Source organism: Cnephaeus nilssonii (assembly GCF_951640355.1).
Source record: "Cnephaeus nilssonii genome assembly, chromosome: 6".
Taxonomy (NCBI): domain Eukaryota; kingdom Metazoa; phylum Chordata; class Mammalia; order Chiroptera; family Vespertilionidae; genus Cnephaeus; species Cnephaeus nilssonii.
In genome coordinates this window covers 91068543-91356900 of record NC_137077.1, presented here as the reverse complement: position 1 = coordinate 91356900, position 288358 = coordinate 91068543, and the positions used below count along the sequence as shown (strand labels likewise).

At 41.0% G+C, this 288358-nt stretch overlaps 3 protein-coding genes across 12 annotated transcripts in view; 1 reads left to right on the top strand and 2 right to left on the bottom strand.

Annotated features, from left to right (window-relative positions):
• Positions 1-40083, bottom strand: part of ERC1 (ELKS/RAB6-interacting/CAST family member 1) — a 519277-nt gene extending 479194 nt beyond the window's left edge. For 5 of the 6 annotated variants that reach the window (XM_079775049.1, XM_079775046.1, XM_079775048.1 and 2 more), the window contains exons 1-2: positions 39952-40083; positions 6147-6971 (exon numbers count right to left, since the gene is read on the bottom strand). In XM_079775049.1, coding sequence (XP_079631175.1) covers positions 6147-6815 — 669 coding nt within the window. In that variant the 5' untranslated portion in view covers positions 6816-6971; positions 39952-40083. Of the gene's footprint in view, positions 1-6146; positions 6972-39792; positions 39921-39951 lie in introns of those variants that run through there. The other variant, XM_079775047.1, reaches the window with a different exon arrangement.
• Positions 40084-89993: 49910 nt separating this feature from the next.
• Positions 89994-140626, top strand: RAD52 (RAD52 homolog, DNA repair protein). 2 transcript variants are annotated; one of them, XM_079773954.1, is made up of 13 exons: positions 95221-95278; positions 97644-97736; positions 103695-103799; positions 104903-105004; positions 105573-105666; positions 105837-105904; positions 107853-107971; positions 110824-110899; positions 134162-134358; positions 134527-134672; positions 135737-135820; positions 138749-138955; positions 139289-140626. In XM_079773954.1, the coding sequence occupies exons 2-13, from the start codon at positions 97659-97661 to the stop codon at positions 139348-139350; spliced, it is 1338 nt and encodes a 445-aa protein (XP_079630080.1). In that variant the 5' UTR covers positions 95221-95278; positions 97644-97658; the 3' UTR covers positions 139351-140626. The 2 variants fall into 2 exon arrangements, with proteins under 2 accessions (XP_079630081.1, XP_079630080.1); XM_079773955.1 differs by lacking the exons at positions 95221-95278; positions 97644-97736 and adding an exon at positions 89994-90012.
• Positions 140627-140768: 142 nt separating this feature from the next.
• On the bottom strand, positions 140769-285267 carry WNK1 (WNK lysine deficient protein kinase 1). 4 transcript variants are annotated; one of them, XM_079773948.1, is made up of 31 exons: positions 283485-285267; positions 234950-235122; positions 210510-210730; positions 208908-209065; positions 191991-192079; positions 189800-190019; positions 188389-188722; positions 186533-186720; positions 186081-186113; positions 183643-183891; positions 180639-181874; positions 178548-178631; positions 174009-174158; positions 172405-172863; positions 171362-171640; positions 170575-170672; positions 170318-170480; positions 169812-169928; positions 169328-169501; positions 169091-169148; positions 168830-168952; positions 166654-168095; positions 165002-165085; positions 161406-161483; positions 160927-160987; positions 157358-157416; positions 154630-155288; positions 152909-153111; positions 151422-151616; positions 144392-144579; positions 140769-143708 (listed from the first exon to the last, which is right to left on the bottom strand). In XM_079773948.1, the coding sequence occupies exons 1-31, from the start codon at positions 284244-284246 to the stop codon at positions 143391-143393; spliced, it is 8655 nt and encodes a 2884-aa protein (XP_079630074.1). In that variant the 5' UTR covers positions 284247-285267; the 3' UTR covers positions 140769-143390. The 4 variants fall into 4 exon arrangements, with proteins under 4 accessions (XP_079630074.1, XP_079630075.1, XP_079630076.1 ...); XM_079773949.1 differs by lacking the exons at positions 172405-172863; positions 183643-183891; positions 186081-186113; XM_079773950.1 differs by lacking the exons at positions 180639-181874; positions 183643-183891; positions 186081-186113 and having other exon boundaries at positions 283485-285266.
• Between the last annotated feature and the right edge of the window lie 3091 nt (positions 285268-288358).

Genomic DNA, 288358 nt, shown 5'->3' with positions numbered 1-288358 from the left:
GGGGTAAGGGGGAGAGATCAACCAAAGGACTTGTATGCATGTATATAAGCCTAACCAATGGACACAGACACCAGGGGGGTGAGGGCATGAGTGGGGGGGTGGAGGGGCTATGTGGGGATAAGGACACATATGTAATACCTAAATCAAGAAAGAAAATAAAAGTAAAAATAAAATAAAATAAAAAAATAGAAGTGTCAACCAAATTCACGATTGACAATGACAGATCGAAACACATGCATGCGACTGGTGCCAGCGAGAGCTTTATATGTATCACGCATGTGCGAGTCAATTTTGCCTTTTATATATATAAACTTGCTTAATTAGATCTGCTTTCTGATTTAGCTAAACTTTTCCCAGCCCAGTGAAGCACCTCAACTTCTCTTTCAGGTAATTGTCAGCAACACAGCAGTAAATATCAACACGAAGCAGATTATTATTGCAGATCACGCAGGGAGAACAAAGGGTAAAATATTTAACTATAACAGTGTTTGACTATATTCTACGCAGTGAGAAAACCTGAAGTCATTTTCAAGATCCACCATTTCTTACTTCTTTTTAGTAGTGTCAAGTTTCTAAACTCTCTAAATCTCCATTGTTTTGCTAATGAAAAGAAAGTAAGATTCTACCAAGTCTCCTATCTACCTACTCTAGGACTTCTGTGAGGATCAAATGAGATAAGGCATGTGAAAACGCTTCACAGACATTTGGTTGAACTGTAAAATGTTTGCACCTGGCTATAAAGCAAGTTGTGTTCCTGGGCTAAAGAAACTCCAAGGAGGCTAGTCGCAGGGAAAGGAAGCTGGCAGTTGCTACAGGACGTCATTGCCTGGCGCCTACAGCGACCATTTCCAGGCTGGGCTGGACTGTGGGCCACATTTTGCGCCATGGGTCTCAGCAGCGTCAGCTGTGATTTGGTGGGCTGTCGTTCCGGGATGGTGGGGTGGCCTGTGTCCCACTTAGGGGAAGCCGAGTGTTGCTTTGTGGGCGCAATGTCCACAGTGCCATTTCTCTGTAAATGGCCAGTGTGCGTCACAGCAGCTCCTGCATTGAGCATCTGCCCCCTGGTGGTCAGTGTGCGTCACAGTGGCCGGTCGGACACTTAGCATATTAGCCTTTTTTATATTCAGATAGTACTGGAGGTACTAACAACAGTGATCAGACAAGAAGAAAACATAAAAGACATCCAAATTGGAAAGGAAGAAGTAAAATGTCATTATTCGCAGATGACATGATACTGTACACAGAAAACCCCAAGGACTCCACTAAAACACAACTAGATTTAATAAAGGATTTTGGTAATATAGCAGGATTCAAAATTAACATCCAGAAATCATTGGCATTCTTATACAACAATAATGAACTCTCAGAAATAGAAACAACAAAACAATCCCATTTACCATTGTAACAAAAAAACAAAATAGGAGTATACTTAAGCAAGGAAGTAAAAGACTTGTACTAAGAAAACTATAGGGTGTTGAAAAAAGAGACAGAGGAAGATATAAACAAGTGGGAGAATATACCATGTTCATGGATTGGTAGAATCAATATCATTAAAATGTCCATACTACCCAAGGCAATCTACAGATTCAATGTAATCCCTATTAAAATACCAATAGCATATTTCAGAGACCTAGAACAAACACTCCAAAAATTATATGGAACCAAAACAGACCCCAAAATAGCTGCAGAAATCTTGAGAAAGAACACAGTTGGAGGAATCACAATACTAGATTTCAAGTTATACTACAAAGCCACCATAATCAAAACAGCCTGGTACTGGCACAAGAAAAGGCATATAGATCAATGGAACAGTATAGAAACCCCAGAAATCAAACCAAGCCATTATGCTCAATTAATATCTGACAAAGGAGACAGGAGCATACAATGGAGTAAAGACAATCTCTATAATAAACGGTGTTGGGATAATTGGACTGCTACATGTAAAAAAATGAAATTAGACCACCAACTTACACCATACACAAGAATAAACTCAAAATGGATAAAAGATTTAAATGTAATTTGTGAAACCATAAAAATCCTTGAAGAAAACATAGGCAGCAAAATATGAGACATTTCATGGAGCAAAATTTTCACTGATACAATGCCTAATGCAAGAAAAAAAATAAACAAATGGGACTACATCAAAATAAAAAGCTTCTGCACACCCCTAGCTGGTTTGGCTCAGTGGTAGAGCATCAGCCTGTGGACTGAAGGGTCCCAGTTTCCATTCTAGTAAAAGGCACATGCCCAAGTTATGGGCTCGATCCCCAGTAGGGGGCATGCAGGAGGCAGCCTATAAATGATTCTCTCTCATCATTGATGTTTATCTCTCTCCCTCTCCTTTCCTCTCAGAAACCAATAAAAAGCTTCTGTACAGCAAAAGAAAACAGCATCAAAATGAAAAGGGAACCCACTGTATGGGAGAACATATTTGCCAATGATACATTTGATAAGGGGTTAATATTCAATATATATAAAATACTCAAACAAATCAACAAAAGGAAAACAATCCAATCAAAAAATGGGCAGAAGAGCTAAATAGACACTTACCCATAGCAGACATACAAATGGCCAAGAGACATATGGAAAAGTTTTCAACATCACTTATCATCAGAGAGATGCAATCCAGGACTGCTGGCTCCCAACCGCTCACCTGCCTGCTGGCCTGATTGCCCCTAACCACTTCTGTCTGCCAGCCTGATCACCCCCAACCACTCCCCTGCCAGCCTGATCGACGCCTAACTGCCCTCCACTGCAGGCCCGATTGCCCCCAACTGCCCTCCCCTGCCGGCCTGGTCGCCCCAACTGCCCTTCCCTGCTGGCCCGGTCACCCCTAACTGCCCTCCCTTGCCAGCCTGGTCGCCCCTAACTGCCCTCCCCTGACAATCTGGTTGCCCCCAACTGCCCTCCCCTGCTGGCCTGGTCCACCCCAACTGCCCTCCCCTGCAGGCCTTGTCCATCCCAAATGCCCTCCCCTGCAGGCCTGGGTCCCCCCCCCCCCAACTGTCCTCCCCTGCAGGCCTGGTCACCCCCAACTGCCCTCCTCTGCCAGCCCAGTCACCCCTAACTGCCCTCCACTGCAGGCCTGATCGCCCACAACTGCCCTCCCCTGCCGGCCATCTTGTGGTGGCCATCTTGTGTCCACATAGGGGCAGCCATCTTTGACCACATGGGGGCGAGTGACCACTTGTGAGTTAGAGTGATGGTCAATTTGCATATTACTTCTTTATTATATGGGATGATATAGATTAAGATAGCACTTAGCTCTTAAACTGCAAAACCCATAATTGTACCTTGTTATATTTATTTTCTAGAAGCACAATCATACTAAGTTGCCTTTCTTCCAACTTAAACTTGTTAAAGAACTAAAAAAAAATTACAGAAGCATCCTTAAGTTAAACTATCATGAATGTCCACAAAAAGAACTGCTCATTATTGCCAAGAGGACGTAACAACCAAAAAAATAAAAAATAATCAAGGCAAAGGACCAAACATGGGAAAAGCCAAGAAACAGAGGATAGAAAATACTAAATTAAATAATAATCAATGAGAAACCAAGATGGCGGCATAGGTAAGCACCTAAACTGCTGCCTCGCACAACAATTTCAAAACTACAACTAAAAGACAGGACAGACATCATCCAGAATCACAGGAAAACTGGCTGAGTGGAAATTCTACAACTAGAAGGAAAGAGAAAACCTCACGGAGAATCAGAGGAGCTGCAAAGGGCTGAGGTACGGAGACACACGTGCAGAGAGGAAGGGCGGCTAAGTGCCTGGCTGGCTTTCTCTGGCAGGAGGGAGAAGGAAGCTCCCACCTGCACTGAACGCCAGTTCCGACTGCACTGAACCCCAGTTCCGGGCGAGACCCTGTGGACCCAGGCTCATATGGGGGGAGTCTGGACTATCAGGTAGAGAGAAAGGCACACAAAGACTCGGGGGAGCCGCGGAGTGTAGGGGTCTGGAGGCACACAGAGAGGGCTGACTGCTGAGGTTGCTGCTGGCTTTCCCTAGCGGGAAGGAGTCAGAAGCTCCCGACTGCACTGAACCCCAGTTCCGGGCGAGCCCCTGGGGACCCAGGCTCTCACCGGGGGAATCTGGACTGTCAGGCAGAAACTCAGGAGAGCCGCGAAAGGCAGAGGTCTGGAGGCACACGCGCAAGTGCGCACAGAGAGGACTGACTGCTGAGTGCACGGCTGGCTTTCTCTAGCTGGAGAGAACCGGAAGCTCCCAACTGCGCTGAACTCCAGTTCCAGGCGAGAATCTGGGAATCCAGATTCATTGGGGGAGAAACTGGACTGTCTGGCAGCGGGCGAAACTCAAGGGTGGCTTTCCCTCAGAGGTACTTGCAGCGATTACCACGGGACACTGAGACCCAGGGGCCTCATAGGGCAGGGCTGACGAAAAGCCAAGACTGTCTGCTCAACCCTGAGACTCCACCCCATCCAAGCTAAGCACAGAGACTTTTGCAATTTTGCAAGTCTTGTCTCAAGGGTGTCTTCAGCACAGAAGTTCTCCCGGCGTAGACACAGCTGACCCTCACAGCCAACTGGCTTGGAGGTCAATTCCTCCCAGTGATACCAACAACCATCAAGACTTAACTACAACAAGGCTGTAAACACAGTCCACAAAGGGGTGCAACAAGAGTGTCCACCTCAGGTAACTGTGGAGGCCGACCCACTGGGCCCTATAGGACACCTAGCACACAAAGCTACCCTACCAACTCCGGGAAGCAACGAAAATGCAGAGACAAAGAAACAGATCACAAACAAAAGAAATGGAGGAAAACAAACGATAATAGAGTTCAAAACCACGGTTATAAGGTTTTTCAAGAATTTCCTAGAAAAGGCTGATAAATTTAGCGAGATCCTCGAGGATATGAAAAAGGACCAACTAGAAATTAAACATACACTAACTGAAATAAAAAATATTATACAGAGACCCAACAGCAGACTAGAGGAACACAAGAATCAAGTCAAAGATTTGAAATACAAAGAAGCAAAAAACACTCAACCGGAAAAGCAAAAAGAAAAAAGAATCCAAAAAGTTGAAGATAGTGTAAGAAGCCTCTGGGACAACTTCAAGCATACCAACATCAGAATTATTGGTGTGCCAGAAGAAGAGAGAGAGCAAGATACTGAAAACCTATTTGAAGAAATAATGGCAGAAAACTTCCCCCACGTGGTGAAAGAAATAGACTTACAAGTCCAGGAAGCACACAGAACCCCAAACAAAAGGAATCCAAAGAGGACCACACCAAGACACATCATAATTAAAATGCCAAGAGCAAAAGACAAAGAGAGAATCTTAAAAGCAGCAAGAGAAAAACAGTTACCGTATTTTCCGGCGTATAAGACGACTTTTTAACCCAGGAAAATCTTCTATATGCCCAGTCGTCTTATACGCCAGAAAATACGGTAATTACCTACAAGGGAGCACCCATACGATTGTCAGCTGATTTTTCAACACAAACTATGCAGGCCAGACGGAAGTGGCAAGAAATATTCCAAGTGATGAATAGCAAGAACCTACAACCAAGATTACTCTACCCAGCAAAGTTATCATTCAGAATTGAAGGTCAGATAAAGAGCTTCACGGAAAAGAAAAAGCTAAAGGAGTTCATCACCACCAAACCAGTATTATATGAAATGCTGAAAGGTATTCTTTAAGAAGAGGAAGAAGAAGAAAAAAGTAAAGATAAAAATTATGAACAACAAATACATATCTATCAACAAGTGAATCTAAAAATCAAGTGAATTAAAAATCTGAGGAACAGAATAAACTGGTGAATATAATAGAATTAGGGGCACAGAAAGGGAGTGGACTGATAATTCTGAGAGGGAAAGGGGTGTGGGGGGTGCGGGAAGAGACTGGACAAAAATCATACACCTATGGATGAGGACAGTGGGGGGGGGAGGTAAGGGCAGAGGGTGGGGTGGGAACCAGGTGGAGGGGAGCTATGGGGGGGAAAAGGAGAAACAATTGTAATAATCTGAACAATAAAAATTTATTAAATTAAAATAATAATAATAATAAGCAAGATAAATGTACCAAAAAGGGAAAAACCTAAGAAAAAAAAAAAATGGTTCATTTCATTTATATGCATGAATTCAGACAGTAAAAGCAAACATACGGAAAAAAACTAACCTGGTTTTCCTCCTGCACAACTCTATACTGTTCCTTCCAAACAGTGATTTTGGAAGCTTCATCTTTTCTGAGGGCTCGCTCTTTCTTCAGCTCTGGGCTCCAGAAGGTCTTGATGCTATTCATTGAAGAACTTAATTTGCTCTCCTTTACTTCCACATCCTTCCGCAAGAGATCATTTTCCCTTAATACTTCCTTCAGCTGTGTCTGCAGATCCATGATTGTGTTATCTCTTGCCTGACGAAGAGAGTGAGGAACAGTAGATGCCATACTCACAGGAGGGAGGTGATGCTCTCCAAATGCTATGGTGTCACTAGCAACCCCACCGCTAGCTATATTAGGGCTACTGCCCATAGCAGTCATCCTAACACCGTAAGGCAGACGTCCCCCAGAACGGCCAAGTGTCATAGTGCTTTTAGGTGTTTCTGAACCCACATTTTCATGATCACTTAGGTACATAGGGCCAGACGTGGCATAGGCGGCATTTAAGGACTGGATATTCTCCATTGAAAGGGTTTTCCCGCTGCCACCTCCAACACTGCTTCCAGAGCCCCCTCCTGTGCTATTGGTTCGACGATGGCCCAAGCGAGGGGAACGCGGAAGCCTAGGTGAACGCCCAGGGCTCTGGTTGCTCGGTTCCACCTTCCCAACTGAACGAGCACTTCCATACATGACTGCAAGATGAATTTATGTACCAGGAAAGGTATAAAGCAGAGAGCAAAATATGGAACTCCGTGAGGTTTCTCGATGGCCGTAAGTTTGCTTAAGGCAAATCAGAAATAACAGGTCCTCAGCTGTCCAGTCTTGAAGAAATATCTTACACCATATCTGTAATGAGAAGATCACACAGTCAATCCTCCAATAATAACCATTTCCCCTCTAAGAAACACTTCATTACCCCCACTTGAGGAAGCTCTCCCTTCTAGCCTCTGTTTACTCATGCATTCAAAATTTGTTTACAGCACAATTTATTTCATAGTAAACATCATTCTATAAATATTTCATTTCCCAAAAACTGAATATTGAAACCATACCAAGCAAATGAAAAAGTGCCAAGGAAAAGATGAAACTGTTTGAAGATATGATTTTCTAACTGAAAACCCAAGATTATAAAATGAAAAGTTATTAGGACTAATAATAAAACCCAAGTTTGTCAGATACAAGATCAATATATAAATAGCAATACTTTCTTGTACATTAGTAATAATAATCAGAGAAAGTGATTTTTTAAAAGTTCATTCACAATAGCAACCATAAAAACACTTTGATATAAATCTAACCAAAAAAAAGGCATGCTTTTTTTTTTTTAAATTACAAAACTTTACTGAAACAACACCTGAACAAAAGAAAAGATATCCATGCTCATGGATAAGAACACCAACACTGGAAATGTGGTCAGTTTTTGCCCAACTACTTCAAATTCCAATGAAAATCTCTACAAGATTCTTAACATAACTCTAAAGTTGACTGTAAAATAGAAATGTAGGGATACAAGAATAACCAAAACAACCTGAAATAAAAGAATAAAGAAGGAATATGTCCCCTAAATAGCAAGATAAATTACAGGTCCAGGATCCTTTATTTGCAATCCAAAAATCCAAAATATCTGAAAAGTGTTTTGTTTTTTTCTTTTTAACTCAGGAACAAAACCTGACCTGATCTAAGGTTACTTATTTTTTATATGCATCTCACTTAGTGTGATTATTCGTACACTTCATTGAGAAAATAATGTGGACTTACAGGATATTGCATAATGCCCATTGGGTACTAACATCATCCCGAGCACTGAAGAGTCTCAGGTTTGACTTCTAGTCAAGGGCACATACCTGGGTTACAGGCATCGGCTGGGGTGAGTGCAGGAGGCAACCGTCAGTATGTCTCTCTCATAATAATGTATCTCGCTGTCTGTGTGTGTGTGTGTCTCTCTCTCACCCCGCCCCCCTTCCACTCTTTCTAAAAATCAATGGAAAAAATACCCTCGGGTGAGGATTAACCAAAAACAACAAAAATTGAGACGTTTGTTTTTTTTAATCCAGTAAATTTTGAGGTTACTATTTGACTAATGTCAATGAGGTTACTCTTTGACTAATGTCATAGTATTATGAAAAACTATTTTCATAATACTATGACATTATTTGCCTTTTTCACTGTACATTCTCACAAATGTATAGAAGGATTTTCCAGAGGTACAGGACATGTGGTATTATCCCACTGATAGCTAATGGAATGTGTCCTTGTGTACTCTTATGTATTAAAATTTTGTTTTACTTTCTAATATGATAAACAAAAGCTATTTAGCATCCTCATTATTTTTTAAGTGTGTAAAGGGATGCTGGAACTAAAAAGTTTAAGAACTACTGCTCTAAAATTTAAATATGACATAATCACACATACCAACATACACTGAGTAGCCAATTATGATCTCTGAAAACAATAATCTGGCCACTCGTGTGTGTGTGTGTGTGTGTGTGTGTGTGTGTGTGTGTGTGTGTGTGTGTATTAGAGGCCCAGTGCATGAATTCGTGCGTGGGTGGGGTCCAGCCAGCCTGGCCAGGGGGAGGGGACATGGGCGGTTGGCCGGCCTACCTGTTGGTTGAAGTCCTGGTGGAGGGGACAATTTGCATATTAGCCTCTTATTATATAGGATATACACTGAGTGGCCAGATTATTATGCATTCAGAGATCATAATAATCTGGCCATTCAGTGTACATCCTTTGATGGCTTCCCAAAATAAGAATCTAAATTCCTCAGCTGTGCATATAGGATTACTCATGATTTGGGCTCTGCCTACCTCTGTCTAGGCAGGTTACTTCTGGACTACTCTTCTTTGCATATGACAGCAATAATCAAGTACCTAAATTTTAATGAAATACCATGCTCCCTCTTGCTTCCATGACCATCCTCATCCCCATCAACTGGCTACGTAAGTACTTACCACTCATTCTTCCAAATTAAGTTTAATAGTCACAATCCTGCATGACCCTTAAATCCCTCAGTCTAATTTTAGTGCTCCTCTTATGGAACCAGGGGCTTTTTAAATTGTAATGTACTTACTATGTATTAGTTAATTGCTTCATTAAAGGCAAAGGAATGTCTCATCTGCAAAACCTTGCACAACGCCCAATTCAAATCAAGCAAGCAATAAATGTTTGCTTAATCTACAAGTTAAATTAAATGCAGTAAAAATCACTAAGATAGTTCATTGTCCATTCAGAAGGTGGTAGTAATCTTGAAATTCATTTATGAAAACTGCAACTAAATGCAATGTAAGACAAATATAATGAAAGCCTTTTTTTAAAAAAAAAATGTTTTTATTGATTTTCAGAGAGAGAGGAAGAAAGAGGGATAGAAAGACAGAAACACTGATGATAGAGAAACAGCAACATCAATTGGCTATCCCCTGCATACCCACCACTGGGGAACAAGCCCACAACCCGGGCATGTGCCCTGACCAGGAATCGAACCAGTTACCTCTTGGTTCATGAGTCGATATTCAACCACTGAGCCACACTGGCCAGGCAATGGAAGCCTTTTTATAATTTCCTTAATTTTAATAAACTTTATTTTTAACTGTAACCAAGTTCCATAAATTGACAAACTCCTTCTCTATATGCATTGCTATGTGATTTTGACCTGAAAATCATTTAAAAACTTACTCAATGGTCAAGATTTCAATTTTTTTAAAAAAAATTAACTGGTCTTCTTACATGAATTAAAATGGGAAATTCTGTAGCTAAATCTTAATTCCAAGAAGACAGCATAAGCTCAACAAGAACAGACTAATGCCTCTCATCTTCTAAGAAAAGAAATTAAAAATTTATACAACAGAGTAATCATATGCAGAAAATATGCCTATGAGCACAAATGCTCTCAGTGCTGAAAAACCTCTATTAAACAATCTGTCGAGTTAATATTATAGCCACAGACCTATCAAGTACTTAAAGTGAATTTCCTTATCCTATATTTTGAGTCTTTAAAAATACTAAAAAATATAAGCACAACTTTTAAATCTCAAGTTTGTCCAGATTTATGTTTATAAAAATTTCCTAAATTCTAACTCTGACAAGAACATTCATTTGGTATTTGTGAACAACAAAGTTCTACCATCAACTCATATTTCCACATTCCCATTTAAAAAATTACAATCTTGGGGCTTTTCTATTTTCACCAAAGAAACACTCATAACTCAAAAACAGCCTGAAAGTCTCAAAATACTGGGTTTCCCTCTCATGAGAAGGCACAGGTGTTTCTCAGAAAAACAAGTCAAGAAAACTAATATTAATTCCATTTTGGTGATATATACTTATAAGCAAAAAAGTATTTTTCAGATATACAAGATAATCAACATTTAAAGGGATTAGGGTTTTTTTTTAAATATGTTCTTATTTATTTCAGAGAGGGGAAGGGAGGAGAGACAGAAACATCAATGAGAGAGAATCATTGATTGGCCGACTCCTGAACACCCGCTACTAGAATCGAGCCCGAAACCCAGGCATGTGCCCTGAACCAAGAATCCAACCGTGACCTCCTGGTTCATGGGTCGACACTCAACCACTGAGCCACACCTGCTAGGCTAAGTTTATTTCTAAAACAATAAAATGTGCCCTGGCCGGTGTGTCCAATGGTTAGAACACCACCCCCATGGACCAAAGACTTGCAGGTTCAATTCCCAGTCAAGGGCACGTACCTATGTTGCAGGTTAGATCCCTGGCCCTGGTACTGGTGCATGCAGGAGGCAACCAATCTGTGTGTCTTCTCACATAGATGTTTCTTTCTCTTTCTTGCTCTCCCTCTTTCTTGACCCCCTTCCCAGCTCCCTTCCACTCTCTCTAAACATCAATGGGAAAAATATCCTTGAGTGAGGATTAACCACATAAGTAAATAAATAAATAAAATCTTTTTTTAACTTCCCCAAATGAAGTGGAATGTCAAAAGTTAAAAATGCTATTCCAAATCATGAAGCAACAACAGCACTCAAAATACCTGGATATAATAGTTTTTATATTATCCTCCTTAAAATGTTGACCTTTGTATTAAGGCATATTAGTAACACTATGTTCAAGTATGAAACCTAAAATGTGACCTGAAATCTTTTACAGAGTAAGTGTAAAAATATGCAGTAACAAATATGCAATGTATAGACATACCTAAGTACATTGCATTCTAACAAGCGCCCCATGAAATAATTCTTTTTTTTATTGTTTAAAGTATTACATATAGTTTACATGTCTCCCTTTCCCCACATTGACCTCTCACTGGCCACCCCCACCCCCCAGCACAAGCCCTCACCCCCCTAGTTAGTGTCTGTGTCCATTGGTTATGCTTATATGCATGCATACAAGTCCTTTGGTTGATCTCTTACTCCACCCGCCCCCCCCCCCGCCCCCACCTCACCTTCCCACTAAAGTTTGGTAGTCTGTTCGATGCTTCTGTCTCTGTATCTATTTTTGTTCAAGTTAATGTTGTTCATTATCTTCCACGATGAGTGAGAATATGTGATATTTATTTTTCTCTGACTGGCTTATTTCGCTTAGCATAATATTCTCTAGTTCCATCCATGCTTGTTGCGAATGGTAAGAGTTCTTTCTTTTTTTACAGCAGCATAGTATTCCATTGTGTAGATGTACCACTGTTTTTTAATCAACTCATCTGCTGATGGGCACTTAGGCTGTTTCCAAATCTTAGCTATTATAAATTGTGCTGCTATGAACATAGGGGTGTGTATGTCCTTTCTGATTGGTGTTTCTGGTTTCTTGGGATAGATTCCTAGAAATATATTACTGGGTCAAATAGGAAATAATTCTTACTGTGCTCCTGAGACTTAGTCATGTAGTGACTACCAGAAAAGATCTGGGGAGATGCAACTCCACTATTTAAATGAATAGCTTTCAACAAGTGGATCTTTCAGAACTTTTGTATTTTCATCTATGAAACAGACATAATATCTTCTTCAAAGGATGGCAAAAGATCAAATCAGTAAGTATAAAATATCTGGTTCTTGATATGTTTAAATAAATGTCAGTCATTACATTTCTAAGAATTTATCTTACACATATTTTCACACAAGTGGAAAAAACTAAATAAGAATAAACTGCAGAATTCTTTGAAATAACAAGATTATGATAATAACCTATATAATTATGGGAATACTGTGCAGCTATTAAAAAGGATAAGGAAGTCTGTATGTACGGGTAAGAAAAATACAAAATATACAAGATACAGCCCTGATCAGGTTGCTCAATGATTAGAGTGTCTGCCGGCTGAGTAAAAGGTCACAGGTTTGATTCCTGGTCCAGGGCAAATACCTTGGTTGCAGGCTCAATCCCCGGCCCCGGAAGGCAACCAATTGATGTGTCTCTCTCACATCGATGTTTCTCTCCGCCTTCCCCGCCTCCACTCACTCTAAAAAAAAGAAAAAAGAAAAAAAAATCAATGGAAAAAAATATCCTCAGGTGAGGATTTAAAAATAAAAGATATAAAGATACATTTTTAAATTAATAAAAAGAGAAATACAAGAAGTCATGGGGAAAGGTGAATTTTTACAATTTTATTTTCTGTGCTGAGGTCTTATTTTGTTTGTTTGTTTTTTAATTTTATTTTATTGTTTAAAGTATTACAAATAGTAGTACATATGTCTCCTTTTTTTCCCCATTGACCATCCCCCGGCCTCCCTTACCCCCCGGCACATGCCCTCCCCCCAACACCCCTCCCCCCAGTGTCTTGTGTCCATTGGTTATGCTTATATGCTGAGGTTTTAATATGAATTACTTTATAACTTAAAAAGTAACTATAGACCCACACTTATTTGGACTACTCATTTTTAACAAAAGTACAAAGGCAAAACAGTAGAGAAAGTAAGGCAATTATGGTCCCCACAACAGGAGATCTGAACAGTACATTTTCATGGCCATCACAGTCCATCCCTTGCATTGCATAATTACTTCGCATGGGGATAGGAAGCAGCTTCTCTATGATTCTCACAGGCCTCTGTTCTTGATGGGAATCATAGAAGAGGAAGGTTACTACAACAAACTACAGCTGTTGTTCATCTGAAAAGCACAGAGTACTCATCTTTTCCCTCCTCTACCCTTCTAAATTGCACTCATCCTTAGTTTTCATCTCAGCAGATCTTAGTGGCTTATCCAATGGCAACCCAAACTTCCATTCCTAAGGGTTCTAAGCCCTTAAAAATTATATTCATCGCACATGTCCATTCATAATTAAGATGGTGCAAGAGAGTACTAAAAGGTACCCAACTGCATCACATAGATTCTACTACATGAATTATTCTCTGCACTAATATGTTCATAATGGTGAAAAATTACCATCTAAATGTCTAGCAATGAGCCCTAGCTGGTTTGGCTCGGTGGATAGAGCGTCAGCCTGCAGAATGAAGAGTCCCGGGTTTGATTCCAGTCAAGGGCACATGCTCAGGTTGTGGGCTCGATCCCCAGTGTGGGGTGTAGGAGGCAGCCAATCAATGACTCTCTTTCATCATTGATGTTTCTCTCTCTCTCTCTCTCTCTCTCTCTCTCTCTCTCTCTCTCTCTCTCTCTCCTCCCTTCTCTCTGAAATAAAAAAATATATATAAAAAATAAAATAAATGTCTAGCAATGAGGCACTGGCTATATAAGTTAAGGCACAACTATAAAATGAGTTATTATCTGCAATGGGCTCAAAAGTGTCCCCCCAAAATTCATGTCCACAGACTTATATGACCTTATTTGAAAATAGGGTCTTTGCAGATGTACCAAGTTAAGATGAGTTCTTATTAAATTACTAGAGGCCCGATGCAAGAAATTCGTGCAAGAATAGGCCTTCCTCTTTCCCTTCCTCCTTCCCCCAGCTGCTGGCATTGGCTTCTCTCTGGCACCCAGGACCCTGGCTTCCCTTGCAACCCTGGCTTCATCCTGTCTAATTAGCATATTATGCTTTTATTATTATAGATTATTATAGATGGTAGGTTCTAAAGTCAATAACTAGTATCTGTCTATGAGAAAAGAGATTCAGTTACAGACATACAGATAAGAAAGACCATGTAAAGATGGAGGCAAAGATTGGGGTGATGCAACTACAAGCCAAGGAACACCAAGGCAGGAACTACCAGAAGCCAGGAAGAGGCAATGAGGGATCCTCTCTAGAGCCTGTAGGAAACAAGGCCCTGCCTAAACTGATTTTGGATTTCTACCCTCTGGAACTGTGAGAGAATAAACTTCTGTTGTTTTACATTACCAAGTTTTTAGTAATTTGTTATAGCAGGCCTAGAAAATTACCATCTCATTATAGATTATGATGTAGCTCTATACTTAATTATAGAGAATGATGTTTGTAATCTATTGTCAAAGCAAAAAGAAAAAGAAAAAAGTTATAAACACAGATTCCACCTAAGGTTTTTTTTGTTTTCTTTTCTTTTTTTTTTTTTTTTGGGGGGGGGGGGGGAGAGGGAGGGTTGGTATGGCTGTGTATAAAATTGGGTAGTAAGGTTTCTGGTGATCTCACTTTCCCTTCAAATCATAAATATTTTTCTATGAGCATACACTATTTTTTTGTAATCAGGACAAAATAAAACTATTTTAGGGATTGGTAGTACAAAGATATATAACAGAATGGGTATACTGCCCTAAGATAAGGCTCTAGATCAATAGTTCCCAACCTGTTTTTGGCCATGCCCCACCTAAGCATCTCTAAAATCCTGATGCCTCCCCTGTGACATATAATTCTTATTATTCAAAAAGTTAACTCCTATTCACATGGAGGAAGCCTGAAAGGCCATTAACTTGGTCTAAACAAGCTTCCAAAGAACATGGCATCCATGAAAGAGAAAAATAAAAGAACTAAAGGACAGTTAAAGTACTGAGGAAGAAATCACTAAGAAATTGTTTAAAAATAATAATATTAATAATATGAATACTTGGTAACGAACAACTGAAGTTTATTCTCTCATAGTTCCAGAGGGTAGAAATCCAAAATCATTTTAGGCAGGGCCTTATTTCCTACAGGCTCTAGGACATGAAAAAATAGCAAATAAAGTTTCAAAACATATAATAGAGAACTGAAATGCATAAATATGTCACAATATATATTTATATACTGTATATGAGGACCCTAGAACAATAAGAAATGCAAAAAACTGCTCTTCCCTGCAGGCTTGGTCGCCCCCAACTTCCCTCCCCTGCAGGCTTGATCGCCCCCAACTGCCCTCCCCTGCTGGCCTGATTGCCCACAACTGCCCTCCCTTGCAGATCTGGTCACTCCCAACTGCCCTCCCCTGCTGGCCATCTTGTGGCAGCCATCTTGTGTCCACATGGGGTCAGTCATCTTTGACCACATGGGGGCAGCCATCTTGTGCTGGAGTGACGGTCAATTTGCATATTATTCTTTTATTAGATAGGATAGAGGTGTGGTGCACGGGTGGGGGCTGGCTGGTTTGCCCTGAAGGGTGTCCTGGATCAGGATGGGGGTTCCCTTGAGGCGTGGGGCGGCCTAGCCAAGGGGCCTGTGGTGGTTTGCAGGCCAGCCACACCCCCCAGCCACCCAAGCGGAGGCCCTGGTATATGGGATTTATCTTCTATAATTGAAACTTTGTATCCTTGAGCGGAGCCAAGCCTCCTGCTCACTCTGTGGCCGCAGCCATTTTTGTTGGGATTTATTTATCTTCTATAATTGAAACTTTGTAGCCTTAAGCGGAGGCCAAGGCAGGCCAGGGCTGTGGAAACTTGGCTTCCTACATCGCCGGGGGCAACTCAAGCCTCCTGCTATCTCCAGCTCCGTGGCTGCTGCCATTTTTGTTGAGATTTATTTATCTTCTATAATTGAAACTTTGTAGCCTTGAGTGGAGGCCGGGGCCCGCCAGAGTGTGCGGAAAGCTTGACTTCCTCCATTGCCGGGGAAACCCAAGCCTCCTGCTCTCTCCGTGGCCGCAGCCATCCTGGTTGGGTTAATTTGCATACTCACTCCTGATTGGCTGGTGGCGTGGCTTGTGGGTGTAGCAGAGGTACGGTCGATTTGCATATTACTCTTTTATTAGATAGTATATAGAACCAACCATACAATATGAGGCCTTTTATGTCTTGTTTCTCTCATTTAACATAATGTTCTCAAGTTTCATTCATTTTGGAGCATGTATCAGCAGTTCACTCCATTTTATGGCTGAATAATATTTTGTTGTACGGATAGTCTACATTTTGTTCACCTATTCATCAGCTGATGGACATTTGGATTGTTACTATTCTGAGTACTACTACTATGAACATTCGTGCACGAGTTTTTGAGTGGACATATGTTTACAATTCTCTTGGGTATACAAGGAAGAATGCAATTGTTTGGGCAATATAAAAACTGTTTAACTTTTTACGAAAATGTCAAACTGTTTTCCAAAATATCTGCAACATTTTATACTCTCATTAGCAATGTATTAGAATGTAAAATGTTTTAATTTCTCCACATCCTCATCAACAAGGGTTACTATCCATCTTTTATATTATAGTCATCCTAGTGTATGTGCCCCAACCAGAAACTGAACCCGCAGCCTCGGAGCATCAGCAGGCTACTGATCTGTAGTTTTCTATTTTTGTGTTATCTTTGCCAGATTTTGGAATCAGGATTATATTGGCTTCATAGAATGTGTTAGGAAGTATTGCCTCGCTTCAATTTTTGGAAGATTTTGAGGATACATTTTAAGTCTTTGAATATTTGGTAGAATTCACTGGTGAAGCCATTTGGTCCTGGACTTTTGTTTTTTGGGAGGTTTATGAAGGTTGTGTCAATATCCTCACTACTGATCAGTCTAATTAGATTTTCCAATTCTTCATAATTTAGACTAGGAAGATTACATAATTCTAGAAACTTATCTTCTTCGAGGTTATTGAATTTGGTGGCATATAGTCTTTCATAATATTCTAGTATATCTCTGTATCTGTGATGTCTGTGGTGACTTCTCTCATTTCTGATTTTGTTCATATGGGTCTTTCCCTAGTGAGTCTAGCCAAGGGTTTGTCAATTTTATTAATCTTTTCAAAGAGCCAGCTCTTTATTAATTTTTTGTAGACTTTTTGTTCTCTATTTAATTCAATTCTGTTCTAATTTTTATTATTTCCTTTCTTCTCCTGACTTTGGGTTGCTTTTGGGTTTCTTTCTCTAGTACTTTAATACGTGGTTAGGTTGTTAACTTGGGATTTCTCTTGTTTCTTGAGATAGGCCTATAATGATATAAACTTCCTTCTTATTACTGCTTTCGCTACATCCCAGAAGTTTTGATGTGTTGTATTGTCAATTCTCACTTGTCTCTATATCTTTTTTTTTATCATTCTACATATCTTTTTATCTGATCTTTTTATTTCTTCTTTGACACAGTCATTTTTTAGTAGTATGTTGTTTAATCGCCGCATATTTGTGGGTTTACTTCTTTTATGCAGTTGGTTTCTAATTTCAAGGCATTGTGGTCAGAAAATAGGCTAGGTATAATTTCAATCTTCTTGAATTTGTTGATGCTAGTTTTGTGACCCAACATATGGTCTATCCTTGAGAATGTTTCATGTGCACTGGAGAAGAATGTATAATCTGATGTCCTGGGATGAAAGATTCTGTATATGTCAATTACGTTCATTTAGTCTAATGTTTTATTTAAGGCCAATATTTCTTTATTGACTTTCTGTTTGGTTAAGCTGTCTAGAACTGTCAATAGAGTATTAAGGTCTCCAACTATGATTGTGCTTTGATCTGTTTCTCCCTTTAGTTCTGTGTATATTTCGGTGCTCTCTAGTTGGATGCATATATATTGAAAAGTGTTATGTTTTCTTGATGTAGTGTTCCCTTTACCATTATAAAGTGTCCAACAAACTCTTATCATTATCTTAAAATCTATTTTGTCAGATATAAGTATGGCTACACCTGCTTTTGATGTTACTTTCTTGGAGAACCATTTTCCACCCTTTTACTTTGATTCTACCTTTGTCTTTACAGCTTAGCTATGTCTCTTATAGGCAGCATATGGTTGGGTTTTGTTTTTTGATCCACTCTGCTACTCTCTCCCTCTTTATTGGTGAATTCAGACCATTTACATTAAGGTAATTATTAATGTATGAGGATTTCCTATAGCTATTTTATCTTTTGTTTTCTGGTAACACTATGCCTCCACTGGTTCTCTTCCTTTATGTTTCTGTCTATTGTTTTTGTTTGGTGGTATTCCATATCTCTGTTTCCTCCTTTTTTTTTTTTTATGTGTCCTGGCTTGGGGATTTTTTTTTAATTGTTTTTCTTTATTGATTAAGGTATTACGTATGTGTCCTTATCCCCCTATTCCCCCCCCCACTCCCCCACTCATGCCCTCACCCCCCTGGTGTCTGTGTCCATTGGTTAGGCTTATATGCATGCATACATGTCCTTTGGTTGATCTCTCCCCCTTACCCCCACCCTCCCCTACCTTCCCTCTGAGGTTTGACGGTCTGATCGATGCTTCTCTGTCTCTGGATCTGTTTTTGTTCATCAGTTTATATTGTTCATTATATTCCACAAATGAGTGAGATCATGATATATTTATTTTTTTCTGACTGGTTTATTTTGCTTAGCATAATGCTCTCTAGTTCCATCCGTGCTGTTGCAAATGATTAAAAAAAAATCCTTCTTTTTTACTGCAGCGTAGTACTCCATTGTGTAGATGTACCAGTCTTTTAACTCACTCATCTGCTGGTGGGCACTTAGGCTGTTTCCAAATCTTAGCTATGGTAAATTGTGCTGCTATGAACATTGGGGTGCATATATCCTTTCTGATTGGTATTTCTAGTTTCTTGGGATATATTCCTAGAAGTGGGATAACTGGGTCAAATGGGAGTTCCATTTTTTAGTTTTATGAGGAAAACTCCATACCGTTCTCCACAGTGGCTGCACCAGTCTGCATTCCCACCAACAGTGCACGAGGGTTCCTTTTTCTCCGCATCCTCGCCAGCACTTGTCGTTTATTGATTTGTTGATGATAGCCATTCTGACAGGTGTGAGATGGTACCGCACTGTTGTTTTGATTTGCATCTCTGGGATGATTAGTGACTTTGAGCATGTTTTCATGTCTCTTGGCCTTCCTTATGTCTTCTTGTGAAAAGTATTTATTTAGGTCCATTCTGGCTTGGGGATTTTTGTTTGTGGTCACCATTAGGCTTATAAAAATAAACTTGCATATATACTGTAGCTCTTTTTCTTTTGAGTGCATCTGATCTTCATTCTCCTTTGCTAGTTCAGACCTTTATCCTCTCCCCTTTTATGTTTTTGTTGTGACAAATTATCCCTATTCATGCTGTAAGTTTTTAGGTAATCTTATGTTCTTTGTTTCAGGTAGAATAACTATGTTGAGTATTTCCTACAGTGGAGGTTTTCTAATAATAAAATCCCTCAGCTTCTGTATGTCTGGGAACATCTTTATTTCTCCTTCATATTTAAAGGGTAATTTTGCTGGATATATTATTCATGGCTGGTGATTTCTCTCTTTTAGACATTTGAATATTTTGTTCCACTCTCTTCTGGCTTATAGAGTTACTGCTGAGAAGTCAGATGAAATTCTGATGGTTTTTCTTTGTAGGTCACTTCCTTCTTTTCCCTAAATGTTTTGAGAATTTTTTGTCATTAATATTTGACAGCTTTAATACCAAGTGTGCCTTGAAGAGGGCCTCTTTGGATTGAGATAACTAGGTGATGTTTGCTTCTTGGATCAAGGATCTAGTTCTTTCCATAGATTTGGGAAGTTTTCATCTACTATTTGTTTGAATAGACTCTCCAACTCATGCTCCCTCTCCTCCTCCTCCTCCAGAATGCCTGTAATTCTAATATTGCTTTTTCTGATGGAATCAGTAGTTCTGATAGAGTTCTTTCATTTTTCTTTATGCTCAGGTCTCTCTTTTCTTCCCTCTGTGTCATTTCTAGATTCCTATCTTCAATATCACTAATTCTTTCCTCCAGCTGGTTGGCTCTCTTTTCTATACTCAGTAGCTCACTCTTAATCTCCTTAATTGCATGCTTCATTTCCAGGATTTCTGATTGGTTCTTTAAATTTAAATATTTTTGGTAAAGTACTCATTTTGTTCATTAATTTGTTTTCTAAGCCCATTGAATTGCCTGTCTGTACTTTCTTGCATCTAGTTCAATATTTTCAGAACTGCAATCTTGAAATCTCTGTCATTTCTATCACGTTTCCATGTGTTTCAGCTTGCTTTCTGGAGATATTTCATTTTCTTTCTGGTCATCCTCATTACTGTGGTTATTCATGGTATTTGCTGTCCTACTTTGCCTATGCATTTACCTCTGAAGAGGTCTTTCTACTATTTCCCAGTAGATGGCACTGAATCACAAGGTGTTTTTTTACTCTGTGATCTCCCAGTCTTGTATCTCCGTGGCTACCCTAAAACAGTACAGCCGTGCTGCTTGGTGGTGGCATTTGTTTTGCCCTCACCATAATGGCAATTCCCCATTCTCCCAACCTGCAGCTCTCTGCTCCTGCCAGCCACCTGCTACCTCCATCTTTCTCCCCTCTCCCAGCTGGCCAAGCCATGCAGGCCATCTATGCTTCCCTCCCTTCTCATCTCCCCATTTATTCCTTGTTGATGCTAGTTTTGTGACCCAACATATGGTCTATCCTTGAGAATGTTTCGTGTGCACTGAAGATGTTTCAAGCGCAGGTCTCTCAGGCATGCGTCTGTGTTGAGCAGGGATTTCTTTGTTGAATTATCGTTGGTTAACATGTTGAAATTTCAGGGGTAATTTGGTTCATTAACTCTTTTTTCCCCAATTTTTGCTAGGTTACAGTTTATTTTTACTTTTCCTTGTGATTAACTTTATAATTTTAACTAATATGCATTAACTTGTTTGTTTTTCTTCATCAAATTTTAAACTTTTAAATCCCCACCTCAGTATAAGATGAGGAATCTAGGGTTCAAATACACCCAGCTAGCCCCGGCTGGCTGTCTCAGTTGGCTGGAGCATCATCCCATGCACCAAAAACGTTTTGGATACCATTGCTGGTCAGGGCACATACATAGGTTTCTGGTTCAATCACTAGTCAAGGTGTGTACAGGAGGCAACCAATCAATGTTTCTCTCTCTTTCTCTCTCCCTCCCTCCCTCCATTCTTCTCTATAAAAAAATTAAAAATCAATAAACATATCCTCAAGTAAGGATTTTTTTTTTACAAAATACACAATACACCCAGCTGCATCCCATTACTTTCATATTGTAGAGGTGTATAACATTTTTTATCTATAACTGTCTTCTTTTGTCTACAAACATTTCTATACTAGTAAACAGAAAGCCAATAAATAATTTACAATATGATGATAATGCAAGTATTATTCACAGCAGAACCAGGTAGTGATTGGACTATAGAGAATACACAATTCTGTTTGTTCCCTTCTTAGGATTTACTACAACTTATAATTACTTTCTTTACATGTTTTGTCTGTATTTCTTACTATACATAACCTCTATGAAAAAAATAGGATTGTTATACACAGAAACACACCCCTTGTTCATTAGTTATCATCCACAGTCCTTACTACTATACATAACATGTATTAAATAATTATGTTTATAAATAGATGGATACTTTGTGAAAGGAAGGGGAGGGGAGAAAAAAGAGAGAAGGTCAAGCCATCAAGGATATAAAGCCAACTGACTTTAGATATTAAATATCATTATATAACATCCATTCTCCAATATCCATCTGTGGTAGAGTTAGAAAAAGGAAGTAAATCTACATAACCTATAAGCTCTACCATTCCAGCAAATGTCAATTAAAGGTTAGAGTAAGAAAATAGTGTCCTATTTCTGTTATTTCATAATTTTTACAGTAAACATTTATTGCTTTTAATAATCCGTTTCTTACCTTTAAAAGCCTTCGCTATATTGGGGGGAGATATTGGGTTTTCCTCCCATAGTTCTTTAATAAAGTTCCTTCTGGAAAACTTCAATTTTAAGTCCAAACAGGAAAAGTACTTTTTCTATCCCTTAACAAGATGGCCATAAAGATGGCCATAAAAAAAGTAGTAATAAGATAGGTAATCCACTTCAAAGCCTCCAAAGGGAAGCAGGAAAATGTTGCTGAGACAAAAGAGAAAAGCATAGAAGGGGAAGAGGCACAGCTGTGGAGGTCAATTCTTTGGAGTTAGCATTTTTTTAAAAAATATTTTTTTATTGATTTAAGAGAGGAAGGGAGAGGGAGAGAAAGAAACATCAATGATGAGAAAGAATCATTGATTGGCTGCCTCCCTACACGCCCCCCACCGGGGATTGAGCCCACAACCCGGGCATGTGCCCTTGACCCGAATCAAACCTGGGACCCTTCAGGCTGATACACTGAGCCAAACCAGCCAGGGCCAGTTTAGCATTTTTAACATCTAAACCCTACTTTCCATATTTATTATCAAATAAATCTCCATGAGGTGTTAAAATAAAACAACAAAACTGAGTTCACACCTGGCCACTACTACATATTCATACTACAAGCTTGTCAGTTAGATCCGGAAAACCGTAAAAGGAAGAATACTAGCCCTAACCAGTTTGGCTCAGTGGATAGAGCGTCGGCCTGAGGACTCAAGGGTCCCAGGTTTGATTCCGGTCAAGGGCATGTACCTTGGTTGCAGGCACATCCCCAGTAAGAGGTGTGCAGGAGGCAGCTCATTGATGTTTCTCTCTCATGGATGTTTCTAACTCTCTCTCCCTCTCCCTTCCTCTCTATAAAAAATCAATAAAATATATTTTTAAAAAAAAGAATACTAGAAAATTCCAGACTCATTTTTCCATACAAGAAAAGCATTGGTCTCAATACCTATATACTAGTAAATACTGAGAGAAAACACCAGCCAGCCTGGCTTCACCACACAGGCACCCATATACTCAGAATCTTGGGAGTATATATGGGTGCCTACATATAAAAATACTTCCACATACAATGATTGCATGTTAAAAGGCTAACTCTTCCCACAAATAGCTATAACATGCAACTGCAAACAGCAGTCTCTCACTCCTTCCTCACAGATTACAAGGATAATAATAGCTGTCTACAACTCAAGTCTCCAAAGGAATACCAAATATTCATAAATCAAACAGAAGTAGAAAATCCTTTAATGGCAACATAGTAATCTACTTCAAATTAATTACAATTGGATAGGCTGACATAGATGTACTATGACATATTCATAAGGTTAACTAAAAACATAATACATCAGCCATTAGCGATTTAAAGCATTATATGTGAAATTCTGACCTAAATCTCAAAATTACTAGTCCTACATGCTGTGATGGGTTATACTAATACTAATTAGCACTTATTATCAAAAAATGAGTTGAATATTTTAAAACACTGTATTTCAACATTTTTAAAGATTCTGTTCATTTTAAAGGGTTATAAATGTCACTAGGAGCAAGAAATATGCTCCTACCTTAGGCACTCTACGAAAAGATTAACAATTGTAATTCCACTCAAGTACAGTTTGACAGAATCTATCAAATAAATTTTAAATGTGCAAACCCCTCTAACCTAGAAATCTCACTTTTAAAGTTATCCTCTATAAGACATATTTCACAAGTTCAAGAATATACATGCAACGATGTTCAATTATTGTATTAGTTGTACCAGATAAAAGAGAAAGAACTGCCACAGCATGGCTCAGTGGTTGAGCATCAATCTATGAACCAGGAGGTCACAGTTCAATTCCTGGTCAGGACAGAGCTACACAAGGAGTTTGGGTATATCCATGTAAAGAGTTATGGTTTTAAAAAATCCTTGGTAGACTTTATTTTGAGAAGCATGGTAACAAGTAGGAAAATAATAGATTCACGATCAATGAGAAAGAAATTATGATTTTTAATGGCTCTGCAAATTCTTTTTCTGAGCCTTTTTCTCAAGTCCCATCTTGCCTATTCTACCCGGCAATCTGCCATTCCTCAAATGTTTTGGAGGATACAAGAAATAATTATAATGCTTCCGCCCCTCACCTCCTGACCCCTATGCATTATACACCTAGTGTGTGGTGGGAAATCTTGCTGTCTTCACAATATTTCCCATATGCTCACTGAGGTCAAAAATAACATTATGCATTTTACATCTGTATTATTGCAAATTATGAAAATATTGATGCCTTTAGGACCAACAAATAGGTGTGATATTATGTGCCAAGTACATTTGGTGGTGGCAGGTGGAAGTGCTGTGTTGAGAATGATTTTGAGACCAGGTCCAAAAGGAAGAAATGCTCACCTTAAATTACAGTGGCTTTTCTCTTTTGTTTCTGTTTAAATCTTTTAAACATTTTTCTTTTGAAAAAAAAAAATCATATATCCATTTGGAAAATTTTGACAAGTTTTAAGAAGAAAATAAACACATTTCCTCCCATTCTTTTCCTATATGTATATTTGCAAAGTCAAGAGTATGTTAAATCTATATCCACTTTCATTTACTGTATTATAAACATTTTTTGTCAGACATTGGTTGTAAATATATTTTTGTAGGCGACATGTTAAATCATAAAGATTTCACTTAAGCATTTCTCAGTTGCATTATACTATTAAAGCTGGTATGTCCTAATTCATAATGTAGCTGTTTTTTTCTATATTTTGGATCATTTCAGTATACTGGTTTCCTGTTTATAGAATTATTGGATCAAAAATATAAATGTTTTTAAGACGTTTAACCATTTCAAACTTGCTGCTTCCCAAATGCTTTTATTATTTTAAGAAAGAAAATAAATACTTTGAATTCACATGATTTTATTATTTTAAGGAAGAAAATAAAACATTGTGTACCTACAAGTTTTCACTTACTATTTTAAAATTTAGGGAATGTTTCATACATTCAAAAAGAATTGTTTAATTATTACCTGTGTACTCACCACCTAGCTTAAATAAAATATTATAGAATCAAAAACTCCTTGTGTGGTTCTTCCTAATTATAGATGTCTTTATAATGAAGTGGATGTCTAATTTTCTCCAATAATACCGGTCTATATCCAAGATCTTTTTGGCCAGAATTCAGAATTTCTCAAATATAAGAAAGGCGATATAATGATGCATATACTATATACATATTATCTAACTTTCCAAGCAAGGTTGGCGCGGGGGGGGGGGGGGGGTGCCTCCCAACTCCTTCATCAAACATATTGGTATTTCTGCATTAGTTCAGGTGTGGTTTTGCCACCAAATTAGTTACAAAATTTGGGGGTTTTCAAATATATTTGGAATTCAAGTTTGTGGATATGGGCTTATGAACATGTGTGTTTGGTTCATTCAGTTTGATCAGTCTGGTAGGATTTTTTTAACTTTGTGTTAAACTGATCATAATGATGAGATGTGGATATAAAATGAAAATATAACTATAATACAAACAATTTTTAATATTTTAGGATTTTAAAAAATCAGGGTATCACTGAGGACAGGAGTCATTGGGAAAGGCTACACAACCTAGAACTAAGTGCCACAGACTGCTGATATAAGTCGAGAACATCCATGATTAAAAAGCTAGTATTTGCTTCTAAGTGTCTGCTTGACAAGACATTTGTCATGCTGCAAACTCACGCTGAATCCTTACAATTAACTTGATTAACTGAATGATAAGAATTACTAAAAACCGCCGAGACCGGTTTGGCTCAGTGGATAGAGCGTCAGCCTGCGGACTCAAGGGTCCCGGGTTTGATTCCGGTCCGGGGCATGTGCCTTGGTTGCGGGCATATCCCCAGTAGGGGGCGTGCAGGAGGCAGCTGATCGATGTTTCTCTCTCATCGATGTTTCTAACTCTGTTCCTCTCCCTTCCTCTCTGTGAAAAATTAATAAAATATTTTTTAAAAAAAAAGAATTACTAAAAACCATAATTAACTTGATTGTAACTGAGTTACTCACCTTCTCACCCTTCCATAAAAAAGAATGAAATGGCAATTGACAGGTGTTTTAAGTGTCGTTGCTGCTCCAAAAAGAGGTGCTCTTTTTGGTAGGTCTGCCATCAAAACAGTGCTGCTTTAGCTACATGGTTCTGTAATTTTTCTAGGAACAACAGATTAAGGTCATATAATCTGAATGCCTGGTGTTAGAAATCTGATATGCTACATGCTGAGGGTGGAAGCAGAGACATCTGTGCTTTCTTTCTTTAATCTGTAGAGGTCCTCCCTCTGCTCCCCCTCAACCTCCTGCTACTCACAAAGAGCTTATCAGCCTAGGACCTAGCCCAATAATCTATAGTAATAAAAACATAATATGCTAATTAGACCGGACGTCCTTCTGGATGAAGCCAGGGCTTTGAGGGAAGCCCAGGTCCTGGGTGCCGGCCGGAGGGAAGTTGGGTCCTGGGTGCCTGCTGGTGGCTGGAGGGAAGCCTGGATCACGGGTGCCAGAGGGAAGCCGGTGCCAGCAGCTGGGGGAAGGAAGGCCTACTCTTGCATGAATTTCGTGCACTGGGCCTCTGATCCTATCTAATAAAGATGAAATATGCAAATTGACCATCACTTTGCAACAAAGATGGCAGCGCCCACAGCCAATAAGGAGGGAATATGCAAATTGATGTGACAAAGATGGCGGCGGCCAAGCCAGGACGCTTGCATCGTCGCCATGGCGACGACGCAGGCATTCCGCCCCACCCTGGCTGCTCCAGGCCTCTGGGCAGCGCGCGAAGGCAGAAGGCGGCTCCGGGCCGGAGCGAAGGCAGAAGGTGGCGGCCAAAGTGAAGGCCCGGGTCCCGGGTGCCAGCAGCCAGCAGAAGGAAGGCTTATTCTTTCACGAATCTTCGTGCGTCAGGCCTCTAGTTACCATATAATAGTGGTAGATGGTTGAAGTCTTTATTTAAGCTCTTAGTTTACAGTGACTTTGTGTGTGTGTGTGTGTATGTGTATGTGTGTGAAAATAATAATGCTCACTGTTAAAACGATTTACAAAGAAAGAAAAGAAGTATACATGCAAGGGAAAATTTGGCTTCATCTGCTCTTTCAGAAATTATTATATCCAAATAATTTCTGTGTATATCCAAACATACATATGGAAAAAGAAGATGTGGTGCATATATAAAATGAAATATTACTCGGTCATAAAGAAAGAATAAAATCTTACTATTTGCAATAACATGGATGGACCTAGAGGGTATTATGGTAAGTGTAATAAGTCAGGCAGAGAAAAACAGATTTGATTTCACTTATATGTGGAATATAAAAAATAAAAACAAATGAACAAACAAACTCACAGGTACAGAGAACAAATTGATGGTTATCATGTGGGAGGGAGCTTGGGGGGCACTGGGTGAAAAGGGTGACGGTATTAAGAGTATTAAGAAGTACAAATTGGCCCGGCCAGTGTGGCTCACTGGTTCAGCATCCACCTATGAACCAGGAGGTTACAGTTCAGTTCCTGGTCGTGGCACATGCCTGGGGTGAGGGCTCGATCCCCAATAGGGGGCATCAATGATTCTCTCTCATTGATGTTTCTCTCTCTCTCTTCCTCTCACTTCCTCTCAGAAGTCAATAAAAATATATTTAAAGAAAAAGAAGAAATACAAATTGGCAGTTACAAAACAGTCAGGGGGATGCAAAGTACAGTATAGGGAATATAGTGAATAATATTTTAATAACTATGTATAGTGTCAGGCGGGGTATTAGACTTAACAGGGGACCACTTCCTAAGTTATATAACTATCCAACCACTATGCTGTACACCTGAAAACTAAAATAATATTGAATATCGACTATAATTTTTTTAAAAAGTTAAATTTAAAAACTGATACATAATTCAGTTACTGGAATACTTTTAATCACATCTGGAATTAAATGGGTATGTGAATCTACTTTTTCAACAGCAAATTTTATGAATCTAAATACAAATCAATTATTTCTGAGAAAAACCTAGCATCTGAATTAAGATATGCTGTAAAAGTGTACAATTGTTTTCAAAGACTTACTTTGAAAAAATAAAGTACCAAAAAACTTGTATGCATATATACATAACTCATGAACACAGACAATAGGGTGGCAAAGGCCTGGGGCAGCGGATGGGGGCGAGCTAGAAAGGGTAAAAGGGGGGAAAGAGGGACATATGTAATACTTTCAACAATAAAAATTTAATTTTAAAAAAAGAAAAATGAATGTAAAATTGCCCATTAGTAATTTTTTAAATATGTTTCAACCTGTTAAAATGATATTTTGGATGTTTTAGGTTAAATAAAATACATTATCCTATATAATAAAAAAGAAACATGTAAATTGACCGTACCCCCGCTACGCTCACCAACCAATCAGGAGTATGCAAATTAACCCGACAAAGATGGCAGGTTAATTTGCATACACAGGCGCTGGGCAGAGAGCAGAGCGGGAGAGCCGGTGGAGAGTGGAGCGGCTTAGGAAAGTTGGCTCACAAAGCTGCCAGATGGAGAGCAGAGAGGGAGAGCTGGCAGCTTGGAGGACTTGGCAGAGTGGGAGGCCATGGGAGGAAGACAGCAGGAAGGGAAAACCAAGAGTGTGGGGAGCACCAGGAATTCTGGAAATAGTAGTTCTGGTGGCAGCCCTGGGACCAGAAGCGGAAGCCCAGAATGCGGGGGAGCACCAGGAATGCTGGGAATTGTAGTTCTGGTGGCAGACGGATCTCCTACACCAGTGGTCGGCAAACTCATTAGTCAACAGAGCCAAATATCAACAATACAACGATTGAAATTTCTTTTGAGAGCCAAATTTTTTAAACTTAAACTTCTTCTAATGCCACTTCTTCAAAATAGACTCGCCCAGGCCGTGGTATTTTGTGGAAGAGCCACACTCAAGGAGCCAAAGAGCCACATGTGGCTTGCAAGCTGCAGTTTGCCGACCACGGTCCTAGACCAGTGGTCGGCAAACTCATTAGTCAACAGAGCCAAATATCAACAGTACAACAATTGAAATTTCTTTTGAGAGCTGAAAACCGACTTCTACACATGGGCCATGAAGTTTCAATCGCACTGTACGTGTGCGCCCACACATGGTATTTTGTGGAAGAGCCACCACACTCAAGGAGCCATAGAGCCACATGTGGTTCGCGAGCCGCAGTTTGCCGACCACTGTCCTAGACACTAGAGCAAAGTGAGCCTGGAGCAGGTTACTGTTGCAGTGGGGGATGAAGGGAAAGCAAAGGTGAGAGACATAAGTAAAGTCAGAGTGTCTAGGAAAAATTAAAGGGAAGATATCCTAAAACTTCCAGGAAATCTCCACCAATGAAGCAAAGAAAAAAATGCCTCTATTATTCTGTGAGCAACAAACCAAACTGGGTTGGGGTCTCAGACAATTCGCTCATATGATTGCAAAGACAGACAGAAACTCCCGGATTGGAGAGGGCTCCCCTGAAGGCTCCCAGATTGGAGAGGGTGCAGGTTGGGCTGAGGGACCCACCCCCCATACATGCATCTTCGTGTACCAGGCCCCTAGTAAAATTATAAAATCTAATAGTTTCTTTTTACTCTATAATGTGGTCATGAAATTTTTAATTACATATGTGGCTCATATTATGTTTCTATTGGACAATACTTTCTAGAGGTTCCTGTTGCCCCCACCATAGCCATTAATAGCTCAATGAATGGCATCACCATCCCTCTAGCTCAGTGCTGTCCAATAGAACCTTCTCTGATTATGGAAGTGTTCTACATCTGATGATGACTGGGTGGTGGTAGTGGTGATTTGTCTGACTCACAGAATCCCTTAGGCTATTGTGGAGCCAGAGTTCTTGGGAAACTGGAGAATACCATCTATTATTTTGACTATTCTCTGGGGGAAAGGTAGTAGGTACAAAAAACTGCAGACCAGGCTGGACGGTGTGGTTCAGTGGTTGAGTGTCAACCTATGAACCAGGACGGTATGGTTCAGTGGTTGAGTGTCAACCTATGATTTCCGGTCAGGGCACATGCCTGAGTTGCAGGCTCGATCCCCAGTGTGGGATGTGCAGGAGGCAGCTGATCAATGATTCTCTCTCATCATTGATGTTTCTCTCTCTCTCCCCCTTTCCCTTCCTCTCTGAAATCAATACAAATATATTCTTTAAAAAACTGCAGACCAGTGTTGTGCAACAGAATTTTCTGTGACAATGGAAATGTTGTATATCTGCATTGTCCAATACAGAGACCACTAGTTCCATCTGGCTATTGAGAACACGCAATATTGCTAATGCAACTGAGGAACGAGTTTTAAACCTTATTTCATTTAAATTAGTATAAATTTAAATAGCCATATATAGCTACAGAATACTATATTAAACAACATTGCTTCTAGCCTACCTTTTCCATATGAAAGTCTGGGAGTCAACTTAGTCTCCTCCATCTCCATCAACTGTCCTTTCCCCCATAGAAACACAAACACACACACATACATACACACACATATACACACACACACACACACACACACACACAGATACTGAATTACCCAGTCTTATGTTCTTTAAAGCTTTCAATTCTGTATGCTTCTCTATCTCTACTGTCACTACTTTCCTTTTCAGACTTTAAGGGGATAAGGCCACTGCCTCCTAGTTGATCCTTAGACTCAGAAGAGAGGTAAAAGCTAAAGACAGAAAAAAACGAATATTCAACATACAGATGAAAAATTAAATATAGGAGATGAATCACCCACAGAAAAATCAAACAATTAATGACTAGGTAGAAAAAGGTTCAACAATGGTGACTGACAAAGTGACCCAGAGACCCAGAGACCCAAGAAGAAAACCTGAAACATAATCTGAAGACCCCAAAAGAAGTGAGAGTTTTACAAAGGAAGGAGAAATCAACTGTGTCAAAAGCTGCTATAGTAGACTATCTTGAAAATGGTTCTGAATGATCTTTGCCTCCTAGTATTCATGCTCTTGTGGGATCCTCCTTCCCCGTCACCTTATGTGTAACTCCCTTCTAGTAACTCCCTTCTAACGAACAGAATACAGCAAAAGTGATAGAATGTCACTTCCTAGATTAGGTTACAAAAACACTCTGCTTATTATCTCCCCTCCCAACCTCCTCCATAGAGTTCTCAACCTGGGAGAAGCAAAGTGCCACGTAATCCTATGCAGAAATCCTATGCAGAAATCCAAATGGCAAAGAGACTGATTTCTCAAGCAAACAGACAACAAGGACCTCAAACCTGTCAAGAGCCACATGAGTGAGCTTAGAAGCAGACTCTCCCCAAGTCACCTTTGAGGTGACTACAGTCCCAGTCAATTTGATTGCAGCCTTAATCAGCCTGAATCAGACACACCACATCCCGATGATGCCTGACCCTCAGAACTATGAAATAATAAATGTTCGCTGTTTTTAAGTTAAGTTCGGGAGTAATTTGTTGCATAGCAATAGACAACTGTTAGTAACCACAGCAAAAGTTTTCAGTGAAACTGGAGACAGAAACAAGACAGAAATAGGTTGAGAAGAAAATTGCAGGTGAAGAAATGGAGATGTCTAGCAAATGTAGAAAATTCTTTCAAAATGATTTGGCAGTAATGTAGAAAACAACTTAGAGGAAGTATTAGAGAAAGTATGAAGTTGGAGAAGAGCTTTTTGTAAAGACAAGAGACTTTCTAAAGTTTAAGTGATAAGAAGCCAATAGGGTAGAAAAATACACTCTCAAGGAACTTCATTATCAAGAAACTCCTCTAAAAGTTCTCACTACCTCTCTGCCTTAACTGAAAACTGGCTTTCCCAGGACACCTTTCAATGCAGCCCTTTCCAGTGGAGGCTATCAAGTCTCTCATATTCCACACCAAGCATTGGAAAATTAGGCTGGTACCCATCTTTCTTCCAATGCCAACTCCAGACCATCATTCCTTAACCCTCATGTAAAATCCTTGTTACTCTGATTCTCATGCTATTCAGCAACAGTCTTCTACCTCTACCTCTACTATGAGCTAATAACCACCTGGACATCCTCCACACTCAGTGAAGATATGCTGGCAACTAGTTCACATTGCCACTATCTTCTATGCCATCTTTCCTGGGTCCTTTCAATACACATATGGATGAGTCATCTAACACCAGTTCCTCAAACCCATCATCCTCAGTAAGAAACGCTCTAATCTCTGGGTATAGCCATTTACAACCAGTTGTGAAGTCACTTAGTTGTATTATTATCTGTTCATTCATCGAATATTTAGTAAGTATCTATTATTTGCTCAGGAGAGAACACATGACAGATAATCCCTGTTCTCATGAAATCTAGGACATATTTTTTCATATTTTCCACAAAGACAGGTGAAAAGATCCAGCTAAAGTCTAGATACATTACAACTACATTTCCTTTATTTATCAGTCTAGGAACCAAGTCAATCCTAGGAAACTAGAATTACATGCTGAATCCTAGTGATCACTATTTCCCTTACCTTTTAAATAATCTATTCTAAAATATTGCTAGAGTTCAATATTAGATTCATTGATCTATAAATGTGTAATTGTGCTGCCCAACATAGTCACAAAGCCTGTTTAAATCAATTTCAATAAAATTAAAAATTCAGTTTCTCAGTCACACTAGCCATAGCTCAATAGACACATGTGACAAGTGGCTACTATATTGAATAGTGAAGATAAAGAACATTTCTATCATCACAGAAAGTTCTATTGGAGAGTGCTGGTCTAACGTTTTTGGCATTCACCTCCTTCGTCCCAGAAAAAAACTTAAAGTGATAGGTGTCATTTTCTAGTCTCCGGAAAACTCTCTGGGACTCTACAATACACTGAAAAATTCCATTCCATCAACACCATCACCATAATCACCATCAATACCACCCAATCGGCATCATAAGAGCAGTTAATTTTTATTGAGTACCTACTATGTTCCATGCACTTTATTAAAAGCTTTATGAGGCACCAAAGGGTCACAGGTTCGATTCCCAGCCAAGGGCTCATACAAGGTTGCCGATTCCATCCCTGCCCAGGTTGGGGCTCGTGTGTGGGCGGGGGGTCAGGAGGGGATGTAACAAATCAATGTGTCTCTCTCACATCAATGTCTATCTGTCTCTGTCTCTGTGTCTGTGTCTCTGTCTCTCTCCCTCTCTCTCTCTCTCTCCTTTCCTTCCTCCCTCCCCCCTCCATCCTTTTTACTCTCTTAAAAAAAACAAAAAATCAATGGAAAAATTATCCTCAGGTGAGAATTTAAAAAAGGAAAGCTTTATGAGTACCACCTGCTTTATTCTTCAGAACAATCATATTCTCATTTTATAACAGAAAATTCCCATTTTTATGGATGAGAAAATTAACTGAGAAATTTAACTGACAATAAAGTAACTCACTCAAAAATATACACAATAAAGTCTCTACAGATTGCTGTCACAGCTAGAAAATGACAGCAATCCATATAGAGTTTCAGCAGATTAATAATGTAATTATTGCCCTGGCCAGTGTAGCTCAATTCGTTGGGTGTCATCCCTTGCACTGAAAGATTGCCAGTTCGATTTCCAGTCAGGACAGGCTCTATCCCAGGTATGGGGTGTGCAGGAGGCAGCCGATCAAAGTCTTGCTCACATCGATGTTTCTTCCTCTCTCTCGAAAAATCTTTTAAAAAACTAATGTAATTATTTTGCCTTTTTAGACAACACACTTTTTAACAAAAAGGGATGATACCAACACCTCATACTAGCACTTGACATTTCAAAGTACTTTTTAGACCCCCTAATCTGCCCTATAGCTTTCTTGCCTTCAGGTTCTGCATATGCTGTTCCTTCTGCTTACATCCTTTTCATTTGGCAAAATTCTACTTATCCTTAGGTTTCATCTTAGATCTTCCCACAAACCAGTTTAGGGATCCATCCCATGAGCTGATATAGAAAACTCTGTATGTCACCAACTGAAGATCACAAACTCCAGTTAAGTTTTCCTCTTCTCCCACTAGTATGAAACTTCTTAAGAATAAGGAACCCTGACCCTTATTTATCATGGAATCCATCCGGCTTAGCCCTGGACTTGGAACACAAAGGGTACTTAATAAACAGATGATAAATAAAGGAATAATGAAAACAAGACACTTAGATAATCAAATCATTTCACAAGTATTCACTCAACCAAATAAAACATTATCTAATTAGACTTTTACACAAACCTATACTTCTTATTCAATCACAGAATGTTAAAAATGCACTAAATGGCTTCATTGCCAGGTGTTGGTAACAAAGTATTTCACAAACATGCTTCCCACATAATATACAAAACAATAAGTAAAAACCAAAGGTCAAGAGGTAACTGCTAAAGAACAGGGAGATAAACATGTTCTAAAATTGACTGTCATGATGGTTGCACAAACAAAATTGAATTGTACACTTTAAAGAGGTGAATTGTGTGATATGTAAATTATCTCTCAATAAAGCTATAAAGCAAAGTTATAAAACAAAAACTCTGCAGCTAGCCTTAAATCATGAAAACAAATATTAAGCCTACAAAAAAACTTGATAAAATACTTGTTATATTTATGCAATTTTAAAATAGTTAAATGCCATATTATTGTACAAAATTTCACTGGTTAGGAAAAACAATAAATTGGAAATAGAAATAATCTTCAGGAATAACTGGATGGGACAGGAAAGACTTACTTTTCCCTGTGTACTCATTTATACCTTCTGATTTGGAACATGTATTACCTATTTTTTTAAAAATAAGTACATATAAGATTAATAACAACAAAGTCTCTCCTTAGTGCAGTAAAAGTATATACTCCCAGGCTACCTATTTTATTCTGAGAATAAAGAATAAAATATAGCCGAAACCGGTTTGGCTCAGTGGATAGAGCGTCAGCCTTCGGACTCAAGGGTCCCAGGTTCGATTCCGGTCAAGGGCATGTACCTTGGTTGCGGGCACATCCCCAGTAGGGGGTGTGCAAGAGGCAGCTGATCGATGTTTCTCTCTCATCAATGTTTCTAACTCTCTATCCCTCTCTCTTCCTCTCTGTAAAAAATCAATAAAATATTTTTAAAAAAGAATAAAATATATATGATTTTTTTTAACCAATCCAGGAACATTTGTCTCATTTCACACTAAAAAGCATTTAGTCATTTCTGTAGTATAGACACTATAATCAAGCAGAATCTCTTATCCAACACCCTGACTCATCTTTAAACAATGAGTTATCATTCCCTCCTCCTTGAAAACTTCCTTTCCTTCATTTCTAGTACATCACACTCCTCTGGTTTTCTAACTCAATGCCTCTTATCAATTCCCTTTGCTGCATTCCTCATTTCCCCAAAGACATCTAGAAGATACTAGGTGTGCCGGTTAATAATGCAGATTTTTTTCAATAGATGGAGTTACACATATGTTGATATATATGCGATTTGATATGTACGCTATTTTGTTGTCTTGACAACAAGCTTCAAAACTTCATATGTGAAATTTGCTGAAGGCGTTAATATCATAGATATTTTTACGCTTAAAAGTGTCAAATTTCGTGCCCAAAAAAAGAGCATTTGCCGGAAGTTTTAATTCATTATTTTATTTTGAAGAAAAGTGCTGCTGAATACTTCAGGAAGCTTATGGTGAACATGCTCCATCTCAAGATACTTGTGAACGCTGGTTTAAACGTTTTAAAAGTGATGATTTTGGTGTGAAAGACAAAGACGTCCAGGTCAACTGAAAAAGTTTGAAGACCAACAATTACAAGCATTATTGGATGAAGATGCGTGTCAAACTCAAAAGCAACTTGCAGAAAGATTAAACATTGCTCAGCAATTTCCAATCATTTACAAGCAATGGGAAAGATTTTAAAGGAAGGAAATGGGTGCCACATCAACTGAACGAAAGACAAATGGAAAACCAAAAAGTCATCAGTAAAATGTTGCTTCAACGGCATGAAAGAAAGTCTTTTTTGCATCGAAATGTGACTGGCAATGAAAAGTGGATTTATTCTGAGAATCCCAAACGCACAAAATCATGGGTTGATCCAGGTCAACCATCAACATCGACTGCAAGGCCAAATCGCTTCGGAAAGAAGACAATGCTCTGCGTTTGGTGGGATCAGGAAGGTGTGGTGTATTATGCGCTTCTAAAACCAGGTGAAACCATTAATACTGATCACTACCGACAACAAATAATCAATTTGAACCGCGCTTTGATCATGAAACAACCAGAATATTCCAGAAGACACGGCAAAGTAATTTTGCTTCATGATGACGCACCATCACACACTTCAAAACCAGTTAAAGACACGTTAAAAGATCTTGCCTGGGAAGTATTAACCCACCCGCTGTATTCACCAGAACTTGCTCCTTCAGATTACCACTTGTTCTGATCGATGGCACACGCACTTTCTGAGCAGCACTGCAAAACGTATGAAGAAGTGGAAAATTGGGTCTCTGAATGGTTTGCCTCAAAACAAGAAAAGTTCCATTGGGACGGTATCCACAAATTACCTGAAAGATGGGGAAATGTGTATCTAGCAATGGACATTACTTTGAATAAAGCACTTTCGATGTTTCTCTTGAAATTATTGTGTTTTCTTTGATTACAAAATCCGCTATTATTAACCAATACACCTAGTAAGAGACATGAAGGCAGGGATTTTTGTCAGCTTATTCACTACCCAGAACCATACTCAATAATAACTGTTAAGTGAATAAATGAATAAAACAATGCCCCAAGACATACTAAAGGTGTATTGAAGATCCATAGAAATAAATTATTTCACATAGCCTATATTTTGTTTACTTTATTACATTATATTTCTCTGAAAATTGATAATTGATGTACTAATTATTGATTAACCAAAATATTTCATTATCTGGTCTTTCTCCACCAATGTTTTTGATACAGTATGTGTAAAATACACATTTAATAGGCCTTATGCTACTTCTAAAATCATAAATGTAGTGTAGAAAAAGAGCAGCTGTTGCTATGAGAACCTTCACTTTATTTTGTTTCCAGTATTAATGTTTAATTAACAGACTGACATACTTGTCTGACTTTAGTAATGGGAAAAAAATAACACTTCAGCAGATTCAACAAAGATATTGCAGTAATGCCCAGCAAGTGATATTTCTTGAAATATAAAATGCAGAGGTTTTACTAGTTTGAAAGAACATATGCATGCTTATGTTCACTTCAGTGTTATTTACAGTGTTTAGCCAAGATTTGGAAGCAGCCCAAAGGGCCCATCCGTAGATGAGTGGATTAAAAAGTTGTGCTACATCTACACAATGGAATACTACTTGGCCGTAAGAAAGAAGGAATTCTTCCCCTTTGCAACAGCATAGATGGACCTGGAGAGCATTATGCTAAGTGAAATAAGCCAGTCAGAGAAAGACAAGTACCATATGATTTCATTCATATGTGGAATCTAATGAACTAACCAACAAAATAAAAACAGTCATAGATAGAGAACAGACTGACAGCTGTCAGAGGAGAGAAGGGTTGTGGGGCTGGGAGAAAAAGGTGAAGGGATAAAAAAAAAAAAATCACAGAGACAACAGTATGTTGTCTTTGATTACCTGAAAGAAAGGGGGGTGCGGAGAGGTAGAAGAGGAATATTAGGGGATAAATGGTGATGGGAGGAGACTTCACTTGGGGTGGTGAACACACAATACAATATATAGATGATATATTATAGAATTGAGCACCTGAAACCTATGTAATTTTATTAACCAATGTCACCCCAATAAATTGCATGTTTTTAAATGTAGGGTTTTGGTTTTTTTCAGGTATAAGAAAATCTAACGAGACACAGATCACTTCTACCTTTACACTGTCCCCAAATCATATGGTTTCATTCCCACAAGGAGAAGAATCACATCTCACTGTCGGCCATGCAAATGACTGTTTAGCAATATATAGAGAGTTGCACCTGGAAGCTTCACATTTGTCCCCATGTGTATCCAATTAAATCAAAGTATAGTTTAAAACCCAAAACTAGTTATGTGAATTTTAACTTTTCCTTCTAATTAACTAATCCAAAATCAAAACTATTCATTCTACCAACTTACAATTTAATTTGTCTAAACACAGTTAATTAAGTATTTTATTTATAATTACAATTAGACCACACCCTTTCTCTCTTAATAGCTATTATATCCTCTGTTTCCTATAAGTCTCTTCAAGCAGAAGTATTTGCTAGAAGATAATAGTCTGCTCATTAAGTAAGCATGCTAAAAAAGGCAATGATCTGCAACTACTGACACTGACATCTATATATTTCTCTCTTGGGTTACATGAAAGCATTTCTCTGGCTATGTTCCCAAATAAATTGAGTAAGCCTTGGGAAAGTCACTGCTTAACTTCCATTTCATGACGGTTTCTCTTCCTCCATAAATGAATTATTGAGAGCCATGCCTACTTCCATCCATCATATAATACATGTCCATCAAAGGACCTGTTTCTGAGCAAGAAACAGCTTACCTGACAGATAGTTAATAGGTTCAGTGAATACTGTAACCTCACAGGGTGCAGGAATCCATAAAAGAAGATTTTGATTTAATGTGCTAAGTTGTGAAACAATGATGTGAAGAACATTGAATACTGTTTACTCTTAGAAATAGCTCCCTATGAACTGACACATGCCCCTAATATGTTATTAAAGGGCGTTTTTAAAGCACTTGATTCCAAGAACATTTCTCAGAAATTGAGAAGGTTTACCGAAAAAGAAAAATTATTCCGCTTTATTTTGAAAGTGTCTAATAAAGAAATCTGCAACTGAGAAGTAAAAATAATTGTGTTGAACACAAAATGTCTAATGTCAAGGTCTACTGTAAAACAAGCTGTAAAGGGTAGATGTGCTTAAAACATTTAAGTATTTTTCATATAATTAGCTCCGAGAGAACTGATCAAAGCGTTCATTTTATCCACCCAAAGCAGTCAACCACAACCACCTGCAACTATTTTTGTACCCAACAACGTGTCTTCCAAAGCAACCATCTGATTCTCAGGCCTTCTCTTAAGGGGCCGGGATAGAGCTTGTAAATGAGGTGGTAAAAAGAGATCTTTTCGGCAAAGGAAAAAGACTGGAAGGTAACATCTTTAAGGATCTTAAGTGTAATGAGACCTATTTCCCTAATATTGCTACCTGAATGAAATGATCTTAACCCAAGACCTCACTCTTCTTGAAGAGTGTAAAACTTCAAACCCATCCACGCTCACAATGTACCCATCCCGAGCCAACGCAGAGGAATTCTCTTCCCTCCCCGACCCTCGGACCCACTCTGCCAGGAGGGAAAAAAAGGGAAAATAACCAAAACCCTAAAGCAAGCATGTGAGACCTAGTGCCATGGCTCCTCCAGCTGCCTCAAAGGTAGCATCCACAGCTCATCTTCCTTTTGAAATACAACCGTTCACCTCCCCTCTTACAATTTCCCAGAAGGAAAAAAAAAAAGGGATCCTTATCTTCTTCAACATTTTACATCCATCACCCAAAACCACAGATCTACCCTGACCGCACCCCAACCTCCGCACGGCTCCCCAATTTCTCTACCTCGCCCGCAACATCGCGTCTCACAAACCTCCCAACCTCGGTCCTCCAAGCGCCCAGAGCTCCTGCCTCCCACCCCGCCGGCCCCGGGTTCCCGTACATCGGCCCCCGCTCCCGCCCAACCCTGGGCTGGGCTGGGTGGAGCCCGCCGGTGGGCTGAGGTGGGTTAAGGTGGGCTGAGATGGGTTGGGGGTGCGGTGGGGTGGGGTCCGCCCCTCCCCGGACTTCCCGATCCCCCAGGCGGGGACCAGAAGGGGAGGGGGGCACTGAAGCCTCACCTACAGCTCCGCCCCTCCCCGGGGGGCGCGCTGCCCTGCCCTAGCCAGGGCCCGGAGGAAGAAGCTGGGTAAGAAAAGGCAAAGCCTCGGGGCCAGCGACAACCGGGAAGCTCTAGGTCCCGCCCGACTTCCGAGCTGCCCCCACGGCAGCCGTCTCACCGGCTTAGGGTTGCCGCTGTTGCTGCTGCTGCTGCTGCTGCTGCCGCCGCCCCGGCGCCGCCACCGCCGCCGCCTCAGCCACAGCCACAGCCACAGCGCGGCCCCGGGCGCCCGCCGACGTCACCGCCCCGCCCAGCGCGAGCCACCTAGCCCCGCCCCCAGCTGGCCGCCGCGCGAGCTCCGCCCTCAGCGGAGCCACCTCGCTGCCCCGCGCCCTCCGGGGGCCGCCACTCTGCAACCTGCAGGCCTCCGTCGCCTTCCGGGGAAAGGCGGGTTAGGGGCCGGGGGCGAGGGGGACTCAGGCTCCCGCGGTGGCTCCGCGGGAAGCTGAGTCACGGGCGCGGGGCGTCCACACGCACACACGCCCACGCGCGGCCCCTGCGGCCACGGGGGCGCAGAGCCGGCGCCACCTCGTAGGTGGGAGCGAGGAAAGGCGGCGTGTGTCTCCTCCTGCTTCCCGTAGGAAGTGGACCGGCCGGGCCCCGGAGAGCGGGACGCAGCCTTCCCAACCTTGGAGCCGCCCCACCCCTGCGGTGGCAGGGCCCGTTACTCGGCCGCCGCCGAGCGGAGTAGCTCTCAGGACTGGCGGTGCGCTCACGGCCGCAAGGCACCCTTTGTCCGAGGAAAGCTTTCACTCCACCCGTAGTTCTTGCTAAATATGGCTCCCGAGGTGGTAATATGATCTGGGCCTGAGACCCAGCCCTGGGGGAAGAACGTAGGTGTCGCGGGAGAGCCAGGCCGGTGCAGGTCGTTTGGCTGTAGTGCTTGTGACGGAAGAGAAGAGCGCGGGCGGGAATTAATGTCCACGTGCTGTCCCTGCGGTGTGCCAGGTACCGTGCTACGTGGTCTTCCTGAGTCCGAACCGGAGCGAGGCGAGGCTCCCGGACGCTTGGGCCGTATTTCACGCAGCCCAGTGTTCCTGTGCGGCGTCGCAGTCGCGTTTCTTTTTTGGAGCCGTGCAAAGGGGGTGACGGCATCCACTAATGTAAAGATGTATCTCTACACCAAGAATGTAAGAGTGATGTGAATTATATTTATTCCCAGCCTTCTCGTATTTATTAACATATTTAAAATACCCTTGAAAGTTGAATTTTCATTTTACCCCTACTTACTCTCCCCTACCACCATTAACCAGTTTACACTGCCTCATAGTGCGACTAACATTTTCCCGTCTCTCCTCAGTATTCACATTCATTCATTCATCAAATCCTGCTGGTTCATTCTGCCCAGGCTCTCTCTAATTGTTCCCTCCCTCCCAGGATCATTATTGCAGCTTCTCATCCTGCGGTCTAGTCGCCCCCTTCAGTACATTCAACATATGGCTGCCAAATGTTAGACTGCCAAGTAAGCACCCTAAAATATTTCACTTCTTGAACATCTGTCTGTTTACCCAGGGAAAGCCATCCCTTAACTGTCTTTCAAGAGAAATGAGTTATTATATCTTTCTAGTTTCCATTCTGCCACTCTCTACTTGTGTTACCTTGAAAAATCACTTTACTTCTAGGCCCTACTTTTCTTAACTGTAAAATGGGGTGTGAGCTATATGTCTAAGATCCATCATATCCCTAAAATGTGTGGATCTGGAGAGTTAAGATGCTAAACACTAAGTTATACATACACAGGGATACTATCAAGATCACAGACTCAGAATTTTGTCTTTTTTTTTTGGGGGGGGGGTGTTGTTTTTCTGCCATTCCACTGGTTGTTTTTCTTTCCTACTCTGACCCCGATATCTTTTTAGGACTTATTAAAGCTGGCTAACTGAGCACATGCAGTCATTGCCTCTTCTTCCTGACCCCATTAAAATACTTGGAATTTAAAAATCATACAAACCCATACAAAATAGAAAATGGGAAGGGGCCCCATAATATTATTTTAGCTTGGCACACCAAAAGTAAGTTTAGTCTGACTAAACAAAATGGAAGAAACCATAATGTGTAATAGGTACATGTCAAGGTGCTGCAGCCAAGGAAGGGGCCTATCTGCCAGAAGTGGTTTAGAGAAACTGAAATTTGGAGACAAGACAGCAAGAGTGAGAAGCAGAGCTGAAAACAGGGAAACTAAATAAAGGCTTGTATATGGAACAGCACAATAGTTAAGCATTTATCCCAGGCTAAAAATCAAGAGTTCTCATAATCTCTGGGGAGGAACGTTTGAGCATTAATGACTAAGAGTAAAGCATTCTTCATTCTGGCACAATAGCTCATTTCCTACTCACTCAACCTAGAGTGAACTTGTGCAAGTTGACAAGACCCTGTTAAGTTCACAACATTCCTAATCAGCATTCCAACTACCTCATCTTAAATATGAACAGACAATCAAGGATTATTAGATATTTAAAGAAAGTCTCCAACTTGAGGGGAGAGAGGAAGATAAACAGAAAATGTAACCACAGAAGAAACAAAAACATCAGAGAAGTTTAATTAGTATGCTCATAGGCATGACATTTATGAAACAAGAATAGTATACTCAGATGAAGAAACAATCCAAGAATAGAAAGTAGGTCTTGAAATTAGAAATAAGAAATTAACAAAATTATAAATTTACCTTAACCATTAAAAGATAAAGAAATTTTTAAGAAAATAAAAGAAATATGCAATTGTAATTTAATATTAAATTTATTCATTATATAATATAATATATACAGTATATTTAATTTATTTAAAGAAAATAGAATACACATATTGCAAGAGAAAAATATAAGAATTTGCAACAAAACCCTTTATATTATACAGTACTCATGTCAACAACCAGCTATCACATCCATTCATGCCTAACTTATCCAATACAGACATTAAGAATTAAATATACTAAAATGTTCATTATCAGCTCCCTTACTCTGGATTGAGAAAACACAAATTTGCAGCATCCTATGACAATTGAGGGTTGAATGTAATATGCTATCCTGTGCCAATATTGTATTGCTGATAAAGTTCCTTATTTCACAGGAGCTCTATGTTTTTTTAGATAGGAATAAAAAAACACAAGTCTTAATTTCTCATGTGTATAAACTTAGGTGGTTTTAGGCAAAAATAAAATATCCCAAATCTATTTTCTAGTTTTTTTTGAACATGTATCTAAAAAAATATTTGGATATGTAATGAAATTGCATCATGATAAAAATAAAAAATTTGCTCTGACCGGTTTGGTCAGTGGATAGAGCATCGGCCTGCAAACTGAAGGGTCCCAGGTTCAATTCTGGTCAAGGGCACATGCCCTGGCTCAATCCCCAGTAGGGGGTGTGCAGGAGGCAGCCAATCAATGATTCTCTCTCATCATTGATATTTCTAGCTCTCTCTCCCTCTCCCTTCCTCTCTGAAACCAATAAAAATATATTTTAAAAATAAATAAGTAAATGTTTTAAAAAGAATATAAGAGAAATAGTCAAACCAGCAGGACTAATATTATAAGAGAAAAAGAATACAAAGTAAGTAAAGTACAGAAAATTACCCCAAATATAATGGAAGAAAATTTCCCAGAACTGAAAGCATCTACTAGTATAGGACACAAACAGAAAAAACAACCCTGTGAAATATTGTAACTAAAGATAAAGAGAAGATCCTAAATTTCCAAAAAGGAAAAAACGTGACCAAGATGGCTTTAGAATTCTTACCAGCAACACTAGTTATCTATACTAATAAAAGATTAATATGCTAATTAGGCCGGGAGACCTTCGGGACAAAGCCGGGGACTTGGCTGGCCTACAACCGCCCCCAAATGGCCCTCAGCCCCTCGCCCAGGCCAGCCACGACCCCCAGCGGGGCCCCCTACCCTGAAGGGGGTGTGGTCAGCCTGAAAATGACCCTCAGCCCCTCACCTAGGCTGGCCACACCCCCCAGTGGGGACCCCCACCCTGAAGGGGGTGTGGCCAGCCTGCAAACAGCTCTCAGCCCCTCACCCAGGCCAGCCCCCCCTCAAGGGGACCCCCACCCTGATCCAGGACCCCCTTCAGGGCAGACCAGCCGGCCCTCACCCGTGCACCAGGCCTCTATCTATACTAATAAAAGGATAATAATGCTAATTAGACCAGGAGACCTTCCAGACGTCCTTCCAGACAAAGCCATGGTGGCAGGGCCAAGGCAGAGGAGGTTAAGGGTGATCAGGCCAGGAGGGGAGGGCAGTTGGGGGTGAGCAGGCCGGCATGCAGAGTGGTTAGGGCCGATCAGGCAGGCAGGTGAGTGGTTAGGAGCCAGTGGTCCCGGATTGTGAGAGGTATGTCCGACTGCCGGTTTAGGCCCAATACCACAGGAATCGGGCCTAAACCAGCAGTCGGACATCTCCTGAGGGGTCCCAGATTGGAGAGGGTGCAGGCCAGGCTGAGGGACACCCCCTCCCCCGTGCATGAATTTCGTGCACTGGGCCACTAGTGAGAAGATAATTGACAGAGACCTTTAAGTTTCTGAAGGAGATATTTCTTGAATTTCAAATTCTTAGGGGAAAAATTTTTTTAACTCTATTTCTACTGAATTATCATTAAGTAAAAGAGCAGAATGAAAAAATTTTCAGATATGCCGGGACTCATGAAGCTACACTCCCACATATCCTTTTTTAAAAAAGAGTTACTTAAAGATGTACTCAAACAAACTGAAGTAGAAAATACAAAATATTCAGGAATCACTAAATCTAATTCAAGAAGTCCCAAGTCCTAGGCTAGATTGGAATGGAAGGATAGAAGTTCTGGGAGAGAAATCTGAAAAAAAGAGAATTTGACTGAATAGTTCATTACTGTGATAGAAAGCTTAGAAAATGCTGTTTTCTGGTATTCAACTTTTAGGTCCAACATATTAATAAATTATGTGAATGTTGACTCTGTATCCTAACTTCTAAACGGAAAGAAAAAGGGGAATGAAAAAATATCCCACTCCTCACTCTGGCAACCACCCTTCTATTTTCTGTCTCTATGATTTTGGGAAATGAAAAAGTTCTAGAGATGATGATGGTGATGATTGCAGATCAATGTGGATATACTTAATGCCATACAACTGTGCACTTAAAATAGTTGAAACAGTAAATTTTATGTTAGGTATATTTTACAAGTAAGACTTTTTTATCTTTTGTACTTCAAGGGCAATGTTTTGGACTGAACTGTGTTCCTTCAAAATTCCATGCCCTTTCCCAAAAGGACAGTGTTCAGAGAGCTTCTAAGTTGGTGAATACATGGACTGTGAGGAAAGTGGTATGCCTGGAGAGGTCATGGAAGCTCTGCACCCTTTTCCCATTCTTTTCCCTATGTGTCTCTTCCATCTGGCCTTCCTAGTTATATACTTTTGTAATAAACCAGTAATCTAGCAATTAAAATTTTTCTTTGTGTTCTGTAAGCCATAATAGCAAATTAATTGGCTCCCAGAAGGGGATCATGGAAACCTTTGATTTATAGTCAGTTGTTCAGAAGTACAACCTGGACTTATGATTGGCATCCTGAGTTGGAAGAGACCATTGGAGCCTCCAATTAGTAGCCAATTGGTCAGAAGCACCAGTAACAACTTGCCCTTGGAACTGGCATCTGAAAAGGGAGGGAGGTGCAATGTAGTGGGACTGAACCCTTAACCTGTGGGATCTGATGCTATCTCCAGATAGTGTCAGAATTGAGTTGAATTTAGGACACTCAACTGGTGTCTGAAGAATTTCTCCTTGGTGGTGTGGGTAAACCCACTCCTAGGTATATGGCCAAAAGAATTTAAAACATATGCCCACACAACAATACAAAAAAAAAAAAGTATATGTGAATGTGATATATGTGAACAGCATTTTCTAAGCTTTCTAAATAATGAAACTAAATAATGAATAAAAAAATAAAAAAAAACATAACTTTAAATGAATTGCTCTCTTGCAAGAAAATAAAGGAATTGTCCTCAAAGATTCTGACTTGTAAACAACAAATATTTATTTCTCACTGAGTTGGAAATTGACAGCTGGAAGAAGAGGCAGGCCACTGCTGTCGCTGTGCTCTAGATACAAGTCAAATTCAAGTCAGTTCTACATGTCTCACATTCAAGGATCCAGACTAAAGGAGCAACAGTCACCTGGGTTATATTTTCCTCATGGTGGAAAGCAAGCACACAAGAGGCTAAGGCACAAAAACTCATTTGAAGCCTCTGCTCAGTTGTGCCATAAACCCTATGTGCTCACATTGCATGAACCAAAGCAAGTCCCATGGCCAGATCCAACATAATGTTGTGGGAAAGTATAGTCTTCTTATTGAATAGAGGGAGGAAATAAACAAGGGAAGGAAAAAACATGTCCTTACCTTTAAGAAAACTTTCTAAAAATTATGCATACCTCTTTAGCTTATATCCCATGGTAAAAACTTTGTACATGATCATTCCTTGCACAAGGGCAGATTGAAAAAATAGCCTTTATTGTGAATGGTCATGTACCCAGTTAAAATTAATAAGTTCTATTACTGAAATAAGAATAAAATGCTATTGAGAAACAACTAGCAATCTCTGCCACAGCTTTTAAAAAATTACTAAAATTTAAAAACTTAATAGACACACTAGATACACCTGAAGAACAAATGAAGTGGAAGATACAGCTGAAGAAACTATCTGGAATGCAGCACAGAGGGACAGAAAGATTGAAAAAGAGCCCTAGCTGGTTTGGCTCAGTGGATAGAGCGGTGGTCTCTGGACTGAAGGGTCCGGGTTCAATTCCGATCAAGGGCACATGCCTGGGTTGCGGGCTCGATCCCCAGGAGGGGAAGTGCAGGAACCAGCCAATCAATGATTCTCTCATCATTGATGTTTCTATCTATCTCTTCCTCTCCCTTTCTTTCTGAAATCAATAAAAAATATATTTTTTAAAAAGAAAGAAAAAGAAATGGCCAACCTGTGTGGCTCAATGGTTGAGCATCAACATATGAACCAGGAGATCACAGTCCAATTCCCAGTCTGGGCACAAGCCTGGATTGTGGGCTCGATTCCCAGTGAGGGTGTGCAGGAGGCAGCTGATCAATGATTCTCTGTCATCATTGATGTTTCTATCTCTCTCTCCCTTTCCTTTCCTCTCTGAAATCAATAAAAATATATTGAAAAAATGAAAAGAAATGGCAGAGAGAAAAGGCAATTTCCTAATTTAAATCTATTTAGAGTCCCAGAAGGAGAATTGAGAGAGTGGAAGTAAACTTACATTCATATACCTAACTGATTCGTGCACCAGTGGGGTTCCTCGACCTGGGCTGTAAGTATCGAGCCGAAACCGGCTCTCCAAAATCGCCCAAGGGGTTCCGGATTGTGAGAGGGCAGTTCATGGGTGATGCACCCCAGAATCGGGCTCCTTCCTCTCTGGTTCCGGGTGCATCACCCAAGAACCGCAAAAGCCAAGTCACCACAGCTCGGCAGCTCCTGCGTTGAGCGTCTGCTCCCTGGTGGTCATTGTGTGCCATAGCTACCAGCCAGTCAGCCAGTTGCTTAGGCCCGTGGTCGGCAAACTGCGGCTCGTGAGCCACATGCGGCTCTTTGGCCCCTTGAGTGTGGCTCTTCCACAAAATACTACAGCCTGGACGAGTCTATTTTGAAGAAGTGGCATTAGAAGAAGTTTAAGTTTAAAATATTTGGCTCTCAAAAGAAATTTCAATCATTGTACTGTTGATATTTGGCTCTGTTGACTAATGAGTTTGCCGACCACTGGCTTAGGCTTTTATATACATAGGTGGGTGAGGACTTTATCCAAACAATAAAAGTTATAAGTCCACAGATCAGGTATCACTGAGTACTACGCAGGATCAGTAAAAAGAAATTCAACCTTGATACATTGTAGTGAAATTAAGAACATAATCAACAGATTTTTTTTGACAACACATCTTCAAATCAGTTATATATTAGTTTTCTAGGCCTACTGTAACGAAGTGCCACAAAGTGGGTGGCTTAAAAAACAGAAATTTATTGTCTCACAGTTCTGGAGGCTGGAGGTCCAATATCAAGGTGTCAGCAGGTCCATGCTCTCTCTGAATCGGTAGGGAAGAATTCTTCCTTGCCTCTTGCTCTGTGATTTGCTAGCAATCCTCATCATTTCTTGGCTTGCCAGTGGCAGCACTTTAATCTCTGGTTTCATTATCACATGGCATTCTCAAGTTGTGTGTCTTTGTCTCTTTTCCTCTTATAAGGATGCCAATCATATTGGATTAAGAGCCCACATTCTGCAATATGAACCTATCTTAACTAATTATGTCTGCAATCACCCTATTTCAAAATAAGGTCACATTCTTAGGTACTAGGGATTAAGGCTTTAACATCCCTTTTTGAGGGATACAATTCAACTCATAGAATCAGATAAATAAATGATCAGTTTACTTACAAAGCAACAGTAATTAGACTGATAGTAGACTTATTAACATAGGACAGAAGCCAGAAGACAGTAGAATAATATCTTCAAGTGCTGAGGAAAAGTAACTGTCATCTTAGAATTGTATACCCAGGAACACTATTTTATAAGATTAAGGACAAAATAAAGATATTCTCAAATTAACAAAAGCACAGGGTTTATTATCAATTGATCTTCATTAAAAGAAAATCTAAAGACATTTCAGAAGAAAAATTATTCTAGAAAAAAGGTCTGAAAGACAGGAAGTTAGTGATTAAAGAAATTAGTGAACTGAAGAAGAAATAATAAGATTGAACTTTCCTATAACAAGGACATTTTATATTAAAACCTCTTCCAGCCCGCCTCTTCCCTCCCTCCTCTTCTACTCCCTCTAAAAATCAGTGGGAAAAATATTTTTCGGTGAGGATTAACAACAAAAAAATAATTAAAATGTTAGTGTCCTAGCAAATGTTGTCAGTGTCCTGTCCATATTCCTTCAACTTCCCCACTTCAACGTGCTCTAGGGATGTCTTACTCCCAGGTTTTGCATTTATTTGCCTGATGACTTTTTTCTTAAATCTCTGCCTAAGGCAGGCCATTGGAAAATTGGCCCCTGCAGGAGCAGCCCTCAATCAAAGACTGATAAAAAATTCAGCAGATAAATATTCAGGGTTCCCTGCCCTCTGAGCGGGATAACTCTGAAATACATGTTTTACACTAATTTCCTGAATTGTCCCACAGTATAAAGCAGTTTCTTCACTGGCAACTGGCTTGATAACACACCCTTTTATTGTCTGCTTTCTTTCCCTGTCTCACTTCCCCACTACTCTACTAGTATTTCCTGGGATTACCTCCCAAATAAATGACTTGTACTTGAATCCTGTCTCAGAGCCTGCTTCTGGTAGAACCCATTTCCATGTCTACATGGAAATGTCAGATATGCAGTTAGATATGAATCTGGAATTCGGAGGAGAGGTTCAGACAATTGATGAATCATTGCCAAAGGTGGTATTTGTTCTGGATATCTATTTCAGCAAGAAACTTTACCTCAAAATTTAGTGGCTGAAAACAATTACAACTTCTACAACTTTTTTTTTTCCAGCTCACAATTTTGTGGGTTGGAAATTTGAGTCTTTTCCACATGGCATTACCTAAGGTCACTCACTCCATGGTATTCAGCTGCCAGATGAGCTAGAATCTGGCACATCATGTAAAGCTATGAGCCAAGATGAGAACACCAACGGTGTGAATGGGGATGAAGTTCAAGCACTGAAACCTCCAATGTTGAGAAATCAGTGAGCTGAGGAACAACCAGCAGCAGACATTGAGGACTATGTCATATGCTGTTGATAAATTATATGCTGTTGATAAATCATTAAGATGAGAATTAAAAATTGACATTGGATTTAGTAATATAAAAATCACTGGGGACCTTGATAAGAGCAGTTTATTTTGGTGGTTGAGTTGAAAGTTAATTGATTGGTTAGAAAGAATGGGTATATATAAGTTGTGAGTATCAGCAATTCTTTAAAGAATTTCTGTTATAAACAGAAGTGGGAAAATCTTCAGGCACTGGTGGGGAAAGTGAGGTCAATGTTATATTCCCATGAAACTTTCTCCTATATCCAAATTCCATTTGACATCATCTATTTCTGGTCACTTCTGGCTTGGGACTTGTGAGTGAAGGAGGCTGGTATAATAGTTTGGGATCCTCATTTATTACCTATTTTATTTGCAAAATGGGAAGATAACTAAACTTGCTTTAAGTATCTACTAAATCATTTTAAATCCAAAATTTCAGGGAGGACTATAAGAATGGTTTTTAGTTAATGTATAGCTGTATACAATATTTTCTAATTTGCCCCTTTGAAGTTTTTTTACACCTGATAAATGTTCATATTATGTAGATTAAATAGAATTAGCCACAGTATGGTTTATCGTTGTAGTTTTATGTCAAATTCTATGCCCACAAATATTGGAAAGCAGGCCAAATATTGAATTTGGCTCAGTGGATAGAGCGTTGCCTGAGGACTAAAGGGTCCCGGTTCGATTCCAGTCAAGGGCACATGCCGGGTTGCGGGCTCGATCCCCAGTAGGGGGTGTGCAGAAGGCAGCCGATCAATGATTCTCTCTCATCATTGATGTTTCTATCTCTCCCTCTCCCTTCCTCTCTGAAATCAATAAAAATATATTTTAAAAAATATTGGAAAGCAGTATAGGTCCTAGGTCCATATTATGGCTTAACCTCTCCATGCTTTAATTTCTTTGTCTAAAATGGAGATAATAATGGTAACCATCTCATAAAGTTACTGAAAGAATTAAATGAGAAAAATACATGTGAAGTGCTTAAATTAGTAAGCACTTACTATGTAGTAAGTACTTGAGAAGGTTACCTTCTACTATTTTTGAACAGTGAATCAGTTAGGAATGCTTTCAAGTGTAAGAGAATACCTAATTCATAGTGGTGTAAATAAGAAAGGTTTGTTTCTCTCGTGTGGGAGGCACCTTGGAGATAGGTGGTTGCTAAAATTGGTTCATTTTTACAATGCCAGGGCTTGGCCTCTTTTCAGTTCTGTTGGACTTTCCACGGTGGTTCAACACTACCAATCATCACATTGTCAAAGGCATTCAAAGGCAGAAAGCAGGGTCAAGGAAGGGCAGAGAGTGGGCGATCAGGCCAGCAGGTGAGGGCAGTTGGGAGGGACCAGGCCTGCAAGGGAGGGCAGTTAGGGGCAAACAGGCTGGCAAGGGAGTGGTAAGGGGGTGATCAGGCTGGCAGGCAGAAGTGGTTAGGGGCAATCAGGAAGGCAGGCAGGCGAGCAGTTGAGAGCCAGCAGTCCTGGCTTGTGAGAGGGATGACCGACTGCCTGTTTAGGCCCGATCCCAGAAGGATCGGGCCTAAACAGGCAGTCGGTCATCCCTCGAGGGGTCCCAAGTTGGAGAGGGTGCAGGCTGGGCTGAGGGACACACACCCCCGTGCACGAATTTCGTGCGCTGGGCCTCTAGTGTATAACATAAAATATATAATATTCTCCTCCTATGCCATTCTCTTATTAGAGAGGATGCCACTGCTCCGTGTCTTGTGTTTTGTTTTTCAAGATTGTCTCAATTTGAAAAAGCCCTCAGCCAAGAACTGGAGGTGCTGGTAGCTGGAGATCAGGATGTCCTAAGGGCACTATGTGGTACGGTGAAATGGTGTGGGCAAAGCACCTGCTACAGCTGCTATGAGGCATCTGAAACACTACATGTTCAGAAACAAACTTCTGAATTCTATCCCCAAGTCTGCTCTTCACACAGCTTCCCCATATCAGTAGATGGCAAATCCATCATTCCAGTTGCTCAGACCAAAAGTTACAGTCCTCCTAATTCCTCTCTTACACCTCATACTCCTTAGTTATTAAATCCTGTCAGCTCTACCTTCAGACTAAGTCGAGAATCAACCCCTCTCATCACCCCTGTCATTACATTAAAACAATTCCCCATCGTTTCCTGCCTGGATTATTTCAGTAGTTTCCTAACTGGTCTCTGTGCTATCTTCCCCATCCCGCCATCCTTTTAAAAAAACAGATTGCCCTGGCTGGCTTGGCTCAGTGGATAGAGCATCGGCCTGCGGACTGAAGGGTCCCGGGTTCGATTCCTGGTCAGGGACACATACCTGGATTGTGGGCTTGATCCCCAGTGTGGGGAGTACAGGAGGCAGCTGATCAATGATCCCCTCTCATCGATGTTTCTATCTCCCTCTCCCTTCCTCTTTGAAATCAATAAAAATATATTTTAAAAATAAATAAATAAATAAAAAACAGATCATACTATGTCACTTTCTTGCTCAAAACCCTACAACAGATTCCATTCTCATGCAGAGTAAAATCCAAATTCTTATAATGGCCTATAATTCCTACAAGATTTGATCCACTCTGGTACTTTGACCTCCGCTGCTACTCTCCTAGCTCATTCAGCCCAGGTAGCACTGAGTTCCTTGCTATTCCTCAACCATCCCAAGCATGCGCCCACCTCCAGATTGCTCCTTCTGATGGGCAGTCTTCTGTCGAACAGCTTCAAGTCTTATTTCTGCGCTTCCTTCAAGTTTCAGATGTCACCACCCCTGAAACCGTCCATGACCCCTATACATAACAGCCATCTCTCGGCGTACTCTCTGACCCCTTACTCTGTTTTAATTTTTCTCCATCTGATATGCTATATATGCATGTTTATATATGTGTATGTACTATACTTATTTAGTTGTTTACTTTTTATCTCCCCCACTGAAATGTAAATTATATGAGGGAAGGTACTCTGTTTTATTCCACTTTAACCCTAGTGCTTGGAAAATAGTAGGCATTTGGAAAAAGACTTACTGAATTAATAAATGACTGAACAAACAGTATTAGACATTTGTGTACAAAGTTTTGTGCATATTTCTTCCATATTTTATGATTCATTTGTACTAGTATATATTCCCAAAATGAAATTATTAAGTAAGAAGGTAAAGACAGCTTTTTGGCTTTTATTAAAAATTATCAAATGACTTTAAAAAATAATTAAATCAGTTATATAGAGGATGCCAGTTATATGATGCCCTTGCTAGGCATTATACTTTTAAACTTTTCTACAAATTTTATAGAAAGGACTAACAAAAAGGACTATTTTTCTATATTATTTGTAACCATCAATAGTACTTTAAATTAATATAATATAATCCTATCTAATAAAAGAGTAATATGCAAATTGACCATCACTCCAACACACAAGACGGCTGCCCCCATGTGGTCAAAGATGGCTGCCCCCATGTGGACACAAGATGGCCAGCAGGGGAGGGCAGTTGGGAGGGACCAGGCCTGCAAGGGAGGGCAGATGGGGGCGATCAAGCCTGCAGGGGAGGGCAGTTAGGGGTGACCAGGCCAGCAGAGGAGGGAAGTTGGGGGCGACCGGGCCTGCAGGGAAGGGCAGTTGGGGGAGACCCAGGCCTGCAGGGGAGAGCAGTTGGTGGGAAGCAGGCCTGCAGGGGAGGGCAGTTGTGGGCGATCAGGCCAGCAGGTGAGGGCAGTTGGGAGGGACCAGGCCTGCAAGGGAGGGCAGTTAGGGGCAAACAGGCTGGCAGGGGAATGGTAAGGGGGTGATCAGGCTGGCAGGCAGAAGTGGTTAGGGGCAATCAGGAAGGCAGGCAGGCGAGCAGTTGAGAGCCAGCAGTCCTGGCTTGTGAGAGGGATGACCAACTGCCCGTTTAGGCCTGATCCCAATAGGTTCGGGCCTAAACGGGCAGTCAGACATCCCTCGAGGGGTCCCAAGTTGGAGAGGGTGCAGGCTGGGCTGAGGGACACACACCCCCGTGCACGAATTTCGTGCACTGGGCCTCTAGTGTATAACATAAACTATAATGTAACATAAATAGTATGTTTAAAAAATTAAAATCTCACCCACAGGCTTTCTCGGGTTTATTCACCTCTGATCTATCCTTCACTGACTATAATTAAAGTTGAACTTATTAACCTACTAGAGGCCCGGTGCACGAAATTCGTGCACGGGGTGTGTGTGTCCCTCAGCCCAGTCTGCACCCTTTCCAATCTGGGACCCCTCGAGGGATGTCCAACTGCTCATTTAGGCCTGATCCTACCAGGCAGTCAGACATCCCTCTCACAATCCAGGACTGTTGGCTCCCAACTGTTCGCCTGCCTGCCTTCCTAATTGCCCTTAACCGCTTCAGCCTGCCAGATTGATCACCCCCTAACCACTCCCCTGCCAGCCTGAATGATGCCTAACTGCTCCCCTGCCAGCCTGATTGCTCCTAACTGCCCTTCCCTCAGGCCTGGTCCCCCACAACTGCCCTCCCCTGCAGGCTTGATCACCCCCAACTGCCCTCTCTTGCAGGCCTGGTCCCTCCCAACTGCCCTCTCCTGCTGGCCATCTTGTGGCGGCCATCTTGTGTTCACATGGGGGCAGCCATCTTTTGTGTTGGAGTGATGGTCAATTTGCATATTCTTTTATTAGATAGGAGGATTAGATAGGACAGAGGCCTGGTGCATGGGTGGGGGCTGGCTGGTTTGCCCTAAAGGTTGTCCCGGATCAGGATGGGGGTTCCCTTGGGGCATGGGGCTGCCTGGGTGAGGGGCCTGTGGTGGTTTGCAGGCCGGCCACGCCCCCCGGTGACCCAAGCGGAGGCCCTGGTATCTGGGATTTATTTATCTTCTATAATTGAAACTTTTTAGCCTTTAGCAGAGGCCAAGGCAGGCCAGGGCGGGTGGGAAGCTTGGCTTCCTCCATTGCCGGGGGCAACCCAAGTCTCTGGCTGGCTCCAGCTCCGTGGCAGCTGCCATCTTGGTTGGGTTAATTTGCATACTCGCTATGATTGGCTGGTGGGCATAGCAGAGTGATGGTCAATTTGCATGTTTCTCTTTTATTAGTGTAGATAGAGAGTAGTTACATGTAGCTATACTTTTTGTTTGTTTGTTTCAAAGTCTCAGCAAGGGATGTGCCTGGCTTTGGTTATTGGTGAGAAAAGTAGTTGATGTAACATTCAAATTATTTTTTCAGATACCACCTTGTCTTATGAGATACCATCTACTCCCAAATGTTATTTGAAATTTCCATTTGCAACCACTTCCTCCCAGTGCCCACTCCCAATTGCTTTTCTAAATCAACAGTTCACAGTTCCTATTTTGTTACTGTTCTTTCCAGTTGTCATTTAAACCTAAGAGCTAATTATCTTTGTCAACCACCATTCTAGGCCCAACTTTCAAACTACAAGACATTTAAGAAGTTTTTTTTGCTAAAATAAATGTTCTCTTGCTTTTATTTTAAATGATGGATAGCTTCCTGACTGTATTAGATTGTGTTGAATAAGAATCCAGTGACCACACTATTCAGCAAAATGAGATAAAAACAACAACAACAACAACAAAAGGAATGTGACTCTGGAAAGAAAGACTTAATTACTATTATATCACTGGAAGTGTAGGTGAGATATATGAAGAAGACAGTTCTCAGTTCTCACTAATGTGACATGTAAGTCAACAGAAAGGAAACAAAAGTTTCTAAATTAAGTTATCACCAATATATATAGATACATAGTTTTTTTTTTCATTGTAATCCTCCCAGATTTTGTTCTTCACACTTAATATTGTAAAACCATACTAAAATTTTTGTAATACTAACAATTGTAAGAAAAAGTATTCAAATGAGAATATACATAACAAGTAAAATATTTTTATATTTTATATAATACTAGAGGCCTGGTGCACAAAATTTGTGCACTGAGGGGGGGGGGGTCCTTCAGCCCTGCCTGCACCCTCTCCACTGAGCCACACTGGTTGGGCTGCTTTGCTATTTTTAGCCAGTGGTTTCTAGTTTAGGGTCTCCTAGGAGTCCAATATAGACACTAGTACTTACATTATCATATGTAAAAGGTAGAAGAAAAGAGAAGCACATCCCTTTATATTAAGGAGATTTCCAGAAGTTCCATACAACACTCCTACTTATATCTTACTAGAGGCCTGATGCACGAAATTTGTGCAAGGGGCTCGGCCCTTGCAGTCCCTCACAGCCCCGGCTGGCCCTCGCAGCCCTGGCCAGCCCTTGCAGCCCTGGCTTTGTCCAGAAGGTCTTCAGGATGGCGTTCTGCTGTTCGGTCTAATTAGCATATTAGCTCTTTATTTTATAGGATTAGCCAGGACTTGGTCAACTGTTCAGATATAGATATAAAGAAAGTTGGGAAATACAGTCTCTTATCTGAGTGGCTTAAACTGGGATTCTGCTCATGAGAGAAAAGAAGATAAATTTGGAAGGCAATTAGCAGAGACAATTAATTCAGGAAGTAAATAGACTTACCTATATTCATCAAGAGTCCTTGAACACAGCACGCTCACACACACACACACACACACACACACACACACACACACATACACACACGCAGTAACTATGTGAAGCAATGGATGTGTTAACTAAGCTTATTGTGGTAATCATTTCAGAGTACGTATATATACCAAATCATCACATTATATATCTTAAACTTATACAGTGTAATGAAGCTAGAGGAAAAAAGAAAAATATATACTAGTAAATATGTAATGGTCTCTGTCCCAGGTCTCCTAAATCCTTTGTATTTTCCTAAGTGATAAGAGCTTTGGGAACATCTTTTGTTCTAATGATTGGTCTTTGACCTTGGTTCCTGACACAGAGATTTAGGAATCCTTTGGAATTTCCTGGGTGATAGAGGTATCTTTTGTTATAATGAGGTGACTCTAGGTGGGCTCCTGAATAACATCATACTGGGGACCAGTCAACAGAAAAACTAAGCCATGAAGCTTGGAACTTTGCCACCTTGCCCCCAGCCTTTAGCAAGGGGCAAAGGGCTAGAGATTGAGTTATGATCAATCATGCCTCCCTGATAAAACATCCACAAAAATCCCAAAAGTGGGATTTGGTGAGCTCTGGATTGCTAAATACATCTATGTTGTTAACAACTCCATAGGGACAGAAACTCCTGTGCTCAGGACTCTTCCAGACTCATCCTATGTATCCCCTCATCTGGTTGTTAATCTGTATTCTTTATCATGTCCTTTATCATGTCCTTAATAAACTGGAAAATATAAGTAAGTATTACTCTGAGTTCTGTGAGCGGTTCTAGCAAGTGATTGAATCCAAAAAGGAGAGTCATGGGAACTTCTGATTTGTAGTCAAGTTAGACAGAAGTTGTGGTTAACCTGGAGACCTCCCACCTGCAATTGACATTTGAGATGAGGGGCACTCTCATGGGATTGATCTAAGCTATGGAGTCTGCCTAACTCTGGTTAGTGTCAGAATTGAATTGAAGCATAGGACACCCAGCTGGTGATGCAGAGAATTGCTTGATGTATGGAAAGCACACACATTTGGTGTCAGAAGTGTCCTGAGTGTGTAAGTATTATGAGAGTAACGAAGAAATACATGGGAAGGAGAATGTGGTTTTCCCCTGACACTTTCTCACTCATTTCATTTAGTTGTTTGCAAATGTCATCTTATCAGAGACACCTTTTCTAATTAATCACCCTACTTAAAATAATACCACTTCTTTCATCACTCCCTACCTTCTGCCTCATTTTTCTTTTCCTTGAATTTATTGGGGTTCAGGTTTCAAATGTACAACTCAATAAAATCTCTGATTTGTAAGTTTTAAACCTCTTACCTGCACACTGCATCATGTGTTCATCGCCCCAAACCTACTCTTTATACGTCCCCTTTTCTCCCCCTTTCCCACCTCCACCTACCCCTCACCCGTCTTTCCCTCTGGCTATCACCATACTGTTGTCTGTGTCTATGTGTTATATATATTTATGTATTTTTTTTGCTTAATCTCTCCACCTTCTTTCATCCACTTGCCCAACCACCCTCCCCTCTGACAGCTGTCAGTCTGTTCCCTGTATCCATGTTCTTTCTATTTTGTTCTTCAATATATTTTGTTCTTTAGATTCCACATATAAGTGAAATCATATGGTAAGATTCCCCTTTTTTATGACCAAGGAGTATTCCATTGTGTAATTGTGCTGTGCCGCAGCTTTTTTTATCCACTCATCTACTTATGGGCACATGGGCTATGTCCCGATCTTGACTATTGTAAATAGCACTGCAATGAACATAGGGGTGCATATATTCCTTCGAATTAGTGTTTTGCGTTTCTTTGGATATGTTCCCAAAAGTGGGGTTGCTAGGTAAAAAGGCAGTTCCATTTTTAATTTTTTCAAGAAACTCCATACTGTTTTCCACAGTAGCTGCACCAGTCTGCATTCCCAACAGTGCAGAAGTCTCTTAGAATTTCCTCATTTTAAAACATTGATTGCTTGCATTTTTAAACATTGATTGCTTGATTGATTTGAGAGAGAGAGAGAGAGATTAATTTGTTGTTCCACTTATTTATACATTCATTGGTTGATTCTTGTATTTGCCCTGACCAGGGATCAAACTCACAACCGTGGCATATTGGGATGATGCTCTAACCAACTGAGTCACCTGGCCAGGGCCTTCTCATTTTTTTAAAATTCCTTTTTCTTTTTGATGCTCTGCTTTGGTGCTTACTGTTATCTTATCTTACTGTTATCTAAATTGCTGATTTGATCCTCTGATTCATCAAACCTGTTGTTGATTCCTTCTAATGTATTCTTTATTTCAGATATTGGATTCTTCATTTTTTGTCTGATTCTTTTTTATGGTTTCTATGCCCTTTTTAATGCTTACTATCTCTTTACTTAAGTTCTCACTGAGGTTATCCATTCTTCCCATAGGGTCCTTGAGCATCCTAATAACCATTATTATTATTATTATTTTTAATAACCATTATTTTAAATGCTGCATCTGGCCTGGCAGGTGTGGCTCAGTGGTTGAGCATCGACCTATGAACCAGGAGATGAATGGTTTGATTCCTGGTCAGGGCACATGCCCAGGTTGCAGGCTTGATCCCCAGTAGGGGGCATGCAAAAGGCAGCCAATCAATGATTCTCTTATTGTTGATGTTTCTATCCCTTTCCCTTCCTCTCTGAAATGAATTTAAAAAAAAAATATTTTTAAAAAATGCTGCATCTGGTATTTTGTGTGCTTCCATTTCATTTAATTATTTTTCTGAGGATTTCTCTTGTTCTTTCATTTGGGGCATATTTCTTTGTATCACCATTTTGTCTCTGTGTATTAGGCAGATCTGCTATGATTCCCAAACTTGTTATGATGGCTTTATAATGTGTCTTGTTGGGATCAGCAGCACAATCTTCCAGATCACCTGAGCTCTGTGCTCCAAGAATGTTTCTTGTGGTTATGTGCACTCTGATGTTGTAGCTGCATCTTAAAAAAACGATTTTAGAGAGACAGAGGAAGGGATAGAGAGAGAGAAAAACATTGATTTGTTGTTCCACTTATTTATGTATTAGTATTTATTGGTTGTTTCTTGTATGTGCTCTGACTAGAGGGTTGAACCTGCAACCCTGGTGTATTGGGATGATGCTCTGATAAACTGAGCTATCTGCCCAGGGCCTGTAGTTTGGTCTTGAATGCTGTTGGCCCTTTTGTGGGTGGGGTTAGCCCTTCAGGCTGGCTGACTATAAGGATAAACCTGGAATACCATGCATGAGTCACAGTGCTGCGGCTGCCCCACAAGGTGGAGTTGTTCCCAGCAGGTTCTGGTGCGGCCCGAATCCCCTTTTGGGTGTGACACTTCTGTGCCTAGTCGGGTTGAGCTCTGGTGTGGTCTGAAGTCCACCACTGGTTGTGTTGGTTCTGTGTCCACTTGTGCAGGGTTAAAGTACAGGTCGATGTCAAAAGTTTTATATAACCAGCCTTGGGCTACCTGTCTGAAGCTACCACACTATTCACTCTTTGTGGCTGCATCTACTGGGCCTGGGTGCGTGCAGGAGGGGCCAATCTGTGGACAAGGGTCAGCTTCCTCCAACTTAGAGCTGGGGGCAGTTCTGTAAAAGGTACGAGGCTCCCTGAGGACCTCCTCAACCTGTCAGCAATTCTGCCTCCCCCGTGGGGTTGCATGGTCTTCCGCCAGAGTTTCCAAAGAAAGGCTGTAGAGTGTCCTCAGGCTGGCAGCAACCCACAGACCCTTCCACAAATTGCAAGCTCGGTTGGGAGGATGGGGCTAGTGGGTCCCCCAATAGGGGACACATGGTCATGAACTCACTGAGGTAAAAGTGGCCCCATACTCCAGAGCTAAACCACTCAGTCTCTGCCAGAGTCTCCAATTTGGCTCCCTCAGGAGGAGCAAGCTTAGGAGGGCAGAGCCACTTGGGCTCAGGAGGACAGATCAAAAGAGTTTCCCACTGGGGTTGACGCTGGCCGAACCCATGGGACAGGGAAAGCACTTCACAGTCCCAGACAACAGTCTTTGAGGGAGACAAACTTCAAATTCCCAACTCTGAGCAGCCCTCGATTCCCAGTGGAACTGAGCTCAGCAGGGTGGGGCCACTGGAACTTGTATGGGCAGATCCCAACAGTCTCCCAGTGGGAGTGGTGCCAACAAGCCTGTAGGAGGGAGGTGGGCACTTCTTCCCTTTCCTAAGGTAGCACAGGCTGAGCTTGCAGTGGAGCTAGGAGTGCCCTCCGCCTCATGATGTGGCTACACAACACAGCCCCTGCCCACCTGATTCCTGGACAAAAGCATCCCTGGGAGACACTTGCTCCAAAAGTGCTGCATGGCACTCTGATCCCCATACGCGACTGAATTCAGTGGGCAGGACCACAAAGTGGTAGAGCAGGCCCAGTGATTCAATAGGTGGGGTGGGGTGTGAGCTATACACTCACGGTGAGGAGGAATGTTCCCCCTTTTTAAAAATCTTTTTAAAAATGTGTATAACTGATTTTAGAGAGAGAGAGGGAGAGTAAGGAAGAAGGAGAGAAAGAAACATTGATGCAAGAGAGAAACATTGATTGGCTGCCTCTCAGGCACCCCAACCAGGAATTAAGCTTATAACCTGGGCATGTGCCCTTGACTGAGAATCAAACCAGCAACTTTAGGTGAATGGGACAATGCTCAACCAACCGAGCCATACCAGCCGGGGCAAGAATGGTTTCCCTTTTTAAAGCTACACAGTTCATTCTGAGTCTCTACCAAGAGTTTCTCCATAAAAAGAGCACCTCAAAGTTCCCATCAAACCCCTCTGCAGGACCCAAGCATGGCAGCATGGTGTTGCCACTAGTTGGAAAACTGGGCAGTGACTCCAGGTGGTGCTGTAACAATAGGAGCGCTCAACCCTGGGAAGGTAGGTCTGAGTCTCTAGCCAGCTCACTTCTCTCCCAAGGGGACTGAATCTCCACTGATTTTTACCACCAGATGCTAAGTGGGCTTCTCTTCCCATCTCTGTTGCTCTGAGTTGGCAATCCCTGCATGGGGTTGAGACTCCATGCTCCTGTGGGAGGGAGTTTTGCAGCCAAGATATCTCTCTGGCTGAGCCTCCACCCTTCTTACCAGTCTCTATGTGGCTTCTTCTGTAAATCCTTGGTTATAATCTTTTAGTTCAGCTAGGCTTCATTTGGTTATTCAGATTGATTGCTGTATAATTTAGCTGTAAATCTGGTTTAGCACCAGGAGCAGATGACTGTAGTTTCCCCCTACTGTGTAGCCATCTTGGAATCTGCATGTCTTCTTTGGAAAAATGTCTATTTGATTTCTCTTCCCCCACCCCCCTTTTTTTGTTTGTTTTGTTAATCCTCACCAGAGGGTATTTTTCCCATTGATTTTCAGAGAGAATGGAAAGGATGGAGGGAGGGAGAGATGGGAAGAGAGAGAGACAAACATAGATGTGAGAGAGAAACATCAGCTGGCTGCCTTCCATAGGCACCCTGAGTGGTGATCAAACCCGCAACCTGTGTATGTGCCCTGACCAGAATCGAACCTGTGACTTTTCAGTATACGGGGACCATGCTCCAACCAACTGAGCCACACCGGCCAGGGCCCTCTCCCCATTTTTTAATTGAATTATTTTTTGGCTAATGAGTTGTATGATTTCTTTATAATTTTGGATATTAAGCCCTTATTAAACATATGGTGTGAAAAAAATTTCTCCCCTTCCATTGGTTCTTTTCGTTTTTTAAAAATTGTTTTTCCTTTTTATTTTGCTGTGCAAAAGCCTTTTAGTTTGATCCAGTCCCACTAGTTTATTTTTGCTTTTCTTATTGTGTTTTTGGAAGTTGATCTTTTATTTATTTTTATTTATTTATTATTATTTTTAAATCCTTACCTGAGGATATTTTTCCATTGATTTTTAGGGAGAGTAGAAGAGAGAGCGAAAGACAGAGAGAAACATCGATGAGAGAGAAACACATTGATTGGTTGCCTCCTGCATGAGTTCCGACCAGAGCCTAGATCGGGAAGGAGCCTGCAACCAAGGTACATACCCTTGACCAGAATCAAACCCGGACCCTTTGATCCACAGGCCGATGCTCTATCCACTGAGCCATATTGGCTAGGGGCTGGAAGTTGGTTCTTTTAAATGAAACATAAAAACTAAAGCATTAAAGGCATACTTTTTTATTTGTTTTATTTTTATTTTATCTTTTTAAAAATATTTTTATTGATTTCAGAAAAGAAGGAAGAGGGAGAGAGAGATAGAAACATCAATGATGAGAGAGAATCATTGATTGGCTGCCTCCTGCATGCCCCACACTGAGGATCGAGCCCGCAACCCATACATGTGCCCCAACCGGGAATTGAACTGTGACCTCCTGGTTCATAGTTTGATGCTCAATCACTGAGCCATGCTGGCTGGGCAATTTCTATCAAACATGATCTGTATATTGTATTGTGTGCCCACCACCCAAAGTTAAACCATCTTCTTTCAGCACATATTTGGCCCCATTTACCTTCAATCCCTAGTCGTCTCCCTTTCCTTGTAACCACCCTACTATTGTCTGTATTGATGAGTTTCAGTTTTACATTTCACATATGAATAAAATAATTTGGTTTTTAGCTTTTTCTGACTGACTTATTTCACTAACATTTTCAAGGTCTATCCATGTTGTTGCAAATGGCAGTATTTCATGTTTTCTTATGGCTGAGTAATATTCTATAGTATACATGTACCACATCTGCTTTATCCAATCCTCTATCGAAGGACATTTTTATTGTCTCCATGTCTTGGCCACCATAAGTCATGCTGCAATGAACATAGGGGTGCATATATTTTTGTGAATAAATGTTTTTTAATTTTTCGGGTAGATACCCAGAAGAGGGATTGCTAGGTTATATGGTAACTCTATTAATTTTTTAAGGAGCTGCCATACTGTTTTCTATTGTGGCTGTACCAGTTTACATTTCCACCAGTAGTGAATGAGGGTTCCTTTTCTCTGCAACCTCCCCAACATTTTTTATTACCTGTCTTGTTGATAATAGCCATTTAACAGGTGTAAGATGGTATCTCATTGTAGTTTTGATTTTGTAAACTGTCACTTCATAAGGTGTTAAAGTTTGTTTTTATCACCAAGATTGTCTTCTTTAATAATTTTAAGCAATAGTATCAAGGGAGACAGCTTCATGGTTCAACTATGGAATGATATAGAAACAATATGTAGCTTTTCTAAATTCCTTTTGTTAAATCATGAAATTTCAATGTTGGAAAGAGAGTTGGAGGTTATTTAGTCTCAGGAAGTAAACACAGAACAAGAGACAATCTTTTTTAGGTAATAAAGTTAATATTGATCATTCACCCTCCAAAAACAATGAAACCAAAGGGCAATCCTTTTTTACCGTAAAAAGCCTTCTCTCAGAGGAGAAAAAATTTAGTTAATGGATATAGAACTAGACTTATTCTATCTTTTGTTGAAGCTAAAAAAAATGCTGTAAAAGTAATTGTTTTATATTTTAGAGAGCCTTATAGTTTATGAAGTTCTTTCCACTAGTCATAATTATGTTTTACATTTGTAGGAAGACTTACACTTTACAAAGCTTTTTCACTCACAAGATTTTATTGGATCTTCCCAAAAATTCTGTGAAATGAATAAGACAGGTATTGTTTCCATTTTAAAAGCATTTCATTTTAACATAATTTCAGTCTTAAAGTTGGCGATAATACAAAGAAGTTCCATATAACTACACTCAGATTCTTCAACTGCTAACATTTTACCACATTTGCTTTATATCTATCTGTCTGTTGGTCTAAAATATTTTTTTCTTAACCGTTTTAAAGTTATAGCCCTTTACCTCTAAAAACTTCAATGTATATTTTTAAAAACCAAGTATCTTTGTTTACATACAATTTTAAAAATCAGTACATTAACATCAGTACAATTATATTAGCTAATTCACAGACATGCAAATGTAATTTACATGTAATTTACAGACATTTCATGTCTCTAATATTCAATCTGAACAGTACTTCAGATTTTTGGGGGGTGTGTGTGTGTGTATGTTTTGTAGATATAGTTATACATATATTTATACTCAGAAATAAAGTATATATCTTTTAATTTCAAAGTTACTCTCATACTTAATTGGTAAATACCAAAAATAATCTTACTGAAGGTAGAAACAAGATAAAGATGTCCTTTATCACCAATATTATTTATCATTCTTCTGAAGTTTTTGGCAATGTTATTAAAAAATGGAAAGACATTTTAAAAAAGGCCTGGGTGATAAGCACAATCAATGACAAATGATTTGACTTATTTATCAGAAAAACCCAAGACAATTAAGTAAAAGCTATACAAATACAGCTGGGAACATAGGTAATACATAGAGCTCAATTGTTTCTATCTTTCCTTCACATAGGAAGATTAATTTTTCTGGATATAGAATTCTAAATTAAATGCCTTTTTCTTTTTAATGCTTTAAATATTTCACTCCACTCTCTTCTGATTGCTTGGTTTCTGATGAAAAGTCCTGTAAAATTTTTACCCTTGTTTCTTTGTAGGTAAGGTGACTTCTTGAGTCTGGCTTCTTTTAAGATTTTCTCCTTGGTTTTCTGAAATTTGAAATGACAGACTTAGCTATATGTTTTGTTTTGTATTTATCATCATTAAAACTTTCTGAATTTTATGGATCTGTAGTTTGGAGTCTGTCATTTATTTTTATAATGTTCTCTGGCATTATTACTTCAAATATTTCTTCTACTTTATTTACTCTTTTTTCTCCTTCTGGTATTCCAATTATACTTTTTACAAAATTTCTTATAACTTTTGGATGTTCTCTTATGGTATTTTTTATTTTTATTTTTTTTTAAATTTTTTTAAAAATATATTTTATTGATTTTTTACAGAGAGGAAGAGAGAGGGATAGAGAGTTAGAAACATCGACCAGCTGCCTCCTGCACACCCCCTACTGGGGATGTGCCCGCAACTAAGGTACATGCCCTTGACTGGAATCGAACCTGGGACCCTTGAGTCCTCAGGCCGACACTCTATCCACTGAGCCAAACCGGTTTCGGCATGTATTTTTTAAAATTCTTTTTTCCCCTCTGTGCATTTCAGTTCTGGAAGTTTCTTTGACCTGTCTTCAAGCTCACGAATTCTTTCCTTGGCAATATCCGGTTTACTGGTGAGCCCATTCTCCATTCTTCATTTCTGTTTCAGTGTTTTTCTATCTCTAGTATTTCCTTTAGATTTCTTCTTAAAATTCTCATCTCCCCTCTCACATTACCCATCTGTTATTGAATGTAGTCTACTATTTTCATGAAAGCATTTAGCAAATTAATTTTCAATGTTAATTTATAATTATTATCTTAAATTCCATGTCTGACAATCTCAAATTCGTTTTCTTCTCTGAATCTTGTTCTGATGCTTGCTTTGTCTCTTCAGATTGTGGTTGTTTTGTTTTGTTTTGCTTTTTGTTGTTTGTTTTATATTTGCATGGCTTGTAATTTTTTTGTTTAAAGTCAAATGTATTATATTGGATAATAGAAACTTTAGTAATGGACTGTAGTGTGAATATTTAGCTAATCTTGCTAGGATTTTGTCTGTATTTAATATTTGCTGTAGCTATAGGTGCCAGAGACTCAAATTTCTCTAACATATTTGTTTTTGCCTCCCCTGTTGACTTTGAGCTTCACTAAGTACTGCTCCTTAGAGAGTCTTTTCATTGCAGATCTTTCAACTGAAATCTCCTTTTCTATACTGGAGCCTAGGTGGTGTGGTACTAAAGTGTTTTGGGGAAAAGAAAGTGTTTTATAATCTTTTGACTAAATCTCAGGTTTTTTACTGTGCTTATATATCTGGGTAGTGACCTTCAAAACTATTTCTTGCCCTGGCTGGTTAGGCTCAGTGGATAGAGTGTTGGCCTGTGGACTGAGGGTCCCAGGTTTGATTCTGGTGGGGGGAGGGGCACATGCCTGGGTTGCAGGCTCCATCCGCAGTGGGGGGAGGGTGGGAGGGTGCAGGAGGCAGCAGATCAGTGATTCTCATCATTGATGTTTCTGTCTTTCTCTTCCTCTCCCTTCCTCTCTGAAATCAATAAAAAAATATTTTTAAAAAAGTATTTATTAGTTTTTCCCATCCTTAAAGGAGTCAGGAAGACAAGAGAAAACTAGAGAGGATTACAGTGGTAGAAATTCCACCTGTACCATGTGAGATAAGATTCTGGTAGTCTTTCCCCTTGGAGAAGAGGCATTTGTTAAGGAAAATGCTCTGTGTGTATTTCACAAAGATTATTCTTTACCAACTCCTATACAAGCCAGAAGTGGATCTTTTTGACTCTTCATCATGAGAACTGGGTGGAGTTCCTGAAGTTAAAATCTATGAAGGTGGGTGTCCTGTTAAGACTGATGTTTTTAGAAGTTTCTCATTCACACTAATTCACATTGAGCCTCAAGCAATTTATCAAAATTACCAGCTAAGTTCACCTACCATTTTTTTGGCTCCAGAGGCTTGCTCCACATAAAGAGATCTGAGCTGTGAAACTCTGTATTTTTCTATCCAGATTTCAGAGTGTTGGCTTGTTCTGAAAACTCAGGTTTTTGATGGGTTTATGAAATGTTGGTTGATTTTCAGTTTTTTAAGCTTTTTCTTTTAGGATAGGACTAATAATTTGCAAGCTCTTTGTTAGAATTGAATCTAAAAGTAACTCTCTTTATATATACATATATACAAGCATACCTTGTTTTACTGCACTTCAGATATTGTGTTTTGTATAAATCGAAGGTTTGTGGCAACCCTGAATTAAGCAAGTCTATCAGCACCATTTTCCCAATAGCATTTGTTCACTTTATATCTCTGTGTCACATTTTGGTAATTCTTTCATTTCAAACTTTTTCATTGTTATTATATTTGTTATGGTTATCTGTGATCATTGATCCTTGATGTTATTATTGTAAATGTTTTGGGGTGCCATGAGTCACACCAATATAAGATGGCAAAATTTATCTGTAAATGGTGTATGTGTTTTGATTTCTCCACCAACAGGGCCATTTTTCATCTCTCTCCCTCTCTTCAGGCTTCTCTATTCCCTGAGACACAATAATATTGTAATTAGTCCAATTGATAACCTTACAATGCCTCGAACTGTTCAAGTGAAAGGAAGAATTGCATGTCTCTTACTTTAACCCAAAAGCTAGAAATGATTAAGCTTAGTGAGGAAGACATGTTGAAAAGTAAAATGGGCTGAAATATAGGCCGCTTTCATTAAAAAAAAAAAATTAACCAAGATGTGAATGTAAAGGAAAAGTTTTTGAAGGAAATTAAAAGTGCTACTACAATGAACACAAGAATGATAAGAGGTGAAACAGCCTTATTGCTAATATGGAAAATGTTTTAGTGGTCTAGATAGAAGATAAAACTAGCCAAAACATTCCCTTAAGCCAAAGCAAGGACCTAACTTTTTTCAATTCGATGAAGGCTGAGAGAAGTGAGAAAGCTTCAGAAGAAAATTTTGAAGCTAGGAAAGGTTAATTCATGAGGTTTAAGGAACAATTCTTTCCTTTTTTAATATATTTTATTGATTTTTTTATAGAGAGGAAGTGAGAGGGATAGAGAGCCAGAAACATCAATGAGAGAGAAACATCAATCAGCTGCCTCCTGCACACCCCCTACCGGGGATGTGCCTGCAAGCAAGGTACATGCTCTTGACTGGAATCGAACCTGGGACCCTTGAGTCTGCAGGCCGATGCTCTATCCACTGAGCCAAACCGGCCAGGGCTAAGGAACATTTCTTGAACATAAAAGTATAAGGTAAAACAGCAAGTGCTGATATAAAAGATGCAGCAAGTTATCCAGAAGATTTAGCCAAGATAACTAATGAGGATGGTTACACTAAACAACAAATTTTCAATATAGAGGAAACAGCCTTATATTGGAAGAAGATGCCATCTAGGACTTCCATAGATAGAGGGGAGAAGTCAATGCCTGGCTTCAAAGCTTCAAAGGACAGGCTAACTCTCTTGTTAGGGACTAATGCAGCTGGTGACTTTAAGTTAAACCCAATACATATTTACCATTCTAAAAATCTGAGGGTCTTTAAGAATTATGCTAAATCTACTCTGCCTGTGCTTTATCAGTGGGACAACAAAGCCTGGATGACAGCACATCTCTTTACAACACGGTTTACTAAATATTTTAAGCCCACTGTTGAGACCTGCTGCTCAGAAAAGTACTTTAGAAAGATCAGGAGTGGTGAAAGTGGGCATCCTTGTCTTGTTCCTGTTCTTAGGGGAAATGAGTTTAGCTTTTGCCCATTGAGTATAAAGATTTCTTTCAAAATATTACTGCTCATTGACAATGTACTTGGTCACTCAAGAGTTCTTATGGAGATGTACAAGATTAATGTTTTTTCCAGGTTGCTTTTTAAAATTTTTTTCATGAGAATTATTGTTTTAATTAAATCATTTAAAATGAAAAATACTGTGCTCTAAAGGGAAGTGAATCATTAATGTTTATCATTATGCCTTACAGCAGTTGAATACCAATCAGTTACATTATTCAGGCTTAATTTTTATTTTAGAATGGAAGCATCAATGGCTCCATGTGCCATGATAACAGATTCAGCATAGACTATTATATTCTGTATTCTGAGCATCCGCTCTAATAAAATGGTAATATGCAAATTAACCATCACTCCGCTACATAAGCCACACCCACCAGCCAAGCCACGCCCACCAGCCAATCAGGGCGAGTATGCAAATTAACCCCAATCCAAGATGGCTACAGCCACAGAGAGCAAGGTTTCCCAGGTAACAGAGCAAGCCAAGCTTTCCATAGCTGTTGCAGGCCTAAGCCTCCACTCAAGCTACAAAGTTTCAATTATAGAAGGTAAACAAATTCAAACAAATGGCAGCAGAATGGAGCTTGAGAGAGCAGGCCAGGGTTGCCGGCGGCAACAGGGGAAGCAAAGCTTTCGGCACACCCTGGCCGGGCTCACCCACTTAAGGCTACAAAGTTTCAACTGTAGAAGGTGAATTAACTGCCACAGAAATGGCTGCCGGAGCCCCAGGCTTGGCTCCGCTCCAGGCTACAAAGTTTCAATTGTAGAAGGAAAATAAATTCCAGATACCAGGGCCTCCCCTTGGGTTGCCAGGGGGTATGGCCGGCCTGCAAACCACCACAGGCCCCTCGCTCAGGCCGCCCCACACCCCAAGGGAACCCCACCCTGATCCGGGACACCCTTCAGGGCAAACCAGCTGCCCCCCACCCCTGTACCAGGCCTCTATCCTATCTAATAAAAGAGTAATATACAGATTGATCATCACTGCAACACACAATATAGCTGCCCCCATGTGGTCAAAGATCCTGCCCCCATGTGGACACAAGATGGCCACCACAAGATGGCCAGCAGGATAGGGCAGTTGGGAGGCACCCGGCCTGCAAGGGAGGGCAGTTGTGAGGGACCAGGCCTGCAAGGGAGGGCAGTTGAGAGGGACCAGGCTTGCAAGGGAGGGCAGTTGGAGGTGATCAACCCTGCAGGAGAGGGCAGTTAGGGGTGACCAGGCTGGCAGAGGAGGGAAGTTGGGGGCAAACAGGCTGGCAGGGGAGCAGTTAAGCATCAACCAGGCTGTCAGCAGAGTGGTTAGGGGGTGATCAGGCTGGCAGGCAGAAGCGGTTAGGGGCAATCAGGAAGGCAGGCAGGCAAGCAGTTGTGAGCCAGCAGTCCTGGATTGTGAGAGGGATGTCCGACTTCCCGTTTAGGCCCGATCCCACCAGGATCGGGCCTAAACGGGCAGTCGGACATCCCTCCAGGAGTCCCAGATTGGAGAGGGTACAGGCTGGGCTGAGGGACAACCCCCCGCCGTGCACGAATTTCGTGCACCGGGCTTCTAGTAGGACATAATAGCTCAAATAAAAATGCTTCTCAGCAGCCATGCTCAATGTGGCTCAGTTGGTTGTGTATTGTCCCTTGCACAGAAAGGTGGCTGGTTTGATTCCTGGTCAGGGCACAAGTTTGGGTTGTGAGCTCCATCCCCAGTAGGGGGCATGCAGGAGGCTGCTTATCGATGTTTTGCTCTCACATCAATGTTTCTCTCTCTCCCTCTCCCTCCCACTCTCTCTAAAAATTAATAAAAAGTCTTTAAAAGAATGTTTCTGGCCAACCTTAAAGCACTTTTTCCTCTCCTCCCCCCCTCCACTGGGCATATTTATTTATTTTAAAAGTTTATAATAGCTAATACATATACTTTGTTTGAAAATATTTAAAGGTATAAAAGTTACTCAGTGAGAACTATCTCCCACCCCAATCATGCCTCGGGTGCAATCTCTAGTTTCTGGTGCCTCCTCCTAGAGATCTGTATATGCAAGGAGTAGTTCTCTCCTGCACACTCTGGTTTTATCCAATTGGAATTTTTTTATACTTAATACTAGAGGCCCGGTGCATGAAAGTCATGCACGGTGGGGGAGGGGTCCCTCAGCCCGGCCTGCACCCTCTCCAATCTGGGACCCCTCGGGGGATGTCTGACTGCCTCTCGCAATCTGGGACTGCTGGCTCCTAACCACTCACCTGCCTGTCTGCCTGATCACCCCTAACCCCTCTGCCTGTCTGCCTGATCACACCTAACTGCTCCCCTACTGGCCTGATTGCCCTGAACTGCTCCCCTGCTGGCCTGATTGCCCCTAAACGCCTCTGCCTCGCTCTGCACCTGGGACCCAGGATTCCCTCCTCCGGCTGGTCACAGGCACTCGGGACCCGGCTTCCCTCCCTCTGGCTGGTCGCAGGCATCCAGGACCCGGGCTGGCTTTGCCCGGGACAGCCGTAGCTGCAGGGCACTGTGGGTGGGCGGCTTGTCCCTCTCTCAAGCTGCAGCCCCAGCTGCTGATGCCCAGGACCGTAGGGTAGGCAACTTGTCCCTCTTCCGGGCCGCAGCCTGGCTGGTCCCCATTCCTCTCTTGCGAGCTCATTTGTGCCTGGCTGGTCCCCATTCCTCTCTCCCCAGTGTTGAGTGTCTGAGCTGTTACGGCATGAGGGCGTGATGACTATTTGCATATTAGCTCTTTATTATATAGAATGTTTTGGAGATTGTTTCAGATCAGTAATAATTACAGACTATACATACATTGTACTTACTATGTGCCAGGCACTGATCTAAATGTCTTCAGACCAGGTGTGTGCTTTTTTTTAATTGTTTAAAGTATTAGAAATAGTAATACATATGTCTCCTTTTTTCCCCCATTGACCTTCCCCCAGCTCCCCTACCCCACAGCACATACCCTCACCCCCCGCCCCCCCCCCAGCATCTTGTGTCCATTGGTTATGCTTATATGCATGCATACAAGTCCTTCGGTTGATATCTTACCTGCCCCACCCTCAGGGTTCCTGCTGTAATTTGACAGTCTGTTCGATGCTTCTCTGCCTCTGTATCTATCTTTTTGTTCACCAGACTATAATGTTCTTTATTATCCATAAATGAGTGAGATCATGTGGTATTTTTCTTTCACTGACTGGCTTATTTCACTTAGCATAATGCGTTTCAGTTCTATCCATGCTGCTGCAAATGGTAAGAATTCTTTCTTTTTTTATAGCAGCACAAGAGGCCCGGTGCACGAATTTCGTGCATTGGGGGGGGGGGTGTCCCTCAGCCCAGCCTGCACCTTCTCCAATCTGGGACCCCTCAAGGGATGTCCGACTGCCCGTTTAGGCCCGATCCCAGAAAGCCCAGTAGGATCAGGCCTAAATGGGCAGTCGGACATCCCTCTCACAATCCAGGACTGCTGGCTCCCAACTGCTCACCTGCCTGCCTTCCTGATTGCCCCTAACCGCTTCTGCTTGCCAGCCTGATCACCCCCTAACCACTCCCCTGCCAGTCTGATTGATGCCTAACTGCTCCCCTGCCAGTCTGTTTGCCCCTAACTGCCCTCCCCTTCAGGCCTGGTCACCCCTAACTGCCCTCCCCTGCAGGCTTGGTCCCCCCCAACTGCCCTTCCCTGCAGGCCCGGTCGCCCCCAACTTCCCTCCTCTGCTGGCCTGATCACCCCTAACTGCCCTCCCTTGCAGACTTGATCACCCCCAACTGCCCTCCCTTGCAGGCCTGGTCCCTCCCAACTACCCTCCCCTGATGGCCTGATCGCCCACAACTGCCTTCCCTTGCAGGCCTGGTCCCTCCCAACTGCCCTCCCCTGCTGGCCATCTTGTGGTGGTCATCTTGTACCCACATGGGGGCAGCCATCTTTGACCACATGGGGCAGCCATCTTGTGTGTTGGAGTGACGGTCAATTTGCATATTATTCTTTTATTAGATAGGATAGAGGCCTGGTGCACGGGTGGGGGCCAGCTGGTTTGCCCTGAAGGGTGTCCCGGATCAGGGTGGGGGTTCCCTTGGGGCGTGGAGCAGCCTATGCCAGGGGCCTGTGGTGGTTTGCAGGCCGGCCATGCCCCCAGTGACCCAAGCGGAGGCCCTGGTATCTGGGATTTATTTATCTTCTATAATTGAAACTTTGTAACCTTGAGTTGAAGCCTAGGCCGGCCAGGGTGTGCGGAAAGCTTGGCTTCCTCCATCGCCGGGGGCAACTCAAGCCTCCTCCTCTCTCCTAGCACAGCCATCTTGGTTGGGTTAATTTGCATACTCTCTCCTGATTGGATGGTGGGCGTGGCTTGTGGGTGTAGCAGAGTGATGGTTAATTTGCATATTGCTCTTTTATTAGATAGGATAGTATTCCATTGTGTAGATGTACCATAGTTTTCTAATCCACTCATCTACAGATGGGCACTTAGGCTGTTTTCAAATCTTAGCTATTGTAAATTGTGCTGCTATGAACATAGGGGTGCATATATCCTTTCTGACTGGTGTTTCTAGTTTCTTAGAATATATTCCTAGAAGTGGTATTACTGGGTCAAATGGCAGTTCATTTTTAAATTTTTGAAGAAACGCCATACTGTTTTCCACAATGCCTGCACCAGTCTGCATTCCCACCAACAGTGAAGGAGGGTTCCTTTTTCTCCACATCCTCTCCAGCACTTGTCATTTGTTGATTTTTAATGATAGCCATTCTGACAGGGGGGAGATGGTACTTCATTGTTGTTTTGATTTGCATCTCTCAGGTGATTTGTGACTTTGAGCATGTTTTCATATGTCTCTTGGCTTTCTGAATGTCCTCTTTTGAAAATTGTCTATTTAGATCCTTTGCCCATTTTTTGATTGGATTGTTTATCTTCCTTTTGTTAAGTTTTATGAGTTCCCTGTAAATGTTGGAGATTAAACCCTTATCAGAGAGAACATTGGCAAATATGTTCTCCCATGCAGTGGGCTTTCTTGTTGTTTTGTTGATCATTTCTTTTGCTGTGCAGAAGCTTTTTATTTTGATGTGGTCCCATTTGTTTATTTTCTCTTACCCTAGGATCTGTGTCTGTAAAGATATAGCTATGACTTATGTCTGCAATTTTGCTGCCTATGAGTCTTGTAGGATTCTTATGGTTTCCCATCTTACATTCAAGTCCTTTAGCCTTTTGAGTTTGTTTTTGTGTATGGTGTAAGTTGGTGATCTAGTTTCATTTTTTTTGCATGTATCTGACCAAATTTCCCATTTATTAAAGAGACTGTTTTGACTCCATTGTATGCTCTTGCCTCCTTTGTCCAATATTAATTGAGTATAATGGCTTGGGTCAATTTCTTGGTTCTCTATTCTGTTCCATTGGTCTATATGTCTGTCCTTGTGCCATTACCAGGCAGTTTTGAGAACCATGTCTTGGTAATATAGCTTGATGTCTGGTATTGTTATCTATCCAACTTTGTTCTTCTTTCTCAGGATAGCTGTGGCTATTTGGTGTCTTTTTTTATTCCAGATGAATTTTTGTAGTGTTTATTCTAGATCTTTGAAATATGAGGTTGGTATTTTAATATGTATTACATTGAATCTATAGATTGCTTTAGGTAATATGGACATTTTAATGATGTTGATTCTACCAATCCATGAACATGGTATGTTCTTCCATTTGTTTATGTCTTCCTCTATCTCTTTTTTCAATGTTCTGAAGTTTTCCGTATACAGATCTTTTACGTCCTTAGTTAACCCTACCAGACCTGAGGCCCTGAACCTAACTGTCCCCTATACCTGGGCTCCTGAGCATTAAAGAGAAAAAATCAACACGATATAGAAAAATATCAGTTACATGCAAACAAGTGGTTAGAATAAGATGGAACTTGGAGACATTGTAGAAAATAGGTCTACCTTTCATCTAGCGCCAATATTCCACCTCAGAGTCTGAATCAACCAAAGTATCGATCACCTGTTGGACTGTGATAAGCCTAGACCTACTTCGCTTTCCTGTTGAAGTACTTGGTTCATCAGCCGCTCATTTCATTGTGAATTTTCAGAATTTTTTCATGTCAAACCACACAAAGTCAATTCAAACACATGGGGGCAGACGTTTGCAATGGCTAACCATGAGGTTTGACCACAATTGGTTGGTTAATTTTAGTTTGTGACACATTTTTTTTCACGTACTAGGCAAAGTACCGAAAATTAGGTACAACGGTATAGCGGCAGATTCGGAAATTACCGAAAAATCGGTACAGCAGTCTGGTAGGGTTAAGTTTATTCCTAGGTATCTTAGTTTTTTTGGTGCAATGGTAAATGGGATATTTTTTTCATTTCTCTTTCTGTGAGTTCATTATTGGTGTATAAAAAGGCCATAGATTTCTGGGTGTCAATTTTGTATCCTGCTACATTGCCAAATTCATTTATTAGGTCTAGTAGTTTTTTTATGGAGTCTTTGGGGTTTTCTATGTATAGTATGTCATCTGTGAATAAGGACAGTTTTACGTCTTCTTTTCCAACTTGCATGCCTTTTATTTCTTCTTGTCTGATTGCTATGGCTAGTACTTCCAGTACTATGTCGAACAGGAGTGGTGAAAGTGAGCATCCTTGCCTTGTTCCTGTTCTTAGAGGAAATGAGTTTAGTTTTTGCCCATTGAGTATGATGTTGGCTGTAGGTTTGTCATATGGGGCTTTTATTATGTTGTGGTATGATCCCTCTATTCCCACTTTGCTGAGGGTTTTTATCAAGAAAGGGTGTTGGATTTTGTCAAATGCTTTTTTCTACATCGATTGATATGATTATGTGATTTTTGTCTCTCTGTTTATGTGATGTATCACATTTATTGATTTATGGATATTGTACCATCCTTGCATCCCCAGAATAAATCCCACTTGGTCATGGTGTATCATCTTTCTAATGTATTGTTGAACCCGATTTGCTAGAATTTTGTTGAGGATTTTAGCATCTATGTTTATCAAGGATATTGGCCTGTAGTTCTCTTTTTTGTGTGTGGTGTCTTTATCTGGTTTTGGGATTAGGGTATTGCTGGCTTCATAGAAAGAGTGTGGAATTGTGCCTTCCTCTTGAATTTTTTGGAATAGTCTAAGGAGGATAGGTTTTAGTTCTTCTTTGAATGCTTGGTAGAACTCCCCTGTAAAGCCATCTGGACCAGGGCTTTTGTTTGCTGGAAGATTTTTGATCGCTGTTTCAATTTCTTCGGTAGTTATCGGCCTATTCAGGTTTTTTTTATTCTTCTTGGTTGAGTTTTGGGAACTTGTATTTTTCTAAGAATCTGTCTATTTCATCTATGTTGTCCATTTTGTTGGAATAGAGTTGTTCATAGTACTTTTTCATAATCATTTGTATTTCTGTGGGGTCTGTTGTTATTTTGCCTCTTTCATTTCTGATTTTGTTTCTTTGGGTCCTCTCTCTTTGCTTCTTGGTGAGCCTGGCTAGAGGTTCATCAATCTTGTTTATCCTTTCAAAGAACCAGCTCTTGGTTTTGTTGATCTTTTGTATTGTTTTTTTGGTCTCTATGTTGTTTATCTCCACTCTGATCTTTATTATTTCCTTCCTTCAGCTTACGCTGGGATTTTCTTGTTGCTCTCTTTCTAACTCTTTGAATCGTAGGGTTAGATAATTTATTACCATTGTTTCTTGTTTTTTGAGGTAGGCCTGTAGAGCTATGAACTTCCCTCTCAAGACTGCTTTCACTGTGTTGCATAGATTTTGGATTGTTGTGTTTTCATTGTTGTTTGTTGCCATGATGCTTTTTATTTCTTCTTTGATCTCTCTGGTAGTCCAGTCATTGTTTAATAGCATGCTATTTAGCCTCCAGGTGTTGGATTTTTTTTTATTGTAGTTGATTTCTAGTTTTATGCCATTGTGATCTGAGAAGATGCTTGATATGATTTCTATCTTCTTGAATTTGAAGAGACTTTGCCTGTGTCCCAACATATGGTCTATCTTTGAAAATGAGCAATGTGCACGTGAGAAGAATGTATATTCTGTGGCTTTGAGGTGAAATGTTCTGAAGATGTCAATTAATTCCATCTGGTCTAGTGTGTCATTTAGGATTGATGTTTCCTTGCTGATTTTTTGTTTAGAGGATTTGTTCAGTGGTGTTAGTGGGGTATTAAAATCCCCTACTATGACTGTATTCCTGTCAATCTCTCCCTTGATATCCTCCTGAAGTTTTTTTTATGTATTTGGGTGCTCCTGTATTGGGTGCATCTATGTTTACCAGAGTTATATCTTCTTGTTGGATTGCTCCCTTTAGTTTTATGAAGTGGCCTTCCTTATCTCTTGTTATGGCCTTCACTCTGAGATCTAATTTGTCAGATATAAGTATTGCTACCCCAGCTTTTTTTTCATTTCCATTCGCCTGAAATACCTTTTCCCGTTCCTTCACCATCAGTCTGTGTGAATCTTTTTTTCTGAGGTGGGTTTCCTGTAGACAGCAGATATATGGGTCATGTTTTCTTATCCACTCAGCTACCCTATGTCTTTTGATTGGGGCATTTAATCCATTTATGTTTAAAGTTATTATTGATAGGTACTTGTTTGTCATCATTTTTATTTTTTATGCCTGTGTTCCTTCTTCACTTCCTATTTCTTCTTTTTACAGCATACCCTTTAGCATTTCTTGCATTGCTGGTTTGGTGGTAATAAACTCCCTTTGTCCTTTTTTGTCTGTGAAGCTCCAGATTTCATCCTCAATTTTGATTGATAGCCTTGTTGAGTACAGTATTCTTGGATTCAGACCCTTCCTTTGCATGACTTTGTATATTTCATTCCAATCCCTTCTGGCCTGATGTGTTTCTGTTGAGAAATCAGTCGCTAGTCCTTTGTAGGTAACTTTCTGTCTCTCTCTGGATGCTTTTAAGATTCTTACTTTGTCATTGGTGTTTGCCAATTTAATTAAAATGTGCCTTTTGGAGTTCATTTTGTTTGGGACTCTGTGAGCTTCTTGGACTTGTGTGAGTTTTTTCTTCCCTATATCAGGGGAGTTTTCTGTCATTATTTCTTCAAACAGGTTTTCTATTCCTTGCTCAGTTTCCTCTCCTTCTGGCACCCCTATTATGTGGATGTTGTTTTGTTTCGTGTTGTCCCAAAGTTCCCTTAGGCTCTCCTCTTGTTTTTTAAGGTTTTTTTCTTGATGCTGCTCTGCTTGGGTATTTTTTCTTACCTTGTCTTCTAGCTCACTATGCAGTCCTCTGCTTCTTCTAGTCTACTGTTGATGCTTTCTATTGAGTTATTTATTGCAGTGATGTCATTTTTCATTTCTTCTTGGTTCTTCTTCATTTCCTCTTGGTTCTTACACATATTGTTGAATTTGTCTTCCACCTTTTTCAGCGATCTTATGACCATTTCTCTGAATTCTTTCTCTGACATATTGCTTGCCTCCATTTTGTTTACTTTCTTTTCTGGTAATGCCTCCTTTTTTTCGTATGCGGGCTGTTTCTTTGTCTCCCCATGAACTTGCCTCTCCGGGTGTCTGGTTATGTAGCTGTCTCTCTCCTGTGTTGACTTAAAGGCACAAAATACAACACAACAAGGCACAACGCACAAGGCACTGAACACAAATGTATTCACGATACTAATAACCCCAAATAAAGGTGACCACCAGAGAAAAGAGAATTGGGGGATTAAAAAAAAAGAGTGCACAAATGATATTGAGAAAAGAAAAAAAAATAAGAGAGAAAAGAAAGAGAATAAAAAAGAAGAGGGGAAAAAATCTATTTATATGGAGAGAAAACTCCAAGAGAACAACAACTAATCCAAAAGAATGAAAACAACTAACACCCAGATATGAATGCAAACTACAAACAACATCTAATAACAAGTGAGGAGAGGAAAAACAGAAGCAAAAAAAGAGAGAAACAATCACACAAACAAACAACAAAAAAACCAATCAACAATCAAACTAACAACAACAATAGGACAGAGAGAAAGAAGGGCAAAACAAAACAAAATAAAACAAAAAACATAAATAAAAAAACAACAAAAACAGACAACAGAAAGGGAAGAGAGAACAAATATTTGGATAGTGAAGAAAGAGAAGAGAGAAGTGTGTATGGACTTGGAGCAGGGGATCAAAAATTAGATATATAAATAGGATGAATTTTTAACAGGGGGTAAAAAGAAGGAACAGGGAAAATCTAAAGCAGGAATAGGGTAAAAGAAACAGGAAAACAAAAGGGGAAAAGTGAGGAAGAGAGTATTGGCATAAAGGTAAAGTTGAGATAGAATAAAATGATGCTAAAGGAAAAATGAAAATAGAATGTAGAACACTAATCCCAAAATAAAATAAAGAGAAAATAAAATGAAACTTTTTAAAAAGATAAAATAGTAGTAGTAATAATACTGATTAAAAATAAAAATAAAATAATTAAAAAGTTAAAATCAAGTGAGAAAAAAAATTTAGTTTCTTAAGTAAAAGATAAAAAATAAAAATGTGCAGTAATGAAGGTCATTCACTTCCTTTACTGTTCTGTTTAGCACACCTTTTTCCTGTCAGGTAGTCAGGACAGTATTGAATTCCCCTGCATTCCACAGCTCCTCTGTGTCGTACGCCACAATCTTGTTTTCAAGCACGAAGTATTTCTTTGTTACTTGGCTTGCCTGTGGTTTTATTTACACAAGAGTCAGTTTGTGATTCAACCCCTGGGTGGCAGTGTTTCTGTATTGACATCCAGGGCTATACGTCCTCTCTACCCAGTATTTAGAATTTGTTTTCCCTACTGCACTTAATACTGGTTTGGGTGTATGGACTGCCCCAGATCTGGTTTTCTGATCGTTTCTCCCTGCTCTGATCCCCAGGTTTCACAAAAAACAACTTTCCCCTGCAGTCTCTGAGAGTGTTTTTAATTGGGTGATCCTATATACTGGGCTTAGTAATCAAAAGCAAGGATTTAAAGAGAAAAAAGAGCCACAGTAAGTGCGTGAACTCGTGACTTTTTCTTCCCGGAACTGCTCGCGACTCTGCTCACATCTCTGTGCACGTCTTTTTCCCCTGGCACAGCACAGCCAGTTTACTGGTAAAGCATCAGGCTGCCTTTTTGTGCCCAGCCCAGCTATGGGTTGATTTCTAGAGTTCCCTTCGGTCAGCAGCCCTGTGGACCCCCCTTCCACATTCGCGGACTACACTGGCCCTAACGTCCATCAGCGGATATTGTGGGACGCAGATTTCCTCTGAACCTCTAGATCCCACTCTGCGCATTTCTCCCTTCAGCCTGGATCACAGACCTCACCTTTCTCTGGGCGAAATCTGACCTTTCCGTGAGAATGTGCAGAGCTCATCCGCGTCAGCGTATTCGCGCTGCTTGAGACCCAGTGTTCGTGGGTTCACAGCTGGTCCCTGGGTGTTGTGGTTGTAGGGTCCCGTGAGGTATCCGATTATTCCTGATTGAAGGTAAGGCTAGGCTTCTGATCACAGCCACTCTCCCCTTCAAGATGGTGCGGTCTCTGCAGCAGAGCCGGTTGCTCCGGGAGAGATGTCAGCAGCAGTGGAGACTGCCTGGTCAGGGAAGCCCGGTCCAGCAGTCCCCAACAGTCCCTTGGAATGTAGCTGTCCCTCACTCACAAATAGACACTCCCCGTGCATCCACACACTCTCCTTTCATTCTCTCACTCACACACTATCTTGCAGCCTGCCTTCTCGTCAGCAGCCATCTAAGACCAGTGCACTTTTTCCTTTTTATTATTGTTGACAATATTACAGATATTCCCCATTTTCCTCTCCTTTGCCTTCCTCCACCCAGCCCCTGCCCAACCCCAGGCTTTCACCACATTATTGTCTGTGTCCATGGGCTATGCATATATACATATATTAGAGGCCTGGTGCATGGATTCATGGTGGGGTCCCTCAGACTGGTCTGAGCTGTCTTGTATTCCGGGACCCCTTGGGGTATGTAGTAGTGCATGAAGTGGCAGGTGGCCGGGGAGGAGGCCAAGCTGGGCGTCGCGCTGTTCCCTCTCATCCTGCCCCTGCTGTGTCTGCTGCCGCAGCTGCCACCACCACCGCCACTGCCGCCACCTGGTAGTGCATTTCTCAGCTGAGAGGCACTCCCGCTGTGGGAGCTCACTGACCACCAGGGGGCAGCTCCTGCATTGAGCGTCTGCCCCCTGGTGGTCAGTGCGCATCATAGCGACTGGTCAAATGGTTGGTCATTCAGTCGTTCAGTTGCTTAGGCTTTTATATATATATATATGTTCTTTCATTGATCTCATCCAGTCCCCCTGACCTTGGTCCCCTCTGACAACTGTCAGTCTGTTCATGCATCCATCCCTCTGGTCCTATATTGTTCATCAGTTTACTTTGTTCATTAGATTCCATACATAAGTGAGATCATGTGATATTTGTCTTTCTCTGGCTGACTTATTTCACTTAGCATAATAATCTTAATAATCTCCAAGTCCACTCATGCTGTTGCAAAGGTAAGAGTTCCTTCTTCTGAGAAACCAAGATGGTGGCATAAGGTATACACCTGTATGTGCTGCCTCTCACAACCACACCAAAACTACAACTAAATGACAAAATGACTATCATCCAGAACCACGGGAAAGCTGGCTGAGTAGAAGTTCTACAACTAGAAGGAAAGAAAAAAGTGAATTGAGACTGGGTGCAGAGATGCAGAGGCGCGGAAGAGTAGAGGTACGGAGGCACGAAAATTGGGCTGGCAACTGGGTGTGCTGTTTTATTCTATTGGAAGGGAGATACAAGTTCCCGACTGCTCTGAACTCCAGTTTCCAGCAAGACTCTGGGGACCCAGACTCCTACAAGGAGAAACTGGACTGTCTGGCATCGGGTCAGAAAGTGAGGGTGGCTTTCTTGCAGAGGTGCTCGCAGGAATCATTGTTACTGCGCAGGGGTGCGGGACATGAGGACTCGGGGACTTGGAGACACAGAGACGCAGAGACAGCTGACTGGCAGCCATTGCTGTTTGCTATAACCTAGTGATTCCCTGAGACTCCACCCCAACCAATTTACAAACCCACCCAAACTATGCACAGTGGCTTTTGCATATGAATGGCCTGTCCTTTCACAGCCTAACCTAATAAACTGCAGCTGGGTCAGAGAGTTCTAAAACTTTCAAACCCCAAACAAAGAGAAGAAATCTGCAGATCTCGCTGTAGCTCCTGCTGGGTGACCTCAGGCAGTAGCTTACTTTGCACCTCCTTGGAGATCCTCACATCCATAAGTGACACACTCAAGAGGCAGACTCAGTGAGCACCAAAGCCCCACTGAAGCAAGTCGTGCCCCATAAGGGTGTCTCCAGCACAGCAGTTCTTCCATTATAGACACAGCGGATCCTCACAGCCAATTGGCCTGGAGGTCAATTCCTCCCAGTGATACCAACAGCAATCAAGGCTTAACTACAACAAAACTGTGCACATAGCCCACAAAGAGGGGGAGCAAGAGTGTCCATCTCAGGTGATTGGGGAGGCTGAGCCACTGGGCCCTATAGGACACCTAGCACACAAAGCCACTCCATCAACACAGGGAAGCAGCCAAAATGCGGAGACAAAGAAACATGTCATGAATGAAAGAAATGGAGGAAATCAAACTACTGGATATAGAGTTCAAAACCATGGTTATAAGGTTACTCAAGAATCTTCTAGAAACCTCCAAGAAACTTAGTGAGACCTCCAAGGAACTTAGTGAGACCTTCAAGGATCTTAATGAGAATGCCAAAAAAAATGGAAAAGGACCAGTCAGAAATTAAGCATACCCTGTCTGAAATAAAGAATAATATACAGAAATTCAACAGTAGACTAGAGGATCCCAAGAATCAAATCAAAGATTTGAAATACGAGGAAGCAAAAAACACCCAACCAGAAAAACAAAAAGAAAAAAGAATCCAAAAATATGAAGATAGTGTAAGGAGCCTCTGGGACAACTTCAAGCGCACCAAGATCTGAATTATGTGGGTGCCAGAAGAAGAGAGAGAGCAAGATATTGAAAACCTATTTGAAGAAATAATGACAGAAAACTTCCCCTACCTGGTGAAAGAAATAGACTTACAAGTCTAGGAAACACAGAGAACCCCAAACAAGAGGAATCCAAAGAGGACCACACCAAGACACATCATAATTAAAATGCCAAGGGCAAAAGACAAAGAGAGAACCTTGAAAGCAGCAAGAGAAAAACAGTTAGTTACCTACAAGGGAGTACCCATACGACTATCAGCTGATTTCTCAACAGAAACTATGCAGGCCAGAAGGGAGTGGCAAGAAATATTCAAAGTGATGAACAGCAAGAACCTACAACCAAGATTACTCTACCCAGCCCTGGCTGGTTTGGCTCAGCGGATAGAGTGTCAGCCTGTGGATTGAAGGGTCCCGGGTTTGATTCTGGTCAAGGGCACATGCCCAGGTTTCGGGCTTGATCCCCAGTATGGGGCTTGCAGGAGACAGCCATTCAATTATTCTCTCTTATCATTGATGTTTCCATCTCTCTGTTCCTCTCCCTTCCTCTCTGAAATCAATAAAAATATATTAATTAAAAAAGATTACTCTACCCAGCAAAGCTATCATTTAGAATTGAAGGTCAGATAAAGAGCTTCACAGACAAGAAAAAGCTAAAGGAGTTCATCACCACCAAACCAGGATTATATGACATGCTGAAGGGTATTCTTTAAGAAGAGGAGGAAGAAGAAAAAGGTGAAGATAAAAATTATGAACAACAGCTCTAGCCGGTTTGGCTCAGTGGATGGAGCGTCTGCCTGCGCACTGAAAGGTACCAGGTTCGATTCCGGTCAAGGGCATGTACCTTGGTTGGGGGCACATCCCCAATAGGGAGAGTGCACGAGGCAGCTGATTGATGTTTCTCTCTCATCAATATTTCTAACTCTCTATCCCTCTCCCTTCCTCTCTGTAAAAAATCAATAAAATATATTTAAAAATTATGAACAACAAAGTGACAACAAATACATATCTATCAACAAGTGAATCTAAAAATCAAGTGAATAAAAAATCTGATGAACAGAATAAACTGGTGAATATAATAGAATCAGGGGCATAGAAAGGGAATGGACTGACAATTCTCGGGGGGAAGGGTGCGTGAGGGGTGCGAGAAGAGAGTGGACAAAAATCTTACACCTATGGATGAGGACAGTGGTGTGGGGTAAAGGCATGGGGTGGTGGGGGGACTGGGTGGAGGGGAGCTATGGGGGGAAAAAAGAGGAACATCTGTAATAATCTGAACAATAAAGATTTATTTAAAAAAAGAGTTCCTTCCTTTTTTCTTTTAATAGTTGCATTGTATTTAATAGTGTAAATGTATCACAGCTTTTTAATCAATTTTTCTACGTGGGCTATTTCCAGATTTTTAGCTATTGTAAATAACGCTTCTATGAATATAAGGATGCATATATCCTTTCTAGTTAGTGTATCAAGATTCTTAGGATAGCCCTAACTGGTTTGGCTCAGTGGATAGAGCATTGGCCTTTGGACTGAAAGGTCCCAGGTTCGATTCCAGTCAAGGTCATGTACCTTAGTTGCGGGCACATCCCCAGTAGGGGGTGTGCAGGTGGCAGCTGATCGATGTTTCTAACTCTCTATCCCTCTCCCTTCCTCTCTGTAAAAATACAATAAAATATTTTTTTTAAAAAAGATTCTTAGGATATATTCCCAGAAGTGGGATCCCTAGGTCAAACGGCAGTTCCATCTTTTAATTTTTGTGGAGACTTCATACTGTTTTCCACAGAGGCTGCTCCAGTATGCATTTCCACCAGCACTGAACTAGGGTTTCCTTTTCTCCACATCCTCACCAACCCTTACTTGTTGATTTACTTATGGTAGACATTCTGGAAGGTGTGAGGTGGTAGTAGTTGTAGTTTCAATTTAATCTTTCTGATGATTAGTGACGAAGAGCATTTTTTCATATGTCTGTTGGCCAACTGTATGTCCTCTTTGGAGAAGTGACCATTCAGGTCCTTTGGCCATTTTTTAATTGAATTGCTTGTCTTCCTGGTGTTGAGTTGCATAAGTTCTTTATATATTTTGGAAATTAATCCCTTATCAGATGTATCATTGGAGAATATGTTTTTCCATAGAGTGGGTTCCTTTTTAATTTTGTTAATGGTTTTTTTAGTTGTGCAGAAGCTTTTTAGTTTGATGTAGTCCCATTTGTTTATTTTTTCTTTGTATCTCTTGCACTAGGCAATGTATTTGTGAAAATTCTGCTACATGAGGTATCTGATATTTTGATGCCTACCTTTTCTTCTAGGATTTTAAAGTTTCACAACTTACATTTAAGTCTTTTATCCATTTTGAGTTTACTCTTTTTTTAATTTAATAAATCTTTATTGTTCAGATTATTACAATTGTTTCTCCTTTTTCCCCCCCATATCTCCCCACCACCCGGTTCCCACCCCCCTCTCTGTCCTTACCTCCCCCCCGCTGTCCTTATCCACAGGTGTATGATTTTTGTCCAGTCTCTTTGCGTACCCCCCACACAGACACCCCTTTTCCCCTGAGAATTATCAATCCACTCCCATTCTATGCCTCTGATTCTATTATGTTCACCAGTTTATTCTGTTCCTCAGATTTTTAATTCACTTGATTTTTATTTTTTATTTATTTATTTATTTATTTATTATTTTAAAAATATATACTTTATTGATTTTTTACAGAGAGGAAGAGAGAGGGATAGAGAGCTAGAAACATCGATCAGCTGCCTCTTGCACACCCCCCACCGGGGATGGGCCCACAACCAAGGTACATGCCCCTGACCGGAATCGAACCCGGGACCCTTGAGTCCGCAGGCTGACGCTCTATCCACTGAGCCAAACCGGTTTCGGCTATTTATTTATTTTTAAAAATATATATTTTATTGATTTTTTACAGAGAGGAAGGGAGAAGGATAGAGAGCTAGAAACATCGATGAGAGAGAAACATCGACCAGCTGCCTCCTGCACAACCCCTACTGGGGATGTGCCTGCAACCAATGTACATGCCCTTGACCGGAATCGAACCTGGGACCCTTCAGTCCGCAGACCGACACTCTATTCATTGAGCCAAACCGGTTTCAGCAATTCACTTGACTTTTAGATTCACTTGTTGATAGATATGTATTTGTTGTTCATAATTTTTATCTTTACTTTTTTCTTCTTTTTCCTCTTTTTAAATAATACCTTTCAGCATTTCATATAATACTGGTTTGGTGGTGATGAACTCCTTTAGCTTTTTCTTATCTGTGAAGCTCTTTATCTGACCTTCAATTCTGAATGATAACTTTGCTGGGTAGAGTAGTCTTGGTTGTAGGTTCTTGCTATTCATCACTTTGAATATTTCTTGCCACTCCCGTCTGGCCTGCATAGTTTCTGTTGAGAAATCAGCTGATAATCGTATGGGTGCTCCCTTGTAGGTAACTAACTGTTTTTTTTTTTCTTGCTGCTTGTAAGATTCTCTCTTTGTCTTTTGCCCTTGGCATTTTAATTATGATGTGTCTTGGTGTGGTCCTCTTTGGATTCCTTTTGTTTGGGGTTCTGTGCGCTTCCTGGACTTGTAAGTCTATTTCTTTCATCAGGTGGGGGAAGTTTTCTGTCATTATTTCTTCAAATAGGTTTTCAGCGTCTTGTTCTCTCTCTTCTTCTGGCACCCCCATAATTCTGATGTTGGTACGCTTGAAGTTGTCCCAGAGGCTTCTTACACTACCTTCAACTTTCTGAATTCTCTTCTCTTCTTGCTTCTCTGGAGGAGTGTCCTTTGCCTCTTTGTATTCCAAATCTTTGAGTTGATTCTTGCGTTCCTCTAGTCTGCTGTTGGGTCTCTGTATAATATTTTTTATTTCAGTCAGTATATGTTTAATTTCTAGTTGGTTCTTTTTCATATCCTCGAGGGTCTCATTAAATTTATCGGCCTTTTCTATGAAATTCTTGAAAAACTTTATAACCGTGGTTTTGAACTCTATGTCCATTCGTTTGTTCTCGATTTCTTTCGTTTGTGATCTGTTTCCTTGCCTCCTCATTTTCGCTGCTTCCCTGAGTTGGTTGGGTAACTTTGTGTACTAGGTGTCCTATTGGTTCAACGGGTCAGCCTCCCAGTTACCTGAGGTGGACGCTATTGGTGTACCCCTTTGTGGACTGTGTGTACAGCCTTGTTGTAGTTAAGTCTTGATTGTTGTTGGTGTCACTGGGAGGAATTGGCCTCCAGGCCAATTGGCTGTGAGGACCTGCTGTGTCTATAAAGAAAGAATTGCTGTGCTGGAGACACGTTTATGGGGCAGGACTTGTTCCAGTAGGGCTTTGGTGCTCACTGAGTCTGCCTCTTGAATGTGTACCTTATGAGAGTGGTTGAAATCTGGTGTCGTCTCACACCTACCACTAGATACACTAGTTCTGGATCTCCAATGGGGTGCAGGTCAGCTACTGTCTGAGGCCCTGGGGAGCTACAGCAAGAACTACAGTTTTCTCCTCTTTGCTTGGGCGGTTTTGGAGCAGTCTGACTGGAGCTGCAGTTAATTTGGTTAAGCTGCCACAGAACAGGCCATTTATATGCAAAAGCTGCTGTGTGGAGCCTGGGCGGGTTTGTAGAATGTGCGCGGCGGGGTCTCAGGGCGTCACTAGGCAGGGCATGGCAAACGGCGATGGCTGCCATCAGCCGCCTCTGCCTTTCCGCATTTCCAAGTCCCTGCGTCTCGCACTCCAGTGCAGTAAACACTGATTGCTGGGCGCACCTCTGGAAGAAAGTCATTCTCACTTTCTGACCGATGGCCGAGAGTCCAGCTTCTCCCCGTAGGCGTCTGGGTCCCCCGTGTGTCCCCAGAAACTGGATTTCAGAGTGATCTGGAGCCTGTCTCCCTTCAGGTTGAAGAAAAGCCGCACACCAGTCGCCCGCCACCAGCCCGATTCGTGCCTCCGTACCTCAGCTTTTCAGTGTTTGTGCTCCTTTCTCTTCTTAGTTGTAAATCTTCTACTCAGCCAGCTTTCCTGTGGTTCTGGGTGGTTGACATTTTGTCTTTTAGTTCTTAGTATTTAATTTAGGGGTGTGATGTCTAAACTTTTTTAATCTTATTTTTGAGCACCGCGTATAGGATGTGCAATCATCACTCAATGGCAAGGCACAGTTCTAAGGAACATTCTAAAGAACTCCCTCCTCATAAGTAGCCACACAATAATTTCCTTCCCGTCACAGCTAATTTAAGAAGCCATCAGGGTACATCTACACAATGGAATACTACGCTGCTATAAAAAGAAGGAACTCTTGCCACTTGCAACAGCATGGTTGGACCTGGAGAGCATTATGCTAAGTGAAATAAGCCAGTTGGAGAAAGATAAATATCACATGATCTCACTCATTTGTGGAATATAATGAACAACATAAACTGATGAACCAAAATAGAGCTAGGGGAAAAAATATTTTAGAAGTAATCCTGTTATTTGAAGATTTTTAATATTTCCTACAACTTTTGTGATATACTATGTTAGTACAGTTTGGGTAATATTATCCTCTCTAATAAAATGGTAATATGCAAATTAGCCATCACTCCGCTACATAAGCCACACCCACCAGCCAAGCCACGCCCACCAGCCAATCAGGGCAAGTATGCAAATTAACCCCAATCCAAGATGGCTACAGCCACAGAGAGCAAGGTTTCCCAGGTAACAGAGGAAGCCAAGCTTTCCATAGCCATTGCAGGCCTAAGCCTCCACTCAAGCTACAAAGTTTCAATTATAGAAGGTAAACAAATTCAAACAAATGGCGGCAGAATGGAGCTTGAGAGAGCAGGCCAGGGTTGCCGGCGGCAACAGGGGAAGCAAAGCTTTCCGCACACCCTGTCGGGGCTCACCCGCTTAAGGCTACAAAGTTTCAATTGTAGAAGGTGAATTAACTGCCACATAAATGGCTGCCACCCTGGAGGGAGCAGCAGGCTTGGCTCTGCCCCAGGCTACAAAGTTTCAATTGTAGAAGGAAAATAAATTCCAGATACCAGGGCCTCCCCTTGCGTTGCCAGGGGGCGTGACCGGCCTGCAAACCACCACAGGCCCCTCGCTCAGGCCGCCCCATACCCCAAGGGAAACCTCACCCTTATCTGTGACACCCTTCAGGGCAAACCAGCTGGCCCCCACCCGTGCACCAGGCCTCTATCCTATCTAATAAAAGAGTAATATACAGATTGATCATCACTGCAACACACAATATAGCTGCCCCCATGTGGTCAAAGATCCTGCCCCCATGTGGACACAAGATGGCCACTACAAGATGGCCAGCAGGAGAGGGCAGTTGGGAGGCACCAGGCCTGCAAGGGAGGGCAGTTGTGAGGGACCAGGCTTGCAAGGGAGGGCAGTTGGAGGTGATCAACCCTGCAGGAGAGGGCAGTTAGGGGTGACCAGGCTGGCAGAGGAGGGAAGTTGGGGGCAAACAGGCTGGCAGGGGAGCAGTTAAGCATCAACCAGGCTGGCAGCAGAGTGGTTAGGGGGTGATCAGGCTGGCAGGCAGAAGTGGTTAGGGGCAATCAGGAAGGCAGGCAGGCAAGCAGTTGGGAGCCAGCAGTCCTGGATTGTGAGAGGGATGTCCGACTGCCCGTTTAGGCCCAATCCCACCAGGATCGGGCCTAAACGGACAGTCGGACATCCCTCCAGGAGTCCCAGATTGGAGAGGGTACAGACTGGGCTGAGGGACAACCCCCTGCCGTGCACGAATTTCGTGCACCGGGCTTCTAGTTATATATAAAATCTTTTTTCTTGAAATATTAATTTTTATTGCATGTAACATTATTATATTTAGAATAGTTTTTTCTTGAAATATTAATGTTTATTGCATGTAAAATTATTATACAAAAATAAAAAAAGGAGCCATCAGGTGATGATTGGGGGTGTGCCTCAGTTTGCTATACCTGTCTGGGAGGTATCTATGAAGGGCTCTGATAACCACATCTTTTAAAAAATATATATTTTATTGATTTTTTACAGAGAGGAAGGGAGAGGGATAGAGTGTTAGGAACATCAATCAGCTGCCTCCTGCACACCCCCTACTGGGGACGTGCTCGCAACAAAGGTACATGCCCTTGACCGGAATGGAACCTGGGACCCTTGAGTCTGCAAGCCGACGCTCTATCCACTGAGCCAAACCAGTTAGGGATGATAACGATTTCTTCATAAGACTTGATAGCATGTGTTTCTTTCCTTGGCATATCCGTAGGGTGCACCGATAGTATTGAGAAATTCCTCCCCACCCACTGCTGCATTCTAACCCAGGAATGGGTTTGTGCAGTCCTGCAGGAAGGCGTGGAAAGAGTGGGCCCTAAGAGGCTTTAAGTGCATGCCCCCTGCGAGCTCACCGGCCCGCCAGGGGGCAGCAGAGACCCGGGCGCCGCACAACCTGAGGGGACGGTGAGGGACTGGATGGAGCAATGAGTGACTAAGAATGTAAAGATCAGCGTCGCGCTTCCAGCTTGCTTTACGGCTTTCGGCAGATTGCTTTGCGGCTCTTCTCCCCTTCCTATTTGATTTACGGCTCCTCCTCCTGTTCTTCCTGGCCCCGCCCTGGCCTTGCTCTCGATAAGGACCTTCTTCCCAGAGTTCCCTTGCACTTCCTTCCCAGACTCCTCTGCGCGGCTCTATCTAAACTCCCTTCCCCCTTCATTTAGCTTAGACCGAGCTCCCTGCGTGCACCGCGCGCTGCTGAGGCGCGTAAGTGGGGAGGCGGACGCCCAGTGGGTGGTTCCGGCCAGGGTTGTGGAGCTGGGCGGCTCGAGTCCGAGCAGAGCGCAGGGATCGGGCTTGAGCGCGTCCTAAGCACAGTCATCCTGAGCCCAGAGGCCTGTAGTAACTTACAGTTGGGGTTCACGATCGTGTTTTCTGAGAGTTTGGTTAGGAGGCACAGGGGTTCAGGAAACTCGCACCAGCTCACGTGGCGCAAACCCCAGGACCCCACCCCGGCATGGTGGCAGCCTGCTGCTCGCGGCGGCCCTCCGGGTGCGGGCGAGCCGCCGGCTGCTGCTTGTGGACGGGGGAAGGCGGCTGAAGTTTGTGTCAATGGCCGAGCGGAGTTGGAAGCAGTGGCTGCAGTTTGGAAGGAATTTGACACTCAGTTTAGCCGCGAATTCAGCCTTTTAGACCTGTTGTTAAAAAATTGGACATACAATCCATATATGATTAAATTTATCCTTTTAAGGAGAACAACTCTGGTTTTTAGTATATTCACAAGGTGGCAAAACCACCATTGTAAAATTCCAGAACTCTTAAATCACCCTAAAAAGAAACCTGGAACTCATTAGTAGGCACTGCTCATTCTCCCCTACCCCAGCCTCACTAATCCTTTTGTCTCTGAATTTGCCAGTTCTAGATATTTCACAAAAGTGGAATCATGCAATCTTTGTGTCTTGTTTATCTCACTTAGCATAATGTTTCCAAGGGTCATCCATGTTGTAGCATGTGTCAGTACTTCACTTCTTTTTGTGGCTGGATAATATAAATAATAACATTCAGGTGTAGGGATATGCCACATTTTGTTTCTCCATTAGTTTTGGGACATTTGGGTCCCCCCCTCTCCCCGACTTGCAGGCTTCCTAGAGACCTAGACCTGTTAAGGTCTATTCCTCCGCAGAACTGTGTCTGAGGGGCAAACATTTTAAAACTAAATTGAACTCTGGGATGGGTCAGTATTTCAGGGACCTCAGTTTAGGGAAGTTTGTCTTTTTAAAGTCTTCTCGGTGAACAACATAAACTGATGAACAAAAATAGATCCAGAGACTAAAACACTGATCAGACCGCCCAACCTCAGAGAGACGGCGGGGGAGGGGGGTCAGAGATCCACCGGAGGACTTGTGTGCATGCGTATTAGCATAACCAATGGACACGGGCGGTGGGGCTTGTGCTGGGGGGCGGGGATGGCGGAGGGGGGGTCAATCGGGGAAAAAGGAGACATATGTAATACTTGAAACAACAACAATAATTAAAAAAAAAGTCTCGGTTCAGCACTGATTAATTGTAGTGGTAACTGGCAGAGAAATGTTTGTGTGCTGTGTAATGTATGCATGACTGTTATCTTGTGTATGAACGGTCTGGGTGTATTGGAGATGAGTATATGACAAAGTAACCGAGATAGCGGTGGGAGAATGGTTTTACCTTAAACAAACCCACAGTCGATCTTTTATATGTCAAATCTGTATTTATGAATTTATTTACTCGCTAAGCTTTTGAAATCCCAAATCCCTAATTGGTACTCATGGCACTTTTGCAGATGTGCAGAATTCCGAAAAGTTTGAGTTGCCCAATGCTCATGCTCTCAGTGGAGGTTAAACCAGGCGATGCTCTTTCAGTTCTCATACTGGAAATGAGAGTCCTTGTATATATAGTGTCAGGTTTTTGGGTATCTCCCCCCAACCCCCCCGCCCCCACAATGTAAAGGCCTCCAGGCGTATTGCTGAAGTATGTTGTTTATTCTTAAGTGAAGGAAGGCTGTGATGGGCCTTACAAAGTTTCTTTTAGATACTAGTAAACTGTTCAGCGTGAACAAGTCAATAATGTATATTAAATAAGCTGTCTTTAAACAGAAACACATTCTATTTAGAATGTAGTGAGATGACATTTTGAGATCTAGTTCCTTCTTTAAAAAAGTTTTTTTCTACTCTTAATTTTTTTTGTGTGTCACAAAAATTATAGCAGCATATATGTAAGTAAAAATAAAAGGGAAAAAACCCCTTGATATCCAATCCTGCAGTTCTTGATCCTCACCCATCACTGAGTCCTGTCAGTGTATTCAGAATATGTATTCTGCTTCCTGTAATACATATCCAGAGTCCCATCCTTTCTCTACTACATTTCTGTGATCCTGAATCTTTTATAATTTCCTTTCTGGACTGTTGTAACATAGACTCCTAACTGAACTCTCCCTCAATTACTCACTGTTGGCGAAGAGCTTTCTGAGACAATAAATGTCATCTTATTGTTTTCAACTTAAAATTTCCATTGCTTCCTCATGGTTTACAAAAAAAGGTCTGAACTTTTAAAGATGGCTTCTATTACCCTTCATGATTATGTCCTCTCCTGTCTTTAATAAAGATGAAACGAGCCCTAGCTGGTTTGGTTCAGTGGCTAGAGAGTCGGCCTGAGGACTGAAGGGTTTCAGGTTCCATTCCCGTCAAGGGCACATGCCCAGGTTGTGAGCTTGATCCCCAGTAGGGGTTGTGCAGGAAGCAGCCAATCAATGATTCTCTCAAATCATTGATGTTTCTATCTATCTCTCCCTCTTCCTTCTCTGAAATCAAATTTTTAAAAAATGAAAAGAGGTCAGACAGAAGGAAAATTTCCTTATATAATATGCTTTGTTCCCTCATTTTTTTTTGTGCCTCCCTCCACATGTAATTAGAAATGCTTTTAGATAATAAGGAAATGGATAAGAATAAAAATGTTTCCCAATCTTGTTTACCTTCTTAATATCTCTTAATCTATTCTATACTCACAGTCACTATCCTACTTTAAGTTCTTTCTCCTTTCCCCGACAAGTCTTTTTTTTGGTCATATGTTTTTATTTCTTTGGGAAAATACCTATCAGAAGAATTCTTGGGTTACGTGGCAGATGCATATTTAATTTCTAAAGAAATTATCAGGTTTATTTTAGAAATTATAAAATTATAAGTCTTCTAGAAAATATTGAAGACTATTTTCATGACTTGGGGGCGTGCAAAAGGTTTTCTTAGACAAGACTAAAAGCAATAACCACTTTTAAAAAGATCAATGGTATTACATTAAGATTGAAAAGGTCTCATCAAAGACAACTCTAAGAAGATGAATAGGCTAGCACTGACACCTTTCTGACAACGGGCTGATATCTAAGGTATATAAAGAACCATTAGGTTCAAGGCCTGAGACTAATGGTCTGTGGCCTGCTGCTTTACTCTCTGGATCTGTGGCTCCATCCTCAAGTTAGTCTCCCTTTTTCTATGAATGGTAGCATGTGTTTACAGCTCAGTAATTTTATCACCGTATTTCCTGCCAACAGTGGGTGAGAGTTCTAATTGCTTTACATCCTTGCCAACTTTGGGTGTTGTCAGTCTTTATTTTTAACCATTCTGTTGGGTATAGTGAGGTATGTCATTATATGCATTGGTACCTTTATTGAAATTCAGATGACTGTATAAATGGCAGTTGATTTCTGGACTCTTCTGTTCCATTGGTCAATCCTTATTGGTACCACACTGTTGTAATTAATGTAGAGTTATCATAAATCTTGAAGTCATGTAGTGCAGGTCAGCAACTTTGTTGTTGTTTTTTCAAGCTTGATTTGGTTAATTTAGATACTTTGCATTTTCCATATAAATATTAAAGTCATCAGTTTCTCCAAAAAAGACTGGTAGGCTTATGATTGGGATGGCATTGAATCTTTAGATCAATCTGAACAGAATTAACATCTAAACAGTATTGAGTCTTCAAATATATGAACACTAGAGGCCCAGTGCATGAAATTCATGAACTGGAGTGGGGGGGTCCCCTCAGCCCAGCCTGCGCCCTCTTGCAGTCCAGGATCCCTCTCGCAGTCCGGGACCCCTCGCTCCTTACTGCTCGCCTGCTCGCTGCTCCTTAGCGCTTCCATGGAGGCAGGAGAGGCTCCTGCCACCGCCACTGCGCTCGCCAGCGTGAGCCCGGCTTCTGGCTGAGCGGCACTCCCCCTGTGGGAGCACACTGACCACCAGGGGGCAGCTCCTGCATTGAGTGTCTGCCCCCCTGGTGGTCAGTGCGCATCAATTTTTCTCTTGAATTACAGGATCCTATATTTCCCCTCTTTCTCCCTTCACAGAAGTTTCAAAGGGCATCTCGCTTTCCTTTCAACCGCTTCTCCCCAGAAACATTGACTTTCCAATCGACCAAACGGTTGTTCCGCCGTTTGGTCGATTTACACATTAGGGTTTTATTATATAGGATGGCACATCCCCCTTTCTATTTAAGTCTTGTTAAATTTCTTTTAGACCTGGCTGGCATGGCTGGCTCAGTGGTTGAGCGTCAAACTATGAACCAAGAGGTCATGGTTCACCCTGACTGGTCTGGCTCAGTGGATAGAGCGTCGGTCTGCGGACTGAAGGGTCCCAGGTTCGATTCCGGTCAAGGGCATGCACTTTGGTTGTGGGCACATCCCCAGTAGGGGGTGTGCAGGAGGCAACTGATCGATGTTTCTCTCTCATCAATGTTTCTAACTCTCTATCCCTCTCCCTTCCTCTCTGTAAAAAATCAATAAAAAATATATGTTAAAAAAAAATAAAGAGGTCATGGTTTGATTCCCGGTCAGGTCACATGCCTGGGTTGCGGGCTTCATCCCCAATAGGGAGTGTGTAGGAGGCAGCTGATCAATGATTCTCTGTCATCATTGATGTTTCTATCTCTCTCCTTCTCCCTTCCTCTCTGATATAAAAAATATATATATTAAAATTTGTTCTTTTAGTACTGTTTTGTTTTCAGTGTAACAGTCTTACACATCTTTAAAGTTACTCAAAAGTGTTTTTTTTTTAAAAACTTGTAAATGGAGCTATCATTTGTATTATTACTATGTATGCAGTGTGCCATTTTTCTCTGACTGCTTTCAAGATTTTCTCTTTATTTTTGGTTTTTAGCAGTTTGCCTATGATGTATTTAGGTGTGGTTTTCTTTGTATTTATCCTCCTTTGAGGTTTGCTGAGCTTCATAAATGCATACATTTATGCCTCTCACCCAACTTGGGAAATTTCAGGCCATTATTTTCTGAAATATTTTTCCCATTCTCTTGAACTCTTCTTTTGGGACCTCAGTTGTATGCATGCTAGCCATTTTGATATTATTCCACAGAACCCTGAAGCTCTTTCATTATTTTCAGTCTTCAAGTTCACTGACTCTTTTTTTATCTCTAATTTTGCATTTTGTGAACAGGATTGACAGCTGGGATGATTTATGAGATTCCTGGTTCAAAGGTAGTTCCTATTGGTTTGTAAGTACTCTTGGCCTTTTTATTAGAAGGCTTTTGTGGGGGAGATGTCCTTTGACTTTAAATTTTTCTCTTGAATTACAGGATCCTATATTTCCCCTCTTTCTCCCTTCACAGAAGTTTCAAAGGGCATCTCGCTTTCCTTTCAACCGCTTCTCCCCAGAAACATTGACTTTCCAAGACTGCCTCAATGAATTCTAGACTACACTGGTCTACCAGAACACTTAGTCAGTATCTTTATACTTAAGTATGGGTTTTCTTTCTCCAGGAATGATTTTAGTTCCACTTAGGCTCTTCATCATCCTCTTCTCTCTTCTATGCATTTCCTTTCCCATTTGGGGCCCACCTTGCTCTCCTTAAAGAGTTTGGATGAGACTTTGAGAAATATCTCCACCAGAAATTAATGTTTACTCTTTCTACTTCCAGGCTAGTTGAGCTAATAGTATTTTCAGTCTTCTAATTATGTTAGAAGATACAGGATATTTGTGGTTTTTTTTGTTTGTTTTTTAATCAGGAGATTCTTTTTTCTTTTCTTTAAAAGTATATATTTTTATTGATTTTTTTGTTCAGGGAGAGAGAAAGAGAAACATCTATGTGATTGGCTGCCTCCCAGGTCCCCTACCAGGGATCAAGCATGGAAATTGAACCAGCATCTCTTGGTGCATGGGACAGTGCCCAACCAACTGAGCCATGCCGACCAGGGCTTTTTAAAAAATATATATTTTTTTATTGATTTCAGAGAGAAGAAGGGAGAGAAATATAGAAACATCAGTGTTGAGAGAGAATCATTGATCGGCTGCCTCCTGCACACCACCTACTGGGGATGGAGCTTGTAACCCGGGCATGTGCCCTGACCCGGAATCCAACCGTGACCTCCTGGTTCATGGGTTGATGCTCAATCACTGAGCCACACCAGCTAGACTACTTGTGGTTTTATTTGTTCTTCTTGTAAATCTGTATAGTTTTTGGAGGATGTATTGGGATATTTGGATTTATGTAGCTGTCATAACCTTGACTATTAGGAAGTCTTTCCTAACATTTTTAAAAATTTGAAGCCTTCAGGAAAGTTACACAGTGAATACCTGCATACACTAGATTCATAAGTTTGTTACTTTGCTTTAACCTTTCTCCTTCTCTTCCCTCGTTTGCACACACACAGTAACATTTTATTAGTTGAATGATTTGAACGTTACAGAAAACATGCCAATGTACTCTAATATTTTATCATATATCTCCTACATAACCATGATATAATTATCACACTTAGTAGGTTTAACAATGATAAAAGACCAGCATCTAATATGCAGTCCATCATCAGACTTTCCCTTTGTTCCAGTATTGTCCTTCATAGCTTTTTTTTTTCCTGACCTAAAATCCTATCAAGGATCACACAGTGCATTTTAGTTGTCATGTCTCTTTAGTCTTCTTTAATCTAGAAGACTTTACTAGACTTTTTGTTTTACTTGGTTTTGTCTTTTTGACATTTTTGAAGAGTCCAACCCTTGTAGATTTGAATTTGTCTGATCATTTACTTATGATCAAGTCAGGAGTAGATTGGTAGAACACTACCAAAATGATGTTGTGACTTTCTCAGTGCTTCCTTCAGAAAGCACATGGTGCTATTATTGGTGACATTATGTTTAATTACTTGATTAAGGTGGTTATTTGCCAGATTTCTCCATTGTTAATCTATCTTTTGCCACCCACCTCCCCAGTCCCCACATTTTCCCTTCAAGTGAAGATAGTTTATTTGGGAGATGACCCCAGGGCATACTGGTAGAGGAGAGGAGAAGTGAGGTGGGAAAGAAAAGTCATTAAACAAAAGTACTTGTCAAGCCAGTTACCACTGGTGGGCAACCAAGCCTGATTTCACTGGGGACCTCTGGAGCCAGCACGGAACTGTGCTCAGTGTTATTTCATGGATTGGGTAAGAATTCCAGGGTCTTTACACACTAACTCCTGTCAGTCATTGTTTTAGGTTGCTCCCAGGGGCATAAATTCTCTGGTGCTTCCAGCTTACCATTAACAGATGCAAAATGGGCCCTGGATGCCAAAGGAAGCCTTCAGATAAAGAGATGCACATGTTGGCATTTGGAAGTTAGATGAGGGTGCACTAGTGTGGTAGGAGCTGAGGGATAATTGGCGGAGCATTCATAGTGTCTGCTATACCTGTGTACTCCAGAACCTGGAGCTTGAGGCAAAAGCTCATATGCCATTATGTTTTCAGGAAGTGCAATTTCAGAAAGCAGAAGTGAGGGGAAGGGGGATTGAGGGGAGATGAAAGATTACTAGTAAATCAGTTCAAGGGTACATCTCCAAGCTGGCCACCCCTTTGTAATAAGTAAACTGGTTGCTTGATTTCCTAAAGCTATCTTCCAGGAGGATGGCTAAAGTACTGCATCCCAGGACAATCCACTCGAAGGAAGGAGAAGATGTGCCTCTCAGCTTCTGTATCTCACTGGTAAAAGCTTTGCCTCATGGTATATTTACTTCCCCAAATTTTCAGATTGTGCATGTGTGGGCATCAAGAGGGTCCCACAGGTTCTCACACCTCAAAGTCAAGAGGGAAACCAAGGGTGGGGGTGAGAAGCATCCAGCATGCGCAAGAGGGACCATTGGTTATCCCTGTGTGCAGTTGGTTAGAATCAACGCATACTTGGTTTGCCTAATTAGCTGGGATGAAAAAAGTAATCAGGGACCTCAGACATGCAAAGCCGAGAAGACTTGAGGTGCTGCTACATAAAATATGCCTGATACATTTGGATTCTACTTTTGTTTAACAAATATACACATACATGCACATAAAACACATACACAAACACAGTCACTTATAAAAAAGACAACAGCTATCTCTTGCTGGTGAGGGTCTAGCCAAATTTTACTTCCACCCATGTTTTTTGATATATGATTAAAGCTTATTACCCTAGTCAGTTTGGCTCAGTGGATAGAGTGTTGGCCTGCCGACTGAAGGGTCCCAGGTTCGATTCTGGCCAAGGGTTCATACTTCAATTGCAGGCTGGATTCCCGTCCCTGGTTGGGGTGGGTGTGGGAGGCAACCAATCGATGTGTCTCTCTCACATCAATGTTTCTTTCTCCACTATAAAAAAGTCAATGGAAAAATATCCTCGAGTGAGGATTAACAACAACAACAAGATATTTTAATTATTTTAAATCCTCACCTGAGGATATGTTTTTATTGATTTTTTTTTTTTTTTTTTTAGAGAGAGAAGGGAGAGGGAGAGAGAGAGAGAGACATCGATGTGAGAGAGAAATATTGATTGGTTGCCTACTGTACTCACCTGACCAGGGTTCGAACTGCAACCTGGGTATGTACCCAAACCAGAAATTGAACCCACAACCTTTAGGTGTATGGACAGTTCTCCAACCAACTGAGCCACCTGGCCAGGGCAAGATGTTTTAATTTTATAATAGAATAGTTGTAAACAGTTTAGAATGGAAGGCAGAGCAGTAAGCTTTATTTCAAAGCAGAAACTAGAAGAAAAAAGTGATTCCATGTTTTATGGGGAGAGATAAGGTTTGTTCTTTTCTTCAACAAAAGGTTGAATATTTTATGATAGTGTTTAGAAAAGTAGCATCAAGCTCTTTTTTAAATGTGAGAAGTGTAATTCTTGCCTTATAAAATTAGTTTCTAAAGAATTAAAAAATATACTTGGTCTGTTATCCTACATTATGTATTTCACTCCTTCCCTCATCTATTCATTTAATTACTAACCAAACACTTCGTTCCTGATCCCTTACTATACATAAGGTACTGTGCTGGTCACTTGGGGGTGTCAAAATGAATCAGGAGGAATCCCCCACCTTCTAGGATCTCATATTGGAGTGGGGGAAATGGCTGTGGCAGAGGCAGTACTCACAAACTATTCAAATGCTTTCTTATGTTTCCCAGCCTCCATTGCAATTAAGTTGGGGCCATGTGACAAGTTCTGTTCACTTCTGCCCTAAGGCAGTTGTGACCTGGTGTGACTCCTTCAACTCTACTGCTGCCACTATGACCTTAGAGGTCACATGTGCTACATGACACAGCTACAAGATGGGCACGGCCACCAGACTGCGTTAGATCTTGTATGGGATGAGATATAAACCTTTATTATGTTAAGCTATTTTTTTAGTGGTAAAATACACATAACATAAAATTTATTTAACCATTTTAAGCATGCAATTCATTGGCATTAAGTCCATTCAGTCAGGTGCTCATTTGAGACTTTATGAATATCCCGTTCCCCCACAACTTTTAGCATCTAATGATGAGCCTTGCTGGATGCTGCTATTACCACATCATTTTAAAATGGCAAATTTATGAAGTTTATCTTATTTTATTTATTTTTTTTTAAAATATATTTTATTGATATTTTACAGAGAGAAAGGGAGAGGGATAGAGAGTTAGAAACATCGATGAGAGAGAAACATCGATCAGCTGCCTCCTGCACACCCCCCACTGGGGATGTGCCTGCAACCAAGGTACATGCCCTTACCCGGAATCGAACCCGGGACCCCTCAGTCCGCAGGCCGACGCTCTATCCACTGAGCCAAACCGGTTTCGGCTATCTTATTAATATTCTCTTTTACAAGTGAAGAAGTTTGGGCACAGGGAGGCTAAGTAGTTATCCAATTTAAGTAACTTACCTGATGGAGCTGGATTTGAACCACATCTGACTGTAATGTTCAATACATGCTTTATAGCAGGATTTGGCACACTGTGGCACCTCTTCTTTTTACTTATTTTTTATTTTTGTTAATCCTCACCTGGGATATTTTTTTCCATTGATTTTTAGAGAGCTTGGAAGAAAGGGAAGAGAAGAGCGAGGCAGGGAGAGAGAGAAAATGAAACATCAATGTGAGAGAGACACATCAATTGGTTGCCTCCTGGCATGCACCTCCGACCTGACCAGGGAAGGAACCTGCAACCCAGGTACATGCCCTTGATTGGAATCACCTGAGACCCTTCTGGTGCACAGGCAGATGCTCTAACCATTGTACACACCGGCCAGGGCTGCCACCTCTAATATATATATATATATATATATATTTTTATTAATTTCAGAGAGGACGAGGGGCGGGGGTGGGGGGGAGAGATAGAAACATCAATGATGAGAGAAAATCATTAATTAGCTGCGTCTTGCACGCTCCACACAGGATCAAGCCCGCAACCCAGGCATGTGCCCTTGACCAGAATCGAACCCATGACCCTTCAGTCCACAGGCTGACGCTCAATCCACTGAGCCATACCAGCTGGGGCTGTCACCTGTTTTTGTAATAGAACTTTGAGACACAACCATACCCAATCATTTACATACTAGAGGCCCACTGCACGAAATTCACGTGTGAGTACGGTCCCGAGGCCTAGCCTGCAATCAGGGCCATCTTCCCCGGCTGCCTGCAGCTGGCCCCGCCACCCGCCGCCACCCATCCCGGTTCCCCATTCGCCATTGGGTGACTGGAGCCTGACGGCCAGGAGAGGGACTGAAACTCAGCCGTTCCCGCCCACTTGCCGGCCCCACCCCCACCGCGGGTCGCTCTCTGTGCGGGGCGACTGGTGGGGCAGGGGCTTTGGCCTGGTGCCACCTGCACCCCCTGCCACCCACCCTCGTTCCCTGTTGGCCATTGGGCGATAGGAGCCTGCCGGCCGGGGGAACCAAGAGGTGGTCAGTGCACCTCATAGTGACTGGTCGAGCAGTCGTTCTGCTGTTATGGTCTCTGGACTTTTATTATATAGGATTGTTTATGGCTGCTTTCATGTTAAAATGCCAAAGTTGAGTAGTTGTGACAGAGACCAGATAGCCTGCAATACCTAAAATATTTACTGTTTGGCTCTTTACAGAAAAAGTTTGCTGACTATTGCTTTATAGAATAGGTATTTACGTTTAAAATTTTTGTTTTTATTAAAATAATACATGCACATGTTTGAAAATCCAATAGTGCTAAAGCTTTATTTTGTAAAAGGAGATTCCTGCTGTACTCTTCCCCTTCCCATTGCCACTCCTTAGACAGACATGTTACCTTCTTTTAACTATCTTCTGGCCTTTACAGTTACAGTCTAAATAATTATTCCACTATTTCTTGATCTATCAATTTTAGATCCTAATTATTAACTAACCTAGGTTAGCCCACTACCTTACTTTTTAGTGCTGTACTATCAAATTTATCATTCTTAGCTGAAATATAATCTTTTATGATCATTTACTTTTCTGCATTTTCCTCAGAAAATTAACAGGAATTTAGCAATAACTAACATTTATTTAGTACTTCATGTGTGCCAGGTACTATTCTAATTCAGTTTCATGCAATAAATAAAAATTAAATGAATATTTACCATTATTGTCTTTATATTCTACATGAGAAAACAATATTTAGAGAGATTATGTGATTCTCTCCCCCCCCCCCCCCGCCCCTTGGTCAAGCACCTAGTGGGTGATAGAGCCAGAAACTGACATTTAGAACTTGAGCTCTTAACATTATATTATAACTAGTGTCCTGGTGCACGGATTTGTGCACATTGAAAGGAAATTAATAAGAAGAAATATTTTAATATCGCTGTTTGCCCTTTCTCTATAATAGAAGTGTCAACCAAATTCACAATGACAAATCGAAACACACTTGTGCGATTGGCGCCAGCGAGAGCTTTATATGTATCGTGCATGGGCGAGTCAACTTAGCCTTTTATAGATATAGAATAAACTTGCTTAATTAGACCCGCTTTCTGACTTAGCTAAACTTTTTCCAGCCCAGTGAAGCACCCCAACTTCTCTTTCAGGTAATTGTCAGCAACACAGCAGTAAATATCAACACAGAGCAGATTATTATTGTAGATCATGCAGGGAGAACAAAGGGTAAAATATTTAACTGTAGCAGTGTTTGACTATATCCTGTGCAGTGAGAAAACCTGAAGTCATTTTCAAGTTCCACCATTTCTTCTTTTCAGTCAGGTCAAGTTTCCAAACATTCTAAATTTCCATTTTCTGGCTGATGAAAAGAAAGTAGGATTCTACCAAGTCTCCTATCTACCTACTCCAGGACTTCTGTGAGGATCAAATGAGATGAGGCATGTGAAAATGCTTCACAAACATTTGGTTAAACTGTAAAATGTTTGCACCTGGCTATAAAGCAAGTCGGGTTCCTGGGCTGAAGAAACTCCAAGGAGGCTAGTTGCTAGGAAGAGGAAGCCGGGTGTTGCTACGTGACATTGCCTGGCGCTCACAGCAACCATTTCTGGGCTGGGCTGTGGGCTGCATTTTGCGCCATGGGGTCTTGCAGCATTGGCTGTGATTTGGTGGGGTGTCACTCTGGGTGGTGGTGGGACCTGTGTCCCACTTGGGGGAAGCTGAGTGTTGGTTGTCGGTGCCAGGTCCGTGGTGCCATTTATTTTTAAACGGCCAGTGCATGTTATGGCAGCTCCTGCATTGAGCACCTGCCCCCTGGTGGTCAGTGCGCATCATAGCTACCGGTCAGACGGATGGACACTTAGGCTTTTCTATATATAGATGCCATGTGGAGAATCATACTTGTTGACATTCATAGATTTGTAGTTCTATTAGCAAATGTGAAGATTTATATAAATTTTCTGAGGCATCAACTTTGATTTTGATGTGAGACAGATGTAGGAGTAGTCAGATAAGTGGGTTAGCCAGTTAGTTGCAGGTGCTTTTCTGAGGGTAATTCTGTTTTCTAATGGATTATAAATTTGCATAGCCTCAGTCTAATGCACTGGCTCTCAAACTTGAGCTTGCATCAAAATCATTAGGTAGGCTTGGTAAAGCACTAATTCCTGGGCCTCATGTCTAGTTTCTGATTTAGTGGGTCTGGGGTGGACTTGAGATTTCACATTTCTAACAAGTTTCAGGTGAAGCTGATGCTGAAGGGACCAAACCGGGCTAATGCTCCAGGAGTCTCTGTGTTACCTTCTCCGTGTTACATGTTTCCTGTCTATTAGTCTTCTCCCACTAGCTAGCTTGTTAGCTCTTGGCAGACAGTTCAGTTACTGTGTCTTAGCATTTCATTGACCGTACAGAGGCCAGGATCATATTGCACATGTGGTAGGTAGTAATAAGTTGATTGCTCTCCCTTCGAGTGTTTTTGTAATTTTGACTTTTCATCTATAAACATTATAAAATGTAATTATGATACATTCTCATTATAAAAATAATCTTTAGTAGCACTGTCATCCTAGCAAAAACTTTAGCAGAAAGCAGAAGCAGCCCTAAAGGATAATCAGGAGCTATGGGACTGTAGCTAAGCACCAAGGAATTTAATCCTTGATTGGGGCAGTATTTAGAAGTATGTAAATAAAGTGACTTGTAAAATCTTACCTGTGGATGTTTTATCCGATTTTTTAGTTGTGGCTCTTGCCTTTTGACTTCAGCATTTTTTGAGATCCTTTTTTAATCTTCTGTTTATATAGAGGTCAACCAGAATCCACATGTCTGGGACTGAGGAAGCAATTCTTGGAGGAGGTGACAGTCATCCCTCTTCTGCTGGTGGCAACTCTGTATTATGCTTTGGACAGGTAACGGTTTGGGTTTTTCACACTTGCCAAGAATGAGGTTAAGTGAAAAAGGTATGAGGAAGCAATTTGTAAAGCACCATCATGTACACATGTGTAAGCTGTTTATTGCTATTAGTTTTTCCTTTAGATGCATTATTTGGGAGCCTTTGATGAATGCAGGGCATTTTGGAACTTTAGCATCAAAATACTAACAGTACTGGGGATTACGTTTAGCTTTAAATTTTATTTAGTTTTTGGATAGATTATATATGCATGTGACACAACATTCAAAATGAAACAAAGATGATATGTGAACAGTTTACTATTTCCCTATCATTCTGCCCACCTTCACCAGTTCTTTTTATGGAGGCAGCCAGAATTTCAGGTGTCATTCTATGTAGAGATATCCTGTGCATATGAAAGAGATTCTTGCTTTGTCCACCCAAATTCTGTCTTTCTCTACCAGAGATCTGTTTGTGAGTATTTATTTCATCTAAATGGGGCAAGGGGGGAACAACCAAGGGGATAAAAATCCAAACAAGTAGTAGTATATTTATCTGTGTAGGATGGGAAATTGTTCAATTGAAGAAGAGGTACACAACTTTGGAGAAGAAAATGGAATAAAGACTCCCTGTCATGTTTTCTCTGCTCTCCTCCTTTGCCTGCAGACTCAGAAGTGGGAATTTTTAGTTTTCCAATTCTGGCTTGAGAAAGTTTTGTAGGGATGGTAGTAACATCTAAGGCAGTGGTTCTCAAAATGTGTTTCAGTGACCCCTAGGGATCTCTGAGACCTTTTCAAAGTCCATAAGATAAAAATTATTTTCATAATATTAAAATACTAATTGCTTTTTTCAGTCTCATTCTCTCATGAATGAACAGTGGAGTTTTCCAGAGACTGCATAGTATGTAGTGGTATCATTGCTCTGATAGCTAGGGGAATCTGTGTCTTAAAAGTGTCTCAGTTTTAATTCCTAATATTGATAGATATAGCCCACATAAACAAAAGCTCTTAGGGTCCACAGTACTTTTTAGGAGTGTGAAAGAGTGTGGAGACCAAAAAGTTGGAGACTTGCTGATGTAAAGAATGCTGGAAATGTGACTTTAATTTTCTTTCTGGATTGTAGTACCAGTACACAGCAGAGGAGTACCACGCTATCCAGAGTGCTCTGAGGCAGAGGCTGGGCCCAGAATACATAAGTAGCCGCATGGCTGGGGGAGGCCAGAAGGTAGGAGAGTTTATATACCTGAATAGTGGGTACCCCTAGGGCTGACTTCTCAGATGATCTTGCCAACTCCCTCTTTGGGTTCTCATGGATTCAGAAAGTCTCTTGTTCACTGTTATTGATGTTTCCTACTGTCTTTGGGAAGAGATGGCTTCTAGACTTCATTGTCACCAGAAGTGACCCAAGCGTTGTCTTGAGACTTTTATACCTGGCATTATAGGATTTTTACGTAATCCTTTAAAAATGTGTCTCTTACCATTTGTTTCTCATTTTAAGTTTTGTGTATGTTTTTGGTCATCTGTAATATATGTCAACCTGAAATATGTACTTTTTTGAAAACTGAGTTTTGGAAACTGCTAGGCAAGTGGATATCTTTACCCTTGAGTCTAATCCCTTCTAACTGGCTCCTTCAGGAAGGACCTTTGCAAATAAGTTCACTGAGAACTTTCCTGGAATGTTTAAGGGCAGTTTTCCCAAAAACCTGGTATGGAATAAATGAAGTAAATTTTGATCTACATATAAGAATGGTAAGAAATTTTAACAAGCTATTTTTTCTTTAATTTTTTCCCAGGTGTGTTACATCGAAGGTCACAGGGTCATTAATCTGGCCAATGAGATGTTTGGTTACAATGGCTGGGCACACTCTATCACACAGCAGAATGTGGGTGAGCAATGGTGACCTCTTCATTTCCCTTACTTGGCATTGTCTCATTTCTGATAAAAGTATTTTGTGGGTGAGAATGTTGGGTAGGTGTATTTGGTTGCCCGCTGGAAGAATATGGGTGAAGCCCAGGGATCCGTATCTTCTCCTACTGTTTTTTTTTCCCACTCCTAGATTTTGTTGACTTTAACAACGGGAAGTTCTACGTGGGAGTCTGTGCGTTTGTGCGAGTCCAGTTGAAGGTGAGGGTGAGGAAATACACTTGCTGCCTCCAAGGCTTGGGGAGGGTGGTGAGAGAGAATGAGCAAGTAGGGAAGTCTCTGGGCTATAGCACAACTAAGCTGCCAAATGGGGCCCAGAGCTGGGTCTTAGTTAGTGTTCCTTAAGATGGTGGTATTCAAACATTTTTCCCCATGTGTCCCCTAAAAGAATTTTGGAAAACTCTGTTCTCTGCACATTTTTAAGTTGACACTTAAAAGTTTTCACCATAAATACAAGTAGTTGCAAAAGTATATTTAAAAATTTTACATTCTAAAATAAATCTGTTACACCTCTTTATAATGTACCAAATGATTCTAAATATCATAGAGTATTAAATACTATCATCCATTAAAAAAATACATGAGCAAGCTATTCTTTTACTTTTAAGCAAGCTATTCTTTAATCATAAGAAATTTTACATTGTTTCTTCTTGAACTCATATTTCCATTCTATTTCTCTGCTGGCTTTTATCCTAATATAATATATATTTATCGTAGAAACTTTTTTTTTTTTTAAAGAGAGAGAGAGGAAGGGAGAGGGGTAGAGCTATAGGAACATTGATGAGAGAGAAATATCGATTGGCTGCCTCCTGCACATCCCCTACTGGAGATTGAGCCTGCAACCCAGGAATAAAACCATTGACCTCTTGGTTCATTGGTTGACACTCAACCACTGGGCCACACTGGCCGGGCTGAAACCTTTTTTTATTAATAACTTTACCATACTTCTCTGTACCGTGTGTGTGTGTGTGTGTGTGTGTGTGTGTGTGTGTGTGTGTGTATATATAAAATTAAAAATTTTTGGTAAATTTCCAGTGACTTGAAGGACCTAATAAAATTTTTTTTATGAATTGAGTTATTGTTATAGATAGTATTAGCATACAATTGATCAGTCAATTTTGTTTATGTGGAAGAGACAACATAACTCCATCAAAATTTTCATACTTAATAAAAATAAAATTTTATGGAAAATATATTTCTTACTGAGGTGGATTAAGCTGTTTTTTTCTTTTTAGTTAGTTTATATATCTATTATTTAATGTTACTTATTCCTAGACGGAACATTCAGCCTTAATTCTATTCTGACTTTTTATTTTATAAGTAGTACTGAAAAGCCTTAGTCATATAAATAAACTGGGAATGGAAAGAGTTTCGTTACAGTATCACTCATTACTTTGAATGCTTCCTGAGTTATATTTCAAAAAATCATACAGTGCTATCATCAGAAATTTTATTCAGTTCTCTATATGCTACAACTTGATCAGATCCACCTTCACTGGTGGTGAAGGCCAAGACATGGATACCACATGACTTGCAAAAGGATTTGCTGTCCCATCATTAGAGTCTGTTAAATACAATATTTAAAATTGTCCTTTTGCCGAAACCGGTTTGGCTCAATGGATAGAGCGTCGGCCTGCGGACTGAAAGGTCCCAGGTTCGATTCCGGTCAAGGGCACGTACCTTGGTTGCAGGCACATCCCCAGTGGGGGGTGTGCAGGAGGCGGCTGATCTATGTTTCTCTCTTACCGATGTTTCTAACTCTCTATCCCTCTCTCTTCCTCTCTGTAAAAAATCAATAAAATATATTAAAAATAAATAAATAAAATTGTCCTTTTGTTAGGTGTCCAGAGGTTTTTATACCTTTAGGTAGGGCATCTTAGTGAGATTTGGGGTGGGTTGGATATGTAAAAGAGGAAGTGGGAAAGAAGAATTGTCTTAACCACAGCCATGCTTCCAAGCAGATCAGATTTGGGAAATAATACTGGAAATTGATTCTCTTAAACCCTCTGTGCCCATATGCCCTTTAGCAGGGCCCTGGGTTATATGTGCCCAGTGTGAATGCTGCTGCCTGAGGAAAAGAAGAGCTATAGAACCAGAGAGACAGCTGCAGACTTTCATGTTAGACTTTGAACTCCTTTTCTACCTCCAGGATGGTTCATATCATGAAGATGTGGGCTATGGTGTTAGTGAGGGCCTCAAGTCAAAAGCCTTGTCTTTGGAGAAGGCAAGGAAGGAGGCAGTGACGGATGGGCTGAAGCGAGCACTGAGGTAAGCAAAAAGGGTTGGAGTCTAATTGCTTTATTTCAGTGCCTTTTTCAAAGCAGTTTTGTTTTTTTTTGAAAAAGTAATATATTCACACTAGAGGCCAAGTACACGAAATTCATGCACAGGTAGTGTCCCTAGCTGCTTCCGGCTGCTGGCCGGGCCTCCCTTCATTCTTCGCTGCCCTCTGGTGCACATCATAGCGAGCGATCGAACTCCCAGTTGGTTGAACTCCCGAGGGGACACTTTGCATATTAGGCTTTTATATATATAGACTAGAGGTCTGGTGCACAAAATTTGTGCACGGGGTGTGTGTCCCTCAGCCCAGCTTGCACCCTCTCCAATCTGGGACCCCTCGAGGGATGTCTGACTGCCCGTTTAGGCCCGATCCTACTGGGATCGGGCCTAAACGGGCAGTCGGACATCTCTCTCACAATCCAGGACTGCTGGCTCTCAACTGCTTGCCTGCCTGCCTTCCTGGTTGCCCCTAACTGCTTCTGCCTGCCAGCCTGATCACCCCCTAACCACTCCCCTGCCAGCCTGATTGATGCCTAACTGCTCCCCTGCCAGCCTGTTTGCCCCTAACTACCCTCCCCTGCAGGCCTGGTCACCCCTAACTGCCCTCCCCTGCAGGCCTGGTCAGCCCTTACTGCCCTCCCCTGCAGGCCCGGTCCCCCCCAACTGCTCTCCCCTGCAGGCCTGGGTCGCCCCCAACTGCCCTTCCCTGCAGGCCCGGTCACCCCCAACTTCCCCTCTCTGCTGGCCTGGTCACCCCTAACTGCCCTCCCCTGCAGCCTTGATTGCCCCCAACTGCCCTCCCTTGCAGGTCTGGTCCTCCCCCACCCCAACTGCCCTCCTCTTCCAGCCTGGTCACCCCTAACTGCCCTCCCCTGCAGGCTTGATCGCCCCCAACTGCCCTCCCTTGCAGGCCTGGTCACCCCCAACTGCTCTCCCCTGCAGGCCTGGGTCTCCCCAACTGCCCTTCCCTGCAGGCCTGGTTGCCCCCAACGTTCCTCTTCTGCCGGCCTGGTCATCCCTAATTGTCCTCCCCTGCAAGCTTGATCGCCCCCAACTGCCCTCCCTTGCAGGCCTGGTCCCCCTCCCAACTGCCCTCCCTTGCAGGCCTGGTCCCTCCCAACTGCCCTCCCCTGCTGGCCATCTTGTGGTAGCCATCTTGTGTCCACATGGGGGCAGCCATCTTTGACCACATGGGGGCAGCCATCTTGTGTGTTGGAGTGATGGTCAATTTGCATATTACTCTTTTATTAGGTAGGTTAGAGGCCTGGTGCACTGGTGGGGGCCAGCTGGTTTGCCCTGAAGGGTGCCCCGGATCAGGGTGGGGGTTCCCTTGGGGCGTGGGGCGGCCTGGGCGAGGGGCCTGTGGTGGTTTGCAGGCTGACCACGCCCCCTGGTGACCCAAGCGGAGGCCCTGGTATCTGGGATTTATTTATCTTCTATAATTGAAACTTTGTAGCCTTGAGCAGAGCCAAGCCTCCTGCTTGCTCCATGGCCACAGCCATTTTTGTTGGGATTTATTTATCTTCTATAATTGAAACGTTGTAGCCTTGAGTGGAGGCCTAGGCTGGCCAGGGTGTGCGGAAAGCTTGGCTTCCTCCATTACCGGGGAAACCCAAGCCTCCTGCTCGCTCCATGGCCGCAGCCATCTTGGTTGGGTTAATTTGCATACTCGCTCCTGATTGGCTGGTGGGCGTGGCTTGTGGTTGTGGCAGAGTGATGGTTAATTTGCATGTTACTCTTTTATTAGATAGGATTGTCCAAAAATCAAAATACATAGGTCTCACGCCCTGCTTTTCTCTTCTCCCTCATATTTTCCCAGTGCTATTTTATGCTTAAGTCTCTGCTTTTGAGAATAAGTAGTAGATTACTATGTTCTCTGTTTTGTATTTGATTTTGCACTTGCTTCTCCTCTACTCAGTAAGGTATTTGGGGACCTTTCCATATGAGTATATAGATAGTTTCCTCATTCTCTTTAGCACAGCTAGACATCTCTTCATTGTGTATATGTCACTTAATTAATTAATTAATTTTAAAAAATCCTCACCAAGGGTATTTTTTTCCGTTGATTTCTAGAGAGAGTGCAAGGAATGAAGAAGGAGGCGGAGAGAGAGAGAGAGAGAGAGAGAGAGAGAGAGAGAGAGAGAAAGAGAAACATCGACTTGAGAGAGACACATTGATTAATTGCCTCCCACATGCGCCCCAACAGAGGTATGTGCCCTTGACAGGGAATCGAACCCTCAACCCTTCTGTCTGAGGGCTGATGCTCTAACCACTGACCAACTGGCCAGGGCTCACTTAGTTAACTTAGTTATTAACCTTTTTGGGTCATAGATGTCTTTGAAATTTAAAGTGAATTGGATCACCAGAAAAGTACATGTATAAACTTGCACTAAAAATTTGTAATACCATAGCCTGTAAGGGAGTGTGTACTAGTATATCCCGAGTAAAGAACTTTAATGGAGGATTGAGCCCCTAAGGGTGTGTCCCCCATTATTGGGGAATTGGAGCAGTCCTGGGGGCTAAAAGATCTCTGCTCTGGAATTTGCGCTCCATGTCAGGAGGTAGCTAATGGGGTTTTGTGAATGGTGTCTGATTCTTCATATTCATTGCCTCTTATTGAGGACAGGGATTTGTGACTGTTATGCCTACTGCTGTATTCTCACAACCTAACACCGTGCGGGAACATGGCAGATGGCTCAATAACCAGTTTTAAAGACATGTTAGGGTCTATTTCCTCTGCTGCCGTTGAGAAGCAGCTTGCACAGAGTTGTAACTCTGTTCTCTGATACTTACATATAACAATTCTCAACCCTGTTTCCCTTTTTCTTTCTTACCCTTAGAAGCTTTGGGAATGCACTTGGAAACTGTATTCTGGACAAAGACTATCTGAGGTCACTAAATAAACTTCCACGCCAGGTATGTTAGAAATGGATGAATGGAATGGGTTGCAGTAAAGATATAACTAATTCCCTTGTGCCACGGGTTGAGTATGACATAGCTCTAGAGGGTCTGGAATATGTATTTTGGACTCTGACTATCAGAGCTTGTAGGAATCAGTCCCCTTATTTCACAGCTGAAGAAATTGAAGTCTAGAGAATGTTATTTCTGTCTTATATATAGATAACTGTGGTTAGCAATGGTCTGTGAAATCTCAAAAGGAGCACATAACCCTCAGCTGCACACTGTCATTTCCCAGAAGCACTCAGCGCCTCCCCTGTCCAACCTTCTTGCTTCTTCTTAGTCTTGGGGTCAGGGTCGGAGCTCCCTTGCTTCTGTCAATGCCTATCCCGTGACCTGAGCATTGGCCTTTGGAGAATTGGATCTGGAGTGTACCTGTTGCTGGCCGTTCCTCTATGGCATTCTCTGAGGTCCCTACAGTGCTGCCACCTGGGGCAGCATTCTCTTAGGGGTACTTTTTCTTGTGGAACCCCTAATAGAGGTGTGTGTCAATTAGCATCTGTCAAAACTCCATTTATTTTATTTTTAAAAAATTCTTTTTATACATTATTACATATACTCAGTTTGCTAATATTTTGTTATGGATTTTTGCATCTATGTTTACAATAGATAATAGTCATAGTTTTTCTTTTTTTCTTTATAGTAAAAAACATATAATAAAATTTACCATTTTAACCATTTTTAAGTATACAGTTCAGTAGTGAAACAGATCTCTAGAACTTTTTTGTCTTGTATTACTGACACTCACTACCCATAAAACTCTTTCCCCTTCTTCCAGTACCGGGTAGCCACCATTCTATTCTCTGTTTCTATGAGTTTGACTACTTTAGATGCCTCCTAAAGTGGTAACATACAGTTTTTGTTCATTTGTGACTGGTTTATTTCATTTAGCATAATGACCTCAAGGTTCCATCTATGTTGTAACTGGTGTCATAATTTCCTTCCTTTTAAAGGCTGAATATTCCATTGTGTGTTAGTATCATATTTTTGGGTTGCTTCTATCGCTTGGCTGTAGTGTGTAGTGCTGTTATGAATATGATGTGCAATTACTTCTTCGAGACTCTGCTTTCAATTAATTTGGATACATATCCAGAAGTGGGGTTGCTGGTCCATTTGGTAGTTATATTTTTGAGGAACTTCTATTTTGTTTTCTATGAAGGCTGCATCATTTTGCAGTTCAACCAACAGTGCACAAGGGTCCCAATTTCTCCACATCCTTGTCAACACGTGCTATTTTCTTTTTTCATTGTTTTTATAGTAGCCTTCCTAATGGGTGTGAGGTGATATTTTTTTTAAAATTTTAACCTAATTAAAAATACATATTTTTTGGTTAATACTTACCTAAGGATATTTTTTCCATTTCCATTGATTTTCAGAGAGAGAGTGGAAAGGAAGAGAGAGAGAGAGAGAGAAAGAGAGAGAGAGAGAGAGAGAGATTGATTGGTTGCCTCCCAGGGCTGGGGATCGAACCTACAATCTAATTATGTACCCTTGACCGTAATTGAACCCGTGACCCTTTGATGCGCAGGCTAATGCTCCAACCATGCTGTTTAGGTGATATCTTATTGTGGTTTTGATTGCATTTCTCTGATGATTACTGATGTTGAACATCTTCATCTTTTCATATACTTGTTGGCCTTTTGTATATCATCTTTGGAGAAATGTCTATTCAAGTCCCTTGCCCATTTTTAAAACTTGGCTATTTGATTTTGTTGTTGTTGAGTTGTAGGTGTCCTTTACATATTCTGAATATTAACCTCTTTTTCTTTATTTTTTAATATTTTTATTGATTTCAGAGAGGAAGGGAGAGGGAGAGAAAGAAACATCAATGATGAGAGAGAATCATTGATTTGGCTGCCTCCTGCACGCCCACTGCTGGGGATCGAGCCCATAACCCGGGCATGTGCCCTTGACTGGAATTGAACCTGGAACCCTTCAGTCTGCAGGCCGATGCTCTATCCACTGAGCCAAACCAGCTAGGGCTGAATATTAACCTCTTATCAAAGATGTGATTGCAAGTTTTTTCTATTCCATAGGTTACCTTTTACGTTTTCAAGTTTGATGTAGTCCCTTTTGTATATTATCTGCTTTTTTTGCCCATGTTTTTGGTGTCACATCCAACATATCATTGCCAAAATCAATATCATGAAGTTTTCCTCTGTGTTTTCTTTTATGAGTTTTAGATCTTTTTATATTTTCCCATTGATTTTTAGAGAGCGTGGAAGGGAGGGGGAAAGACAAAGAGAGAGAAACATTGATTGGTTGCCTCCTGCAAGTGCCCCGACCAGGGTGGGGATTGATCCTGCAACCCAGCCATGTGCCCTTGACCAGAATTGAACCTGGGGCCTTTCGTTCTGCAGGCTGATGCTCTATCCACTGAGCCAAAACGGCTAGGGCTATTTATTTTACTTTTATTAGCATTTATTTTATGCTAAATTCATTTCCTGGCCATAACTTTTTTTTTTCTTTCTTTTGTGATATCTTTTTTCTTCTTTTTTCTTTTCAACCTACCTCTTCTGGTTTAGGAACAATCTGCTCTTTTTCATTAAGGATCATCTCAATGTGTCCACGAGCTCTGCAAGTTCTGCACTGCATCTTGGGAGCTTTGTTCACCTGGAGGAGCTCAATGACCAAGAGTCTATATCTAAATCCTTCAGTTCAGCCTTACTCTGCATTTTTAAGTGTGTGCAGCAAAAATTTAGCACTCTTTTTGGGCCACCAAACCTGTGTCCACCCCCACTCTTAGGCCTGAGCACTTATCAATTCCACCATTGTAATGACAGAATGGTACACATCGCTCTGTAAAGTGGCATTCTTCAGATACTCAGTGGCTTCTCAGATATGCATAACCTTGATGGCCTGGGAAGTTTTATGAGTGTTCTTAAAGTAAACATGATGATTTGAACCTTTTGATTTGCATGATTTTGAGAGGTTTTCTGGATCAAGTGAATAGCGAACCATTTTTAGAGGTCACCTCAGGTTGCTGACAGGAAGAGGTAGAATTTATTTTTGTATGTGATGTTGATTTCCAGTTTACCCAGCCTCATTTGTTGAAGAGACGCTCCTTATTGAGTAGTCTTGGCATGCTTGTTGAAGATCATTTGATCATATGTGCAAGGGTTTATTTCTGGGTTCTGTATTCTTTTCCATTGGTCTATATGTTTGTCTTTATGGCAGTACCATACCATTTTGATTACTGTAGATTTGTAATATGTTTTGAAATGAAGTGGTGTGAGTCCTCCAACTTTGTAATTTTTTTTCCTGCAAAATTATTTTTGTTATTTGAGGTCCCTTAAGATTCATCTGAATTTTAGGGTGAATTTTTTATTTATGCAAAAAATGCCATTGAAATTTTGATAGAGACTGTGTTCAATCTGTAGATCACTTTGGTAATGTGGACTTTTTTTTTAACAAGCGTAAATTTTTTTTAGACAAAGTATTAAACTTTAAATTTTAGAATGGTATTTGCTTTACAGAAAAATTGCAAAGCCTAGTACAGAGTTCCTGTATACCACACACTCAGTTTTCCCTATTGTAAACATTTTATAGTCGTACAGTACACTTGTCACACTAATGACTTACTTCTGATCTGATATTATTAACTAAAGTCCATCCTATATGCAGATTTCCTTAGTTTTTTTCTGTCCCAGGAGACCACATTATACTTATCATGTCTTCTCAGACTCCTCTTAGACTTGCCTTAATTGGATGACTGATAGTTTTGAGAAGTTCTAGAAGTAGTTTGTAGAAAGTCCCTCAATTGGGATTTGTCTGATATTTTTCTTATGATTAGACTAGGGTTATGGGTTTTTGGGAGGAAGGCCATAGAGGTAAAGTGCCATTTTTATCACATCAAGGATACATACTATCAACATGACTAATCATATTTGATGTTGACTTTGGTTACTTGGCTGAGTGAGTGTTTCTCAGGTTTCTCCACTGTAAACCCACTGTTTTTCTCCCCTGTTCTAATTGTCACTATGTGAGACTACACATAGCAGTGAGGAGTTAATTCTACCTTCTTGAAGGGCAATAGCCACACAAATTATACAAAATTCTTCTACACAGGAGATTTGTTTCTTCTCTCATGTTTTATTTAGTTATTTATTTATTTTAGTACTAGAGGCCCGGTGCATGAAATTCAGCCCAGCCTGCCCCCTCTCACAGTCCGGGAGCCCTCAGGGGATGTCCTACTGATGGCTTAGGCCTGCTCCCTCTGGGGAGCAGGCCTAAGCCGCAGTCTGGCCTCCCTCTGCAGCAGGTGACCGGGCTGATCAGGGGAAGGTGCCACCTCCATCACTCCACTGCTGCTGCCACTGCCGGCCGCTGTAGCCACCAAGGTGTTTTCATCAACACAGACTCCAGTCCCTTCAACACGAAAAAATGACAACTTTTTTTAGGCATTTTCAAGATGTCTCTTTCATAGAATATGACATTTCTTTCTTTTTTTTTATCCTCACCTGAGGATATTTTTCCATTGATTTTTTAGAGAGCGTGGAAGAGAGAGGGAAAGACAGAGAGAAACATCAATGTGAGAGGGACACTTAGATTGATTTCCTCCTGCATGAGTCCTGACCTGGGCCCCGGGCAGGGAGGAGCCTGCAACCTACGTACATGCCCTTGATCAGAATCGAACCCGGACCCTGTGGTCCGCAGGCCAAGGCTCTATCCACTGAGCCAAACCAGCTAGGGCAGGATATGACATTCCTTAGCCCCTCCAGCAGTGGATCTTCGTTTTTCCCTCCAGGAGTGAGGTGGAAAAACCCTAGATCACCTTCTTGGATCCTTATTACCCAAGTTACCAAGAACACTGCAAGTGGCGTACGGGGAGCTTAGCCAATGAGCGGTCAGAAGAGGTGTTTCCTCTGCAGCTCACGTGCAGAGGCGGGACTGCTGGTGCGCTGCTGCTGGCAGGCCCCCCAGACTGTCTGTCTCTGCTCTGGGTGGGCCTGCTGCAGCTGGCACAGCAGCTCAGCCAGGCCCTCCTGTCTGTCTTCGTCTCCACTCCGGGCCTCACCTGCACGTGCAGCCTCCTCCTGACTGGTCGTGACTGTTCCGGTGTCCTGGCTAATTTGCATATTATATATATAGATGGACTCATGGGAATTTATTTTATACTTTGAGTTCTAATTCCATTTGTTACTCAGATTGGTCTAGCTTTGGAGCTAATTCCGTTGGTTCGTTGAAATACTCCTGTTGTGTGTTTTTTCAACATTTCTGTACTTTTTGACACTAAAAGATGTTTCAGACTCATTTTATAAATTCCTTGCCTCAACTCTAGAGCCAGTCATTTTATAAGGAGCCTTAGTTTCTTTTATTGGAGAGTGGTATTTATTTTTTTAATTTATTAAGACATTATTTTGATTTTTCAGTTATAGTTGACATTTAATGTATTAGTTTCAGGTGTACAGCATAGTGGTTAGATATTTATATAATTCCCTGATAAGTCTAGTACCCCCCTGACAATATACATAGTTGTTACAAATTTATTGACTATATTCCCTAAGCTGTATTTCACATCCCCATGACTATTTTGTAACTGCCAATTTGAACTTAATCCATTCACTTTTTTATGAGCCTCCCGCCCCTTCCCCCTCTGGCAACCATCAATTTGTTCTCTGTGTCTATGAGTTTGTTTCTGTTTTGTTTGTTCATTTATTTATTTATTTATTTTTTAGATTCCACATATAAGTGAAATCATGGTATTTGTGATTCTCTGTCTGACTTATTTCACTTAACATAATAATACCCTCTAGGTCCTCCTTTCTGTCACAAATGGCAAGCTTTCATTCTTTTTTATTTTATTTTATTTTATTTTTAATATGTCTTTATTGATTTGAGAGAGAGAGAGAGAGAGAGAGAGAGAGAGAGAGAGAGAGGAAGAAGAGAGGGAGAGAGGTAGAGGTAGAGGTAGAGGTAGAGAGAGAGATAAACATCTATCAGCTGCCTCCTGTGTCCTGACTGGGAATCAAACCAGTGACCTCTTGGTGCCTGGGACTACACTTAAGCAACTAATTATTTTTTTATGGCCAAAACATATTTTATTATATTTGTACCACATATTCTTTATCCAACTGTCTATCAGTGGTCATTTAGGTACTCCATATCTTGGGTAGTATAAATAATGATGCAGTGCACATAGGGATACATTAATATCTATTATTGACTATAATCCCTAAGCTGTATTTCACACCCCCATGATTATTTTGTAACTGCCAATTTGAACTTCTTAATCCCTTCACGTTTTTTATGAGCCTCCCACCCCTTTCCCCCCTGGCAACCAAGTAGTGTTTTAGATTTCTTTGGGTAAATATCTAGAAGTGGGATTGCTGGGTAATGTGGTAGTTCTATTTTTAAAAAGCTTCCATAAGTTTTCCATATGACTGCACCAATTTGCCATCCCACTAGAAGTGCACAAGGGTTCCCTTTTCTCTATATCATTGCCAGCACTTGTTTATTGATTTATTGATGTTACCCATTCTGATAGGTGTGAAGTAATGTCTCATTGTGGTTTTAATTTTCAATTCTCTGATGATTGATGGTTGAGCATCTTTTCATATATATATTCCCTATCTGTATTAACTCTTTGGAAAAATGTCCATTTCAATTTCTCTGCCCATTTAAAAAAATGTTTTTATTGATTTTAGAGAGAGAGGAGAGGATGGAGAAACATCAATTTTGTTTGTCTTTTCAAAGAACCATCTCTTGGTTTTACTGGTCTTTTTGTATTGTTTTCTTAGATTCTATTTCATTTATTTCCTCTCTGATCTTTATTATTTCCTTCCTTCTACTCAACAGGGACTTTGTTCTTTTTCTAGTTCCTTTAGATGTGAGGTTAGGTTATTTTTTTCAGATTTTTGTAGCTTCTTAAAGTAAGCTTGTTTTGCTATAAATTTCCCTCTTAGAACTGCTTTGTGTTGTATTTTCATGTTCATTTGTCTTAAGGTATCTTTTGATGACTGTCTTGGTCTCATTGTTAACCCATTCATTATTTAGTAGCATGTTATTTAGCCTCCAGGTGCTTGTGTTTTTCAGTTTTCTTCTTGTAATTAATTTCTAGTTTCAGACAATTGTGATAGAAGATGCTTGATATGATTTCAGTCCTCTTAGATTTATTGAGACTTGTTTTGTTGCCTAATATATGGTCTATCCTGGAAAATGTATCATGTGTGCTTGAAAAGAATTTACATTCTGCTGCTTTGGGGTGAAATGTTCTAAATATATAAATTAAATCTACCTGGTCTAATGTGTCATTTAAAGCCACCGTTTCCTTGTTGATTTTCTGTCTGGATGATCTATCTATTGATGTTACTTGGGTGTTATATTCCCATGTTGTGACTGTTGTACTGTCATTCTCTCCCTTTATGTTTGTCAGTATTTGATTTGTATTTTTAAATACTCCAATGTTGGGTGTGTAAATGTTTCCAAGGGTTATATTCTCCTGTTGGATTGATCCCTTTATCATTATATACTACTAGAGGCCCGATGCACAAAATTCGGAAGGCCTTCCTTCCCCCGGCTACTGGCACCGGCTTCCCTCTGGCACCCAGGACCCAGGCTTCCCTCGCAGCCCCGGCTTTGTCTGGAAGGTCGTCCAGAAGGATGTCCGGAAGGATGTCGGGTATAATTAGCATATTATGCTTTTATTATTATAGAATTATTATAGATTCTTTGTTTCTTGTTATAGTCTTTGTTTTGTTTTTTAAATATTTTTATTGGTTTTTTACAAAGAGGAAGGGAGAGGGATAGAGAGTTAGAAACATCCATGAGAGAGAAACATCAATCAGCTGCCTCCTACACACCCCCCCACTGGGGATGTGCCCGCAACCAAGGTACATGCCCTTGACCGGAATCGAACCTGGGACCCTTCAGTCCACAGTCCGACGCTCTATCCACTGAGCCAAACTGGTTAGGGCTAGTCTTTGTTTTAAAGTCTGTATTATTACTTCTTCTTCTTCTTTTTTTTTTTGGTTTCCATTTGCATGAAATACCTTTTTTCATCCCTGTATTTTAGGTCTGTGTGTCTTTCGATCTGAAGTGAGTCCCTTGTAGAAAAGTATATGTAAAGGTCTTGTATTCTTCTTCTTTTTTTAATCCTTACCCAAGGATATTTTTTAGAGAGAGAATGGAAGTGATAGGGAGAGACAAAGAGAGAAACATTGTTGTGAGAAAGACACATTGATTGGTTGCCTCCCACACTTGCCCCAATCGGGCCGGGGATGAAGCCTGCAACCCTGGTATGCATCCTTGACTGTAATCGAACCCAGGACCCTTCAGTCCATGGACTGATGCTCTATCCACTGAGCCAAATCAGCTAGTGCCAGTAAGGACATATTAACTATAATAAGTCTTCCAATTCATGAATATGGATGTCTTTCCATTTATTTGTGTCTAATTTCTTTCAGCAGTGTTTTGTAGTTTTCAGTATAGAAGTGTTTCACCTTCTTGGTTAGGTTTATTCCTAACTTATTTTTAATCTTTTTGATGCTATTGTAAATGATATTGTTTTCAGATTGTCTATTACTAGTGTCTATAGAGACACAACTGATTTTTGTATGTTAATTATGTTTCCTGTAACTGCTGAATTTAATTCTAAGTTTTTTTGTTTTGTTTTCCGGTGTGGAGTGTAGGGTCTTTTACATATAAGATTATGTCTTATGCAAGCAGAGATAATTTTACTTCTTCTTTTTCAATTTGGATTCCTTTTATTTCTTTTTGTTGCCTAATTGCTCTGGAAGGGCTTCTATTCAATAATGTTGAATAGAAGTAGGAAGAGTGGGCATTGTTGCCTTCTTTCTGATCTTATAGGAAAAGTTTTCAATCTTTCAGCATTGTATATGATATTAGCTATAGGCTTTTCATATGTGGCCATTATGTTGAAGTAGTTTCTTTCTATTCTTGGTATGTTGAATGTTTTTACCATTGAAAAGGTATTGAATATTGTCAAATTCTTTTTCTGCATTGAACATGTGGTTTTGTCCTTCCTTCTATTAATATAGTGTATTACATTGATTGATTTGTGTATGTTGAACCGTCCTTGCCTTCCAAGAATTAATCCCACTTGGTGCTGATGTATCTTCCTTTTAATGTGTTGTTGAGCCCTCGCCAGTGTGGCTCGGAGCATCGTCCTGTAGACCAAAAGGTGTTGGGTTGTATTCCTGATCAGGGCACTTACCCAGGTTGTGGGTTAGATTCCCAGTTGGGGCGCGTACAGGAGGCAACTGATCTATGTTTTTCTCATCGATGCTTCTCTCTCTCTTTCTCTTTCCCTTCTTCTCTCTCTCTCTCTAAAAAAAGAGAAATAAATGTGCTGTTGAATTCATTGTGCTTGTATACTGTTGAGGATTTTTGCATCAATATTTATTAGGAACATTGGTCTATGGTTGTTCCTTATACAATAGTCCCCCCCTTTTAAAAAAATATATTTTATTGATTTTTTTTTTTTTTACAGAGAGGAAGGGAGAGGGATAGAGAGTTAGAAACATTGATGAGAGAGAAACATCGATCAGCTGCCTCCTGCACACCCCCTACTAGGGATGTTCCTGCAACCAAGGTACATGCCCTTGACCAGAATCGAACCTGGGACCCTTCAGTCTGCAGGCCAACACTCTATCCACTGAGCCAAACCAGTTAGGGCAGTAGTCCCCTTTTTCCATGGAGGATACATTCCAAGATCCCAAATAAGTGCCTGAAACCATGGATAGTACTGAACCCTATCCTATATAATAAAGAGGTAATATGCAAATGGTTGTTACGCCATGATGGTAACGACCAATCAGCAGTAGGGCGGGGCAGCAAGCTACAAGCTACGGAGAGCTACAGGAGGGCGGGGCAGTGAGCTACGAGCGGTGGAGAGCTACGAGTGGTGGAGAGCTACGAGCGGTGGTGGGCGGGGCGGCCAGCTGAGGCAAGCGGTAGCAAGTTACTCGCGCACAGATTTGTGCGCAGGGCCACTAGTATATACTATATTTTCTCTTATGCATACATAACTATGATAAAGTTTAACTTATAAATTAGGCACAGTAAGAGATTAACAATCCTATATAATAAAACTCTAATATGCAAATCGACCGAACGGTGGAACGACCTGCCGAACGACTGGTCACTATGACGCGCACTGACCACCAGGGGGCAGATGCTCATTGCAGGAGCTACCCCCTGGTGGTCAGTGTGCTCCCATAGGGGGCTCTGCTCAGCCAGAAGCCGGGCTCACCGCTGGCGAGCTGAGCCCAGGGGGGTTGGGCCTAAGCTGGTAGGCGGATATCCCCCAAGGGGTCCTGGACTTCAAGAGGGCGCAGGCCAGGCTAAGGGACCCCCCCCCCCCAGTGCACTAATTTTGTACACTGGGCCTCTAGTACCTAATCTATACTAATAAAAGGGTAATATGCTAATTAGACCTGGAGACCTTCCAGATGTCCTTCCAGATAAAGCCATGGTGGCTGGGCAGAGGCAGTTAGGGGCGATCAGGCCAGGAGGGGGGCCAGTTGGGGGCGAGCAGGCCGGCATGAGGGGGCAGTTGGGGGCTGGCAGGCCGGCAGCCAGAGTGGTTAAGGGTGATCAGGCAGGCAGGTGAGCAGTTGGGAGCCAGCGGTCCCCGATTGTAAGAGGGAGTCCGACTGCCCACAGGGATCGGGCCTAAACCAGCAGTCAGACATCCCCCAAGAGGTCCCAGATTGGAGCGGGTGCAGGCTGGGCTGAGGGACACCCTTCCCCTCCTGCCCCCCCCCCCCCCCGCACGAATTTCGTGCACCGGGCCACTAGTATATATATAAAACTAGTATGTATGTATATATATATATATATATATATATATATATATATATATATATATAACCATAATATGCAAATAGACCAAACGGCAGAACAACTGAACAACCGGTAGCTATGACGTGCGCTGGCCACCAGGGGGCGTGCACAGAACATGGTGGGTGTCGGCAGCAGGTGGCAGAGCGCAGAACATGGTGGGTGTCTGCTGTGGTGGGATGGTGGAGCAGGTGAGCGGAGGCGCCAGATCAAGGCGGGGCGCTGATCGCTGTCATTGGGGCAAGCCTCTGAAAATTCTTTGCTCCCATGCTCTGCGGTCCCGCTGGGCGCTTGCACCTGCTGCTGGCACCAGAGCCACCACTTGCACCTGCTGCCGGTGCCTGGCGCCAGCCCCAATCGCTCGGCGCCGTCAGCGGGTGCAAGTGGTGGCTGCAGGCCCCTATTGCCCCTCAAGGCTTCTCGACCTCCCCTTCCTCCTGAAGGGTGATCAGGGCAGCAGCTGCAGCTTGCACCCGCTGCTGGCGCCGGCCCCAATCACTCCACGCTGTCAGGGGGTGTGAGCGGGGCTGGCGCGGTCAGCGCATGGGAGAGAGGCTGCCGGCAGACGGGACCAGGGGCCGCAGTGGGAGGGGCCGGGCAGGGGCGTGGAGGATGGGCCGAGACCTGCCCCTGTGCCCACAGCCTCATGGCCCACAGTTCCTTTCAAGGTGCACGAATTCGTGCACTGGGGCCCTAGTAATAAAATATCTGATTATACTGTATTCACCTTCTTCTTGTGACAATGTGAGATGATAAAATGCCTTATTAAGCCAAGTTGAGAACTTTCACCTTTTTACTTCAAGGAAGCACTTTTCAGCTTCTCTTTGACATATACAAATTGCCAGCATCACTACTCTTCCACTTTGGGGCATTAAGTAAATATCAGCGTTACTTGAATACAGTCACAACAGTTGATCTGATAACTGAGTTGGCTACTAAGTGACTAATGGGTGGGTTGCCTATAGTAGCATGGATATGCTGGACAAAGAGATGATTCAGGTTCCGGTTGGGATAGAGTGGGACAGTGTGAGATTTCATCATACTACTCAGAATGGTATGCAATTTAAAACGTATGAATTGTTTTTTCTGGAAGTTTTCATTCAAATTTTTTCTGCAATTGACTGTGGAAAACAAACTGTGGAAAGTGAAACTGCAGATGGGGTGAATAATGTTTTTTGTTTGTTTTTTAATGTTGTTGTCTGGCTTTGGTATCAGAGTAATGCTGCCCTCACAGTGTGAGATTGGAAGTGTTCCTTCTTCTTCAGTTTTCTTTGGAGTTTGTGGAGGATTTGTGTTAATAATTCTTAAAATGTTTGGCAGAATTCTCCAGTGAAGCCATCTAAACCTGGGCTCTTTTTGTTGGTAGGTTTTTTACTGCTGAATTAATCTCTTTACTAGTTTCTGGTCTATTCACATTTTCTATTTCTTCATGATTCAGTCTTGCTAGGTTGTGTGCTTCTAGGAATTTATCTCTTTCTTTTAGATTATCTAATTTGTTGCTGTACAATTGTCCATAGTATTCTCATATATATTTTTATATTTCTTTTTTTAAATAAATCTTTATTGTTCAGATTATTACAATTGTTTCTCCTTTCCCCCCCAACATATCTTCTCCTCCTCCCAGTTCCCACCCTTCCCTCTGCCCTTACCTCCCCCCGTCGCTATCCTTATCCATAGGTGTATGGATTGCTGGGCGCACCTCTGCAAGAAAGTCACTCTCACTTTCCAACACGATGGCCGAGAGTCCAGCTTCTCCCCGTAGGTGTCTGGGTCCCCCGCGCGTCCCCAGAAACTGGATTTCAGAGTGATCGGGAGCTTATCTCCCTTTGGGTTGGAAAAAAAGCTGCGCGTCCCGTGGCCCGCCACCAGCCCGATTCACGCGCCTCCGTACCTCAGCCCTTCCGCGTTTGTTCTTTCTTTTTCCTTCTTAGTTGTAAATCTACCATTCAGTCAGCTTTCCTGTGGTTCTGGTTGGTAGACGCTTTGTCTTTTAGTTGTATTTTTGAAATTGTTGTGTGTGACGGCAGTTTAGTTGTTTAACTTTGCCGCCATCTTGGTTCCTCTATATTTTTATATTTCTGTGGCTTCAGTTGTAATGTATTTTCTTTCATTTCTGATTTTTATTATGTAATCTTTTCTTAGATAGACTAGTTAAGGGTTTTTCATTTTTCCCCCCATTTTTTTTTATTAAGGTATTATATGTGTACATATCTTACCATTGCCCCTCCCCCACCCCACTCCCATACATGCCCTCACCCCCCAGTGTTTTGCATCCATTGGTTATGCTTATATGCATGCATACAAGTCCTTCGGTTGATCTCTTATCTCCCCCACCTTTCCCTAACCTTCCCGCTGTAATTTGACAGTCTGTTTGATACTTTACTGCCTCTGTTTCTATCTTTTTGTTCATCAGTTTTTAATGTTCTTTATTATCCACAAATGAGGGAGATCATGTGGTATTTTTCTTTCATTGACTGGCTTATTTCACTTAGCATAATGTTCTCCAGTTCCATCCAGATTTCTGCAAATGGTAAGAATTCCTCCTTTTTTATGACAGCATAGTATTCCATTGTATAGATGTACCATAGTTTTCTGATCCAGTCATCTGGTGACGGGCACCTAGGCTGTTTCCAGATCTTAGCTATTGTAAATTGTGCTGCTATGAACATAGGGGTGCATATATCCTTTCTGATTGGTGTTTCTAGTTTCTTCGGATATATTCCCAGGAGTGGGATTACTGGGTCAAATGGGAGTTCCATATTCAGTTTTTTGAGGAAACTCCATACTGTTCTCCACAGTGGCTGCACCAGTCTGCATTCCCACCAGCAGTGCACGAGGGTTCCTTTTTCTCCGCATCCTCGCCAACACTTGTCATTTGTTGATTTGTTGATGATAGCCATTCTGACAGGTGTGAGATGGTACCTCATTGTTGTTTTGATTTGCATCTCTCGGATAATAAGTGACTTTGAGCATGTTTTCATGTGTCTCTTGGCCTTCCTTCTGTCTTCTTTTGAAAATATTCTGTTTAGGTCCGTTGCCCATTTTTTTATTGGATCATTTATCTTCCTTTTATTAAGTTGCATAAGCTGCCTGTAGATGTTGGAGATTAAACCTTTATCAGTGATAGCATTTGCAAATATGTTCTCCCATGCAGTGGGCTTTCTTGTTGTTTTGTTGATGGTTTCTTTTGCTGTAAAAAAGCTTTTTATTTTGATGTAGTCCCATTTGTTAATTTTCTCTTTAGCTTCCATTGCCCTAGGGGCAGTGTCAGTGAAGAAGTTCTTTTGGCATATGTCTGAGATTTTGTTGCCTGTGGATTCCTCTAGTATTTTTATGGTTTCCCGTCTTACGTTTAAGTCCTGTATCCATTTTGAGTTTATTTTTGTGTATGGTGTAAGTTGGTGATCTAGTTTCATTTTTTTGCATGTGTGTGTCCAATTTTCCTAACACCATTTATTGAAGAGACTGTCTTGACTCCATTGTATGTTCATGCCTCCTTTGTCAAATATTAATTGAGCATAGTGGTTTGGGTTGATATCTGGATTCTCTATTCTGTTCCATTGATCTATATGTCTGTTCTTGTGCCAGTACCAGGCTGTTTTGAGAACAGTGGCTTTGTAATACAGCTTGAAATCTGGTATTGAGATCCCTGCTACTTTATTCTTCTTTCTCAGGATTGCTGCGGCTATTCGGGGTCTTTTTTTATTCCAGATGAATTTTTGGAGAGTTCTTTCTAGGTCTGTGAAATATGCTGTTGGTATTTTGATGGGGAGTGCATTGAATCTGTAGATTGCTTTGGGTAGTATGGACATTTTAATGATGTTGATTCTACCAATCCATGAACATGGTATGTTCTTCCATCTGTTTACGTCTTCCTCTATCTCTTTTTTCAGTGTCCTGTAGTTTTCCGCGTATAGGTCTTTTACCTCCTTAGTTAAGTTTATTCCTAGGTATCTTAATTTTTTTGGTGCGATGGTAAATGGGATTGCTTTTTTAGTCTCTCTTTCTGTAAGTTCACTATTGGTGTATAGAAATGCCATAGATTTCTTGGGGTTAATTTTGTATCCCACTACATTGCCGAATTCATTTATTAAGTCTATTAGTTTTTTGATGGAATCTTTTGGGTTTTTTATGTACAATATCATGTCATCTGCAAATAAGGACATCTTCACTTCTTCTTTTCCAATTTGGATGCCTCTTATTTCTTCTTCTTGCCTAATTGCGATAGCTAATACTTCCAGTACTATGTCAAACAGGAGTGGTGAGAGTGGGCATCCCTGTCTTGTTCCTGTTCTTAGGGGAAATGGTTTTAGTTTTTGCCCATTGAGTATGATGTTTGCTGTGGGTTTATCATATATAGCTTTTATTATGTTGAGGTATGATCCTTCTATTCCCACCTTGTTGAGAGTTTTTATCAAGAAAGGGTGTTGGATTTTGTCAAATGCTTTTTCTGCATCTATTGATATGACTATGTGATTTTTATCTCTCAATTTGTTTATGTGATGTATCACATTTATTGATTTGCGGATATTGTACCATCCTTGCGTTCCTGGGATAAATCCTACTTGATCATGATGTATGATCTTTCTGATGTATTGCTGGAGCCGATTTGCTAGGATTTTGTTGAGGATTTTGGCATCTATGTTCATGAGGGATATTGGTCTGTAATTCTCTTTCATTGTGTTGTCTTTATCTGGTTTTGGTATTAGGGTGATGCTGGCTTCATAGAAGGAGCCTGGAAGTGTTCCTTCCTCTTGAATTTTTTGGAATAGTCTGAGGAGGATAGGTTTTAGTTCTTCTTTGAAAGTTTGGTAAAACTCTCCTGTGAAGCCATCTGGCCCCGGGCTTTTGTTTGCCGGAAGCTTTTTGATGAGTGCTTCAATTTCTTCCATAGTTACTGGCCTGTTGAGCTGTTTAGATTCTTCCTGATTGAGTTTTGGAAGGTTGTATTTGTCTAGGAATGTGTCCATTTCCTCCAGGTTGTGCAGTTTGTTGGAATAGAGTTGTTCATAATATTTTGTAACAATCCTTTGTATTTCGTTGGGGTCTGTTGTTATTTCACCTCTTTCATTTCTGATTTTGTTTATTTGGGTCCTCTCTCTTTGCTTCTTGGTGAGCCTGGCTAGAGGTTCATCAGTCTTGTTTATCCTTTCAAAGAACCAGCTCTTGGTTTTGTTGATCTTTTGTATTGTTTCTTTGGTCTCTATGTCGTTTATCTCCGCTCTGATCTTTATTATTTCTTTCCTTCTGCTTACACTGGGCTTTTCTTGTTGCTCTCTCTCTAACTCTTTGAGTTGTTGGGTTAGGTAATTTATTACCATTGTTTCTTGTTTTTTGCAGTAGGATTGTAGAGATATGAACTTCCCTCTCAGGACTGCTTTCGCTGTGTCCCATAGATTTTGGATTGTTGTGTTTTCATTGTCATTTGTTGCCATGATGTTTTTTATTTCTTCCTTGATGTCTTTGGTAACCCAGTCATGGTTTAATAGCATGCTGTTTAGTCTCTATGTGTTTGATTTCTTTGGGTTGTTTTTATTGTAGTTGATTTCCAGTTTTATGCCACTGTGATCTGAGAAGATACTTGATATGATTTCTATCTTCTTGAATTTGGAGAGACTTTGCCTATGTCCTAACATATGGTCTATGAAAATGACCCATGTGCACTTGAGAAGAATGTATATTCTGTGGCTTTGAGGTGAAATGTTCTGAAGATTTCGATTAATTCCATCTGGTCTAGTGAGTCATTTAGGATTGATGTTTCTTTGCTGATTTCTTGTTTAGAGGATTTGTCCAATGGTGATAGTGGGGTATTGAAGTCTCCTACTATGATTGTATTGCTGTCAATCTCTCCTTTGATATCTTCCAGGAGTTTTTTAATGTATCTTGATGCTCCTGTATTGGGTGCATATATGTTTACCAGAATTATTTCTTCTTGTTGGATTTCTCCCTTTAGTATTATGAAGTGGCCTTCATTATCTCTTGTTATGTCCTTCTCTTTGAGATCTAATTTGTCAGATATAAGTATTGCTACCCCAGCTTTTTTTTCATTTCCATTCGCCTGGAAAACCTTTTTCCATCCCTTTACTCTCAGTCTGTATGCGTCCTTTTTTTTGAGGTGGGTTTCCTGTAGACAGCAGGTATATGGGTTTTGTTTTCTTATCCAATCTGTTACCCCGTGTCTTTTGATTGGGGCATTCAATCCATTTACATTTAAAGTTATTATTGATAGGCACTTATTTGTCACCATTTTTATTCTATACCCCTGTGTTCCTTCTTTGCTTCCTATTTCTTTCTTTCTTTCTTTCTTTTTTTTTTTTTTACAGCAGACCCTTTAGCATTTCTTTCATTGCTGGTTTGGTGGTGATAAACTCCCTTAGCCCTTTTTTGTCTGTGAAGCTCCTGATTTCACCTTCAATTTTGATTGATAGCCTTGCTGGGTACAGTATTCTTGGATTGAGACCCTTCCTTTGCATGACTTTGTATATTTCATTCCATTCCCTTCTGGCCTGATTAGTTTCTGTTTCGAAATCAGTTGCTAGTCTGATGGGGGTTCCTTTGTATGTAACTGTCTGTCTCTCTCTGGCCGCTTTTAAGATTCTTACTTTGTCGTTGGTGTTTGCCAACTTAATTATAATGTGCCTTGGCGTCGGTCTTTTGGGGTTCATTTTGCTTGGAACTCTGTGAGCTTCTTGGATTTGTGTGGGCTTTTTCTTCCCTATATCAGGGAAGTTTTCTGTTATTATTTCTTCTAACAGGTTTTCTATTCCTTGCTCCGTTTCCTTTCCTTCTGGTACCCCTATTATCCTGATGTTGTTTTGTTTTGTGTTGTCCCGAAGTTCCCTTAGGCTCTCCTCATGCTTTCTAATTTTTGTTTCTAGAAGCTGTTGTAATTGGGTATTTTTTTCCATCTTGTCTTCTAGCTCACTTATGCAGTCCTCTGCTTCATCTAGTCTACTCTTGATGCTTTCTATTGAGTTCTTTACAGCAGCGATGTCATTTTTCATTTCTTCTTGGTTCTTCTTCATTTCCTCTTGGTTCTTACTCATATTGTCGAATTTGTCTTCCATCCTTTTCAGCCACCTTATGACCATTTCTCTGAATTCTTTCTCTGATAGGTTGTTTGCCTCTAATTTGTTTACTTCCTTTTCTGGTGATGCCTGCTTCTCTTTCCTATGGGGGCTATTTCTTTGTCTCCCCATGGTCTCTCTTCTCCGGATGTCTGGTTATATAGTTCTCTCTCTCCGGCGTTGATTTAAAGGTACAAAATACAACACAACCAGGCACAACACACAAGGCACTGAACAGAATTGTATTCACGATATTAATAACCTCCAATAAAGGTAACCACCAGAGAAAGACAAATTAGGGAATAGGAGTGGAAGAGGGAGAGTAAAAAGGAAGAACAACAACAAAAAAAGAGTGTGAATCTGAACTTGGGAAAAGAGCAGAAAAAAAAAGAAAAGAAAAAAAGTAAGAGAGACAAGAACAATACTAAGAGAGAAAAGGGGAACAAACTATATATATGGGGAGTAGACTCCACTAGAACAACCACTAATCCCAGCAAATTCCAGCAACACTAGCCTGGAGATTAATACAAACTGCAACACCAACTAATATCAAGTGAGGCAAGGGAAAACAAAAGTAAAAAACAAACAAAAACAAAGCAAACAAAAGAACCAACCAACCAAACAAAAAGAATAATCAAAACAATCTCATAAAAAAGCATAAAAATTCAATCTAATCGACATTCAAGCAAACAACAACAAAAGGCCAGAGAGAAAAATAATTTTTTTAAGGTAGCGTAGAGAGAGGTATGTATGGATTTGGAGCAGGGGGTTGGGAATTAGATATATAAGTAGGGTGAAATTTTAGCAGAGGGTAAACTGAAAAAGTAGGGAAAATCTAAAGCCAGAAAGGGTTAAGATAAACAGGAGACCAAAAGGGGAAAGGTTAGGAGGAGAGTGATGGCAAAATGTTAGCGTTGAGATAGGGTAAGGGAAAGATGCAAATAGAATGTAGGACACTAATCCCAAAATACAAGAAAGGGAAAATCAAATGACATTAAAAAAAAAAAAAAAGTAAAATAATAGTAATAATAATGCTGATTGAAAATAAAAATGTAATAATTAAAAAGGTGAAAATCGAGTGAGGAAAAAAGAAAAAAATTTAGTTTCTTAAGTAAAAGATGCAAAAAATGAAAATAAAAAAATTAGAATAAAAAAATTTAAAAAAAATTGAAAAAAATTAAAAATTAAAAAATAGGAAGACTAAAATGTGCAGTAGCGGCTGTCATTCACTTCCTCTATTATTCTGTTTGGTATGCCTGTTTCCCAGTCTGGGCGGTATTTCAGTTCAGCTTGGTTCCACTGCTCCTCAGTGTTGTAAGCCAGTCCTGCTTTTTAAGCCGGCCGTGTCTTAATTTCTCGTATTTATTTTTGATTACACCAGAGACAATTAGCGTTTCAGCCCCTGGGTGGCAGTGTTTCTGAATTGACTTCCGGGCCTCTCTAGCTTTTTTCCCCCTCTATGGCACTCACTACCGGTTTGTGGAGGTGTGCGCCTCAGAGCTGCCTCTCCGATGGTCACACCCAGCTCTGTTCCCAGGTTCCGAAAAAACAACTTCCCCCTGCAGTCTTTCAGGGTTTTTCCACCTGGGTTTTCCTATGTATTGGGCTTAGTAATCAGAGTCGGAAAGAGCCCAAGTGCGCGGACAGTGGGTCTGTGCGCCAGACTAAGGAACCTGCACTCCTTTGAAGATTCTTAGTCTGACCCTCCTCGTCAGATTAAAACGAGTTGCTTTTAAGAGGTGACTTCTGTTAGCAGCTCAGAGGACCCCCTTCCACATTCATGGATCACGGCAGCTCCAACTGCCGCCGATTTTTCTAGGCACAGACCTGCCGGTTCCTGCCGGTCCTACGGCTCGCGCGCTTCCCTCCCACCGTGGGGATTAGAAACCATACCTTATTTCAGGCGAAATCTGACCTTTCCGTGGTGCAGTGAAGAGTTCCTTTGAATCCGAATGTTTGCGCCGATAGGGGACCGGTGTTCTGGTGCTCGCAGCTGTTCACTGTTTGCAGTTGTCGCGGAAAGTCAGGTTTCCAATAAAGTCCTCCTTTCCTTGCAAGATGGCGAGGCGCCCGGTGAGCCCGCAGCTCCGGGAGGGGACCCAGCCCCTGTGGGTGCTGCACAGTCAGGGGAACCCTGGCCAGCACTCCCCCGCCTTCTCCTGGAGTTTAGCTGTCCCTTGGCTTGCCAATATACACTCCCCCTGCGAACCTCTGCTGCTCCTACTCTCCGCCCCAGGACCAGACTCCAAACAAGACTCTGTTCCGTTCCCATTTTTTCTCCTCCCTTTCTATTGTATGTTTTGAATATTTGCTATTTTTTCATATCACTTCATATTATTATTACTATTTTTTTTTTAACAATTTCTTAGTGATTTTTCCTCAGTACTTCAACTGTCCTTTCATTCTTTTATTTTTCTCTTTCATGGATGCCATGTTCTTTGGAAACTTGTTTGGACCAAGTTAATGGCCTTTTAGGCTTCCCCCATGTGAATCTGTCTTTTGTTCTAAAGTGGGTTTCTTGTAGACGGCATATATATGGGTCATGTTTTCTTATCCATTCAGCCACCCTATGTCTTTTGATTGGAGCTTTTAATCCATTTATGTTTAAAGTTATTTTCGATAGGTACTTGTTTGTTGCCATTTTTATTCCTTATGCCTGTGTTCCTTCTTCCCTTTCTATTTCTTCTTTTTATAGAAGTCCCTTTAGTATTTCTTGCATTGCTGGATTGGTGATAATAAACTCCGTCAGCCTCTTTTTGTCTGCAAAGCTCCTGATTTCACCTTCAATTTTGAATGATAGCCTTGCTGGATAGAGTATTCTTGGATTCAGTCCCTTGCTTTGCATCACTTTGTATACTCCATTTCATTCCCTTCTGGCCTGATGTGTTTCTGATGAGAACTCATTTGATAGTCTAATGGGAGATCCCTTGTAGGTAACTTTCTGTCTCTCTCTTGCAGCCCTTAAGATTCTTTCTTTGTCATTAATGTTTGCCATTGTAATTATGTGTCCTGGTGTGGGTCTTTTGGGATTCATCTTGTTTGGGACTCTGCTTATATGAATTTTTTCTTCCCCAAGTTAGTGAAGTTTTCTGTTATTATTTCTTCAAATAGGTTTTCTATTCCTTGCTCAACTTCCTCTCCTTCTGGCACCCCTATTATGTGGATGTTGCTTCGTTTCTGTTGTCCCAAAGCTCCCTTAGGCTTTCCTCCTGCTTTTTAATTTTTTCCCCAATTGCTGTTCAGATTGGGTGTGTTTTTCACCGTGTCTTCTAATTCACTGATTCAATCCTCCACTTCTTCTAGTCTACTGTTGAAACCTTCTATTGTTTTTTTTTTTTTTTTCTATTGTGTTTTTTATTGCAGCTATATCATTTTCCATTTCCTCTTGATTCTTACGTAAGTTGACTTTTTCTTCCAACCGGTTTAGGAACCTTATGACCCTTACTCTGAATTCTTTCTTTGACATATTGCTTGCCTTCATGTCATTTAGTTCCTTTTTTCCCTTGGGGCATTGTTTCTTTGTTTCCCCATTTTTGCTGTCTCTTTCTGATCCTGGGCACCCTGCTTGGGGTTTGAGAGGTTGAAGACCCAATCAGGCCAATCGTCTGGAAATCGTTAGCCCAGAGGCTGGGTCTGCCTTGGGTCTCTTCCTTTATTGTCTCTGCTCTGAGTAGTATTCCCTTCTCCCACGGTCTGGTCCCTCAGTTGTCTGCTTCAGATGCTCGAGGTGGTGGGAGCATGTGCACAGTTCCTCTGGTGTGCGCCTGCCTGTGAGGACCCAGCGCTCTCTGACATGCAATTCGCTTTGCAGCCCCGGCACCCATGGCAGGGTGGCACCCTAGACACCTCTGTCAGCGCACTTGCAGCACAGTCCTATGGCCCCTGGCTGGGCACACTGCATTGCTCTGGTTTGCTCCAGCAGCGCTCTCCTGTGGCTCGGACTTGGGTGCACACTGGGTTCCTCCAGGTCACCTGGCAGCAGGTCCCGGGGCTCAGGGTGGAGCGGGCACTGGGTGGCTCCAGATCAGACTGGCAGTACGGTTCTGGGGCCCAGCGTAGGGGTGGGGCACAGGGTTCTCCCTGTCTTGTACTCACTGCGGGGTCCTGGAGCCAGATCCTGGGATGCTGGGTCCCGGCAGGCTGGTGAGGAGGCCTGGTGCCGGAGGTCACTCTGGCGAGTGCTCACTGCAGAATTCTGGGAGCCTGCCGGGAGGTACTGTGCCACTCACTGCTGGGGTAAGTTAGTGGTTCCACTTGGGTTATGGCTGGCAAGTTGCATTCTCTAGGTGTCCTCTGCCCTTCCTTGTTGAAAATGGTCTCCTCAGCTGTGTCTAACCTGTTAATTTAGTTGCTTTTCTGGCCTGGCCGCAGGAGGAGGTGTGCGACACTTCTGCCTATTCAGCTGCCATTTTTCTTTTCTTGTCTGTCTGGTTTTAACTATTCTATGTGCCTCATGTAAATTGAATCATATGCACTTGTCCTTTTGTGAATGGCTGTTTTACTTAGCATAATGTCCTCAACCCATGTTGTAGCATAAGGTCATTTCTTTTTAACCTACTCATTTACTTTCCCATGTAGATAAGAAATTTCAGTGTAATTTTCATTTTCAGGTTATCTCTATCAACTCGATCCCTCATTTTCAATTATTGTTCCAGTATCCATATTATGAATTGGGAGAGAAGTTCTTCCCAAGTGAATGGCCTGGGTTTCTGTAGTGCTCATGTCTGGGAAGTCAAACAGTTCGCCCTGTGCCATGAAATACACAGTTTGCTTCTCTCATTTGGTCAGATCTAGAAACCCCAACTGGGTGATTCCCTATTTTTGGCTTTTCAAGTAGCTTCTTCCTGTCATTTGAAGGACACATAATGGTGCCATGACATACCCAAGGCTTTCTCCGGGCTGAGTGTTGTATTTGCAGGGGGGAGTTGTGGCACAAAGGGCAGGGAAGGTGTAGGCTTCCACAAAGACTGTGTGATCATTTCCATTAGAAAAAGGGGGGGGGGGGGATAAAAAGTAGACAGCACCAGACAGATTTCTTGCCAAGGAAAGATTCAAATTAGATTTTACAGACCATTTGCCTAAATCAAACCTAAAATAAGATTTTTTTATCAAATTTATTAATACTGACCAGTATACCTAAAATAGAAAGTGAAATTGTTTACTCCTCATGTAATTAGAACTGTTACTTGAAGTGTTGGATCTTTTGTCTGAGCTTCTCAGGACCTAGAAGGCATGGTGGACAAAGGATTGTCATGCTGTTTTCTAGGAATCTAGATCTTTAAGGCAGGGAAAGGAAGGAAGGGGAAGAGCAATTGGAGGAAGTTATCCACTCTTTTTCTTCCTTCATTAGTTGCCTCTTGAAGTGGATTTAACTAAAGCAAAGAGACAAGATTTTGAACCATTTGTGGAACAAGCGAGATACAGCAGCTGCCGACAGAACATGGCTCTGGGACTCCCAAAACCACAGGAGGCAACCTCTCCTTGCAGACCGAGCCACTCAGATGATCCCCCCGTTATGATGCAGGGGGATAAGGACAGCAGATCCAGGTACAGGGCCTACGTTCCCACCTTTCCTCTTCTGCCTTCTCATGCAGTCTAAGTTACCTCCATCTCTACCTTCAGAGCCAACAGGTTGGTTTGTTTGCCCCTCAGAGCTGTATATTGTTTGTTCAGGTAACTCGGGAACTCATGCCCACCTTGTTGCTCCCAATGCAGAAGCCTGGCGTCCTCTGCTGTGGAGAGTGATGCCACTTTCCAGCGGAAGCTCCGGCAAAAACAGCTGCAGCAGCAGTTCCGGGAGCAAATGGAGAAACAGCAGCGAGTTCAGCTATCTGCTCCATCCATTGAAAAGAAGAATCCGGGTTCGTGAGAAGGCTGGGAAAAGAGGCCCCAGGGAGGTGTACTCAGTACCCCAGGGAAGGCTTGTGGTCTGAGTACCCTGATCCTCTGCCAGCACAGTATGGTTAGGTCCAAACCAGAGCTCCAGTTACACACAGAAGAGTCAAAAAAAATTAAGAGTGAAATCCTGCCGTGTATTTTCCCCATTTCTAAAGACACTAATCTTTTGGGCGTGGGAGGGAGACGGGGAATGGGCCTTGACAAAATCCTGAACTAGAAATTTCTTGGTACAGAGGGTTTTTTGCTCCAATTACTTTGACTGCCTCTGCATTACAAAGCTTTTCTGAGCTGACTTTGAATATAAAGAAGATTTGCATTTGAAGGTAGTGGGGGCTTCTGGTAATTATTTATCTATGAACTTGTTTATTTCAGAGTTCAGATTCAGTAGGAGTAGTATATAGAGGTTGGAGTCTTTCCCAGAGAGTAGAAACAGAAGGGCTAATCCCAGATCAATGGGATTTTTGCTCAGCTTCTCCCTAAGAATTATGAAGTTTATAGAGGACTTGCTTTCATTAATATTCCCCTCAGCACTGAGGCTGAAATTAATGTAGCGGGGAAAACAACATCAACTTACTGGGCTCGGATGTTCTTAATAAGAATTATTCTAGATCTTTAGCTTCCAAACCATTGCGGAAGTCACTGAGGGTGAGTGGTGGAGGAGAGTTCTCCAGGCCTTTCCCCCACCCCTATATTCAGAGAGTCATTAATTATATTGGTTTCTCTATATTGAATCTCTACTTAAGAATTTCTTGGAACAAAGGTTATAGCTTTAAAAAGTAAAAACTAGGCCAGATGTCTTCTAATAACCCTTCTCTTTATGCCCATAAAGGAGAAATAAACTGTTTCTCCCCAATTTGGTAGGGGGAAAAGGCAATTTTAAACCTCATATAGATCTACAGGTGGACTAGGCCTCAGGAATCTTGAATTCTGCTATTGGCTGTGCTATGAACCAGTGTAACTCTAGGTGCTTTGCACTTCTGAGGCTGCTCCTTCACACAATTGAGTTCTGCGGTCTCTCTCTGTGTAGCAGAACCACCGGTGCCTCCTTTGAACCACAGCACTCCCAAAACTGATGGAGCAGAACCACTCACCGAGAAAGACTTCCCTGCAGGTCAGTAGATGCTAAAGGGATGCTAAGTATTAATCAGGAAATACCTATGAATTGCTTTTAAGTTACTGTATTGGATACCTTGGGTAGTTAGAAATGCATTTGAAAAGAGGCATAAAGAGGAGAAACCAAGATGGCGGCATAGGTAAACACCTAAACTGCTGCCTCGCACAACAATTTCAAAACCACAACTAAAAGACAAAACAGACATCATCCAGAACCACAAGAAGGCTGGCTGAGTAGAAATTCTACAACTAGAAGGAAAGAGAAAAGCACACTGAGACTCAGAGGAGCTGCAGAAGGCAGAGGTACGGAGGCGCATGCGGAGAGGGCGGGCAACTGAGTACGCGGCTGGCTTTCTCAATCGGGAGGGAGACAAAAGCTCCCGACTGCTCTGAACTCCAGTTCCGGGCGAGACTGTGGGGACCCAGACTCATTCAGGGAGAAAGTGGACTGTCTGGCAGCAGGCGTAACTCGAGGGCGGCTTTCTCTCAGAGGTGCTTGCAGCGATTACCGCAGGACAGTGAGACCCAGGGGCCTCTTAGGGCAGGGTTGACGGGAAGCCATCGCTGTTTGCTCTGCCCTGAGACTCCGCCCCATCCAAGCTGAGCACAGAGGCTTTTGCAAGTCTTGTCTCAAGGGTCTCTCCATCACAGAAATTCTCCCAGCGTTGACACAGCTGATCCCCACAGCCAATTGGCCTGGAGGTCAATTCCTCCCAGTGATACCAACAACAATCAAGGCTTAACTACAACAAGACTGTGCACACAGCCCACAAAGGGGTGCACCAAGAGTGTCCACCTCAGGTAACTGGGGAGGCTGAGCTACTGGGCCCTGCTAGGACACCTAGCACACAAAGCCACTCTGTCTACTCAGGGAAGCAGCCAAAATGTGGAGACAAAGAAACAGGTCACAAATGAAAGAAATGGAGGAAAGCAAACGACTGGATATAGAGTTCAAAACCACGGTTATAAGGTTTTTCAAGAATTTTCTAGAAAAGGCCGATAAATTTAGCGAGACCCTCGAGGATATGAAAAAGGACCAACTAGAAATTAAGCATACACTGACTGAAATAAAAAATAATATACAGAGATCCAATAGCAGACTAGAGGAACGCAAGAATCAAGTCAAAGATTTGAAATACAAAGAAGCAAAAAACACTCAACCAGAAAAGCAAAAAGAAAAAAGAATCCAAAAAAGAAAAAAGAATCCAAAAATATGAAGATAGAGTAAGGAGCCTCTGGGACAATTTTAAGCGTACCAACATCAGAATTATGGGGGTGCCAGAAGAAGAGAGAGAGCAAGATACTGAAAACCTATTTGAAGAAATAATGGCAGAAAACTTCCCCCACCTGGTGAAAGAAATAGACTTACAAGTCCAGGTATCCAAAGAGGACCACACCAAGACACATCATAATTAAAATGTCAAGAGCAAAAGACGGAGAGAATATTAAAAGCAGCAAGAGAAAAACAGTTACCTACAAGGGAGCACCCATACGACTGTCAGCTGATTTCTCAACAGAAACTATGCAGGCTGGACGGGAGTGGCAAGAAATATTCAAAGTGATGAATCGCAAGAACCTACAACCAAGATTACTCTACCCAGTAGTTATCATTCAGAATTGAAGGGCAGATAAAGAGCTTCACAGATAAGAAAAAGCTGAAGGAGTTCATCACCACCAAACCAGTATTATATGAAAAGCTGAAAGGTATTATTTAAAAAGAGGAAAAAGAAGAAAAAGGTAAAGATAAAAATTATGAACAACAAATACATACCTGTCAACAAGTGAATCTAAAAGTGAAGTGAATTAAAAATCTGAAGAACAGAATAAACTGGTGAACATAATAAAATCAGGGGCATAGAATGGGAGTGGATTGATAATTCTCAGGGGGAAGGGAGTGTCTGTGTGGGGGGTACAGGAATAGACTGGACAAAATCATACACCTATGGATGAGGACAGCCCGGGGGGGGGGGAGGTAAGGGCAGAGGGAGTGTGGTGGGAACCGGGTGGAGGGGAGATATGGGGGGGGGGGGGGAGGAGAAACAATTGTAATAATCTGAACAATAAAGATTTATTAAATTAAAAAAAACACAAGTGAATCTAAAAATTAAGTGAATAAAAAATCTGATGAACAGAATAAACTAGTGAATATGATAGAATCAGGGGCATAGAAAGGGAGTGGACTGACAATTCTCGGGGGGAAAAGGGTGTGGGGGGTGCGGGAAGAGATGACAAAAATCGTACACCTATGGATGAGGACAGTGTGTGGGGGCGGTAAGCCAGAGGATGGGGTGGGAACCGGGTGGAGGGGAGCTATGAGGGGAGAAAAGAGGAACAATTGTAATAATCTGAACAATAAAGATTTTTATTTTATTTTTTTAAAAAAAGAGGCATAAAAGCCCTGGTTGGTTTGGCTTAGTGGTTGGAGCATCGGCCCTCTGATCGAAGGGTCGGGGGTTTGCTTCCTGGTCAATGGTACATTACCATGGTTGCAGGTTCCCCAGCTCTGGTAGAGGCACGTATGGTAGGCAACCAATCAATGTACCTCTCTCACATTGATGTTTCTCTCTCTCTCCCCTCCTCTCTCTTCTACTCTCTCTGGAAATCAATGGGAAAAATATCCTCAGGTGAGGATTAAAAAAAAAAAAAAGGTATAAAAATCCCTTCTGCTTTATAGACCCATGAAGTTTTAGGAGAAAGAGGACCCAGAGTGGATTGATAGCAGTTCTGACTGGTAGCACAGATTTAGCTCCCTACTGTCCTAACAGAAGCTCCAATGTACTTTTAGGAGTTGGGGATAGAGAATCTGTAAACTATCATAGGGCACTCATGGCATGTGGTTTCTTATGACCTGCTTTTCCTGTACTGTATGTGAGAACACTTCCTTCTTTGTTGATACTACATTTTCCTGTGATCTTTGTCTTTGCAGACAGTTTTGAAATGTGGGATATGGCTCCAGATGTAGGGGACAGTGCTGTCAAGCCCTTGTCTAGACCAGAATCACACCAGACTGCTGCCACACCGGTCCTGAAGAACCAGATGGTGACCCGGAGCCGGACCCCACAAAGCCTTTGCCACCAGAATCCACAAGCAAAATTGCACCTCCAAACTCCCAACGTTAACCAGCACATAATAGGTAGCAAAGTGTTTTAGGAACAGATATTGGAGAATCTGGGTTTAGTTCTATGAATTTTAAAGGTGGAATAGCAGAAAATAGAAGATAATTGGTGTGAGAGCCAGAACTTGTGCTTTGGGGTCCTAGTGGGAAGCTTAGGCATGACTGCATTAGGAGCTTTTCCTATGAAAAGTGGGCCCGTCGTGATTACTACAATTTGGTCTAGAGTTAACAGAGGGATGTCTTCATAACAATTTTCATTCTCAGGTTTTTAGGATCATTAACTAATTCAGAAATTACTGAGTTCATTTTAAAATCATGGCAACTATATTTTAACAGCTTTCTCTTCCATAGGAGACTGTGATTCCTCTAGGAAGAACCAGGAGTTGAAGAAAAGGAAATTGGATCCATCTTAACAGAGGCTCAGGTTACCTCACCAGACTCTCACAGAGGGACTTTAGAAAACTGCTTTTGGCCATGAAATTGTTCATTATTCCTAGGGAATGAGCTTTATTTCCAAGGATTTACTTTGCTTCCTTCTGAACTCTTCCAGAGGATTTGACTACTGGAGCCTACTGCAGATAAAGCCGAGCAGCTGGAAAACAAGTGCTTTAAAAAAGCTTGTTGCACATTGAGTAGGCTTTGGGTAGATAAAATACCTTTTCTTGGGCACTTGATACTCATTTATTCCTAACTATTATGTTAATAAACACAGAACTTTTAGGAATCACCAGTGGCTGAAAGTAACATAAGCCATACTACCAAGCACCAACTTTTAACAACGACCTACATTACAGTACTGGGTGTCTCTGCCTTCTTTCACGTTAGGGCACCAAGTTCCAATGTTGCCCACACAAGGACTGTGCGTCACGCTTAGAACAATACGTGGAGTGGTGTTTGACTCCTGTGCATCAGAGTCCAGGCTGTGATCTTCATCCATGTTAACCTCTCGTTTAGTTAAGGGGACAATGATGTAAGGCCAAATAAAAGGAATTTCAAGAGCACAAAATAAATCCATTACTTGGTAACAAAATAGAAAATGTAAGTTGCTGTATATAGTTCCCCATTCAGATGTGTGATAAACCCATCTAACATAAATTGTTTTACCATTGTGCTTAGTAGATGTTTCCTAATTCTTTCCCTCAAATAATGAGTTTGCATTTACTTTTTAAGGTGCATTTTGGGCTGTACCTTTTACTAGTAATCTAATCTTGAAGCAGTGGCTCTTATTTTTTTGAGTAACATTCATTTGTGGGAAGCTGGGAACCTGAGGCAAGGAACTCTTAAAGAACAGAAGGCAGTAATCCATTTCTGTTTCATGGGAAAGTGAAGAGGCAGGGGCTTACCCTGACTTCTCTCTCTCTCTTTTTTTAATCCTCACCTGAGGATAATTTTCCATTGCTTTTTAGCGAGAGTGGAAGAGAGAGGGAAAGAGAGAAATATTGATGTGAGAGAAACACATCAATTGGTTGCCTCCTGCATAAGCACTGACCAGGGCCCAGGCCAGAAAGAAGCCTGCAACCGAGGTATGTGCCTTTGACCAGAATTGAACCCGGGACCCTTCAGTCCACAGGCCAACGCTCTATCCACTGAGCCAAACCGGCTAGGGCTGATTTCTCTTTTACCTCACCTATTGTGCAGATTTGGTCATATAGCCATCTTTTGATTTTGATATCCTTATCATCTTCAGAATAAATATCATCTTTGTCTGCAGCATAACCATAGTTCAGGTCAGAACTGCCACTAAAGTTAGGAATCCAGTTATAAATGGCACACAAAACAGCTAATGAAATCATGAAAAATGAATTGGCTGGGAATGAAACCCCACAACTCATCAAAAGCAAGTTTGGTTTATTTGAATGGTTTCATTAAATAAGTCTACAAAGGTTACAAACTGAAGCACAAAGCGCAATCTTACAAGAAGCGCAACACCCAAAGTTAGTGCAAAATGTACAATTAACGGCTGCGGAGAAACCCAAGGTTTGAATTGTTTATTCATTTTTTTAAAACAGTATACATTGTTAAATAATGTAAGGAAAACATTTATAATTCAGAAAGATTTTTTTAATGTGGAAAAAGATACTCAAAGTGTACTATTAACACAAAAATAATTTAAACATTTCAGTAGCTAGTTGATTCCTCTAGGCTTCAGTTATTTCATCCACAGGAAGGAAAAAAAAAAATCAACAGTAAATAAAACCAGTTCTTTCTTTTTTGTGACTGAAGAGACCTCAAAATTATTGAACCAAAATAACAAACAATGTGCTGCATTTGGCTTGCTTGTTTCTCTAGTAAAAAGTATTGTTTCATTTGTCTTAGGCGGTCCATTTCTCATTAACTTGGCCACCTTCTTTGTTCTATTCCTTACTCTTACCATCTCCCCAAGAATTATAAGCAGAGAATGAATAAGTAAACAATTTTGAAGGAGGGCTTGGAACCTCTGCCCTTTTCATTTCTACCTTCCTAAAACCTTCAGCTTTCATCTGCATCCTCGGGGCCCAGGCTAACGTAAAGAAACGGGGCCCACGAAGGGACAACAGGACAGGAGAGCCAACGAGGCTCTTCCTGTTGTGGTGATTCCTGGGATGTGCCATTGAGGTGGGTTAGAGGTTGGAAATATGTCGATTTCCCAACTCAAGAGTCAAGACAAGAAGCACCCAAAAAAATTAAGAGTCCTAGCTTTTTTCCCCATCTTCAGAGATAATAGAGACCCCCAGTTAGCCAATTAGGGGAGTATTTCCTGAAAGCTCTGAAAATCATAGAACTGCCCATTATAATTAGGCATATCACTAAATAACACTGGTTGGTTGCAGTTATTACTTAAGGAGAGTATTTGTTAAAATGAAATGTGAGAATATCAGTTGCAATTGCAGAAATAAAGGTGGCACAACAGATTATGATCCTGCAACCATTTGGATATAGGAGAAAAACAGGAAGAATATGATTCTTTCCTACAATGCTTACTTCAGATGTGGTTCCACTTTCCACAAAAACACAGCACTCCAAGCTGAGAAATGCCTGGTACATTTGCAACAAGAGGAAAGCAATCCGAACGGTTTTTCTTAGAGCAACTTTCTCCACCTGTGACACTTTTCACTATCACGTTTCCCAACTTCAAAACCAACCCCCTCTCGCTTCCCATGTTCAGCCATTTGTTCTAGGTCTGTTCAAGCCCAGCTCAATGAGGAAGCTATGGCATCCATTGGTAGGCATCACATATCTTCAAACAAGTTTGTTCTCCCTTACCTTTGTCTTTTTCTTTCACTTGTCCCACGCCTCCTTTAATCTTTTAAATTGCCCAATTTTATTACAGCACCCCTCCTCACCATTCCTGAAACAGAACTTTCTGCTTTCAAGCACTGATGTCAACTTAACTTCTCACCCTGCTCATCTCACACCTGCTCTAGACAAAATTGTTAAATGACAAGAACACTCCATTTCCCTTTGGCATGACCCACTGCTGGGGTCACCCGGGCCTTAGATTTCCTCCCACATGCCCTTTGCTGATCTGGGGTCTGATGAGAAGTTGATGCTAATGGCAAAAGCAATAGAAGTTCAAGGCACTAAAATATCCAGCAAGCAATACTGGGAGAACAGAAGTATTCAAGTAAGTAATTTATACAATTTTACATTCACATTTATTTATCTAATACAATGGAAATACAAAGGAAAAGTTAAAGTGTCTCAATAAGTAAAGGACAGAGCTAGCTTTTTTTTCAACCTTTTAAACCTTTCATATTTTCATCTTAAAACTACTGTTGTCCAACAACATTTATATATCACAGTGTTTCCACATCAAAACTGATGGCAAAGTTACATGTCCGCAGGGAACTTTTATTCCTAATTGCTAGTGCTGCAGTCAAAGCTGCTAATATCGTTTGCTTAAAGCACTAATGACCTATCATAAGAAAGGGCTGAAACCTCAGTCTTCTGGTGTTTTTCACTGGGTTCTAAAGAGAGAAAAAGGAAAGGGGAAAGGAGTGGGGGTGGGTGGGGGGACAGGGTAGAAAGAACCCAATACTTTCATTTTGTCTTGTGGCTTAGATTCTTGAGGGAATGAGGGACTTGGGGTGGGTACCAAAATTAAGAGCTACACCCACTTAAAAATACAGATGGGGTTTGGTTTTCCCTTGAGCACTTGAATAGCTTCCTGATAAAAGCCCTTCTCTTTCCTAGCCCTCACTGTTGGGTACAGGTAAACAGGAAAGCACACGTTGAAGCTACCCCACCACAAGAAAGCTGCTCTTTCCTTCTTGTCCCACTCCAATTAATGGTGAAGGGGAGGAAGAATCTCCATTTTGAGGGCTCTAAGCAGTATTAAAAACATTCCTTTCTGGCAAGAAATAATCAGTTAAATGCAGCACTAGTAGTTAGTATACAGGCTACTAACCCCTCCGCCCCCAATCACTCAGCACTCTTTCCTGTCCCCAAATCTACTCAGTTAATGTCTCTAGGTCTAAGTGGTCCGCAGGTTGGAACCTGGGGGGTTGCTGATGGATTTCTGCAAGTTGCTGATGTTGAAATTCTGTAAGGAGGCAGTTCCCACAGGCTGGAACTGCCCAAGTGGCTGTGGTGCAGGGCCACCCGTCCCACTCCACTGAGTGCCAAAGGGAGGAGCTGGAAAACTGTACTGCTGTGGGGGGCACATAGCCTTGGTGAAGTGACCTAGAGAGGTAGCTGATGCTGCAGAGATGGGGGCAGGGCCACCCAGGTTTGAGGTCATGGAGATGCACAGCTGACCAGGTGCTGAGAACTTCCTTGCCATTCCAGGGCCCTGAAAACAAAACAACTCATTGTAAAGTGTGGTGTGGGCATAACACGCATGAGTGCGAAATGGGAATACTAAAATATAATTTTACAACTGGGCTGTTCTAATCTTATAAAACCTTTCATAATAATTATTATTGGCTCTTCACACTTACCTAACCAGTGAGAATAACCATTCCAACTGGAACTGGGTGGTGGTGTGTGTGTGTGTCTGTCTGTGTATGATGGTGGGCATGCAGTTCAGGGTAATAAAGGAAAGGGAAGAAAAAATTGAGTTGACCAATAGGGAGTGAAGGATTCAGGGAAGTAAAAATAAAAGGGTACCTGGGTGATTTTTGTCTTGTTTTTCTAAAAGTATTTAAAATTGCATGGCTGGTGTGGCGCAGTGGTTGAGTATCAACCTATGGACTAGGAGTTAGTTGATGGTTCGATTCCCGAACAGGGTATATGCTAGGGTTGCGGGCTCAATGCTCGGTAGAGGGCATGCAGGAGGCAGCCGATCAATGATTCTCTCTCTTCATTGATACTTCTGTCTCTCCCTTCTCTCTGAAACCAATAAAACCGTATTTTAAAAAAGTGTTAAAATTAATGAGCCACTGAAGTAGATCACTGCCTGAAATGTTAAGCATGGTCTCAGAGGTGCTCAGTGACATGAAGAGACTAGGAAAATGGCAAACAGGGAAAACTTACCTCGTAATTCATATGCCCTTTGCTCCCTCTCCTGCCTGAAAGATTCATGGCATCTCGGGCCCAATTGTCCACCAACTTGTGCAGGTCATCTGTGAACGTGCCCTTCCTGCTGGAGGCCATGGCAGGAGGCTGCGTCTGGGCCGCTTGGCTGTTCGCTGTCCCCCCAACAGTGTTTGTGCTGCTGGTCCCTAGAGTTAGAAGAAGCAACAGAATAGAACCATTACATGGTGTTTGGATTGTAATTTAATGAACAGGAAAAGCTTCACAGAATGATGAATGGCAAGCCACAGAATGGGGAGGATGGATTGGGAAGCCATGCAAGAAAGGAAGATCCCAAGGCCTTATTTAGCCAAATGTTTTGCCTAACAGGGCAATGAAACCAGATTCTCTTCAGGAGCTGCAGGTAAGGAAGGCTAAAGAACCAGGGCTATGGTGGGTACAAAGGGGGGCCCTCTTTCAGCCCATTCACGTGGTACTGAACGTACTGCCCGTGCACGGTTTCAGCATTGCAGCGATGAGGGAAGAGTGGGATGGTCAGTGAGGCTAGTTGCTCTAGAGCAGGGGTCCTCAAACTTTTTAAACAGGGGGCCAGTTCACTGACCCTCAGACCGTTGGAGGGCCGGACTATAGTTTAGAAAAAACTATGAACAAATTCCTATGCACACTGCACATATCTTATTTTGAAGTAAAAAAACAAAACGGCAAAAACACCCGCATGTGGCCCGTGGGCCGTAGTTTGAGGACGCCTGCTCTAGAGTGTTACAGAACGCAGGGCAAGCAAGATGATTTCTTGAGCCCTGGGCCAGGGTTCAAGTAGGAGTTACAGAAACGCAAAGACAGGTGTTTGGCCCAGGAAAAGACATGGTTCCCAAACCATGTGGACTCGGCCATAATCTTTAGCCATTTCTTAATAGAAAGAGGGGGTAAGAGAAACAGCATGCTCTGTTCAAAAAAACATTTTCACCTGGACCTCCTAAACACAATTTGTAAACATAAACTTGAGAGGAATTAAGGCTTCAACCTCTCCCAATTTCCTATGAGTGAAGAACCAAGCTTACTTGTGAGGAAGGTTTATTGTTTGCCTGAATCTTTCAACTCCAAGAAGACATGCTTTTCCTGAAGATGACCTGTTTCAACTGGTTCAAGGATCCTCAGCCCTTCCCCCACCTTTCCCAGAACAGCAAGCTCTCTTATGGGGAAGCAATAGAACACTCAGCTGAGGCAGGGGTGCAAAAGGGAGGAGGAAGCTTTGAGGTGCAATGAAGGAGTTCTATTTCTATAGTTTGATGAGAAGAAAGGAGTCTGTGTCCTGCCTGATTTCGGCTCTGCTGGAGGGCACACTGAAGATTATGCGAAGAGGCAAGTTTTAGGGAAGAGGGAGAGAAGAGTCATGGTCTTGTTTGTTTACCCTCACCCCACCTTCTTAGCAGATATCACATTTGCTATAGAATAAATAAAAGCTACTAAGTTGTGAGCACTAGGCCTTAAGATATCCCAGTAATGCTGGGGGCTACATAAATGCATACGTTTTCCTGCTTTCAAGGTCAAAGCAGCACTGGAGCACAGCCGCATATCTGAAGCAACTCTGCCATTGAAAAGCCCTTTATGACCCATTGCTGGTCAAGTTTATACCACACTATCTAGGGATGGCACACACAAGCGTGTCTGTACTTGAGAAACAGCTAATTCGGAGGTGAAGCGGCAGAGGAAGGTCACATGCTTCTTACCACCAAGGCTGGACATGGAACTACTGCAGTGTGTGCTAGCTCCCTTCTCAGTGCCCACAGGAGCCACAGGGAATTGCTCTTGCACAGACAGTAAAGGGAAGAGTAAGTTCCGCTGTGGCACAGGAAACAGCCTTCCTCGAACAGCGAGAGTGAGACAGTAGTGGGATGGGAGGGAGGAAGAGGCAGTGGGGATGGCAGTCGTGATGGTGAAGTCCAGAAGGCAAGCATGTCATGCATGAGGACCACCATCCGGTTCGAATGGTGATTGCTTAGTGAGCTTGATGGTAACCAGACACTATCCCACGTGAGCAGAGTTGTCAAAGCCAAATACAAGAAGCTCTGTTGAGGTGAACACCAATTACAAAGCTCGTGCTGGTTGCGAGTCCCACCGCTCTGGTCTCATGCTTGTTGCCTTTCATGCTCTGAGGCCCCTTTATGACCAAATCTCATTTCTCACTTTAATATATATTATACAGCACTGTATTCTGAAGGTAAGGTTTATACCTTGAGGGAGAGTCAACCATACAGTTGACCCTTTTATTCTGGCTTCTGAAAACAGGTTTTCCCATTAAAGGAAATAAACACATCCTTTTCTGACTAGAAATAAACTCCTGGGAGAAGTTGACTATAAAAACTAGACTATGTCGTGGATTTAGTCCATTTCAGTAATAAAGTGTCTAAGAACATTTTAATGCAAATATTTCTGAGAACACTGTATGCCTTCCAGAGTATACTGACTAACCTCTCAACCTTTTTCAGTTCTGCTGAAAAGCTCTCAAAAGTGCATGCTGAACCACCCAAAATCTGTTCTTCAGTTTTCTCCTGCTATAATACATTTTCCCCACCCCCACACCGCCAGATCCTAGTAACAACAACCTATTAGTAGCCACAACTTACTGCCCATATATCCCAAGTATAGCGTTTTCTGTTTGACCCTCTAGGTGGCCTGTGGGGTTGTTGAATTGCCTGTACTTTAATGAGAAACTACCAATCTAAGAAGCCAAACTCTACAAAGTTATGCCTCTCACCTTACCAACCTAGCAGACGTGGGGTAATGGGCTCTTATATGCTGTGACCACTGCTGATTTTCCAGTGGCCGGCACATTTTTGTTAACTAACAAATTCTTTTGCAAAGGAGTCAGGAGTCCTTGATCTCTCTGTACATAGCCATCGGCTTATCAAGCCATAATGCCACAGAGGTAGGCTTGCAGGGGGTCATCAATGAAAACACTGACTATGAGGTGCTTTCTTAATCTGAGAGATAGCCAGTGGTCAGCAAATAAGCATGTTAAAGAATATATCAGAAAAGGGTGTGGAACTAGAGAGATGGAAATTGGGAATCAGGGAGTTGTGAGGCTTCAAGGTTCAAAGAACTCAAGGATAACAGGCTTTGCAATCAAGGACCGAAAGTAACAGAAAAATAAAAGATAATTACTACAGAGCTGGTTGCAAGGACAGACTTTTTTCACCATCTTCCCTGAAGCACAAAGAGAGAGCAATGTGTTAAAAATAAAGAAACATCAGTGTAAAATATTTAGAATCTCCAAACAGCACACAAAGTCCCAGCAAGAGAAAGCAGGAGGGGAGACAGACTGGTAGGACCTGGAGCCCTTGCCACAAATGTAGTTCCATGGGACGTATCTTACTGGCTGTTAGCTTTGACTTGGTTATCTGATGATGGGCTGTGGTACCTAGCTGACAGAAGCTGGATTCCCATACCCAATCTTTGTATCTAGAAGAGCAATGCCCTGCATTAAGGTTCTGGGAGGGGAGGAACTCCAGTCTCTCAGATCTCTGCTTGAATTTCAAATACCCAAGCAGTCTTTCCATTGACCGTGTCCCGCTTTCTGTTTCTCCTGCTGGGATGTTAAAAAGCACTCAATTAAATGCATTAGCAATTCTACCACAGTGGGCTGATAGATATTACCATTGTTACAGTTTTCTCTTAATTTAAATTGGCTAATATATTTCCACATCCTAGACATACATACTAGTACTTTCCCCTTTAGGAAGATCTTTAAAAGTATATGGAAAACAAGCAACTTTTGAACATAAATAAAGCATTAAGGCAAGCCATGCTTCCAACCATTCTCTATTTGGAGAGCATCGAATAATGCATCCCCAACTAGTAAGACCTCCCTGTCTAAAAGCACCTGGTTTTTCTTTCCACATTTGCTTTCAATCTGCCTCCTGCAATTTGGTCACCAAGGCTTATAAGATATACTAATATACTGATGTCGCCTTTCATTTTAGACCCAGCAGGAAGTGATAAGATTTTAATATTTCTAAACACTTTTATTCAAAAACAGTATTATACCACCTACCTTTAAGAGTGTGATGAGAATTCACTGAATTAATTTGAAGTGGTATCTACCATATTATACTTTACAAAAAAGCCTTGGTTCTCTTTATTCTGTTAGACATTTCAGGCTGTATTAACACTTGCTTCCTAGTATTAATGTCTTTTCATCTTTCTAGCTGGACATATAAATTAAATGCTTATTTAAGCATCAAAATGTTAGTATGCTTGGTCCAGCCTAGTTTAACCAGAAAGCTATTTATATGAATGCTCAAAAATCGCACATGCTTGGAAAACTACCAAACTGGGTAATGCCTTCCACACTTTTGTTAATGAGCTTTGGCTAGTGATCTGAGAGGTCCAAGGACCTCTGAACATAATCGGAAATAGTGATGGCCTTAGCACATGCATTTAAAAAGCACTTCAATAACCACATCAGAAGTTTGAGGCCTTAACAGAGACCTTTATTTAAACTCTAAAAAACTTTTTCTACTTGAGTCCTACTTTCATTTTTAAAAATTTATTTCAATTTACATTTACTGGCCAATCAGAGGGCAATGATGTGTGCTTCCCCTGTGCTGCCTGTTTCTATGTATGTGATTTGTGAAACAACCCTAGAGGACAGGTGTCATCTTCATGTCACAGTTGGGAAAGATGGGCCGGAGAGGTTTTGCTATTGTGCCTTTAAGGAGAAGGCTTGGAAATCTCAGCAATCATTTTCACTTGCAGGTGCTGGGATTTGGTCTTTAACAGAATAAATGCTTTATGAGAGTAACTACACCGAAACCCTTTCAACACCTGATTTTATGAAATTAGAAGGTAGTAGTGGTGAAAGGATCCAATGAGGAAATTCTTGCATCTTTTCAGCTGATGGTTATGCTTAATTGACCAGAAAAAGATTCCAGCCTCCTCTGAAAAATAGGGTATAACTTTTACCTGCTGCCAGGATCTAAGTGCATCAGTGGTCAAGATGCTTTCTGTCACTTCTCACTGAATAGGACAAAAATTATCTTCATTATTCTTTCTTTAAAAAAAAAAAATCATTGATTGATTTTAGAGAGTAAGGAGGAGGAAGGGAGAGAGTGAGTTAGAGATAGAGAGAGAGAGAAACATTGATTTGTTGTTCCACTTATTATGCATTCACTGGTTGATTCTTGTATGTGCCCTGACTGGGAATCAAACCCTTGACCTTGGTGTTTATCAGGAAGATGCTCTAACCCAGTGGTTCCCAACGTGGGACACCCCACAGGGGGACAATTTGATTTTTAAGGGGGCCAATTCAAGAATGAGTTATTAACAGTGAATTTTTTTGCATATCTTATGGTTCTAAGGGCCTCATATACAGTATATAAATATATATTGTGACATATTTATGCATTTCAGTTCTCTATTATATGTTTTGAAACTTATTTGCTATTTTTTTGTATCACTTCATATTATTATTTTTTAACACTTTCTTAGTGATTTCTTCCTCAGTACTTTAACTGTCCTTTCGTTCTTTTATTTTTCTCTTTCATGGATGCCATGTTCTTTGGAAGCTTGTTTAGGCCAAGTTAATGGCCTTTTAGACTTCCTCCACATGAATAGGAGTTTACTTTTTGAATAATAAGAAATATATGTCATGAGGGGGGGGCATCTGTATTTTAGAGATGCTTAGGTGGGGCATGTCCCCCAAAAAAGTTGGGAAACCACTGGTCTAACCAGTGAGTACCTGACCAGGGTCCAGTCTTCATTATTCTAAAAGACCCAGCAATCTATGTAACCTAATACCATGCTACATGGATCGATGAAGAAGCAATTCTATCAGAAGGTTATTTTGAAGTTTATAGAGACCTATTATTATTTCTACACCTTTTATAATGATTAATGTAGGGACCCAAACTTCTGAGGGTAACAGTAGTTCAGCCAAGCTGCTGAGTAAATGATATACAAAGACAAATGAAAATGGACTGCGTGAAATATCAGATCCAAGCAGCAGAAAAACAAGGGCGAGGAAGGAGTAAAGGTGTTACACACAAAGAGCCAAGCAGGGCGTACTCAGAAATCGGGTCCTCCTGCCACCAGGTTTGAATGTCACCTGCTCAGATGCACAGTTAAACTTCGCACAGCCTGTGGGAGGGGAGAAACAGGGAAGAACAGAGAGAGAAGAGACAGAACACAACTACAAGATGTTAGAAACTTGAGGCTGGAGTGGTGAAATGCGCTACAATGACACACAGAACAAGCTTCTAGGGGAAAGGTCAAATATACAGGACAGGAAAATTAGGCCTCAATTCCCTCCACCTGCCAAAAGCTTTCACCGTGGGAATAATGCTAGCTAGTTTGAGCTCTTATCAAAAAGGACATTATCTTGTGAAAAGACAATCCAATCTTTAATTTCAGTGAAATTGTGACAAAGGTACCTAAGCGACCTATTCATATTTTTTCCCCATTCTTTTCTACCCACACACTGAACTCCTTTCAATACTTGTTCTAAGGTTACTAGAAGCTCTTTCCTCTACAGGAATGTTTTGAGCAATCATTAATAAATAAAACTATTATTTGAAAAGTAAATAATTTATATAAAAATTGAATTGTAGGGTAATTCATTTTAGTATGCTACTCCCATAGTTAGAAATTTAAAAAGTCCACATTAGCTAATCCAGCAAGTTAGCTTTCAGAAACTGCTAAAACTCCTTAGAATTTAGTGCAGGAAATCTGTCTAGTCATAAGTATAAGTTGCAAATCCCAAATGAGTTCTTCATATAGGTCACAAACCTAACCATTTGCTGTAATCCTTTGAAAAGAAGCTATTTCACCTGATAGGAGCGATGAGTACACCTGTCTAATCACTTCCCACCCCTTCAGCTCATAGATCCTTGGAAGTGTACAACACACAGGCGATGTTCTGGTCAACTGGTCTTCCAACTCACCTTAACAATAACCTACTCAGGCTTTTGTCCCAGACACGGCAATATCTCCATTTGAATGTTTTTGGAAGATGATGGTTGCTTTGCTTTCTTACCTTGACCTGGAGCAGAAAGGCTTGGTACTGAAATGGCACCATCACTGGTGAAGGCTGAATAGAGGTTGTCACTGGAGGGAGATGGCTTAAGAGGCTGTAACAGCTGATTTTGCCCAGTCTCTGGGATGTTGCCAGGAGGTTGGAGGGTTTGCTGGGGGTGCAAGCCTGAAGCTCCACTCTGACCAGACAAATTACCTGCCAGAAGACAAAGTGGCCTGAAGAAACATGTACAGCTTTCCCAATGCACTTTAATAGGCACCGTCCTTATTCTTCCAATTTGTCTCGTTGAGTGATTAATGGGCCAAAAGCTATAACTAATGAATAGGAGGGGAAGTGAGGAATGGCATGAGAATCAACAGTTAGTAGGGCCATAGGAAACTATCCCGAAAGTTTTTTAGCTTTAGAAGACCTAGATGGATCACAAATCTGAGCTGAGTAAGAAGTCTAGAACAGTGGTTGCCAACCGGTGGTCCGCAGGTTGGCGACCGCTGGTCTAGAATATATAGATACAAGAGAATTCCATTTTGCAGTTCCACAACTCTACTACAAAACACTGAGTTGGATCACGATACAAATAGGTTTGGCAAGCGGTGTCTGCTTAATTTTTCTTATATGTCAGATCAAGTACAAAAGACGTGTTAAAAATAGCTGCTATTCCTTATAATCACATCTCTACTACTGATTTGGTTCTAATGTGCTAGAGAAAATTTGGGTCTCTAAAACTTCCAGAGAATGGAAAGCTGCTAAAAAGTTTGCAACTGCTCTCCAACATATTTATGTTAGCCCTACAGAGCAAATATGAATTATACACTTATTTCAGACTTTTTTACTTTTCAACTAATTATCTGTTAATATTACCATAATTTCACCAAAGGGTAAAAACTGTTCATCACAATTAAAATAAATGTACAATTCATTACAAGGGATTATGATTAAACTATTTTTTAGTTACAAACACTAGGAAATTCTTTATCCCAATATAGGCAAATAAAATAAAAACTTTAATCAAGAAAATTATCACTTAAGACATACTCAAATATCTATATGAAATTTATATTTATTCCCGTCACAATTATGACCAATTCATTCACTGAAAGGAAGAACCTACCTGAACTTTACAAAGTACAGATGAAATATATTTTCTTCTAACTGCCCAAGAGTTCAGAGAAATATGAGGTATGAGTTACCAGGCAAAGCTTAATGTTTTATCCTTAAGAACAACTATAAATAAAGACTACCCATGGATAGCAATATAGATTATAATGGAATAGGCCATTGAACTCACCCAGTCTTACTTCCATAAATTAAAAAAGAGGTACTATAAATATGGGGAGTAGAGAATTCAAGGAAGTAAGAATATTAGGAAAGTCAATTAAATTCTTTTGAAATTTAACAAAAACAACAAATGTTCCATAGGTCATATACACTCTTGAAGACAGAAATAAAAGATGGGACAGCCATGGCTGACCTGGTCCAGGGCTTCTTACCTGAAAGTTGGGGGCTTTTACTGCCCAAGGAACTGATGCGACTAGATTTGCTGCCTTTGCTTTTAGTGGGCCGCCTTCTTCTTCCTGAAAGAGGGGCAGCTGGGGGAATAATGACAGCAGGGGGAACCTTGCCCAGTTTGGTATACAAAGATTCAATTTCATGTTTCTGGCGACTCTGCAGATCTTGAATCTCTTTAAGATGTCTATGAAAGATAAACAGACATAATTCAAAAATATTAAAACCACCTTTGTTCAAACAAGACTTAACCACATATTCTTTAACCGCCACGGAAGTATTTACTTTTGAATCTTTGCCCCAAATGTATTTAATCTAGTTTCTACTACACCTTGAGATTCTAGTTTGTCAACTCATCTTGCTGGCCTCCATTACCCAAGCCAAAATCCAACAAGCTCCCAGCCAACAAATGGCTGATGATGCAGTAGGAGAAAAAGATTTCCTGGCTTTTGAGATTATACACAGGAGTACTGATTTTGCTACTCTGATCCAGTTTGTCAAATATGATCAACAAAACCTTCTAACACTGGTTCATTTGGTAGACTAATAAATAGCTAAGACTAGGTTAATAATTATAAAAAGTGCTATTAATAAAAATAATATAGTAACAATAACACAAAAGATGCTGACAAAGTTCTATAACTAGAAATGCTGTGGGTCCTGATGAGTACAGGAGACCCAATGAGAACTACCTTCAGATAACTAGCTTTTGCCCATTACCTTCTGTTTAAAAGAAATGAGACATAGCCCTAGCTGGTTTGGCTCAGTGGATAGAGTGTCGGCCGGCAGACTGAAGGGTCCCAGGTTCAATTCCGATCAAGGGCACATGCCCAGGTTGCGGGCTTGATCCCCAGTAGGGGGTATGCAGGAGGCAGCCAATCAATGATTCTTTCTCATCACTGATGTTTCTATCTCTCCCTCTCCCTTCCTCTCTGAAATCAATAAAAATATATTTTAAAAAATCTATATATAAAAGCCTAAGCGCCGAAACCGGTTTGGCTCAGTGGATAGAGTGTCGGCCTGCAGACTCAAGGGTCCCAGGTTCGATTCCGGTCAGGGGCATGTACCTTGGTTGCGGGCACATCCCCAGTAGGGGGTGTACAAGAGGCAGCTGATTGATGTTTCTCTCTCATCGATGTTTCTAACTTTCTATCCCTCTCTCTTCCTCTCTGTAAAAAATCAATAAAATATATTAAAAAAAAAAAAAAAGCCCAGTCGACCGGTAGCTATGATGCGCACTGACCACCAGGGGGCAGACGCTCAATACACAGGCATGAAAACATGGAACAGACTGATGAATCCCAGAAGGAAGGGGGAGGGGGAAGAGGGGGAAGAGATTAACCAAAGATCTTATATGCATACTAGAGGCCCCTCGGCCTGGCCTGAGGGGATCAGGCCAACTGGCCCAGTGCACAGATTCGTGCACCAGTGGCGTCCCTCAGCCTGGCCTGCAGGGATTGGGCCAAATCTGTGCAGTGGGCCTCCGACATCCCCTGAGGGTTCCCGGATTGCGAGAGGGTGCAGGTCAGGCTGAGAGACCCCACCTGTACACAAATAAGTGCACCGGGCCTCTAGTAAATAAATAAATAAATAAAAGAAATGGAGACATTGTTATATTGCAGTGAAAAGAATACTAATACAGGCACCTAATTAAGAGTTAGGTCTTAATTCTGCCATTATTCTTCATAGGAGAAAATATACGTACTTTTCTCGTAGTCGCCGCAGCTCTAACTTTAAGTCTTCATCTTCAATATCTGACTCATTGTCACTACTCATGTAAGAGGAGTTGAGTGAGTTACTAAGGCTTTGACTGAGATTTTGGATAGGAAGGCTCCTCGAGCTCAGTTGAGGGGGGGAGTGTGGACTACCTGAACCATCATCCACATCCCTACTGAGGAAGGCAGCCTCCAAGTCAGAAGATGGCCCATTCAGATGTGAAGGATCTGACAGTTCAGGCTTTCCTTTCTTTGGTATCGCAGCAGGAACAGCTTGCTCCAAATCCATAAAAGGAGGAGATGCCATTGGTCCCTCTTTCTTTGCCTCCGTGACCTTATCTTCAGTTCTTGATACAGAGAAACGACCTACTTGGTTTGCTGTAGTTGTCACCTGAAAACGTCCAACCTTGGTAGGCTGCCCCATTTCTGACTTTGCTTCTGAGACAGGAGTTTTGTGGGCACTATCTGGCATATCTGAAGAGATATCAGGGATGGTCATCCCATTAGGTTCTGGCTTCACCAGGGTACTCTCTGGACTACTACTCGATAGCACTGAGGATTCTGAAGTGCTGGATTCAAAATGAACAGACTTTGCATCTTCAAACTTATTTTTACCCTCTTTCTGGGCATCATCCATTGCAACTGAAACCTGATGGAAAGAGACCAAAGAAAGATTCTTTTAAAAGTCCCTAATATTTATTTTTTAGAATGGACCATAAAAAAAGAAAATAACAGAAACACTTTATTTCCTAGCCAATAAGTAGGCTGATTATCTGCTTACATAGTCCCTCCATTTTTTATTGTGAAAATAAATAGAATACCATTATAGAGAACAACACATCTGTACTGAGATATACAGATTAGATGTATATTCTGAGTGCCTGGCTAAGCTTACTAAGTAAATTACTACTTTTATATCTAATGCACAGGACTCAGATTCAAATTTTAGTAAAAACAGAAATAACAACTGGTCATGGAATGTTGGGGATTGCTTGTGAATAAGAAAAACTGCAAAGATTAAATCCAATAAATGTTAAATGCCAGCTAAGCTTCAAGAATCAACACAACCAAGCATTATCATCAGAATGTGAACCCTGAGAAAAAGATGCCTACTAAGAAGGGCTCCTGGTGGCTAACTGGCCTCAAATGAAAACAAAACAAAACAAAACAAATACAGAGCCTAGCAGCCATTTCCATACAGGGGCCTCTCACACAAACTGTGCTTTAGGGAGAAGCCTGCACTGAGCTACCTGCCTGCATTATTTCTGCCATCTGATCCAGCCCTTATGAAAGAGTTCCTAGAATACTATTTTAACCAATAGGACAGAAGCTTTCCCCACCCAATCAGAGCTGAGCAGTTAACAACTTCTTCAACCAATCAGAGTGGCTTTATTCTGTCCTGTGCCTTTTGGACCAACTGTGAGGAATTGGGAGTCCTCATTTGCATGAAGATGGATCAATCAGGGACCAAAGGTGGGGGAACTTCAGTCTATATAAATCAGCTCCTTTCTGGCTCTGGGAGCATACTTTCCCTTTCCACCAACGGCTGATGATTACATTTCCCTAGCTGAAGGTATCTCACCGGAGCAGAGCAAAGCAGACCAGTGCAGGCCAGAGTTTACCAGCATGGAGCAGAGCAGACCAGCAAGGATTAGAGCTGTCTAGCCAGAGTGGGGCCTGACCCCAGGGCTGCCTCACAGCCATGCTGTTTTCACAGCCATGCTGTATCACAATTGAGGTGTTCTGCACTGAATAAAGTTTCCTTCTTCACAGCACCCACAAATTGGGGATTCCTATTGCTGTTGAATTGGTGCCAACAACCATTGGCTGACAAGAATAATTGAAAAGTAGTTTTAAATCTGTAATAAAAATGATTTTCCAGCCGAAACTGGTTTGGCTCAGTGGATAGAGCGTCGGCCTGCGGACTCAAGGGTCCCAGGTTCGATTCCGGTCAAGGGCATGTACCTTGGTTGCGGGCACATCCCCAGTGGGGGGAGTGCAGGAGGCAGCTGATCGATGTTTCTCTCTCATCGATGTTTCTAACTCTCTGTCCCTCTCTCTTCCTCTCTGTAAAAAATCAATAAAATATGTTTAAAAAAAAAAAGATTTTCCAAGCTTGTTTGGCACTGCATCCTAACAGCCAGAAAATGTTCCCTTGTTGGGCCAACTGGGAAAATAAAATGAATAATCAATCACTTGACCTAGTATTTTTACTTCAGAAATTAATCCTAAAAGATTTTCCTAAACATGGAAAATATTTTATATACAAAGTTGTTTACTGTTATTTTAATCATTATGTTGGAAAGCAACCTAATGACTAATAACAGGTGAATGGTTAGGTAAATAAATCATTAGATGAGGGAAAAACTATTAACGTATCATTCAGAGTTCAGTGAAGCAAGGGCAATTTTAGGTATACACATATACAGAAAGAAAGGAATGGAGGGAAATAACACCCCAAAAAGTAATCCTGGGGAGGGTGGAAGGATAGGCAGATAGTATCATTTTCTATTATTTATCTACTGTTCTAAATATCCCATATTTTCTTTAATAGCATGTATTATTTTGAATAGGGAAAAATAGTAAGAGCTATAAAGTTCTATACAAAAGAAATGTATCATCAAATTGGCAATTAGGCCCCAAAAGGTAGGTAATAATTCTGTTAAATATACACTCCCCCAAAAGGGGAATCAAATCAAGGAAAAGTGATTGTCTTACCTGAAATCGCCCCGTCTTAAAAACACCAGTTCCTGAACTAGCTGCTGTGACTTGTGACACTAGAACAAATAAATGGAGGAGGAAAAGAACTTAAATCAGCATCTCTAGTTAGCTTCTTTTCCCACTGGCCAGAAATATAGCAAAATGAAACTACATATCAGATGAAAGTTGTTAGAGGCCGGGAAAATTTCCTTACCTCCCTTCCCCTTGGGCTTTGTCTAACAAGGGAAAAGTTATTGTTTGCTCTCCTAGAAGATACCTTTAGTATGAAAGATTGTATTGTTTGGGGAAAACTGTCAAAGTCTGAAAATTTATCATTTACCCTCGCCTTTACTTGTACACATGTATGTTGATAAGGCATGTTTGAAGGAATAAGTTCCCTACAGAAGTCCTCCTTATCCACTGGTTCACTTCAGTGGTTTCAGTTATCCACAGTAATTCCAGATATTGAGAGAAAGTGAGAGAAAACATGCACATAATTTTTATTACAGTATATTGTTAGAGTTGCTCTATTTTTTATGAGTCATTGTTAGTCTCTTACCATGCTTAATTTATAAATTAAACTTTATCATAGGTATGTATGTATAGGAAAAATCATAGTATACATATAGGGTTCCATACTATTTGCAGTTTCAGGCGTCTACTGGATACGTCTTGGTACGTATCCCCCACTGGTAATACTGAGTATTGTATAACCAAAGTAGCTTTGCAGCTTAACTACAATATTAGAAGATATTATAAAACTAAGGTTAACAAGCAGTTATACTGTTATTCACTCTTTAACTCAAAGATATAAATAAATGAAGGGAACACTGAGATTCTACCTAGGACAGTGGTCGGCAAACTCATTAGTCAACAGAGCCAAATATCAACAGTACAACGATTGAAATTTCTTTTGAGAGCCAAATTTTTTAAACTTAAACTTCTTCTAACGCCACTTCTTCAAAACAGACTCGCCCAGGCTGTGGTATTTTGTGGAAGAGCCACACTCAAGGGGCCAAAGAGCCACATGTGGCTCGCGAGCCGCAGTTTGCTGACCACGGACCTAGGATATTAAGACCCATTTTTAAAAAATATATTTTTTTATTGATTTCAGGGAGACATAGAGACATCAATGATGAGAGAGAATCATTGATTGGCTGCCTCGTGCTCAATCCCCAGGGATCGAACCTGCAGCCCAGGCATGTGCCCTTGACTGGACTCGAACCTGGGATCCTTCAGTCCACAGGCTGATGTTCTATCCACTGAGCCAAACCAGCTAGGGCTATTAAGACCCACTTTTAAATGAAAACCAGCTATGGCAAACTGGTTAGGTAACACTTAGGCAAAATCCTAGAACAAGACAGTAAAGGTGTTAGAACCATTAACATGCAGTTCTGAGCAACTTTAAAGCCACCTAGTTCCTCTCTAGGAATAATCACTTGTTTGAGCTTCTTTCTAGAGATAAATGTAGAATCTACACTGGCATTTTCTATATTTCACACAACCAGTACAATACTGATTTTGATATTTTCATATAATGTTACAACTTAGAGATCATTCTGTATCGATGTTTCATTCTTTTTAATGGCTGCATAGTGTTGTACTGAATGTATGCAAATAGTAGATATAATTTTAAAAAAAATGTACAACATTTTAAATGTCTGAATTTACCAATGAGAAACGAGAAGTGCTATCACTTGTGGTTTTATTTTGCATTTCTGTTATCATAAAGAAAGTATTTTCATGCCTACGTTTATTTTTTCTTAATCTTTTATTTCTTGTCCATGCTCAATTTATAGAACTCTTAATATTAGCAAAGTAGCCCTTTTTGGGATATAAATACATGCACATACATACATTTCCCAGTTTTTCATTTATCTTTGGACTAAATGACATGTTGTTTTCCAAGCAGAAAAACTGAAATCTAATACCACTTCTGGGCTGGGTATTAAACACAACAACACCTCTCTCTATATGAGGGATCAGCAAGCTACAACGCATGGACCAAATTCAGCCCACTGCTTGTTTTTGTAAATAAATTTTATTGGAAACAGTGAAACTCATTCATTTATGTATTATCTATTGCTGCTGTGGCGCTACAATAGATTTGAGTAGTTGTGACAGAGATTGTATGGCTAGCAAAGACTAATATATTTACTTTCTAGCCTTCTGCAGGAAAAGTTTGCTGACTCTGATCTAGACAGTTAAAATTTAAGCATAAAGGAAAATTTTCCTTTTGTCTCTCTACAGCACCATTCGTGTAGTATCTTTTTTTTTTAAATCTTTGATCCATTTGGGACTTATTTTGGTCTAAGGCTAGTGATCTTTGCTTTTCTCCCAGATGGCTGTCCAATTGTCCCAAACCATTTACTGAAATATCCCATCACGTTATGATTTGAAAGGTCACCTTTTTAATATTCTATTTTCCTGTGGTTTGTCCATTTCTAGAATTTATCATTTGTTCCAGTGATTTTTTCGAGTCACTTATTTTACAAGAGAATCAATTCCCTTGAAAATATTTTGAGAGGTTTTAAGTAAAATTTAGCATTTAGGAAAGATAAGAAGAGCCCTTAGGTAATCTTATTAATAGTTATACGGAGGACCAGCCAGTGTGGCTCAGTGGTTGAGCATCGACCTATGAACTAGGAGGTCATGGTTCAATTCCTGGTCAAGGCACATGCCCAGGTTGTGGGCCTGATCCCCAGTAGGGGTCACACAGGAGGCAACCAATCAATGATTCTCTCTCATTAATGTTTCTATCTTTCTCTCCCTTCCTCTCTGAAATCAATAAAATGTGTACACACACACACACACACACACACACACACACATATCTTAAAAATAGTTATACAGGGAAGTACATTTATGTCAGGTGGTATTGAGAATAGATATATTTTTATAAAAAGGGAAAATTAATATTAAGCATGTGGTATACAAAAATCACATTGCATAAGTATAGCTCACATTTAAGTATTTTCACTATTAAACTTGATTCTGAAGGAAAAGGCAACAAAAAAATATAACCTCTAAATTTCCTAGATTCTGTGGGACTGATGATTTAAATGAAAAGAGACTCACTACAAAACTTTAGAATAGCAGTAATTGATACAGACTTATGACTAAGCACAGGGTGATAAAAGTCCTAATAAAATATTTAAGTTGATGATACAGGTAATTTTTGCAAAATTAAGTTGGAAGTATGCCTTTCAAAAGAGATTTTATTTTATGGACATGCCAATTCTAATGACTCCAAAAAGAGATAAAAATTATTAAACTGATTAATTGAAATCTTACATTTGTTTTCTACCATCTATGCTATTCAAGTTTATCTCTCTATATTTAGTGTCATAAAAGCCAAGAAGTTATCAGTAAATTAACTTTTATATGTGCTTGAATTTTTTCATCTCTCTTAGCAAGAACCTAGGCCTAACTAATAACAAAGGGTTTTATGCTAAGAAACTATATTCCTTGCATGCTCTCCCTAAAAAAAAAAAAAAAAAAAAAAAAGAATGTGTTTTTGAAATAGTAATCATTTATAGGGAGGTAGCAATACTTCTAAATTACTATACTTATATTATGCTTCTCACCATCCTTCTGAGGCTGTGCTCCTGCTTCTGTAACTGCTGTTGGAGGCACCACGGACACAGGCTGTAAAACACAGATACAGATACCACAAAATCTTTAGCTTTGGTCAGTCTTAAAATTTAACCCTTCTATATTGCTTTCGTAATTTTTTCTCATGGATACTTGAATATAACTTGAATATTCATAGAAAACTAGTTTTAATCAGAATATTATTATGTCACATGCCTGAAAGGAAGAAGGTAAAACTTTAGTATAATTGTAACCAGAGAAAAAGGAAAGTATTTTTCAAATAAAATCTTTTCCAGTTACACTACTGGGTCAGTGTCAATTTTTCATTAACTGGTTTCATTTCTGCTGGCTTGAGAACAAAGAAAGACAAAATAGGTGTTAAAGGTATTAATAGTCTAGTTTACAGTTTATGTTCTAGGAACATAATACATTAGGGTTATGGGAAGATTTTATCAAGATTTTAAAAACTTACACCAACTGCAGATGTTACTGCAATAGTCTCTGGACTAAGTGCTCTTCTCAACTGAGCATCAAGATCTTCCAGAGGTTGCTGGGATTGAATGAAAACAACAATAAATATAGTTTTTTGGCATATCCAGAGCCCCTATGTATAGCCCATTTACATAGGACATACTGTTTTATGCTTTAGATTGACATTACATAACGTATGTCTATTCACAGAATATGAAACTCAATATACCAAGTTCAACTTAAGATATGTTGCTTGAATGATTTATCAGTTTCTCAAAAACGTTATGTCAACCTCAAACCTTAGAGAAACTGTTACATTTATGTTTTTATAGTTTCTAAGTTTTCTTTCTTACCTTTTATGTTTAATGTTACTTAAAGTGATAGAAAAGTTGTCTATTTGTCCTCTCCTTAAAATATATTCTGAAAAATGTATCAAGGTCTATTGGTAGATTAAGAGTATCACATGTTCCCTATTTTCTTTTTCAGTTTGGTAAATCTTTCTGAGACCTTGGCCTTACAAATAAAAGATGGCACTATCAAGGAATATTATTTTAATAAAGTCTTAATAATCTATACTCTTATACCTGCCCTATAAATGACAGCAAGGAGGAACTGGAGGTCTGAGTATTCTATCCTATTAATCAGGTCTTATTACCATCCATCTTAAGGCCATAAACTTTTCTCTTGCCACAGTCACTTAACATCCATCTATCTTGGCTTCCAGCAATCTATTCTTCAATAGCTTTTACTTATGCTATTACTAGAGGCCCGGTGCACAAAATTCGTGCACGGAGGGGGGTTGTCCCTCAGCCCAGCCTGTATCCTCTCCAATATGGGACCCCTCAAGGGATGTCCGACTGCCCGACTAAACGGGCAGTCGGACATCCCTCTCACAATCCAGGACTGCTGGCTCCCAACTGCTTGCCTGCCTGCCTTCCTGATTGCCCCTAACCGCTTCTGCCTGCCAGCTTGATCACCCCCTAACCACTCCCCTGCCAGCCTGTTTGCCCCTAACTTCTCTCCTTTGCCGGCCTGGTCACCCCTAACTGCCCTCTCCTGCAGGGTTGATCACCTCCAACTGCCCTCCCTTGCAGGCCTGGTCCTTCTCAACTGCCCTCCCTTGCAGGCCTGGTCCTTCTCAACTGCCCTCCCTTGCAGGCCGGGTGCCTCCCAACTGCCCTCTCCTGCTGGCCATCTTGTGGTGGCCATCTTGTGTCCACATGGGGGCAGGATCTTTGACCACATGGGGCAGCTATATTGTGTGTTGCAGTGATGATCAATCTGTATATTACTCTTTTATTAGATAGGATAGAGGCCTGGTACAGGGGTGGGGGCCAGCTGGTTTGCCCTGAAGGGTGTTCCTGATTAGGGTGGGGTTCCCTTGGGGCATGGGGCGGCCTGAGCGAGGGGCCTGTGGTGGTTTGCAGGCCGGCCACGCCCCCTGGCAACCCAAGCGGAAGCCCTGGTATCTGGAATTTATTTTCCTTCTACAATTGAAACTTTGTAGCCTGGAGCGGAGCCAAGCCTGGGGCTCTGGCAGCCATTTCTGTGGCAGTTAATTCACCTTCTACAATTGAAACTTTGTAGCCTTAAGCGGGGGAGCCCGTCCAGGGTGTGCGGAAAGCTTTGCTTCCCCTGTTGCCGCCGGCAACCTTGGCCTACTCTCTCAAGCTCCATTCTGCCGCCATTTGTTTGAATTTGTTTACCTTCTATAATTGAAACTTTGTAGCTTGAGTGGAGGCTTAGGCCTGCAACGGCTATGGAAAGCTTGGCTTGCTCTGTTACCTAGGAAACCTTGCTCTCTGTGGCTGTAGCCATCTTGGTTTGGGTTAATTTGCATGCTCGCGCTGATTGGATGGTGGGCGTGGTGGAGGTATGGTCAATTTGCATATTTGTCTATTATTAGGTAGGATTCCCTGTCAATATGTAGGCACTATCCACTTACCCCTCCACATGTCTTATTGCTGTTTCTCATCACACAGCTCTGTTAGAAATTATAAATACATTAGAGGCCCGGTGCACAAATTTGTGCCTGGGTAGGGTCCTGAGGGGGTTGGAGGGTGGGGGCCGGGATATGATTGGCCCTCTGGGCAGGTGGCAGGATGCCCTTGCCAGCAAGGGATCTGGATCTGTCCCATTGACATTCATGCCGGTTGTTGGGAGCCACTTGGCAGCATCTTTTATATTATTCCTTACTGAGCATCTAGGGAGGGGAAGTGGCCGTGGTGCCTGAGGCCGACTTCCAGGAGGCCAACAGCGCTGTTGGGATCATGCCGGTGGCACTGGGTGCCTGGCCCATTCTCCGGAGATTGGACATGCAGGACTACTGAGGGAGTAAGTGGCTGCCACCAGGGTGGTGGGCCACCAGGACGGGTTGGTCAACTGAGCAGCGCTCCCACTGTGTGAGTACACTGACCACCAGGGGGCAGCTCTTGCGTTGAGTGTCTGCCCCCTGGTGGTCAGTGCGCATCATAGCGACTGGTCATTTGGTCGCTTAGGCTTTTATATATATAGATGCTTCTAATGAGAAAATAGGTTTGAAACTCCCAATTTACAGAATTCCACAACGCAATTTTTTTCAAAACTTAGTGGCTGATGAAGTGAGTTCTCTGTTGGAGTTAAAACTTTATTATGGTAAGTCCATTAAATTATGTGCTACTGTATATCTGGGATTAAAGAAGTAGACAAATTCAGGCTTTTCAAATTAGCAATTTACTATGTTTTTCTTATTTTGTTCTAAAATAAATTCCTAATTTAGTTTCAATGTTTACTAGGCTTGACCCACACAGAAGCTTTTTCATGGTTACAATGGGTGCATAACGAGTACTTCCTATGGGAATTAAACTAAATGTGTGGGGTGGTAGAGTAGGGTGGGAAAGATAAGAATTTAAATACTGTAAGCAATTCTGACCATCATTCTACCCAGTGGGCAGAACTGTGAGACAGGAATCTCACATTCAGGTCACTGGTCTCAGTTCCTCTATGAGGAATCTCATTTCACCTGAGCTGAGTGATTTTTTTATTTAAAGATATATCTTTTTCATGAAACATCACCCTATAACCACCTACATATAAGCCAATTACTTAATTTGATGGTCATTAAAAGAAATGTCAAATTAAAAAAAATGGTTGCACTAAACTCATAGAAAAAGGGTATTATCAATTATTAGTATGGTACCCTTTCCTAAGGAACTTTCAAAGTTAATTCTGTATACATGTAATTTTTTACTTCCACGATAATCTAGAGCAAATTATCTCATACTTAAGATGCAATTTCACTATTCTACGAATAAGAGAAGGAATTATATTTGTTTGGCAAAATGTAAACTTTGCTATTTTCTTCCTTTGTAAAATATGAAAAAATATTAATATTAAATGTTTTCTGGATGACTTGAAACAACACTACAAATAAAAGAACTATGAAGCTTCTTACTTTAAATAGGGCTTGGGTTATTAGCTACACTATTTTAAAAGAAAGCTGTTACTAAGTCAAAACCAAATAGAAACCAGAAGTCATGATCCTGCAATGGAGAATTTAAATACCCTTTGTGAAAGAAAATAGGGGCACAAAAAGAAATATGACAAGTCTTGGGGCACCTGAGATAGTGAAGGTCCTGGAAAAGGTGGCAGCTGTTCACTGGATGGAATACCAGCTAGAAGTTCAGCACCCACTGACACAACCTACAGACAATGAAGGGAAATTCAAGTCCATGAGACACTGAAATGTAAAGACTGGAGAACAAATCAACAATTTAAATTGCAGAAGCATAAGAATAACATGTATCTAGTTAAGGCATGCTTGTCACCTGAGTTACACTCTTAAATAAGGACACTGTAACCATGATACTATTATAAGGGTTACTGTGACATCCTAATAAAATGAATAGTAAAATTTAATAAGAAGTTATTCTTTAGGGAAAATAGAGGGAACAAAGGTTGTGTGGACATGAGAGGCACAGTCCAAATATTTTTGAACCACTTCTTTGGTACAGTATAATCAAACTTTTCCTAAAATAAACAAGACTTTTCTGAGAAAACAAAAACAATTCAGAAGTAACCAAGGGTCAGGCCTGATAACAAAAGGTATCAGAAATCCAATACTATCAAGCAAGCAATTTGTTTTCTGTCTGAGTAAAGCCTCTATATTAACTACTGTTAACAGAATTTCCTATCAATGGCAATGCATGTAATACAGTAGGAAAAAAGTACAGCCTTATTACTTGGAAAAGATCAGAGATTGAAGATGGCAGAATGAGAGGAAACCCACCATAGCAGAATTTGAAAACACCTTCTAGTTATTTTATTACTAAGATTAGATTCTTTCTCCTCCTTTGTATCACATTTATTATTAACTTCCAATTTTTTATTGACCCCATATTACACATCTGTGGAATCTAAGCAAAGCAGATAATTTGCTTCATTCTCATTGAAACAAAGATTATGAACTTCTGTTACTATGTATAATTGCCAGTAGAAGCATTTAGCTCTCTTTTGGGATAAATTCCTTCAATTTGTACCAATTGGGTAGAAAAGCCTGTAATTTTACCTGATTATTATAATTCTAAGAAAATCGTGCAGTATAGATAACCGCCAAATCCTGCCATATTTCAAAAGGAAAAATATCTCATGTTCAGTGTACATATACACTAAAATAACTTATTTATAAATGACTTATAAATCAATCAATCAATCAATTTATTTAAAAAACTAGAGGCCCGGTGCACAAAATTTGTGCAGTGTGTGTGTGTGTGTGTGTGTGTGTGTGTGTGTGTGTCCCTCAGCCCAGCCTGCACCCTCTCCAATCTGGGACCCCTCGGGGGACATCCAGGACTACTGGCTCCCAACTGCTTGCCTGCCTGCCTGATTGCCCCTAACCGCTTCTGCCTGCCAGCCTGATCACCCCCTAACCACTCCCCTGCCAGCCTGATTGATGCCTAACTGCTCCCCTGCAGGCCTGGTCCCCCCAACTGCCCTCCCCTGCAGGCCTGGTCCCCCCCATCTGCCCTCCCCTGCTGGCCATCATGTGGCAGCCATCTTGTGTCCACATGGGGGTGGCCAACTTGTGTTGGAGTGATGGTCAATTTGCATATTTATTACCTCTTTATTATATAGGATACCAAGTGCCTATTATCAGCCAGACATTTTTATAACTTCATTTGTAATTTGCAAGGCTGAGTGGAAAAAATGCATATATTAGGAGGAAAAAGAATGGTTATAGTTATTAAATTATTTCAAAACAAGAATCTTACTGGAGCCTTAGTTAAAGGTAGCTTTGATGGAGCAGTTCCAGGTTTCACTCCTGGTGTAGTGCTGACTGGGGCTGATACATAGCTGACTGAAGTAGAAACTTGCCCAGGTGTTACCACTGGTATAACAGGCAATCCAGTTGTTCCTAATGGCAAACTGGTTGGTGGTAAGCAAGTATTTGTAGTTGAAGTCATGAGTTTGCTTGGTGCAACAGCAGTGGTTGGGATGCCTGGTGTGGCATTGGTTTCTACTACTAGTGATGTCTCCAATGAGACAGAGGCATGTTGAGTTCCAGATGAGCTGTGTTCACTAAAGAGAGATCGTAGCTTTTCCTCTAGAGTCTTTATGTCATCAATCCCAGGAGCTTTGGGCTGTGTATCAGCATCTATTTCAGGACAGTGTGTATGAGGCTGGTTGGGAAGCAAAGCTGGTTGAGGCTGACTATGAATTAGTGTCTGCTGTACAGCAGGCACACTGGCAACAGGCTGTACCAAAGGTGGGATAGTAGGTACTTGGGGTAATAAAGGTGTAGAAGTAGGTCCTGCTGCTTGGGGCAGGACAGGAGTAGACGCTATAACTGAGGGAATGACCAAAGGATGCACCCCACCAGGTTGAGAAATGGAACTAGATACTGCTGCTCCAGTGGAAGAGGAGGAGGATGGTGCAGAGTGGGACAAAGCCAATCCAGCTGTACTGCTATGAGATATTTTATCAAGTGAGTGTGCACTAACCACCACTGTCTCAGCTAGCGTAGGAGCAGAGGTGCTGCTGCTAAGCTGAAGAGATGGCTGTGAAACTATGCTTGGGAATGGAGTGGTGGTAGAAACTGAGGTTAATGTGGCTGCCCCTGTAGTAGTACTGCCTGCTGATGGCTGAGATAATGCAGGTTGAGGATTAGCCCCTGGGGCAGCAACACTGCTCACTGCAGAGGCTGAAGTTGTTGAAACCGGTCTAGAGGGGAAAGTACCTATACTAGAAACAGCACTCCCAGATGTGGGAGCCAGAACTGACTGGGATGTTGCTGATGTTGAGACAACTGCAGGTATTGTGATGCCTGAAACCACGCTGGAAAGTACCGGTGATTCTTCAGACACAGGTGGTATAGAGAGTTCACTTGAAGTTACACTTGTGCAGGTGGTCATCCCTTTTTCAGTGGGCACTGTAATCTCAGACTGAATTACTGATGTAGAAATGTCATTAAGAGGGCAGCTAGTTACAGGGACTGATACTGAAGATGTGACTGCTGCTGTGGTGGGGACTCCAGCAATGCTACCCATGGAAGGAGGTACTACTGGAAATGTTGGTCCTGTCTGACTAAAGTTGGGAGGTGCTGTATTGGGTCCTTCTGTCATCTGGGCATTTTTAAGTTCAGAAAAGGCCTGCTGTAGACTAAGGGATGAAGCAGAGTGAGACAAGTTCATTCCATGAGACGTAGAGGCAGCAACTGCAAAGGAAAAGAAAAAATTCAGAATCAGTCCATTGTAAAAGGGTGGATTCAAAAGACTGTCTTAGCAGCCTATTTTTGGATTATCAACTAGGCCACATACCAACAAGGTTTAAAAACTCTTCCAAGGGCCCTGCTGGCATGGCTCAGTCGACCTATGAACCATGAGGTCATAGTTCAATTCCCAGTCAGGGCACATGCCCAGGCTGTGGGCTTGATCCCCAGGGTGGGACATGTAGGAGGCAGCCGATCAATGATTCTCTCTCATCATTGATGTTTCTATCTCTCTCTCCCTCTCCTTTTCTCTTTGAAATCAATAAAAATATATTAAAACAACAACAACTCTCCCAAGGAAATGATAGGCTCTAAAACAGCAAAGTAGTTAGATCAAACTAAGTTATTGTATACGGTTACCTATTTCTGAAAACAAACACAAAACCATGAAGTAACCTCAAAGCATATGCAATAGTACTAAATGGAAAAGCAAACATATTACTGTATCTACACAGTATCTATTGCGTGGACTGTATCTAGTTATGGCTGTCCCTTTGGCTCTTTTTCTTTAATCTTCTCTATTCATCACTTATTTCCTTTTTTCATATATTTATCTGAAAATTTTCTACTCTCTTTTATTGTCTGTGTCATTGTTTGAACTACTGCTAGATGACCTAGCTTCCAATAGAGCAGAGATGCCACAAAATTTATAGAATTATGTTGTAGAAGCAATTCCTTACCCGTATCTGATATTTCACCGGTGAAAACTTTTGATTCTCGTAATCGACTTTCTGGCACAGGACTCACTATAAACCGTCTTCCAGCAGAATGAACAACTTGAGTTAAAGAACTGGTAGGAATGCCTAATTTAAAAGAAACAAACCATTTGATTGCATTATTATTATACTGTATATACTGTCACCAACATGAAGCTTTAAGATTTCATTATTAACACACTTTGGTCAAAAGTAAGAGCAAACACAGAAAGAAAAGAGATTCACCTATTTGTTGTGTCATGGAAGATGCAGGAAGTGGTTGTTTGAATTCTCCTTCCAATTTCTACAACAAACAAAAGTAGTTCAATTCATTCTCAATGCAATCTGAATTAGGCAAATTGCCACGTGCAAAGAGAACATAAATGTTTGATCATCTCAGACAGATGATCACTGGGCATTTTGCTTGGCACTACAGTAATATGTTAAATAAACAAACCTTCACTATGGGATTGTTGAACCTACTTGAGAACCTGAAAAGCCATAGTCATCCTTTCCCTGTAGACTCTCCAATCCCTGGTCACCCTCTGGTTCCACACTGACATCCTCACTGAGCATTTCATCAGCTTTTTCAATAATTTCCCGCACTTGATCCACAAAAGACTCTCTCTCTACTGCTAGAATGAAGTCATTGTTCACCTGTAAAAGAAATGTGATGTCAGTCTGGTTAGTACAATGTTTCTCAAGCTTTAAGTCATTCAATTACCAACTTCATGACTCTGCCCTATCTGCATACTAGCTATATTATTACTTACTTGATATGAAAATTCTTCAATACTAGTTAGACATGTCCTAGACAAAAACATCCAAATCACAGGCTTGGTGTACTAGTTATATTCACATAGAAATAAGTGTAAAAATAGATTACAAAATACTGTATATTTGGCTAGGGCAGTGGCTACTTAGATCAAGTACTAAAGCAAAATTGGAACTCCAAATGGAGACATACCATAATTGTTGCTATCTCCTCGGGATTGTCACCATCTAAATCAAATTTGAATGTAACCATTTTCCGATTATGAGTCTCTAACTGACATTCTACTACCCGGTCTCCTTTATTTGAAACCTAAAAAGAAAAAGAAAAGGTACTTCGTATCTTGTAAGACCACATTCACCTTTGTTACTGAATTTGAGAAAGTAATACAGATTATCACTTGAACTTAAGCCTGATGTTACCACTGGTATTCCTGGCACTGATACTCTGCTTCTTAAACTGGTATAAAGAAAATATTAGCCTTTGAGACACATACTCATCTTCCACTGAAGAGTTTGAAAGAAATGTAAACTAAAACTGTTCTTTTTCTAAAAGGTAAATAGAGTCTTATCATAGAAATATGAAATTTAACAGTATCATTTGAGTGATCAGAAAGTCCTAAAATTTCATCAATACACCTGAGACTTAGAAATATCTACATAATATAAATGATATGAAACACACATATCAGCAATACTCACATTCAAAATTCTCAATTTTGGGCGAGAAGTCTTTTCATGACGAGATCGACTTCTTACGGATTTCCGACAATGCCGTTTTGCAGTTCTCCCTTCATGCCTTCCACTGGATGATGGGACATTCTCATTGCCATCACTCATACCTGAAGCAACATCTGAATGTGCACTTCAAAAGAAGAGTTCAGTTTACAATATGAGATTTAAAGTTTTGATATTAAGTTTCATACTATTACCAGTCAAGGATAGAGGATTTTACTTACCTGTCTATAGAAGAGACCAAAGTGGTAGGCTGGGTAGGTTGTGGCTGTGCTATTGGAATTGGCTCTGGAGGAGCAACTTGAGAGACTCCCTGAGTACTCTGTGAATAGAGAGAATAATTCAAATCTTGGCAGTAATACATTTTATTTACTATTCACCATTCCCAAAAAGCTACTCTTTTTATTTTTCTTATCCCTCCCCTAAGTCCTAGAAGCACTAAATTTACTAGTAATTCTCAATATTCAGCATCTAGAGATAGTGGTCTTAAAATTCCAAAGGAAGTTTCTAAAGCTAGTTTCTGATATAGACTGCATGGTGTGTTACCAGCCAACATAGTTGCTAGATAGTGAGAAACTATTATTTGCCATGCAGCCAGCATCTTACCAGAAGTGTGCAATAGGGCAGGCAGAGTAAAGTGCAAAGATGATTCAGATCTTTCTCCTAGTAGGGCAAAAATGATTACTGGGAGCACAGCAGGATAAGATTCTTACGATTGCCAATGGCAAGAATTTGTGAAAGGAGAAGAATAATGGCTAAAGTACTAGCTAGAGAAGTGAAGTGCTAATAGGGTTAATCTTCTCCAAGGCACACTCACTTCCCAACAAAACAGCCAGTGGCAACAAGGCCCCCACATTGGCATTTCATTCTGCTGTAAGAAAAAGTCATTCAGAAGTTAGTTTGAAATAGTCTCCAAATGAGTTCTAAACCAGCGAACCTATGTTTCTGTTCTGTAATTTTTATCCCATTATATATATGTTTTAGATGTAAACATGCAGAAATTCCATTTACCTCCAGAGCTGCTTGCTGGGAGGATGTAGTGGGGGCTTGTGCTAAACTCACTGCTGGTTGGGACACTTGAACCTGTCCTCCTATACTGCCCACAGGAACTATAAGATTTGATTCCATGTAAGGCTGCACCACTGTAGGAAAGTAACCTGGTGTAGCTAATGCTTCTGTAGGCATGGGAGGGGATAAGACTGTAGAAGGGATGCAAACAGAAGCCACGCTGGAAGAGGGAGCAATATTTGAATCTCCAGGATATTGTAGTGGCAATCGAGGTGGGAAGCCCTGTGATAGAAATGAGGAAGGTGAGTTAGTGCAAGTCAGGTAATCAAATTAGCAAAACAGCAAGACATGCAAAGAGAGAGAGAGAGAGAGAGAGAGAGAGAGAGAGAGAGAGAGAGAGAGAGAGAGAGAGAGAATGCACAAAGCAAAGAAGAATAGTAGCCCACTCTTTTTCTAATAATTTAAAGATTTCTGATTTCAATTTAGGGGACAGGACTCTACAACTGTACTTTAAGTTGCTGTTTGTTTGTTTTTTCCTCCTGAAGATTATTTAAATAGGAGGAATATACATAATTCCTTCCAGAAAAAAATATCTACTTTCTAGTCAATCTTATGTGGAAGAATGAAAAAGCTCTTCAAGGTATCAGTCATTCCAGTCATATCATGACCTGCTAATCTTCTAAATCCAAACCCTGAAGCTTTTTATTGATACCATGTTAGCTACTCTATTTATTCTTCCTATTAGAAAAGTAGCCTGATGTACTCTTAGTAGCCATATCTAGCATTCAATTAGCTTACACTGAGTTTTAAGAGAACCACTTTTCTCCCAAAAGGTACCTTTAGAAAAATGGAAATGAATCAATTGTTAGACATCATCACCCTATTCTTTCTCAGAATTTTACTGTTTTAGTTTCTCTAGGAAAGATCAGCAACTACTGTTTTTGCTAGTTATTCTGACATTCAACTACTATATTCTCAAGTCCTTGATGTCTACTATAAGAACCAAACCCTCTGGGTGCCCTCCTTTTTGCTAGGCAACACAATACCTGGTACAGAACATCTCCAGAGGGAAGTGGACCCTCAGCAGCTTGTCCAAGGTTAGCTGGTAGTCCCATGGACTGAACTGCTGGCTGCAGAAGCTGTGGGTGAACCTGACTTGGCAGCTGAGTCACAGGCTGCAGAAGGGTTGGAAGCTGACTAGAAGCCACAGTTGATCCCCCTGGGATCACAGCTGCTGTAGCCGATGAAGCCAAGGTGAGCAGAGGCTGATTAATGCCAGCTGCGATTGTGATGGGAAGGGTTGAGAAACCTGTCTGTGCCGCAGACACATGAGGAGCTGATATAGGAATTTGAGAGACAGAGTACTGAGGGAGTAAGGAAGTAGGGAGTGGCTGTCCCATAGGGAGGAAATGAGCACCAGAATGGACTGGAACAACTGAGGGTTGTGTTGCAACTGAGATTTGAGGTTCGCCTTGGATAGTTGGTACTGGCTGGGAAACTGGAAGCTGAGAAGGTAAAGAAAACAAAACAGACAGATTTTAAAAAAAAAGAAAAGCAAGGCCACCAAAGCAAGATTTATGTATTAGCTCAAAGGAATGAAAATTTAAAAAGAAACCCTGGATACATTAGTGTAAGTTAATATGCCACATAAAAATAGGGAAAGGATTGCAGGATACAAAGAGGCTGATTGGCTACTGTTCCAGATCTTTGTAGAGAAGTTTACTAATGCTTCATTGTTCAACAATAAAATGAGGACCCTTCCACAGACAAGGCTTTTCTTGTTTATAGAATTAATTGAGATATATTTCCCATACCATAATTCATCGGCAGGTTTGCAGTGACTAAATCTATGACTGCTATTACAACAGTTACTGAAATTCAAATGAATTTCTTTCTTCCCAGTGGAATTATATTTCATCAATATTGCCTGTAACAAAGGCCTATAAAAGTAGGTATATTTACTGTATTTCACTGATTCTTGATGTAATCATCCCTCTCCAGCACTCTGTCATTTTAACATTTGTGAAACTAAGATATATCTTACAATTAATGGTGTGTCAGTACTTAGTGATACATAAAACAATGGTGCATTTTACAATTGATAGTATCTCAGAGCAATAAAATATGACAGAAACAATAAATTGTGCCAAAATACAAGCACAACAAGCCGCAGTGTTAAAGTTGGAAAAAGGTAATTCAGAAGAGCATTTCTTCTATGTGGCACTTTTCAAGTGACTGGAAGAATGCCTTAGAAAAGAAATCATTCCTTAAAAGGGGTTTTTATGACTTACTGTCATTAGGCAATGAGGGGTAAAACAATGCATAAATCTATACGAAAATACAGCATATTCCCTGGAATATCAGATACCTGACACAACTCTAGAAAATGTACCATTTATTAACTCATCAGTTTAACTCTTGTCAAACCTAAAAGTTAAACATTTTTAGATGGTCACTGCTCAGTACGTATCAATTTACATTAAACAGTGCATATGCACAAAAGGAGCATTTTTTTACTTCAGTTTTTGCAAAAAAACAACAACCAACTTTGATATTTCACCATGAGAGAAGGTAGAAGTCTATCTACATGAAATAACAGGTTACACGGAGTTCCCTTTAGCATATTCTTTACTAAATAGAAACTATTTACCTGTTTTCCAGCTGATACTTGAGGCAAGACCTGTGAAGCCTGAGGCTGACTCACTGGCTGTGCAGTAGTGGCCTCACTGGAGGTTGTTGTCTGTGGAAGTGAATACTGCACTGTCTGTTGAGGGGGGGCTGTCTGCTGTATTCCCTGTGCCTGAGAATAAAATATAATTACTCAGTTTTATTTCAAGTCATTAATAGCATGTTTTTAAGGAATTATGTTTGCCTAAGGCCTTCAGTGTCTGAAAATGATTTTAGTAATCAAGATATACACAACCCAAATTCATCAATTTCCCTTTACATTTCTTTTTTCCCTCTGGTGTTCTTTACTTGTGTGGTACCACCAAGAACAATTAACCAATGTTTCAAAACTTGAGTCACCACTGGTTCTTCACTCAACATTCCCCCTTGCCTCAATAGCAGGTCATTTATAAAGATCTTTAGATACCATATCCAAATAGGTCCTACCTCCTCCAACCCCACTACCCCTCTTTTTCCTATTTCTCCATTATCAGCTCTCACTTTGGTCCTCTATTAAACTAATCCAATATCCCCCTTTCATCTTTGCATTAATCTATTTTATAAACTGTATAATTAATTTGCTTGAAAAATAGCTCTGATTATAGCTACAAAATAGTGAGAAGAGCATTGTATTAGCAATTTTAGTTTTATCATTTACTAGCTGTAATACCTTAGAGACTGTTCACTTTACTGCCAAAATGAAGTTTCCTTCTTTGAAAATAAGGACACTGTCAATTCAAGTCAAAGCAGGACAAAGGGAATAACATTTGGGAGTCAACCATATGCTGGGCACTCTGGTGTAACACACTTAAACTTAATGCATGACACATATTTGTACTCAAATACTAATTTCTATAATAAAGTAATGGCTACCTTTTGTGTAACAAAAATCTGAACTTTAAGATTTTCTAATACCTGTAACTAATTTAAAAATTATAATATAAAAACAATACCTGCTTGTAATAAAAATTTTAACCAATACATCAGATTATAAAGTTAAGTGAAAATACCCCAACCCCATTTCTCAGTGGCAACCACTATTATTTGGTGCACACCTTTATGATTTTTTTACATGTGTAAGTACATTTTCCTTTGTTAAAATAAAAACATGCCTGTTACATAAAAAGTGTTCTCTAGTATGTTTTCATTTCATTTATCACTGGCATGAACGTTCCAATGATGAATATTTTGGTTGATTTTTTAGAAAAATAAAATCACCAGTAGTCATGTTCATTTTATTCTTATTTAACTATTTCTGAAAATGCAGTTTTCTTATTTTAACTTAAAAAAAATGAGGGACAAATGGCTGTTGAATTATGTAAAATATTTTCAGCAACTAAAATATATCTATCATATGTATGCAACTATAAGGCAACTCTGAATATAAGAAAATTCTGCTTTCCCACTGAAAAAAACAAAAAACTGGCAAACCTTTTTGGTCAACTTGAGTATATTTAAACTTTTCATTTACATGAAAATACTACAATTATCAAAGGTATTAATTTATATATCTAAATAAGATTGCTTATTATATAAGTATAGTAATTTAGAAGTATTGCTACCTCCTCCATCATTCAAACTCTTTGTATGTAATACATCAGTGTCTTTGTCTTCACTGAAGCTATGCTAGTGTTCTGGAGCATAACATAATACTTTCCCTTTGCATCTTGAGGTAAAATTTGCAGTGACAAGCATCTGTTTGAGTAATATTGGGAGAGGTGATTTTTTTTGCATTTGTCTTATAGACTTATATTCATGTTATCTTTGTATTAACTTCTTAAAGTAAATAAGTTGTTTATAATGACATACAAACCTGGAAGAGTAAAGGTTTGACCTGGAATAGTCATTCATCTAAGAATAAGAACCAAGTCTATGCTTAATTTCTTGACTTTTATTTTAAAACCAATTCTGTCGGAATTTGTCTATAAATATTTCCAAACACATACACTATTTTTAAGATCCTTACATTTGTTCTCACCAGTTTTATTCCATTAATATTTTTTGGTTATTGTTCAAAATAAAGGACATTAAGAGGTCTGTGATATGAAAGTACGATAAAGGCTTGAATATATGGTGATTCCCTTCTTTATACTAAAGAAAACGGATATATTTGAGAAGAAAAATCCCTATCTTATATTTGGGTATATGATTATCTCTCCCAACAGCATAAATGCAGAACCATGCTTACATCAAGATTTGGACTCTCTCAGCTCATTCCAATCAGCCTTTTTTTTTCTTTTGGTTCAAACCAGCCTATCCTGACTGTGTACTATCTGTTGCACATGAGTGCTGAATAAAAAATATATTCATGAACTTCAATTAAACAGAAACTAAAAAATACCTGAAGATTTTACATGTGCCCTACAGAAGAAGTTACTAAGTAGGGTAGCTCATGAGTTTTCTTATGGCAACAAACTAAGTTTTCCAGTAAAAGAAGAAGCTATTTTTTAGTACCTCATACCACTAAAAGGTACTCAATAAAAACATGAAAAATAAAAACAAGTCCCTTATCCATTATATTTCAGAAACCCATGAAATAAAGTAAATTTCAGCTAAAATACATTTCTTGCCTAGCTCTAATAAAACTAGAGATATGGTTTCCTAAGGGGTAAAATAAAAATCATATGTTAAAACAGATTCTACTCATACAGTACAGAAGATTAAAATCTTTCTTTTTTTAAATTTATGGAACCCCAGTAGCTAAAACAAATAAGTGCAGCTTCTTGGGTACCTCTACAGAATCTTAAGTCCCTATAGAACTTTAATATAGAAGAAAAGAACACTATAGAAACCCTGAATTCTGACTTGTAATTTTTAGTTCTATCCATTTACAGGTTTATATGACCATGGAAAAATTAAGTATTTTAAACTGCAAATACTTGACTCAATTTTATGATTCTACTTAACTTAAATATCATGCTATATTTAAAATAAGTCACAAAATAAAAATTATCTTAAAAAAATCACAAACATAAATTGATTCCTATTTGTACTGTAGAGATAGTCATTTAGCCATATTTTTTCCACAGAAGAGTCAACTACCTAATTATTTTAACCTGATATTTATGGAATTGTCTAAATAGAATAAGATATATAAGAAATGCCTATAGAAAGGGAAAAACAGAGTACACATTTATATTTGCTCAGTTTATTGGTATTGGCTCTGTGTCCAAAGACAGACAAAATAGGAGACTGGTATCCATGATAATGCTTCTATCCTCAACCAGCTTTATATAACTTTTAATCTATATTCTTATTGGGAGTTGTTAATATTAAAACAGAATTAGTTAAGGTTGGCAAAAATGTGACTACTCAACTTAACTATAAATATATATACATTCAAATATTTGTCTGGAAGAAACAGCAGGAGCAAGACAAAGCATATAATTCCCAACACCCACATTCTATAAGATAGATATGTTCACAGAGTTAAATGTGTATATAGCCAAATTAACCTTGTACAAAGAACACCTGATCTTAAACTAGTATCATATGACTACATGGTCACATGCTGGACCAAAAGCAGGCAATTTGTAATAAGAATTACAAGCTTTGGCCCTGGCCGGGTGGCTCAGTTGGTTGGAGTGTTGTCACCTATACCAAAAAAGGTTGCCGGTTCAATCCTCAGTTGGGTCGCATATGGGAGGCAACAGTACGATGATGTTTCTCTCTCTCTCTCTCTCCCTCCCTCCTGCTAAAAATCAATAAATATATCCTCCGGTAAGGATGAACAACAACAACAAAAAAGAATTAAAGGCTCTGTTTCAAAAATCAATAGGAACAGAAGCCAGCTTACAATTTGGTGGTTCAAAAACACACTTTTTAGGAAACTATGTACCATATAGTAACTATATATTTTATTTGAAACAGTTAATAAATATTCAATTGTTCCAAAAAGCATTATTTCCATGCAAATAATTATTACAAATATCACTAGTGATGATGCTCACAAAAGAACAAGTCATATATATAAGAAGAAATAAAATTGATATTCTTTATATTATTAAAACATGTATTGAATTATCTGTTTAAGAAGGCAGATAAATTTGACCAGCATCAATGATTCTTTTAATCTAGTAGATTACTCAAAAATACATTAAATAAAAGAGATTTTCTAAAATGTTACTGAATATGAGATATGTTTTGTTTTTTTTGTTGTTTTTTAAAAAATATATTTTATTGATTTTTTACAGAGAGGAAGAGAGAGGGATAGAGAGTTAGAAACATCGATGAGAGAGAAACATTGATCAGCTGCCTCCTGCACACCCCCTACTGGGGATGTGCCCACAGCCAAGGTACTTGCCCTTGCCTGGAATCGAACCTAAGACCCTTCAGTCCACAGGCTGACGCTCTATCCACTGAGCCAAACCAGTTAGGGTTGAATATGAGATATGTTATGTCTCTTGATTTTCCTTTCAAAAACTTAGTAGGCCATTTACATCAGAAATTTAATTCAAGAAAGATGTAAAACAGTGTATTGGCTTCTGCTAATCCATAAAATGTAGCAATGAATTGTTCTCACCTGCTGAGAATGTTGTATGGGTTGGGAAGATGAAACCCCTGTTACAATACTTGAGGATGGCTGACCCTGGCTCTGCCCCTGTGCCTAGAGAAAAAAAGTAAATACAATAAATTAGAAAATCCCTGAAGTAAATGTACAGAGAAGTTAGCCTTTGGCAATAAATGTTAAGCTCCTGAGAGTTTGCTTGAGTAAGATGAAACATTAACTTGATAAAGTATATATGGAAGAGACTGTTGGGGAATCTTTTGTAAGAAAAGGTTAAGAGAAGAACATACTCTGATCCTATGCAAAAACCACTGATAGTTAAAACCTAACCACTTCTGCTCAGGCTATAATTTTAGCTAAAAAAATGTAAGATTCCTAATACAATTGCTAATGACAATAATCAGGAAAAAAGTAATAAGAATATCAATGTAAAAATACCCCTCTATAAGTGAACAATGAAAGAAAAAAAGAGTATTTGATAATGCTAATTTGGTTCCTTTTGCTATTTCTTGTAGTGTGATGGTGACTTTTATGAAAAATGTTAAAAAAAATCTATTATCATAAATTGCTTACAGTATTATTTCTTAAGCAGGGGCAATTTTGCCCTCACCTCAGGGGACATTTGGCAGTATCTGGAGACATTTTTGGTTGATGCTACTGGCATCTACTGCGAAGACGCCAAAGTTGCCGTTAAACATCCTACATTGTGCAGAACAGCTACCCCAAACAAACAATTATCCAAAGTAAAATATCAATAGTGTTGAATTTGAGAAAACCTGACCTACAAAAGTCTAAGTTAAAATAACAGAATGTGGGGCTTTACAAGAGGTTTCTTTGAAGGTTCCTTGGATATAATATGTCACTACATCTTAACCACTATACACATTCATTGTTTCTGCAATATGTCTGTAAATTAACTACGTGATATTTGAAATTTTATTTTGGAAAGTTTAAAGAAGAATGGCTGGCAGTGCATTAAGATTTATAGTACAGACTGACAACTAACTACTGTAATGTTATAAGTGTACTGCATACCCATGCAGTATAATTTTCAAGTTTCTGGATCTTTTTGATTCTTGGTACTATTCTAAGTGATACTTTAGGTACACTTTCAGGGTTGTTTATGCCCACATAGGAAGAAAGTACAAAGGAGAACATACAGTTTTTTATAAAAGAGTGGAATATTTAAAAGATCCAAACTATGTCTTAAATATATAATTGCATAATCTTCTACATAGATCTTAATAAGACTTATAAATTTGATAAAATGTATCAAAATGTGTAAAATAGCTAATACTAAATTCACTTCTTGAATTCTATTATGGCCATTACTTGGTCTTTATTTGCAAAAGTGCATAAACTCGTAAACATAAATGACAAAATTTATATTTGTTGATGAAAACACCAAGGCCTGAGATATGTAATGTTCCTTAGCTTGCAACATATATCACAAGTTCTTAAAACAAATTTTAAAAAACCCCACCACCCACACTAGATTCTAACTTAGTTGCTACAAATTAGAATTAGTTAACTTTATGGATTAACATTTTATTTGGACATATACAGTGACTTGTTTGATTGATACCTTTTTAAAAAGGCATCTTCATTTTGTTAAAACAAATTCTTAAGATGTTTCCTTTCTGTCTTTTAAAATCCTTCCACACTAATGAAAATTCTGTGTATTGTTAATTCTACGTAAAAAAAGATTTTTTTTAAACTAGCCATGCTTATTTATAGGGAGAAATACTTCACATTAGTATTTATAAATAATTAATGTTGAGTCAACATCACAATATAGACATCTACTTTTTTACTACTAGTTTTAAATATGCTATCTATGGATAGAAGTAATTGATTTTGATAACCAACTAAAATTCTAGTGTTTATGTTCTTTTTCTAAGGGTTTGCATATATTATAAGTAAATTAGGCAGCTTCTCTCTCATATTTTGGTCTTAAATACAAATAGTTTATAATACCCCCAAATGAAGAAATTCAATAATAATTAAATTAAATAATATTCCTCATAAATGGAAAGGAGGGATAGAAAATTTAAATGTAATGATGCATAGTAGGGTAGTTTAAAATAGTGGAAGTTTTCCTATAACCTGTGGACGGAGTGCAGATCCTCCTGAAGAATATGAGGCAGATAAGACCTGCTGAGATGTGGTTCCTTGGGGGAAACAGAAGAAAAGTGGGGATTCTTGTAACACTGTCTGAGGCAGACGGATAAAGGGTAGTGAGACGTCAGAGCCAAAAGGTGCAGCTGCTCCCCCTGTAGGGGGAGGTGATTGAAAATCACTGGGGTCTGAAGAAGTAATTTGTGAGGAATCACTGGAATATTCTGGGCTTCCTATTGGCCAGTTCTGTCCGATAGGCTCTATCACAGAAACGGTCAATTCTGGGGCATAATTATGCTGTTCTTCAGTCACAGGCTGCAGGCGGCCATGTAATCCAACTGATTGAGGAGCTGATTCTTCCTGATTCAAGTCCATTGCAACCTGTCGATTTTGGTAAGCACGCTGAGGTAAAACTCCCCCTCCTTCTCCTGAAGAGGAGCTTGGAATGTGAACATGAAATTCAAATACACAATTGCTTCTGCTCTCATTGTTATGAGTTAACACAGCAGGCGCAGAATGAGGAACAAAGACAGGGTGAAATTTCAAACGTGTAGCATCTGTACTGATAGGTGCAGAAATACTAGAGAGGGGAGATCCTGGACTCAGTCCAGAATCTAATCTTAAATTCTGAAGGTGTCCTACCAAGAAAGCCTGTCCAGATGGAAATTCAAAGACAGAACTTGAGGTAGGGCCCCCTTGTACTGGCTTCTGTTCAGGTATCTGTTTCATAGGACTTGACAGTACTGGTGAGTTGTATGGAATACCCTCACACTGTTCTGCAACCTGGGCCTGGTACTGTACCCCAGCTAGATACAATGCTTCCTGAGGAAAAAAACAGTGAGCTTCTTCTGAAAGTACTAGTCCAGGTCTACAGTCACTGTAAACTTGAGGTGGTTCAAACAAAGGATTGACCGGTATCTCACATGGCTCTCCAGTTATTCTACTGGCTGTAGTACCCAGCATAACTACGGCCTCTGGTGTCCAGTTAGCTGGGCTGCCACCAGGTGGAAGAAGATTTTGGCCAACAGTCCTCAGCAGGGGTTGGAAGTGGTGAGTTTGGGCTTCCAGGAAGGAGGTGCTCTTACGCCGCTGGGAAATGGCCACCTTCGGTGGACAGGTGGGAGGTGGTGAAAAAGAAACTGGACGTTCATGGATAGTTGGGAAAAATATCTGTGATTCTGGGTATGTTGGGGTCCCCCCACACGGATGCACCATGGACTGAGGCTGTATCAACATGAATAAGACAAGTAATTCATACATTCATATGTGAAATTACATTTGACATGCACAACTGGATAGCTCTGTGTAACCCTATGAAATGGTTACACCAAATTTATAATTAATAAAGAAATAACAATACTTGTAGAAATTATGTGCATAGTGAAAATCCATTAAATACATCCAGGGTCGAGGTAATTATTTTGTAGGACTCATTGCCTCAGATAAAAGCTGCTTTTCCACAAATTTCCTTTCTCAAAAGAATTTAACTTTCTAAGTGATTATTTTACTTTTACCTACAATTAACATGCTTACTCTTAATACTTAATATAAATTACATCAGTAAAGAAAGAGTTAAGGGAAAACAATAAGCCCAACCATTTTTATAATATAAGGAATGCATTTTAATTTAAGCTACTGTACAAAGTCTACCTATATTCTATATTTTTATTATCCTCTCCTGTTAGAGGCTTCAGTGTTATTTTCTTATCAAGTAATTGTATGTCTTCTAAGTAGAAATCAGAAGAGATTTTTGGTGGATAGTAAAAAATACACAACTTGACTAGTGACAGTAATGTCTTTTTTCTGGTTATCCCAAACCAGATACAGTTAATTTTACTACATGAAACATGTGACAGATGCCAAATTACTAAATGTTTACTTTTCTGGTCCTAGTTAAGGGTTGAATAATTTGGTGTTCAAATCAGTAGGAAAGAATATAAATAACAGCTGACTTGATACAACAGTACTTTTTGGGGTCAAAGAAGCAGTTCTGGATTTAAAACTCTAACTTTAGAATCCTACCTTGCCCTTGCCAAGTGCAAACAGTGCACACTGTAATAATTCACTTTCATAGGCTCATTTTTTAAAATAGAATGGTTTCATTTTTTCAATAGGGAAGACCCCTATCAAGTTAGCAAAATAGCTCTTTGTTATTTTTTCACAACATCTAAAAGAGGGTTTCTATTAGTATTCAAAAGCTGTATCACTCTCATAGGTAAAAATCTGAAGATTTGGGCATTGCTAGATCAGAATGTTAACTATATTCTCTATCTGGAAAAACAACAGCAACGTCCCACAGTGTTTAAAACTTTAAAAGACAGATCTTTTATAGACATGGATGGGCCAAAGAAAATCATATGTACTATATATGTGACTAATGTATTCATTAAAGTCAAGATTCCACCTTAATCAATCTAAGAAAAAAAACTTTCATGAGGGAACATTACATGTCCTTTTTGTTTGCTGACACATCGTTTCAAACAGCTAAGAAATTAAAATCAACTTTCACTCTTCAATTATTATTCACTGACTATGGGGAAAAAAATAGATTCATCCAGTTTCATTAGCAACTCTAGAATAAAGTGAGGAGAAAACATGTATGGGTACTATTTGATAAAGAGAAAATTTGCCTTTGATTAAGCCAACAATGAGTTTAAAATACACATACTCTTTACTAGGATATGAAAATGCAAGGATTTGTATAGGTCAGTGGGGGATAGGAGAATATTTTTAAAAAGCTAAATTTTATTGTGCACACACTGATATGTGTCAAGGGTGTTATAAGCATTCTCTCTCATTACCTCCTTGCATTTTTTCCCCCATAAAACCTTATAACAAAAAATATTTCTACAGAACTGGTATCCAAAAGCATAACGTAATACTAAGTTCAGTCCTGTTCTTTAATTTTTATGAAAATTCTTGATGCCTGGATGTATTCATTGGTAATAAATTTTCATTTGTCAGGAATTTTATGGTTACATACAGTACTGACAAAGAGGGAAGGCAGGCTGGAGCGTCGGTGCTTGCGCTGAGAGGCAGAGTGCATAGGCAGGACACTCTCCAATGCTTTACAAAGCTTTTCGGCAAAAGTTTCCTCAGGGGCAGTCCGAAGGAGGGAAGGAGAAAGAGGTGCAGACTGCACTGGTGGTGGGGTGGAAGGAGCACTGGGAGAGATGCGGGACAGAGAGGGAACAGCAGAAAGATGGGGAACACAAACCGACATGCTACGGCCACGACGAGGCTAAACAGAAAACAAACACACACATGAAAAACACAGTACTTTGAAAACAAAATAACCGAATGTACAATGATAACAGGGCAAAGCTGACATAAAGAAACATTCTTTCCCCCCAATTCCACAAAGCCAATTTTTTTTGGAGAGATATAATTCCAGAAAGCACACCTGGCTGATCATATTTATTCTCTCTACTCTGTTGGTCAAGTACAGGTTTTTTTAAATGAACAACCATGATAATGATCACTTATCTTCCTAAGTATTCTAAAATAATATGAATTATTATGATTGTATGAATAAGAATGAGTGACTGAGGTAGCAGAACATACAGGGTAAACAATGAATATTGGCTTGTAGTTTCTGCAAACTTCTAAAGATTAAACAAGAATGAATTCTATTAGTTGAATGCACATTACAAGATATAGAAGATTTTAAGTCTGGATTACTTTGCAGGAGCGTTGGAAGCCTCAGGAAAGGTTTCTCAATTCTATTTGAGTAGGCATCAGATTAAAAAAGTTATTGCCTCACAGTATTTTATTTATTTTGCTTGCCTATCTTTATCTGTAAAGGCAATTTAAAAAGTCATTTTCTACCAGGAAAAGCATTTATCTTTCTAGTATTAATTCTAGTAGTAATTCACAATAGATACAGGAAATATTGTGTATTTATATTAGTCAATGGAAAATATCTTAAATGTGAATCTTTAAAAATTAACTTTAAAATTTTTTTCAGGTACATCAGAGATTCAATTTAGGTTTATAAAGTTTAAGGCACCTTAACACAAAGGTTATAATACAGCTACAAAACAGTACATCTAATACTGGAAGACTGTCCTGAGCAAGATTTTTATTTCCTTTTGGATATTGTAAACTGCAACTAATTACATTTTTTCTCCTAAAATTGGCTGCATAGAATGCTATGAGCCAAATTTATGGCCTGCCAGCAGCAAGTATATAAGTACTATTGTATGATTACGTATTTCATTCCTGGTTCTATTTTTCTTCACCCTTGTTTCTCTTTTATTTTAATTTCTAAATTCTACATATAATTGATATATTATTATAAGTTACAATAAAATCTTTCTTAAATAAGAACAAAATTATAAAAATTTATTAAGTCCTCCATATTTAATAACTTCATGATACCTCCATCATTAAAAGGCAAGAATGTTATTAGCAGCCTGCTTTTAGCACATCAATAAATATAACTATGTTTGTGGCTCAAATAGTTAAAATCTTCATAAATGATCACTCCATTTTCTTTTCTAAAGAAGGGATCCAATGTCCACAGCCCTGTAATGAATGAATGAAGCCGAAAAATTAAAAATAGTTTTCAAAAAGTCTAGTGTGATGATCCAGAAAAAAGTCAATTATAACAAGAGTAGAAACTGACAAGAAATTCTGACAAATAATATTTGCCAGATCACAGAAATACATCTATACACTCTTTATAAAGTTTTTCTAACCTACCTAATTACCTTAAAGGTCAGAAAAGTAGATTGTCAAAATATAAGTATATTAGTAGTTTTCTTTATGTTACTGTGGCCATTCATCTTGAGACCTAGCCACTGTAGGACTGATAAATGGACTCTGAAGTAAACACCTTTTATCCCAAGCTGTAGGATAAAAGACAAGAGCAAGCAGAAGTATTTTCTTAACAGAGAAAGATTTTCATTTATTGAAGAGCAAGAGTTCCACAAAATTCAGATTAAAAGCTTTCTGAGAAAGGGAAAATCTACCTGTCTAAAGATTTCACTAAACAAGTGTTATATAATGACCAGTTATTCTCCAATTCCTTCCTGAGCCAGATGGTACATTTTATTTACCTCTTAAGACTTCACAGAAGATCATCAAAAGAAATGGGATATTATCTGATGGTCTACTTTAATATTATGAGAAGCAAAAGTGGCTAATGTAAAACATGGGGTAATAATGTGTATATATGTGTCTGTGTATGTATGTATATATAAATGTATAAAACATTTTAGGAAATAATCTCCATAAGTTGATTATAAAAATAAATCAGTAAGAAACAGATACCAAATAAAGGGAAACAGCACATGAACATATAATAAGGAAGGAACTTGTGTCCAACACAGACTTAAGGAGGAACATACATAGCAACTAATGATTAAACACAAGCGCTAAATTAAATGGTCATACAAATAAAGGATTCTTTCACTCTAGAGTACTCACATGCAGCATTCTATAATGGTCTGAAGGTCTTACCTGTGTTTTATACAATAAAAATTCTTACAGAAAATACATAGTAATTCTTTTAATAAGTAAGCTTTTGAAAAATTCTCCTCACCCCCAACCCCCAAACATTTGTATATCCAACTTATGCTGCTCTGAACAGTTTCAACTCTAAAGTGCTAAAGAGAACATTATCATTATCTTTAATCAAAGGCAGAACAGCCTAAATCTTGTACACAGCTGAACTTTCCATATGTGTATGTGTGTATTCCCTGCCCTGCCTGAACTACTCTTAATACACTCAATAATAAACCTATTTCTTTCAGAAATACACCATTTATATTTTCTACTTCAGACTCATGCTATTACTTGGATATAAGAAATAATTTAAATTTAACACATTATCTGTTGGCTCTCATTACAGGTTTACACTCTCTTATGCTGTTACTTACCATACTTGAGGGTGGATATACCCCATGGGGCTGAGATTGTGCTTGGACAACAGAAGCTGTGTGCCCTGGGACTGTGCCAGTAGAATGTGCCTGCTCATGTTGGGAACCATATGAAACTGTCTGTTGGCTGCTCACTCGAGATTCTGTGAAGACAGAAGATCCCTGACCACTGTCAACAGTCCCATCAGCTGAAGGAGAAAAACAGAGAGACAAATCATAAAATGGAGGTTGACTTTAGGATCAAATAGTTTTTTTCTTTGCACAGACCTGAACTAAATAAATAATGAATACTAGTTAATTTACTAAGTATATTTCTATGTTTAAATGAGAAATCCATATAAAAAAAAGTTTTAATGTCTTAAAAAAAAATCCCTGGCTATCACAGACTCTTATTATCTTACAAATAAAGGAATTAAATGGAATGTTGTTAGCCTTAAGTTTGACATAACTTTCAAAGTCCTGAATTTGGAGATCAGTGGGTTCTTAGTATTAAGCAGGTAGTTCTATTAACTTCTAGCAGTCTCATTAGTTTCCAATTTATACATTATTCAGCTTTGTTAAGAGATAAGCCAGATTAATGGGTTTAATGTAATTTAGCTCTTAAATTATAAGTAGCTAACATAAACTTGTTCATTTTTCATTATTAATTACCCTAGATGCCCGATACATGAAATTTGTGCACGTGTGTGTGTGTGTGTGTGTGTGTGTGTGTGTGTGTGTGTGTCCCTCAGTCCAGCCTGCGCCCTCTGGCAATCTGGGAGCCCTTGGGGGATGTCTGACTGATGGCTTAGGCCTGCTCCCTGGAGGGGGCCTAAACCAGCAGTCGGACATCCTTAGCACTGCCGCGGAGGTGGGAGAGGCTCTGTGGGAGCTCACTGACCACCAGGGGGCAGCCCCTCCATTAAGCGTCTGCCCCCTGGTGGTCAGTGCACATCATAGCAACCGGTTGTTCCGCTGTTTGGTCCATTTGCATATTAGCCTTTTATTATATAGGATTTCATTTTAAGGAATTGTGAAAAGTAGAAATCTATAAATTGGAATTTCCAAGATGAAGGAACCTATAAAATCATCTTATATTCTTTTCACATTTCCTCACTGCCCCATCCTTCTTTTCTATTAGTCATGAACGTAAGAATAGAAAAAGGTAGATAGCAACCATTTCAAACTTATTATATGCTACATTCATAATTCAAAACCAAGAGGCCAGTGCAACATCATTAATAAGAAGATAAAAAATCATGGACCTGGAGAGCATTATGCTAAGTGAAATAAGCCAATCGAAGAAAGATAAATATCACATACTCTCACTCATTTGTGGAATATAATGAACAATATAAACTAATGAACCAAAATAGATCCAGAGACATAGAATCATCGAACAGACCATCTAATCTCAGAGGGAAGGCAGGGGAGGGGGTAACAGATCAACCAAAGGACTTGCATGCATATAAGCATACCCAATGGACACAGAGAGTAGGGGATGAGGGCATGTGCTGGGGTGTGGGAGCAGCTGGGGAGAGATCAATAGGGGGAAAAGGAGACATATGTAATATTTTAAACAATAAAGAATTTAAATTAAATAAAAAAAATTTAAAAAACAACAGAGGCCAGAGGGGAGAGGCAGAGAAAATGGTATCATCCAGATATGGGCCCTAACAAGTATGGGGTGGCTATTAAAGTACTCTTAGAGATGGACGATACAACTCTGCATCCATAGGAAGTAATGGGACCTCAATATAAATCTAGAATCAGAAAAGATAGTTCCCCCATTACAGTAAAACAAAATAATTTAGCCCTCTTATTAAAGTCAATTAGGAGTATCCTTAGCATAGTTGCCCACTCCCCAAAATACTTACATAACACAGATATACTAGGTTGTTGGTACTGTAGTTGTTGATGTTGGTCTGCCTCAGGTTCTTCAGGTTCTACTTGTGTAGAAACTGAAGCTGAAGTGGTAGAGGCAGTAGGTATGCCAGTGCTAGCAGAGGGGAGCTGCTTGATTCCTGTCTGGGAAGCACTTGATTGTTGTTCTACTTGCTGTTTGAAACTGCTCTCTTCCTGTTTTCTTTTCTCTTGCTCCTCTCGCACCAACTGCCGCTGCTCCCGTTTTCTCTTAATTAATGACACTCTATCTTTGATGGCCTTCGCCATGGTCTTGTGATCACCTTCACAGACATACCCAGACTCTACCTATAGGATAAAAATGTGCATTAGGAAGCAGTAGGTTATCAAAAGTAAACAAACCAAATATAAAACAAAAAAGACCCTTTTGGGAGAAAAGTAGAGAAGGAGAAGAAAGAGCTCTCTAAGACTTGATCTTAACCAAACTGTGAAATTACTGGTCTAACATTATGCATTTTCCCACCATTTTTGTAGATACTCATGGGGTGGGTGCCAAGATCTTTGTAGAAACTCGAGAGGTGAATATACTTTCACTTCTTACAACAACAAAACAACGAGAAACCTAAAACCAAAGTTTTTAAACCAAATTAAGTCCCATTAGATTCTATTCACTCTATTTCCCACTCACACATACCATTACTAGTAACCTGTGTTGCTTGTACTTCCTTTCACTAGGCAACCACTTAACCAGATAAAACAACTGTGGTAAATATGTAAAGGTTAAAAAAAAACAAAAAACTTCAAACAGTATGAAAAAATTCACAAAAGTATCTCTTTCATACTTAGGCAATTATTATTAAATGGTTCTTATAAATTCTATAAGTACCTTTACATAGTAAATGACTTTTTAGGCATTATGGCAAGCCTAAAATTGGTGAAGTTTTCCTTTTTGAAGTGATCTTTTACAATACTTCAAAAAATAATTCACCAAAGGCTATGTAAATAATTTATCTTGAAAACTCCCTTAAAAGTAAAAACAATTTATGATCTATTTATAGGGTTTATACAGATGACTAGTCAAAGGCGAATGTATCAATATTTAGAAGGGATAACTTCTCATTCTCACTAAATATGCTTAATACAAACTAGAAGTCATTCAACATTAAACTCTCAAAATTACTTCAGAATGTATTCTAGTTTCTTTATTTCCATATTCATATTCTATTCTATTAGATCCATCCATCTATACCTATCTAAGTCTATATATCTTTTCCTCAAAAATAATTTGGGGGCCATTTAATCAACACAATTTTATATCAATGTGATATGCCATATACACTGCTTCATAAACTGCTTTTTTGCTCAATAATGTCAATATATATAAATCTGCATCAATTTTTAAATGGCTGATTAGTGATAATTTACCATTTCTTGAGCAACATCTTCTGGCACATCTCTGTCCAAATCAAAGGAAAACTCAATAGCTTCATTGTCTTTGTATTTTCCCTTCAATTTCTTAATATCTTCAATACGTAGCCATAACTTAATGGCTATCTTTTCTCCATCATCTTCTTCTGCTAATTCTACCCGTACCCCTGTTTCCTCCTGGAAGAAGGCATGGTTCAAAAGGTCTTTGATAGAATATCTTCCAAAGAGAGAAGGGGGAAAAAACACACATAAAGCGCCATTAGATTTAAAGGATAACTTTCAAGTGTGGCTAATTATTGATTGTTATGCTTGGAATAATGAAAAAGGATTGACAAAATACAAGAGACATTTCATAACTCATTTTTACATTGCTCCATTTGAATAGTGATTATAGTTTTACTCTTGTTACAGAACATCAAAACAATCTCATATATAACAATAACATTTATGAATAAAAATGGAAAGTGTTATCTTTTTAATATAATGATCTATTATTTAAGTTAATAGTGTACTAACAATACCAAGTAATACAAAGAATATCATAGCTTCAAAATACCATATAATTGTTTATATAGCATTTACAGTTACCAAAAAAAACAAAACAAAACAAAAAAAAAAACACACACCAAAAAACACATCCTCATATGTAGGATTTCATCTAATCCTTGACCAACATTCAATAAGATATCCTAATTAGGATATGGAAGTTCAGAGAGGCTGAAAATCTTGCTCATAGTTATAATAAAAGTAGTAAATGGTGGAATTAAAACTTGAAAATAAGTCTTTTGATTTCAAGTTCATTACCTTCTATTACAGCAAGCTTCATTTACCCCCCAAAATTCTCTCAATTCCTGTTCAACAATTTGTGTACTAGGCAAGCAGAAGTCTGACTGTGGAACAATCTTCTTTAGATAAATGGTCTCAAAATACCAGTAATCTAGTGAACTGGTCCATCCAGAAAAGAAACAGAGTAATATGTTTGAAGACTGGGAAACAAATATTCCTTTGTTTATAGTAAAAAAAAGTTCTTAAAGAGATTAAGGACTCTCCAATCAGTGCATATAAAAATAGAAACCCAAATTAAATTTCTACTAAAAAGCCTTAAAGATCATGATGTTAACCTCTTCCAAATAATGAAGTTATGAAAAGAGCATGAGACTGGAGAAGGGAAGATATGGAATTCTTTAATTTGGTTGATATACCTGATTGCTCACATTCTTCTGAAGGTAGACTATGCTCAACTTACAATTTATATTTGTACAGACTGATCTTTTTTTTTTTTTAACTTTTTTTTAAGAGGGTAAGGAGGGACATTCAAAGTGGATTATTTTTCAAAAACAGACATTGGACCTTTGCCATGCCTAACGGGTGATGAATCAGCTATGTGGCAGATCAGATACTTGCCACTCCTCTGAGAAAAGTCCTCTGTTAGTACAAATGACTAAGCCAGATCTCCTCCTAAGCTTTGTGGGAAGTCGTCTCTTTTTACTCAAAGGAATTTTGATGTTTTGCTCTTCTTCAATTTTGGCATATTAAAAGCAAATCAAAACCTGTATAGTTGAGTTGATTTTAAAGAACCAAGATTTTATTTTACCTTTTAGAATTCAATGAATAAAAAACTAAGGAATGGATCTGCTGCCTTAGAGATGGAACCCTACTGAGTTTTCTGTTTTGTTGTTAATCCTCACGTGAGGATATTTTTTCAATTGATTTTAGAGACAGTGGAAGGGAGGGAGGAAGGGAGAAGGAGAGAGAAACATCTAAGTGAGAGAGACACGTCGATTGATTGCCTTTCCTGCACACTCCTGATGGAACCTGCAATCCAGGTACATGCCCTTGACGGGGGAATCCAACCCACAACACTTTGGTGCATGGGCTGACTCTCTAACCACTGAGCACACTGACCAGGACTGAACCCTACTGAGTTTTATACATCATGCTGATGCTATACAAAGTTATCATTAAATGTTGATATTTCAGGTAATTCTGGTTTACTTAAACTCCAGTTTTACAACATTTCAGTATATCAAATTTGAACACTTCAATGGATAAAACTCTACTTTTAAAGATATTACGACATTAATTGAAAAACTAATCACAAGTAAAATACACCTTAGATTGAGTGTTATATTCACAGCATGTGACATTTTAGGTTTTTGTTTAAGCAACAGGTCAGGAGGCAACTTACCTTTCATCTTTGTTTTGCCGAATGCATCCTTCAATAATTTCCTTCACTTCAGGAATTGCTACTTTGTCAAAACTGGCTGGCTTCACCCCCTGAAACCCAAAAAAACAATGACAAGAACACATTAATAAAAGCAGAGCCTTTGAACTTTGACTTTCAATCGACTTTTAAGGTTCCATTATATTGACTTCTTATAAACCTGGCTTTTTCCCCCCGATTTGTCTGAAGGAGCTGGTTCATGCAGGATGAGTTGAGTAGTGGCAATTTAACTCCCACAAGACAAAAGAAAGAAACAGAGAGTAGGAGGCACTTACTTCCATGGCTTCTATATGTGGCTAGCGAAAATTTTAGAATGTTGTCAACATTTTCTGCTGTGTTTTAAGTAAAAGAAGTTACTGGCTAAAAAGAAGGCCAAATATTCTAATTGGTTAGAATGTGTTTTGTTCAACCTTGTTACCTAACACATTAATCAACACAGCAATTAACTGTTTTGAACAGTGAACTTGTGTGGGCATGAATTCACATGCTCAGTTTGGCAGGTATTCTATGATTATAGCACTCTTTAACAAACTCACCAAGTATAGAAGGAGTTAAGGATTTGGACTGGTTTGGCATGAGAACTGAAGAGCAAACTGTCTTATACATATGAAACATAAAATGAAAAGTGATACATTAGACCCATATGAAAGACAAACTGTCTAATTTCAGAAGAACACTCAATGCAACTATTACATGTAATACTAAAGAGCATCACAGTGATATTTCAGAATCTTCATGACGTGTAAATTTTTTGCAAATAAAAATTTCAGCAATGTGTTGAAAGATACAAGAATAACAAAATACCCCTATCTGAGAGGTGATGTGGACAAAGCCATCTCATTATTCCCAACTCATCTGATTAACCACACTAATACACTATCTAAGTGGCATCTAAATACACAAAACACAGGGAAATAGGGCAGAGGAACTAGAAAAGTTAGAATATATATTAATTCTAATAATCTATAGTCTCAGTGACAAGATATATTAAACCAACGTTAATGATAATTTGATAGATCACAGAAATGCATGTAATCTCTCATAGATTGAAATGAAATACAGTTGACCCTTGGGGCACTGACCCCCCTGGGCAGTTGAAAATCCACTTGCAACTTTTGACCCCCAAAACTTAACAACTAATAGCCTGCTGTTGACCTTATTAATAACATAGTTTATTGACACATATTTTGTATGATATATATATATTATATACTGTATTATTACAATTGAGTAAGCTAGAGAACATGTTAAGAAAATCATAAGGAAGACAAAATTTATTGTACTATATGTATTAATTTAAAAAAATGTATAAAGAGACCTGCATAGTTTAAACCTGTGTTATTCCAAGGGTCAACTCTACATCAAATAATTAGCTCAAAAAAGTTTTCAAATACTAGAGTTGTAGTGAAATAATTCTCATTATTTACTCAATGCATTATTCAAAAGTCCTAATTTGGAGGATTCTGCCTCTATGGCTAAACTTCCACAGCAAGGAACTGTGGAGTAGTGCTGATCCTAAAATTGAATCAATGTATTTAAAGGGTTCACTTCTGAGTAATGACTAAAAAGATAGCAGTTTGTATTTTGCTTACTTTCAAATCCAGCAAATTAAGTTTTCCCAACTGGTCTTTGAATTCTAATAAAAATAAGAAAATAATGCTGCTGAAGCAAAAGGCTGCTTTAATTGAGCAAGGTGGTATGGTATTTCTAACTAAGGCTTAAGAAAATAGGAACTGTTTTAAGAAAAAAATGGATGATGCACACTAAGAGTTCTCTGATAGTAGAAACACTAGAGATTTTGTTTTATATTTGTTTATAATTTTCTACAATAAACATGTAGAACTGTTTACTGTAGGAAACAAAAAAAAGCAAATTTTATTCATTTATTTAAATATATTTTTATTGATTTCAAAGAGGAAGGGCGAGGGAGAAAGAGAGAGAAACATCTATGATGAGAGAGAATCATTGATCAGCTGCCTCCTGCTTGCCCCAGTGACCTCCTGGTTCATAGGTTGACGCTCCAACAATGAGCCACGCCAGCTGGGCTAAAAGATAATTTTAAAAGGCTATTCATAAATATAATGGAAAAACAATCTAAAATATATGTTGAGTTCGTAGGACATTCACTATTGGCAGAAAGTTATCTGAAAGACAATTCTTTGCTAAAAGTGGACACATATATAGTTGGCCTTTGCATGTAAAAACATTCTAAATGCTATAGAAAAGCAATAAAAGAGAATATAGAATATGATTAGGAAAATGTTTCTTCTTCCATAAACACATTTTAGGGGAATGTAGTTTGGCCTTCTGGCAGTAAAACTCCACATATCACACACACACACACACACACACACACACACACACACACACACACACTGATTCTATCAAAAGACATTTCAATTTAGCTTAAGCATATTGGAAAGATAAAAGGATTGAATAGAAAAGTTGAATTCAGTGTGAACTGGGCAAATAGAAACAGCTGAGCTTCAGATTCCTTGTCAAGCAAATGGGAATACTTGCACAATTCACTTATCTATATTCACAACAGCTAGAATCAAATGTAATATCTAGGTTGAAAGCTCTTTGAATTATTAAGTTTGCTGACCTAAGGCCACTTTGTATTTCAAGGTAATCAGCAAAGATAATAAAGTTTAGAGTTAAAAGGAAGCAGAGAATTCTCTTGAATAATAATCACTAAGATCCACTGTGAACCTGCTTTCAATCTTTGGTCCTTTTATTAATCCTATCCATGCAAACATATATACACTCATGACTTTACAAATAAGAAATCAAATCCTACTTACAAATAGAGATAATAGTTGAACAAATGAGATATAAAGTCACCAATAGCAAAACCAACTGTGCATTGTATAACACCCTGAACTACTAGGTTATGCTACTTTTTCAACCTCTAGTTAAGATTTAGGTATGGAAAATTCCATACCAATGCTATAAAACATATACATTTAGAGGAATGAGTTTGGCCTTCTGGCAGTAAAACTCTACATATTCAAATGTCACTGCTGCCTTCAAAAATGTATTGCAGGTGCCAAGGTAGCCCAATAAAATGGAGACACACCTTACCAGTCTAGCAGCTGGTATTAAAAGATTAAGGCTGCTTACTGTTACTCACTTAGGTAATGAAAAGAATAAAAAGATATTTCACCAGTCAGCTACCATCAAGAAGTCAAGATTATAAAAATATCTAGCAGAGATATTATGAATCATTTGAGAAGCAAGACTTTATAGGGGTTGTTTATTTTAAAAGACCCAAAAATGTAAAAATTAGTATGAAATCTCATGATCCTTAAAGTGGCCTACAGAAAAGTCACCTGGTACATATAAATAGAAAGCTACTTAAAAGAAACAAGTACAGGTTTTCATATACACATTATACTCACAGGTTTCTTGTTCTTAGGAGATCAGAAAACTCAATGTATTTTCAAAAATTTTAATAAATAATTTTTAATGTAAAAAAGTTGGTTGAGGGGTAGTAAAGAATAAAGAGGGCCAAATATATGGTGATGGAAGATGATGTGACTTTGGGTAGCGGCATAAAATGTAGTATGCAGATCATGTATCACAGAAATCTACACTTGAAACCTGTATGATCTTATTAACCAGTGTCACCCCAATACATTTAATAATTTTTTTAAAAGTTGGTTAAGATTATTCTAAAACATGATTTTAAGCATCAGACAGGACAAAATAATGAAGAGAAAATGTTTTAATGAAAAAAGTTTTCATCTTTTTTTCCTTTGGTTCATATACTTCAATAGGGTGGTCAATTTAGAGCCTAAAAAAATCCTGCCACCTCTTTACTTCCTTTTTTCTCTCTTTTCTTTACTTTTTGATTTAGCCACACACAATCCTATTCTAGTCCTGTTCTGACCAGTAAAAGCAAAATTTTGCTCACCTGTTGTGAATGAAGTTCAAAAACACAAAACAGAATGGAATAATAAGGTAGATAAGTTTAGCTAATATTTCACACATAAGAAAAATTAATAGTTAAAAGGTACACACCCTTTTAGTCCAGTCTTCCTCAGCCAGCAACCAACTGGCTTTAGAAATATTCTTGTTTATTTTTGTAACCTACAGGGTCTCTCTCTAGGCAGTAGTGCCATATTATGTTTTTTGACCTGGGACAGTAGCTATGTTTCCCTGCATTAAACAAAATTACTTCTTGAACATCTAATGTTTAAGATACTTTTGGGGTTATACAAGATTACGTATTCTCTTAAAACAAAAAACAAAGGCCACTTTTATGCAATTTTAAACGGAGTACACAAAAATAACTGCATGAGTTGATATAAGATGATTATAAAATGTTATTTTATTTTTTATAACTAAAAAAAAAAAGACATGTACATGCATTTTATAAACTCTGAGTTTTTCTTTGAATTTTATATACTTATAATTTGCCAACTAATCTGCTGGAAAAATAGTCATTATATAGTATTCTTCTAGCTCAATCTTCTAGTTCTTAAAAAATCGTCAGCACTTACTTCTTAAAAGCTTACATTTCAAATGTGTTTAGGTAACATTTAACTATTTTTACATAAAAGTAAAACTTCTCCTAACCATTCAGAATTGAGAAAAGCCTCTTCCCTCTTCACATACAATATAGTGTAAAATTCACTAAACTATAAAATGTTATAAATATTTTAAAAAGCATTCTGAAATCAACGATTTCAACACTTTAAGTGAAACTTTCTACACATACGACCAAATACACACACACACACACACACACACGTATCTTCTGTATATTGAAAATTCTTACCCACCTCATTTACACAATCCTTTTGAGGGCAGCAGCAGCAATGAGAATTTACGATGACAAACACTGAGCAAAAATCTTTCTTTGTAAAATCCATCAGAAAAGCAAAATAGACTTGTTACAGAGGAAAATGACAATGTAAATTAATAGAGTAAATTAGCCCACAGCATAAGCAAGGCAGACATCAAAGTCAGGATGAAGCATAATTTCTTGTTTCACACTAGCCATGCTTCCCCAACTCTCAGATATGAGTTTGCTCTGCTCAACCAACAATCTAGTTATCTTAGATTGGCTCTTTAAACACTACATTCTACACAGCTGGGAAACTGTTCTGTTACTATTCTTCCTGCTTCTCCTCCAACAGCAACAGACTCCTGGACAAGCAAAATGAGATTTTTACTTATTCAAAGCTCCACCCATTATGTCCACAAGTTCTGCCTCCTTGACATCAAAACCTACACTAGAAAACTATTTATCTAAATACTCCCTTTCCCCTAATCATGTTGAAACTATGCTTTTAAAAGAAAATGGGGATTGAGTTCAATGATCAAGCTGTAAACTCAGAATATGTAGCCAAAAGTACACTGGACAAGGAGATCATAATACTTCTCAGTTCAAGCTGTCAAAAACCAAGTCTGTGAACTGAGCTATATCCCATAAATTCACTTGAAAAGTGTGGAAAATAGTTCCTCTGTTTATCTAACTTAAAAAGTGGTAATATTAAGGTAAATGCCTCACCACTCTCTCATGGCACATTAAAAAATAAACAGCTTTGAATTGGTACACAGTAGTAGCAAGAATTTATTCTTCTCCCTTCTCTTCTATTACAAAGCCTCACTATGCTTATGCATTGCCAGGAAGAACTCATGGGCCCAAATAACTCCTTCTTTGATTTTAGTTATTAAGGAAAGGTTTTGTTCATGGCATTAACAAAGATAGTATAAAAAGTGTTGTTCATTGCATTGTTTTAACATATAACAGAATCAAATCCTATCGCTTGTAATTTGGTAAGCTTGAATCCCCATCAAGACAGTGGGTACTAAGGCTTCAATTACTAAACAATAGTAGCATAAGACAAGGGCTTGGAAGCTATTTGGTAGGAATATTTTTTACTCTAAAGGCTAGAAATGACCATGAATTCTAACAAGCTACTACTTCTTTTTTATTTTTTAAATTGATTCCAGAGAGAGGAAGTAGGGAGAGAAAGAAACATCAGCCAGTTGCCTCCCATCTGCACCCTGACTGGGCAAAACCACAACCTGGGTATGTGCCCTGCATGGGGAATTGAACCCACCTTTCGGTGTATGGGACGATGCTCCAACCAACTGAGCCACACCACATCAGCCAGGGCATAACAAGCTATTTCAAAGTAGTTATCATTGATCTCTGGCTCAACACAGTTCATCGCTACCAAGTAGGTAGTATAGGATGTCAGGTATTGGTCAGAAATATAGCATTATCTCTAACTTAAGTGCGTAAGTAAGCCTGTTCAGGATTATGGTTAGCTAATGAAAATGGAAGAGCTAGAAAACAGGTGCCTGCTTCATAGGTTTATCAGATATAAAGATGTGGGTAAGTTTTTAAACTCTATTGAGCAACAAACAAAACCCAAATGCGGTAGCTTTTTTAGGACAAAGTTATAACGTAGTCACAGATACCTAGATCTATGAAGACCAGCCTTTTCTACATATCAAAATAAGAGTTTTCAATAAATATAATAAAAATACCATTCACATACAGATAACAATTTACATGTCTAAATTCTAATTCCTTGTTCAGAAAGTCCATGCCTTTCTCTGGATTTCCAAATTTCTTCAATGGTATCATCATCATTTCTATGTTCCAGACAGAAAACTTAGTCATTCTTGGATGCTTCTTCCTACAATATAAGTACTATTATTGTCTATGAGCTTTTAAACAAAGATACATGTTTAAAACTGCTGGTAAGCAGTTTTGCAACTAATAATCCTACTATCCCCTCCAAGAGCCAAAGATGGATGCTCAAGCAAAATTCGATTTTTACTGACCTGTTACCTCTTAAAATTGTTGCTTCTTTTATATAACAGTTGTAATCACCCAAGTCCAGATGATCAAAACTGTAATAACCTCTTTAAGTTTAGACCAATTTAAGACAGGCCTCATTGTTTCCATTCTCTCTGTCTCCCAATTTGTATTTTACATTGTGACTAGTTCAACCACCTGGCTTCATTGAATCATCTGATATTTAACCATTTCCAATCATCTGACATCATTTAACATCACACTGCTCAAAAATGGCTAACAGTTCACATCTACTAGATGGCCACAGAATCACAGCTCTAAAAAAAAATCTCAGTGGAAGTCCTCCCCCGTCACCCTCATTCAAATATGATAATGGTGGGCCAGGAATTAATACTATGTCAAAGTTAGAATTAATTCCTTAATGCAACTGGCATGTATGGAGTGTCTAGTTTAGACTTGTCTAATCTAGTAGGTATCAGACACCCACTAGATACACTGCATTATCTTCAGCATTTAGAATAAAAGAAATGGAGTCTATATTCCAGTGGGTGGGTTAAGCAAATACAAATTCCACAATGCCTGGGATTCAATGTTACTTCTAGTCCATGTTAAAGTACTTTTAATGTCTTTAATCTGGTGTGAAAAAGCTCTCACAATCCAACTTGTATCTACTTCTCTACTCCAATCTACCCAAGATAAGTCCAATCAAGCTGGTTACTTGTTCACTGAATACTTAATACATATTTTCACCAACAAGAATACTCTTCCTACTCCTCCATTTTTTAAGCCAACTGAGCCCTACACTTCTTTCAAGGTATACTTCAAATCATATATAATGAGAAGGCTGAATTACGACTCTTTTGGCACATAAGTTCTCTACAAAATACTAGGAAACTAATTACTATTATAATGTACTTAAATATACAAACCATCTTTTTATACCCTACCAGTTTTTATTCTATAGTGTAATGACTTTTAGGATAAAACCTGTGAATTATAGATCAACATTCAGTGTGAATAAGTAAAACTAGCTTTCCTGAAAAATTCTGAAATAAGGATTTCACAATTGTTCTCTAGCACCTAAAACACTGGGAATGATATCCAGAACTGCCTGGTTTAAGATTAACAGTCTGATTAATATTAAGAACTTTTAATCTTAATCAAATCACAGTAGAGTAATTGAATGACTCTGAAAATCATTCACAATGTTCCCATGTCATAGCCCATAATACACAATTTTCTTTTACATGTATAACCCAAATTTACTGAATGGAAACAGAGATAAAATTTATTTTAAAAAGCAAAAAACAATTTCAGCTAATTCCAGTGGATTTAGGTCTCTGAGCTAGCACAAAAATTCCAGCTGCTAAGTAAAAAACAAACAAACAAACAAATAAACAAACATGTTTCCCTCAACTTTTAAAACCCTATCTAATCAGGAATCAGCCTCAATTCTCTCTGGGAAAAAAAAGGGGGGGTGAATTGCAATCTGTTATATAAAAACTAAAAGGAATTTTGTCTTAACTGCTTTCATTCTGTTTCCTCCCAGACAGAATGTTCAAACCTTGCAATCGAAAGGCTAATAGAATTAGTGACAAAGTCAAATTACACAAACAAAGTAATTAAAAAACCCCATTATTTCTAACTTGGTTGTTATGAGGCTGGATTCAGCTAGATTCTTACTGGTATGAACCATTAGTTTAGAGGAATTTGAACATACCTTATGATCCCATTGGAAAACAAGCCTCTTCAAACTCCCTACCAAATCCAGCTAGTTCTATCAAAGAAAATTAGTTTACCTCGTAATTCCTCAAGGCTCATTACTCTCTGATACATGAAAGCCTTTATACTGCTCCAATCTAAAATGCACTATCCTTCAGATATCCTTCATTGATGCTATTGTTTATTGCAGTTTCTATTCTTTTAACAGTGGACAAAAATCGTGCCTAGTATATTAGTACGCTTATTTGGATCTTTTCGTTACCAATGGCAGAGATTTTCAAGTTAACTGAAGACTTCTTTGAACAGGGATCATTAGTCCTTTACACAGGGCTCAAACCTGCTACCCATGTAACCCAAAGTTTTTTTGCTCTTGAGGTCTAGAAAAAAGATTAAAAACCAGAAACAGGTAAAGGAAATAATTTCAAAGTTTGTATTTGTGTCATGTTAGCAATGCTTGATTTCTGACATTTATTATTATTATTATTACTAGAGGCCCGATGTACGAAATTCGTGGAAGGGGCTCAGCCCTCGCAGCCTTGGCCGGCCCTTGCAGGCTCTCACATCCTCTGCTGGCCCTTACAGTCCCTTGAGCTGTGGAAGGTCGTCCAGAAGGATGTCTGGATGGTTATTCTGTTTGGTCAAATTAGCATATTAGCTATCCTATCTAATAAAGAGGGAATATGCTAATTGACCATCACACCCTCACAAAGATGGCGGTGCCCACAGCCACAAGATGGTGGCGCCCAGTCCCCTCAGCCCTGCCGGGGAGGCAGGCATGCGGCATGGCTGGGCCTGCCCCCAGGCAGGTCCGGCCGCTCCACATGCCTACCTCCGGAGTCCCCCAGTCCCCTCAGCCCCGCAGGGCCGGCCCGAGGCACAGGCAAGCTTCAGATATCGGCTGCCCAGCCAAGGCCCGAGACGCAGGCAAGCCTCAGATGTCGGCTGCCCAGCTGACCAGGGCAGGCCCGAGGCACAGGCCAGTACATATGACGCACGCTGGCAATTTAAAAATAAAACGTTGCCCTAGCTGGTTTGGCTCAGTGGATAGAGCATTGGCCTGCAGACTCAAAGGTCCAAGGTTCGATTCCAGTCAAGGGCATGTACTTGGTTGCGGGCACATCCTCAGTAGGGGGTGTGCAAGAGGCAGCTGATTGATGTTTCTCTCTCATTGATGTTTCTAACGCTCTCTCCCTCTCCCTTCCTCTCTGTAAAAAATCAATAAAATATATTTAAAAAAAATAAACATTGACTAAAACATGCATGATACATATAAAGCATTCACTGGTGCCAATCACACGTGTGTGTTTCTCAAAGCTGAAGTATTAACAGGATCTGCGGAAGGAGAGGTTGTTCTGATTCTAAGAATTGATTTGTTCCTGTCTGACACTGGCCTCCCATTTAAATTAACTTGAAGACAGTTTCCCGTGATGCCAGCATTTGCAATGACTATTAATAAATCACAAGGACAAACTCTAGGCAGAGTAGGAATATTCCTACCTGAACCCATTTTCGGATATGGTCAGTTATATGTTGCTTTCTCTCGAGTTCGAAGAGCATGTGACGTTAAAGTTGTAAATACTTCATCACAAGGAAAATTAGTTAAGCACTCTGAAAGTGTTTTTACTCTTTTTTTAAAAAAAATGTATTTTATTGATTTTTTACAGAGAGAAAGGGAGAGGGATAGAGAGTTAGAAACATCGATCAGCCACCTCCTGCACACCCCCTACTGGGGATGTGCCCGCAACCAAGGTACATGCCCTTGACCGGAATCGAACCCGGGACCTCTCAGTCCGCAGGCTGACGCTCTATCCACTGAGCCAAACCAGTTTCGGCTGTTTTTACTCTTAATGTGGTATACAGGGAGATATTAGAATAAGTTTAATCAATTTATCAGCCATTGTTTTTATCAATGTTGTTTTTATATCATGTTTTTGTTGTTATATCATGTTGTTATTGTTTATTTATTAATTTATATATTATTTTCATCTCTGACACTTCTATTATAGAGAAAGGGCAAATAGCAACATTAAAATATTTCTTCTAATTTCCTTTCAATGTGCACAAATCCGTGCACTGGGCCAAACAGATATAGATAATACAGAAATAAATGAGTATGGCTGGGTTTTGTTAATTTATTTATGATGCTGAAATATGAATTTGGTATAATGTTCACATGTTATGACATATCCTTTTGATTTTCACGATTTAAAAAATGTAAAAACTGCCCAGCCAGCATGGCTCAGTAGTTGAGTGTCAACCTATGAACCAGGAGGTCATGGTTCGATCCCCAGTGTGGGGCATGCAGGCGGCAGCTGATCAATGATTCTCTCTCATCATCGAGAGAAGGTAAATAGCATGTACAAATGGGTAGGAATAAAGGAAAGGATGTGGCATATGTTTAAGATAATAAAGAGGACTAGCTTAATTAAAAAAGTATTTAGAAGAAGATAAGGAATAGCAAAAGAGAACGTTAAAAATTTGTACATGCTTTGATAAGCAAAAAAATTAATTGATAATATAAACTACTTCTGGAAGATAATGTTAGGGTGTGACATAAGATGTAAAATCAGAGTTTTGACAATGAGAATAAAGGCTTGCATCTAAGAGTTATTCTGAAGCAAGAATCTGATAAACTGGAAGTAGAGAGTAAAAAAACAAGGAGTCATATATACTTCTTGAGGTTTCAAGAATTCTAAATAAAATAAAGGGGAAAATCATCCAGTAAATAAGCCACCCTATCTCCAAAGAAAAAAAGGAAAAATGGAAATGATTTTATGCATTGAGGGGAGAAAAGGTAATAATAAAAGACCTGAACTTGGAATACAGATCTAGAACTCTAAGAGGCAAAGCAGATGAGCTTTTTAAGGGAAAAACTATGGAATAATGATTAAGATACTTATTGCAATTATCTGAAGCCTAAAGAAACTACATTTCTCCTGCCTGAGTTGAAGATCAATGCTTTAGAGAGCGCTACCATGACTTAGAAACTGGGGTGGGATGGAGAATGTGTGTTGAAAAGAGGCTGACGAATATAACAGTAAGGACTCAGGAGAGAGACATGGAGATAGTAACAACCTATATATGTAAAGAGGTAATATGCTAATTGGTCCTAACGGTGTCACAGTAATGACCAATTTGCATATTGACAGACCAGCAGGAGGCTGTGCGCACAGCAAGGGGTGGGCGGCCAGAGCCAAGTTCCCGGGGGTCTGAGGAGAGTGCCTGACAGGAGCCGGGACTACAAAGAAGGAATAGGAAGTGGCCACAGGGAGCTATTCCATTCCCCCTGCCATGGACACCCTACCCCAGCCCCCGCACCCCCGGGGGGACAGACAGACACCCTACCCCAGCCCCTGCACCCCCAGGGGGACGGGAAGGCTGACCAGACGGGAAGAAGACCCAGCCTAGGGGGTAGCTGCAGCCCGCACCTCTGATTCCCGATCTCTACCCCCACTACCCCCGCCAGGAGTGCCCACAACAATACACGCTGGTGACCACCCGTCAGTGCCCCTGAGGCACCCAGGGTCCGCTGGGGCCGGGCATACCTCTCCTCCCTACAACTCTAGACCCGGGTGGAGGCAGGCCTGAGCGCCGGCCCCTAGGGTGAGACCCTCCCCCCCACAGCAGCAGCACCATCTCCACAGAGGAAGCGTGCTGAACCTCGCTGGGGGCACGACTAAACCCGCCCTCCTAGCCCACCTGGCTCCATGCTGGCGCAGCCCCCACCCTGCTCCAGGAGATTGGAGCCCCGCCCTGAACAGGTACAACTGCGAAACAGCAATGTACAATTTAAAGAATGGCGCCAAGTGGGGAGGTTTGACAGTTACTCCCCCTTCGGCCTCACTGCCCCTTTTGTACCCCTGTAATGCCCTGCCCCCCGCCAGTGCCTCCATGGATGACCACTGCTACAGGGCTGCTGGCCAGGGCCCGCCCCTCCGAGGCCTGCAGAACCCTCTGCAAAGCTTCCATAGCTACAGTCCCAGGAAACAATCATGCCTTCCTCCCCTAATCAGTACCTGCTACCTGAGAGGGTACATGTGGGCTTAAAAATAACAATCCCTTCCTGTTTAGACATCACTTACTTGATGAAACATTTCTGGATTTATTAGCTTAGAACCTCCTCATGACAACCCAGTGAGGTAGGCGGAGAAGAGATTACAATTCCCATGGTATATGCGTATGTATTCAGAAATGAAGCTCAGAGAGGAAGAGCATCAAGCCCAGTGGTTCCCAAGGTGCAGCACACGCTCCACAGGGAGGAGGGGGGCAATTTGATTTTAAGTGGGGGCAATTCAAGCATGACTTAACAGTGAATTTTTTGCATTTCTTATGGTTCTAGGGGGCCTCATCTACAGCGTATCCTACATAATAAAATGCTAATATGCAAATGACCAAATGGTGCAATGACTGGTCACTATGATGCACGCTGACCACCAGGGAGCAGACACTCAACGCAGGAGCTGCCCCCTGGTGGTCATTGTGATCCCACAGGGGGAGCGCCGCTCAGCCAGAAGCCGGGCTCACGGCTGGAGAGCACAACGGCAGTGGTGGGAGCCTCTCCCGCCTCCATGGCAATGCTAAGGATGTCCAACCGACAGCTCAGGCCCACTAAGCCGCCAGTCAGACATCCCCGCAGGGCTTCCGGACTGCAGGAGGGCACAGGCCAGGCTGAGGGACCCCTCCCCGCCAAGTGCAAAATTTTGTGCACCAGGCCTCTAGTCATTGATAAAATACCACAAAAGTTACAAAGATGAGAATAACTTGAGAGTAATGCTCTTTTCCATACAAACAATATCTATTATTTTTATTGGGTATAAAGACTCTAATGGTTCTTACCATTCATGCTGAATAAAATAAATTAACTGTCCAGAGTAGTCGCATACCTATCACACAGTAGAATCACATACAAGCTACAAAAAAAGGACATTATAGGAATATTCACAGCAATTATAATTAATGAAGTAATCAAAGATATGTCCAAAAACTTTATTTGTGAAGACATAAAACTAATTTGGTCTCCCTAATAAAAACATTTCTCTTAAGTTTTTCTTAAAAAAATGTATTTTTATTAATTTCAAAGAGAAAGGGATAGGGAGAGAGAGATAGAAACATCAATAATGAGAGAGAATCATCAATTGGAAGCCTCCTTCCCGCCCCCACCACTGGGGATCGACCCCACAACCTGGGCATGTACCCTGACCAGGAATAAAACTGACCTCCTGATTCATAGGTCAATGCTCAACCACTGTGCCATAAGTTTTTTAGAAGTATACTAAATTACCATTCAAATCAGCTATCAAAATCTAAATAAACAACTTATAACCACATGTTCTAATACATAAAATTTCAATGAAACTGCATCACTAAAAATGAGTTAACTAGATACTATGTGCCTCTTAATCCTCCTATATAATAAAGAGCTAATATGCAAATGGTTGTTACACTCTCACACCATAATGGCTCAGACACTCAACACAGGAGAGAGGACTGGGGACCAGCCAGACACAAATGGGCTCGCGAGAGAGAAATGGGGACCAGCCAGGCACAAATGAACTTGCAAGAGAGAAATGGGACCAGCCAGCCTGCAGCCTGGGAGAGGGAAAAGCCGCCCGCCCCGCGGTCCCGGGTGCCAGCACTACACCTGCGCTTGTGGCCCGGGAGAGAGACAAGCCATGCCCCACAGTCCACACTGTCCCAGGGGCCAGCGGCTGCACCTAGCGGCTGCACCTGCGGAGAGGGACAAGCTGCCTGCCCCGTGGTCCTGGGTGCCAGCGCCTGTGGCTACAGCCCAAGAGACGAACAAGCCGCCCACCCCGTGGTCCCAGGCACCAGCGCCTGTGGCTGTGGCCTGGGCAAAGCCACCCACCCATGGTCCCCTGCGGGGGCAGTCAGCCCAGAAGAAGTCGGCTTGGGTCCTGGGTGCCTATGGCCGGCCAGAGGGAGGGAAACCCGCATCCTGGGTGCCTACAAGCAGTCGGAGGAGGGAATCCTGGGTCCTGGGTGCGGGGCGAGGCAGAGGCCGTTAGGAGCAATCAGGCCGGTAGGGGAGCAGTTACGGGCGATCAGGCAGGCAGGCAGAGGTGGTTAGGGGCCATTAGGCAGGCAGAGCGGTTAGGGGCGCTCAGGCAGGCAGGCAGGCGAGTGGTTAGGAGCCAGCAGTCCCGAATTGTGAGAGGCAGTTGGACATCCCCCAAGGAGTCTCAGATTGCAGAGGGTGCAGGCTGGGCTGAGGGACTTCTCGTCCCGTGCACAAAGTGCACCGGGCCTCTAGTCATATATAAAAGCCTAAGCGACGAGCAGACTGGTATCTATGACACGCATTGACCACCAGGGGGCAGACGCTCAACGCAGGAGCGGGAACCACAGGCATGGAAACATGGAACAGACTGATGAATGTCAGAGGGAAGCGGGTAGGGAGAAGTGTGAGAAGAGATTAACCAAAGATCTTATATGCATACTAGAGGCCCAGGGTCTCTGAGCCTGGCCTGTACCCTCTCGCAATCCAGGACCCCTCAGGGGATGTCAGAGAGCCAGTTTCTGCCTGATCCCCACAGGCTAGGCCAAGGGACTTCCCCTCCCCCGGTACATGAATCCATGCACTGGGCCTCTAGTGTAATATAAAATACACAGAACCACATATTTATTCTTGCAAAATTTTTTTAACCTAATTTTTTTATGTGCCCTGACCAGAAATCAAACCTGAGACTCTGCAGTACACGGGATGACACTCAACCAACTGAGCCACACCGGCCAGAATGAACCTAAATTTAATCAAGCATTTGGAATTAGTGGTCTCAAACTTGTTTTTCTTGGGGTCCTCCATTACACTTTTAAAAATGATTGAGGACTCCAAAGACTTTTGCTTATGTATTATAGTATTGTTATTTACCGTCTTAGAAATTAAAACTGGGAAAGTTTTAAAATATTAATTCATTAAAAAATTATAATAGCCCTAGCCGGTTTGGATCAGTGGGTAGAGCCTTGGCCTGCAGACAAAATGGTCTCGGGTTCAATTCCAGTCAAGGGCACGTACCTTGGTTGCAGGTTCCTCCCAAACCCAGGCCTTGGTCAGGGCTTGTGCAGGAGGCAACCAATCAATGTGTTTTTCTCACATTGATGTTTCTCTCTGTCTTCCACTCTCCCTAAAAATCAATGGAAAAATATCCTCGGGTGAGGATTAACAACAAAAACCAACAATTTATTATAAAAAACTTATAATAAACCTAATTAAATTATTTTTCTATCACCAACACCCATCTACAACTTTAAGGTAAATTTCTGTTTACAGAAATATAGAAGATAGAATAACAAGTTAAATGACATCATAAGGAAGCAAATAGACAAATCTAGAATGTGAAACATTTCCCAAAACAATTCATCTAATTCTTTCAACAAATCAATAAAACACAGAAAAAGAAAGCAAGGGCAATAGTTCTAGATAAAGACACATGACAACAAAATGTATTCTGTGGACCTTGATGGACCCTATTTTGAACACTGACTGTAAACAGACATCTCTGAAACAATAGGGAAAATATCTTAATAGGTTAGGGTATTAAATGATCCAGAAATTTACTATTATATTTTTTAGATATGATATGGTTATATAATATAAAAATCTTTAATTTTTATAGAGGCATAATGAAGTACATAGTGGTAAAATGAAACAATGAAATAGAGAAAGAGAACAGATGAAGCAAGTGTAGCAAAAATGGCCCCAATATTCATGTTGCATTGAATAAATGGGAATTCATTGTATGATTCTCTCTATTTTTGTATATGTTTAAACTTTTTCATAAAAGAAAAAGTTATAAAAATAGTCAATAAAATTACTTTGCTTACCTGTTATGCCTTTTGTGGAAAGCCTCCATTATAGTAAACTTTCAGTGTTTTATATTATGGACCTAACAACTATGCTTCAGGTTTCCATTGGACACTCTAGAAAATACCTCTTTTGGCAGAGATTAATTACCATGTGTAAAGTAGAATATGGTTTAAATTTATAACTTAAACACTGTGGGTATTAATAAATGATTTAACAAATTAGTATATCAATTTTAAGCCATTCAGAAAAAAAGTCTGTGAACAAACCAGCTTAGTTTAAGAGCATAACTCAAATAAGCTTTATGGTGGGAGAAAATGAGAACTTACATCTCATAATAAACATTTAAATGAATGCAAGGAGGGTCCAGAATAAACTGGTGCTTCTTTATGTTTGTTCTCACTGTATCATGAGCAATAAATATCTTAACTCCCTCTTCTTCCAACATTTCAGTATGCCTTCACTATTGCTCCCTTCTGCATTATTTGATGTTGTCCAGGTTGGGATTCCTTCTTAATGTGACCTAAGTTCATCAGTCAGTGAGAGGAAGACTTACACTGGTCACGCGACGGTATATCTGCGCAGCATTCTGGCACTCCGAGTAAGGGTATTCAGATGTGGCCATCTCAAGCATGCACATCCCAAAGGCATAAACGTCAACGGATTCATCATATTTCTCTTCATACATCTCAGGGGCCATGAATTCTGGGGTACCTTTAAATTAAAAGAATGATTCAGACTCAATGAAAGTAGAAGCTACTCACCCAGGGAAGAAGCAGGAGTTGACCTGAGAAAGAGAATAAAATGGAAGAGGGAAGGAAGGGAGGGGTATTAGAAAGAGGAACAAAATCTTAGTCTATTTCATCAAATATATTATAGATCTTTCACTGCAAGGCCTTTATAAAAGAAACTAGAACAGGGTCAAGTGTCCTTATTTACTATTTCAAATGGATTACTGCTGTACCAAGCAGAGCCTTGAAATAAAAGATCAAAATACTTGTCTGCCCCCTACTGTATGGTAGCTGTAAGGTTAACATTTAGCAATTTCCAGAGACATTTTTGGTTATAACAACTAGGGGGAGAACAAGGGGTGTGCTACTGGCAATTAGTGAGTAGAGGCCAGGTATGCTGCTAAATAATCTTACAATGTAAAAGACAATCTTCACAACAAAGAATTGTCTAACCCAAAATTTCAATAGTACTTAAGTTGAAAAATCCTGTTTTAGATATATCATATCTTGTGAAGAGTAGGAATAAGGAAAAAAAGTTGTAAAACCGAACTTTCAGAATGAACTCATATTTTCACACTTTAAAATAAACTTTTAATAGGCTGATATTTTTCAATATACATAGAAATCCAACAGACTATTTTAGTAACTAAAATACATATAAATTGTTTCCTTCACATGGGAAATAACTCACTATTATCTATTAAGGAAATCCTACCTAAAAATAGACAAACATGCAAATTGACCATACCTTCACTATGCCTGCGATTGGCCAGGAGGCGCGGGGGGGGGCGGGACTCGGGGTGGCCGGGGTGGCCGATTGTGCCGGCGGGACACTGAGCTCGCGTCGCCAGCGGCGGCTCGAGCTCAGCGTCTGCGCCATGGCTGTGCTGCGGCACAGAAGGGGCCTCTGGGGCAGTGAGCTCCCGACCCACCGCGGACCATCAAAAGCGGGGGAGCTGGGTGCTTGTCCGCTCAGGCACCAGGCCTTTCAGAAGCCTTCGCCGCGCCAGAGGCTTCTGAAAGGCCTGGTGCACCAGCGGACAAGCACCCAGCTTCCCCGTGATCAAAAGCGAAAGCGTGTAGGGGACCCTACACGTGCATGATTCAATCATTCACTGGGCCTCTAGTAAGTATATAATACTAAATATCAACAGAATAACCCAATAAGATTGATAGCTAACATAAGTTTTATTAAAAGAGTTCACCTTACTTTGTTTATAATTTATAAAAACATTGACAGAAGATGATTCTAGAAGTGTAAATATAGAGAGCTACACATCTCATTAAGTAGAACTGATCACTTCCTAAGTTCATGTTATGAATTTTTGAAGGTTTATGTTACATAATAAAAGCTCTGACAGGTCGGGCTTCTAAATAAAAGGTATGTCAGAAAGCCAGTTAGGCTGCAAGGTACACTTGAAACATACCTATCACACTCTTGGCAAAAGAAGCCCGCTTCAGGGTTGCCAGACCTAAGTCTCCAATCTTGACGGAGCCTGTAGGGCCAGTGATAAAGATGTTGTCACACTTAAGATCTCGGTGAATAATAGGTGGAGTTCGAGTATGAAGAAACTGAAGTCCTTTAAGGATCTGCCGGCACCAGCTTCGTAGAACTTTGATCTTCATCACCTTAAACCTTTTTAGGTATCTAGAAAAGGCAAGGTATACCAAACAGGTTATCAATGATATGAGTTTACTGCTTTGAAGAATTCCATTAAATTCTAGCATATCTGAGATAGGAATATCAAATTTAGAATATTAAGATTCAGTAACCTTAAAGGTACATAATACTTTTAGGAAGGTTAAAGGGCATGGATAGTAAGTGGTTGGTAAGTAGAGTCTGATAACAAAACACACAAAAATTAATACCTTAAAATTAAATCACTACTAAAATGATTTAAAAGTTAAGAGGTGGAGTTCAACTTCTGGTAAATGGTGAAGCAATTCTTATTGGATGCATATCTATACTAATAAAAGGGAAATATGCTAATTAGACCGAGAGACCTTCCAGGAGACCTTCCAGACATCCTTCCAGACAAAGACATGGTGGTGGGGCCAAGGCAGAGGCGGTTAGGAGCAATCAGGCCAGTAGGGGAGGGCAGTTGGAGGCGATCAGGCCAGTGGGGGGGCAGTTAGGCGTGATCAGGCTGGAAGGGGGGGGCAGTTGGGGGTGTTCAGGCCGGCAGGCAGAGTGGTTAGGGGTGATCAGGCAGGCAGGCAGGTGAGTGGTTAGGAGCCAGCGGTCCCGGATTGCAAGAGGGATGTCTGACAGCAGTCAATCTGAGGGGTCCCAGATTGGAGAAGGTGCAGGCCGGGCTGAGGGACACCCCCCACCCCACCGTGTACGAATTTCATGCACCGGGCCACTAGTCCTAATATATAAAAACTCAGGGTCCATAACATCCAAAACGACCGAAGGCTTGACTGACTGGAAATCAGTGCTGGGTTGACGTGGCGACACAGCACTGATTGCCGCTGCTGCGAGCGCCCCAACCCAGCACTGACTGCCCAGGTGGTTGCGGATCAGGCCCAAAGAAAGAGAGGCCTGGAGAGAGAAGCAGGGTCTGATCCGTAGCCTCCATGGCAATTGTTGATCAGCCCTTGCCTCTCTCCTTCACTCCAGTCCTGGCCAGCAGCCGTGCCTCTCTTTCTCTCGGGCCTCCACTGGGGCTGCTAATCAGCGCTGCCTCTCTGACCAGGCCCATTGATAGGCCCGAAGACACTGACTGGCATAGAAACCAACCAATCAAAACCAAATCTGGGTGAACTGTGAGGAGCCAATCGCTGCCTAGGAGGCGGAGCTTTGACACTGACTGGCATAGAAACTGACCAATCAGAACCAAATCTGGGTGAACTGTGGAGGCAGAACCTAAGGTGGGGGCTGAGAAGGGGTTTTAAGGGCAACAGCTGGTTGGTGTAAGGTGTGAGAAAGTGGTTCAACCTTTTAATGACCAGTTTGGCAGTATAGTGCATATGGCTAGCTATCAGTCCAGATATAGAGATTATGTATTTTTGTCTGCCAACATCATCTCCTCCTGATGAAAAAGGGCCCCCCTCCCATTTAAGCAATCCTATCTTATATAATCTATCTATACTACTAAAAGGGTAATATGCTAATTAAACCAGGTCGACAGGCCATCTTCCGGACGTTAGACTTCCTTCCGGACAAAGCCATGGTGGTGGGGCCCGAGGCAGAGGCCATTAGGGACAATCAGGCTGGCAGGGGAGGACAGTTGGGGGTGAGATCAGGCCAGCAGGGGAGGGCAGTTGGGGACAAGATCAGGCCGGCAGGGGAGGGCAGTTGGGGGCGAGATCAGGCCGGCAGGGGAGGACAGTTGGGGGCGAGATCAGGTCAGCAGGGGAGGGCACTTAGGGGCGATCAGGCAGGCAGAGGCAGTTAGGGGCGATCAGGCCAGCAGGGGAGAGCAGTTAGGGGCGAGATCAGGCCAGCAGGGGAGGGCCATTGGGGGTGAGATCAGGCCAGCAGGGGAGGGCAGTTGGAGGCAAGATCAGGCCAGCAGGGGAGAGCAGTTGGGGACGAGATCAGGCAGGCAGGCAGGTGAGCGGTTAGGAGCCAGCAGTCCCAGATTGCAAGAGGGATCCCCAATTGAAGAGGGTGCAGGCTGGGCTGAGGGAACACCCTCGCCCCGTGCACAAATTTTGTGCACCGGGCCACTAGTCTATATATATAAAAGCCCAGCGACAGAACGGCAGTTGACCAGTCACTATGATGTGCACTGACCACCACGGGGCAGACGCCCAATGCAGGAGCTGTGCCTTGGTGGTCAGTGCGCTCCCACAGTGGGCTGATCCCCGCAGGCCACATCCCCACCAGTGCATGAATCCGTGCACTGGGCCTCTAATATAATTATAAACTTGAGTAAAAATGTATACAAAACAACTACTTGAAGGCTCTGGAGAGCAATCAAAATCACGCATAAGCCCTGGCAGTGAGGATCAGTTGGTTGGGCATTAGCCTATACACTGAAAGGTTGCTGGTTCGATTCCCAGTCAGGGTACATGCCCACGTTGCAGGCCTGATCCCTGGTAGGGGACATGTAAGAGGTAGCCAATTGATGTTCTGCTCTCACATCGATGTCTCTCTCTGTTTCCCTCCCTCCCTTCCTTCCTCCCTCTCACTCTGTCCCTGTCCCTTCCTCTCTTTCTAAAAATCAATTTTAAAAATCTTAAAAAAATAAGCTGGCATAAATTGGAAGGGAGTTCACATGAGGGAAAACAGAAAGTACTGCTTTGAGCTTCCTAATTTCTATATCTTTTAAGCTGAGGGAAGGCTTTATTCTGACTATGCAGGTCAGTTCAAATCTAGATAAAAACCTATTGTCTTATTAGCTCAGAAAAATAAGGACAGAGTTCAAGATGACCACAGCATCTAGAACAGTGCTGTCCAATAGAACTTTTTGCAATAAAAGTCTATCCCATACAGTATCACTTGACATATGTGAGTATTCATGTTTAAATGGAGACTAATTAAAATTAAAAATTCCATTTCTCAGGTGCACCACCCACACTTCAAGTCCTCAACAGCTTCATGTGACAAGTGGCTACCACTGTGAAACATTTTCATCACCACAAAAAGTTCTATTGGACAGCAGAAATCTAAAAAGTAAAGGGGAGAAATCCCAGGAAGGAAGTATGGAAGGGGAGCCTTATATTCTGCATATTCACTCTGTGCAAACCTCTGAAATATGTACATGTGGGGAGGATTCTGAGCAGACCAGTTAATGCTAAAAGAATAGAATAGATTTCTGCTGATGCTACCTACGCACTATATTTATTTTCAAAATACATATGACTAGTTAAAAGAAAATTCATAACATTGTATATAGGGTCTAAAGAATATGTAAATGTAGCATATGAAAATTACAGCATAAAGAATAAGTACCAGGGATAAATGAAACTATATTTGAGCAAAGTTCCTTTGACAAGAAATTATACAGTATCAACCCAAAGTGTATTGTGAAAAATTAAAGATGTAACTGCAATATCTAGAACAACTGTTTTAAAACACCCTCCCACCACCACCATCACCATACACAAGGATGTTAACTAAAAAGCTAATATAAGAACTAAAATGAAATTCTATTCATGTCAAAAAGAACATTAATGATGAAAGTTGCTTTTATGGTTCAAGAAAATATCAGCCCTGGCTGGTGTGGATCAATTGGCTGAGCGTCATCCCATGCACCATAAGTTGCTGGTTTGATTGTGGTCAGGGCATATGCACGGGTTGCAGGCATGATCCTCAGCAGGGGTTGTGCAGGAGGCAGTTGACCGATGTTTCTCTCTCACATCTATATTCCTCCCTCCCTCTTTTCTCCCCTCCCTCTCCCTCCCTCTCTCTAAAATATCAATAAAACATAAAAAAAAGAAAAGAAAATATCAGATTCTGGATAAGGTGGTAAAGCAGGTTAATGCGGGACTAGCCTCCTCCCATGACCACATCAAAATACAATTAAACTACAGAACAATCATCACTGAGAACCACCTAAAGACTAGCTGAACAGAAGTCTAAGGATATACAGAAGAATTCAGGTCCAGAGATTAGTAGGAGTGGCAGAGATGTGGAACTGGCAGGACCCACACCCATGTGCGGTGCTTAAAACTTGAAAGGGAAACCTTGGCTGCAAAGTTCTTCCCCAAGGAGCAAGTGTTCCCAGCCCCACACCCATAGCTCCAGTGCCTGAAAGAGAAGTCTGCACAACTCCTGGCTGTAAAGACCCACAGGGATTGTGGCTGAGTAAGATGGAGGGCTGCTGGAGTCTCAGGTGTTCCTCTTAAAGAACCTGCTCACAGACTAAGACTCACTCACTCTAACCTGCAGTACTGGGGCAGCAGCTTGAAAGATGCCAGAGACAGGGGAGGAACTAAATTGGCCAGCTTCATGATGAGGGCTGGAGGGGCAGCTTCCTCCCAGACAGAAGTGCTGGCAGAAGCCACTGTTCCTTTGCTGAGCCCTTCCCTTGCATGCACAGATGAGAATCATATCTGAGTCTCCATTAACCTGGCTAACATTGTTCTACCATCCCCATTCCCAGAGGACCCATCCCGCCCAACTTGTAGGCCCAGCCAAAGTCACTTCTAGTGGCTTTTCCATACCAAGAGCTCATGCTGTGGATAAAAAAATCTCAGAAGTTCACAAACCCCAAATAAGCAGCATCTGGCCCCTGTGTGCACCAAACCTCTTGTTAGGCAGCACCAACTTAGAAACTAGTGGCAGCAAGCCTCAATTCACAGCTTAGCCTCTCCCAGGCACCTCCAAGCCCAGAAAAAGCAGCAACCATCTGCAGATCATTTTGTAGCTTCTATTAGGTCAGGTGGCCCACGCAGGGCATAGGCTGCAGCTGACCTTGGCCTACACCTCCCAAGAGGCCCCGGAACAAAGAAACCGAGTAGCCAGCTTCAGACACCACCACCCAACCACCTCCACAAATGACACTCCAAAGGCAGAATCAGCAGGCACCAGAGCCCAGTTAAAGCAAAAGCAAACCCTCCTCCACAGGGTTAACCCCCACATAACAACAACCCCTCTCCATTAGTCATGGCCAGTCCTCACAACCAATCAGCCTGAGGGTCAATCCCTTTCACTGAAATACCAACAGCAATCAAGTCTCAACTACAACAGGAAGGCACACATAACCTACACAAAGGGATACATCTAGAGCACCAGGCTCAGATAATAGGGAGATTGTGCAACTGGATATCACAGGATACATACTACATAAGGCCACACTGTGGCAGTTATATCTAATATGTAGAAAAAAATACAGGAAGGCAGCCAAAATGAGACAAAGACACATTTCCCAAATGAAAGAACAGAACAAAACTCCAGAAAAGTAATAAACAAACTAGAGACAAGCAATCTACCAGATGCAGAGTTCAAATCACTGGCTATAAGGCTGCTCAATGATTTCAATTAAAATAAAAATAGGGGCCCAGATGGCCTGGCTCAATGGTTGAGCACTGACCTACGAACCAGAGGGTCACAGTTTGATTCCCGGTCATGGCACATGCCTGGGTTGTAGGATCGATCCCCAGTGGGGGGTGTGCAGAAGGAAGCCAATCAATGATTCTCTCTCATCATTGATGTTTCTATCTCTTCCTCCTTCTCCCTTCCTCTTTGAAATCAATTATATATATATGAAAAAACAACAACAACAGGAAATACAAAAATGGACATAGAAAACATAAAAAAGAACCAGTCAGAAATGAAGACTATAATAACTGAAATGAAGACTACATTAAAGGGCTGTCCATTGTGGCTCAGTGGCTGAGAGTCTACCTATGAACCAGGAAGTCACGGTTCAATTCCAGTTCAGGGCACATGCCCCAGTTGAGGGATCAATCTCCAGTAGGGAGTGTGCAGGAGGCAGCAGATCAATGATCCTCTCTCATCACTGATGTTTCTATCTCTCCCTCTAATGTTCCTCTCTGAAATCAATCTATATATATATAACCCCAATATACAAATAGACCGAACAGCGGAACACCCAAATAACCGGTCGCTATGATGTTTGCTGACCACCAGGGGGCGCACGTGGAATATGGCAGGCGTTGGCCGCAGTAGGGTGGTGGAGCAGGTGAGCGGGGGTACCAGACCAAGGCGGGGCGCTGGTCACTGTCATTGGGGCAAGCCTCTGGTGGTTACTGAAAATTCTTTGCTTCCGCGCGCCACGGTCCCACCCGGCGCTTGCACCTGCTGCCAGCACCCAGCGTCAGCCCTGATCACTTGGCACCTTCAGCAGATGTGAGTGGCGGCTGCCAGCCCCAATCACCCCTCAGGGGTTCTCCACCTCCTTCTGCTCCTGAGGGGCGATCGGGGCCGGCAGCCACCTCTCACACCCGCAGCCAGCGCCAGAGCTGCCGCTCGCCCCGCTGCCGGTGCCCCGCGCCGGTCCCGCTCACTCGGCGCTGTCAGCAGGTGCAAGTGGTGGCTGCCAGCGTCAATTGCCCATGAGGGCTTCTCAGCCTACCTCTGCTCCTAAGGGGTGATCAAGGTAGCAGCCGCCGCTCACACCCGCTGCAGGCGCTGGCCCCAATCGCTCCACGCCATCAATGGGTGCAAGCTGAGCTGGTGCTGTCAGCGCGTGGGAGCGGTGGCGGTGGAGGAGGAGGCGGGGCTGCGACAGGGAGGGCTCTGGGTGAGGCAGGACATGGCGGAAGGGGCCAAGCAGGGCTGTGGAGAATGGTCCGAGACCCGCCCCTGTGCCCACTGCAGCCTTGCTGCCCACAGTTCCTTTCAAGGTGCACGAATTCGTGCACTGCGCCCCTAGTAAAAATATATTTTAAAATATACATTAGAGGGACTCAATTGTAGATTAGATGAAGCAGAAGATCGCACCAGCAATTTGGAAGATAAGGCAGCAAAAAACACCTCATCAGAAAGGCAAAAAGAAAATGAGAATAGTTTAAGCAGCCTCTGGGACATCAAGCCTACTAACAATGGCATCATAGGGGTACCAGAAGGAGAAGAGAAAACAAGGAATTGAAAACCTATTTGAAGAAATAATGACTGAAAACTTTCCTGACCTGGCAAATGAAAGAAACATGCTATATATTTCACATACATGTGAAATCTGAAAAACAAAATAAACAACAAAAAAATAAACCCATAGATATACAGAACATAGTTGTTTTTATTTAATTATTTTTATTGATTTCATAGAAGGGAGAGGGAGAGATAGAAATATCAATGATGAGAGAGAATCATTAATCTGCTGCCTCCTGCACAACCCCTACTGTGGATGGAGCATGCAACCTGGGCACATATTCTGACCAGGAATTGAACCATGACCTCCTGGTTCATAGGTCGATGCTCAACCACTGAACCACAACTGCTGAGCTCTATAGAGAATATTTTGATGGTCATCTGATGAGGCAGGACTTAGGGGGATGGGTGAAAAAGGGATTAAGAAGTACAAATTGGTTTACAAAATATTCATGGGGGTATAAAGTATAGCATAAGGAATATAGTCAATCATATAATAACTCTGTAGGTACCAGGTGGGTACTAGATTTATAGAAGTGATCACTTAGTAAGATAAATATCTAATCACTATATTGTACATGTAAGACTAATATAATATTGTATGTCAACTGTAATTAAAAAATAAAAAATTATCTACACTAATAAAAGAGAAAGATGCAAATTGACAGTACCTCCGCTACGCCCACCAGCCAATCAGGGGTGAGTATGCAAATTAACTCCAAAGATGGCAGGTTAATTTGCATACCCAGGCATCCAGCGGCCTGGGTCCTGAGAACATCCTCGGGACCCAGGCTATTCCAAGCCTATAAGACCGCACGTAGGCCCTGAGCTGCCGGGGTCCCAGAACGCCCCCGGCCACTCCTAGCCTACCAGCCTTGGCGCAGATCAGCCAGGGGTGGGGCGTCAGGGGCTTGAGCAGGGCCTGAGCAGAGCCAGGGGGCCCTGCCGAAGCCAAGGCAGAGGCTTGATGGGAGCCGGGGGGCCCTGCCCAAGCCATGACAGAGGCTTGAGCAAAGCTGGGGGGCCCTGCCCAAGCCGCAGCAGAGGCTTGAGCGGAGCGGGGAGGGGGCACCTTGCCCAAACCGCAGCGGAGGCTTGAGCTGGCAAGGGGGCGGGGGTGCCAGCCTCGGCTTGCCAGCAGTCCTGCCTCTGCACGTGAGCTGCAGAGGAAACACCTTTTTCTGACCGCTCATTGGCTAAGCTCCCTGTTCGCCACTGGTAATGTTCTTGGTAACTTGGGTAATAAGAATCCAAAAAGGTGACCTAGGGTTTTTCCACCACACTCCTGGAGGGAAAAAACAAAGGTCTGCTGCTGGAGGGCTAAGAAACGTCATATCCTGCCCTAAAGTGTTTGGCTCAGTGGATAATACCTCGGACTGCCTCCCGCAGGGTCTGGGTTCGATTCTGATCAAGGGCATGTACCTAGGTTGCAGGCTCCTCCCTGGCCGGGGCCCACGTCAGGGCTCTTGCAGGAGGCAACCAATCAAAGTGTCCCTCTCACACTGATGTTTCTCTGTCTTTCCCTCTCTCACATTCTCTAAAAATCAATGGAAACATATACTCAGGTGAGGATAAAAAGAAAAAGAAAGAAAGAAATGTCATATCCTATGAAAGACACATCTTGAAAATGCCTAAAGAAAGTTGTCATTTTTTCATGGTGAAGGGACTGGAGTCTGTGTTGATGAAAACACCTTGGGGGCTGCGGTGGCTGGCAGTGACTACAGCAGTGGGGTGATGGGTCTGGCGCCTTCCCCTGATCAGCTCGGTCGCCTCCCTCTGTCAGTAGGACATCCCCTGAGGGCTCCCAGTCTGTGAGAGGGGGCAGGCTGGGCTGAGGGGACCACCCCCCCCAGTGCACGAATTTTGTGCACCGGGCCCCTAGTTTATAATAATAAAAGCGTAATATGCTAACTAGACTGGCCATCCTTCCGGACGTCCTTCTGGACGAAGCTGGGGCTGTGAGGGAAGCCTGGGTCCTGGGTGCCTGCAGGTGGCCAGAGGGAAGTCCAAGTCCCGGGTGCCTGTTGGTGGCCAGAGGGAAGCCCAGGTACCAGGTGCTAGAGGGAAGCCGGTGTCGGCAGCCGGGGGAAGGAAGGCCTACTTTTGCATGAATTTCGTGCATCAGGCCTCTAGTTTAAAAATCCTACCTAATAATAGAGTAATATGCAAATTGACTGTACCTTTGCTACACCCACCAGCCACGCCCACCAGGAAACCGTTGCAGGGACGCTGGGGTTCGGCCTTGGGCTCGGCCGAACCCCAGCGTCCCTGCTAAGGATCCAGGAGCCGACCCCCAGTGGTTTCCCGCCAGTGGGGAGCCTGCACAGATCGCAGGAAACCACTGGGGGTCGGCTCCTGGATCCTTATAGCAGGGACGCTGGGGTTCGGCCGAGCCCAAGGCCGGGAAAGCCTCGGGCGGAGGCTTTCCTGGCCTTGGGCACCAGCGGGGAGCCTGCACGGATCGCAGGAAACCACTGGGGGTCGGCTCCTGGATCCTTAGCAGGGATGCTGGGGTTCGGCCGAGCCCAAGGCCGGGAAAGCCTCGGGCGGAGGCTTTCCCGGCCTTGGGCACCAGCGGGGAGCCTGCACGGATCGCAGGAAACCACTGGGGGTTGGCTCCTACGATCCTTAGCAGGGAGGCTGGGTGCAGCGGAGCCCAAGGCCGCCGCCCGGGGCCAAACCCCGACCCTGAAAGAAGGCAGAAGGCGGTGGCCACAGCAAAGGCCTGGGTCCCTGGTGCCGGCAGAAAACTGGTGCAGGCAGCCAGGAGAATGAAGGTCTATTGCACGAATCTTCGTGCAAATGGGCTGCTAGTAAATAAATAAGTATCAAAACAGTCACCTCTGAAGGGTGAGGGAAAGGCTGCCAGGGAAGAGGCATAAGGGCATTTAATGAGATACTGGAAATGTTCTCATAGCTTAATAAAGTTCTGATTGAGTAAATTACTTTGGCAAAACTCATTCAGCCCCGGCCGGTGTGCTCAATGGTTAGAGCATCAGCCTGCACTCTCGAAGGGTCTCAGGTTCGATTCCAGGTCAAGGGTGTGTACCTGAGTTACAGGTTTGATTCCTGGCTCCAGTCAGGACACATGTCAGAAGCAAACCATCAATGTGTTTCACATCAATGTCTTCCTCTCTTTCTCTCCCCCTCCCTTCCTTTCACTCTCTCTAAAAACCAATGGAAAGCCGAAACTGGTTTGGCTCGGTGGATAGAGCGTTGGTCTGTGGACTGTGGGGTCCCAGGTTCAATTCCGGTCAAGGGCATGTACATTGGTTGCGGGCACATCCCCAGTGGGGGGTGTGCAGGAGGCAGCTGGTCGATGTTTCTAGCTCTTTTATCCCTCTCCCTTCCTCTCTGTAAAAAATCAATAAAATATATTAAAAAAAAACACACACAAAACAATGGAAAGAAATATCCTCGGGTGAGGATTAAAAAACCAAAAAACAAAACAAAACCTCCTCCAATGAATGATACAATGATAATTTATACTTTTCACTGTATGTAAATTTTACAATAAAGAAAAACAAAACATACAGATATTGGAACTTTAATGAAATGGGTACTGAAATGTATACAAGTGAAGCATACTAATGTCTGTAACTTATTTTGTGATGAATAAAATTAAAATAGATTGGTAGGGGAATGATTAGATGAACATGTTAAAGCAAATGCTATAAAAGTTAATTTGAGAAACCGGACAATGATCATGTATGCATTCATTATATAATTCTTTCAACTTTTCTGTGCAATTGAAAAATTGTATAACAACATGTTGGGGAAAGTTGACACTGGTTTGTATCTCTTTCACATCTATAAAATAATAAAGCATATAAAATATAGATTATTGCAAAACTTTATCTTATAACTGTAGGAAATCGGCCTCTGTGATCCATCTCTAGCATAGTCAACTTTAAATGAAAATGGTTACTGAATTTCCCCAGGGAAAACAGAATGTAGAGAGGCGGGAAGAGGATATAAGAACAAAGAACTTGAGCCAGCATCATGGTGGAAACCTCATAGGCGCCATGACAGGGGTAGGTGGAGGCAACTAGAAAAGGCCTCAGCCCAATTTTTTTAAATGGCCCAATGGGAGACTATAAGACCTAGGTGACGTATGAGGAAACAGGTGAACCCATAGTACTCAGCCAATGAGGAACTGGAAAAGGGACTGAATAAATAGGCTTTGATAGCTACTCCATGTGTGCCTGTACAACCGAAGGGACACCCGCTCTCGAGAACATATTAAAAGTCTCATTTTTGCCATACTTCTGTCTCCGAGTCCATTATTTGAATTCAGACAGGCGAGCATTTCTCACATAACTCTAAAATTGGTAGAATCAACTGGAATTTTCCATGTAAATAATTTCATAATCTGCAAACATGGGTAGTCATATTTCTTTCTTTCTAATTTCATGCCTTTTACTAATTTTCCACTGCTTTTATTTATGCTTCATTGCAATGCATGGGTCCTCTAGAACAACACTGAATGTAAACTGGCATCCTTGCTTTGTTCCAAGTCTCTGTGGTAGAAGGTTAAGTATGACAGTTAGATATGACTTTAGCTATAAGTTTTTCCATGGATGCTCTTTTCTTGTGATGAAAAGTTTATAGATCTCTCTTAGCAACTTTCAAATACACAATACAGTATTATTATTATTATTAACTACTAGAGGCCTGGTGGGGTCCCTCAGCCTGGCCTGTGCCCTTTCACAATCCAGGACCCCTCGGGGGATATAGTAGTGCGCGAAGAGGGAGGCAGCCGGGGAGGAGCCCAAGCCTGGGCGCCGGCGCCGCTCCCACTCATCCCGGCCCTGCTGCGCCTGCCACAGCTTGGTAGCACTGCCACGGGGAGGCGGGAGAGGTTCACACCACCGCAGCTGTGCTAGCGAGCCGTGAGGCCAGCCTGTGGAACACATCTGTCAGCTGAGCGGCACTCCCACTGTGAGAGTGTACTGACCACCAGGGGGCAGCTCCTGCGTTGAGTGTCTTCCCCCTGGTGGTCAGTGCATGTCATAGCGACCAGTCAAATGGTTGACTGGACCAGTCGCTTACAGTTTTATACACTGACTGGCCAGATTATTATGACCACCTGACTTTTGTAGGCAAATTAGCCGTACACTGCATCGCATGGGATATGGAAGCCGAAGGCCTGTTTGAACATCTTTGCTGTCTGCAGTTACCAAGATAAAACATCTCCAATTCGCACAGGAACACAGGATTGGACAGTTGAGCATTGGAAAAAAGTCATGTGCTCAGATGAATGACATTTCCAGTTGCATCATGACATTTCCAGTTGCATCATGCAGATGGCAGAGTGAGAATTTTGCGGAAACAGCATGAAAGCATGCACCCCACATGCATGAGTACAACCCTTCAAGCTGGTGGGGGCAGTGTTATGGTTTGGGGCATGTTTTCCTGGCATGATTTGGGCCCTTTAATTTGTGTGGAACAACATGTGAATAGCACAACATACCTAAGAATCGTTGCTGATCAAGTTCATCCTATCATGTTGATGGTGTATCCCAATGGAGATGGCTTCTTCCAACAAGACAATGTGCCATGCCACAGTGCTCGTATTGTGCAGGAGTGGTTTCAAGAACATGAGGGAGACTTTACCTTACTTAGGTGGCCCCCACAATCACCAGATCTCAATCCAATTGAGCATTTGTGGGACGAAGTTAAAAGAGCTATCAGATCTCACAGAACTGGACAGTGCTATTCATCAGGCATGGTGTCAGATTCCTCGCATCACCTTTCAACATCTTGTGGAGTCAATGCCAAGAAGAATCACCACAGTATTGAAGGCAAAAGGTGGCCCAACGAAGGGTGGTCATAATAATCTGGCCACTCAGTGTGTATATAGACTAGAGGCCCGGTGCATGAAATTCATGCACTAGGGAGGGGCGGGTCCCCTTCAGTCCGGCCTGCACCCTCTTGCAGTCCAGGACCCCTTGGGAATGTCAGATATCCCTCTCGCAGTCCAGGACCCCTCACTCCTTACCATCCGCCTGCAGCGGTGGCGGGGGAGGCTCCCGCCCCCACCACTGTGCTCTCCAGCTGTGAGCCCAGCTTCTGGCTGAACGGGGCTCCCACTGTGGGAGCGCACTGGCCACCAGGGGGCAGCTCCTGCGTTGAGCGTCTGGCCCCTGGGTGTCAGTGCGCGTCATAGCAAACAGTCGTTCTGTCATTTGGTTAAGTTGCATATTAGGGTTTTATTATACAGGACTAGAGGCCCAGTGCACAAAATTCATGCATGGGGTAGGGGTGTCCCTCAGCCCGGCCTACGTCCTCTCATAATCCAGGAGCCAGATGTGAGCCAGATGCTGGTTGGGGGCAGCTCCTGCGTTGAGCGTCTGCCCCCTGATGGTCAGTGCACGTCATAGCAACCAATCATTCCGCTGGTTGGTCGATTTGCATATTAGGGTTTTATTACAGGATAGTCACCAAGCAATACATGAAGTCTCCAGGACTTATTTAAATATTATTTATTAACTAGAGGCCCAGTGCACGAAATTCGTGCATGGGTGTGTGTGTGTGTGTGTGTGTGTGTGTGTGTGTGTGTCCCTCAGCCCAGCCTGCACTCTCTCCAATCTGGGACCCCTCTAGGGATGTTCGACTGCCCGTTTAGGCAGTTGGACATCCCTCTCACAATCCAGGACTACTGGCTCCCAACCGCTTGCCTGCCTGATTGCCCCTAACCACTTCTGCCTGCAAGCCTGATCACCCCTAACCACTCCCCTGCCAGCTTGATCGACACCAAACTGCTCCCGTGCCAGCCCAATTGCCCCTAACAGCCCTCCCCTGCCGGCCTGGTCATCCCTAACTGCCCTCCCTTGCTGGCCTGGTCACCCCCAACTGCCCTCCCCTGCAGGCCTGATCACCCACAACTGCCCTCCCCTGCTGGCCCTGTCACCCCTAACTGCCCTCCCCTGCCGGCCTGGTCGCCCTCCACTGCCCTCCCCTGCTGGCCCGGTCACCCCTAACTGCCCTCCCCTACAGGCCTGGTCACCCCCAACTGCCCTCCCCTGCTGGCCCTGTCACCCCTAACTGCCCTCCCTTGCCAGCATGGTCACCACTAACTGCCCTCCCCTGCCGGCCTGGTCACCCTCCACTGCCCTCCCCTGCTGGCCTGATCGCCCACAACTGCCCTCCCCTGCCAGCCATCTTATGTCCACATGGGGGCAGCCATCTTTGACCACATGGGAGCAGCCATCTTGTGTGTTGGAGTGATGGTCAATTTTCATATTACCTCTTTATTATATAGGATACTTTTATTGATTTCAGAGAGGAAGGAAAAGGGAGAGATAGAAACATCAATGATGAGAGAGAATCATTGATTGGCTGCCTCCTGCATGACTCCCACTGGGGATTGAGCCCACAACCCAGGCACGTGCCCTGACTAGGAATTGAACCATGATCTCCTGGTTCATAGGTTGATGCTCAACCACTGAGCCAAGCTGGCTGGGCAAGATTTATTTATTTTATAACTGAAAGTTTGTATCTTTCTACCAGTGTCACTCATCTCCACCCCTTACCCCACACTCCCCACACCCCAGCAACCAACAATCTGTTCTCTGTAAGTATGATTTTGTTGTTGTTGGTTTGGACTTCATTGTTTGTTTGTCTTGGCTGTTTTCTAGATTCCACACATAAGTGAGATCATACTATATTTGTCTTTCTCTGTTTCACTTAGCATAATGCCAACAAGATCCATACATGTTGTTGAAAGCAAATGGCAAGATTTACTTATTTTTATAGATGAACTAGAGGCCTGGTGCACGAAATTTGTGCACTCAGGGAGGGGGTCCCCTCAGCCCGGCCTGCACCCTCTCGCAGTCCGGGACGCCTTGCTCCTTACTACTCGGCTCACTGCTCCTTAGCGCTGCCAGAGGCAGCAGAGGCTCCTGTCACCACTGCTGCACTTGCCAGCCCTGAGCCCAGGTTCTGGCTGGGCGGCGCTCCCCCTGGTGGAGTGCACTGACCATCAGGGCATCTGCCCCCCTGGTGGTCAGTGTGCATCATAGCGACCAGTCATTCTGCCGTTTGTTTGCTTTGCCATATTAGCCTTTTATTATATAGGACTAGACGCCCGATGCACAAAGATTCGTGCAGAATGGGCCTTCCTTCCCTGGCTGCCGGCACAGCTTTTGCTCCGGCCTGGAGCTGCCTTTCCGCCTTCCCACGCTGCCCAGAGGCCTGGAGCGGCTGGGGCGGTGCAGAATGCCTGTGTCGTCGCCATGGTGACAATGCAAGTGTCCCGCCCCCGGCCGCTGGGCATATGTGTATGCAAATTAACCACCAGCTTTGTTTGGTTAATTTGCATACTCACTCCTGATTGGCTGGTGGGCGTCGCGAAGGTACGTCAATTTGCATCTTTCTCTTTTATTAGTGTAGATAGTATTTATCTATTCACTGGACACTTAGGTTGCTTTCATGTGTTGGCAATGATAAATAATGATACAATGAACATGGGGGTAACATGTCTTTTAAAGTTACTGCTTTCATTTCATTTTGATAAATACTGGAAGTAGAATTGCTGGATCATATGGTGATTGTAATTTTTGGAGGAACTTCCATACTGTATTCCATAGTGGCTATACCAACATACATTCCCAAAAACAGTGCACAAGGGCTCTCTTTTCTTCACATTGTTGCCAAAATTTGTTTATTTCTTGTCTTTTTTATAATAGCCATTGTAACAGGTGTGAGGTGGTATTTCATTATGGTTTTCATTTGTGTTTCCATAATAACTAGTGGCATGGAACATCATTTCATGTACTACTTGTTGACCATTTGTATATCTTCTTTGGAGAAATGTCTATTTAAGTCCTTTGCCTATTTTTGAATCAAGTTGTTTGTTTTTTGTTATTAAGTTTAGAGAGTTCTCTATATATTCTATATAATAATCCCTTTTGAGTTATATGATTTGCACATACTTTCTTCCATTCTCTGATTTGCTTTTTACTCTGTTGATAACATATTTTTATAAACAAAAAGTTTATAATTTTCAGGAATTGCATTTTTAAACACACTGGATTTTAAAGCATTTGATCTGGCATACATTTCAGGCAATGCTAAGAACCAAAGTCACCTCCACTTTTGGTAGATAATATTAAGTTTATTTTTACTGATGAGGATAGTGACCCCAAGGTTACACAGCTAATTTCAAGAGAGAAGGTAAGTGAACTCTTAAGCTTATGCTACTGCTATTGCTTGACTGGCTACTCTATCTCTAATCTATTATGTATTTATTACCATTAGTCCTTGTCACATAGTAGGTGCTCAATTGTTTTCTGAATAATTCAAAGCACTGTATCACTGCTAGGTCATAATCCATTCTGTAGTTTCCTACCATCCTAACATTAAATTAGAGGCTAATCTTTTGCTCTGCATTCAAAACTCTCTACATTTTATCTTTAACATACATAGCTACTGGAGCCTTTTTTTGTCATTATTCATCTTTATAAACTTTCTGTTTTTAACCAAAAGAGTTAACCTTTTATTCTCTTTTTATACAATTCTCATAGCATCTTTTAAAAATATATATTTTATTTATTTTAGAGAGGAAGGGAGAGGGAGAGAGATAGATAGAAACATCAATGATGAGCGAGAATCCTTGATTGCCTGCCTCCTGCACACCCACTACTGGGGACCGAGCCTGCAATCCGGGCATGTGCCCTTGGCCAGAATCGAACCTGGGACCCCTCAGTCTGCAGGCTGACACTCTATCCATTGAGCCAAACCAGCTAGGGCAGCATCTTTTTTTTACAGAAGAGCTATCTATCCTTTAAAGCCTAATTTTAATCCTATTACTTTAACAAAGACATTCAAGATTACCCTATCCAGCAGGAAGTGATATTAATAAAAGAGTAAGATGCAAATTGACTGTACCTTTGTGACGCGCACCAGCCTATCAGGAGTGAGTATGCAAATTAACCCAACAAAGATGGTGGGTTAATTTGCATATGCAGGCGCCGATAGGCTGGGGCCGGGACGCTTGCGTCGCCATGGCGACGACGCAGGCGTTTCGCACCGCCCCAGTCGCTCTGGGCCTCTGGGTAACGTGGGACGGCGGAAAGGCGGCTCCGGCCAGAGCGAAGGCGGTGCCGGCAGCCAGGGGAAGGAAGGCCCATTCTTGCACAAATCTTCATGCATCGGGCCTCTAGTTATAATAAAAATTACAGTAACTATTATTCAGCCATAAAAATAGAATGAAATCTTGCCATTTGTGACAATATGAATCAGACAACATTACACTAAGTGAAATAAGTGAGACAGAGAAAGAAACAAACAACAACAAAAAAACAAGCTCATAGATATAAAGAACAAATTGGTGATTGCCCAAGGCACAGGTGGTAGTGGGCAAAAAGGACGAAATCAGTAAAGGTATGAACTTCCAGTTATAAAATAAAGAAGTCACGGGGATTTCATATACAATATAGTTAATAATGCTATACTGTTTATTTGAAAGTTGCTAAGAGTGATATTAAAAGTCTTCATCGTAAGAAAAAAATTGTCTTATGTATGGTGACATGTTAACTGGACTTACTGTGGTGATCATTTTACAATATATACAAATTGTGAACCATTGTATTTTACACCTGAAACTAATATAATGTTGTATATCAACTATGCCTCATTAAAAAATATTTAAAATAATTAAAAATTTTATTATTACTATTTTATATAAAAATAGGAACATTATTAAAACCACCACAACCAAATAAGAAATGTGACAATCAGGCATCAGCAGTGCAGAAAAGACATAATAATTAATTGATAGATAGATAAATGATCTTCATGATACATTTTTGAGTCCTTAATTACAGTTCGCTCATGCCGAATCGCACTGAAGAAAAGCCTAATAGTTGAAAACTTACAGCCTCATAACCATAGCTCCTAATCAGCTTTTAAGTGCTGAAATAGTTCATATAAACTGATAACCAACTATGGTTAAATGTGGGATAAGTAATTATGGTACTTATCCCACAGAATTGGAAGACTAAATGCTAAGAACAATGGTTGCCAAATATTTGAGTAGGAAATTTTATTATTATTTTATTTTCTAATCCTCACCCAGGGATATGGTTTACTGCTGAGAGAGAAAGAGAGTTAGTCAGTTGTCTTCCAAAAGTGCCCCAACTAGAGATCTAACCTGCAACCTTCTGGTGTCTGGAATGATGCTCCAACCAACTGAGCCACCTGGCCAGGGCAAGTATAGGGTATTTTAGTTCAACAAAAAGAGAATATCAACAAAGAGACAGAAATTATAAAAAGAAACCAAACAATTTCTGGAGCTAAAACACAGTAAGTGAAATGAAAAATTCACTGAATTCAACAGCAAATTTGAGCAAGCAAAAGATAGAAGCTGCAAACCCAAAGTCAGACAATTGAAATTATCCAGTCTGATGAGCAGAAAGAAAAAAAGAATAAAGAAAAAAATCCACAGAGCTTTAGAGACCTGTGAGATACCAAGTGGATCAACATACACAAAATGCAAGTCCCAAATAAGAGAGAAAAGGAAGAGAATGAATATTTTATAAAATAATGGCCACGAACTTTCCAAATTTGATAAAAGACATGAATTTACACAACCAGGAAGCTCAACAAAATCCAAGAGATCCACATGAGACATACTGCATTCAAACTGCTGAAAGTCAAAGACACAGAGAGAATCTTGAAATCACCAAGAGAAGCAAGATATACTGTGTAGGAAGAAGAATGGGGAGTAACAGATTAATGGGCACCAGGTGCTCTTTTGATGGTGATGAAATGTTCAGGAACTTAGTAGATGTGGTGGCCACAAAACAATGCAAATGTACTAAATGCCACTGAATTGTACACTTAAAAAGGTTGATTTTATGTTAGTAAGTTCACCTCAATTTAAAAAAACCTAACTTTATTTGCATCACTTGAACAAAATTTTCTAATCCATATATTCCCATCTTATTTTTCAGGCATGGATATTTGTTTTGATTTAAGTATTTATATATGTGGAACCAAGATAGAAACTCAGAGAGTCCAAAATGCATGTATTTTGGAACTACATCCCATCCCTTTCACCCCATTTGCCTTTCCAAAAACTACTAATGTTCCTCATTGTTTTGTATTCTTACAAGTATGAATATAGATTGGCTTTAAATCTATTTGCTTTGGACTATATACACACTGTCAATCTGAGCCATCCTGTTCTTAAATATTGTCTTTCCTAATTTTTTTTATTGTTTTCATTCTAGAGTAAAATTAAATCTAATTCTCACTCTATTTCTCATCTTTTCTCATATCTTCCACCTTTTTCTGATTTCTGATTTCTTAATATTTACTTTTCTTTTTGCAAACTTCAAGGTTTATTTTCTATGTGATATATATATATGTGTGTATATATGTATGTACGTGTGTATATATATAAATGTATATACATCTATCTACACTAATAAGAGTAAGATGCAAATTGACCGTACCTTCACGACACCCACCAGCCAATCAGGAGTATGCAAATCAACCCAACAAAGATGGCGGGTTAATTTGCATATACAGATGCTGAGCGGCCGGGGGTGGGGCGGGACGCTTTCGTCATCACCGTGGTGACGACACAGGCGTTCCGCACCGCCCCAGCCGCTCTCGGCCTCTAGGCAGCGTGGGAAGGCAGAAAGGCGGCTCTGGCCGGAGCGAAGGCCGTGCCGGCAGCCAGGGGAAGGAAGGCTCATTCTTGCATGAATCTTCATGCATCGGGCCTCTAGTCCTATCTAATAAAAAAGTAATGTGCAAATTAGCCATCACCCCGCTACACCCAGCAGCCACGCCCACCAGCCAATCAGGAGCAATTATGCAAATAAACCCAACCAAGATGGCTACAGCCACAGAGAGCAGGAGGGAGGCTTGGGTTTCCCCGGCAATGGAGGAAGCCAAGCTTTCCGCTTGCCCTTGCCAGCCTAGGCCTCCACTCAAGGCTACGAAGTTTCAATGACAGAAGATACATAAATCCAAACAGAAATGGCGGCAGCCACAGAGCTGGAAGAGCAGGAGGCTAGGGTTGCCCCCGGTGACAGAGGAAGCTAAGCTTTCCGCACACCCTGGCCAGCCCAGGCCTCCGCTTAAGGCTACAAAGTTTCAATGATAGAAGATACATAAATCCCAACAGAAATGGCTGCCGCCACAGAGCAAGCAGAAGGCTTGGCTCCGCTCCAGGCTACAAAGTTTCAATTGTAGAAGATAAATAAACCCCAGATACCAGGGCCTCCGCTTGGGTCGCCAGGGGGCATGGCCGGCCTGTAAACCACCACAGGCCCCTTGCCCAGGCATCCCCACGCCCCAAGGGAACCCCCACCCTGATCTGAGACATCCTTCAGGGCAAACCAGCCGGCCCCCACCCGTTCACCAGGCCTCTATCCTATCTAATAAAAGATTAATATGCAGATTGGCCATCACTCCAACACACAAGATGGCTGCCCCCATGTGGACACAAGATGGCCACCACAAGATGGCCAGCAGGGGAGGGATGTTGGGAGGGACCAGGCCTGCAAGGGAGGGCAGTTGGGGGCGATCAAGCCTGGAGGGGAGGGCAGTTAGGGGTGACCAAGCCTGCAGAGGAGGGAAGTTGGGGGCGACCAGGCCTGCAGGGAAGGGCATTTGGGAGGGACCCAGGCCTGCAGGGGAGAGCAGTTGTGGGGGACCAGGCCTGCAGGGGAGGGCAGTTAGGGGTGACCAGGACTGCAGTGGAGGGCAGTTAGGGGCAAACAGGCTGGCAGGGGAGCAGTTAGGCATCAATCAGGCTGGCAGGGGAGTGGTTAGGGGGTGATCAGGCTGGCAGGCAGAAGCGGTTAGGGGCAATCAGGAAGGCAGGCAGGCGAGCAGTTGGGAGCCAGCAGTCCTGGATTGTGAGAGGGATGTCCGAATGCCCGTTTAGGCCCATCCCATCAGTGGGATCGGGACTAAACGGGCATTCAGACATCCCTCGAGGGGTCCCAGATTGGAGAGGGTGCAGGCTGGGGTGAGGGACACACAACCCCGTGCACGAATTTCGTGCACCGGGCCTCTAGTCTATATAATAAAAGCCTAAGCGACCGTTATGGCACTATGACGCGCACTGACCACCAGGGGCCAGACGCACCGCAGCAGTGGTGGTTGGTGGCAGGAGCTTCTCTCACCTCTGCGGCAGCACTAAGGAGCAATGAACCGAGCAGTAAGGAGAGAGTAGACGGGCAGTAAGGAGCAAGGGATCCTGGATTGTGAGAGGGATCCCGGACTGCAAGAGGGCGCAGGCTGGGCTGAGGGCCCTGCCCAGTGCATGAATTTCATGCACCGGGCCTCTAGTATATATAAAAGCCTAAGCAACTGTTCGTACGGTAGCTATGGCGCACACTGACCACCAGGGGGCAGACGCTCAACGCAGGAGCGGAAACCACAGGCATAGAAACATGGAACAGACTGATGAATCTCAGAGGGAAGGGGAGAGGGGGGAGGGTGGGAAGAGATTAACCAAAGATCTTATATGCATACTAGAGGCCTTGTGCACGGATTCGTGCACCAGTGGGGTTCCTCGGCCTGGCCTGCAGGTATCAGTCCTAATCCATGCACCAGGCCTCCGACATCCCCCAAGGAGTCCTGGATTGTCACCGGTGCACAGATCCGTACACCGGGCCTCTAAATAATAAAAGCCTTCTATATAATAAAAGCCTAAGCGACCGTTATGGTAAAATATTATTGAAAGTATTACATATGTCCCCTTTTTTCCCTATTGACACCTTCTAGCCCGCCCCTATGCCCCACCCCAGGCCTTTACCACATTATTATTGTCTGTGTCCGTGGGTTATGCATATATACATACAAGTTCTTTGGTTGATCTCTTCCTACCCACCCATCCACTCTGGCCTTCCCGCTGAGAAAAAATATAGAACACTTCACAAATTTGTGTGTCATCCTTGCACAGAGGTCATGCTAATCTTCTCTGTATTGTTCCAATTTTAGTATATGTGCTGCCGAAGAAAGAATGTGCTTCATATTTATTCTTTCTATTCAATCTAGTCTGCTGTTGAACCTAACCCTTAGTTTTAATTTTAATGATTTATTCTTATTTCTAGTTCTTTGCTTTTTTTCTAATTATACCTTAACTGTTTTTGACAAAGTTATATTTCTTCATTATGGTTTCTATTCCTTCTTTTTATCATTTTATATGCTTGTATATACTTTATATACCTACATATATCTTTACTGAAATCTCTTAATAATTACACATTTATTTTATAATCACCTTCAGAGTTGTCTATAGTATCTTTAATTCCTGTGGTACTATTTTCCAGTTGTATCTGATCATCTTTACTGGCTAGTAATTTAATTATGAAGTCACCTTCACTAGAGACTGTTTTGTCCATGGATACTATGACCAATGAAGTACGACAATGTCCTGGGAGTTGTCATTGGATTTTGAAACAATTATGAAGTTTACTCCTAGTCTTGGGATTCCTGCACCAAGTCGGTAGTACAAATTTATGTTATATATTATATATTATGTAGGCTGAGATTTCTGTTTTTCATAGGAACATTCCTCCCATCCAAAGTCCTGGGCAGATGGGCAAAATCCTTATAATTTTCACTCACAGGGATGCAGAGTTCTCTCTTAAATGGGTAATTCAGTCTTCTGACAGAAGCTAAGTTCAGTTCTCCTTTCTACTGAGTTCTAAGGCTCGTAGTCCTAGCTTGCACATTAAAATTCTAGTACCCAATTCTCAAACCGCATAAGTGGTATGAAATTCCCATAGAATGCCAGTGCATCAGCTCCTGTTTTGGCCTTGAGTTACTTCTCCTTTGCTTTTTATCTGGAAATTATCCTTTTTTTTTTTTTCTTCCTCTCTGAAGCTTGGATGCATATTGAAAGAGCTTTAATGATATTCTACACTTTAGTTTGTTGGTATTGGGGGAGGCCATCCAAAAGGGACTTAGCCCACTATGTTACCCAAAGCCCCTTATTACAGTTTTTAGAACAAGTAAACTATTGTAGGGTGTACCTGATACACTATTGACAATCCACTAAGTATACAAATCAGTGAAAAGAATCTCAAGATGCAAATGTACACAAAACTACTATCACACAAGTTTCCTTAATTCATTCAACTACTTAACAAGTTATAGGCATAGTGCTAGGGACCACAGTGTAGTAGAAGAAACAGACATATGTATACCAAGAAGCCTGGATGACTAGGATAAGGGTGTTGCCATAAATATTACAGAGGATGAGTAGAAAATAGAATTGGCGGTGGGGGGAAATTTTGTTGGCTTTTCAACCTGTTAGTCTTAAGCATCCAAGAGCACATGCAAGTGACTACCATCTAGGAGATACAAGACTTATGCTTCTAAGATCTTGGATTAATAAGCTCAGTAGTATTAACTAAAGAAAGTAATAAATAATCAATATACACTAGAGAGACAATTTTTTAAAATCCAATTCCTCCACAGTAAAAAATTTACACCACATAATTTATACTAATTTCCTATCTGAGTACAAATAGATACTCAGTACAAAAAAGAGACCTGAGATTCCAGAGGCATAATCCAACTCTTACCTTAAAACTCTTTATAATAGGCAACAAGGAATTTCTGCATTTGACCTATCTGTAATCCTGAAAGAAATAATAGGTCTAGCTGTTTTGGCTTTTCAATTTCTGATGCTATGGGAAATGAAATTATGTAGTGATAATGTTCACAATACAGTGTTCACTTGATACAATAGTTGCATAGGTGCAACAAAAACTGCCTAATACTGCTTGATAAAATAATGAGTAAAGCTTCTCAGTAAATTTCAACTTCATTTTGACCACTAGAGGGCTCCCTTATCATCATTTGATTTCTAATCCCTTAGCCACTCAAATTTTAGAAACACCAAGTACAATGACTTAAAATAACTGGGTTTATTCTGCAATAACATCTCTTTTTTAAAAAAAAAAAAAATAGTTTTATTGATTTTAGAGAGGAAGAGAGAAGGAGAGAGAGACAGAAACATCAACGATTGAGAGAGAATCACCGATTGGCCGCATCCTGCACACCCCACACTGGGGACTGAGCCCGCAACCCGGGCATGTGCCCTGACCGGGAATCGAACCATGACCTCCCGGTTCATAGGTCAACACTCAACCACCGAGCCACGCCGGATGGGCAATAACATCTCATTTTAAAACTTAACAATAAATAATTATCAAATCACTTTATACACCAGAGGACTTTGTGGACAGAAAAATGTGCTAATGTACTAACAGTTGAAGGGACAGTTCCCTCCTAAGGCAACAAAAGTAGGACTGATAAGGCCTAAAATAAGGAAACTCAAGTTTTCTCATAGCTCTTGGTCAGCTTTTATATTGATGGACTTACGTTTTAAGTGTTCCAGATGTCATAAGTTCTGTCACCAAAACAATGCACTTCTTTCCTTTTACTGTGGATTCCCAGGAATCATAGAATCGAACAATATTGGGATGCTGAAGACCCTTTAACATTTCAGCTTCTTCTTTAAATCTCTGTCTCTCAGACTTCGTTAACTTTCGATCCTACAATCAAAAATGAAAACAGAATGTGGTTTAAAATAATAAAACACCAAATTACAGTTAAATTTAGATGGTAAACATGTACTAAAGTATAATGATCAACAGTGTTAAAATAGAAACACTACAAATTTACTAATAACAATTTCAACAGTCTATCATATGATTGTGGAAACAGGCTAAAGTTTGTTTAAGAAAACTTTGGATTATAAAGTCATGCTTAAGATTATTTTAGTATCAGTACTATTAAATATGCCTCAGATACAATCTCATTTTGTGAGTTAATTTACCACTTCTAAAATAAGTCATCTATTGCTAGAGATGTGCAATTTAGTAACAGGAAACAAGTATGGGTTTTAGAGGTAGAAAGGTCTAAATATAAATTCTAGTTCTGTCTTTGCTTTGGTTAGAATTCCCTTTATGAATATACTAGTGGCCCGGTGCACGGAATTCGTGCACGGGGGTGTGTCCCTCAGCCCGGCCTGCACCCTCTTCAATCTGGGACACCTTGGGGGATGTCTGCCTGCCGGTTTAGGCCTGATCTCTGTGGGATCAGGCCTAAACCGGCAGTCAGACATCCCTCTCGCAATCCGGGACCACTGGCTCCTAACTGCTCACCTGCCTGCCTGCCTGACCGCTCATAACACTCTTCCTGCCAGCCTGCTCACCCCCAACTGCCCCCCCCCCCCCGCCAGCCTGCTTGCCTCCAACTGTCCCCCCCCCCCCGGCGGCCTGATCGCCCCCAACTAACCCCCCGCCCGCCAGCCTGCTTGACCCCAATTGCCCTGTCTGCAAGCCTGATCACCCCCAACTGCCCCCCCTGCTGGCCTGCTCACCCCCAACTGCCCTCCCCTCCTGGTCTGATCGCCCCTAACCGTCTCTGCCTTGGCCCTGCCACCATGGCTTTGTCCGGAAGGACGTCTGGAAGGTCTCCTGGTCTAATTAGCATATTACCCTTTTATTAGTATAGATACCTTCAACTCACAGGACTGTTGTAAGAATTAAATAATTTACTAGGTATGCTTTTATCACATGTTTAAAGCACCTGGCACTTCACAGATTAGTTCCTACCTGAGATAAACTGGGGAAAAGCAATTAATTTGTTGTTTTCCCTTAACAAGGTCCTATATACACAAACTTTGAATTGTCCTGCAAATTTAAATTGGAACTATCTCACATTAATATTCTGTCAAAACAAGTAATACATATATTTTAACAAAATATTCCAGGTATACAATAAAGTAATGTGTCCATCATACAGTCAAATAATTAAACATCACAAACATAATTTAAAGCCCTCTGTGCAATTAGGTTGCCCTTCCCATCACAATTCCTTACCCTTGAATAACCACTACCCTGAATTTGAACATACCATTCCTATATGGGTTTTTACACTTTATTTTTTTTAAATATATTTTTATTGATTTCAGAGAGGAAGGGAGAGGGAGAGGGAGAAACATCAATGATGAGAGAGAATCATTGATCAGCTGCCTCCTGCATGCCCTTTACTGGGGACTGAGCCCAAAACCCACGTATATGCCCTTGACTGGAATTGAACCCATAACCCTTCAGTCCATAGGCTGACGCTCTATCCACTGAGCCAAACTGGCTAGGGCTGGGTTTCTACACTTTATATGAAATGTTAAAATTTCATAAAATGATGGTATACAGTATGTATTTTTTGGAAGTTTGCTTCTTTTTCACTCAATATTGAGATAATCTTTGATGGCATACAAGGAGATATGACAAGATATATCTACCTTATTATTATAACTGGGCTCCACTCATTATCACTGCTTTACAGTTATCCTTTGTCTGAATATACAGGATGGGGCAAAAGTAAGTTTACAGTTGTTCATATGAAAAATAATACATTAATAAATAATAATACAAGAATAAACTGTTTTGTGTACTCACAACTGTAAACCTACTTTTGCCACATCCTGTATTACAATTTATAACATCTCCTATTAATGAATCTTTAAGTTGTTCTTCATTTTTGTTACTACTATACTGTAATAATAGTGTTGCAATGTTAATCTTGGACATACATTTAAGTGTATCAATAGGACACGTGTTCTTTTTTATTTTTTAATTGATTTTAGAGAGAGAGGAAGGGAGAGAAAGAGAAAGAAGAAGAGAAACATTGATTTGTTGTTTCACTTATTTATACATTCACTGGTTGACTCTTTTATATGCTCTGACCAGGGACTGAACCTGCAATCTTAGCATATCAGGATGACACTCTAACCAACTGAACTACCTGGCCAAGGCAGAACACTCATTCTTAAACTTAGGGTCCACAAAACCCTTTAAGGAAGGTTTGTGAATATGTGTGAAAACAAATATTTTTCATTTACCATGAATTGAAATTTAATATCTCCTTGAATTATTAATGTGTACTCCTAATAGCACAATAGTAACTGTGATTTTGTCACCAACAGACCTAGATTATTTTCATATCACCTAACAGTAGGTGCAGATTATCTCAAAATAGCATTTACACAAATCATTATTTTGAAATTATGACAGCTATTAGACTTTCAGTAGGTTTTATTATGCACTAATAATGCATAATATATCACAAATTTAAAATTTTGATAACTATTCAATATTAGTTTCCATTATAATCCAATGTATTTCTATATAAACTTAAAACATTATTCTAGCTTTCACCAGCCTTCAAAAAAAAAGATATGAGGCACAAAAAAATATAAGAGCAATTATTAGAAAACATGGCTAATAGTAGAATTGTTGGATCATAGGGGATAGGCAGCTTTTTTTTCATAGGGATCAACAAATTGCTTTTCAAAGTGAAGTGACTATACAATTTACTTCCCTAAAAGCATAGTCACCAACAATTAGCATTATGAGACATCAACTTTTGTCAATTTGATGAGTGTAAAAATCACATCTTGTTGTTTAATTTACATTTTTAGAATAAATAAGCATTCGAAGCTTTTTGTGTCTTTGTGAACTACTCAATCATATAATTTGTTTCTTTATCTTATTTGTAAGAGTTCTTAATATATTCTGGATACTAATTCTTTGTTGATTTTATGATTTACAAATACATTTTCTCAATTGTAGCTTGTACCCTCACCTTCAGTTGTAGCCCTATAAATGGGGTTTTGAATAAGCCATGATAACGGACAGCTCAATTTGCAAAGATCCCCACCAACTTCCACACCCCCTGCCTGCTTCATAAATAGGCAGGTTTGCCCAGCCTCCTCCTCAGAATTTCTTCTCCCTGGGTCCTGTTCCATCTCCAAATTATCACTGCATGATAGGTGTCTCTCAAAGTTCCGTAAACAACCCCTTTCACAGTCCTTTATCACTTTATTCTCACTCCCAACTAGAAGCTGTGACCATCTACAAAGTCACATACCTCATCCACTAAGATTCATGGCAGCATAGCTATTTCATCCTGGATTATCCTTCTAAAACATTAATTTCCTGGAGGATAGACAGCCTTAACAAGGCAAAGTATCTGAGACATGATGACTGAGGAAGATGATATTTATCACTTAGTTTTTAATCGCAATGCATTTTCGCTCCTTGAAGCTCTATTTGGGTCTTTATCAAATCAATCATTCACTACTCCTTCCAACACCATCTTGATTTTTGTTGTTTCAGTTTTTAGTCTTTTTCCTGATAACATAACTTACTTTACAGACTCATTTCACTGCCACTTTTATCTGAGTTACTGGGGATCTAATTTTGCTATTGTTTTGGCTGCTGATATTCACTTCTGTTGTTTTTTTTTGCTTTATGTGGTTATTTCAAATTGTGATGTTTGTTGGAATATCCTCAGTTGTGAATGTATCCCACAATCTCTAGTCTGTTTTTCATTTCATTTCATTTTCCTCTTCAAAGAACAACTTTATTGGATCTCAATTTTAATAACTGCTTGGCCTTGAGATTTCATCTATCCTCAGATAGATAGTAAAACTATGCCCCTTAGTTAACAGATTGGCAACTGTCCCAGAAAAGTCCTAGGATCAATTCACACTTTTCCTGCTCTGGTTTTACGTTTCTTCTTAGTTTTCAGACCTTGGAGAATACCCTTACATTGTAACAAACACAGCTATGCATTGAAGATAATAGGTTTTTGTTGTTCTTTTCATCAAAATTTTCAAAATATCTCATGTTTTAAAGTAGGAAATTTTCAGCTTGTTTGCTTGTCCCTCTACTGACAATAGGGCTTCTCAATATGTTTTTTTAAAAATCTTATTCACCATATATTCTCTTAAAAAATATTTTTTTATTGATTTCAGAGAGGAAGGGAGAGGGAGAGAAAGAAACATCAATGATGAGAGAGAATCATTGATCGGCTGCCTCCTGCACACCCTCTACTGGGGATTGGGCCCACAACCCGGGTATGTGCCCTTGGCCAGAATCGAACCTGGGACCATTCATTCCGCAGGCGGATGCTCTATCCACTGAGCCAAACTGGTCAGGGCTCACAATACATTCTTAAAGGTTCCTCATTTAGGGGAATTTTATATAGAAAAAAGAAAAATCTAGATCTCTTGTTGACTCCCTTATCTATTACTGACCCTTACAATAGTTGTATCAAGAAGACTTATTTTAGCCCTAGCTGGTTTGGCTCAGTGAATAGAGCATCAGCTTGCAGACTGAAGGGTTCCGGGTTCGATCTGGTCAAGGGCACATGCCTGGATTGCAGGCCGATCCCCAGTAGGGGGCATGCAGGAGGCAGGAGATCAATGATTCTCTCTCATCATTGATGTTTCTATCTCTCTCTCTCTCTCCCTCTCCCTTCCTTTCTGAAATCAATAAAAATATATTTTCAAAAAAGAAAACTTATTTTAAATCAAATGAAGTATATCCACATATCATTAAGTGATATTTAATTCTTATAACTTAATATACAATCTACCTATCTGATTGTCTTGATAAGAACTCTTGTATAGCATGCAACATTCACTGTAGTTTTAGCAATTTTTGTACACTTTCATAAATGTTTGCTTAAATTGTAAACAATATTTGGGTACCCTGTGTCAGGCAACAGGATATAATGAGCATCAGAGATAAGATTTCTGCTATCCTAGACCTTTCAGTGTTAAGAGGCAGAGGCAGAGGCAGAGGCAGAGGCATTAATTTTATTAAGTATGATGAAGAGAAAGGCATTGGGTACTTTGAGAGCATATTATAAAACACTCAATTCTTTATTCACAAGTATGTGTTAACTAGAGTTAGCCATGTAAGAAAAGAACCACTATCAGCAGGCTAATCCAAGGATTAAGTGAGATGCTGGGTATGAAAGCATCCATAGTTCTTGTCATATAATACTTGAAATGCTTAAGACCTTTTGCTAAAGGTAAACCTGGGAATATAGGATGCAGACTGGAGGAGTGAAGACTCAAAACATTAGTAACAGTGAGTTAGGAAATTTAAATTTAGCTATTTAAATGTGTGTTTTCACTCATAGTTTAGAACTAACTGCTGGAAAAGATATCAGACCACTGTAGCTGAAACTTTGAATATATATTATACAGAATAAGGTAGAGTATAGTTCTTAGTGGAACAGCTTAAATAAATTATGTAAATACATATATCCACTGTTGTACAAACAGAAAGTTAACTTTAAGTCTGAATAATATTCTGTATAGGGCCTTTACACAATCCCTTATATAGTTTAAGAGACATACAAACCTTCAATTGTAAATGTTTTCTCTCAACTGTTATATGTAACTTTAGACAGAAACAGTCACTAGATGTGAACTAACACTGTAGCATAAACCATTCTACACTGTTACTTAAATTTTAATTTAAAATATACTAAAGGATATCTAAAATTACAAATTTTTAACAATGTTCTAAAGTGCACAAGGCTTGTAAATTCTCTTGATGAAAACTTACTCTAAGTAATCTATTTATGTCTTTCTCTATTACCACTACCCTATTTCAAGCCATCATCATCTCTTCTAGATTCCTGCAATAACCTACTAAGTCATTTCCACAAATCAAATCTTTTCCTGTACAGTATATTTTCCACTTTGTCCATATACAGCCAGAATATTTTATATCATTTTAATCAATTCTAAGGTATGCCGACCAATTCTTAGAAATACGATTTTTCCCATTTTTAACTTCTCTAAAATTAGAATGTCATACTATTAGAGGAGTTTTGGATTCAATGAAATCATGTAAACCATAACTCTGTTTAAAACTCTTTAATAAATAGCTTTCTACAGCCTTTAGGATAAAGGTGAAAATCATTGTGACCTATGTGGTCCCATATTATATGGTTCTTGCCCACTCTTCTAGCCTAATCTCATCACTCAGATCTTTTCCATTCTCAAACATGCCAGACTTCTTCCAACTCAGGTCCTTTAAACATACTGTTCCTTCAATCTGGGATGCCCCTCTGTCCATCTTTAGTTGCCTAGTTAATGCCCAGTCATCAAAGATCAATTCATTTCCTCAGGAACACCTTCCCTGACTGCCCCTCACTGTAGGTTAAATCATCCCCCCTTCACACTGATACATGTTTTTATAAACAATGTATACCTCTTTTATAGCATTTAATCCTATATAATCCTAATATGCTAAGTGTCTGGTCAACCAGTTGGCCGTTCAACCAATCAAAGCATAATATGCTTATGATATGCTAAGGCTGCTCAACCGCTGGCTATGATGTGCACTGACCACCAGGGGGCAGACGCTCCAACCGGTAGGTTAGCTTGCTGTTGGTGTCCGGCTGATCAGGACTGAGCGAGATGGGCCAGACACACCCTGGAGCCCTCCCACAGTTCCTCCCCAGCCCTGATCATGCACCAGTGGGGTTCCTCGGCCTGGCCTGCACCCTCTTGCAATCCGGAACCCCTCGGGGGATGTCGGAGAGCCTGTTTCAGCCGATCCCACAGGCCAGGCCCGGGGGACCCCACTAAATTCATGCACCGGGCCTCTAGTCACAAATAATATTATATTGAGGATTATTCTAAAAGCAGTGACAAATGCTTTTCAGTGTTCCATCTTTAGCATCTTAGCATAAGGACCTGTTCAATAACCTTGTGTTGAGTGAATCTATGAATGTGTTTTTCAAATAAAAAAAAGAGTTTGTGTATGTATTTAACAAGCAGTTAGCATTCCCCCAGGGACAAAAGAAATTTAAAAAAAGGTGAGAATTGAAATTGGGCCTCTGAGTGTTGGTAAATCTAACACAAGGCAAACACAATGACCAATTTGCAAAAGTCAAAGCTGTTAATTACCATTGTAAAAAAGATGCCAATTACTTATGTATAGCAAAGTATAAAGAGGAAAAATAAACAGGAACTTCTTCCTCACCAAAAATCTACAACCATTGTTTCTTGAGAATACACTAAATGGCAATCTTAAAACTCTATCAAAGTGAGATTAACTTTTATCTAATTTTGCATAGAAACCATCTATACTGTAAACAGAAGCGATTTTATATATCGTAGTAGATTTTATCCTCCTTGAAATTATGATTTTAAGGGGTTTGAGAACCTTGCTTAAATCTTTATTAAAAGTATCTTTAAAGGGGAAAAAAAAGAAATATAGTTAGATGGGTAAAGATTATCAACTAACTGGGGAAAATAACAAAAACAAATAATTTGGTGCTTCTTTCAATAACTTGTCAATATCTCAGAGAAGTACATTATTTTAACACCCAAAAATTTTTAAGACAATAGTAAAAGAGATGAAAATTAACATAAGCACCCAGACCAGTTAGAACAACTGGGGCTTTAAAAAATTTGCCAAGTGTTTACCATTTAATAGCTGGTTGTTTTACTTCTGTTCTCATTAATTCTCAAAAAAAAACCTGTGAGAGTGGTACTTTCTTTTGACATAGAAACAGACAAAAGCCATGTTGATATTTTGATTATTAACTGTGGATCATTGAAAAGGACTAAGTACTTTACTAAATTACTGAAGGTAAAATAAGAGAAATATACATTGTTTAAATATTATAACTATCAATCAAATTATCATGAAGACTATGATATCAAATTACATTTAGAATGGATTAGTCACTATTGTTTTTTAGTAATTCTTTCCAGCATTAACAAACTGGGTATTTCTGGGGGCTTGCAACACTATTCCAATTGCAGCATTCATTACCTTCAGTGTAGCTAGAGCTAATGCAGCTAACCCACTCTATTCATTTCATTCATTTCTTTCCACCTACATAAAATTGTTTTGACAAACTAAATGAACAAAACCAAGGATCATTATCACATGAACTTCCATAACATGCACAGTTCCAGGCTGCTGAGAGTTAGAGCGGGGAGCTGGGCAACAACTGAAACAATTGTTCATCTCAGTACCATCCAAATAACAGTGCTCAGTAGATTTATTTGATGATGCAATTTCTTCTTGGGTAGGAAACACAATGGTGATATTTGGTACAATGGCCTTACAGCAATTTACACATCTTCAGTTCCTTGTTTTTAATGTTATTTTATTTTAAATATCCCCTAGAGACATTTTCTCTTGTATCCCTAAATTTCATTATTTTCTTAAGTACCAATTCTATGCCTTCCTATTGCTTATTTTATTAGACCCAGAAGCAAACCTTCCAAATAAATTGTGACTGAAACAATGAGATTGGTTTTTATTAATTAAACCTGAAATATTCACTTAATTAGCAAACAGCTGTACATAAAAAATATATCTGGCCATCAAGTCCTATTAACATTTAAATGTCAGTAGCACTTTATTTTTAGCAATATTCCAAGTTTTACTGCTAAATTAAGACCTTATATGATAAGTCTACATATCAAAATGTGGGTGGAGATAAGTGCCTGGAATTCCTTGATTAAAATATTTTAGGCCAATATTGGAGTCCTCCCTCCTTATCGTTTTCTACACCACACTGACTTAGCAAAGACCTGGTTACCTATTCCATCTTTTAAAGTGATACAAATTGCTGGGTGCTGGGATACAAAAATAAAAACTTGTCTTCAGGGAGAGAGAACAGCAGCTTAAAACACTTGCTTTCCAATGAAACATAGATTTCAGTTACAATTTACAGAAAAAATATTTTTATTTTATTTTATTATTTATTTATTTATTTATTTATTTTTATTTTTAATATATTTTTATTGATTTCAGAGAGGAAGCTAGAGGGAGAGAGAGATAGAAACATCCATGATGTTTGTCCTTTTGAAACTACCATCAAGGACAAGCACCATGGCCGAAACCGGTTTGGCTCAGTGGATAGAGCGTCGGTCTGCGGACTGGAAGGTCCCGGGTTCGATTCCGGTCAAGGGCATGTACAATGGTTGCGGGCACATCCCCCAGTGGGGGGTGTGCAGGAGGCAGCTGGTCGATGTCTCTCTCTCATGGATGTTTCTAGCTCTCTATCCCTCTCCCTTCCTCTCTGTGAAAAATCAATAAAATATATTAAAAAAAAAAAAAAAAAAAGGATGAGCATCATGGAAGTTTCAAAAGGAGAGAGCATCATTGATAGGCTGCCTCCTGCACGCCCCCCACTAGGGATCAAGCCCACAACCCAGGCATGTGCCCTTGACCGGAATTAAACCCGGGACCCTTCAGTCTGCAGGTCGACGCTCTATCCACTGAGCCAAACTGGCTAGGGCCATAAAAATATTTTTAAAGAATTATTCTGTATTTTTTAAATCGCAAAAATTACTTATGTTTGGCATATCTCTCGTTCACAGGCCTACATAGTTAATAACAACTTCAATATCATATTTCTTTTTGTACTTCTAACTATATCTATTTACTAAATATATTGCATTTTCATCTATAGGTAACTTCTCTTCTTTTGAAAACTCCAGAATAACTAGAGATTGAAGGCCTGGGGAAATAAATAATAGAAACAAAATAAATGATTCTCATGTAAAAACTCAACTGTTAACAACAACAACAAAAGTTTGACAGGTTTTTAAGGTGTTTTGAAATACAATATAAAAATTAAACATGGATTTTATGTGGCCAAACCAACAGAGTAAACTGCTAATACAAATTTCTTTAATGATCTTCCTGTCTGGTACCCTTAAGGAGAGGAACTGGATCTATCCCACAGAGAAAAGAGTCTATATCAATTTTCCTCAATAGGTCAATAGATATAATTATGGGGATTGGGGAGCAATGAGACATTAAAAAAAAAGACATTGTGTCCCTTGTTTCTCCATGGAGTCTTCTAAGAACTATTCTGAAATAGTGTTGGAAGCCGCCCATTGTCTTCACTACCGGAGAGGTGTGGACAAGGAATCCGGAGGGCTGGTCAACCTTGAAGCTCTGAAAGGTCAGAGCCAAGCACCCACTGTGTAGTTGAGACAAAGGGAGCTGAAGCAACTTCCACCTTTTAGTCTTATGTAAATCCTTACTGATGGGCTATTATTGGAATTGTGTATCCCACAATCTGAATAAAAGGGATAGCAAGGCCAGAGCAGATTGGAGTCCCTCCTCTAGAGCTGGGCTCCCGCCTGGCCCCCAATATTCCCAAATTTATACTTTCTTGTCTAGTCTCTTTCATTTGTGTGCAGCCTCCTCCAGAGCTGGAACCCTGAACCTGAACCCTGAACCACGCGGGATGTGTGTGTGTGTGTGTGTGTGTGGGGGGGGGGAGACACTCGCAAAATAGTACTAGTTTCAAAAGGACAAAAACAGTCATCAAAAGAATAGTAAACGGGTGCAGCCACTGTGGAAGACAGTATGGAGTTTCCTCAAAAAGTTAAAAATGGAACTCCCATTTGACCCAGTAATCCCACTTCTAGGACTATATCTCAAGAAACCAGAAACACCAATCAGAAAGGATATATGCACCTCTATGTTCATAGCAGCACAATTTACAATAGTTAAGATTTGGAAACAACCTTAGTGCCCATCAGCAGATGAGTGGATTAGAAAACTGTGGTACATCTACACAATATAATACTACGCCGCTATCAAAAAGAAGGAACTTTGACCATTTGCAACCTCATGGATGGAACTGGAGAGCATTATGCTAAGTGAAATAAGCCAGTCGGAGAAAGATAAATATCACATGATCTCACTCATATGTGGAATATAATTATCCATAATTTGGTGAACAAGAATAGATCCAGATACAAATGGCAGGGGAGGGGGGCGGTTAGCAACCAAAGGACTTGTATGCATGCATATTAGCATAAGCAATGGACACAGACACTGGGGTGGTGGGGGCTTGCCCAGGGTGGGAATGGCGGCGGGGCGGGGGGGGGGGGGGGTGTCAAGCAGGGAAAAAGGAGACATATATAAAACTTTAGACGAAAGTTTTAAGGAAGGAAGGAAGGGAGGGAGGGAAGGAGGGAGGGAGAGAGGAAGGAAAGAAGGAAGAAAAAAAAGGGAACCTGGTTGTTAACAATCTCTTTTTCCATCCATCCCTTCTTTGAAATCTGGCTCATCTTTATTTGCATTTTATTTATTTACTATAAGGTTCAAAGCAAGAAAATATGATCCACTTACACAAGAAAGATGGGTTCTTTCTAAAACCAGATGTGTACTAATTTATACAGTTCTATCATCCTATCTAATAAAAAAATAATATGCAAATTGACTGTCACTCCAACACACAAGATGGCTGCCCCATGTGGACACAAGATGGCCAGCAGGGGAGGGCAGTTGGGAGGGATCAGGCCTGCAAGGGAGGGCAGTTGTGGGCAATCAGGCCAGCAGGGGAGGGCAGTTGGGAGCGATCAAGCCTGCAGGGAAGGGCAGTTGGGGGGGACCCAGGCCTGCAGGGGAGAGCAGTTCGGGGGGACCAGGCCTGCAGGGGAGGGCAGTTGGGGGGGGGGGACCAGGCCTGCAGGAGAGGGAAGTTGGGGGCGACCGGGTTGGCAGGGGAGGGTAGTTTGGGAGGGGGACCAGGCCTGCAGGGGAGGGCACTTGGGGGTGACCAGGCCTGCAGGGGAGGGCAGTTAGGGGCAAACAGGCTGGCAGGGGAGCAGTTAGGCATCAATCAGGCTGGCACGGGAGTGGTTAGGGGGTAATCAGGCTGGCAGGCAGAAGCGGTTAGGGGCAATCAGGAAGGCAGGCAGGCGAGCAGTTGGGAGCCAGCAGTCCTGGATTGTGAGAGGGATGTCCGACTGCCCGTTTAGGCCCGATCCTAGGATCAGGCCTAAACGGGCAGTCGGACATCCCTCGAGGGGTACCAGATTGGAGAGGGTGCAGGCTGGGGTGAGGGACACACACACCCTTGCACGAATTTTGTGCACCGGGCCTCTAGTTAAGTATATTCTTCACTTCAATCCCCAAATCTGTGCCACAAATATGTAAATTTAGGGCCTAAGAGATTCTCTCCACCCCTCTCTTCTGGAGGGACACAAAAGCCAAACATAATTCAAAAATACCTAGAACTTAGCACATATAAAAAGCTTTATGTGAATGCTAAAAATATAGCAGATACTTACAATAGCTGAATCACAAAAAGACAGTCAACACATTTAGCTCAAGGTAAACTATTTTCACTAAATGATTTTCTATATCAACAGCAAAGCAAAATTCAGAACACTATCTAGCCATTCACATAAATTCAAATAGTTTTTAATGAAATAGATTAGATTCATTTGAATTTGAAGGAAATTTACTGTGACTTACACTAAAACATTCTAAAGCAAGCATGTCAAACTCGTGGCTCACAGGCCGCATGCTGCCCACAATGAATATTTTTATGGCCCAGCCAATATAACGGTATATAAGAAACGTTTTAATAAAAGTTTTGTAACTTAATTTTTATAATTCCAGTTATGCATAATCCTATATAATAAAAGCCTAATATGCTAAGTGTCCGACTGTTCATTCGACTGTTCAACCAGTCGCTATGACGCACACTGATCACCTGTGGGCAGATGCTCCGACTGGGTGAGACAGGCCAGACACGCACTGGAGCCTTCCTGCGGTCCCTCCCTAGCCCGATCATGCACCAGTGGGGTCCCTTGGCCTGGCCTGTGCCTTCTCACAATCCAGGACCCCTCAGGGAATGTCCGCAGGCCAGAATGAATCTGTGCACTGGGCCTCTAGTCCTATATAATAAAAGGCTAATATGCAAACCAACTGAACACTATGATGTACACTGACCACCAGGGGGCAGATGCTCAACGCAGGAGCTGTCCCACGGTGGTCAGTGCGCTCCCACAGGGGGGGCGCTGCTCAGCCAGAAGCTGGGGCTCACTGCTGGCGTGGCAGCACTTAGGATGTCCAACTGACAGCTTAGGCCTGCTCCCCACATGGGCCTAAGCAATCAGTCAGACTGTGAGAGTGCGCAGGTTGGGCTGAGGGACTCCCCCGCCCCCCCCGAGTGCACATATTTCGTACACCAGGCCTTTAGTTATTAATAACAAACTACAACGTTCACTAATGACTGATTATTATAATCGTGTTGCATTCATTTCCCTTACGCGCCTTACGTGCAGGTGCACCATTTCTCTCCACTAATAGTAGCAGCGAATATTTTAGCAGCCAATTGCCACGTCATTAGTCTTGGACTGACTTGTTTGATGTGTGCAACAGGAAATATTTCGCTTTTGGAGAACAAGAAAAATAGATTTATTTGCATTACTTATTATTTGCTTATTAATTTGTGCAGTTATTCAGTGTCTGGTAAGTTAATGTTCAAAAAATATTAATTTTTATTAAAATGTTCTATTATTTTATGTTAACAATTACTCATTTATTTTAGCCCTTTTATTCGGCATGTCTCTATCAAAATTACGTTTCTATGAAAATTGAAGCTTTCATTATTTTGCGGCCCTCATAAACTTAAACCTTATTTATTTGGCCCGTGTTAGCCTTTGAGTTTGACATGCTTGTTCTAAAGAAAGCAATAAAACACAAAAGGGACAAGAAAGGAAACTGAATGTGGATAGGAACAAAGAGAAAAATTCTGGGTCATTATAGAAAGGAAATTTTATACTTCAAAGACAACTGTTATTCTGCAGAGAATAGGAAAAACAGTTTCCAAAGTTGTTGTTGTTGTGTGTTTTTTTAATGGAGTAATGAAGGATGCCAAAGGTGATACCAACAGAATTGAAAAACTCAAATGGAGTTATTAGCACTGAAACTTAGTGGATTATCCTGTTCAGAATCTGCCACCACAGGAACACATATGTGGTGGGTGCAGGTCACAAAGACAGAATCTTATCAAAGAATTCACTGAGCCTGATACAACTACTTCATTTTGTTCAGGAAAGAAATCAATAAAATAAAGTAGTATATAAAAACACAATGAAGCCCTGGCCCAGTGTGGCTCAGTTGGTTGAGAATCTTCCTATGCACCGAGAGGTTGCTGGTTTAATTCCCCATCTGGGCACATGGCCAGGTTGTGGGTTCCATCCCTGGTTGGGATATGGGTGCGAGGCAACCAGTTGATGTTTCTCTCTCATGTCGATGTTTTCTCTGTTTTTCTCGCTCTCTTTCCTATATCCCTTCCTCTCTAAAAAAATAAATAAATAAGTAAAATAAATAAATCAATAAAAACATATTTAAAAAACAACAACAATGCATTAGCTTTTCAGAGTGCATAATGAAGTATTCACTTAAGGAAATAAACTTTTTAAGCTTTAAAAAAAAACAAAAGAGGGAGGACTTGTCAAAAAAAAAGAGGGAAGCGTAATATACCCATTCATATGAACTTTAAATACTTTTGTCGCCCTGGCTGGTGTGGCTAGGTGTTAGAGCATTGGCTTGCACACTGATAAGTCGAGGGTACCCCATTGAGGGCATGTACCTGGGTTGCAGGTTTGATCCCTGGCACAGTTGGGGCGTGTATGAGAGGCAACTAATCTCTCTCCCGCCCCCCTCCCTGCCACTCTTGTTAAAAATCAATGGAAAAAAATCTTCGGTGAGGATTAACAAAAAATTAAATATTTTTATGTCAGCTTTTCTTCTAGGATTCTCTCCTTATCAGCTCAATCTTAACTTTTCCCTCTTTCCCATACCTACTTGGGGGTCAGGGAATAAATATTTCAACTTTACATGGATATCTAGAATTCAATAAGCAGTTAGATTTGCAAAGTCAAGAAAAACAGAAAGCCTGATTTGCACAAGTGTACCTGCCTTATCAGAATTTTATATTGAGAATAAGCACTTGATATCTTCATGTCGGCAAGGTCTGACTAGTTTAATGTAATGTTTTACTAATTCTGAAACTCAAATTAGTATTTCTTTGAAATAAAAATAAAACCATTCCTTTCTCCCTCTCTCTATAATTAGCCACTGTCTGGACTATGGCATTTATCACTCCAGTAGAGTGACAACATACGTACATTCATGAATAATATACTGTATTGTTTTAAATATTTTTATTTTTGTGTAAATGCTATCTCTGAACTTTTTCTCAATCTTGTTTTGCATATGATTTTTTTAATGAACTAATTTCCTATCCCAGCAGAAAAGGCCATCCTCAGAGTTTATCTGACTAAATAAAACATACTTGTCAAAAAGTCAGCAATAACTATGGATTTTCAAGTAACCATTATTTACCTAACTATAGTTTGCAATACATAAAACTACCATTTGAATCAACATATTGCGGGCTCGATCCCCAGTAGGGGCCATGCAGGAGGCAGCTAATGATTAATGATATGATCGATGATGTTTCTCTTTCTCTATCCCTCTCCCTCTCTCTCTAAAAATATATATATGTATTAATAAAAACATATATATATATATCAGTTGCTGCTTCAACAGTATCTTATTTACTACACATCTGGCCAATGAAGTTTCATTTATATAGAATCATAATACCTTTACTTAGAAATAAATGTAATTCCCCAGTCTTAACCATTAAATTCTGCCACTGAACCTCTGAACTGCCGTAAGAGATCAGTTCCAATCCCCTACACTTCCAGACTTGTAGTCAAAGAGTAAATGAAAATTAAATAAAGATTTTTTTTTTCCTATTTCCTTCTTGTATTTCTAAAGGAAAAAAAGATTGAAGTGAAGTCAGATTTGTTTAGTTAGTATCATGGTTTCAGCAACAAGTCAAAGGCCACAGACAATGGATATGTGAGGGCCTGGAGCTGGAGGGCGTCAATGTGGGGGGGACATATGTAATGCTTTCAACAATAAAGAATTATTTTTTAAAATTAAATAATAAAATAAAAAATAAAGTAAGTTCCTCTCCTTAGGTCTAGGTGGAGAGAAGAGCAGGCAGGTAGGCAGATTGGTGTAATGGGAAATCCCATAATTCCTCTCTTCCATTGTGAGTAATCTGGCTACAGATCCTGGGTAGAATAAAACTTCTATTCCCCATTGGAGCCTAACCCTTGAAAAACATGAGTTTGAGGATTTTTCCCCCCAATAAATACCAAGTGGACCCTCAATATCTCTGAGTTTGCATCCTCGGATTCAACCAACCACGGATCCAAAACATATTCTCACTCAACAGTTGGGAACATGTGAATGCAGAGGGGTAACTAAGCACTGTTCTATGCCACCTTATACTTGAGCATCCCCAGATTTTGGTATGCACCAGAGTCCTCAAATCAATTCTCCCTACCTTTATCCCAACAACACCAAGGGACAACGGTGATTAAGTTTTTGGGAAGTCAAAAGTTATATGCAGGTTTTCAGGGATGTTGATGCACCTAATCCCTACATTGTTCAGGCTCAACTGTATTATGACATGCTTTAAACCTGGACTAATAAATGACTCTTGCATTGCCATATGTATCAAAATTAAAAGACTAAAAAAAGCAAACATTTTTCCCAAATTTAAGATTACAAATGGAAAGAAAATTATCAGGAAATGGCATATCAATCACATTAATAGTTAATGTTATATACTTTAAGCACAATGTCCTGAACTAAGTTAACAATAAACAGACAATTTTATCTGCCCTTCACAGTATCTTTCACAAAGTGAATCATTAATACATACCTGATGAACTAAAGTAGGTTACGATGTTAGGGTAGCAGGTTACATATGAAATTAAACCTTAAAAAGCTTTTTCTCAGTATCTCTTGGGTCAAGTATAAACGTAAACCAGGAATTATAGAAAAGCATTTATCTAGGTTTTAGGTAAGTTAAGGATTACACTGTACACAAAGTTCTTATCATGTAAGTGTAACCAAGAACCAATATTTATAACAGCATTCTGATATTGCTAAAATCTGTGTATATATATGAAAATTTCCAGATAGGCCTCACTATTCATGTGGGAATTATCTTCTTTTTTTTTTTGGTTACATATGGGGTTTTTTTGTTTGTTTTATATGTTAATATTTTTTTAAAACATAGTAAAATCTGTTACTGACATTTATATGTTTCTTTTCCGAATGTTATTTAATTACTACTATATACTGTAGTATTAAGACATCCATAAAATTCATAATAAACACCAATCCTAACCAAAACAATTCTATACCCCTTTTAAAAATATCAGGCTCTCTTGAGTTTAAAAAGAGCCTAAGACAATTATCTATAGAATCCTATATAATAAAAGGATAATATGCAAATAGACCGAACAGCGGAACAACCGAACAATCGGTTGCTATGACGTGTGCTGACCACCAGAGGGCGCACATGGAAGATGGTGCGCGTGGGCAGCTGGTGGCAGAGTGCAGAACATGGCAGAGTGAGCGGGGGTGCCAGACCAAGGCGGGGCACCGGTTGCTGTCATCAGGGTGAGCCTCTGGTGGTTACTGAAAATTCTTTGCTCCCATGCGTGGCAGTCCGGCCTGGCCCTCGCACCTGCTGCTGGCACCGGCCCCGCTGCAGGCACCAGAGCCGCCGCTCGCACCTGCTGTTGGCACCTGGTGCCGGCCCCGATCCCTTGGCTCTGTCAGTGGGTGCAAGTGGTGGCTGTCGGCCCCAATCACACCTCAGAGCTTCTCCACCTCCTCCTGCTCCTGAGGGGCAATTGGGCCAGCAGCCGCCTCTCGCATCCAATGATGGTGACGGCCCCGCTTGCACCCGCTGCCAGCAATGGAGCTGCCGCTTGCACCTGCTGCTGGTGCCTGGTGCCGGCCCCGATCGCTTGGCGCTGTCAGAGGGTGCGAGTGGTGGCTGCTGGCCCCAATTGCCCCTCAGGGCTTTTCCACCTCCTCCTGCTCCTGAGGGGTGATTGGGGCCGGTAGCTGCCTATTGCATCCAATGCTGGCAACGGCCCCGCTCGCACCCACAGCCAGCACCAGAGTCGCCACCCACACCTAGCACCGGTGCCAATCACTCGGCGCCGTCAGCGGGTGCGAGCTGCAGCTGCTGCCCCAATCGCCCCCGCTGATGTCGCCAGCCCCAATTGCTCCACGCAGTCAGCAGGTGTGAGTGGCGGTGGTGGGAGTGGGGCTGCTGGCAGACAGCGGATCAGGGGCCCGCAGCGGGAGGGGCCAGGCAGGGGCACAGAGGATGGGCTGAGACCCACCACTGTGCCCACTGCAGCCTCGCGGCCCACAGTTCCTTTCAAGGTGCATGAATTCGTGCACTGGGCCCCTAGTCCTATATAATAAAGTGGTAATATGCAAATTGACCATCACTTCAACACACAAGATGGCCGCCCCCATGTGGTCAAAGACGGCTGCCCCCATGTGGACACAGATGGCTGCCAGGGGAGAGCATTTGGGGGGGACCAGGCCTGCAGGGGAGGGCAGTTAGGGGTGACCAGGCCGGCAGGGGAGGGCAGTTAGGGGAAATTGGGCCAGCAGGGGAGGGCAGTTAGGGGTGACCAGGCCGGCAGGGGAAGACAGTTAGGGGCTACCAGGCTGGCAGGGGAGGGCAGTTAGGGGTGACCAGGCTGGCAGGGGAGGGCAGTTAGGGGCAATCGGGCCGGCAGGGGAGCAGTTAGGCGTCAATCAGGCTGGCAGGCAGAAACGGTTAGGGGCAATCAGGCAGGCAGGCAGGCAGGCAAGCAGTTGGGAGCCAGCAGTCCTGGATTGTGAGAGGGATGTCTGACTGCCCTTGATGGGTCCCAGATTGGAGAGGGTGCAGGCTGGGCTGAGGGACACACACCCCCATGCACGAATTTCGTGCAGCGAGCCTCTAGTCTATATAATAAAAGCCTAAGTGACCATTACAGCAGAACGACCAGACGCTATGATGTGCACTGACCACCAGGGGCCAGACGCTCAATGTAGGAGCTGTCCCCTGGTGGTCAGTGTGCTCCCACAGGGGGAGTGCCGCTCAGCCAGAAGCCGGGCTCACGCTGGCGAGCGCAGTGGTGGTGGCGGGAGCCTCTCCGGCCTCCATGGCAGTGCTAAGGAGCAGCAAGCCGAGCGGTAAGGAACAGTGAGAAGGCGGGCAATAAGGAGCAAGGGGTTCCAGATTGCGAGATGGATGTCCGCCTGTCAGCTTAGGCCCACACCTGGCAGGGAGCAGGCCTAAGCTGGCAGGTGTACATCCCCCGAGGGGTCTTGGACTGCGAGAGGGCACAGACCAGGCTGAGGGACAACCCCCCACCAGTGCACAAATTTAGTGCACTGGGACTCTAGTCTTATTATAATACACTTCTCTTAGTTTTCCACTACCCCTGCAATTCATTTCCTTAAACAATCTGACTTCTAAATCTTGCTCTATTATCCAAAGTGATCTGGAGAAAATCATCTAATCTTTTTGGACTTCTACATCTTTATCTCTAAAATTAGAACAAGATTAGGCAGAGAGAATCAAAAGATGTACTCAAGTTCCATTCCAAAAAGAGAAAAGAAAATGAAGATAGGGAAGAGAAGGAAGGGAGGGAGAGAAGAAACAGAATAGGGAGAGAATAAAAATTAAACAAAATAATCCTTAGGCTGTAAACTCACATCTCCCAAAGTTTAAAAAAAAATGTTAAGCCCTAGCCGGCTTGGCTCAGTGGATAGAGCGTCAGCTTGTGGACTGAAGAGTCACGGGTTCGATTCCGGTCAAGGGCACATGCCTGGGTTGTGGGCTCAATCCCCAGTAGGGAGCATGGAGGAGGCAGCCAATCAATGATTCTCTCTGATCATTGACTAGAGTGACGAATTCGTGCACTCAGGGGAGGGGGGGAGGGGAAGAGGGGTCCCTCAGCCTGGCCTGCACCCTCTCACAGTCAGATATTCTTAGTGCTGCCGCGGAGGTGGGAAAGGCTCCCGCCACTGCGCTCATCAGCCATGAGCCTGACATCTGGCTGAGCAGCGCTCCCCTTGTGGGAGCGCACTGACAACCACAGGGCAGCTTCTGCATTGAGCATCTGCTCCCTTATGGTCAGTGCGCATCAGAGACTGATTATTCCGCCGTCGGGCCGAAACCAGCTCTGCAACATCCCCCGAGGAGTCCCGGATAGTGAGAGGGTGCAGGCCAGGCCGAGGGACCCCACCAGTGCACTATCAGTGCCAGGGAGGGATGCGGGAGGGTGGCCAGCCGGGGAGGGACCACAGGAGGGCTCCAGGGCATGTCCAGCCCATCTTGCTCAGTCCCAATCGGTCAGACCCCAGCAGCAAGTTAACCTATCGGTCGGAACATCTGCCTCCTGGTGGTCAGTGCACATCATAGCAACTGGCCGACCAGTCGACTGTCTGCCTGCTGGTGGTCAGTGCACGTCATAGCAAGGGGTTGAGCAGGCTTAGCATATCATTAGCATATTATGCTTTGATGGGTTGAACAGCCAAATGGATGACCAGACACTTAGCATATTAGGCTTTTATTATTTAGGATGTTTCTATCTCTCTCTCTCCCTCTCCTTTCCTCTCTGAAATCAATAAAAATATTTTTTTAAAAAAGAAAAAGAATATCCTACTCCTAAGTAAAAAACAACAAAACTTCAAAAAAAAAAAAAAAGTTAACACTAAGGTATGGGACATCAAAAGATTGATCATTTTAAAACAGTGATGAGCAGTTTCCTATAAGGTAAATTTCTCACAGAACATGCTTCATTCAAACTAAACCAGTTGCTGCATGTTCTTTTTAAGTAAGCCCATGACACAGCTTTTATATATACATAGGTCAAGGTAGATTCCTAGGGAAATATATTAGACATGCTTACTATTCTTAAAAAGAAAAACACAAGCATAATGAGAATGGCTTAGAAGAATAAGGAAAAATCTTCCTACTAATATCCCCTGGTCCACAAAACTCAGGTTAAAAATCACTTTATCCAAAAAGTTGTTTCCTTTTCCTCTACTGCTTCCTTCCCATCCCTCAAGACTGAGTTAAGTAACAGGCATTATTAATTATCTACCAGCCATTCCCTAACCCACTTCACCTTGCTAATCATAATCACTTATTTGATTCAAGTGATATAGGCCCTATTTCTGGTCCAAGGGAATAAATGATGATTCCCCTAAGCTAGTGGTCGGCAAACTCATTAGTCAACAGAGCCAAATATCAACAGTACAATGATTGAAATTTCTTTTGAGAGCCAAATTTTTAAAACTTAAACTTCTTCTAATGCCACTTCTTCAAAATAGACTCGCCCAGGCCATGGTATTTTGTGGAAGAGCCACACTCAAGGGGCCAAAGAGCCACATGTGGCTCGCGAGCCGCAGTTTGCCGACCACGGCCCTAAGCCAATCATAGAGGTCCCATTTTCAGTAGTTGATTTAGACAAGGGCATGACCAAAACTCTGACCAGTGAGACATGAAACAATCTTAAAGAAACTGTTTCTTCCACTGCTGAATGTTATTCATGTTGCATGTGATACTTGGGAATGAGAAACTAAGAGCATTAATCTGAAATACATGCTGAGAATGGCAAAGAGACCTTTAATGCCATAACTGAATTAACCTACTGGAATGCCCTACCTCTTAAGAAAGATTATTAATTTTTATTGATTAAAGTTGACTTTCTGCTACTTGTAGCCAAAAACATCCTGAACTCATTGTTTTCAGAAGATCCTAGTACTCTATCAAAGCAAAAGTAACACAAAGAATACCATCACAGGACTTTTTACAAAGATTATTTGCAACATAAAGGCAAAGATTGGTTTCTAAACTGAGAGAATATCCTCAGTTTTGTGTTCCTTGAATAACTATGCTTGTAAATGTGTGTAAGGTAGAGAGAAGATGGGGCTAAAAATGTTGGCTGCAACAAGACTAAAATTACCTGACCAAGCAAAGGAAGTTAGACGTTATCTTTTAACAGGCCAGGATTTCACAAAATGGTGTCACACAGAGCACTGTTCTGGCATGTTAGAAGACATACTAAGAGTATCAATTGGTAAAACAGGTTTCTACAAAGCAGCACTTCTTATGAACCTACAATATGTATTCTCAACTCTCAAATGTTAGTCAGGAAAATGCAACTTTAGGCAATGGCAAATAACATGAAAACGAAGTTTTGTTTAATAAAAATGACTCTGGTGGCCCTAACCAGTTTGGCTCAGTGGATAGAGTGTCAGCCTGTGGACTGAAGGGTCCCAGGTTCGATTCCAGTCAAGGGCATATACCTTGGTTGCGGGCACATACCCAGTAGGGTGTGTGCAGGAGGCAGCTGATCGATGTTTCTCTCTCATCGATGTTTCTAACTCTCTATCCCTCTCCCTTCCTCTCTGTAAAAAATCAATAAAATATATTTAAAAAAAAATTTTTTAAATGACTCTGGTGGCAGTATAGGAAATGACAGATTTATAAGTATGATTGGATGGGGTTGTGCAGAGTGCATGCACAAGGGTAACAGATGCTGAAACGTTTTGATTATCAAAACATCAACATGAAATGATGGCCTAAATTAAGACATTAGAGAGAAAGGAGAGAATACAAAAAAGACATTTCTGGGGAAAGATAGGTAGGATTTAATGAAATGGAAAGAGACAGAGTTGAGTTATAACCACACAGTTTCTATCTCAGGGAAATGGAAGGCAAAAGTGATACAATTAACCTGAACACTAAATAGAGAAAGCAAGACTAATACAGGTAGTAGAATTGAGGACAGAAACTAAATTCTATGATTAGTTGGGTATATCATTTACCACACCATACTATACTGGTTAAAGGTTATGCTTTATTTAAAAGCAAAACATTTTGTGGTTTTTCTTTTATTCTTTAACTAGAGGCCTGGTGCAGGAAATTTGTGCATGGGTAGGGTCCCTAGGCGTGGCCAGCCATCAGGGCCGATCGGGGCCTTCCAGCTGCCGGCCGGGGCCTTCCTTTGTTCCACACCGACCCCTGCTGGTCAGTGCATGTCATAGTGAGCGTTCGAACTCCCGGTCGATCGAACTCCCGAGGGGACAATTTGCATATTAGCCTTTTATTATATAGGATGTTACTATATACATAGTACACTGTCATGCTTCTCACTTAACTAGAATGGAAAACCACTGAGGTTTTGTGCTACAGCTTTTTCTAGATTTATGAATCTTATAATAAATCAGCAGTTCTGTTCGGTACCATCAATAAAAAGGTAGTCTTTTGCAAAATTATGGGCTGCCTATAAATCTTACCTACTAACCTCCCAATCTATTTCTATTGTGGTTTCACTACCCTTTCTTTCACTCCTGATTTCACCAACAAAGATGTAATGTAAACTCAGTATTCTCTTTCATTATATGTCTTAATTGAAGAGAACATGTGGTCTTCATCTCGGAGCATTCAACTAATAAACAGTCCCACAGAAAGTGTTATAAACAAAGGTTAAAGTCTAAACAATTATTAACATTATTGGCACCAAACAGATGTACAGCATTTAATGTTAGTCTCATCCATTTTACAATATGTTACTCTTCTGAATGTAATACATTTCAGACACTGTGTGGGTATCGGCTTTTGCTGGCTATTCTAGAAACAATCATTTCTCATACTAGTATTATAGGTCTTCTTCACTTGGAAGTCAAACAAATGACCCACAATTCATTGGTATGTAAGTTGACCTCATGTCAGTGAGGTATAACTATAAACTATATTTTACTAAAAACTTGGATAATGCTTAATTTCCATGTAGTATTGTACAAAACTTTTGTTTTTAATTTCAAGAGGCTGATGGATAAGGACAATTGATCCTGAAACAGTATGACCATCTAAAATGGTTTATGTGTTCACCTGGCTATAGGTGTCCAATTGGCTATAGAACCCACTTACTCAGTCAAACACTAATCTAGATGTTACTGTAAAGTTATTTTGTAGATGTGGTTAACACCTACTATCAGTTGATTTTAAGTAATTAGGAGACTATCCTCAATAATTGGGTGGGTCTTGCCAATCATTTGAAAGGCAGTAAGAGCAAAACTGAGCTTTCTGAGAAAGAAATTCTGTCTCAAGACTGCAGTATAAGGTCCTGCAAGAGATTCCCAACGTGATGGCCAGCCCTGCCATGTGGATTTCAGACTTGCCAGCCCCAACAATCATATAAGCTTATTCTTTGAAATGAAATAAAACCATAATATGTAATATTGTGATTTATAATAAGAAATACGTATTTGGCACAGAGCTCCTAAAACCCTGGAATTTACTAAGTGGTACAAACAATATAAAAAGTGTCTTTTGTTATGTTTATTATGATGTGACTTTTGGAAAGCCTCTTAGTAACCTAAGAATGGTGACTGATTGCTAGGGGAACCACCCATGTGATTAAAATATTGGAACTTTCAGTACCACCCCCCAACCTCCTAGGGAGTAGTGTATGTGTGTGTTGGGGGGGGGGGGCGCAGGGGGGCTGGAGATTGAGTTCAATCACCAATGGCCAATGATTTAACCAAGTAGCTACCTAATAAAAGAGTAACATGCTAATTGACCGTACCTTCGCGATACCAACCAGCCAATCAGGAGTGAGTATGCAAATTAACTCAACAAAGATGGCGGGTTAATTTGCATACACAGGCGCCAAGCGGCCGGGGGCGGGATGCTTCCACCCCAGCCGCTCCGGGCCTCTGAGCAGCGTGGGAAGGTGGAAAGGTGGCTCTGGGCCAGAGCGGAAAGGTGGCTCCAGCCAGAGTGAAGGCGGTGCCGGCAGCCAGGGGAAGGAAGGCCCATTCTTGCACGAATCTTCATGCATCCGGCCTCTAGTCTATATATATAAAAGCCTAAGCAACCGAACGACCGAACAACCAGTCGCTACGACGCGCACTGACCACCAGGGGGCAGACGCTCAATGCAGGAGCTGCCCCCTGGTGGTCAGTGTGCTCCCACAGCCAACCTCCTGTGGCCCCTCCCCCCTGGCCGGCCAACCTCCTGAGGCCTCTTCCCCCGGCCAACCTCCCGGCCCCAATTGACCCCGCCTGCAGGCCAGGCTGAGGAACCCCACCCATGCATGAATTCGTGCACCGGACCTCTAGTGTCTATATAATGAAGCCTCCATAAAACCCCCAAAGGACCAGGTTTGGAGAGTTTCCAAGTGGGAATCATGTGGAGATGTGGAGCGAGTGGCATACTGGAGAGGGTATGGAAGCTCCATGCCCCTTCCTCATACCTTGCCCTATGCATCTCTGCCATCTAGCTATTCCTGAGTTATATATCCTATATAATAAAAGCCTAATATGCTAAGTGTCCAGTCATCCAGTTGTCCATTCAACTAATCAAAGTGTAATATGCTAATGATATGTAAAGGCCACTCAATTGCTCATTATGACGTGCACTGACCACCAGGGGGCAGACAGTCAACCAATCGCTATGACATGCACTGACCACCAGGGGGCAGACAGTTGACCAGTCGCTATGACGCGCACTGACTACTAGAGGACAGATGCTCCAACTGGTAGGTTAGCTTGCTGCTGGGGTCCAGCCGATCGGGACTGAGTGAGACGGGCTGGACACACCCTGGAGCCCTTTTGCAGTCCCTCCCTGGCTGGCCAACCTCCCATGTCTCTCCCAGCCCTGATCGTGCACCAGTGGGGTCCCTTGGCCTGGCTTGCACTCTTGCAATCTGGTACCCCTCGGGAGATGTTGGAAAGCTGGTTTCAGCCCAATCTCACAGGCCAGGCCGAGGGACCCCACTGGTGCATGAATTCATGCACTGGGCCTCTAGTTCTTTTAATAAACGAATAACATAGTAAATGTTTTGCTGAGTTCTGTGAACTGCTCTGGCAAATTAATCAAACCCCAGGAGGGGATAGTTAAAAACTCTAATCTATAAAGCCAGCCAAAGCACATAGATAACAATCTGGACTTGCAATTGGCATCTGAAATAGGAGAGGAAGCAGTTTTGTGGGACTGAACCTTAATCCTATGAAAATAGTGTCAGAATTGAGTTAAGTTATTGGGCACTAGGTGGGGATATCTCCTACTAGTTTTTTTCTCTGGAGAATCTTGACTGATACACTATCACTCATACCCAAATTGCACATACACACATAAGCATGTAAAAAGGAATTCAAATAACCATGACATCATCACACCAGCCAAGATGTTAACTTTTTTTTGTTTGAACCTGTCCAGAGATTAAGAGGATAGAAGGATAAAAAAAGAATACACAAAGGTAAAAATGAAAGAAATAAAAGCAGAAAACTCAGCTGAACAGAAGACAGACTTGACTTTGTACTATAGAACAGACTATGCACATTACAGAATAATGAAAATAAAATTGTAAAATGGATAAAGATGAATTTATTAAAATAATACAATAGCAAATACAGATTAAGAACCAGGCAACCCCTAAGAACTATGCTACCTAATGCAGTTTCAAGCTTTTGCTAATAAGTGACAGCTAATAATGATAACATTTATTGAGTCCTTACTATGTGTCAGTGCTTTGTATATATACTAGAGGCCCAATGCACGAAAATTCATGTAAGAGTAGGCCTTTCTTCCCCCAGCTGCCGGCACTGGCTTCCCTCTGATACCTGGGACCCAGGCTGCTTCCCTCCTCCAGCCACCCGCAGGCACCCAGGACCTGGGCTGGCTTCCCTCCAGCCATGGCTTTGTCAGGAAGGACGTCCAGAAGACGCCTGGTCTAATTAGCATATTACCCTTTTATTATTATAGAAGATAAACTTAACATTCTTGTTATTATTCTCTCTTTAAGGATGGAGAAATAGACACATAAGAGAGTCAGCATCAAAAAGTAGCAAACAGCCAAAACCGGTTTAGCTCAGTGGATAGAGCGTCAGCCTGCGGACTGAAGGTTCCCGGGTTCGATTCCGGTCAAGGGCATGTACCTTGGTTGCGGGCACATCCCCAGTGGGGGGTGTGCAGGAGGCAGCTGATCGATGTTTCTCTCTCATCGATGTTTCTAACTTTCTATCCCTCTCCCTTCCTCTCTGTAAAAAAATCAATAAAATATATATTTTTTTAAAAAGTAGCAAACAAAGCCAAGATCCATGTACAACCTGTCTTAATCTTGAATCTGTACTCTTTTCATTATACAATACCACGTAAGAAATAAGAGAAATAGTATTTATTTTCTAAAACAACCTAGTTCTAAAATGTTCGATTTCAAAATAAATTTTAGAGTAATTACTTGAATAATTAAAAATATTTAACATATAGACCACTAGGGATAAAAATGCATCAAAGAAAATAAGGCTAAAGAAAGGAAAGGAAGAAATAACCACTTAGAAAGCAGGAAGAAGACCAACTCCATACTCATCAATATCACTATAAATGTGAATAGGTTAAAGTCCTCTATTAAAAGAGACCTTTGAAACAGGCTTCCTCTACCCCCTTTTAAATCTAGCTATGTTGTTTATAAGAAACATCTAAATTAAAATGATACAGGAAGGAAGAAGATGTAGAAATAAATGAGATAAATGGTAGTAAAAAAATGACTATATAAAAAGGGAAATTTAAGTAAAAAAAATTTGAGACAATGCATATTTTATGTTGATGAAAGGTATAATTACTCAAGTATAGTAAGTCCTCAACACAGTACATAGGATATGTGACTTTAAGTGAAACAACATATAACAAAACCAATTTTACGATAAGCTAATAGATAAAAGCAAGAGTTAAGTTCCTATGACATCTCATCAACATTATTTACAAAATGACACTGAACAGATCAACATTATTCAAGGACCATTATTCAAGGATCAACATTATACAAGAGACTCTTCTGGAGCACCCTCCTCATGTGAACATGGAGAATGTGCAACTGGGCCCAGCCCCACTTGACACCTACTACATAAAGCCAGCCACCCTGTGAAGAATGGGACACTAGCAGAACTAATACATAGACTAATACATAGAAACAAATACAGAGAGGCAGACAAAATGAAAAGACAAAGAAACATGTCCCAAAGTAATCAGGTCAAAACTCTAGAAAAAAAACCCAAACTAAATGAAATGGAAGAAAGCGATCTACCAGATAGAGAGTTCAAAACACTGGTTATAAGGATGCTCAATGAACTTAGGGGAAGAATAGAGAACTTCAGCAAAGAGATAGAAAACAGAAAAGGGGACATAGAAACCATAAAAAAAGAACCAATCAGAAATGAAAAATAACTAAAATGACGAATACACTAGAAGAAATCACTAACAGAGGAAATAAAGCAGAGGATTGAATCAGTGATTTAGAAAACAAGGTAGCAGAAAACATCCAATCAGAACACCAAAAAGAAAAAAAAATCAAGAAAATGAGAATAGTTTAAGGAACCTCTGGAACAACACCAAGCTTACCAACATTTGCATCAGAGGGATACCAGGGGAAGAGAGAGAGCAAAGGATCAATAACTTATTTGAAGAAATAATGACTAGAAACTTCCCTAATCTGGAGAAGGAAACAGACACAAAAGTCCAGGTAGTGCAGAGTCTCAAACAAGATGAACCCAAAGAGGCCCACACCAAGACACATCATAATTAAAATACCAAAGGTTAAACACAAAGAGAGAATCTTAAAAGCAGCAAGAGAAAAGCAGTTAATTGCAAACAAGGGAACTCTCAGAGACTGCCAGCTGATTTCTCAACAGAAATTTTGCAGGCCAGAAGGGATTGGTGGGTAATATTCAGTGATAAAAAGCAAGAAACTACAACTAAGATTATTCTACCAAGCAAGACCACCATTTAGAAGCAAGAGATAAAGAGCTTCCTAGACAAGAAAATACTGAAGCTCATCACCACCAAACCAGTATTGCAAGAAATGATTAAGAGATTTCTTTAAGAGGCCTCACCAGTTTTGCCCAGTGGCTAGAGCATCAGCCCTCAGACTCAAGGGTCCCGAGTTCAATTTTGGGCAAGGGCACGTATCTCAGTTGCAGGCTCAATCCTCAGCCCTGGCCTGGCACAAGCAGGAGGCAACCAATCTATGTCTCTCACATTGATGTCTCTCTCTCTCTCTCTCTCCCTCCCTCCCTCCCTCCCCCACCCCCCCACCCCCCCGCCGCCGCCACTCCCTTCCACTCTCTCTAAAAATCAATGGAAAAATATCCTTGGGTAAGGATTAACAACAACAACAAAAAAAAGTAAATTAAAAAAAAATAAAGCTCCACGGCCTCATTAAAAAAAAAGATTTATTTAAGAGAAAAAAGGGAAAGGAACTATCATAAGTAAGAATAAAATGGCAATAACTACATATTACCAATAATTACTTTAAATGCAAATAGATTAATGCTCCAATCAAAAGACATAGGGTGGCTGAATGCATAAGAAAAGAGAATTTCACTTCAGAGTAGCAAAATATACATTCTTTTGATAGTTGTTGGTAGCCATTCTGGCAGGTGTAAGGTGATATGTTTCTTGACCATCTAATCTGTATGTCCTCTTTGGAGATATATATCAATTCTACCTGCATTTTTTTTAATGTGGTTACTAGAAAATTTAAACTACATATGTGGTACACATATTATTGGACAGTGCTGATTTAGGACATTTATTTTTTAATATACTTAATTTGTCATAGATAAAAATATTATGGTCTTAATTTACATTTCTCTGATGATAGTGACATTAAGATAAAATCTCATACAATTGTATTTCCATCATGTTTTCCTCCGATTTTAATTAGATTTCTAAATTCTAATTAATTTCACAGATTTTGGAATCCCAAAGTGATATATTCAATGATACACAACTAAAAGCTCCATGAGGATCCCCAATTTTAGAAACACTATTCCACCAAATAGTTCCCTTGGTTTCCTCATCTAAAAAATAGAGATGACACATATTATATATGGGGTTACTGAGAGAATTTAATGAGATAATGTACTACAGAACAAGTAGGTGGCATTGTTATAAACTTGCTAGGTTAGTCAGCTATGTCACTGCTTTTATTATTTTCTTAAAGAATTCAGGATTCAAAGTCTTAACCAAATGATAATTAAGTCATGAACTTTTAGTGTCATTTTAAGCCAAAAAACTCAGAAGTTAATTTCCAACATCAAGTCTATAATAATGACTTACAATTATATAAAACTAGAGGCCTGGTGCATGAAATTTGTGTGGGGGGCGGGGCGTGGGGAGTTCCCTCAGCCCAGCCTGTACCCTCTCCAATCCACGATCCCTCTCACAATCCTGGACCACTGGCTCCTAATCACTCACCTGCCTGCCTGCCTGCCTGGTTGCCCCTAACTGCCCCTCCACCCCCCACCGGCCTGATCACCCCTAACTGCCCCCCTGCTGGCCAGGTCGCCCCCAACTGCCCCCTCCCTGCCGGCCTGGCCGTTCCTAACTGCCCCCCCCCCCCCCCGGCCGGCCTGGTCAACCCTTAACTGTCCCCCCGCCAGCCTGGTCACTCACAACTGCCCCCCTCTGACGGCCTGGTCGCCCCTAACTGCCCCCCCAGCCGGCCTGGTTTCCCCCAACTACACCCCCTGCCGGCCTAGTCACCCCTCACTGCCCCCCCCCCCCGCCAGCCTAATCACCCCAACTGCCCCCCCTGCCAGCCTGGTCACTCCCATCTGCACCCCCACCCGCCGGCCTGGTTGCCCCCAACTGCCCCCCCACCGGCCTGGTCACCCCATGCAGCCTGCTTGTTCAGTCATTTGGTCATCCCTCACTAACCCCCCTACCGGAATGGTCACCCCACGCAGGCTGCTTGTTTAGTTGTTTGGTCGTCCCTCACTAACCCCCTGCCGGCCTGGTCATAGGCAGCCATCTTGTGAGTGTGTGAGGGTTAATTTGCATATTACCTCTTTATTATATAGGACTTTACATCATTTGAGTAAATGAGTGTACTGCATTTTTTTCTTTGTTATTTAAAATAATCCAGTCAAGTGCACAAGTTAACATTTTCAGATGATGAATAAGGCTCAGGATTTAGGTGAGTGGGATGTCCAAGGTCACACAAATATTAATATTCCCAAACATTTTCATTTTAATTCTTAGGTTTAAAAAGACACAAATCCCATAAGAAAGTCGTGGAGTAGAAGAATAAAGAAATCTGACAGAACTATAAGATTGGCAAGTTTTTTACAAAATGTATCTTCGTGGTTAGAATGCAAAAGCAGAAAATTCATTTAAATTAACCACAAAATACCTTCTAAATTCTCAAATCCAAGAAAGGTGCTAAAGAATTTTAGTCCCACTGGTTTGATACAGCAAATGCCAGTATTGTATTTATTAATAAGGGACTAAATAATAAAAAGTAGAAATAAAACTAACAAATCACTAAATTATCTACATTGTAAACCAGCAACTATAGAATTTTACATGTGCCTAACAAACTATTATTTAAAATCACCATCATTTGTTCCCTTCCTAAGAATGAATACTGTTCAGAGTTTGTGTTATGATTAACAATGGCAGGAGCTAAAATTCATATAGCCACTATATTTTCATTTTGTGGCAAATATTTAATCAACTTGCTGCTTGATTTAACAAGTTTAGTAAAAAAACTCTAAATGAAGTAGGGTTTTTTTCAGAGTAGACTGTAAATAGCCTTTTTAAATGAAATAGAACAGAAAACATGAGTTTTGTGAAACTTTTATCTTTTTATGTGTGCATGTACTAGGTCATAATGTAAAATTTATATTAGATTAGAATAGGTCTTACTCAAAAATGTTTGAAAGTCACTGCAAAGTAGTCTATCTAGATCAAAACTACTATACATTTAGTAACTGGAGGAGTGTTAGGGGAAATCAGACTGAATCAAGGTAAAAAATCCTCCTTATCAATTGTTCAAGAGAATATGCTGAAAGGATCCTTAATTCTACCACTCACTTTACTAGTAAGACAACATACTTACTCAAGGTCATTCTTCTGTAGTTAGCATTAGAACCAAGCCTCCCATCCTAATTTTCTTTGTACTAAATTGGGCTGCAGAAAGGCACTTTAAAAAACAACACCTATATCAGCATTTAAGTGCTAATTCTGAATTTTCTATTTTGGTCTCTAATAATTAAAAGAAATTGCAGTTTAACACAAGGAACCATTTCCTCAAGTACTACTCTACTAGATTAATGATCGTGCCAGCTCTCCCATTAAAAGCTTTTTCCAGCTAGTTACTTGGTACTTAGCTTTTTATGACACTTTTCTTTTCCCATTATGCTCAGCGGTGCATGCAAGGCACTAGCTTTAGGAATGCAACACATTGCTTTTGAAAATGCATGGCTGGGCCATAATATAACTGAAATTTTCCTAAATTTTTATATTCTGTCCAAATTTTTAAACCAAAGTACTATAAAATCTAAAAGAGGCCATATTTTTGTAATCTGTGTGCCTCACTCAGTATTAGACATTATATATATTTTAGACATTATATATATTTTAAGAGACCTCATTTAAAAACAGTAAAAATTTGAAATCCTTCATTCCCATCTCTTGACAAGTAAATCTTCACCAACAACAGGAGTCAGTAAGAAAAGAAGCATATAAGGACTGAAGTCTAGCGTGTAAGAACTGAAGAGGTGATCTCTCTACAAAGAGCTAAAAAAAAATTAAACACTGCGGGTGGGAGCAGATTATCACTGCTTCATAAATAAAGCAAATATTTATTTCTACATCCTGTCCTGATAGCTATAATAAAGTCATAACATTACTTGCAAAGAACCCAAAAAGGTACCTCAAATTATTTCTATAAACAACTTTAATTGTTTACCCTTAAACAATTCTGTTAATGATTACTAACAAATTTCCAGATTTTAAAATTACTAAACATTAGAAATGGCAGATAGGAAGTTATTTCTTCTGATTTTTGAGATTAATGGAGACTAGTCAAATCAGTGTAGTCAATAGGAATTTCAAACAATTGCAGAAAGAGGAAATAGAAGTTGACTGAGATAGTGTCTGTCACACTCAAGGAGGAGAAAATGTTTTAGTTATTCTTTATTTCTCAAACCTGCAGAATATAGTAGTAGAGACATTAAAAAATCCAAAATTTTTATTCCACAGTTCAGTCAATTCATGAGATTACATATGAATTTTTTTCTTAGAAGACTAAGGAAATTTACAGATAACTATATATGTGTTATGAGTATACTAGTATTTATAAGTTATATTCACAACAACATAACCTAGATTATTTTCCCAACTGAGAATTATAAATCGGAAAGCAACTACCACTCACATGCCAAATATGAGCTGCCGAAGTTCACTCACTAATTATTCTAAAATATAATGAAAATAAGTTGAATGTATTATTCAACTCTTAAGAAAGAGTGACAATATGATCATCACTGTTAAAAGAAATAGTGGCAGTTTTAAGGAAGAGAATGCTGTCCTCCTGAACTGAGGGTTATGGTGGGGAGGTGTGGGACTCAGACTTCATCCATTGTTTAAATAATATAAAGCGAGTGTTTTTCTTTCTTAAAATCTTTCATTTTTTCCCAAAGCTTGGTTATGTTAATCTTTTTAAAAAGTGGACATGTCCTGTCCCATATTATTTTATTAAGTCACTCATAATCTCAAGCCCTAATCACAAGTGTTAGCACAATGACTGTTTCCTCCCAATTTCCACAAATCGTTTTTTACATAAGGAATTTAATAGTTGTCCAGACTTACAGAGTATGAGTTTTCATTTTCACATTAAAATTATTCTCCATATGCCTGAATATCTTACATCTTATTAATATTTTTGCTTACAATCAAAATGTATTTCCTTTGACAATTTCCACAATTCACTTTTTAATAACAAATTACTCACTCGCTATGATAATCAATTAGTCACGATATGTTAACTTTTCTAGGTTTATGTTATATGTAATATCTAATGTTAAAAAATATCTTACCACTAGCACATCTACACAAATCTCAACATCTTTATAAGATTTCTTAAAAACTCAAGCATCAAATCTAAATATTAAATACCATAACAGCCTTCCTTCGAGTTTCTCACAGCTCATGTAAACAGCATAAACAAAATTTAACCCTAATGTGAAATCACTTAATTTGGAAGCTAATTCCAACTTAATTTAAATCACTAGGAAACCATGAGCCAGCTACTTATATATTTCTAGTTAGAGTACTAAATACGAAGTAAGGCTTAAAATCCTTCTAAAGCAACTAACAAGATATCCATTGCCAAAAGTTTTGAATTATGTTTCAGTCATAGTTACCTATGGCTACAACTCAAAATTAAGTACCACTCAAAGCTTACATTTAATAGTACAGTTCTGCCATATCTGAACCAGACACAAAGACAGATGAAAAATACTGTCAGTTTTTGGAAGCTAAACAGTCTAAAGTTTCCTGAGTCTGTGGTAAATTATTTTTTTAAATAGCTATCATGTAATATTAATATTCGTTTCATTGAACAACTGAACTACAGTAACTTTAATACTAAATATTTACCACTTATCATTTCAAAAGATGTACCATACTTATAGTAAGCATTGATTTCACTATTTCTCTTCAAATCAAGTATTAATATTATACTTGAGAAATTACACAGCTGGATAATAGTTCTGTGATAGACCATATCTAGCTCAATATCAAAATTCTAGTAGACTACATTTGGCCCAAAGTAACACAAGCATCTAATTCCATGATAAAATCTTGTCTTTCATGCAGAAACAAATATAACTCTTCAGCTATTTAAAAACTGCAAATGAATTCACTGCTGGAAAATTCTGACCCACCCCTAACACGGTCATCGACAAGCAGGATGCAAACATATTTGTCCAGAATCCCTGCGGTCGGTAGACATCTTTACTTTGGGCAGAGAAGCCTACTATTTCCCTACTGGAACTCCAGGAAAAAGAAGCCATCTCACCTTAAATTAAATATATTTATACATCGGAAAAAAAACAACAACACAAAAAGCTGCAAATGAAAGGCACAAATACTAACTGATTTTGTCCAATGAAAATAGTAACTAAAAGTAACACTGTATATCATGTGATGAATATAACTATGCACATAATTCTCAACACATCACAAAATAGTAGTAATAAAAGGGTTGTTTAATCCAATCCTTTATCCTCAACACTTCTGAATGAACACCTACTCTGAGTGACTTGGTCTTTGTCAACATTCTAGTCAACAATTATGACTCAAACACAAAATTACCGGTTAATTTTCTGCCTTTACTAGGCACAAGAAGTTGATCTGAAAAGGCTACATGTACTATATGATTCCAACTATATGACATTCAGGAAAAGGCAAGGCTATGGAGATGTAACAAAGATTAGTGGTAGCCAGGGGTCAGTCAGGGTGATAGAACAATGAAGAGCAGTGAAAATATTTTGTATATTATAATGATGGATATATGTAGTATATGTCTGTCCAAATCCACAGAATGTACAACACCAAGAGTGAACTTGAAGGAAAATTATAGACTTTTCGTTATGATTTGTCAATATAGGTTCATCCTTGGCTTAAAAAAAAAAAGTACTGTTCTGGTGAGTAATGTTGATAATGGGGAAAGTTGAAGCTAGCATGTGGGGGAGTGGGTAGTGGGTACATAAGAAATCTCTGTACTTCCCTCTCAATTTTGTTGTAAACTTAAAACTGCTCTAAAAGAATTATCTTGATCTTTTCCAGTTTTGCTGGTGCTAGTAACCATGAGTAGTAAAGTCTCCCTTGGCACCCTCACAAGCATGTCAAACTCTACTTTTGTAGAAAAGTCCATTTTGACCATATTCTAGAAGTCCTATCTAATAAATAGGGAATATGCAAATTGACCATCAGCCATCACAAAGATGGCAGTGCCCATAGCCACAAGATGGTGGCACCCAGTCCCCTCAGCCCCGCCGGAATTCCCTGTCCTTTCAGCCCTGCAGGGAGGGCGGCAGGCACCGGAGTCCCCCAGTCCTTTCAGGCCAGCCGGGGGGCGCCTGCTGCCGGAGTCGCCAGTTCTTTCACAGAAAATGGGTTGCCTCAAAAGTTGGTTAAGCTTCTTAGGACAAAAAGCGTTCAAAATCTTCGAAAAGGGAATTCCAATATTTATTAAAGTTTGGACTAGACAATTCAAGGTTATTTCCACTACAACCTTCTATGATTTTGTGCTATTAACATTCTGAATTCACATAGTACCAGCTGTATTGTATGTAAGCAGATATTATTTAAAGGAATGGCCATTATTATTAAAACAACTCATAAAATCACACGGTTTGTATGTCAAGGGCATTCTGTGTGATTTTCCTAATGGCTGGAGATAATGTCCCTAAACCAGCAGTCGGACATCCCCAGAGGGGTCCCAGATTGGAGAGGGTGCAGGGGGGGGGGCTGAGGGACACCCCCCCCATGTATGAATTTCATGCACCGGGCCTCTAGTAGTATAATAATTCAGAACCTTTGTTGCAATGGAATTACAAGAAATCTGGCTGTTTCCTCAAAGTGGCAAACAAGGATGGTAATTTCCGAGAGCTGCTCCACTTACACATCACCATACTGATATGCAAATGTAGCATGAATGCCAGATTACATGAGAAAAGCAAACTGTTTAAAATTCAGCACATTGCTCCCAGTGCTTGAGTATTCTGTAAGGATACAGAGGGAATGGGGGGAGGAAACATCTGTAATAATTTTTACAATAAAGATAAATTTAAAAAATAAATTACCTACTCTTACTACCTCTACTTCTTAACCTTCCTCAGCTATTCTTTAAATCCACCACAAATTTTCCACTCTTTTGAAACTATAAGGTCACCAAATATTTGGAGCAAATGTAACATAATGTTAATCTTTGTCAATTCTACATGTATATGTGAGTTTGTGATAACATGCTTTGTACATATTTTCCAAAAAAGGGAAGGCTATTTTTTCTTTATTACTAACTAGAGGCCCAGTGCACAAATTCGTTCACCAGTGGGGTCCCTCGACCTGGCCTATGGCATTGGGCCAAAACCAGCTCTCCAACATCCCCAAGGGGTCCCGAACTGCAAGCAAGCGCAGGCCAGGCCGAGGGACCCCACTGGTGCACGATCAGGGCCAGGGAGGGACGCAGGAGGTTGGCCAGCCAGAGCAGGACTGCAGGAAGGCTCCAAGGCGTGTCCGGCCTGTCTCACTTAGTCCTGATCAGCCGGACCCCAGCAGCAAGCTAACCTACTGGTCGGAGCGTCTACTCCCTGATGATCAGTGCACACCATAGCGAGCGGTTGAGCATCCTTAGCATATCATTAGCATATTACACTTTGATTGGTTGAACGGCCGACTGAACAACCAGACACTTAGCATATTAGGCTTTTATTATGTAGGATAGAGTATAGATGTTTTAAATTGTAACTTAAGTTATAAAATAGTAGTACTGTATATTCTTTATGGTGTGTGAATTATATCTCAATAAAGCTATTTAAAACACATACAACTCACCCTGGCCAGGTGGTTCAGTTGGTTAGAACGTTGTCCCTTACAACAAAAGGTTACATGTTCGATTTCAGGTGAGGGTACATACCTAGGTTGCGGGTTTGATCCCTGGCCAGGGTGAGTATGGTATGCAACTGTGCTGTCTAATATGGTAACCACATGTGGCTTTTGAACACTTGAAATGTGGCTAGTACAACTAAAGGACTGAGTTTTAAAACTATATATATTTTTATAATTGTATTTCATTTTAATTAATTTAAATTTAAATAGTCACATGAGTTACTTATAGATTCTACTAGAGGCCCAGTGCATGCAAAATCGTGTGCGAGTAGCTCACTTCCGCTTGCCTCAGCTGGCCGCCCCTCCCATCGCTGTTCGTAGCTCGCTGCCCTGCCCTCCGCCACTTGTAGCTCTCCACTGCTAGTAGCTCTCTGCCACAAGTAGCTTGCGCCCCACCTGCCGCAAGAGCCGTTGGCCTTTTATGATATAGATTTTTGTATTTCTTCCTTGCTCAAACTAATTGAGAAATATAGGATATTACCAGTGATTTACATTTACTTATGCACTTTTCCTTAATCTCTCTTACTTAATCCTAAATTTTACTGTTAATGACTTAATAACCAAATGCAATATGCAATTTCAATAGCCTAATCTCTATACTCCTTATCCTACTCCTTCAAAAATCCATTCTCAACAATTACTGCTAAGCAAATTGGACTTCTCTGCTCTATTCTTTTCTTGAAATTTTATTCCCTTGATATTACTACTCTTCTAGTGTTCTATTTACTAGTAGTCAAACCCCTGGGCTCTTTTTTCCTTTGCCCACCCATTAGTTATTCCTAATTTGCCCTAGGAACCATTATCCTCCAGTATCATCCTCTATTTCTTTCTCTCATTATACATATATCTCCTCTCTCTAGATGATTTCATTTACTTTCATTATTTCAGCTATGACTAATATAGACATTTGGGAATCATCATCCTCTATCTTACCTCAGACCTATTCTTTGATGTTCAGTAATATAACCAACAATTGAACTTCTTCCTGGAGATTTCACAAGTACCTCAAACTCAACATGTCAAAAAAACTAAAACCGCTCTTCTTTCTCATTCCCTCCTTCAATTGACAGCATCATCATCTAGCCCCACCCTCTTACCCATTCTTCATTTTCCTCCAAATTGAATTAATCACTAAACCCTGCATACTTTATCTCCTAAATATGTAAAGATGCCATTCCTCTATTACTTCCCTTTTTCAGGCCCTAGATATCTCATATTCATACCCTAACTAAACTCCACACCTCTGTACTCTTTAAATTTATTCTCCACAATTATTAATATGCAAATCTAACCAATTTACTTCTTTGTTTAGAATTCTTTAGCTACTCTTTACTACCTATAGCTGAGTATTTGTGTGGAAGGGGTGAATGCAGAGTTAAAGAGCATCTATTTTTATAAAAGCCTAAGCAACCATTCGACCATTCGCTATAATGCACACTGACCACCAGAGGGCAGACACTCAACGCAGGAGCTGCGCCCTGGTGGTCAGTGTGCTCCCACAGTGGGAGTACCATTCAGCTGACCAATGGGCGCCAAACAACGGGCTCATGGCTGGTGAGCGCAGCTGCAGCAGTGCAAGCCTCTCCCGTGGACACTCCCCCTGTTCACCCCTCCCCATCCAGACCGGGACTGGGATCAGAACCGGCATTGGCATCGGGAGAGTGGGAGTGGCACGGCACCTGGCCCAGGCTCCTCCTCACCGCCTGCCGCTTTGCGCACTACTGCATCCCCCAGGCGATGTCGGACTGCTGGTTTCAGCCCAATCCCAGGGACCTGCGGGGATCGGGCCGAAACCGGCAGACCGACATCCCCCAAGTGGTCCCGGATTGCGAGAGGGCACAGGCCAGGCTGAGGGATCCTACTGGTGCACGAATCAGTGCACCAGGCCTCTAGTATAAATGAGAATGCCTGGAACTCTTCAGCATGTAAAAGAGATAATCTGTTGCATTTCCAAATTTACCTTAATCCACAATGACCTACCAGTCCAAGTAAGGAGAGTATCCAGAGAGATGAATATATCAGGTTATTAAGCTCAAAACTATTAGTTATCAAGATGATCTTGTCATTATCCTAAGCAATCAGTTTGCTTCTATATACTAATATAGAAAATGTGCACATTAATTATCATTTGATTCACTAATTAGTTTCATCTCCCACTGTTTGGTTTACATATGTTTGTGTTTGATTAACACAATACCATCTACTGCATACATACTGACCAAAAAAAAAAAAAAAATCATCTGTTTCTGAGACACTAAACCTTGGCTGCACAAAATACATCTACAGAAATAGTGTGGTTTTTCTTAACTAAACTGAATATGATGATATAACAACTAGATTTCCAAACCGCTCATTATTAAATTACTCTGAAATTTCTTAAGAATTCTTAAGCTTCTCCAAATGGCAGATAATGGCAGATGACACTGTTGCTCCAGGAGGCCCAGAGACCCCGGGGCGCTTCTGTGGAGAATTCGGCAGCGGAATATGGGGCTGAGATCTTTCACCAAGGTAGGCTGCTTCGTTAAGGACATGAAGATCAAGTCCCTGGAGCTCTATCTCTTCTCCCAGCCCAACAAGGAATCTGAGATCATTGACTTTTTCTGGGGGAAGCCCTCAAGGACACAGTTTTGGTTTGTTTGTTTTTAATATATTTGTATTGATTTCAGAAAGGAAGGGAGAGGGAGAGAGAGATAGAAACATCAATGATGAGAGAGATTCACTGATTGGCTGCCTCCTACATATCCCTCACTGGGGATGGAGCCCACAACCCTGGCATGTGCCCTGACCAGGAATCGCACATGACCTCCTAGTGCATAGGTGGACACTCAACCACTGAGCCACTCTGACCGTGCTCAAGGACAGGTTTTGAAGATTATGTCATGCAAAAGCAGACCCAGGCTGGCTAGAGGACCCAGTTCAAGGCATTTGTAGCCATTGGAGACTACAAAGGACATGTTGGTCTGAGCTTTAAGTGCTCTAAGGAAGTAGCCACTGCCATCCCTGGCCAAGCTCTTTGTCCCTGTGCATGAGGCTACCAGTACTTGGGGAACAAGATCCACAAGTACCACATGATCCCTTGAAGATGATTGGCCACTGTGATTCTGAGCTGGTGGCCTCATCCCCGCCCCTAGGGACACTGACACTGTCTCTGCCCATGCCAAGGAAGCCAGTAATTGAGGATGTCTACACCTTGGCCAGGGGCTGCACTGCCGCACTGGGCAATTTTGCCAAGGCTACCTTTGATATCATCTCCAAAACCTACAGTTATCTCACCCCTAGCCTCTGGAAAGAGGTCATGTTCACCAAGTCTCCCTATCAGGAATTCACTGACCATCTTCATCTTGTAAAGACCACACCAGAGTTGCTGTGCAGAGAACCCAGGCTCCAACTATAGTGCCACATAATTTTGTACAAGAAAAATAAAGTGAATTTAGCCTGTTTAAAAAAAAAAAAAAAGAACTCTTAAATTTCTGGGAAAACTGTATTTGCTCATGATAACAAACAGCTTATCTGAGGGTTCTTTTCTAAAAAACCATTAAACACATTCATTTAGCAGAACACATTTAACATGTTAATCTTCCCAGGCCAAGATTCAAGTCATAAGATCAAAAAAGTAAATTCTATATGAAACCCCATCTGAAAAATCTAAATATAAATTAAGGTGGAGATATTATACAATCAATTAGTCAACCACAAAATCAAGCAAATTACTGACTTTTCCTCCCATGTACATTGTATCAATAACCAATCTTTTTAAAAAAACATACAAAACTAAGTTTGCCACCTGTCAAAGGTACAGGCATCTTCCAAATAAAAACAGTCTGAAGAAGAGCTTCTGGTAATTTCTCTTCAATCTGAAAAGCTATTTCCCTTTTGTCTTAAGATTTGATAAAAGTCCTAAAGTTGACAAAGTAAAATCTCCTAAAACCCAATTTTAACTAAGATGTTTTAAATATTTAATCAATTTGTAACATGTGACAACTTATGGCCTTCAAAATGGATTTTTTTAAAGCGCCATCATCCTTCTTTTATTGTATACACTTTACAGTTCTGAAAAGTACCTTCATACAGTATTTCAGTTGATCCTCAACAATACTGTTAAGTCGGTAAGACATATTACTAAGTCAGCATCACAGATTAAGTTCCTTACTCAGGGTTAGATAACTGGGTAACCTAGAATCCAAGTGTTCTTCCTTGGGGCTTTTTTCTATCATATAGTATTGCATTAGATCACACTGAACTCTTCCAGTACAAGACTAGAGAATCTGCTATGGACCAAAGAAAGGCAAGGAATATGGATAAAACAAACCTGAGTTCTCTTACTATTTCTAACTTGATAACAGAAAAAATTTAATATTTATTAAAGTATATTGAGCACCTACATATATCTTCAAAGAGCTCAAAGACTATTGGAGTAGACAAAGAAGGTAAAGACTTCAAATCAATTTGAAGAATATAAGGATCCCAAAAGGAAAAAAGATTTTAGCAAATTCTGGAAACTAGTAATTCAAAAAGGCTGGCATTTGGGAAAGTGACAGGTTGTAAAATTAAAACATTAGGCAGAAAATAGGTAAAGCTAAAGAATCTGAAAGCACTGATGACACCATGTTCAACTCCAAACTTCCTCCTTTAAGAATGGTAACAACCGTAATTTTGCTACATGACTTTTCATGGATTTAAACAAATCAAACAAAATCTGCACAGATGCCTCAAAAAGATAGCTTAAAAGAGATGCTGGGTCATCATATTTTATATATATACTAGAGGCCCGGTGCACGAAATTCGTGCACGGAGGAGGGTTGTCCCTCAGCCCAGCCTGTACCCTCTCCAATATGGGACCCCGAGAGGGATGTCCGACTGCCCGTTTAGGCCCCTAAACGGGCAGTCGGACATCCCTCTCACAATCCAGGACTGCTGGCTCCCAACTGCTTGCCTGCCTGCCTTCCTGATTTCCCCTAACCGCTTCTGCCTGCCAGCCTGATCACCCCCTAACCACTCTGCTGCCAGCCTGTTTGTCCCCAACTTCCCTCCTCTGCTGGCCTGGTCACCCCTAACTGCCCTCTCCTGCAGGGTTGATCACCTCCAACTGCCCTCCCTTGCAGGCTTGGTCCCTCTCAACTGCCCTCCCTTGCAGGCCGGGTGCCTCCCAACTGCCCTCTCCTGCTGGCCATCTTGTGGTGGCCATCTTGTGTCCACATGGGGGCAGGATCTTTGACCACATGGGGGCAGCTATATTGTGTGTTGCAGTGATGATCAATCTGCATATTACTCCTTTATTAGATAGGATAGAGGCCTGGTACAGGGGTGGGGCCAGCTGGTTTGCCCTGAAGGATCAGGTGGGAGTTCCCTTGGGGTGTGGGGCAGCCTGAGCGAGGGGCCTGTGGTGGTTTGCAGGCAGGCCACGCCCCCTGGCAACCCAAGTGGAGGCCCTGGTATCTGGAATTTATTTTCCTTCTACAACTGAAACTTTGTAGCCTGGAGCGGAGCCAAGCCTGGGGCTCCCTCTGAGCGGCCGGCAGCCATTTGTGTTGGGGTTATACTTGAAACCTTGTTGCCTTAAGTGGGTGGGCCTGGCCACAGTGTGCGGAAAGCTTTGCTTCCCCTGTTGCCGGCGGCAACCCTGGCCTGCTCTCTCAAGCTCCATTCTACCGCCATTTGTTTGAATTTGTTTACCTTCTATAATTGAAACTTTGTAGCTTGAGTGGAGGCTTAGGCCTGGCAAGGGCAGGCGGAAAGCTTGGCTTCCTCTGTTACCTAGGAAACCTTGCTCTCTGTGGCTGTAGCCATCTTGGTTTGGGTTAATTTGCATACTCGCTCTGATTGGATGGTGGGCGTGGCTTGTGGGTGTGTCGGAGGTATGGTCAATTTGCATATTTGTCTATTATTAGATAGGATTTTTTTCATTTAACTGTCACAACAACTCTATAAAATAGGCACTTATTACATTCTATTTACAGATAAGAAACTAGACTAATCAATTAGGTCTTAATTACTATGTTATACTGCAGAAAAATAGTGTCCTCTTCAAATCTAAATTCAGGTCATGCTAAGTCTTACCTATTCCTGCAGACTAGATTGGACCTATGGTTAAGAAAATAACCTCAAATAAAATGTAAGATACTAAAAATAAATAAATGTAAGAACTGGTACAAAAAAAAAACCCTAATAACTGTAATTAGTATTAATATTCTCAGAAATTGCAATTTGAGCATAACCATTTCTGCTGCTTTTGCAGCTTTATCTAAAAAACTTAAAAGTTACTAAAAAAACCCAAATAATAGGTTTAGGGTGATTTCTGAAAATGAAGACTCAGTTTTAGTTGAATGCCTTCCTAGGGTTTAACTAGGATGATTTTCAAATCACCAGAATCTTGCACTAAAATCTGAATGTCAAGAAACAAACTCAGTCACCAGGCAACAAGATTCCCAATTTGTTTTACAAAAAAACAACTTCTTTCCAAGTTCTTATAGTAAGAACAACTATGATACTAAAGGTCCAAAAAGAAAAGAAAAAAGGTAAATAAGAAAAAAGGAAAACATTTATAAACCCCTAAAACTAAGTAAGAACTAACTACATCATTAAAAATTAACCTAAATGTAATTCTCAATTCCTGTACCACCAAGGTTACTTCCTACAGCAGTAAATCTACATCTATTTTAAATCAAATCTTATCTAACCAAAATTATCCTGTCTTTAATTCCATTCTGCCCTGTTTACAAAGGAGTACAGATTATTTCAAACAAGTCACCAATCATTCTACATAGCAGCTACCACTGAGTTATCTCAATTTTATCCATACTCAACAGGGGCTCTGGAGAATTGAAAATAAACAAAGAAAAACTCGAAAACTATTCCCTGAAATCTAGTTGTGGGACTGCAAATTCTCATCCAAAAAAAACAAGGAATGTAGCACAAATTTTAAAAGTAAAGGTAAAAGCCCTAGCTGGTTTGGTTCAGTAGATAGATCGAGTGCTGACCAGAGGACGAAGGGTACCAGGTTAGATTCCCGTCAAGGGCACGTACCTCGGTTGCAGGCTCAATCCCTGGCTCTGATCAAGCATGAGCGAGAGGCAACCAATAGATGTGTCTCTCTCACATCAATGTTTTTTTCTCTCTGTCTCTCCCTCTCTAAAGAAAAAGTAAAGGTAAAAACAATCCTCAATATGCAAAAGGAAAGGTTCAGTTGGATCAGGTTTAAGAATTATCTTAAGAACAAAAGAAAAACAAATTATGGTTTCTTAATCAGAGAACCACATCCCATTTCTGAAGCATTGCTAAACTTTTTATAAAACACTAGAGGCCTGGTGCACGAATTTGTGCACAGGTGGGGTCCCTCGGCCTGGCTGGCGATCGGGGCCCGCCAGCCAGCTGGTGGGGAGGGACCATGGGAGGTTGGCTGTGGGAGTGCACTGACCACCAGGGGGCAGCTCCTGCATTGAGTGTCTGCCCTCTGGTGATCAGTGTGCATCATAGTGATCGGTCATAATGGTCACTTAGGCTTTTATATATACAGATTAATATCATATACTCACTATAAAACATGAGCCTTAACTTACTAAAAGCTAGAGAAAAGCAAGCACTAAGTATATTGGATCTTAAACAAAATTTATGATTTAACCTCCCTTTCAAGTTGATCTGGAGACTATTACATCAATACATAACATGAATGTATCAAGTGTACTCTATATTTAGAAACAACTTGGGGAGAAAAGTGCTTAAAGTAAATCATTTCTAAATCTATCAATAAGTTTTCTTAAAGCCAATCATACTATTTCTTAAAAACAAGGTCAGTTCCAAAAGGCCAGTGTGGTTCAGTTGGCTGGAGTATTGCCTAGTATACATCAAAAGGTGGTGGTTTGATTCTGGGTGAGAGCACATGCCCCAGCTGGAGTTGGAGGTTGGATCCACCTTTGGGGGTGTGGAGAAGACAACCAATGGATATTTCTTTCTATCTCACTCTCTCTCCCTCCCTCCCTTCCCCTTTCTAAAATCAATTTTTAAAAACATAAAAAATAAAAAACCAACCACCACCAAAATAACACTTTCTTACCAAGGCAAATCATCTTTCAACTTAAGAGATCTCAGTTATCACTTAAGATCCTGTGCTATCAAAGCATTACCTATTATTATTAAAGAATTGATACTTGTTTCAATAGATACCTATGCTTACTGTTACTCTAAAAATAAGCTTGATGGAAACAAGTTTGATTTATATACCATACTTACCCATTTTCCATCCCAAAAAGCCTATTCCTCCTTCTGAAGTGATAAAATCAATACCCATATCAGAAGTCAGAAATCTGATGACTTCCACACCAAAACAGAATTGCTTCATTTGAAATTTACTAATTAGCCATATACTAAACTACAAAATGCTCTAACATTTCCCAAATTACTAGGTTCTAACCAGTTTAATTTGTGTTCTTCACCAACCTAAGCAAGTCATTTTTACCTCCTCTATGATTTTAGGTTCTTTATCAAATAAGTGGGCAGAAAAACCTAACATTTCTTCTGGTTTTAATACACTAAGATTTTTAACTCAACAACTGAACAAAATATTTCTCCTGTCTTCCTACAGAAAAATACGTATACTAGAAGTATACATTTAGTGAAAAGAGCTTTCCTTTCTTCCCAATACTTTAGTAATCCCTTGGCTTGTTCTTTAATTAGGATCCAAAAATAAAAACTCAAACACTAATCTACTGAATAGGTTACTAGGCAAATGTCCTAGTCAAAAAAACAAAAACACTGCCCACATACTACTATAAAGGATCTTGGGGCCAGAATAATCACATTTCTAAGAAACAAAATGAAAAATTATAGAAGCAGGGTCAAATGGCATTTGGAAGTTTCTAAACCAGAGTACAGCTCAATGAACTAGAGGTTCTGCAGCCAAATCCTGATAAGAATTCTTTAGTTTGATCATGTCCATGCCTAGACAGAGAACAAAAATCCAAAGTCATGAGTTCTAAGAAAAACTGAGATGCTTGGACATAATTCTTTATTGTGATATTAGATAAATTGAGTGTTTTCCACTGTACCATTAGTTCCAAGATAATAAACTATTAGAAAATCCCAGGCGATAAAGAAAAACACACATATAGAAGTTAAATAATTGAAACTACCTAAGTCAATCCATAAAGTGCTCAACATTTATTGGGTCCAGTCTTAAAAGGGTAATGCAACCAATTAATGAAAAAAAATGTTTAAAACCACCTATTCGAGCATGAAACTATAACAAAAGAATAAAATCCAGGATCAGTAGCACTAGGCACCCCGGATACAAAAAAGAAATAGGTGTCTGTAAGCTTAATTTTTGCTGTAAACCAAAAGAAATCAGACCTAAGGTTTTGTTTTGGTTTTTTTAAATATATTTTGACTGATTTCAGAGAGGAAAGGAGAGGGAGAGAGGGATAGAAACATCAATGATGAGAGAAAATCACTGATGGGCTGACTCTTGCACGCCCCCTACTGGGGATCTAGCCTGCAACCCCGCATGTCCCCTGGTTCATACGTGGAAGCTCAACCACTGCCCACACAGTAGAGCCAGGCAGACCTAAGTTTTTGAATAAGACTGACCAATAAGAATAAAATTATAGTTTGACAAGTTTTTTTTTAAAGATCTGTCACCTTTCCAACTCTAAACCACTATAAAACTGAGTAGTTATTTCACAATGCCTAGAAGTTCTATATCATTAACTGTAAAACCTACAATATTATGTTCTAAAGAACTTGTCAGTTTTTAAATTTATTTTCTTACACATGTTAAGTTGATTTTCCCTTCACATTTGATATGGCCTTGGTCATTTGGAAGGTGACATTCAAAGAACTACGTATTATTAACTAGATAAAACAAAATTCCTAGATCATTCAGTTACTTTCATATCCTATTTCAGCTTGGTCCTTTTTCTTGGCAAAAAAAAGAATATGGATAATGGCATTCTTCATGAAAAAACAACAACAAAAAACCCTGCCTTTTCCTTTCAGTGTTAACACTGCTTCTTCCAATAACCTATGTTCACTTCCTGATGAGGAAATCAAGCTCATACAGGTCAAACAACAAGTAACCAAAAAACAGGTATTTAAACCTAGAATATACTTGTCAACCAGAATGACACACCATTATTTACACCATGAAAACCTCCCAGATAGATTAAAAAGGAAGCATTGTAACTCCTCTAAACTTTTGGGAAAGTTTGGCTTAAAAATATTTTATAACAAAATTAAAACAATAATTTTGCATGGGCTCATACTATTCATTGTATAGTTTACGGGCTAAAGACATATTAGTTTTAATTAACAAGGTAAGATCACTGCTAGCTAGCATAAGGCATAAGCATCATTAGGTGGTACAACATCGAATACTTATTGTACCTTACTAGTCCCAAGGCATTTGGCCACAGAAGAAAGTCTTTTTTATAGTGGTTATTATTAAATGCCTGTGTAACCGCCAACAAAGATATAGCCAAAGGAAGGTCATTCATGAACAAGGTCGTTCTTATTAAAAAAGAACAGTCTGATCTCAGTAACACACCAGCAAGTCATCACTGCAGAGCCTTTGATGAGTCTGAAATGTACAAGTCAAGAAGTCTGTACTTTCCTAACTCAAAAACGTCCCCCACTAATTCCAAGTTTCCTGCCAGACACTATACTATAATAACAAATAGGCAATAAGTTTGTACCGAAGATTTTCACCACTCCTTCCCTAGTAGCAAATCTCACTGGCTATCATCAATAATGCCCCAAAATCTAGTTTCAATCTCTTTCAAAAGGTGGCCTCCCCCCAGTCAGAGCGAACAGTTCAAGAATGAGAAGTAAAGAGTGAACTCGATAAACTGGCTTAACCGAGCACATTTGGGATCCAAACCACCGTATAATAAAGTAGGCGGGGCTATACCTGCAGTTCACACCAGGCGACCTCCACGGTGGTTTCAGTGTCCAGTCCTTTGTAGACCGTCTTAAAGGAGCCTCTGCCAATTTCTATATCAAACTTGAGAAAGCGGCCATCGTTGGACATTCCCACGGCCTTGGTCTCCAGCTCTTCGATATCATCCTGTTGCTGGCTCCGTTCCTCTTGCGATTCCTTGGCGCTGCTGCCGCCGCTGCCGCTTCTCGCTGATGGAGGCTCCTCTTTGCTCCCCACATGGTCGGGCTGGGGAATTTGGTGGTCTTTGCTGATAGTGCTGGGGGCAGTCGTGGTTGCAGGGCCCGGGGCAGCGGATTCCCTCGGGGCAGCAACAGCGGCGGGAGGCTGCTGGGCTACCTCGGCAGCGACGGTAGCGGTCAAGGTCTCCTCGCGATGGGGCTCCGGTGGAGTACTCTGTGGAACCGCTGCGGCGACGCTGGGCTGAGGGAGAGCAAGCGGGAGGCCGGGCAATTCCAACGCCGTAGCGTTGGAGTCGCAGATGACGCTGCGGCGGAAGAAGCGGTGCTCGGTGGTGGTGGTAGTCGCGGCCGCCCCACGGCTGTCCTTGTCCATAGTGTGGCGGCGACGCCGGTACTCCTCAGTCCTGCCAGTTCCAGCGTCGGTCCCCGCCGCGCCCAGTTTCTCCCCAACAGAGGAATCTGAGCTAGAGCCATTTTTGGGGGTAGGCGCCGGCGGCGAGAGGAACAGGGAGCTCGGAGTGCCGCTCTGCTTCTCCGCGGCGCCTCCGGACATGGTCGGTCCACTGGAGCGAGGCGAGCCGGGTCGAATTTGTGAATGAAGAGAGAGGGTGAGGGGCCGACCCGGAGGAGCGGTGCAGGTCGGCAGGTACCGCTACGACGGATCCTGCTCCCGACGGGTCAGGATCAAACCGGACCACTCCTCACTTAGAACTGACAAGTCACCCCGGAGGCGAGGCGGGACACCGGGCCCTGCTGCGACTGCTGCTTCGGCTCACAAGGCGGGCTCGTCGGCGGGCTATCGAGGAGCTGAGCCACAGGGGTTAGCGCCTCGTGATCCGCAGCCATCCTGCGGCAAGCAGCGGGCGGGAAGGCTGTAGCAGCAGAGACGCCGCAGTCATGAGGGGCAAGGCAAAGAGCCGGCACCGAGTAGAAGCGGATGCGGCGGCGACTCCAGCTCCCCGCCGCCGCCGCGGCGCGGACTGGGCGGGCTAGGCCCGGAGGGCGGCGGCAACTCGAGGCAGCGACTAGCACGGACTCCCGAGCGGTGGCAGCTCCAGGGCCAAAGAGAGTGGGAGGGGCCGAGGAGGGCGAGGGAGGGCCGGGCCCGGGGGCTCCCGGACAGTCAGTCGGTCGCCGCCTCACAAACGCGCCCCCAGCGAGGGGGACCAGTCTCACCAGGCGTCCATCGCCCGGACTGAAGGGTCGAAGCCTCGGTGCCTGAGAAGCGGGCCCCCCCTTCCCCGAGGCCTCCCCGCCCGCCCCGGGCCTGGCAAACCCCCGTCTCCTCCCGGGCCGGTGCCGGGGGCTGACGGAGGGAGGGAACGGTGGGGAGGGGAGGGCCGCTCGCCGCGGGGCCCGAGCTCCGCTGCTTCTCTGGGCCAAGAGCAGAGGAGACCGAAAGGACTGGGTGAAGGGGGATAGGGAGAGAAAAGAGTAGTCACCCCAACAGGCACCTTCTGTCACCGAAGACTGGAGTGCAGAGTGGTCGAGTATGAAGAGGCGCGTCCAACAGAGAAACTCGCCGCGCTAAATGGCGCCGGGAGTCTGAAGGCTTCACACAGCCCGCTCGGACCCCGCCCCCCACCGCCCGGGGCAGCCCCACCCCCACCTCCACCCCCACCTCACTCTCAGGACTCTCGCGCAGGCGTTCCAGTACCGAGGCTCCTGGGACTTGTAGTTTACTCGCTTAAGGAATGAAAAGGGTTCAGGCGGAAGGAGCCTACGACTCCCGTGATGCCTTGCGGCAGTTTTAATTTGATGCCTCATGGGAATTGTAGTTTTCTTTTGGAAACCGCCCCTTCTGGAAGGCTGATGGGAGCGTCGCCGTGAGTCGCTAAACCCCATCCTTAAATCAGCGCTAGCTGGGAAAATCATTATTTGGGGGTTAATTGTGGAAGAAGGGAAGGAAGGAAAAAAAAAAAGAAAGAAAAAAAAGGGAGGCAAGCGAGAGAAGAGATTCCCATCAATGTTCTACTGAAGCTAGAGAAAACTCTTAGGGTTGCCATGCAAAGAAAAATGATCTGTTGTTCATCTTTAATGGAGAAAGCTGCTGAAGTGTTGAGTGACTGTAGGGCTGTTGGGTGGAGGGGGAACGCAAAGCGGGAGAACCAGAGCCTAGGCTCAGCCAGAAGATCTAACGACTCCTTCCGCAGGTTAAAAGAAACTTTGTGGATTGCGCATGAGATTACTATTGATTAAATGGGTTGAGGAAGGAAACAGGGAGAATTATCTTCTATCCTCCTTGATTCCATAGCAATCAAGATGAGTTGTGGGCATTCTCAGCTCCAGCTCCAAGACATTCTGGTTCTCAAAGATGGGCTACCCTACTTTGGATCATAGTGAACTCTTTGCCAGAATAAAATAGATGGTGTAGGGAGGGAGGGGGGTGGAACTTGGCGTCTTGAGAGAGTTGAGTTGACTTCTATGTAGTTGGTTGAAACCTAATTTCCATCTTTCCTTTGGTGGCTTAGTAAAACAACATCCTCTCTAGGGGTGTATGAAAGTACACATGTAATGTATGGCTTTGGACATAGAGGAAATTTGGATCCACACATCACAGTAATGGGAAGTATCCTTGGGCTCTCTGGCCCCCTTTGCTTCTCACAACTACTCAGGATTTTACAGGTGATGAGCACTAGGGGGCACCAGACAGAGTTGGAAGCCTGGGTGGGGAGCCAGATGGCAGTTTAAAATGTCTAAGCCCGACGGGTAAGAGCGGGAAGCACTGAAATGTATGCAAGGGCATCAGAGCGTCAACACACTCCTTTCTCTCCTCAGCGCCCACGGTGGAAGGAGCTCAGAAGCGCACAGTCTAGCGGAGGACCACGCTGCGAGTAGTTTAGAAGCAACTTGACAGAAGATTCGTTGGTTAACACTAGTTTCCTAGGAAACGCCCACAACTTATCTGGATGAGCTCCACTTAGAGAAGTTTGCTATATTAATTCATATTAATTTACCTGTTAAGTAAAATAGTTATACACGTTTACAGCTTTTTTCTTTATCAAAAGCTACACTTTCAGACATACAAAAAAGTTTGTTTTAAAACCAATGGTTGTTAGGTTTCATGAAGCTAGCAGATTATGAACATTTTAAAATACAAATTCAGTAGGGGCAACTCGAGTACTAAAATAGTAGAGTTCCATTTATTAGAAAATATATTGTTAACTCATTTGCTATGGTAATGGTAAATCTCAATATGGTATATGTAATTAGTGGTTTGTCTCCAATCCTCAATTTTAATGTAAAGCAAGGGAAGAAATGACTTTAAAGTACATTTTTATTGTAAGTCTTGAGGCAGATTCTTAGAACTTGCTCAGTTGTTGCTTTACTAGAAAAAATAGTCTGATTTTAAACATAATCCAACTAATTATAAATGGGTGAGTTAAAAGAAGATCAGTAAATCACAATGTTCAAATGTTGGCACCACAAAAAATGATGCTATTTCTGTGTGAATGGTCATTTAAAAACTTTATTATTGCCTATTCCTGTTTACTCTGCATTGAAACTTTGGCCACAATGCATTGGACCAAGTCCCTGGACCATCACCATGTCCTATCAACACGTTAGTTCAACCAGGAACAATTAAATATATTGTAAATAATTAACTTGATTGAAAGCCCTGCTTGCCCACATGACAGACTTTCCTATTTGTGCAACATTAGCTTTACTATGAAAACAGGTACAACTTTAAGTTGAGTATAACTATATTGTGTACAATGGTTAGATTTAAAGGTTAAAATGTTTAGTGTGATTATTTTACTACAGACACCTTTTTAATGCTTACCAACTTTCAATTAACATATTTTCTGTTACTTATTAATATATCCCTAATAGTATTTTTCTTTTCTCTGTCATTTCAATTATCGAGTAAAGAACAGATCCCTCTGTAATCTACATAAAACATCTATCTATAATAATCTTTAATAATAAAAGCATAATATGCTAATTAGACCAGTCAGCCGAATGACCTTCTGGACGTCATTCAGATGTCCTTCCAGATGAAGCTGCGGCTGTGGGGGCCAAGGCAGAGGCAGTTAGGGGCGATCAGGCAGGCAGGCAGAGTGGTTAGGGGCAATCAGGCAGGCAGGCAGGCAGGTGAGCAGTTAGGAGCCAGTGGTCCCAGATTGCGAGAGGGTGCAGGCTGGGCTGAGGGACAACCCCCCCCCCATGCACGAATTTTGTGCACTGGGCTTCTAGTCTAAATATAAAAGCCTAAGCAACCGAACGACCGAACAACCAGTTGACCAGTCACCATGACACACACTGACCACCAGAGGGCAGACGCTCAATGCAGGTGCTGCCCCCTGGTGGTCAGTGTGCTCCCACAGCAGGAGCACTGCTCAGCAGACCAATGGGCGCCAGATGCAGGGCTCACAGCTGGTGAGCGCTGCTGCAGCGATGTGATCTTCTCCCGGTCGGGACTAACTGGGCACGAGCCCACAGCAGGCACAGCGGGGCCGGGATGAGCGAGAGTGGCAGGCAGGAGAGGCAGGCGGCGTTGGACTGCTGGTTTTGGCCCAATACTCGCAGGACACACCAAGGGACCCCACTGGTGCACAAATCCATGCACCGGGCCTCTAGTCAAGTAATAAAAGAAGAGGTAGCAAAAAGACTCCAGGACACAATGGATGCACTAAACTCAGAGATTTGATTTCCTGACAGGTA

Coding starts and splice junctions, on each gene's coding strand:
- RAD52 (XM_079773954.1), top strand. CDS start 97,659: ATGGCTAAAGTACTGCATCCCAGGACAATCCACTCGAAGGAAGGAGAA. Junction 105,667..105,836: donor TATCACACAGCAGAATGTGG/GTGAGCAATGGT, acceptor TCCCACTCCTAG/ATTTTGTTGACTTTAACAAC. Junction 107,972..110,823: donor GGGCTGAAGCGAGCACTGAG/GTAAGCAAAAAG, acceptor TCTTACCCTTAG/AAGCTTTGGGAATGCACTTG.
- WNK1 (XM_079773948.1), bottom strand. CDS start 284,246: ATGTCCGGAGGCGCCGCGGAGAAGCAGAGCGGCACTCCGAGCTCCCTG. Junction 161,484..165,001: donor CAGGACCTTCACTATCTCAG/GTGCCCCAAGAC, acceptor ATTCAATCCCAG/CAACCTCTGGAAGATCTTGA. Junction 157,417..160,926: donor AGCACAGCCTCAGAAGGATG/GTGAGAAGCATA, acceptor TATTTGTTCTAG/TGTCACAAGTCACAGCAGCT.